Genomic DNA, 209,141 nt, shown 5'->3' with positions numbered 1-209,141 from the left:
CCCCACCCTCGTCACTATCCATCCGTAACGAAATTTTCCAATCCAAATCCACGTAAAATATATTTTAGTTTCTATATTTACCAATGTCTTTATCGACAGCATAAATTTCACCAAATTTACTTCCCATATCAATATTTTCAGATACTTGTAATCGATAATTAGATTGTTTGAACATCAGAAAGTTATCATTTACTCCATCGAGATGAACCTCAATCAATGTTTTAGACATTAGAATGAAATTTACCGCTATAATCTCAAATATAAATGTCCTTTCGGCCTTACTTTTTACATCATAATCCAATCTTGTGGGATTTTCACTTTGACAATAATTTGTGTTCCCCTCTGACCTGATTTGGGAATTACATCGAAAATTCCTGAGGCATTCTGAACATTTGAAATTGTGTGATTGTTTCCAATATTGTGTTTGATAGCTCTGTCGTTTATGACTATTGACAATTTCGGAATGACTCGAGATTCTCTGGGATCGTTAAATTGAAATATGGTTGATTGAATTCAAGAATATTATCATCAATATCCTGTATTATGACCGTAATTGAGGATATTGAGGAATCCCCTTGCTGTTGAATTTTTTAAACTTTCCGTTCCTTTCACATAAAATGTATAATATCCACCATTTTCAAGTACTTCCGAAATTTTTCGATCGATGCTTTTTATGTCTGTTGTCATCAATTGTGCCTGTCCCTTTCCACAAGTTTAGAATACCCAAACTTATTCAAGATTCAATACGATATATTTTGGATTGGTTTTATCACCATCTGATGCGTTTGCCTATATTAAGCAGTAAGACTGGCACCTTTGCCTTGAGATTTTCTACAACATCCTAACAGGCAAAGAGCATGATTTTATGATACTAAAAGACCACTACGTTATATAAAAGCGGTCTTTTTGTCTAAAATCATAGGATTAGTCCCGTGTTCCCAAAGGTTTTAAAAAACGAGTTTCTGTTATGAAATTTTAGTCTCATCATTCTTCATACTAATAATATCATAATAATCATAATGACAATCATGCTCTGGCATCTCTTCTCGATAACATGATAATGTAATCTCAGTGTTTGTTGCTTCATCATTATCAATTACGATAATTAGTATTGTTTTTAAAACAGTCTTGATTTTTAATGTTTCCAGTATCTCCACAATCGTTAGTTGCTTAAAAACCAGCGTATAATCATTATTTAACCTTTTTTAGGGATAGCTTGTCTTGAACAAACTTTATTTGATTATTCTTCGTTTCTCTATAACTCGTCTGAATAAATTAAGCATCAGTATGATTTTAAGCATTACAATGATGAATATGATGTAGACATTTGAAACTTGAGTGTCTCAAACGCATTTCGATTCACCAGCGGCTCAGTACTGTACACAGATATTGTGATATTTGGATTTATACACTTGTAATGCTTAAAATTAATGGATGAGGGTCAACATATGTGACAGATTGGACATCTCACAGATATCCTTGACATGTACATAAATGCTTTAAGGCAGAGTAGTTGACATATAACTGGATTGCCTAAGGCAAAAACAATAAAAATTCATCATATATTCATTATTTTCTCGTGATTGATTTCCAGTGATTCGTCTAGACTAAAAGTGAATGAATGAATGCATTTATCAAGCTGGAATGCATTCAAATGTAAGAAGAGAATTAAAATTAATCTGTAATCATAATAATTGTCTCCATCTCATTTTGCGTTTCCCGGTCTAGTTCTTTAACAAACTTGACAATACCATAATTTCTCTCGACCGGAAATGCGGTAAGAAAGCTTTTTTCCATTCGATCAAACCTACAATGTGAATATTGAAGAAAATTTAATTAGTTTATGTGACTCTCTCAATTTACATCAGTCCATTCATGAATGAATGAAATATGAATCCAATTGTTTGTCATTATACAGGTACACAAAGAAAATTTTACGTTCCGCAATGCATTTCATGTTGATCATGACAGTAAACGAACAACGGTTCTTTTACAACAACAATACAGATTATGGTACAACAAGTCAGACATTGCTTCTTATTAATTTTCATGTCGCTTATTATTTACCTCTTGTGGACCGGCATCAGTAAGTATTCACAGCAGTGTAAATAATAAAAAGGAATGTAGTCATACTTAATTTATGTGTCACTTTTTTTGCTTTAATTTAGGTTCTTATATGATGATCTCATGAACTTAATTTATTAAACCACACTTAGCTTTCTGTGGATCCAACTTGACCATTTTAAGGAACTAATGGTGAGGAAGCTCAATACTTCTCAAACCTTCAACATTTGACCTGGAATTTCCGGAATTACCTAAGTTGAGTATATTCTTATAAAGGGCAACGATTGTAGTTTAAAGTTCAAAACAAGTCTTCTTCTTCTGGATTTATAAATAGACAAAAAGGAATTGAATAATATTGAATGAGTTCTCGGTTGACCACTTCTTTTATTGCAAATTAACGCAAAGACACTGAAAGGAAATGGTAAAGGCAGCAAAGAAGAGAGAAGTTTTGTAAAATGAGAGTTTGCTCACCAAAAAGCACGTGTATATGTCGATCAGCTGTTCAAAAATTTAAATATCAAGCATAAAGAGAAAACTTGTTTTGATCTCACCACGTCTTTGTATTGGTTGTGTAACACGCATAAAATTGAAGAGAAGCAAAGAATAATAAAGTGAGTCTATAATCAGCACACAGACCATAAACGTATAATGTGTGGAGAACGGTTGCGTCGTGGAAATCGTATCCTAGTGAACCCACTTGTACTTACTAACTTTCTTCGCTTTCCGTACATAACAATTATGATCCAAAGCCTCCCTTAGTTTGCGTCCCTTAGTTTGCGACTGTCAATGAGCGATGCTACTTTAAAAACTTTATTAATTGGAATCGCTACAACACAGCCAGCTCAAACCAAGCCTATCTGTGGACGAAGTGTCTACTACGATTAACTGTTTGAATATTAGAAACTGGTACCGTGTCTCATGGTATGAATAATTACATATGTAGGAGGTTCATGGAGAACAACACCCAATTGATTACATTTTTTATGTCAAATGTTCAGAGGAACAAAAATGTTGTTTTTTATTCATAAATGAAAATTTATTGATGTTGCCATTGTGTAACAATGAGAATGAAAAAAAAGAAAAACTTTATCTGTGCGATACCATGGATGAGTCTCTCCATTTATGTATGAATTTTACAAAAAGTTGTAAAAATTATTTTCCATCCTAATCGCAACATAAATCTAGATTTTAGAGGTTTTTTATTATCGCATGATAAAGTTATGGGATTCTCAATGAGAAAAGATCATTCGTTGCAGGAAAATAAAATTGGAGATGCAATGTTGTGAGATGATTAATAAAAATAGTAAAACTTTATGGCATCTATTAAAATGTATGAAGGACGTTCGTTTAGGAAAATCAATTTAAACTAAAAGAAGAAGTTACAGGTTGGCATTTTGTAGTAAAATGTCGAGACTTAAATTGTTGGCAACATTGAAATCCGATCCTTGAGAGAAGTATAGTTGGCTGCCATTAGAACATCGTTATTTAATAGTAAAGATTATAGTGTCTCCTCTACCTATAAATATTCTCTCAACAGCAATTTTGTTTGTACAAAAGAACGCTAAATTCATTGCTATTGTTATTATTATCATCAGTATCACAATGGGATGAAACCCGAGAGTTATGGTGGAAAGGAAAATGTGAAAAGCCATTTGAGTGCTTCTTAAGCTTATAAGAGTCCTCAATGAAGTCATTTCGTTGTTGAGAATGTTGTGTGTTTTTATAATATTGTGTAAAGCAGGAGCAAAAGAAAAACATAAAGAAAAGAGCTTCTTCTCCTCGAGATTTAACGTAAAGATGAGAAAATATTGTAAAGGTTTACATCGAAAAATCTAATTTAATTTTATTAGACTTTTTCAAAAATGACTCGACTTTTCAATATAATCTTTGGAGCTTCTTTTGTTGAAATTTTAATAATGCTATCTTTGGTGTCTTTGATGATAAGATTTGTTTGATGTCACAGATTCCATCACTTCTAAATTTATCAAATTGTATCTATTTTGTTCGTATCTGAATACCGACCTCCAAAATTAAAATTAATGACAAGGAAATCACTTAACAATGTAAAAGATGTACATTGCTTGACGACTGAAAACCAGAGGTCGTAATCGAAACCGAATCCGTTTTTCGTGTTCATTTAGTCGAGGCGGAACCGAATTGATTTTTTCGTGTTCACTTTAGTCTAGGCGGAACCGAATTGATTTTTCGTGTTCACTTTAGTCGACTTGAAACCGAGATCGTTTTTTGACTTCACTTAGTCGACTCGAAACCGAGCCGATTCAAAGTAAGTCGAGTCGACTCGACTTCACTTCATTTCATAGAAAAAATCACTTAACATACAAAATGTAAAAGATGTAAGGTTTGACTATTGCTTGACGACTACATATTTTTAAGTTTTTTTTACATTATTTGACAAAAATGAAAAAATTTTGTATGAAATTACATACTTCACAAACGCAAACTAAATTTTTTAAAGAAGGGTATTCAACAAATAAAGGGGTATCAACTATGTGATTGCAGTTTCAAATACAATTTAAATATCAAAAGACCGTTGGCATATCATCAAGAAATTGTATGCAAATTTTAGGGTAGTAACAAACAAGTTTGACGTATGGTACAAGGTTGACAATGATGTAAATGAACCCAAAATGCAACTATTGCTTAAATCTTACAGACTGGATCTATCTCTTTCTCAAGATATATTTTGTAATCAAATTTTTTTGTACTTCCTGTTTGCCATATTTCCATAAATATACATTCAATTCCATTTACAACATACATTTTAATAGCTTTACAATGTAATGTATATTTGATTGACTGTTTGTGTATTTGCGATGTATTCTCAGTTATTCTTGAAAATTGGCAGATTCGATTTCTTACTGACATTCATGCTCTTCCTTGATGAAGCTTATTCAATCTTACACAATATGTTCTTTTAAAAGGATACATTGGGTAGAATCTTACATCCAGTTGAATTGTTGGATAAATATGATTTTATTTTATTGTAAATGCAACTTAAGTTTCCAGGCGATCAAGTTGATTAAATATAAGCTAGCGAGTAAAGTAATAAGTGAACAACTTTATATCTGTGACGAGTCATATCAATCGATCAAGTGACAATAAACTCAATTGCTTCTTCTACCTCAATTGATTTACTCGTTCATAGGTAAATGTCAGTGACAAAATAGCTCATGATTAATACATGAAATTATCACTTGTCATGTCTACAATCATAAATGCCTACTTAAGTGAATTTTTGCAATTTTTAAGTCATGATTGGAATGATAATGAACCGTTATAATTAAATTTAAATTTAGTCAGAAAGTAACGGAAAAATTTCAAATTTTCATTCAGCGAAAAAAAAAGGTTTATTCAGCACTTTCTGCCTTTAATTTTAAGCTTTAATTAAAGAAATTCGTGTAGATGACTTGAAATAGCATTAGTTTAACGCTGTGTCAATTTTACAATTCTATATGTCTCTATTCTTAAAGTACCGTAACGTCTATTTGAATTGTGAAATTATAGAGTTTGTCATTTAAACAGATTAAAAACAAGAAAAACTTTTCTTTCTTTTGAATAACATTGATTCGTGAATTAAACTTAAAAGGCTGAAATTCCGTACTCGAAATAGATAGAAACTTAATAAAAGGCTACTGAATTTTCATAAACAATTGGAATTTTGCGAAAGACAGATAGTTTTACGAGAAAAAAAGTTGTTTTAAAATAATTTCAAAAAAAGGAAAAGAAAATTAGTGAAAAATATTAAATAAAATGGATGAAGATAATAATCAGAAGCAATTAACTCAAGAAGAGGTAGGAAAAGTTTCCAGGAAAAACTGGGAGCGAGGAAAATTATCTTCTGCGTTTTAAACAAAAACTCTTTGTTTTCCAATTTTCATAAAGAGCAAAAAAAATATCATTGACCTTAAAAGAAAATTTGCGTTTTCTTATTTTACATTTCCGTCAAATCGTTTTTCTTTTTTCATTTCATTTCTATGTAGATTCGATTGCGTCGTTTGAGAAAATTAGGTGTTAATACTGCTTCCGCAAATACTGAAAAAACTGATGAGTCAGATAACCAAAAAAGAATTGATGAGACAAGCATAAATAATAATTGCAGTACAATTGTTGCTGACAATGAGATCAAGAAGGATGATAACAAAAATACAATTTTATCAGGTAAATATTCAAAAAGACAAGAAGCATGCTCAAAAAATTGAGAAAGCACAGAATATTCATTATGTTTGTTCATTGTCTGTTAGGGATAAAAGTTTATTTATAAAAGAGTATGAACCACAAATGACTTTTGTGTATTACTTTAGATACTACTTCTGTAACGAATGACCAAGAAGAAACCAGTATGAATATCAGTAATCCAAATTTAACTGAAATCATTAAAATGGATACAGATGAGAAGGAAATTAAGCAGACAGTTCCTGATGATCGTATGGATATTGATGATAATGAAGTTCAAGAAAAATCGATTGAAAAGAGTATTTCAAGAATTTTGGATTCATCATGGAGTAAAGAATTTGATGCTTCATTTCCTGTTAAAGATGTTGCACGAGCAATTATCGATAGTTCCTTAGTTCCAACAAATTATCCAGAATTAATATCTGAGATAATAAATGATGTGATTAGACAATACATTTCATCTGATTTAATTCAAGAAATTGAAGTAAATTCTTTATCGGATCAAATTTTATCAAGTAGAATGAGAAATGATGACATTGAGATGGACTTTGATGACGAAACATTTAGTGAACCTTCACGTTGGAAACAAACGAAAAAGTGCACTGCCAAAGAAGCTGCATTATACTATTTAATATCGTCCTACAATCGTTCATTAACAGAAAGGCAACATAAGGAAATTAGCACAGAATGTCGTAAACAACTCATCAATAATGCAATATTATTACTTGATCATGACTGGTCATTCGATACTCAGCCAATTGTAGATACAAGATCACGCTCACCATTATTGCAGATTTTGTACGATGAAACAATTCCATATCAAGATTTTCTTAAGCATCTCATTACTGAACTTTATAATGATCATCCAAAAAGGTTTACAAGAATCTTTAATACGATATTAGAAGACATTTATTTGGATATGCGCTGTAAACAAATCAAGTCTATTTATACGCTTCCAACTCACACCATTGACCGTCTCATTGAACTTGTCTCTATTGGGCTTACAAACAATGAAAATGTCAAGCCAATTTGTAATTTAGTAGTGAGTCATAGGACTTTCCTTCCAGCTTTAAGTACTGATATTCCTGGACGGGAGATCTCTCAAATCTCATACTTATCACCATTTTTATCTATATCCATCTTAATCTACGATCGATATTATGATGAAGACAACACTATTGACTCTGTAGTTCAAAATGATTTACAAAGCAAACTCGAGTATGTAAGGACATTACTTCATAAACTATTTTATACTTTTATACTGAACAAAGACACCCGAGAAATGGTATTAAAATATATTGGAGAATTAATCAAGCACAATGCAAAACGTGAACAATACAATGCTGATGAACGCAGTTTAGCATCTGATGGATTTATGCTCAATCTAATGTCAGTTCTCCAACAACTCTGTCACAAAGTGAAATTAGAGAGAATTGATCCACTCTTTCCATTTCATCCACAATCATTGGTGTCAATTGCTGATGATACAAAATTGAAATTTGAACAAGCTGAATATAGCAAATTTCTCGAGAAAATTCGTGCTCAAGTGCAATGGGAAGATCCGAAATTTGTTAGCCATTGTTGGTTCTTTACACTTCATGGTCATCATTTGGGTATAATTCCAACAATATCACGTTATCATAAACGACTTCGTGCAATCAAAGAGTTACAAAGAATGGTCGATGAACTAAATACAACAGAATCTCGTTGGAAAAATACGCCAGTTGCAAGACGTAACAAAAATGCACGAGACAAATGGGCAAACAGAATAAAAAAATTAACAAAAGCAAAAAATACAATGGAAATTCTTGTATTGGATCCAAATGTGAATCGTAATTGTCTACAATTCTACAGTTCTGTTTGTGACTATGTCCTACATCACATTGAAGGACGAAAGAAAATTGAAGTTCCTTTCTTTAATACAATACCGCCTAATCAACTCGTTGCATCAGATGAATTTGCGTCATTGCCAGTATGGTACATTGAAGACATTGCTGACTATTTACTCTTCTTGCTACAGTAAGTAATAATTAATTTTTAAACCAAAATTTAAATAAAATGTGATTAAATCTTTTTTTAGAAATCGTGTGGAAGTAATTATTGATTACATGGATAATTCAATCGTCACATGGATATTGACACTCGTCTGTGCACCACATTTGATAAAGAATCCTTATCTCACTGCCAAACTCGTAGAAGTCCTATTCGTGATCTCACCATCTATTCAACAAACTACAACGAAAATTTACAACATGGTTATGGCCCATGAATTAACACAGTCAAGCTTAATATCCGCCTTGATGAAGTTTTATGTCGATGTTGAGACAACTGGACAAAGCACTGAATTTTATGATAAATTTACAATTCGTTATCACATTTCTCATATTTTTAAGAGTATTTGGAACAGCCCAATTCATCGTCAAGCTATGATTGCCGAATCAAAGAATGGAAATCAGTTTGTGAAATTTATTAATATGCTTATGAATGACTCAACTTTCTTACTTGACGAAAGCCTTGAAAATCTCAAGAAAATTCACGAAGTGCAAACGCTTATGATGAATGAAAAGGAATGGTCGAAATTAGACACTGAAGAGCAAGCAACACGTCAACGTCAGTTAGTGCAAGATGAAAGACAATGCCGCTCATATTTGACTTTAGCCAGAGAGACTGTAGATATGATTCATTATCTTGCAAATGATATTAAAGAACCTTTCTTGCGTAAGGAACTTGTCGATCGTCTTAGCGGCATGTTGAATTTCAATTTGCATCAACTTTGTGGTCCAAAATGTAGAGATTTGAGAGTTCGAAATCCTGCTAGGTAAATATCCTTTAAATTAATTATTCTAACTAGATGCTGATTTTATGTTTTAACATTAAAAGATATGGTTGGGAACCGAGACGTCTTTTGGGACAAATCATTGATATTTACATTCGTCTGAGCTGTGACGAATTTGCAGCAGCTCTCGCACGTGATGAACGCTCATTTGAGAGACATTTATTTGAAGAGGCTGCTGAGAAGATTGAAAAGAATAACATAAGAGCAGCAATTGAGGTTGAAAAGTTTAGAAGTTTAATTCAAAAGGCTGGCGAAATTTACACGACGAATCAGAGCAATGAAGATGTTTTCGCTGATGCACCTGATGAATTTAAAGATCCACTTATGGATACATTAATTAATGATCCGGTGCAGCTTCCAAGTGGAATAATAATGGATAGGTCTGTCATAACAAGACATTTGTTGAATTCGTCCACAGATCCTTTTAATAGACAGCATTTGACAGAAGAACAGCTTGTGCCAGGTAAATTTGTGACATTATTCATCTCATAATAAATTGATTAAATAAATTTTATTTTATAGTGCCTGAACTGAAAACTAGAATCGAACAATGGAAACGAGAAAAGAGAGACAAGAAGTCCACTTAAGCGCGAATATTATATAAAGGCAAACTATTTATACATAACATAGAAATAATAATATGAAACATCAATTTTTTTATTTAATAAAACGAACATTAAATGTACAATTTAGATACTCTTGGTAGTTATTAATTACTAATATTAGTAAGTTCTTCGATTTGTAGAGATTCACTTAGAGCTTGACTTAATTGTTCTATATTGGATCCACTGGCTTCATCACACGCATTCGTATCACTCACACTAATTTCATTGGCACTTTCTGTCAATCGTACACCAGCAATTCCTTTAATTTTAAAATTCTCTTCGTTTAATTCGTCACATCTTTTGATTTTTCTTATTCTTTCTGGATGATTCACTGGATATTGTATAAGTCGTATAAAATCAATACAATACACAAATCCAGCTATAGATATTATCACATGATCTTTTTCCTCACTATAAGCTTGCTCTAACTCTTCATTTGTCCTCTCATCAAATGCCCAAAAGCTGGAACTTCCTTTACTTTGATAAAACCAATTAAATTTCTTATCTATGGACGTTTTCTCTATTCCTACATTTTGCTCAATTTCTTCAATATTAAATGGTTTTCGACACATTGCACATGACTTTACTGCATCTGGACTTTTACGGATGCCTTTAATACATAGAAAGCAGAATATGTGGCTGAAAATAGAAAGTTTAATTACAAAAACAAAGAACTTTTTCCAAATTTTACATTTTTAACATACTTGCACGGTAATTTTACTGGATATAATAATTTCTGTAGACATATTGGACACTCATTTTCGTTTTGTTCCTCCATTTAATTTGACTATAAAGGACTAATAAAATAAAAATAAAATAAAATTGTTCAAAAATTATATTTTTGAAATTTTCAATGTTTACTGGGGTTCATCGATTAATGATGACCATCAAAATTTGGGGATGTAGAAAGAAAGGAATTCTGAAAAATAGTGACATTCATTTGTTACAGACTCATTTGTTAATATCTGATCCAGATATAAATCTAAAATGTTCTAGAAAAAGTTTCATTTTTCTATTTGATGTCATTTGTGAACGACTCATCATTTGCTCAGTTGTTGCTCTTTAATTTTTAAAAGAGTATAACTGTAAATTTTGATATTTTGGTAATTTTACCTGAACTTTTGTATTATAGCATCATTCAAGTTCAATTTAAAACCCTACATTTTTATAGGAATTGTAAAGATTGAAAAAACATTTGTATGGTTTTCAAAAAATTATAGGGTTTTGAATAAATTCAAATAAGGACCGTTAAAAAGCTCCTAAAAATAAAAAATTGCCGAAAACTTTCATAGAGTAACAAGTATTATTCTGATCGTTGATCTTTGTTCCTTTACATAAACACATTCTGCGTACCGAGAGAATAATGACTCATCATAAATTGCTATCAAGCCTGCCTGTGAAACAAGTAAACAGAAAGAAGAAGAACAACCAATAACTGCGTGAGCGATCCAAAATTTCCCATGAATGAGCATAAAATTTAATGGATGAAAGACTGACTTTTGATTTTTTTCATAATCATTTTTTTATTAAAATTTTCCATTTCAACTTTAACGCAAGGCGTAAAAAGTCATTTCATAATATTTTCTCATCATCAAAAAATAAATTTGCAATTTTCTTCATGCTTTCATTGTAAAAAAATTATTTTATACTTATTACTTTGTGTATAAAAAAGGATTGTTGAATTTGTATCATTCTGTTTGTTTCTGTTAATTTCTTTACGATTTTTTTTTCATCGTCGTCATCCTTATCTTGTAAAAGTGCATTTATATGGAATGAAAAAATTTATTTTTTTGTATGTTTTTCATCATTTTTTTTTAGAAAAGAGGATTTTTTTGCACTCTACCAACTGAGATGTGCTATTAATTAAGTCCATTTTGGCTAGTTGATGTTAAAATTTGCCAAAAAATTTTAAAGCATTTTAATTATTTGTGCTTGATGTTAGCCTGCACAAGATACTTTTTACATCAAATTATTGCTTGACAAAAGCAACATTTGTTTAAAATATTTAAAATTAAAATAAAAAAAGCTCACTGATCATGAACTTTTACGTGAAATACGGAAGTTACGTTTTCAGGAGATTAAAATTATGAATATGATCGTGTGTGTATTTGTGTGTGTGTTTGTGGGGGGAACTTATGAAAAAAGGTAGATTTGAGACATGTTTCCACATTTCCCAGCTTAAAAATTACTAAGACCATAAACCACTTTTCTTATGTTCTGTTCTCAATTATTATTATTATTATCATAATTACTATAATTATTTTAAAAATATAAATTTTTATCATCTTTTTTGATAGTTACAATGGTTGTGTATATTTGCAATTGAACTTTTAGTATTTTTTTTTTAGTTTCATTAGAATCGAAGATTTTAATTCTATTTTCGCACCTTACGATTTACATATTTTTTCATTTAAAAAAAAAAGATCAACAACAATATTCGGAATTATCGAAATTAAAAGAATAAGAATTGTTATTTTTACTCATCGAATCTCGATGATACGTTTTTTCTAAAAATACTATCGAAACTATTAATGATTCATTATTTTGTGTACTTTTTTTCTTGTAAATCATAATCGTCATTATAAAAATATACTCAGAAGTAGTTCTAAGTTGTTTTGTTTTTGTCTCTCATATTTTAACGTTTAAATTTGATTATGTGGATGGAAAAATTAAGAAAAGTAAAATGAAAAAGTTTTTTTAGAAAAAGAAAAGTTTTTCAAAGTTAGAAGAAATAATAAGTAAAAAAAATTAATAGAAATTGCTTCTATATCCAATATATAAATTACAATTTTTCTGGGTGAGGGGAAAGAAAGATCCAGATCGGTTAAGATAGTTATTATAATCATAATAATAATATGTATAAAAATGAAATGAAGTTGGGGGGGCTTTCTGCGAATCATTTTGTAAATTTCGCATACTAATTTACCATTAAAAAAATTATACATAATAAAGAAGTGCGCGTATTCTTAAAATGCTGGATATTGCTCGTTGTTTCCGTACGAACGTGGTCGATTTTGATTACTGAACGGTTGCTCACTATAATAATTCGTATAGGCGCCATTGTAAGCAGCCGCTCCATTATATTCGGAGCCAGGTTTTGATAGATTACCACCGCCGTTTGGTGGTGGTGCTGAATGCATATTCGGTCCTGATTGTGGTCGGTACATATGTTCGCCTGAAGTAGATCCAGTATTCGGTGCAATGTTTGTTATATTTGGATTCCATGAACTCCAATTATTACCATTTGCACCATAGCTGCTCGTCGAGTTATATCCAATAGCTCCATTATATTCGTATGCTCCATATGCTCCTTGTGCTGCTCCTTGCTGTGCTTGATGCGGAGGAACTGCATAATTGTTATTACCCCATTGCTGAGGCGTTGGCCAGCCAAACGATGGATTTGATGGAGTCGAAGATCCGTAATTGTAATTAAATCCAGTATTTCCCATATTACCCATATTTGGGACGCTAATCGGACCCATAGGCATTGGTCCTCCATTACCAATAATTTGACCTCCCCAATGTGACGCTCCAATTGATTGATTTGGATCCATTTGCATCATATGATTCGTCGATCCATCTCTCGGTTCCGCCTTCTTTATTTCAACCTGCTTACCATTAAGATTAATAAAGTGATCAGCACAAGCCCTATCTACAGATGCATCCGAGTCAAACTGTCATTATATCGGAAGTTAAGTAAAAGAAAAATAACAAAAAATTAATCGTAAGAAACAAGTTGTGACGTAAGACGTAAAAATAACGAGTAGTGAGTGAATAAAATGTAAAGAAATAATAAGAGAGAGGAGAATAATGTAGTGAATCACTTACAGATAAAAATCCAAAACCGCGGCTCTTCTTCTTCTCTTGATCATACATTATGACCACTTCCATAACTTGTCCATAACGTACGAAAAACGCCCGTAAATCGCTTTCGGTAACATTTGCTGGTAAACCGCCAAGAAACACTTTTGGATATCCAGCATTTGCTCTCTTCGGTTTATGCATCGAACGCGGATTACACGGTCTAGATAATGAAAAACACAATAATTGATGCTACATGAATTAAATCTTTTATAATACTCACTTTGGATCAATAGTTCTTCCATCCAAATTATGAGGGCAGTTCTCAAGAGCACGTTTGACATTTTCAGGATCAGCAAAAGTCACAAATCTAAACATAAACAGTACATGAATTTGAAAATGAGCAAAAGATGAAAATGTAAATATTATCTTACCCGAATCCCCTTGATCTGCCCGTTTCATTATTTTTCATCACTACACAGTCAATAACTTCTCCATAGCGGCTGAAATAACGTTGTAGGCTATCCGCTTGAGTATCCCAGCTCAGACCTAAAAAAAGGATACATAATTTGAAAATTTTGTTTATCAAATTGTTGATATCGTCAATGTGCTGTTCAAAACAAACAAAAATTCTTTTTCTTTTGTTTGGAATATCCGAGTTTTATGGGTTAAATTTTTCTTTCTTTTTTTATGTTATTCAGCAAACGCCACACACAATAAAGTGAAGCGCTCGGAAAAAAAATCAAAAAATTCAATAAAATCATTGCACTTACCGCCTACAAACAATTTCCCTTCTTCGTTATCTTTTTGAGAAATCATTTTATCAATATAATCTTAATTAAGATCACTTAAATTTAGCTTAAACTATTAATTTTTAATAATGTTTAAAAATAATATGTTTTTTTCTCATCCGAGAAAACTAACTTAGTAACTTTCCCTTATTCAGCAAAGTTTCTCACCGAATATAAAGCACGAAACTTTTAAATTCAAATTTTTTTCGACCGTTAAATAAAATTCAAAACAAAACAAATTTAGTTAAAGTTTAAGCATTTATTACTCCATTAGCGATTATTCATTCATAAATATAATTAATTATTTTTCTTTAAATTTTTATCTAATCCAATCATTAAGAAATTTAGAAAACTTTCTCTCATTTTCGGTCCAAATGCAACTGCATGCTCAATATAAAAAAAATTCCATTCTAATTAAAGCGAAACACTGAATATTCTCGAATCTTCAATATTTGATAGGATTCCTTCATTACTTCTATTATAATGTTGGTTTGATGATTAAATATGTGATGATTTTACTGGATTTACCATAAAACGCTCGACTTTCCTCCTAAAATGACAAAATTATTTGCTCAATTAATTTAACTGTATTAAAGTAGTTTAAACTTTAGTTACCTGGAGGATTACGAACTCTAATGGAACTCTTTGCCGGTTCACTATTAATTTCTGTAAGATAAATAAATAAATTTTAGAATTCACAGGCATGACAACAATTTATGTAAGCTCCATACCTTTGGAAATAGAAAATGATGATGATTGCAAGTCCCTTTGACCTTCAGGTCTTGGAGCACGGGCAGTATGGGTAACCTGAGTTGATGTACTGATAACTGATTCAGCTTTTTCTGGAATATAATCCATGTCCTCAAAGTCTACTTGAGATTGGTCAAGTTGAACACATTCATCAAAATGTTCGGCGAAATCATCACCGTTTTTGGTTCCAAATAATTTTGGGCAATGAGTTGGAAGCTCTATAAAACTTCCATATCCTTCAGCAACACGAGCATTATTGTCTTCAAAGCAAACTTTTCCCTTAACTATGACAAATTCTGGTGCTCCTGTCACTTTTGTACCCTCAAAGATATTATAATCATTACCCTGGACATGATCTTTAGCTGATATCGTTTGATTCACTTGATGATTCCAAATTAAAATGTCAGCATCAGAACCGACAGCAATTGTTCCTTTTTTCGGATACAAATTAAAAACTTTGGCTGCATTTGTGGAAGTTATTGCAACAAATTTCTGCAAATCAATTAAATTGGCAGCGACACATTTTTCCCATACAATCTTCATACGATCTTCACATCCGTTGACACCATGTGGAACTTTTGTAAAGTCATTTTTGTTCTCCTCTTTTTGAGCTGTATTAAACGTGCAATTTCCAGATGACACGACTTGTAAGTCATCCCTAAAATTAAACATGATTAAGCAATTTATAAAATGTATTATGTCTAAATTGAACTTACAATGCCAAATGTTTCAATAAGAGTTTGGCATTTTCAGCATCTTTCAATCTCAATGGGGGTGATGTCAATGTAAACACTGACGGTGATACAGGTGCTTTACATCCAATCGATGCTGCAAGAATTTCAGCATAAACTCGTGCACCGCGGCGTTTGGCAAGTGAAATTTGATCAGCTGCTTGCTTGGAAGATACTTTGGTAATATAAATCGGTGCATCAACCTGATTTGCAATGACACATGCTCGATTTACAGCTTCCGATTCAACCTCAGAATTTCGAGATAAATCGTGAGCATCTGACCCAGTATGACCTTTTCCAACGAGTTTTTCAACATTTTTCTCAATTATTGCACCATTTTCAGCATGAACTTGACATAATGCTCCAAGCTCTTTGCAACGTTCGAAAATTTCATACAAATCCGAATCATTTAAATTAGTGCTCGTCATGTCGATACAGAATGTGTTTATTCCAAACTCATCACACAGCGTCTTCATTTCATTGCTAACGGATTTATTCCAGCTATACGAAAAAAATGAAGAAAACAAAAAGATAATTTGAAAATTTTCTTGAGGTTGTAAGGTGCTAAGATCTTATGGAATTATTCATTAACCTTGTAATTGCACATCGAAGTGCATAATCAGCAACGACTTTCCCATCCGCTTTGGTACGCCATGCATTGCATGCATCTATCAAAGATTCTCCCTCTTTTGCAACAATCAAATCAATGCAGCAAGTTGTTCCGCCAGCAACGCAAGCTTTAGTTCCCTTGTAGAATGTATCAACTGACGTATATCCATTGGATTCACCTTCAAATTGAGTATTGGCATCAATACCACCTGGCATTACATATTTTCCAGCAACATCAATAACACGAACTCCGCCAGGTACTGCAATTTCACCAGGACTTCCAATAAACTTAATGGTTCCATCTTCGACGTAGATGTCAACATTTGTTAGAATTGAATCGTGATTTACGACTCTAGCTCGCTTTATGTAAAGTCTATTTTGTGAGCTCTGTATTTATATGAATGGATGAAAAGAACATAATGGATAGAATTATAAAGTTTGTGCATGCTAATGAATTCAATTGCCATAAATATTCATACACGGGAAGCGATTGTTGAAAAAAGAGGCATAAAAAGTTTGTAAGAAGAGTAGACTTTTTACTACTTTTTTGCTTTTGGATTTTTTTTTTGGAAGTGCTTGAAAAATCGATAGACGTGTAAAAATAGAACAAAACTTCCTTTTTTTTTATCATGAATGTCGGCAATTGTGGCTTAATAAATTGCAATTTGTCATGAAAATTTTTCATATTTTTTACTACAGTAAGTTACGCATGATTATGAAGTTTGTGATAGTATGTCGTGCTATATGATATCTTTTTTTATTGCACGCACAACGCAATGCATCAATTGTGATAACACCCTTTTTCCGAATAGGCTAGCAAATTGTTGTTGTTGTTGGAGGAAAAAATTTATCGATCAACCCGGAAAAAAGTCTTACTTCCTGTACTCAAAAAAATTTTAATAATTGATATAGAAATGTGACTTACTTGTACATGAATTGGTATCTTCTTGACTGGCTTCGGTACGTCTGCCATGTTTTTCAAGCTTCAATCTGCTTTCCTCAATTGCTTAAACTTATCGCAATAGTTCTTTTCAAGATCAGCAAAATTATCCAATTAGACTGCTTAATGCTCTGTCGCGACAGTTATAAAAGCGAAATAAAATTCCAGTTAATTTTATTGCAGCCTAGCTTTTTTATTTAAAATCCACTTCCCCAAAGAAAAAAATTAAAAATTGAGAATGTGAAAAAGATTTGCGACCAAAAGGACTCGTGTTTGAACTAAAAATGAATCAGAATATTCTCAATTCTCTCTCAGCGTCTGTACATTCAACATATACATGAATTTATGCGTTCCTCACTTGACTCACTCCGGCACGATTCTGCGCAAATAAATGCAGTAGGAAAAATTGAATAAAAACAAAAACAAATTCCCCCTTTTTAGAACCGAATTGAAGTGAAGCACATGTTCGTTGCTGAAATGTATAGATCATACAACTTTTTTGTGCTGCTGTGATGATATGAATTATTCTTAAAAAGTGCAAGTTTCTTTCCCAAAAATTATAAATTGATAACCCTCTTTTCCCTTTTATGCTATATTCTATTATGATTATTACTGCTGCTGCACATCTACTGATATCGTTTTTAATCCATGCAAAGGTCGTTGTCTTGCTCTCCCGTAAAATGAAAATTCTCAAATGGGTTTCGACGAAAGATTTTGGAAATTAATTGGATGTGATTATTTTACATTTCAAGTAAGAGAAAATTGATTGGATTAAGTGTTTAGATTAATTTAAGGTCCGTTGCTGTATTGGTACTTAAAAGTTAAAAAAGCATTTCCATAATTGTTTCAAAAGTTTTTAAATGGATTTCCTATTTAAGGTAATTAGTTATATTGTACAAAACTTCGTACGATTGCGAACAAATGTCCTTTGATAGAGAACATCTTTGGTATAACGTTCATTTGAGATTTGAATAATATTAATTGATTTAGTTGAATGTCCCTTTTTTTGCAAAAGTTCAGTCTATTGTTAAACTCCAAAGAATAAACATCTCATTTATTTATAAATCTGTGAGGATTTTAGTTTAAATTAAACTACACCCAAACACAATAACAGTAATTTATATATCTTGGTTTTGCGATGCACTTATTCCTCAAATGTCAATAAGTTTATCTTTTGAATAATTAAATCGCATTTAAACTTTTAATAAGAAAATCACAACCTACTATGATTAAAACCAAATTTTTCAAAATTATCAGACATTAAGAATGTTGATCTCTAACGAATAAAAGGATATTGTCAATGCCCAAAATGATGAAAGCGGATGAAAACGATAATGCATCTTATGCTATTGCACGTTCATGTGAATAATATCTCACACATAATTTTTTTTCTGTCTTGTTTCATTCTTAATCTATTTATAGTAGAACGAAGAATTTTAACGCTTTATTGAGCGACGTATGTATTAAAACGTACAGAATATATAACTTTATGGCATGCCAATTAACTCTTTTTGATTGTAATTGAATTTTTCTTTTAATATCGTTCATTTTTAAAAAACTATGTATAATGTAATAAAGAAATTTTGCGGTATCGCACAGACTATAAATTCTATTTTTTCTTTAGAATGGATTTCTCTCTTTCTTATACACCTGTTGGGCGAATGAATCGAACCGTTGCGAACTATATGAATTAATATAAAACAATTTACGGTTTATAATCACTGACTATGATAGAAATTTTCATTCTAGAAACAAATTTGCGTCACTGTCTATTTGTATATCCACCCAAAACTAGCATAATTGAAACTGTTAACAACATAAATATTTGTTCAATTTTTTTTACAATCACTAAACAACAAACAAAATGTTGTTAAATTTTGTGGGTCATTGAGACATTATTATGTACATATTATGTGGCAGCCACAACATCATGCTATTTAAATTTACCGAAAGGTGTAAATAGATATTCACTACCAACTTTATTTTTTATATTTGTGCACCTCACGTACTTTCCACGAACAAATAGCAAAAAACAAAAATAAAAAAATGTAAGAAAATTTTCAAAATATGATCCAATGGCTTGGAGTGACGCTCACAAACTAATTCAACAAAAAAAGTTTGTATATATACATGCCGCAAAAAAGAACTAGCGGAAAGAGATTAATGAGCAATGAGTGAAGTAAAACATAGAAATGAGTAGCGAACGCAGCATAAAATGAGCATGCTGTGTGGAGGCCTATTGTTGAAAGAGTTATGTGTAAATTTAATTTACGGCAATCGTAAAATATTTGCAGATTTTTGATTGGTTTTTAACGGGTTTTTTAAATTTTTAAAGCATTCATAGAATTTTATTGGATATAATTCCGATTACATTTTTGCTCACCAGCTCAGCTTCCAAATTCATGTTCGAGATAAGACTAATTTTGCATATAAATCATAACTGCTTAAAATTCATTGATAGAAAGCAATCATTTGTAAATTGATATTTTAAGCAGTGATTCTCAAACTACGTACCGAAACATGTTGCTGTAAATTATCATGTTGTTTGGGTTTTTGATGCTTTAAAGATGTTTTTGATGAAGAAAGTACTGTATATGTATAAAATCTGGAGTATCGAGGTATACATAGGTAAATCTGACTGACTAGCTAAACAACAGACCGAATATCTATATAATTCTTTTGTGAGTACATTGGTTCGATTCCCATCAGGTACCGATCAATCAACCATTAAATAGATTGTTTTTGATACAATAAGGATTCGTACAATGCTCACAACATTAGATAATTGACTTGTCAAAATTTACACGACAATGGTTATATGGAACGTTCCAAATTTGTCAACTGTCGTCTCTAAGTCAATCTTCATGGGTCTAGTCTTTAACTGGTTACAAGTCCACTCATCAACGTTAAGTTCATCCAAATGTTCTTAGGTCTGAAATCAGAAAATCATATTGTAAAGAATCAAATTGATGGTCAACCACTACTTACCTACTTCCTCAGCTGATATCAAGGGCAAAACAAACTTTTTTCGATTTAGGCACACTTCTAAATTGAGAAAAAATTGGTTATTGTGTCGCAAGCCAAAAGAGTTTTAGAAACACTGATTTACATAACAAATGTCTATTTTCGGTTCATTTGACAATGTCCAAACATGCGTAGGTTATTAGAAAATTGGATAACATATCCAAAGTGAATGACCAACAAACATTTTCGTATGAAAATAAATGCAACAGAAAAGAGAAAGAGCAGGAGAGCCCACCATATGCTGAAAAAAGAAGTAAACAGTTTCTATGGAAAGAAGTAATGAATAAAACATGTCACATAATTATTTTTTTCATATTTTTAGTATATTTTTCAATGAATTTGTTTCAATTAATTACATTTTTCAATTTATTTAGATTTTTATCGACACTTTAAAAGTTATTTTACATTTTTAATCTTCTCAATTCAATCCATTTTTTTAAATTAATTCATCATGTGTTCGATTTCTATTACTGTAACATTTTTTTTCCATCCTTATCATCTCTCTGTATTTAAAAGTTTGATTGTAAAACAATTAATGATGGTAGATAGTAGGATCTTTTATAAATGTATGCATTTATGTGGTATCATACACGATTTCATTTTCTGTTTAAGAACCTAATTTAACTAAATTTTTTCTTCATCTTTATTTAATTATTTTATACTAAAATGACGTCATAGTTTATTTCCTGCGCTAGAAAAGAAAAATGTTTCATTGAATTCTAAGGAAAGCGATATCAGTTTCTTCGATAAAAAAAATCATTCTTAAAAACAAAAAAAAAAATTACATAAATTAATTAACAAAAATTTTCTTCATTTATATCGAATGTTAAGTTAGAGTCATTTCCATTTTCATTTATATATTATTACATTTGTAGATAAATTTATTAATTAAAAATGTTGTTAAATTAGCAGCATTCTGTCCAGTAATGGAGATATATATTTATAATAACTATTTACAAATCCAGGACATGTCGGAAATCTTCTTCTTTTTTTCTTGAAAATAATCTTTTTTTCCACTATTTTTTTATAATTCACTTTTTATTAAAAATATGCATATTTTACGGATGCGTTTAATAGTTAATCTACGCTAATTCTGATAATAACAACAAACATTCTAAGGTATACATATTTTTCATTTCAGTATTTTCTAGCAGTTTCTTAATCATTAATATTCATCGCGCCATTAGCAATAAGAAAATTTCCACAAAAATTTTCCACAAAGTCTTTATTTTTTTTTATATCAATACTTCCAATTATCGTAGATCAATCAATAGATAGATGTTCATGTGTCCCCCAAATTAATTATTCTTGGATTGCCTACGAGTCATGAAAATATGATAACTTAATATTTTTTTTTTGTTCATTTCTTTTCTTCGTTATCAAAATACGTAAAGTTACAAGTTGTTAGTCAAGTCAATTTACTATCAATGTATGTATATATATAATTTTTTTTTATTTATATTATGTTTCATTATTACCGAATCAGTCACTTGCGAGCAATTTTTTTTTTTTTGTTTAAGTAAACGTCATCATCAATCATAAATATATGAAATAAAAACTTTTCTTCCTCAATGTGTTATCGGACCAATCGGAGAAAAATTGAAAATTTTTTATTTAGAGAATCCCTTTTTCCATCTTGATCTATACTATGTTCTGTTTTTTTTTTTTTATAATTTATATATTTATACACAGTTTTTTTTTTTTTCATTTAAATTTCTAATTTATTCTTACTTCTTTTCCTATTAAAAAACATCACACACATCACCGAATTGTTTCTTTTTATGAATGAATTTTGAATCCAATAATTGCCCACCATTACAATCATTTGCTATTCTCTATTCAATTCATATCCCCTAACAGACAATCAGCATGCTCATTGTCTACTCGGGATCCTTATAGCTTTGAATTTTCTCGAAAATATTCATTGTATGATTAGAGATTCTTTTAATTTTTTTTTTAACTTTAATTTTATACATTTAATTTAGGTCGCATGAAGATGTCCCATTTCATTCATATATAAAAATTTTTAATTATCGTTTCACCTCGAGCAGAATTGTTTTAAGTATAACTGCATCAGTAAGGAGACTTTTAATGAGTCCTTTAATTTCTTACGCCCTTACAGCGCTCATTAAGTCATAGATCTTCAATATATATATAATTGTTCATTTCTTCTATCCTTCAACTCTTTCACTCACGTTCATTAATTTTTTTTTTTCATTTTTTTAAATATAAATATACAAAATTTAAAGTCTACTTAACTATCGTAAATCTTATATTTATTTTTTTTTTTACTTCCTCAACATTATTTCTTTTTTTATGCTCAGATCTTTTCTACAAAAGCGTTAATTATGATTTTTTTTTTCTCTTTAATTACCTTTTATTTTGTCTCTTAAATATGAAAAGGTGTGTGTCTGTGTACTTATAAGGATATATATTTTCACTTAGTATGTATCATAAATTGGACATCAATTATCAATTAGTGAAGATAAAGCCTATTCAAATCCTTTAAACTTAAAACCCTCAATCATTTACTATTTTCATTACTTTTTTCTTCGTCGTCGTCCAGTCTTTGCCAAATTTTGTTGCGGATGTTTAAGGCTTGCAGGTATTGGTAAGCACTAAGATGAAGCTGTAACCGTTTGTGGAATTGTTGGTGTTGATGACTGAGCTGATGTTGCAATATTCGATGCATTTGCCGTTATTTGCTTATTAATTGTATTAAGTTTTGACTTCATGCCATCATCATTACTGTTCAGCAATTTCGGTGGATTTGATGGGAAGGTTTGTGGAGATTTCATGAAAGGTTGGAAATTTTGTGATTGTACATTTGGATGAGTTGAATTATGTGTTGCAACTGGAATCTTTTGAATCTGCTCAAAGTTTGTACTTTGTGATGTATTTTGAGGATTTTTCAGACTCTCAGGCAGTACTTTTTGAGGTGTTTCTTCACTTGGATGATCTCCATGTTGCGTTGTCGTCAATGGACCGCTACCGCGTGACGTTTGAAAAAGTACACGTGAAATTATAAGTGCTACTTGTTGATCCAAAATGTGACTCATCACAAGGCCTAATAATCTTTGTTCTTGTTGCATAAATAATGGTCTATTATCAGGATGTTTGGCAAGGTGAAGCAAAGTTCCAGCTGCTCTCCTTAACATGTCTAAACTTGTTCCCATTGAATCGGGATTTTCTCGAAGGAAATTGATTCCATGTTGATTTGCTACTCCAAGGGCAGTTTGTTCGGCTTGTTCAATAAATGCAACTAAATATGAAACACATGGACTTTGTTTTGCAATTATTCGTGACATAATACTATCAGCACCAGCCAAATAGTGTAATAGATTTACAGAGAACTCACGAAGCACTTGATCTTCATTTTTACAAAGGTGCTTTGTAAGTACAGCACAGAGTTTTTCTAGTCTTATAAATGGAGGTGTTGCAATGACTAAATCAACATTTGAGTCTGTTACACAAAGTTTACATAATGACTCTAAAGCTAATCTTTGCGGGCTGAGTGTTGAATTACTGGCAAGAGTTGGGAATGGATCTTGTCCATGTGCTGATGGACATACAGCCCAGTGTAATAATCCATCTAAAATTGGTCTTGATATTGGCTCATCATAAAGTGACAAATCTAAATGTCCTGATATATTTGTGAGTGAGACAAGCATATTTTCACGAATTTGCACAAGGAAATCCCACCACCATTCTTGTTCACCTTGAAGACTACTACATGAATCAGAAAAGTCTGCATCCTCTTCTCTGTCATAATTTCTCTGCTTCTTTGTTCTAATCGGATGTTCATGATTGATTAATAAGAGTTTACCCAAAATTGACAAGAATGTTGTTGATCTTGAAAATTCCATTTCGTTGCCAGGAACAAAAGTAAGATTTCTTAAAATCGTTGAAAGTGAAATGCATCGTCGTGCAAGAGAATCTTGACTATCAGTTATTAAATATAAGCTTGCCTCATCACGCGTATAACATTCATCTTCATAATCACTCATTCGTCTCCGTTTCAGACATTTAGCCTGATCACGAACAGTACTCGTTATATCAAAGTCAGTCTTGGTATCTTTTTCTTGTTCTGAATTTTCAGTTTTAACATTCTCTTTGCTGTTATTGTTCTCAACACTATTTTCAGTGTTGACTGGTCCATTTGGAACTTTCTCCAATTCCATATCAACTTGACGGCAATCGGCATCTGAATTTGTCTCTTTCTTAAATACAGTATTATTGGCAGTGGATTGCTTCGATGGTGCTTTATACAGTTTTCTCGTCAATTCTTCAACTTCTCGCTCTTCTTGCGATGACAGTCTCATACGTTTCGGTTTCGTTTCTGTGACTTTTCTCAATTTTTCTATTGTTTCAGCACTTTTTGAACTTTTAATGAGGCGTGCAAACGGAATGTGTGCAAATTCGGCTTTAAAGCAATCCATAATGTAGTCAACTTCTATTGGATCTCTTTCAGAAGTAAATGGATCATCACCGACAGTAGATTTGAGAAGGGAGTCACGATTTGATAATTTATCCCACGTTCGTTGACTGTCCGTTATGAAAATATCATTGCAAGAATCTTGAAGTTTAACCGAAACACCTTTTCTTGATTGTAAAGTATAATTATAGGATTTTAATACCACAATGTGTTCATTTGGATTTGGTATATCGGTAACTGAACCCAAATCAACTGAAGAGTCTTGTTCTTCACGATTCGCTGGCATTTGAATTAGTTTCTTAATACACCTAGTATCACCAGTATCACTATTACTAACTAAATTGCTACTTAATTTATTATCACCACCATTTTTGTTACACTCATCATTATCATCATCAACATCATTATTACTTTCACTTAAATCCTTTATAGCTGGAACATTTGTTTTCGATGCTATTGATACTTTTGTTTCAAACATATCTGATAAACTCTTTTGAAAATGCTCCAATAAGAGATTTAGTAATCCTGGTAAATGAGTCAATCCGAAATAGACGACTGTTGAATCGTCAAATAGTAAGACATTTAGTACATCTAAAGCCCATGTGCTTTCAGCTAAGAGACCAGATCTTAGGGACATAAATATCCTCCATGGATCAACTGGACTCACATCATGCCTTGTCATTCGTTTTCTACGATACAGAAGTGGCTGTGTTGCTTCAACTGTGTCTGGTGGAAAGACAATATCGCGTTTAATTTGTGGACCTTGTTGTATTTGTGGTGGTCCTTGTGGTCCTCCTTGCATTGGATGTCCTTGATGTGAATGATGCGATTGCTGCATATGGGGAGGTCCATATTGATTTGGCATTTTATTTATTGGTTGAGGTCCAGACTGTGGTGGTGCCATTGGAAATGGTTTTCCACCACGTTGTGGTGGTCTCATTGGAGCTCCTTGCCATGGTTGATTCTGAAAATTAAGTTAGTTATATTAAATGGTAAATTTGAGGAATATTTCGAGATAATTTACCGGTCCATATTGTTGGTTTACTGGATAACGAGGTTGTTCCCATTGATTAGGTGGTTGAGGCCTGGGACCTTGATTTGACCATTGTTGAGGCCCCTGTGGTGGATATTGTCTGTACTGAGAACCACTATTATTTGGTGGCCATCCTCCTAAAATTACAATAAGTGATGTTATTTTCACAATCCAAACATAAAGCTTCTTAATAAGTTCCTTTTACTTACCATACATTTGTGGTGGTCTTTGACCGCTATAAGGTGAATACGGTTGTTGACTTGGATCTTTCGTGAAATCAGGATGCCGTCTTGGTGGAGCATTCTAATTTTATAGAGAAAAATAATGTTTATTATTAGATATTTAGCAATCAACATGAGCAATAATATAGGAAGTAAGAAGAGAAAAAAGACTCGAAGAAGCACGACCAAAACCAAAAAGTTCAATGAAATTATCCTCCTAAACACACCCTCAAACCAAAGAATTCACACAAAAGTTCCAATTCTTTAAATATGTAACATACACTCAATTGATTTTGGTGTCTCTTCGATCCAGTTAATTGACGTGCTAGTTCAGAATTTAGATCAACAATCGTTTGCTGATTTGTAAAATTTAAATACACATATCAATTTGTATGTTATGTAAAAACAATAATAAATTATGAGTAATTGATTTTTACCTGATCTGGTCGACTATAAAATTCTTGATTATTTGGTGGTCCAGCCGGATAATTTGGATTTGCTGGCGGAACGTTTGGTGATTGATTTTGATTCGATGGTGCATTACTACTTATACTGGTTGGCGGTGGCTGTGTGCCAGAACTAACAGATGGGGGAGCTGATGATGGTGCAGATATTTGTGGAGTTGAAACAGTTGGTTGTGACTGTGGAGTCGGCTGTTGTGTCTGCTGAGCTTGTTGTGGACCATATGGTAGTCTTGGACCCTGTTGCGTTTGTGGTGCTTGTCCAGGAGGCGGAGGATAATTAGTATAGCCTCGATAAGAATCATTTTGTGGTGGTGCTGTGCCTCTAAAATTACTGTAATAGAAGTAAAAATTAGAATGATAATTTGAATAAAATGAATAGTTAGACTTACGAGTCTTCAGGGCCATAAGGTGGATACATTTGACGACTGTTTGAATATTGATTTTGTGTTGGTGGAAATTGTCCAGTATGTGGTCCATATGGTTGTTCAGGACCAGCAAATGGAGGTTGATATTGACCTTGGTATGGTCCTAAAAATAGATAAAAAGATGAAATATCATTAATAAGTGCTAATAAGTGCTAAGATTATATTCATATCATTTTGCTTATTCTTGAAATATTCATAAAATTATATTCTAAAGTGATACACAGACATGGTGATTAAAAATATAAAATTGATGAGACAATGACATATATTTATAAATAAATGTGTATGTGTTCGTGTTTCATGTATTTGCATTATGTGACATTTACAAAAAAATCATAATAATTATGTCCAAAGAAGCCTTTCATGTGTGAAATAATTGATTACATGTACAGAAATAGAATTTATAAGGTGTGAGAGTAAGAAGTAAAAAAAAAAGTGAAACTAAGTAAAAGTTCTAGGGCTAGTAAAAATATACCTTGAGGTCGAGGATACTGTGCACCTGTGTGTTGTTGCTGTTGATATGGAGGACGTGATGCTACGGGATCTTCGAAAGGATTACTCACACTGATATTATCGTTAGTGGATGGTGCATTACCTAATGATTGATATACAAAATTTTGGTTTATGATACAAGAACTTTCTCATATTGTTTAATTTTTTTTTTTGGATTTTGATGATGCATGTTAGGTAAAGGATGCAGAGCATTATGGAAATTAAAAAATTGTGGGTTTGGAAAGTTTTTTTTTATGGTGAAATAAAAAAGAAGTAAATGTTATGCAACAAAAGCAAAAATAAAATCTACCCGGTTTTAGTCAATAGTATGTTGTATTTGATTTAATAAAAAGTATGTTAGCTATTACTCTTATGGTATGAAAGATGCATTTCATTAAAATAATATGTAGAAGGTATGAATAGAATATATTTACAGAACTAAGTGAAAGAATATATAATTTTTATGTAAGCATATGACATTTCATGTTAGCAAAGTAAAAATTAGCAGTAAGTAATGAGGAAATGTTATATTTACCAGGTGGAGGTTGAGAGTTTGTTCGAGATGGAGGTCTTGGTAGTATTCCTTGACCATAATCTTGTTGTACTGTAGGAGTTTGAGGATATTGTGCTGGTGGACCTTGTGGGTAGCCACCATATCCATCCATACTGCTGCCACTTGAAATTGGAGGCGCTGGAAATGAGTCTTGTGAGTTGCTCGAGCCCGGTGATGGAACTGATGCTGCTTTTTGTGTCTTTTTCTTTGATCCTACTTCTACTGATTGAATTATCGGACCCGGATCGATGCCACCTCTATCAAATTGGCATTCAAAGGGCAGAATACTTTTAATGTAATGTTTCCTTAGCGTATATGCTGCACTGCTGCTCGCACCAATTCCTAGTAGACCAGCAACATCTTTCCATGTCTTACTTTTGGTAACCTAAAATATTCATAATAGGAAGGGGACGGTATGCGTTGAGGGAAAATGTCTTTTAGTCAAATATGTTCGTTCGATAAAAATTACCTTACAAACCTCCATAAAACCGCCTCGTTCCTTAACATATAAATACAGCCGATATAAATCTAGTGGTTGTTTTGAAATTGTTGGACATGCAGTCACTGGTTTTCTAATCTCATCCATATATCCTAATAGTCTATCCAAAAAGCCTCGCCTTTCTGGATTGTCGTCCATTTCATACAGTTTTGCTAAACTATCAGATTTCTATATCGGGAAATAAAAATAATTAGATTACATTCATACAATAAACAGTTAGATCTTACAGTTACTTTAGACGTCCTAAATGAATCAGGTCCTGATACTGGTGGTGGTGCATGACTATTAAACACCGGACTAGCTGGCGTCCTAGGCCATGGTGGAGATCCCATTTCAAAGTCTTCATTATGTGGCATATTTGTGCCTGGCGAAACATTCGCTTGATTCGGAGTCATTGCATGACTATACATCATTTCATTTGTCTTACGAGATTTAGGAATTGGATCATCTCTATCTGATGCTGTGAAAATAATACATTTTACAAATATTAAATTTATTATAAGTAAAGAGATGAAAATTGTATGTTATGTAGCTCACCAATTGAAGTATTTGATAAAGTACTTTGTTGACTTGCTTCATCTAATGCTGTACCATCTGGTCCAGTCGTTATTATTGATGTTGCTGCTGGATGTGATGCTTGTGGGGGTATTCCATTGTCTTGTGGTACAGGAATACTTTCAGGATGATGAATATTCGGTGGCAAACCCAAACCTTCTGCCATATGACTTGGTGGCGTTCCAGTTGTAGCTGGTGGACCCATTGTTGAAATTCCTGTTGGCGGTCCCATATGATGTCCTGATGGTGGACCCATAGGATGAATTCCTGGTCCATTATATCCTTGTGGAGGTGGTGTTGTGCCTTGATAACCTCCTTTATGTTGCAAGTGTTGTTTAAGATAGTTTAATTGACGAGGAGAACTGCCAGGCTGTTGTTGTTGTTGTGGTTGTTGCTGCTGCTGCTGCTGTTGAATTGTTGGTGGTTGTTGACCTTGTTGAATTGGTGGCTGTTGACCTTGTTGTTGTTGTTGTTGTTGAGGAGATTGTGGTGGTGGGGGTCCAATATTCTTTCCTTGAATATGATTAGTCATTGCACCAGGATTATTACTATTTTGTGGTGGCGGTGGCCATACTTGATGATATGGTCCATGTGGTGGATACTGTGGATGACTTGCAGGATTCACATGATTTTGTATAGGCCTATACTGACTCGGACTATTTGGTGGCTGTGGATGATGTTGATTTCCATAGGGCGGATATTGTGCTCTTGGAGAGTAATTTCCTTGTGAATACTGTGATGACTGTGGGGGATATGGACCAAGTTTATACTGTCCATGTTGTTGCATATGTTGAGGTTGTCCAGGACTTTGTCCAGGATATCCACTTTGTTGCATTGGCGGCACAGAGCCAGGCATTCCTTCCATTTGTGGATTTACTGAATTAGGAATGTTCATATTTTGTTGATTCCCTGGCTGTTGATTAGGCATTGGCATTCCTTGCGAATGACTGCTCGACGGTCTTGGAGGCATTTGTGGATTTTGTTGTCCTAAATGACATAACGATTGAATTTACGAAGAATAAAATAAATGTAATTGTTGTCGATGTAGAAGAAGAAGAAGGACATGAGAACAATGAAAAAAAGAAAGAAAAATATAAAATAATGAGCATTTCTATATCAAAAAGAAAATAAAATTTATTGTGTTGTATATTTTTTTTTTCTTTTATATACTTCACATTGTACTGTATATAGCCAAGCACTTTAACGAGCATTTTTGATTAGAGGGGAGATTCCACATTATTACGTCATAGCAATTTTATTGAAAGTTGTAAACATACCATTCATTATTTTTTTTTACGTATGTTTCATATCGTCGGTCGGTCGACAAAAAAGAATCATATAAATAAATCATTTAGGTTTTTTGTTCGTTTGTTTATCAATAGACATAGCGCGAGAGAGGAATGACAAGAGGAACAGAAAAAAAAGTGAATTAAATTGCGTGAAATTGAATATTTTTGTTAGGTTGGTGGAAGCCGCATGAAAATTGTTTACAAAATATGAAGATAAATTGATGAATACATAAACCAAGTGTTTCCTACATGACATTTTTCATAGCAAAAATCACAAGTGTACATTATATACATAGAAAAAAGATTCATGCATGTACATACAGTTGAAAAGGTTTATTCAACTCTTGCTTAGATGTTTTCACAGTATGTTGCCTTTTTTCCCATATCTTCTCTTTTATATTTCAATTTTTTTAGAGTCATGTACATACGGGTGTACATGTATATAATAAATTTTGTGAGAATTTACATTCTTATACACTATATGTATATAGCAAGTGAATATAATATGTATATAGGCATAATGATGAATATAAAGCGATTTTTATTTTAAAAAAAATTTGGGTCAATGTCGAGGCAATTTTCTTTCATCGCTGTTCATCCATGTATATATTATATATTACATGATTTTTTTTTCTCATATTTTGTTGTTGCTTCTGAAAAACGATCTTTCTTTTAACAAGTCTCAATCAGCATTTTAATCACTTATTTCCCTTTTTCATTCTTTCTCTCTCACTGTTTCGTGTGTACAAATGTACGTCTACCTCATATAAGCAATAATAATAATGTATGCATACTTAATTGTACATAAGCAAAATTATTGTTTTTAAACTTCACATATATATCAAAATGAATATGCCGGTACATGTGACGTTAATTTGATTATGACTTGAAAAAAATACATACAACAAAATAAAATAAAACAAAAGATTGCGGTTGATATTGGGAGAATCTTTAACTAGACATTTGCTAGACATTTTTATGATTACGCACATTTTACACCTCATACCACACAATTCCATTTATATAAAAGACGAAAAAAAAAGGAAGAAAAAAAAAAGATGCAAGAAAAATGTATTTTTTGTGTCTATGGGTATGGTATGAGGACGGAAGAAACCCCTTTCACGTTTTTAATATTAGACAAATTGAAGACTATCCAAGAAAAAAAATACGAAGAGAATGTCTATTAAAGTACTTGAATTACATTACACAAGCATAAGAATATAAAAGGAATGGGAATGAATTTATGTTATATTTCTCATTGTACTTACCCACTGCTGGAGACATCGATCGAGAACCAGATGATGAGCTATTTGGAGATGAAATTGGCCTCATTGGTTGTTGTTGTTGTGTTGGCATCGTTGGTCCTCCAGGCTGCGACGCATTGTTTGTTGGTAGAGGCTGTGTTGGTTGACTCGACACCGCTAGATTGGAAGTGTTTTCATTGGAACTATTCTGAGCCGCGGCAGCTGCTTCTTGCTGTTGTTATTTAAATTTTTAAATAGGAATGAGAAGAAGAAGAGAGAAATTGAAAATTGAATAATCAGTATCGAAAATTTGTGTGATGATAATTGCTCAATTAATAGAATGCCATTACTCATTCATTCATTCATTTATTCATTCATTCAATTCGCTACCGTAAGATATATTCTACAAATAAAATGATTTCTTTTGTTTAAAAAATGCACATTTATTGAAGCGAATACCAGTTTTCAACAAGTGGTTGCATTTCAGATGGGTGAAGTGCATAAAAGAAGTAAATAACAACAACACGTGATTCAGAAAGAAAGGCATTAAGACATGTTTTATTGCACATATGCTTTCTCCTCAATTTTAATTGTAATATAATATATCAAAGTTATTACTCTGACAGCATTAAATAACATTCATAATATGATGTGACGTAAAGGAATATCAAAGTTTTTTGTGTAAATAAATTAAGGTATATTCTTGAGAATTAATTAAAATAAATTCATATCTCATCCTAATGTGTAAACAATAAAAAAAGACTCGAGGAGAGATAGAAGGGGAATGAAGAACAGAAAAAAACTTTATCAATAATATTTTATGATATTCTGCGCGCTTAAAATTATCGTAACATGAGTTAGGGAATAACAAAAAAAAAATGAGAGCGACGTTTGCGAGTGAGAAATAATAATAATGAACGTGTAGCAAGGAATAAAAATATCTTCAACCCAAACTAACTAGCAAAGCGGCAGAAAGAATTCAAAATCCTTAAGCATACCATATATAAACTCTCTATGTTATAAGCGAAAAGGAAAAACGACAGGGAACATTAATATTTTTTATTGTTGAATCTCTTTTGACTGCTTTTTGCTTTTAAGATATTCAAGAAGGCAGGCAGGCAGGCAGGCAGAAAAGCAAACAGGCATGAGTGAAAAATCCCCTATTTTTGCCAAAATTGTATTGTACTCAACATTATGGTACACACTCATACAATCAAGGATAAGCACATATCTTTCCTTCTTCTTGCATATTCACATGTATATATACGATTCTGAACAATCCATTGCTTTCATACTAATAATACTCTCTTTCCTGCAGCAATATCATATAGTATGAAGGAAAGGAACAAAAAAAAAAAATTTGTGTTCATCGCATATATCGTATCCAGCTGGATACAGAGCAAAAAGGAAAAAAAAGAACATAATATTATTGAAGTAGAAATAAAATGAAATGAAAATATAGAGAGACTTTCTGAAAGAGAGTCAGTCCGGTTGTCATAAAACGATGGCAATTTTTTATATTATTTTTCTTTCCTTTCCATCTCTAATATTATATTATTATTTTTTTGTTCATACAGAAGGAGAATAAAAAAATAAAATATACACAGTACGAAGAAGGAAAAAAAATGATGGAAAGAATATATATACGAATGAGCGAACAATATAATGAAATTACTTTGTTCTGAGAATTTCACTTCAATTTAGTTCCCATTTTTATAGAGATATACAAAGTGATTATATATATAAAAAAAAAATTCTTCTCTTTTTTTTCATTTCAGTATGAGTTTGGAATGGAGAGTTGCGCAGTGCGACAGGAAATGAGAGTCGTTATTAATTAATGTAATATCATACTATAGAGTCATGTATGTATATAGAGAAAAATGAGAGTCGAGATATACAAAGAAAGAAAAATTGCTGACTTCATCAAAAAATAAACTAAGCCCATCCATAATACAACTCAAATGAGAATGCTCGTTTAATTTTGTACTTTTTGTTATGCCTTTATTGTATGTGTTTGTTGTTGATAGAGAGTTAGTATGGTTGTGTTAGTTAAAATGCTGTTTTTCAGATCGAAATATTTGCTATTGTGATTATGTAAATGCTTCTCTATCAAGCCGTACTAAAAGCAAAGCTATATAGAGAATATTTTTGTTATTTTGGAAGGAACAAAAAAACAAAAAAAATTTCTTTTTCTCCTCAAATGTAGCTCTGTTGTTCTACTCTGATTTTACGTTAAAGAGGAATATACATATCGTTGTAGATACGTTTGTCTGTAGTCGAACATATTTATCATTCAAAAATGTTTTTTCGTTCCATTTGAAATACAAAAAGGGTACCAGAGACGTGATGAGGGTTCGCTATACGGATTTCAGAAGGAACGAAAGAAAACAAAAAATTTTACGTATACGAAACGAATGTACAAAATAAGCACACAAAAAGTCGAGGGAGAGTCAAAGTAACAGAAGGAACAGAGGAAAAAAAAAATATAATATGAAATAATATAAAACTCAAACTCATTGCTTTTAAAACGAACAGAGCACGTTGAGTTTATCTTACCACTACAATCAAGGCATATAATTTTATACTTTATTTTATAAGAGGAGAACAACGTTTTCTTGCCTAACCTTGTTGAGTGCTTTCGTCGTATCGTACAGAGCGACGTTTGGAACGAACAACAAGCGATACGAAGAAAAATAAAAATTTCGAACGGAAAGAGAAATAAATGAAAGAAAGAAAGAAAAAAAAAATAAATGCTGTATGCCTTCAATATAAATTTTCTAATATTATTATTGCTATTATTTTTTTCCTTTCATTTCTTAACAACCATTCCATAGCATTTTCTTCTACTTCTCTGCCTTCTCTGCTCGTTTTGCCTTTCTGTTCAAAATGTGCTATTTCCCTTCGGTTTTGCTTCGATACTATACAAAACTTTGTATGTTGGATGGAATATAAAAAAATTATACAATATAAAGCCCCTCGACGTCGTTCATGCCATTCTGTACTTCGTACATTCATCTATATATAAATATATATATATATTTTTTTATACACATAGCAAGTATACATGCAGAGGTATAGATATAGTATGATGTTATACGGTATACGGTACCATCATCAGCACAAAAAAAAAGCGATCGAAAACTCTGTATATGCCATGAAATTTGTTCGTTCGAACGTCGGGGTCGGGTTTGGGAGAAAAAATGTGAAATGAGAACGGGCAAACTAGAGATAAATTTTGCGTTGGGTGGAATAAAATGAGTAAGCTCTGAATGTGCTGTGCCATGAATGTGTTGTTGTGAAAGCACACACAAAATTGAAATAATGGTTTGAGGTTTTTCCCGTCCGACAAACGTTTCATTCATTTAGGTTGCTGATGCTCTTGTGTGCTTCTGTTCACTCTCTTTTTTCCCAATGCCTGATATTTTCAGATATAACATATCTCATATGAAATTGCAATATATTCATTTAGCAGATAAATTGTAGTCTATCCGTTCATACTCAATTTTTTATTCATACGGTATTATATAAAACCCCTTATTACGGCCCATTAAATTTTTGCTCGAATGAAAGAGTCGACTCTGTTCATTGCTGATGTGAGCCACACAGCAAACTCTAATACTCAACTGATGTTGTTATACGAAGCGAACGAATGAACGAAAAATATAAATGTAGAAATATCTAGCTATATGGAATGAACACAAAAAATATAAAATTTTCTGTGCTTCGGCTCTCACTCTGGTGTGTTTTATGGGGCACAAGCTGCTTGCTTTTCGTTTACGTACGGCATTTTTCGAAGCATTTTTACTCGATTATTTTCACTGAAGCGCTTTGAAAATGTTTCTACATGAAAAACTGAAATTTATATTTTATTTTTCATCATGAAAAATATTGCTGAATGGATTTTTATAAATACGCTTTTTGCTTTTGCGAACTCTGGCGCTGTTTTTCTTAGATTGTTTTACCCTACCCGGTTCACATCAAGAGAGGCTTTTAAAGTTTCTTATTTTTTTACTGATTCTCGTATATATATATTATTTCGAATCAGAAATTGTTTTTTATTCTGAAATTTTGTACATCTTGCGCCTTTTTTTTTTCTTCATCATCATCGCTCTCTATTCTACACAATTTTGTTTGTTTCTAATGTGACTCTGGCACAAATATATTACTTTATACTTTACTGCTTTACGAAATATATCTAAAATTAATGTTTGGCTTTTGATTTTTTCTTAGTTATACAGCTCTTGTACCAGTCAGTCGAGTAAAAAAAATAAGAAATAATAAAGACAAAGTCTTTTTTTCAGACATTTCTCACATTTTGCCCGTCTCCAACAACCGATTACTAACTCCCTAATATTAATGCCCAGTCTTCAACAACATTAATGATGATGAAGCAAGCAAACGACAAACAATATTTACAGAAAGAAAAAAAAACATTTTGTGTCAAGCCCTTGCGACTAATGCATTATGCCAAAACGCGTACAACTGGAAATCCACTTTATTTTTATTTCTTATTACATCGCTTATATTTTTTCGGCACATGGAATGCTTTTTGCTGTATATCGTGTGATAATATTATGCATAAATGAGACTCTTCTTAAAGGAATATCAGGCAACTTAATGCCTCATTTTATCGATGATTTATCATTTTAACATGCTGCTGTCGCTTAAGAATAAAAAAGGAAGGAGAGACTATCAATATAAATTTTCTTTTTCGAGCTTTTAAAGGAATAAAATAAAAAAGTATCGAGTGGCTTGAGATACTTAATTGATTCGAATTTTTCTTAATGATTCCCAATTTTGCTTATGATTGGAACACTGTGATTAGGAAGGAGTGACTAATTATGAAGAATATGAGTCTATCTAAAAGATATGTTAATCTTAATGAAGATTTTATGATTGACAAGCAGATAGCGATATGAGAAGAAGCATGTAGGTACAAATAAATTGGAGAATCTTTAATCAAATGCAAACTCACTCGTGTGATTATCATTTTTTTTACAAATTGTTATCGAAGGTCAAGAACCCGCTCTTTTATTAGTCTCCCCATCGTTATTTACTTTTTTATATGTCGAAAAAAAAATTAGGTAATATCATAAATCAAGTCGATATGAGAGAACACGAGCACACCTCTCTGAATTTTCTCGCTTGATTGTTGTTGACGTGTGCTTAGAATTATTCATAACAATAACAGAATAGTACATCAATGAATCAGTACCAGAATGGTACAAAAAAAAAGTCATAGTCATCTATTATTATTATTATTGCCATTTTTATTGCTTGACATATTCATCTTGTCTTCTTCTTCATCATTCTATGTGCTTTATATCTGCAAATTTATATTTTTTTCGTCTCAAAAAAAAAATAAACACTGGCAAAATGTGCGATGATGATGATGATGAGGTCAATGACATAGAAAAAAAGTTACACATAAATGCAATAAAAATCAGGCAATATAATCACATAAACAAGTTGCGGCTATTCTTTTTCTTTTCTTTTTTGAGCCTGTGAGAAATTAGTAATAAATATAACCTTGACATTGCTCACAAAAAAAAGAGCAGAAAACATTTTTTTACATTTTCCTTTTGTGCACTTCGGTTACATAAATTTTTACAAGATACGGCATCGACATCAAAAAAAAATTGTTTATGTACATTTTCTTTCGACTATGTCACATGCATCATATGGAACATGTTGGTTGTTATTTTTGTACCTTTTTTGTTTTTAAGATGAACATGACAAACAAAATTCCCTTGGAAGGAAAATGTTTACATTTTAAGAGATTTTCCTTCAAAAGCTAGCTGAGAATTTGTAACTCGAATTCACAAGAAAAAACTAGGTGTTGCATACTAAGCTGACTTAAATAGAATCACAATGTTTGCAATTCCTAAAGCAAAACTTTGTAACTTGTTGTTCACAAATAACGTCCATAACAATATGGAGGGGGATTTGAGGTTAGGTATGATGTGGCACATACACTAGACGTCATTTGTGAATGACTTGACAGAATACAAAGATTTTAAAATAGTCAAGATGAGATTCCTGAACCATTCACTCATAAGGCATTCTGTGTTTTTTGTACTAATTAATGATAAAGCATAAAAAATTTGCTCACCTTTTGTTGCTTCTTAGTTTTCTTCTTTGCACTGTTGTTCTTTTTCTTTTGATTTACCTATAATGATAACAAAAAAACGGAGATAAAATATGGATGTAATAAATATTAACAGGTTCTGAAACTAAAAAATTAAGTCATTAAATCTTTTCATGACGGACGACCCTATTTTATATATTTTTTTGAACAACAAATAAAAGAAGAAGCGAAAAAGTAATAAATTAAAAATATATTAAAAAAAGAAGGAGAAATGCCGAATCAATAAAACATGATTATACCGAAAACAAAATTCCCTCGCATTTTATATGTATTTGAGTTTTTAAATAAGCAGGCACTTTATCGGAACTCAATCGAGCATAAAAATACATTAGAAAATCAGCTGATCAATTATTAAGTTAGCGTTTATGTCAGTATATAAGGAAAATGTTTTCTTCTCTTTCTCTTCCCATTAAAAATACTTTTACTGTCTACAACTTATTTATTTATGTGATGAATATTTTGGTTCGAATTTTGATTTCATCGTATCCAATTAAATCAACTTTGTGTTTTTTTTTATTTGCTTTCTTCCGTTTGTAATGAAGTCGAGGAAAAGGAGATGAAATAAATTCCATGACCTTTTTTTTTTGCTGTATGTGTCTCGAAATTCTTGAATGAATTTTTTTTTTATCAAAACAATCTCGGGATGGGGAGCATAAACAAAAAAAAAGAAGCGAGAGAATATCATAAAGTTTTATGGTAAAGAAAAAGATACGGCACACGTGGTTTTGTAACTTTTTCCTTCTCATACACTTTTTACTTGCACCCCGACCACATTGTAAGTGACTGAATCGATAAGCATGAGTTTAACACACAAAAAAGCGCAATACTTTGAAATTCCTCCTTTTTCTTCTTACTATGCAATTCACTGATAAGTTTCTAACTTGATATTTTTCCATGTTTTTTTGAACATTGTGTCTTGTCGTATTTATGGAATGGCTTAAAATTTGAGGCAAAAAAAAATGTAGAAAAAAAAAATAATTAATGTGCTTACGAAATACTTTGAAATGCTAAATTTCGTCATTAAAACTTATATAGAAAATAAAGAAATAATGAAATCATGCAAAATTATACTTTTATGTCACTAAAGGTCCACAGAAAGCTGATTACGGATTTGAAACACATTTTTTTCTTTTAAACATTGTTCAATACCTTTGCATATTTAATCACATTTTCCCTCAAACGTTATAAATCTATTGATTATGTCACTATACCGTTTGATTCATGTTGCCAACACCACATTTATGAGTTCTGCATCAAAACTTTTGTCACAATTTAAAGAATTTCAAAGCTTAATTTTTTTAAAAACTCTTAATTATAATTTTTTTTTATAATATGTAACTTCTCTGAATCGAAACTACGAAGCAAAATGAATATTTTTTGTTCAGAAATTGACATATAATTTTTTTAAACCACTACAATTGTGAAAAATAACGACGAATGAATGTATAGGTGGATAATTCAATTTTCTCTTTTTTTTCATATACACGAGCCAGTATGAAATGAAATTTTTTTTTTATTTTTGTTCCTCCACTGAGAAAATAATACACAAAGGCCGGCATTTATAAACCAATACAATTGCGCTCGAAATGTACACTGTCAAATGATTGTAGACTAAAATTTATGTCACATGAATTGTCCTTTAATCAGCGTAAATTATTTTGTTTCAAATTCTTCTTATGTCGTTGAATTTTTTTTTTAGGTAATTAGAAACTCATCAAGTCATTATGCGTTTATTTCTCAATTTTTTTCTATGCAAAGTGCTTATTTGTATTTGGGTTTGGAAAGAGAGTGAGTGAGTGAGAGAGATATAGCGATGGAAAAATTTTAGCAGTGTAATAACTCATACTAAGTAGCGCTCGTAAATGACATGAGCATAAATTATTTCATTTTTTTTACAAAAAAATATAAAAAAATATATAAAATGTATTGTGTACATAAAAAAAAACTACATGGAATTGCATAAAAAACGCATACTAGTGAAGCACATGAAAATGTATATTTTTTTTCACAACAGAAACTAATTAAAAAATTGTTGTTTTTCAGTGCAAATATGTACACATATTTTTTTTTTTTTTTATTTTTTGTGTGTTTCATTAGGTGTTCTGATTGATTTTTTTGGCTTATAATATACCCAAAAAAATATGAAATTTCACCACATAAAGAGAACAAAAAAAAATGTATTAAATTTTAAGCCTTTTTAATGTGATATTAAAAATAGTCTATTTTTTGCTGCAGGGTGAAATGGGTGGGTGGATATAAAAAATTAAAATTTAAAATAAATATAATAAAAAAATATTAATTAAAAACTTTTCATTAATTGATTCGGTTGTGCATCAACATTATCAGCATCTCTAAAGAGCAACCCGCAAAAATGTGCGAGCATTAAAAAATACAAATTCTTTCCCATTCATGTAAAATCCCCAGAAGATATGAAAGAAGTGAACAAAACTTGAATACATAACCGAGACGCTATGAATAACTACAATAAACATTTATGTTATTTTAGCGCCATCCGGAAGTGAAATAAATTTATTTTTTTTGTACATAAGCGGTAGAAGTATATAAAGTGAAACGTCTGATACATATATCGGAATGTTTTTTTTTCTCGCTTTAAAGAGATCATTGTTCTATATCGTTCAAAAAAGTTGTAATGTATATTTTTTTTCTACCTGCTATACATTTAAAGAGCACATCGTAAGTCCAATGCATGTATTGAATATTGTACATAAGACTTTAATTGTCATAAACTGTTTTTTTTTTTCTCTCTCTATTAATTTTTATATATAATGTCTATTATGCATGTATATAAGACCGGCTCAATAATTTTGTTTTAGAAAAAAAATAATGAAATGAAATGAAAAAGACACCTGTTGATGAAATATTTAAGCATGAAATATTTGGTGTGTATTTTGATATATCCCAGAAATATTTCGCCATAAAACCATAAGTTACCACAACAATTCAACAGGTTTGTATCATTTTTATTTTAGAGAAAGAGAAGAAGAAAAAAAAAACTTACCCCAATCATTTCATTGTCGTTTGCAATCGGCGTTGAGGGTTGACTCGGTCGATTTGAATACTAAAATTATACAATTAGAATTTTTATAGATATACAGAATATAGGTAAATATTTCGCATAAATGTATGTCTGTTGTGCTATGCTCGATGCTCGATTATTAAACGCATTGCAAATGTGTATATGAACAATTTTTAAAACAATCTCGATACGCGTTTTGAATGTTTACTTCTTTTCATTGATTCTTTCATTCATTCATTTCATTCATTGGAGACGCAGCGGAGTTTACAATATTTTTTTTTCGGCAATTTCCCTCTCTTTCTCTTTTTTTTAAAGCATATTTTTTAAAGTATAATAAAAAAAAATGGTATGAGTCAAAAAGGATTTTTCCGTACACTTTTTTCAACCTTTTTTATTTACTTGTTAGCAATCAGCTGTTTTCTGTATATCATTGAAAGCGAAGAAGAATGAATTCCGTAAATAAACCTCATTTAAAAACATAAAAGGTATTTGAACTTTCAATTTTTTTTTTTTTTTTCATTCCAAATTATATACATATATCGTGTATTTTGTCCGTCGCATTATTCTTCATTCTTTTCTTTTTTCCCAATTCTTCTATCTATATGTGTACAACTTTATTTTTTTGCCATATATTGAAGTAATAAAGTCAAGTGCAAAGATTATTCTTTGAGACAAACAACAAAACAGGAATAATACTAATAATATATGTAGTCAAGAAGTAAAAGTTACCTGATGGGGTGATTGAGGTTGCTGTGAGGACGGACTGCACGGAGCGCCAGCAAGTTGTTGTGGTGGTTGTGATGTTTGTTGTGGTCCAGGACTTTGAGTAGGCGGCGCATGAGGGGATTGCGACGTGCCTAAATGTGGACCTGGACTAGCTGCTGGCGACGGCCACTGTAATGAGTCAAGCAAAAAAAAAAAATTCGTATGAGATTAATGAAATACATAAGAGTTTGTGCTAAATTTTACTTGTGAGTATGGTGGTCGATGGTTTTGAGGACCCATAGGTGGTTGCTGTTGATTTGCAGGTGGTGTAGGATATCGTTGTGGATATTGATACTGTTGTGGTGGACCGGGTGGTTGATTTGTTTGTTGCTGACCAGCATTTGGAGGATAAGGACCGGGACTTTGAACGCCAGATGGATAAGGAGATTGTCCTCTTGACGTATTTGCCTGTGTATATGATGTAATGAATAAGTATTATTTAAAAAATAATTCTAATGTCTTATGTCCAGACAATTTATAGTTACTATGGACTGTAATACAGTCAATCAATTCATGAATCTATTTATTTGATAGGAAAGAAGAAGGCAAAAGGAGGAATTTTATTCTCATTTCATATTCATATGCCATACTGAATCATTTATGATAAAGCAAAGAATTTTTTTCCTTTCAATTTTTCTGTCCAACAAATGTACGTAGACCGGCAAAAACATTAAAAGTTTTTTTCTTCTTTTCTCTCTTTCCTTTTTATCCAAGAAGGAAAGAAAAAAATTTTTATTCTACATCTACAGTTTGAAAACAACGAAATAGAGCACTCTGCTTTTTTGTTTTCATGGAACAATCTATAGCAATCTAATTCTGCTGCCATTCACATTTTCTGTATAACGTTTTCCATAAGCCTCATACTCTCTGTCTCCCCTTGACGCAAACAGCCACCTTTCCATTTTCCACCCTGCTTGAAACATTTTCTGTCGTTTGTTCTCATTCTACTGCCACATTCATTATACAACAACCAACCATCCAACCAACCAACCCCATCATCATGCCACCCACTCTATAATTTAAGCTTTTTGTGAATGTAGTTGTATGTACGAGGGTAAAAGTTGGAACAAAATTTTTCTTTTTTTTCCCTTCCTTGCCTTCAACAAAAAATGAAAATGCTCGACGTTCGCTCTCTCACTTGCTTGTGCATTACACAAAAATGTTTTTTTTTTTTTTCTCTCATCGCATGAAAATTTTCTTACATTTCATATATTTTTCATCCTTTTTGCATCCTTTCCTTTAAATCATTTCATTACACGCTTTTATTTAACTCACTCTGTTTGTATGTCTGCATCAAATTTAGTAATTGATTTTTCGACCACTTCTGTTGCTCCAATTGAGCTCAAATTTTTTCTACATGTGTATTCCCGATGACAATACAATATTTAGGCATTTTGAAATCACAAAAATGCTTAGTTATGCTATAATTAATTAAATAACATGTGAGATGGGAAAAAAATCCGTAGTCAATTAAGTATATTCTCGATGTACACGAATTAGACTATTAATAGAACTGAAGTCCAGTTTATATGATTTATTATGCATTCATTTATAAAACCAACTGTTAATTATGTTAAATATTCTATTTGCTTAAAATATTTTTGGAAGAGAAAAAACAAGGATAAGTATTTTTCTCATGGAAAATTTAAAATTCAAAAAACCGTTAAAGTTTGAATCTTAAACAACCGTTAAATTGAAATGAAATTTCAAATATGGTTCTGGATGTTACTGGATCTTGATATACGGTATAAATATGGTCCTAGATCTTACTGGAACTTGATATGCTGTATAAATATGGTCCTGGATCTTACTATACTGTATAAATATGGTCCTGGATGTTACTGGATCTTGATATACTGTATAAATATGGTCCTGGATCTTACTGGATCTTGATATACTTTATAAATATGGTCCTGGATGTTACTGGATCTTACTATACTGTATAAATATGGTCCTGGATGTTACTGGATCTTGATATGCTGTATAAATATGGTCCTGGATCTTACTGGATCTTGATATACTGTATAAATATGGTCCTGGATGTTACTGGATCTTACTATACTGTATAAATATGGTCCTGGATGTTACTGGATCTTGATATACTGTATAAATATGGTCCTGGATCTTACTGGAACTTGATATACTGAATAAATGTGGTCCTGGATCTTACTATACTGTATAAATATGGTCCTGGATGTTACTGGATCTTGGTATACTGTATAAATATGGTCCTGGATCTTACTGGATCTTGATATACTTTATAAATATGGTCCTGGATCTTACTGGATCTTGATATACTTTATAAATATGGTCCTGGATGTTACTGGATCTTGATATACTGTATAAATTTGGTCCTGGATGTTATGGACCGACACTACTGTGATCTATACACAGTCGGACGAACGAAGCGAAGCGAAGTGGAGTCCGACACTACTGTGACCTAATAACAGTCGGACGAACGAAGCGGAGCGAAGTGGAGTCCGACAATCTATGCACAGTCGGACGAACGAAGCGAAGCAAAGTGGAGTCCGACACTACTGTGATCTATACACAGTCGGACGAACGAAGCGAAGCGAAGTGGAGTCCGACACTACTGTGACCTAATAACAGTCGGACGAAGCGAAGTGAAGTCCGACACTACTGTGACCTAATAACAGTCGGACGAAGCGAAGTGAAGTCCGACACTACTGTGACCTAATAACAGTCGGACGAAGTGGAGTCCGACACTACTGTGACCTAATAACAGTCGGGCGAACGAAGCGAAGCGAAGTGGAGTCCGACACTACTGTGATCTATACACAGTCGGACGAACGACGCGAAGCGAAGTGGAGTCCGACACTACTGTGATCTATACACAGTCGGAAGAACGAAGCGAAGCGAAGTGGAGTCCGACACTACTGTGACCTAATAACAGTCGGACGAACGAAGCGGAGCGAAGTGGAGTCCGACACTACTGTGACCTAATAACAGTCGGACGAACAAAGCGAAGCGAAGTGGAGTCCGACACTACTGTGACCTAATAACAGTCGGACGAACGAAGCGGAGCGAAGTGGAGTCCGACACTACTGTGACCTAATAACAGTCGGACGAACGAAGCGGAGCGAAGTGGAGTCCGACACTACTGTGACCTAATAACAGTCGGACGAACGAAGCGGAGCGAAGTGGAGTCCGACACTACTGTGATCTATACACAGTCGGACGAACGAAGCGAAGCGAAGTGGAGTCCGACACTACTGTGATCTATACACAGTCGGACGAACGAAGCGAAGCGAAGTGGAGTCCGACACTACTGTGATCTATACACAGTCGGATGAACGAAGCGAAGCGAAGTGGAGTCCGACACTACTGTGACCTAATAACAGTCGGACGAACGAAGCGGAGCGAAGTGGAGTCCGACACTACTGTGACCTAATAACAGTCGGACGAACGAAGCGGAGCGAAGTGGAGTCCGACACTACTGTGATCTATGCACAGTCGGACGAACGAAGCGAAGCAAAGTGGAGTCCGACACTACTGTGATCTATACACAGTCGGACGAACGAAGCGAAGCGAAGTGGAGTCCGACACTACTGTGATCTATACACAGTCGGACGAACGAAGCGAAGCGAAGTGGAGTCCGACACTACTGTGACCTAATAACAGTCGGACGAACGAAGCGGAGCGAAGTGGAGTCCGACACTACTGTGACCTAATAACAGTCGGACGAACGAAGCGGAGCGAAGTGGAGTCCGACATTACTGTGATCTATTCATAGACACTACTGTGATCTAATAACATTCGGACAAACGAAGCGAAGAGAAGTGAACCGTTACCGAAATATTTTGAGTATTTACGTAAACGAATCGAATACACATGGGTCGAAAAATCTATTACTTAATTTGACTAAAAAGGATAAAATAAATTTATATAAAAAAAAACTTTTTTTAAAAAGTACACGCTTTTATTCAAGAGTGAACTAAAAGAAGAAAATAATTTTTTCCGGACACACAAATATAAAACAAAATTTTTAACTAAAAATAAAAGCGTGGGGCGCTCATAATAGACATAATGTTATACATTCTTAGTTACTTGTACATTCAAGCCCACTACTCAACAAGCTATAACAAGCAGTTATCCAATATGTAAACTGGCAAGAATCTATGTAAAATAAGTAAAAACTACATTAGAATATTTTAGCACTAACAAAAAAAGTTGAATTAGTGCATATAAAGAATTAGGAAATTGTAAGCAAGTATCCCGAACAGATAAGGAGCATGCTCATGAGTATGCTCATATAATTGAGCATGTTCAATTAAATTAATTGAGTATACACACAAGCACGTTCATTAAAATGAGAATATATATTGCCTGCTAGGGTAAGTGAATACTGTATACGGTAAACGCTGACATTTATACAATTTCAAGACTATGTCCAAGTAACTAAGAATGTATAACATTATGTCTATTATGAGCGCCCCACGCTTTTATTTTTAGTTAAAAATTTTGTTTTATATTTGTGTGTCCGGAAAAAATTATTTTCTTCTTTTTAGTTCACTCTTGAATAAAAGCGTGTACTTTTTAAAAAAGTTTTTTTTTATATAAATTTTTACAACATGTAGACACACATGGGTTGATGGTTGCTATCTCTACTCTTCTCCTCGACATTTTCATACATCTACAATCTATCTACAGAGCATTTTCTCGTTCGTTTATGTTGAGAAGAAAATTTATTTTTCCATACATATTTTTCTGCTTTTCTTTCTTCTTCTTTTTTTGCCCCTGCTTAAAGGAGGCAAAATGAATCGATTTTTGTCCTGAATCACCCTCTTTGTCTCATTTCTCCCGAAGTTTTATTTTCTTCTTTTCTTTATTTTCTGACGTTGAGAGAGCGAATAAGAGATAGAGAGTATGTATGCAGAGGAAAAAAAAATAAGGAGAATGATTTCAACCTCCCCCTTAATAACATTACTACCCACATCATCTCTTATACAGTACAGTATCGTACAGTATAGAAAGATATAACAGAAGCGGAATAAGTTCTATCTACATGCTATCTACTCTCTTTCATATTAATGGAAAATTCCAAAAAGGATGATAGAGGGCGTGGTTGTTGAGTTCTTCTATCTATCACACAGCACAAAATTTCTTATCATTTGAATTTTCATCTTTCAAATTCTATTTTCTTTGCCTTTACTCTTCATGTAATTATGTTTTATGCTTAGAGAGTTTAAAGTTGATACTTTTATGCATCAATCATTTAATTTTTTTTTTTTATTTTATTCTTTCACTTTCCTTTATCTTATTTGCGCACATGTTATTGCTATCGCTTATGTTGTTTTAAAAATTCATGAGAAGATAAAAGACTTTTTAATCGATTTCATTAAATTAATATTATGCTCAATGCAAAGCTAATGTTTAATTATTCTGTTTATAATGCGTTTTTGAATGAACATTTATATTAGCTTATAGCTTATTCGATTGTTTAAATATTATTTGATAAGTTCATCTGAGGACGTCATGTAATATCAGCCAAAATTGGGCGGTGAATTATGCGTATGAAGTTTTGTTTATCAATGAGCTTTTAATGAGAATTCAAATTTCGTTCAATATTATGTTTTGTAGGATTTTGGATGACTTATAAGTTTGTTTTGTAGAGAGATTGCTCTGTTGTTGGAATTGAACTTTTGTCTTCACATTTTATGGACGATTACAAATTTTAGGTTCATTAACTCAGTCAGAGACCTTAGTCTGTTAGTGAATTGACTGTTTATGGATCGTATACTTCTGATTCTACTAAGATCAAAGTTCCAGAACTAAGATTAAAATTGCAAGCTATGAGCATATTATGAAAGCTGATGTAACATCCCACATTTCGAAGATAAAAAGTCAATGGAACTGAATCTTAAAATAAAGCATATCTGGAAGGAATTTCAAAGAAATTTTATGAATTTCTCATAACGATGTCTATTTATTCAGCAACAAAACTCATGACATTTCCTATAAATTTGCCTTTGGAAAAATCAAATAAATATTTTTTCCCATACACAAGAAATACAGAGTTCATTAAACGATCATTAAGCATGTATAAATTGAATCATAAAAAACTTTTTTGCCGCGAAAAAGACGAGTAGAAGAGATGAATAATAAAAAAATATGAAACACATAGAGAAGACATTGGGTAAATAATCAAAACTATACTAACTGTCGACGACCGCTTAAAAATCAATAAATTTTGGCTGCTGTCACTTTGCTTATGACGGCTTTTTTATGTATTATAATTTTCTCATGCCTTTTATATAACACACAAGGCATGAGAGATATTTGCCGGGGGAATCCATATACATTTTTTCATTGTTGTTTATACAGTTTTGTTAAGCAAGGTCAGGTAGTTATACATTTTTTAAATTGATATATATCAGATATATGCAGAGAGTTTGTCCTTATGTACTTATTGTACATACAATTGCCATCTCAATAGCCATGACCAAATCACATCTTATGACTTTATGCATTATAATTTATGCTCTTTTTTGGGGAGATCTGTTGGACTGACTAGTAAGGAAATGAAATTATATTTCTCTTGTTTTTAATTGTCTTCTCACAGAAGCTTTGTGTTCCATTCCACTACATCATTCCACGTGACTTTAAAAGAATGAAAGAATATATTAAGTTTGTCGTTGGGGAAAAAAATAAAAATAAAAGAAAAAAGAGCAGAAGAAGAGGAAAAAGAGTAAATAAAGTCTTTAAAGGGATACGAGCACGTGAGTTATTCAAAAAAAAAAAAAAAGAAAAGAACTTGAGAATATCGTGATTTCCAATGCAATGTAGGAAAATTGTAACATGAGACTGACTCCTCTCTTCACGAGGGCAATGGATTTAAATAAAAGTTTACAAGCATGTAGTAACATGTGAATGGAGAAAATTTGTTACATGCCATTTCTTTATTATTTATTTTTCCTTTTCTCTCTCTGTCTCTCTCCTCCTATTTTTTTGATAAATCATACTCGTTCCATATGTATCGTTTATATACCGCAATAAAGTTTTCTATTTCATTCGCCTTGTACTTGAAAAATCTTTTTTTTTTTTGCCATATATACATATTGTGTGTACATAGCAAGTAGTGGCGGAAAAGTATGTATATTCGTATGTACATAATGAAAAGAAGTTTCTGACTTCTTGTGAATAAGGAGAGAGACAGAAAGAAAGGAAAAAAAAAAATGTGGAAAAACTTTTATTTTCGTTTTCACTATGAAAGATTTTTATGACTTTTACGACAGAAAGAAAAAAAAAAGTTCCTTGAATGAGTGTCTGTGTAAATCATTTAAATTTTTTGTGACACATTTTGTATATAAAGAAAATATTTGGCGGAAGAGAAAAAAAAAAGATGTATATTTTGACTAAGGTTTACATGCAGTAGCAATCTCACACGCCATGTGACAAAATCGGTCCGTACAACTAAACACTGATGCGTATATCACACAAATATGCAAACATTGTGAGGAGGAGAAAATCCTGTTTTAGAAAGTGAATGTTGTATACAGTAGTGAAACAGCGGTCGGTGAAGCTTAGAGAATGAATTGTTTAAAGTATAATGAACCCAACAACAAAAAAACATAAAACATTGCCGACAGTTTGGGGCACAAAAAAAAACTTTTTTTTTTATTCAACCTTTCTATATTCATAGCAGAAATATTTTCAATGCTTGCTGATATCAACAAAACACTTTAATCTCAGTGCTTAAATTTTCGCATACCGCAATGATTCATGTCATGTTCTTTTTTTATTTCAATGCTACTGCCTATATATATATATGTGATGTTGAGTTTTTTTTCTCTGAAATGTGATAGCATACTAAACAATCCCTGACCTTTTATCCCTTTTACCCGTTATTTATTCATCGTAAAAAAAATGTAGCATACCAAAAAAAAGAAGTGAGAGAGCGAGATTTTTATCAAAAATAATGCATTATTGATTTGTATGCATGCAGCACAAGTAGCAATACAAGCTTATAATTAGGTGAATCACAGTGCATCATTTTGGATTTTGCGTAAACGTTTTCAAATATTGCTGATGGCATTATTATTATTTTTTGTTTTCAATCGATTTTCCTTCCTTTTTTTTGGGGAGACCGCTTTAAACATTACTTTTTGTACATCAATAAAAAATGTGAGTATATAATAACAAAAAAAAAAAGTCCCGATAAAATATACAAGAAGACGAAAGCAGAAACCGCCAAAAAGACGAGAATAAGAAATCATCGCATTACTGACCTGTTTCAACAATAATTGCTTAATTCTTAATTTATATTTATACACATTTTTGTGATGAGTTTTTTTTTTCTTCATTTGTTGTTGTAGTCAGTTCTGAATTTATTTTTGGAATCATCTACTGTTTTATTATATTATGTGTCTTTTGTTCTTATGTACTCAAACTCTATCCTTCATACATATTCTCAATTATTTTAAATATATTCAATGGATTTGCAATGTGAGTCGAAGTGACTCGGTGGCGGAATGGTTTAGTACTTTGGTATGTAAATGTTGCAATACTCGACCCAGTAATCATGGGTTCAAGTCTCGGCATAAGAAACACTGTACAAAATCTTCCTTTGTAGACTACAGACAGTAATGTCACCAAAAGAGTAGTTTTGATATAACTATAAGCTTATGGGTCTACTGAGTGCAGAGGTCTGACGCACTATACTCGGTAAACAATGATCTAGCGCAGCTCTGTATCTCAATGACCAGAATAGCTAAAGTTTTTTTTAAATGCATTTGTGATGTGCAGTTCTGATAAAAAATTTATATTCATACCAAATCAACGTCAATGGCAAATAATTCTGCAGCATTTAAACAATAATTGTATATTTCATCATAGAGCTCCGCGTACAGAAGAAAAAGTATGTAATAATAAATGTCATTTTATCTATATTAATGTCTCAAACTGTTTGTATTGCTAAATATATAATGAAAAGTATGTTTGAAAACATTCAATGGCATTGAAAAATATAAGAAACTCTATTTACACATTTTATGTATTAATTGTGAATAAAAATAAAAATATGCCGTAAAGAATTTGTTGCTTGCGTCATTTTTATAATGTCAATAAAAATTTGCCGGTTTGAGAACGAAAAAAAATAATAAAATAAACAAAATAGAAGAAATATAAAAAAACATACGAAATGAAATAATTTCATTTATATACTTTAATGCCGTATATACATGTTTTTAAATGAATGACGGCGCCTAAATGTCTTTTAATTTTACACTCATCATCAGGCATAATGAATGATACATTAACGACAAATAGAAAAAAAATCATTTATAAACAAAGCTGCTCGTATATTTTTTTGTGTACCTTTGAAATTTAAACAGAATTATTTTTTATGCAAGTATCAAGTATAGCAAAGTATCTCTTAAGATTCTAGGACTGGCATTAATATGAAATGAGAATTTGATTCGGTGATAGGGAACGTATAGGATGTAAATTAAAATTTGAAACTCACCGTTGGTGGCGGTCCACGATATTGCTGGGGACTATAAGGTCTTGGTGGTGGAACCCAGCCCTGTTGTTGTTGTTGTTGCTGTTGTTGAGATTGTGTTGGCATTGGCGATGATGATCCACTTACAGGTGGTGGTCCATAAGGATCATATGGATTTGGATTTGGATATCGATGTGTTGGAGCACTTTGAGGTGATTGTGGTGAGGGCTGTGATTGTAGTAATGAATTAAGTGTTGGTGTTGGACCTTGTTGTTGATTTCCACCAGGTGCACCAGGCGGATGAGCACCTGCTGGAACATTTTGAGTGTTATTTGGTAACGGTCCTTGCGGTGGCATTCCATATCTTTGAGGCGGTCGTGGACCCATCATTCCTCTATAATGTGCATATGGATCCATTTGTTGTTGATTTGGATCATGTGGATGCATTGGACTGTGTTGCATCGGTCCATGTGGTGGACCAGCGTGAGGATGGTATCGTTGTTGATGTGGATGCATTGGTAAGTGATGACCAGGAATATGTTGTTGTGGAGCATGCATAGGATGCATTGGTTGATGACCATACATTGGATGCTGCTGTTGATGATGAGGTGGTGGCAATTCATCCTTTTCACTGCCTGGATGATGCATATGAGGATGATGTTGTGTTGGCGGAAGTCCTATACCTTCTTGATGTGATGGATGATATCCTGAAATCATCTCATTTGGAGCACCATGACTTCCACTATTGCCATTACTTGGTGGTGACTTCATGCCTTTCATATCGGCTGACGATACCGGTGGCATTGAAGGTGAATTTGCTTGTCCACCATTCTGTAATTTTGTTAATATTTCTTGTTGTTGTTGCTGTTGCTGCTGATATTCATTTCCTTTTAAATTTGGATTACCACTATCATTTTGTAAATGCTCTGATGGTTGAGATGCCATTATTTCCCAAAATACCAACTCTATTTCCTTCAAGAATTGTTATTCCTTGTTAGAGTAGGCAGATTATGAGTAAAAAGGTTTTATTTATTTTTCACTTTGATTATCATTAGTCTATATGCCCTGTTTCATTATTCTTCTCACACACATTTCTCTTCTTTATTTTTTTTTTATTATTTTTTTTTTTTGCTTCACTATTTTCCTTCCTTGAACGATTCAAACTTTTGACTCTTCAAAAAAACACCCGCCAATATTGTTGAATCACTGTGAAAGATTTTTTTTTATATTTATTTAATATTTTTTTTTGCTTGTTTATAATAAAACTATTAGGTGAGTCATTAAGATGAACATGTTGTATGAGATCAAAATAACATTTTTTACAAGAAGTTTTCTTTGAGTTGGATATAAATGTAAAAGTTTAATAATTTAAGTTACTTTATTGTGGCTCAACTGGCTTAACCCCAAAAATTTCTCTCTTTAGCGTTTCTTTTCATATTTCTTTTATTTTTCTTCATTCTGCTTCTTCTGTACTCTTCACAAAAAAACCAGCTAGAAAGATTGTTCATACGAATCTCTCTTGTATTTTTGTTCGTTTGCTTGGTTTTTTCTGCTTGCGATGGATAATATACAGAGAAGAGAAAGAAACATACGAACGGATAGGAAAGAAGAAGAACATACAAAAATTACAGATTCGCAAGCCAACTGCTAAACTCCAGAATTATGCAGCTGGTTTGTTGGAGCATTTATGATTGAAATATATCACTAGTTTAATTGATTATACCATTAACTTTAACTTAATAAAGACTTTATGATGTGAATTTATGTTGAAAGTTTGCAATTTTATGTTTGAATGAACCAACACCCGTCTTTAAGTCGCCTCTCTATGATTGTGTATGACTTTTAATGATCAAAATGTCAGGTATATGTGTAAGGGGGGATTTTGAAAATTTAGTATTTTATTCTTTATGTACTTGCAAACATAAATTTCAGTTAAATTCATTAAATTCTAAAGTTATGAGAATAATTTGAAGGAAACATATTTTTTCTCTGAGATATTTTTCAACAAAATGGAACCCAACTCATCAGTGTGTGTAGAACGACTTGTAATTGTGTACACCGATTTCTTGTAAAATACACACTGAGTTTCACAGGGACGGATGTGATAAATGCGAAAAATTCTAACTTTTAATCATAAGAAATTAATTTAAAAACTTTCAAAAAATGAATAAAATTTTAGAAAAAAAATTCAAGTCATTTTTTTAAAACCGAATACATGAAAAAAAAGTTGCCGTCGTTTGATCGGAAAGTAGAAGAAGCAAATGAAAAAGAATGGCTGGCCTTTTATACATATATGTATATGCTTGAAATATATCCAATTAACTTTCGGTCGAATTTAAGCCACTAAAATCTTATTTTCTTGCTTTTTTGATTTCATAGAACTGTTTTTAAGCACTTGCACTGTTAATTTACCATTAATTTCACTGATTTTGTTATGTAGAAAGTAGAAAATTTGTAATTATAATTTGATTTTGCTTCAATCGCGTCTCGCGAAAAAACGCATTTTTTACTTATTTTTAACTTCCAAACAATATTTGCTCACTTGAAAATGACTTTCAGCACAATTTCTTACTTATTCTAAGAATCTATATACAGTTTTTAATAAATTATTATCTACAAATGTAATAGAGCTTTTTTCAACATCTCCATTTAAAAAAAAATCTTGAGAGAGTTTTCACTATTCGTTCCGATTTCAAACTTTTGATGTTTTCAGTGACAATAAATACGTTTACAACACTAAATTCTATTAACTTTCATTCTTTGGGGATTCTTTTAACTGTTTCTTCTTTAATTTTAATTTAAATTTAGCTTTTTCACATATTAATCACATTCTTTTTCAATCGGATTTCTTGAGTCCGTACATCTATATGAAAATGACGCGAAATTATGAGATGCTAAGCAACTTACAGTCCCCTCATAAGCACAGGCACATCTCAAATACGATGCTCATGACAAATTCAAATCTTGTAGCCGTTACGTATTATGATGCTCGTCACTTTTCAATTTAGAATTGTATAAATTTTTATTTTAAATAAATTGCATGCATACCTTATTAATTTTATTAATTCCAAGTCAAGTACCTAGAGAAGTTGATCGATTGACAAATTAATGCAAATTAAAAATGAAGAACAATAAAAAAAATAGTTTCCATACTTTATTTTTCAGGTAGCAAAACTCCAAAACATGCAAAAACTTGAATACTTAGAAAAGTTTTTTTTTATCTTTAAAACTTTGTAAACATTCAAAACAAAAATAATGACTAGATGCTTGTTGTTCAATGATTAGAAATTTTACATCAATATTCTTTTTAAAAAAATACATTAAAATGTTTTAGAGATTATTCCAAAATGATATACATACATAAAAAAATTTATTCTTAAGACCCTCTTCTCAATTTGTCACAAAATTTTCATTTAGGGTTCATCAAAAAATGCCGCGATAATAAAATAGCAGCGGCGTAGATGAAATTTTATGATACTTACTTCGCTGGCCGTAGTGATAAACTGTGATTTATGACCTCTCTTAGTTGGTGTCTGAAACTGGCTCTACCTTTGGGTGCTTCTACCAATTACCAATTCCAAGTGATAAACTGTCGTTATCAACAGCTTCATTCCGGGAATTGTCAAATGAAGGATGGACTTTTTTTTTCAGATTTAAATAAAATATAAGAATTATTTGGTACGAAGCCAGACTGGACAAAAAGACGTTTTGATTAGACTAGTAAATGATTAGTTCTAAAGGTTTTTTTTTTGTCCACACATAGTTTGATTTTTTTATCAAAATTTTGTGACAGATAGGGGAAGAGGTCTTTATATTATTTTTTGAACATAAGAGAACGACCACTTAGTATTTTTTGTAAGCAGGGATATTACGTCATTGCAATATTTATATTCTTTTCTTTTATCAACGATATGTTATATGTTTTTTGGAGACTGAAATTTTAATTTACATAAAAATAAATATTTATAAAATCAATTAGGAAATGTTCAAAAATTACGTACCGCTAAAAAAAGCCAACCAAAAAACATTGCAGTGACATCATAAAACTAAGTGTTTCGGTTCCTTCTCCCTCCCTCCTAAACGTTATGTATTTTTCAAATATTTTGCAGAGATCGAAGCCGCTGATAATTTAGTCGGCAGCGGCTAAAATGTTCACTTATTTTAGTGAGAAATTTAGCTAAAATAAGCGAAAATTTAGCCGCCGACTTCGATCTCTTCATTTTCGATCGTTTTTTAAAGAGATTGAGGATTTTAACATTTTGAACTTTAAAGAAAAGAATAGTTTTTGAATGAAAATTCTGTTACAAAATTCTAGAGAAAGATATTGTTTAAACTTAATAAGTAAATCAAAGAATCAATTTTTTATAAAATGAAAACTATCGCTTCTCGGCTGACTAAAAAACACAAAATTTACAAAAATATTTCACAAAAGTTCACCCAACTCTCATGACATTTGAATCAAATTCAATCTCACTCCTAAATAATAAAAGAAGAAAAAAACTTAAAATAAATTCATGCAATAAATTTAAAATTGATATTAATTGGTCGCACATGAGTGAAATTATTATGTATACCCAAGAACGTTAGAACATTCCACCACAAGAATTCAAATTTAGGATGTGTGAAAAAATTACACAAACAAATCCATCATTGAAAAGTATATTCATTAAGAGTAAAAAATTGTAAAATTCTCTCTTTAACATTTAGTTCTTCTCCAGCGATCGTACTTAAAGGCCACAGTTCGGTCGGTGTTCGCGAAAAAAACAAAAAACTTAATTTAATAGACATTGGAAATATTAAATGTCATTATAATCTCAATATGTAATTGAATCAAGTGTACAAAATTTATACATCTATTTTTTGTTAGATTCATTAATTTTACTTTGTTACGTTTTTTATTACTAGATATGTATTATTGTTTAGTGTGAGAATATTCTCATAATACATGAAACATAGTTACTTAAGTGAAATGCTGAACATATATTGATTTCAATATTAATTAAAATCAATTGATTGCAAAATAAGAGCCTCTGTATTCATTTATAAGGCAAAAAAGTAAATTGAGTGTTGACATAACAAATTATATTCAATACGACAGTAGCAAGTAAGTAAAATAGAACGATGGAGCAACAGAATGATCAAAAGAATGCTGAAAATCCCAGAGAGAAAGCAAATTTTCTGTCAATAATAACATTTTTTTGGACAATAGATCTATTTAGAAAAGGATATAAAAAAGATCTAGAAGTAGAAGACTTATATAAGCCACTAAAATGTGACGAATCTGAAAAACTTGGAGATCGGCTTGAGAAGTAAGTAAAACTATATGAGTAACTTTATACGATCTTGTTTTGAGATGTCTAGTCACGCGAATGTTTGTCTTTGTAATGCGATAAGTTTTTTGCCATTCACGAAAAATGATAAGGCACAAAGGAACATAATTGTACAATGCAATTAAAGTATTGACAAAGAACAAAAAATCATTTTAAGATATTTGCGAGATAGAAAAAAATACAAGAAACTAATTTAATATTAAATGAAGACGATGATGCAGCATAAAAAAATCACAAGGTCGTATAATTGATAATGAAACCAGCAACACGTGAACCGGCTTTTTTTATTCATCATACATACGAATATAAATCCTACACAATAAAGTTTCATCTTTTTTGATGCATTTTTAAATGGCATGTACGGATATTAGGACTTCATCTTACCCCTCCCTCCCATCTTTCTGCATGGAATTTTGGATGAAGTTGGTCCACTTTACTTACTGCTTATAATAGAACAGTTGTTGACAATCTATTTTTGTGTCACGGCACACCTCAACCCTAATCAACTTTTCGCGCCACACTTTATCTGATAATAATTTGAGTACGGCATACCAATGTCGTAAATTTATTCAATAATATATTAATTGAGCATTAACCTCAAAGACTCGCCCCAAAATTCCCAAAAATATAATTTATCACTTGACATTTAACTATTATTTTGAACTTTTATTAATCAAATCTGGAAATTTATATCACGAATAATAGATGCTTCGTGGAACCACAATAGTGTGCCTTGATACACTTGATTCCCTCCTCCAATGTAATACCCAAACAGCTCTAAATAATAACAAAAACATTTCTTTACAGGAACTGGAATAGGCAAATTAACAAGAGTAATAAACGTCCATCGCTCATAAAAGCAATCACAAAGACATTTTGGCGTGAATATTTAGTTCTTGGAGTATACGAATTCATAAATGACATAGTTGTTCGGCTATCATTACCGTTATTTTTGGGAAGACTGCTAGATTATTTCAGTCCAAGTTCAAATTTGTCAAAGGAATCTGCATTTTTTAATGCTGGAATGCTGATTGCGTTGAATGCTCTTAGTGCTGTTACCATAAATCAGTTCCTTATAACAAGCTTCTCAAATGGAATGAAAGTGAGACTGGCAACATGTTCCTTAATTTACAGAAAGTCATTAAGACTATCAAGTACAGCATTAGGGAATACGTCAGTTGGAAAAGTCGTCAATTTATTAAGTAATGATGTATCTCGTTTTGATATTGTCTCCGTATTTTTGCATTGTTTATGGCTAGCTCCATTGTTAACAATTGCTGTCGGTGTAATTTTATACTTACAAGTTGGAAGCGCCGGGCTTATAGGAATGTTAGTAATTGCTGTGGTCACACCACTCCAATCATATACTGGCAAATTATCATCAAAATTTAGACTTCAAACTGCTATTCGTAGTGACGAAAGAATCCGTCTAATGGATGAAATAATTAATGGAATTCAAGTCATCAAATTGTACGCATGGGAAAAATCATTCAAGAAGCTCATTGGATTGGCACGTATAAAAGAACTTAAAGTCATAAAGAAGTCATCATATGTTAGAGCTTTATACATGACATTCATGTTATTTACTACACGATCAGCCCTTTACTGTACAATGATGGCTATAGTAGTATTGGGTGATGAATTGACTGCTTCAAAAGTTTTTGTCATCTCATCATTGTATCAAATTATATCTAGCGTTTTATCTCAAATGTTTGTTCGCGGAATTGCTGAAATTGCTGAAGCTATTGTTGCCATGAGAAGGTTACAAAACTTTTTAGAACATGAGGAAAAAGCTGAATATAGTAATGATCGATTCATTTCCGATAAAATGTTTAATGAAAATGGAAAAGGTATGAATGGAGTTGTGGAAAATCCTCCAAACCTTATCTTATCAATGGATGATGTTTGCTGTAGATGGAAAACTATGGAAGAAAGAGTAAATGCATCTGGAGATAAAGATGATGCAGAAGATAAGAATGAATATAAATTGACATTGAATAAAATTAATTTAAAAGTTCAACGTGGGAAACTAGTTGGCATTCTAGGTCACGTTGGTGCTGGAAAGTCAAGTCTTCTTCAAACGATTTTACGCGAATTGCCGATTGAAAGTGGCAAAATGTTTATAAAGGGTAAAATATCATTTGCTCCACAAGAAGCATGGGTGTTCTCAGGTTCCATTCGTCAAAATATATTATTTGGATGTGAAATGGATAAAGATCGTTATGACAAAGTAGTTACCGCATGTGCCTTAAACAAAGATTTTGAAATGTTTCCACATGGTGATTTGACTCTTATTGGTGAACGCGGATCATCATTATCAGGCGGTCAAAAAGCACGTTTGAGTTTAGCTAGAAGTTTGTACAGAGATGCTGAATTATATCTTTTTGATGATCCATTGTCAGCTGTTGATGCACATGTTGGAAAACATTTGTTTGAAGAATGTTTATCAAGAAGTGGATTTTTGGGCAAGCAACATTCAACTCGAATTCTTGTCACACATCAAGTTCATTTCCTAAAAGATGCTGACTGGTTGGTTCTGTTAAAAGATGGAAAAATTGAAAAGCAAGGATTTGCTCATGAAATATTACAGGATGAAAAGAATATAAATGAAATTGCAGAGGAAGTAGAAACATTTAGAAGACGTTCACTTAGTAGATCATCATCAAATTCCTCTACATCTGTTAAATCAGATGATAAGAAGGAAGTTGAGGAAGAAAGTGAGGTTGAAGAAAAGGAGCAAGAAGTTCAGAAAAATGTCGAAGAGTCATCAAAAGGAAAGATTAAAGGAAATGTTGCAATGAACTATCTAAAAGCCGGCGGAAATACCTGTAAGATCTCCTTTGTCTTCTTCCTGTTTCTCCTAACTCAAGCGATCGCGTCCGCATCAGATTATTTTGTTGGATTTTGGACTCATCAAGAAGAAATGAGAAGATTTTATTCATCAAACAGCACCATTGAAGATGAAAATTCCACTTTGTCTACTGCTCTGAATGAAAATGAAGAACATGAGAGAATATTCGATAGCGATATGCTCGTATATTTTGGTGGAATTTTAATTGTTGCTTTATTTTTCATTGCCATTTTTCGATCAATATACTTTTACACAATCACGATTGCAGCATCGAAGAATCTCCATAAAATGTCATTTAATGGGGTAGTTTCTACAAAAATGAGATTCTTCGATCTCAATCCATCGGGGAGAATATTGAATAGATTCAGCAAAGATTTGGGTAAGAACATATTTTATAGCACTTTGAGTATAAAATTTCATATTACTTTATAACTTATAGGTGCAATCGATGAGTGGCTGGCAAAATGTCTTTTGGATGCTGTACAAGTAGTACTCATGGGAGTTGGTTCAATCGTCGTCACTGCCATCATTAATCCACTATTTTTAATACCAATTGCCTTCCTATTCATTGTCTTCTCTTTTATGAGGAAATACTTCCTTAAAACATCAAAAAATCTCAAACGACTTGAAGGAATTACGAAATCTCTAGCATATGTTCATTTAGCAGCAACAATCAATGGATTAAGTACAATTCGTGCTTTTGGCGCACAAGATATTCTTAAAAAGGAATTTGATCAGCATCAGGTGAGGAATTTACAATACTTTTCGTGACAATGCAAATAATGTTCTTTATTTAAATATCAGAATTCACATACTGGAGCTTGGTTTATGTACATTAATGTATCTCAAGCCTTTGGATTTACGCTTGATGTACTCTGCATGATTTTTGTATGTTGCGTAACTTTAAGTTTTGTAATATTCGATGCAAAAGATCTAAGTGGTGCCTCAGTTGGTCTGGCAATAACACAATCTATGGCTTTAACAATGATGTTGCAATGGGGTATTCGTCAAAGTGCTGAAGTAATGAATCAGATGATGGCTGTAGAACGAGTTTTAGAATATCGAGAACTCGGTACGAATATGATGAGATTCATATGTTTGATGAGACTAAAGTGATTCTTTTTTTTACAATATAGAACCAGAACAAAAGGAAGTAAAGAAAGTCGCAGATAAAAACTGGCCAGCAGAAGGAAAAATCGAATTCAAAAATGTGGTTTATAGATATGCCAAGGAAATTGAACCAGCTCTAAAAGGAATTACATTTACGGTTAATCCTGGAGATAAAGTTGGTATTGTTGGACGAACAGGGGTAAGTAGAAAATTACCTAAAATAATTAAATTATTAATGTAATGATGTTGTTCTACAGGCAGGAAAGTCATCATTGATTGGATCTTTGTTCAGAATAGCAGAAATAGAGGGTGAAATCATCATCGATGGAATCGACACAAGTGCCTTAAGTTTAGAGCAGTTGAGATCCAAAATATCGATTATTCCACAAGATCCTGTGCTTTTCTCAGGTATGTTCTCAACTTCACGACTTTAGATTAATAATTCCTTATTCCTATGTACTATTAAATTGTATGTTCTAAACATCCTCTTCATTAATTTTGCAGGCACAATGAGAAAAAATTTGGATCCATTCGATGATTATCAAGATGATGCTTTATGGAAAGCATTAGAGGATGTAAAGTTGAAAGAAATAGAAGGATTGAAGGTTCAAGGACTTCAATCATTAGTGGCTGCAGGTGGATCTAATTTTAGTGTTGGACAGCGTCAGTTAATTTGTTTGGCCAGAGCTATTTTACGTCAAAATAAAATTCTTGTTCTTGACGAAGCCACAGCAAATGTTGATCCTGAAACTGATGGATTAATTCAACAGACAATCAGAGAAAAATTCGTTGATTGTACAGTCTTGACAATTGCTCATCGTCTTCATACAGTAATGGATTCCGATAAAATTATTGTAATGAATTTCGGAAAAGTCGCAGAATATGATACGCCTGAAAACTTGCTTAAAATTTCCAACGGTATATTTAAAAGTATGATCAATGCAGCTGGTTCTACAGAATCTAAAAATTTGATAGCTTTGATGAAGAAGAATGTGTAAGATAGAATAGTTTGTCAAATTTGTATAAATTAATTAAAAAAGAATTTCTAAGAAAAATCTCACTGGATCTGACAAGATTCAAAACGATCAATATTCTAAAGGATTTTATAATCAAAAACTGATTTTGTAAAAATTAGATTTATATAATTATATTGACTTACGTTATTGTGATTTGAGTAAATGCATACTTAATTGTTATATGTTGAAACTTGAATAAAATATTTTTATTACTTATCGATTTTATCTAATCTATCATGTTTGATTTCATGTTTGTATCTTAAGCTAAGTGAGATAAATCGTCAAGTTCGTGTTCTTGTTGAGGTTGATTTGATGCATTCACAAATGAGACAGCTTTAGGAGTTGATTGAATAAAGATTTTTTGATTATTACTCTGCTGTATTTTTACGATATTTGCTGATGTTGTAGATGGTGAACTTGCTTTTGTTACATAAAACTTTTGTTGTCCCTGCTGTGTCTGCGTAATTTGACGTTGCATAGGTGTCGTTGTACTACAAAAGAATGATTTAAACGTTAATACTTGTCTCAATTAAAATTAAATTATATACATACATTCTTGGAGTTACTGATGGTACTGCAATTGATGCAGAAGATGTTGGTTGTGCTGTATTCGGAGTTTGTCTTGCCTTCATAACACTTTGATGTAAAGCAGGACCCAAAAATCCAAAGTCTCTCTTATAATCTTCTAAAACATCAGGAGCAGTTCTCATCGTTTTTAAAACAGGAGCACAAACTTTTGCTAGAAGAGCTCGAATATGTCCAGCCGCAGTCCTTTCTGTATTACTTATATCTGCAACTTGCATGTTACAAACTCTTTCGGAAATGAACTTTAGGCGAGGAATTATGAATACTTTTATTACTTCATGTCCTAATTCTGATAAACCTTCAATAGCACCATACAAAGACGAAAGTGGTACTTTATCATTTTGTAAAGCTGTGCTGTATAATCGAGTAACTCGGGTTTGGAGATTGTTAGTTGATGTATTGAAATTTTTACAAATTTGAGACATCAGTTTTGCAGCAAAATCTCTCAATGCCCAGTGATTATCAACTTCGGGTCGTTGACATAACTGTTTTGATACAATGCAGGTTGAGACTGATGGAATTAACTCGTGAAGCTGAAAGATGCATAAAATAAATTGTTAAAATTAATAAATCAATATATATATTCAAATGCCTTACATATTTTTCAAGGTAAAGAGCTGGATTATCTAGAAGTGCTCGCACCATTCTCATTAAGTAAATAAGAATGGCCAAGTTGTTTTGAACTACATTAACTTTAACACCTTCTGCAATAAATGTACACATCCTCGGCAACATTTCATGTATTCCAGGATCACAGGAAAGTGATTGAAGTGCTTCAGCTCTTCTTCCTTCATCTGCACCAACACAAGCTTCTGTGATTTCTTTATAATAAAATTGTTGTTCAACAGACAATTCATGTTGTGCAAGCTGTTTAATATGAACTGTTTCGAATGTTTTCAGTTTATGTGCCTTAATTGCAGGTTTTCCACTTGTGTCCTTAAGATCTGCTTTTTCCAATTTTTTAACTGGATTCACAGAATCTTGTATTTGAGCATCTTTTGCCAATGGAGGTGGATTTTCAGGAATAGTTGGCTGAATTCCATCAACACAAAGCCAATGAGCTCGAAGAGTAACTTCCAGTGGCGCTTTTGGAGCTGTTGTTGTCAACAAATCATTTAAGTCAATTTCTTTCTCTTCAGTAAAATATAATTCACGTCCGCCTCCACTTGCAAAACGAAATGGAATGAATTCTTTGCTGATGAATCCATATTGCGGCTCTAAATTTCTTATTTTTAATGAAGAATCAATATCTGAAGCTGATAGACGGGATCTTTTCGAATGATGCATAAACTTTTGTCCATCCTGAACTATTTGTTTGAGTTTAAAACTAATGTCATCACTTAGTTCTTTTGCAGCTAAATCTGACAGGTTTCCTGAAATATTATTTTGTTATTTATCTAGTTATTAATGAATTGAGCAATTATTTACCGATTCCTATAGATTCTGCAATGATTTTGATGCTTTCTAGAGATAAGTTTGTTCCAAAGTGTTGTGAATTCTGTATTTCCGGATTTTTGATTTTATCCTCCATTTTCACTGATACTTTTCAGTTTAGTGAAATTAATTAAAATGAAAACATCAAGCTACGTACCCCTGATAATTCAATTCGCGTAGTATCGCAATGAAAATTTCAAAAAAATTCTTTCCGTTGAATTTATTTTCTCTTTTTAATAATATTTACCATTATTAAGTCAATTAAAGCTGATCAACGATAAATTCATATAAAACTAAGAGTGCAGGTATAAATGGAATGAATATTTTTAAAATTTACGCCAAAAAACTTTTTAGAGAGATTCCAACCCTAGATTTCAAAAACAAAAAACACACAAATTTATTAGTAAGCTTTTTTGTTAATTAAATAGGTAAAATAGAAGAATAATTGAAATATAATACGAGCAAAGTATTATAAAAGCTGAACGTAAGCATATTTATATGACAAATATTGTATTTAACTTTTAAAATTTGTAAAATTTAAATTTTAGTAAATTGAAAAAAAAACTACAGCAAAATGTCAATCGGCAAACGTTTGGAAGAAATTAGAAAGTCCATAAAGTTAGAACCAATTGAATTTTCTAACAATGAGGAAAGCCATAGATTTGGAAATTATCGACAAGTTCCAGGTTTTCATCCAAATCCGTCGAATAATAATGAAGCACTTCGTGAACAGTTTTTGAATAAGACATTATCTGCATCAAATGTTATTGGTGCATTGTCAGGAAAGGTAGATACTAGGAATATTCATCATGAAACTAATCAAATTGCTGGAGTTTACAATAGAGCTGAAGATATCAATGCTAGACTTAGAGGAAATTTAAACAATTCTTCATTTTATGCACATATTCCAGAAAATTTAAACGAACCGACTATAGCTAGTAGACGTCATGAGTCACCTTTAGTTCAAAATAATAACAACGCTATGTTTAATTTCCAAGCATCGACAGATAATGTGAAGGATGTAATGCTAAAAAGTAATCCTCATCGAGATATTCCCTATAAGGTTCACAGTACTGCAAAGAATATTGGAGCTAATATTCAATTGATAAAGAAGTCTTTGGAAGAATGCGAAAAACGTAAAATTCCACCTCCCCCTGCATTTTCAGAAGTAAAATCCCGCAAAGTTGATTCCAGTGTACAACCATCGACATCAAAGGAAAGTAGTACAAATGATCGAGTTTCGTGTAAAGAAATGAAAGATAAATGCGTTGAAACTACAGTCAATACAGGATCCTTAAAGTTTGAAATTACTTCAAACGAGCTAGAAAATTTAAGCGAAGAGAAGAAAGTGATTCTTCTTGAGTTTATGAAGGTAATTGTTTGTCATAAAAGCATGATCTTCTTTTGTAGTTAATAATATTTTTGATTGTAGGCATTCAATATACGTGATAGTCGTGAAGTTAAGTCGATTCGAGAACGCTTGAAGCACCGGTTGGCAAATCAGGAAAATAAGAGGAAGCAATATCAATCAACATATGGATCTTATCCTCCGACTTATGGTCCTCCAATCTGATTTCATAACTTTTTAAAACAGCTGCCGTACATAGAAGTTAAGGATTAATTAAACGACTGAATAATATATATTTTTTTGTATATAAAACAGAATTTTACTTTTTGAGAAAATTAATAAACAATTAACAAATGCTGTGATCAAGAAATTTCTAGAGGATATGAATTTGACTAAAAACCCTGAAAAGGGTCAGAAAAGCAGTTTACCAATAATTTGTCAGAAATAACTGTAAGACTTAAGCATACTCAATTTTTATGTTTCACAATTCATCGACTTCCATGTGGACACAATGATTATAAAATCATGAATTATACTCTTGAGCATACGATATTGGACAAAAAAGGAAAAAGTTTATCTTAAATTTAGCTGATAACATAAAAAGCAGACATAAGGCTTAATCACGTGAATATCTCTAGCAAAAATTTGACAGTCATCTTGGAATGCTCTTGGTTACTCGAATAATATAACAGAAATTTTTAAATTAAGGAAAATGGATAAATTCATAAGGAACGTTAAAAAACGGATTAGTTTGATCAAAGTCACGCGCACTTTAGATTGTAACGGTAGAAAAAAATTCAAAATGTAAGACATTGTAATTTGTGTTTGTGTAAGTGTCGATAATGTCAATGTGTTAGTGTCGATGCATGTTAGTCAGCCTGCTTGCTCGCAAAGAGTTTTAAATTAATTTTTTTAAAAGAAAAAGCGTAAATTAAATAGGCAAGATATTAAAAACGTGAAATTTAATAGTTATATTATGTGATAATTGTCAAGTGCGATACTAAAACGTAATTTCGGCAGTAAAATTTGCAAAATAAAATATCTTTTGTTCTGAAGGAAGGAAAAAAAGAAAAAAATCCAAAAAAGAAAGTGCTATACAACAAAAACGCACTCAAAGAGAAATTGCTTAGTGTTTAGTGACTTAATAAATTGATTACACGAAACAGAGGATTAAAAAAATTTGGGATTAATATAATTTATGTAAAAAACATCAAATATGAAGCTTCATCACCAAATTTTTCGTTTTCTCGGAAACAGGTATGATAAATGTGCTGTACGGAATAAATAGAGTTCATTTTGTGTTGAACCAACATATTTTGCATTTACTGCGTTATTAGTGAGATGGGAAAATGAAAATTTATGAAATCTATGCTAACTACGTCATTAATATTTATATTTTTCTCCTTTTCCAAAGCTTTTCGATTTAATTAATCTAAATTTAAGTTTATGAAACGAAAAAAAAAAATTATTCATCAGATTTTTGTAGCATACGAATTGCATCATGTCTGATGCTTTACTTTATATACTTTGGCCATTATATTTTCTCTCGTTTATAACTAACGGAATATACAGTAGTGTTTTTTCTTAGCTTTTTCATTTCGTTTCATTTATGCAGTTAATTAAATTCATTTTTTTGGAGGAAAGTTTTCTTCCAATTAAATATCCAATAAGCATAAAAAAAAATTAAGTATTGAGCTAGTTGCACACGAGAAGAGAGAAAAAAGATGATGAAAAAAGTACAATAAACTGCGTTTTATGCTGTTATGTACATGTTTTATGTTGAAAATCTACGACGATGGCGAGACTGAGACACTCACACAAATACACATTAGCTAGACGTTTTATGTGACATGTTGTTCATGTGATGCGATACTGTTGTTTTAATGTTGCATCGATGACAGTATAAATGTTCTTCGGAAACAAAATAAATACTGTGTATATATACAATTTGCAGGCAATACAATAACTCATGAGAATCAAGTGCATTACGACGCAATTTTCTTATCATTATCAATGCCCTACAAAATACATTATTTCATTCTTCATTCTTAACATATTTCATTTTATTATTTATTTTTTTTCTCCCTTCTGTTTACATTCTTTTCAATTGTAATGATCTACCTCAATTAATTTTAATTGTGGCGTTTACTTCAAGATGTTTTCTATTGCATTATTAGCAATGCAGTAAATGGAAATTTTTTAGATGCATATTTTTCTTATGAGAATCACATCTTTTCCGTGTAGTCAATTTTCAGTATTATAAAGTTAAGTCTAGACTTAGACTCGACACAAGGATATTATTATTTTAGAACGACCCAGAAACCTTAATGATTGTCTAACAAAAATTACTTTTAAAGTGACGAATTCGTAATAAAGTTTTAAATTTTTAACATTTTGCAAACATGTTTTAGTGTTTAGTAAGAAACGTATAGTGAAAGGCCACAAATATGAGAATAACAAATATCTTTTACTTATATATTGTAGAAAGTAGCTCAAGGAGATGGTGATGAATGGCAATAAAGAAATTTTAGTGCTTTTCATTATTATTATTATTATTAATATTATTTATTTTTAAATTGTTATGGATAAATATGTATTACATTTGAATCATTTGCGTCATTGGAAATCCCTCAAGTGTAGAACCGACTATAATATCAAACGAATGAATCACTTACCTCACATAAAGATTATACTAGAATTTTATGAAACAAAGGATTTACTTTGTTCTAATGTACTTTAAAATAATTTTAATTTATTGGAAAATCATCGTATGATACAATTATAAGAAATAATCCGAAAAAAGCAAAGAAATGAGAACAAATAGAATTTTATATAGGTTAGTAGCATACCAGTGACTTGTCACAAAAAAGTGTTTTACATGACACAAAATAAGGTTGTGAATGTCGAATTGAAAAACAGAACCACGAAAAGAATTGTATTGCTAATCATCATCACATTGCCATGACAAAGAATCTCGTGGTCACTTAAAGATTTCATAATTTTTTTCAATTTCACTAATGAGACGTGAAAAAGCGGAATTCTTTAGTATATTTTCATATTCTATCAATTTTTCATTTTATCTTATTTTTTTTTTTACTTTTAGGAAGCACAAGCATCGTTGACAACGATTTCAATTTTATTGAAAGGTTCTTTTCATTTTCCATAAAGGCATATGAAAAAGTGAGAACATAAAGAAAAACAAGACATATTTTATTTTCTTTTATCTAACCAACATACGTTCATTTTTGATTTGATAACAAGATACGCTCTCGGCCAATGCGTGAGTAAAAGCTTCTCAAAAAAGAAAAGAGTGAAAAAAAAAATAAAATTGTGAAAATTTGGACAGTTTAATCAACAAAGTAGTGTAAAAAGGAGAAAAATAGATCAATTAATAAGTGTTATCTCTGCATTCATGCTTATAACTGACAAAAAAGTTTTAAGCTGAAAGTGCAATACATGAGTGGAAATAAAAATACACGAGCAAAGAAAGAAAAGAGAAAAGTGTAGGAAGATACCAATAAGAAAAAGAACTTGTGTTCAGATCTTTTACATTGCAGTGCAATTCCGTTCCGAAATTAGTTATTTGCTAATGTCTTGAAAATAATAATAATAATAATATAATAATACTAGTAAATATAAAAAGAATAGTGTGTATTTGTGTGCTTAAAAAATACAATAAAATCAACCCACATTTTTCCTATGTGTCACAAAATACACCTTAAATATATATATCTCTGTATGAAGTAATATTACATTGGAACCCACGTGAGATGTGATAAACAATTATCAGGCGGTAATTTAAATCGATTTCAAAAAACTATTCAATTCAAATGTAATATAATTAAATTACTTGAATGAAGATATATTTCGTATATTAGTGTGAATATTAGTGTTTCATAAAAAAAAGAAAAACAAAAACAGAAAGACTCGTATACGATAAAACATAATAATAACAAAAAAAAACCAATTTTTCAACTGCAATAAGTATTTCAAAATTCCAAAAGTGGAGAACTATCAAGATTATCAGTTGCAGCAGCAACAAAACTATCGTCTCGATAAGGATATGCTAATGGATAAGACGAAACAGAAACGTAAGTAAATCTATACAATTTTTTTTTTTTTTTCAATAAACATTTCAAGGGAATATTAAACATTAAGCCGGATTTGATGAGGAAAAAATAATATTTCATAACATTTGATATACATCCAATACATTTGCTTTACAACGTCACATTCGTTTATTCTTTAGTGTGCATATGAAAAGGTTAAATTTTCTATCACATGTAATTTCTACGAATGTATTATGGACTAGAGGAGAAAAATTCGTATTTGTATGACTTTTTTAGTCATTTTTACTCAGAACACATGATTCATTGTTTTTGTGCATATCGTTGTTTATAACTCCAATGACGTAGTTTATTTAATGATTTTTGTTGATTTCACAAAAAAATAATATAACTAATTGGCATAACTTAATACCTTCATGTTTATGGAATTTGTCTTTAAAATTATTACTGTTATAAAATGCGCATTTCCAAATACTTTTAAAGAAGGAAAAAAGTACATTTTTGCAGTTTTCGTTTTCATTATAATTATAAAAATAAATGTTGATTCAAGAAAATTCAGTACAGTTCCATTAAAGAACGTTAATAGATATTTCTCATCAACAACAAAGAAGGAACTGCTTTGATTAGACTTCCGGAATGATTTCATCGTATCTCTCCCTCTCTTATTGCATTAACGTCAGACAAAAATCGCTAGACGTAGTAGACAGATGAAAGTACTAAAGAGAAAATGAGATTGTATGTAGTACAAGCATAGTTTGTATCTATACTACAGATCTTTGTCGAAATGATGGGGAAAATTCTATTGTATTAAAATTTTTTGCTGGCTCTTTTATGTGAACTTAAAAGAAAGAGAAAGTGTTTTTGTGGTTGCTGATGATTATGATAAAATAGGAACGAAACAAACATGAATATTTAAATCTAATTTGTTCATCTTATGTGGGATTTTCATATTAATAAGTTTTATTTAATTTATTTTGTAATGAACTATGGGTATTTCCAATAAAATCTTATTTGTTTGGGAAGTCCTGATGAAAATGGGGGAAATTTAATTCTAGGAATTTACACTATTATTTTATCCAATTTTATATGTATTCACGCGGGATGATTTCTTAATGATGTTCAATGGGAAATTTTCAAGTAAGAATCAGAAATGTGTTCATGACCTTCTGCGTCAAAAGTTTTGAGTTTTAAAGATCAGACTTGACTAAACAGCAAAAAGAAACTGATTTGACAACTACTGATGATTTTTAAAGAAAACAAAAATTTGAGAAAAAAATTATTATAGTCTATAATAATAATAAAAGACAAATCGTTTTCTTTATGTCTATGGTTAAAAATAGTATGTTTTAAATTGAACCTATATAAAAATTTCTTCTCTCCTCTCCTTCTCTAAGTTTAAACTGTATATTTCGTAATCATTTCGACATTTCTACTCTTGTTCTTATTTTTCTCTTGCCCTCTTGTGAGTGCGAACGAGTTTGACACAATTATTTTTGTTACTTTTTTGTTTTTTTCATCTTATTGCCAACATTGTTGGGCTGTAAGAAATGTCAGCAATTCAACTTTCAAAATGGAAAGTATTAAAAAAATTCAAATTTGTTGATGTCATCAAATGTTTGATATTCGAAAATTTATTTTCTCTTAAGAAAATATTGTGAGTGATTGCAAATTATTGTTGGAATGGGATGAAAGAAGAAGGAGACTGAAATGGATGTAAAAAGTTTAATATACTCTATTGTCTTAGCAACGATTATCAATGAGTTTTAATATTAATAGAAGTGAGAAAGACATGATATTGTTTGAAATCATCGACGCCCAAGTAATTTTTTTGAGATTGTTCAGATCTTGTTTATGATTATTATCTCCATATGTTTCAACAACTTATAGGTTACCGATTTCTTTCATTTCTTTCGGTTATGAGAAAATTAGCTTCTTTAACCCTGAGACACACAGAGAGAAAAATTCTTCATATATGCCGAAATGTTATTGATTGATAAGGTCATGAATATGGATGACAGATGAAGGCAAATGTTATCTCGTGGTGTCGCTGTACTCTTGAAAATATCACTTTACTTAATGCATTGTTATTAGTCGTAAAAAGAATTGCAATAATAATATGTATATTATTGTTATCCTCAATTCGACGAAATGTGTTAAGCCTTTGTAACAGAAAGTTGTGTAGATGCGGAATTAATCTATATATACTATTTTATTGCGTATTGTTTGGGAATGACACAAAAGATATTGTACTTGCAAAGTTCATTTGAAAGCGTCAGAAATCGTATAAAACAAAGAGGAGTGCAAAGTTATTGAACGGAAAAAAGACGAAGATCTAATTTAAGAAAATTTTTTCGCTCATTCGCGATATAAATAAATTCTCTGCGATTTTGTGTAGTGCTCAAGTTGTTTTTGATGAGATCGGTTCGCAAAAAAGGAGCAAATTGAGTCCGCATAGCTTTGAATTTTGTGTAAAGTTGGTAGAAAATTTTCTAATATCAAATTTCATTTTGAGTTTTTCAAGTGTTAGTGATAAGAACGCAAGCACAATTTTTATTCCTATATATTTTTGTATGATTGATCATCTTCAAACCATCTGTTGTATGAGAAGATCTATAGAGAGGAGAAAAATTTGTTCTAGTGACCCAAAAATAGTTTACAATAAAGTAACGAATGATGATTATGTAAAGATTGACTGTTGCTACCGGAGAAAGGTTTGATACTTTCTTCCTACATGCATTCATTGAATATTAAAAGAAGATTAATGAATTCGTTTGAAGCTCGCATAGAATTCGAGCAACTGTTGTGAGAAAAAAAAAATTTCCTCAAAATATCAAAAGCGATTTACAATAGCTGAGTAAAATACAAGAAAATACAATAAAAAGAAGGCAAGAGAATCCTCACATTGTGATAATAATACGTAATCATTAAAATGTCGACCGTGTGTTATATGCCATCAACATATCAAACATCGTGGGATTGGCCAGATAATTCTGAAAAGAATCAGAAAGGTACAAAGTTGTGCATGCTCTTATTTGTGATTTATTCTGTTTTCTTCTTCATACATCTTCATTTGACTTATGCATATTATGTAAGATGAAGTCATGATGACTGCAATTACCGAATAATATTATTATGAAAGTTAAGAACGTGATGAAAAGATTGGATGTGTTTCAAAATGAAATTCATCTACATATATACTTGCCAAAGTCATTTCAACTAGAAGAATTCGTAAACGAGAAAAGAAAAGCAAATTTCTTAACTTTAAATAAATACTTTAGTTGAAAGAAATAAAAAAGATGAAAATTTTTCTTTTTTTTTTGTATAACTAAAGGCCATCGTCTGCTAAATTTAAAGAATCGGTTCGTACTTTGAAAGAATTTCTTTCTCAAGTGTCTTCTCTTCAATTTCGTCGAGAATGAGCTTAATCCATTTCAAATAAACCTCAATTTTCGTAAATATTGTATATTTGAAAGGATCACAGTAGAAAGTTGACTTTTTTCGAGGACTTAAGCTAACAATCCCTTGAATTTTCCATGTTTTTAAGTCTCTTGATAGAACTTGAAAAGCACCTCCTGAATCACCTTTATTTTTTTTTTGAAGAGACGATAAAGTAAAGAAAATTGATTGATTATTGATAAATGAAAATGTTATTGAGACTTACCATTGCAGACTGAAGTACCTATGATAAATAAAGAGAGATGAATAATAATTTAATTTAAAATAAAATAAGATAAATTGGATGTAAAGGATTACCATTGTCTAATCCAGCACAGAATGTTGTAAATGTAATATATTTTCGAAAATCAGTTGGCTGGCTATTTATGCAATTCTCTGTTGATATAACTTGAAGCTTTGCCATACGAGTTATGTCACTAAATGTCTCATTTTCAGTAATTCCCATACCAACAACAATTCCCATTTGATTTTCAGTCAGAATGTCGTCATTTTGCCAATCCACACAAATCGGATGAATATTTTCGTTTAATTCTACACTTTCTGTCAATTCAACAAGTGCTATATCTTGTCCATAGTTACCAATTTTATCCATATATAATGGGTGACGGAGAATGCGTAAAACGTTATAAATTCTTGCATTCGGTTCATCTGAATGAATTGTGATATTACTATATCGTTTACCAATTGCAATTTTTACATCTGATTCATTTAATCCACTAAAACAATGCGATGCTGATACGATAACAAATTCGGAAATCAACGTTGCACCGCAAGCAAATTCAAATCCGCTTTTACGCTTTATGAAAACTGTTGCATGCCACGGAAGAATAAAATCTATTTCATAGCCATTCACAATAAGTGGAACGGAATTTTTCAAATATCCACATTTTGGTGTACATTTCAAAATTTCCGATGACCATTTACCATTCTTTTGGCAAATTGCTTGTTTATTGAATTTATGTATGCTACTCACTGGCTCGTATTGGTCATTGCAAGAATATTTTGCAATTGTTCCTGGCTTTATATTGTCATTGCAAGAGATTATTCTATTATCATATATGCATGTTACATTTAAACGATTCGATATAATTGGTGAGCAATTGATAATATCACAATCAGGTCCAAAACAATTCATAGTCTTACACAATAAATCGGATTCATCATCATCATTTAAACAGTCGTTGAAATTATCACAAATTAATTTTTCATCAATACATCTTCCATGACTGCATCGAAATGTATTTTCGGGACAAATTTGTGGTATACAAAAGATCTCATCCTCACCATTTGGACAGTCTCGTTGATTATTGCAAATTAAATTGGAATCTATGCATTTGCCATTACTAGAGCAATAAAATTCCGAGTTACTGCGACAATAAAAATATTTTTTTTAAAACTCATCAACGTTTAACTTAATGATGTAACATTATTTTTATATTCTACGTACTTGCAACTTTCATTTGATCTACCGCAATTAAATTCGTCTGAATTGTCGAGGCAATCGTTGAATTTATTGCAAAATTTTTCTCGATCCACACATCCGCCATAATAACATTTGAATTGATGTGGTTGACAAATCATGGTAGCACACAGTTCTATTCGTTCATCAGATGAATCGGCACAATTGGCAATTCCATTACAAATTTCATTAGCGCCTACAATCTCACCATTAAGGCATGTAAAATTTATTGCAAGAGTCTGTTGTAATAATGGTTGTAGACACAAAATGTATAGCACAAGTATTCTAAACATCTTTAGCGACTTGAATATTAATAATTTTTTGAATGAGTTCGCTTTAAATAGGCTGAAGGAAAACAATAAAAAATGTCAAGAATGCTTTCGAAGAGAAGAAAAAATAAATTTAATGAATATTAATGTTGATGAAAGTAATTGCATACGTGAGTTTGCATAAATCAATTAGCTCAGAAGAATGACTATATTTTATATTAGAAAATATTTATAGAAATTACTCAGAATAAAGCATTTAAAAAATGTGTAATTCCTTTTATTGCTCTTTTTCATCACTTATTTTTTGAGAATCTGACTAAAGAATTATTTGAACTGGTTTATGAATCATTTGCGCTTTTATTCACTGGCTTATTTCAAGTCTGTTGTGAATAATTTGTATACAGGTTCGGTATTCAGAATTCATTGAATGTTTCTGTTTTAATCTTGCAGAATATAAATCGATCTCCTCAATAAAAATGGCATTTCCTGATGAAAGCTTTATTCCTTTTTAAACACATGATCTAATGGGAATAATTGAAATGTGATTCATTAACACTTTTTGAGAGTTGCTACCTAAAGACTGTAATGCTGACATGGTGATCGACATATTCAGTTGTGATCCATGGCCTCTCTTAGTTGACGTCTAAAACAGAATCTATCGCTGGCTACCCTTTGCCAATTGTCAATACGAAATGTTACACTGTCTCTATCATCAGCCTCATTCTAAGATCAGCCGAGAAACTAGATGTTGCAAAAGCACATTTTCCTTAATCATTATTTTCAAAAGTAATTCTATTCGTTTATAGATTTCGAACTATAAAATTTGCCGTTGTCTTCTCAACCGGTATTTTTCCGGCATAATTGTCTAGAGGAATCGGTGGCGTCAATACAATGTCATTGACGTTTATCAGTTATTTCATTAATTGGCAACTTTATCAAAAACTGTCGTAACACTAAAGTATGATTTTCCTATAACTATTTTGTCATCAAATGTTTGGTATGATTGACTGTTGTTTTCAAAATAAACAAATAATTCTTTTTCTTTGCTTCTGTTGCCAAATAAATCAGATACTATATTATTTCAAAACTTTTAAAGACGATATTTCATTATTGAGATAGAGATAAAAATTGAATAAAATGATGTGCGAAGAAATAAAAATATTGAACTGTAATTTTGTATTTAATTTTGACGTAAATTTATAAAAATAGAATCAAAGTCTATAACAGCATCAGGTGTTTTTTTTCTGCCTCGTCTTTCCTTGTTCTTGTGTTTTGTTGAGATTTGAGCAGAGAACGAAAATGTTTTTCTTTAATTTCTTTTTCTCGAGAGGGATATTCTCTTGTGATGTTTGTGGAGCAGGGATTTATTTACTCTTTTAGTTCCTTTTGGACTTGGAGTCATCTAGTCATAGATAGGATTGTAAATTAAAATAGGCGACAATCAAATAGCTCCTTGTGATCGCTTTGCCAAGGCTGTATCTTAATATTTAGGATTGACTTCTTCAATTCACAGCGAAAAGCAGGAGCTTCTAGTCTAGTTATTTGCAATTTATATGATTTGTAAACGACCCCCAATTGAATATTTATATATATGAAAGGTGAAAGAAGAAGCTGAAAATTATAAACGGTATATTTGTATATTGCTTTATAAAATACCGAAAAAAGAACTAGATGAACGAGTGAATATGAGTGAGGAAAAATTTGCTTTTTTTCTTCTCTCAATAAATTCCGCTCGTTCCAAAGCGGTTATTTAACCTTTTTTTATTGCATATTTCTCTTTTCCACCGAAAAAAAAGAAATGGAAGAGAAGAAACGCAAAAAATCTGTGTGTGCACATAACAGAACTAATGATACCCGCAAAAATTCTTAGATTTTCTTCCATTGACATTGGCATGTGGACGTTGTCGAGTCATGGAGTAAATAAATAAACAAAATGCTGAGTTGAAAGGAAAGAAAAATAATAAAGTTTTAGCATGTGTGTTACGAATATGAAAAATTAAATAATCTGAAAAGCAAATAGTATGAATCGTGGTAATGACACGATAAAGAAGTAGAAGGAAAAGGGAATAAAAGCGTCACAAGGCGTGTGGTAAACGCATGAAATGTCTCTTTTCTTTAAAGCTTCTTCTTCTTCTTCATCAATTTATTTCGTATGACGCTGATGATAATTATCCAACCTGTTCAGTTCAAAAAAACCATTCTGTAGTTCTTGTTTCCTCTCTTTCTCGTGTTATTTTCTTATGTTCACGTATACACATTGGATATATCAGTGTGAGATTGTTGTTTTTTGTGCTATGCCTCATCTCTTGTTCTTGATTTATATAACAAAAACCAAGAACTTTTTTAACATCTAATTTATTATGCGTTTATATAGTCGTTGACCACATGTCTTTTACATTTTGCTTTATTCATACACGTATGTTGGTGCCAGCACTAATACTACTTTGTGAAGTTCTTTTTTACGGCTTTTTCATGATCGAATATTCTTTTGCCTTCTATACATTGATAATAATAATAATATTTAATTTATGTATCTGTGATTAGAAATTCCAGCACATGTGATTGTTTATGAAGGAATTAAAAATACTAATATTTTGCATAAATAAATAAAAATTAGGTGTCAAATCAAGTTCCTTTCGAAAAATGTCCAGAGCAAAGAAATATTATGCGTGAATATATTTTTTGAGTCAATGGTCACATAATTATTTTTGTCATGAATAAACAGCGTGTAGATTTGCATACTTTTGGCTGATCTATGATGATTATTAGAAATTGTCAAAAAGGAACTAAATATTCAGATCTGAAAGATCATGTGCTTTGCGTTGTATACATTTTAAGGCTAATGACAGCTGTGAAATGCTTAAAATGCGATGAAAAAATAGCAAGTCTAATATTACAGCGAAATAAAGTTTGTCATCCTTCGAATTAAGTTGTTGTCATTTTGACCGATGCAAAAAATAATACACAATTTCAATACACGTGAAATTAATTGCTTATTCAAAAATGTTATGGAATTTTTTACATATTCTTCAGTGCCATTGCTGACTGTTTTGTTTGTCACTTGTCTTTAAAATGACATTTTGTAATGAAATTTATTCCCTTCTTATTCAGCCTTTTAATGTGGTTTCTGCTATGTCGATAACATTTCGCAATGTTACAAAATATTCAATATATTTGGACAGTTCGATAGATAGATTTTTCTAATATTAAAAATTACTTTTTGCTGTATTGGTTTGAAGTTATAACAATGTAAAGAAGTAAAAAAATAAAAACTTGTGGAAGGAATGAATATATAGAGGAAGAATATATAGTGCTGGAAAATGAGCAAAAGCAATACAAGAATAATAATAAAACAATGCTTAACAGAAGGGCAATGAGACGGGAAAAGCCAAAAGTTCATTGACTTTATTTCCGGTTTAATATTACTATTTTTTGAAGATATTCATTTTTTGGTTATTTTTTGTACTTATGCTTCCCTTCTTGTGGTTTTGCTTTATATTTTCACGATGTGACGTTTCATGAATAAACCTAACTATTATTGTTTCTCTCAAATTTGAAATGTACATAATGAGATTTTGACGAAGTAAATGTTACAAAAATCGTACGTTGACTCTTCTTAATCTAAAAATACGAAAAAAGAAATAAGCACTTTCGAGTGTTGAACTGTAATTAAATAGAGCAAAAACTTTAAGTAACGAAATTTATTTCTTCTCTCATTTTTAATTCGGCTTAATAATATTTTGCAAGACACTTTAAAGCATAAAAATAAAAACAAAAATTGGGTTATTGCAATAACATCTGGAAAATTTAAATCGAATAAAATAAAGAGCGAGAGAATGAACAGAATTGAGATCGAGGTTGTTAAATTGATCTGATAAAATTCAAGACGTTAATTCCTTGTGAAACAATCAACAGTATCATTGATTTATGCAATTCATTTTGATTTATATTCTCTCTGTTTTTTATTTTCATTTCAACAGTTTCTGCATCTTACGTTACCGGAGCAATTCCTGATTCAACACGACAGAGACATGCTCCATTATATGGAAGGCTTGTATCGGAAGAACACTTGCCAGCAACGCATCGAGATGTTCATCATCAGGTATATATTAAATACTTCCGTTTATCATTTCTGTATGATCATAATTAACATTTCAATATTTTGCCTTTCTACCACCAGCAGAGATCAATCAGTCCATCCTCGTCGTCAACAGACATACGAGCGATGCAAGCACGCATACCAACACATTTCAGAGATCCGTCATTGGCGCCTCTTCGGAAGTTGAGTGTTGATCTAATTAAAACCTATAAACACATCAATGAGGTAAATATAAGTATACATATGCACAATATAGTAAATGACTCTCTTATCCGATAAAATAAGCTTAAACAACGGAGAGAAAAAAAATGATATTGTATTACATTATTTCAATAAAATTGATTAAGTCCTTGTCCGAAATGGCATGACCAAAAACGTGTGCAAAAAAACTAAAAGCTTATATCTATAGTGCCTACGTGAATAAAAGCATGACCGGCCTCAACTAATGGATAACATATTCTTTTTAATTGTCTTATTTACACCTTAATTCACTAATTCCTTTGCATTGGGAGGAACTTAATTCTTTTTTTCTTGATAAAATTTTTCTACTCGATGAGGTCGTAAATGCTTTTGCACTCACACATATGCATTCTTATATGTATTATATATATAATGCACATTTTAACGAAATGTGGAAAAATACCCGGAAAATGTTTAAAATTTTCACAAAGAAAATTACAAATGTGCGAAGAAAAAAAAAAAGTAAAAATAAAATAAATATTTCATCTGAATTAATAAAGATTATGATTGAGCATTCTGATTCCGTAAAGAAAAACAAAGCGAGAAAAATAAAAGTTCAAAAGAGGTCATTGAAAAGAAAATTAAGAAGCTTAGCGGAAGTGATGAGATTTTCATTTATTGTATGAGAAGAAAGAAATGACTGAATCAATTCTGACTATGTGAATCATTAACGTGTTGTGTAGCATCTACAACAAAATTAATTTGTTACAACACAATAACACACATGTTGTGCAACATTTTGTTGTATACACGAAACATCAAGTCATATATACATGAAATGTTTGATAAGAAAAAGAATATGATTTTTGGTTTCTATGAAAAAATCCTTTTGTCTGATTATATAATTGAACTTATCGATATTAAATATTGAATAAAATTAAGAAAAACTGTTGGAACTAAAATATTTACTGTTTGAAGTTTTTAAGCACACACATTTAATTAATTTTACTTTTATTTCTCATTTTTTCAATTTTCAAATTTTTCTTCCGCGATGTGCTTCTTTACCATATAACAGTTTTAAGAGGAAACATAAATATATTTTACAGTAGCATATTTTCCAATCATTTTTGTAGACTCAATATTAGTAGAACGAAATAAGAGAAAAAAATCTTATGCTTATCATATTTCACAACCCATTTCGAATTAAGCTAGTAAACATGTAAGAGAAGAAAATGCGATGATTTTTCTTCGTGCAATTTTCTTCTGTCCCCTAGCGGTAGACTATTGAACTTGCTCTCATGTTTTTACGCACACGTTTGCACAATAACACGGCATTTTAGTTGTCTGATGTGATGTTGTTTGGGGTGGCGAAGCAGACGTGTATTTGTAGGAGAAAAAAAGAAAAAAAAATGCGACGGAATATAAAGGCACTAATACTTGAACGGAAAAACGGGAGAAAATGTTTTTCTTTTATGTATATACTATACATATATATGTATGTTATTATATGAAATAATAATAATAATGACGATGAAAATTAGTTTATGTTTCAAGTTTATTTGAATTTAATTTTAATTAACAAAAAAATAGTATGAACAAGACAATTGCCATTAGAGTTTGTTGAAGTTTTTTTTGAGTACATTTGAGTGACATCAAAGCTTAAATTCTACATTAATGTTATTATTATTTTCTATAAGAGTATGATTTAAAATATAAAAAGATCCTCTCGCTGCTTCTCTCATACTCTTAAAAATGTATGCTTTCATATCGCCCATATCGATTTTGCGATTTTCTCTATTTCACTCTCACTCCGTATTCTATGTACAGTACAGCTTTTTTTTCACAGATGAACATTTTCATGTGCTTGAAAGTGTAGTATGTATAATTGAGTTCAAAGCATGGACCACATCAGAAAAATAAAATAATAGATTTGACATGGCCTTAAATAAGAGCAATTTATATTGTCATGTGTAGCATTGCTACCTATTTGATCTCTCATTATTTAGGAAATAACGTAAACGAGAAGAAAAATAAGAGTAGAGACGACAAAAGACAAACAAAAAGGCATGAAATCCTTTAAAATAAATACTACTTAAAAGCTTCTTCAGAAATTTAAAAGCTCTTTAAAAAGTTCTTCCACGAATTTTGTTTCTTCTTTTTCATGCTTTGTATGGCTCTTCTTCATATATATCTTTTTATTATGATTATGATGAAGCACATGTTAGGCAAATGAGAAAATTTGGAGTGCATATAGTTTCTCAGAACTTTTTAAAGATTTTCTTATTTTCTATGCATTTGGGAATAAATTGTACGTAATGAATTAAAGTTAAAGATTTCCAAAAAATATGAAAAATATTTGGGAACATCAAGATTTGAGGAATTCATCAATGTATGTGTGAAGTTCAGATCTGAATTAAACAATATTTTTTTCTCTTTGTTGTTTCTTTCTAACGGTTCATAAAGAGACTGAATGTACAAAAAGAAATCAAATCTACAAAAAATATGAATGAGAGAATATTGAAGCATATTTTTTTAATTAAATTTCATTCAAACGAAAGAAAACTTATAAAGTTATTTATTTCTCTATTCATTTCAAAAGGTTTATTATGCCAAAAAGAAACGACGCGCTCAGCAATCACAAGGAGATGACTCGTCACATAAAAAGGAGCGAAAACTTTATAATGATGGATATGACGATGAAAATCATGATTATATTATAAAAGCTGGTGAAAAATTTCTCGATCGCTATGAAATTGATTCACTCATAGGTATGTGGAAATGCTTATTTATTTATATTAATGATATAATTAATATGTTTATTATCTTTCATGCACGTCTTCTAGGTAAAGGCTCATTTGGACAAGTTGTGAAGGCGTTCGATCATGAAGAGCAATGTCATGTAGCTATTAAGATTATTAAGAATAAGAAGCCATTTTTAAATCAGGCACAAATTGAAGTGAAATTATTGGAAATGATGAATAGAGCTGACGCAGAAAATAAATACTATATCGGTAAGACATATGAAGTTGATATTCTATAAATGGATTAATTAAACAACATTGTATTTTTTTGTCCTTGCAGTGAAACTTAAACGACATTTTATGTGGCGCAATCACTTATGCTTGGTGTTTGAGCTTCTATCATATAATCTTTATGACCTTCTTCGTAATACAAACTTTCGAGGTGTATCATTGAATTTGACGCGAAAGTTTGCTCAGCAACTGTGCACAGCACTTTTATTTTTAAGTACACCAGAGCTAAGCATCATTCACTGTGATTTGAAGGTTCGTATTTATGACTAATTAATAAAAGTTCTCTTTATTAATCTTGACTCTTTTATTTTCGTTTTGAATTACAGCCGGAAAATATTTTATTATGCAATCCTAAACGTTCGGCAATAAAAATTGTAGATTTTGGAAGTTCGTGTCAACTTGGGCAAAGAGTAAGTTTACAATTATGATTTAAATGAGCTATAAATTCTAATCACAATTTCATTTGTTTCATTTTAGATATACCAATATATTCAATCGCGTTTCTATCGATCACCTGAAGTACTTTTAGGGATACCATATGATTTGGCAATAGATATGTGGTCACTTGGATGTATACTTGTAGAAATGCATACGGGAGAGCCACTGTTTTCAGGTTCAAATGAGATCGATCAAATGAATAAGATTGTAGAAGTCTTAGGGATGCCTCCAAAACACATTCTCGATCAAGCGCACAAGACAAGGAAATTCTTTGACAAGTTATCAGATGGAAGTTATGTACTTAAGAAAGTTAGCAATCAAACAAGGAAGTATAAGCAGCCTGGTTCAAGGAAGCTTCATGATATTTTGGGCGTTGAAATGGGAGGTCCGGGAGGACGAAGGCATGGCGAAATTGGTCATACAGTTGCTGATTATTTGAAATTTAAAGACTTGATTCTTCGGATGTTGGATTTCGATCCAAAGACCCGTATTACACCTTATTATGCCTTGCAACATAATTTCTTCAAACGAACATCTGATGAAGGAACAAATACAAATGCTGGAAATGTTGCTCTTAGTTCTGTGAGCACAAGTCCTACAGATCAACAAATTCATGGTAAGTTTTACCGTTTTTCTTATTTTCCTACATCTACTTCCCATGACACCTTTATATTCAGAGAAATGAAATAATCATAAAATGAAACAAAACAAAACGAATCGAGTAGTCGCAACATTGACAAAAGAAAGAAAATCTCAAAAATCCAATCTTGTGTATTTTCTTTCGCTTTAATAAGCTTTTACTGTTTTTCACTACAATTGGGATCATTCATTTTTCTGTACAATTGTTTTTCTGTCTCTGTGCAGAATTTCTCAATTATTTGATAGAAAACAATGAAAAAAATATTTTATTCACATCATTATTGGCATATAAAATTGGTTTTATTTACTTTAGTTGATAACGAAAGCTTTTTACTAACATTTACTCACACAATACTTTTTAAACGCATTTTCTTAAAGCAAATGCGCTTATATATTCACTTTGCACGGCAGATTTGCTGGCTATTCAACAATTTTATATTCAATAACAATCAAAATGAAATAACTGATTGATTACGACAAACCAGTGTTTCTCAAATTCACGGCCAGCTTGAAAACCAGCTTTTCAATATTGATCCAAATCTAAATTTAGCTAGCGCAAAAAATATTTTATTACCATTTTACCATTTTGATTTTTCCAGTCTCGACGGATTTTAACGATACTGTAAATTTTCAAAATTTTCTAACTAGACACAAGTAAGCCTAAATTATATTTTCAATGTTTCGTGTCAGAGAAACGGTTTTCTTCCGTCACATTAATGTGTCGTGTTGTCGTGTAGCGTCACACAATTTGAGAAACACTGCAAGAAACATTGAAACATTAACATGTTTTTGTTCATAACAATAATAAAAAAAATCGAAAGAATGTCCACAAGTTCTGCAAATTTTCCACTTACAAATCAACAAAAACAAAATTTTTAAAAAAACTTCAAAATGTAATATTAATTTCATTTAACAAAAACATCTTCTTTCTTTCTTTTTGTTCTATATTTTTAATGGATTTCTTTTAGATGATCGCCGATGACTCGAAGTGCCTCGTGATATAAATCAACATCCAAACAATAATAGCAATACCAAATTCACCAATCAATATCTATGCTAAAAAATGAATTGCAAAAAAAATAACCATAGAATGTGAAAAGCATGCAAAAATATCTATGATTCTGAAAAAATAATAGTCAATCCATTCAAAAGAAAAAGAAAAAAAAAATCGAGAACCAGTTTCTGAGAAAAGAAATGGAGAAAAATTCTTTCATCGCCAATTTTCTTTATATATTTTGATATTGCCATACTTCAAACCAATTTTTTAAGAAAAAAAAACTTCCTTTTTTGATATATCAATGAATGAAATTATACTCTGAGGACTAGGAACCAACATGATTTAAATAATTACTCATTAAAAGATATAAGATTTTTAAAACAAACATAATACATAACCATAATTAAAGCCACCAACAAACTCAGATCAAAGAACGAAATAAAAAGCATTGACATTGCATAAAAACTTTAGGTAAAGGAATAAATTGTGTTATTTTATATACTTACATATAATACCGTCCCCAAAACCAATTTGTGTATCTTTTTTAAGTTGCATAATCTAGTTTTTTTAAAAAATCATTTCCATGTTATTGTTCATGCTCGAAACATTCAACAAGATTCTTGATGTATTATGATTTTGTTTATTTTTTAGTTAATTCCCTTTGCTTTTATGGTGGCGCATCACTCTTCCTTTTGTTTTCATTTTTTTACTGCTTATTGTTTCATTATTGCACACAATATGATTTTCATTGCTTTAAATGTGTGAAATAAATGTCATCACCTTTATTTTTCGCTAGGCACCAAAAAGAACCTCATTTCAATGTTACATTTTTTACTGTGCTAAAGAAATAGAAATAATAATAGCAATGCGTTTGATTAATGTATTCAGTAGTCATCGAATAAGTCGTTAAAATTCATTTTTGTTCTACTTCACTTACCCTGAAAATTTTTTCCTCTTGAGATTCGGGGTCGTTCATTTATTACGTTACGTGGATATAAAACTTTTTATACACATGCCAAAAACTATTTCAAACACTTTTATCTTTGCTTGAAATTAAAAATCTTCGTTCTCAAAAAGTGAACTTAATAAGTGAACGATCCCATCGCAAAAAGCGGCCAATATTTTTTATTGCATGTTCCTTCGTTCTGAATTTTAATAAATATTCCAAAAATATAATATTGCATGATATTACTGCTTTTATTAATATCAAAATATTAGAGCGTATGCACAACATTAAATATTAACGCCAAAATTATTGCTTCCGTTCACTGCGCTGTGTTTTTATTTCGGATTGAAGAGATTGAAGTCATTTGGACACGGTTAATTGATGCTTGTCGAATAGTTTATTATTTGTTTTTTGTGAGTATGACAAGAAAAACGTAAAAGTTGTCACTTCCTTGGCAATATTGTGTGCAGATGTTCGGGATGTCTAAAATTAATCAAATCACTTAGGAACCGCAACATAAAGATTCACATGCAATGAAGAAACCTCAATCTCTGACGTCAGAAGTTAAATTTACACGATAACAAAATGTGCATATTTTTATGATTTCTCGTATATATGTTTATTTCTATTTTTATGTCATATGACTAATTCGAGAAATTATGATTATTTTTAGGAGGCTTATCAATGATACTACCACCAACACGTTCTCAGGGAAATATATTGATCAATAACAGCAGCAGCAGCAACAGCAGTAATAATATTTATCCAATGGATTGTGAACCATCCGTAATCAGTATATCATCATCAAATCAGCCATCTGTTCAAATAGCCCCATCGTCATTGAATATCAATCAACAGCAACAGAGATATTTACAACATATGCATAATCGAAATAGTCGTTACATAGCACCAACGTTAAGTAGTAGTGGTTATGTCGGACAAAAATATGCTCCTGCTTCATTACCAATTGATTTAATATCGGTCGCAACGGCGGCAAATAATGGAAACGGAAGTAGTAGTATTGTGGTATTACCCTCGACAACACAAGATCATCATCTCAATTCATCGGCATCACTCATCATTAATCATCCTGCAACCAATGTTTATGCACCATTTAATGATGGCTCTTCCATACACCAAAATTTACCAAAAGTTGGCAGTGGAAATTCGCGAAATCTTAATAGCAATACAAATAACAATAATTCGACTTCGAACGATGAGTCAATGGTTGGCGTTTGTGTTCAGCAAAGTCCAGTAGTTATACATTAATTTTTTTTTTGTGTTTTGTTTAAAGGAGAAAGTGAATGAATGCATGGGATACGAGGGATGTAAGACTCTCTCACGAATTGATTTATTTAATATGTAAATAATTATAAATCACATTTCAACTCCTTTTTTTCCTTCCTTCAGTTACAATTGATGGTCAAAAGCTTAACTTTATAAATATATTTTGAGAAAACTAAATTAAAAAAAAACTATAAATAGCTAAAAAAAATTAAGCATAATCCTCTAAATTATTATTGAACAATTGTTTTGTTCTTAATTTCAATGTTTTGTGTAAAATAAATTCTTTACTTTTAATTTCTTCCTATCTCAATTAATTCAATTAAACATGAAGACGAAAGAAAATTATCTAATCAATAGTGAATTAGTGAAAAAAATGAGAATGTCGAAGGCACTAGCCTTAACATTATTATTTATGATACATACTGTTTTTTTTTAAATGGAAAGAACTTAATGAAAGACAAGAGAACTTTAAGTGAGTGCTTAGTAATCAATTAATTTAATTTATGAAAAAAATAATTTTTGTTCCAAATGATTATCAAAGACTCGAGTGGATTGATAATTAGTTTTGAATTGCTGCAAGGTATGTCTAGATTTGAAATGTTGAGGCATCAGTCAAAACAACTCAAATTCTCAGAATCATTTGCATAGCTTCAAAACTTAATTTAAATCAAATTCAGTCATTTGATGGGGCATTTGGAATAGATAAAAGAAGTAAAAACTTGGACATGAAATCGAGGTTAAAATTATTTAGATAAATTGATGAAAAACATGATTCAGTTGTTTCTTTTAGACATTAATGTAATTAACGACTATGAAATTATGGAAAATGGTGATAAAAATATATTTTTTCCTTTTCATTCTAACTATAATTAATTATTATTTCTTAAGTTCAGCATATTGAGGAGCTAATAGAAACAATATTATGTTTTCTCTGTAAAAAAAAAGAAGCATAAACTGAATAGGAAAATTTTTTAAGTTTAACTAATGTAAATTTAAGCTTAAATTCTCATAGATAGGATTTTCAATTCCGGGATTCAGTACATTGTAATGTCGGAATTGAAAACCCTACTGATACATTTTTGGGAATAATTTTTCATTTTTGATGAAGAAAGTAAAAGAGAATCTGCCAAAATATGAAAAATTGAGAGAATGGATAATAAATAGCTCAATTATGGCTGACACAAACGGAACTAATTTTGATTAAATGTGTCAGCTCAATATAATCTCATCGTCGTGATATCAAATAAAGTTTGGATTGATCTTGGGGTTGGTGGAAATTTTTAGTAGGAATGATTTTCGTCTGACTTGATTGAACATTTTTCCTTTGCTGCACAATTCAAAAAAGAAAACAAAGAAAATTATATTTATTGACATATAGGCAGGTTGTAAGGAAAAGGATTTTGTTTATTGTTTCGATCATGATGCGCTAAAAAAAGAAAGCAAACACATTAAACTGTACACTGTTAATACATATTACATACTGATTAATAAGACTTCAACTTTTTTCCATTCTTGCATAATTATAATTTAAAATGAGAATACAATCTTGCCTTTTTGACTATTTAATCATTTTTATATAGGTAGCTTTTTCAACAAGAAAAATAACTTCCATGCCTTACACGTGTGGAAGTTAAAGAAGATAAAGTCTGAAATAATATGAAAAAAAAACACATTTTATGATGATAATGCATTGTGAATTTACACAGAAGAATATGTCGCAAGGTGTAATAAGAGTCCTATTTCACAATCCATACATTTGTAATACATTGGAGCATTAATTTTTAAACTTCTTTTATTTCTAAATAATGATGCAAAATAATTCATAATTCACCGATTTATATTGAATGCAAATAAATTGTAATGATGTAGAGTACTCATTTTTAAAGAGACTATGAAAAAATACTGGATAGATTGTTGATCATGAATCGTAAAAATGGCTTATTAAATTTGGGATTGTGTGTTTTTTGCTGAATCTTGTAGCTGTCACTCTTCTATTAAATTAACCAGAGTTACAAGTGGACTCGGATTTTGTATGGAAAAGAAGACTCGACTCCACATAATATTCGAGTCGACTTCGAGCTCTGAAATTAACGAATCGAATTTTCCTACAATTCTGATTTTATCATCTTCCTGACTCCTTTAATCCAACATTTTTGGTCAATTGGGTTTCAATAAACTTATAGAATCCAAAATCCCTGTTCAAATTCATATTGAGTTACACATTTGTTTAGAAAACATTCAATCCTAAAGATAATAAGCCAATCCACAGCATAACTTTAAGGGAAGAAGAGAAAATTGATATTTAAAAGCAAATTCCTCAATTGAAAAAAAAAGAATAAAAAAAATTATATAAGAAAATTAAAACTGCCACATGAGAGAAAAAGATGATTTTACATGCAGAATTTTTGTGAAAACAAGGAGCAAAACAGTATATACATTCAGATGACTAATAAAAAAAAAACCCGAATCTTTTGTCCTAGGCGAAACTAAAACAAAAACTAAAAAAGTAACTAAATTGATGACTTTGATAGAAATGAAGAAACAATGATGTGTTCATTTTTTTAATTATTTTAATTTTCTTCTTAGAATGCAAATACACAATGAGAACATAATTCTTTTTTGGCTCTTATAGATCACATCTCAATGATTTGAAGGGAAAAAGAATTAATTTTCATAAAACTAGAGAAATTTTTTTACATAAACAAAAAAAAAAAAAAAAAGAAAAAAACAAGAAAAAAAGATGATAACTTTATCGATAATCGAATTTTTGCGCTCTTCGCTTCAAAGTGAGAAATAAATTTGTGGTTCACTTTAGCGGATTACTGAATAATTCATTTTTGTACGAACTTTAGACATAAAAAAACTAGATGAATATTAACAATATATTGTGAGAAATGTGAAGAATCATATGATATAATTAATATCCGAGCAACAAAAACAACTTTTGGCATATATTAAAAAAAAAAAACTATTCAAAAAGCTTCTTAAATATTTTTGGTGAATTTAAAAAAAACTTTTGGCGATTCAAAAATTATGAACATCTAAAAAAGGCATATTTTGGCAAACGGCTACAAAAAAATAAATCTGATACAATGTGTGAATTGACTGTGACAAATTTGAGTCAGCTTGATCTGATTCATTTGATATTTGAAATTTTATAGCAAATAATCTAAAAATAACTTTTATAACCGTCATTTAAAATTCAAAAAATTTGAAAAATCTTGTTCACTGAACAATATTTTTTTTATAGCAAAGCTTTGAGCAATGCTATAAAAGTTCAAATTTCAAACGATTAAAAGCTCACTCAATTAAATCAGTTACTTTGCACAGCGTGAAGAACAAAAAAATTGAGTATAACTCAGCAAAAAAGTAATTAATCTTAAACAAATGGGATACATAAATAGGGTAATGTTAAATTGAATGAGAGTTACCCTAATAAAAATAAATGAGAAAAAGCACTATTTTCGGACCGATACAAAAACTAAAAAAAAAGAAATGGATAAAGTTTCCACTTTTGGATTAAAAAAATTAAAAAAAAAGAATAAAAAAAAAAAAATAAAAAAAGTTAGTTTTAAGACGAGTAAGCGATAAGTCATGTTTTTCATGTTACAGACACAGAAACATGTTTTTCCAAAACAATTTTACTGCTAATTAATTAATGGCAAAACTGATTGGAAAAAAAGGAAAAGTAAAAAATAAAGAATAAACTAAGTTAAAGTTAATACAATAGCGAAAATTCTTAAAAGAGTAAATCATAAGTTAATTTATAACAATACAATATTAAATTAAATACATTTTAAGTAATAAGAAAATAATAAAAACGCATTTGTTTAAAAAATATGGCTGTATCATTTATTTTAAAGCTGATCATCCTGTCAATCACTCACGATGTTTAACATTCAATTCTCAAACAATACTTAGCAACGTGTTGATGTCTAACAGTTTGGAAGCATCCTGTTATCCAAGAAATGAGAACCAATTAAGTTATCAAGGATTGTTTAAAGGATTTACGGAATAGAGACAAGGACAACTTCTGTACTACCTCCAACCTACCTTCCTCCACGGTGTGGAAAATTCTGAAAATCCTGCCCTAAGTCACTGTAGGCTTCAGGCTAGATTCGATGAAATCCAGCTTCAAACAAATCGGCTTCAGGAATTTCTTTATTATCTACATCGTGTTCTTTCCGAAGATATGATGGAAAATTCCTATCATTTATAAGAACAAATCTACAAACTACATCATCATCATTAGATAGATGCAATGATGCTAATCGAGTTTTAAGGACAACGACCTTTCTAGAATTCACATTTGACTTCTTCTCTCGCGATTCTTTGTCATTTCATACAATGACAGATTGTTAGAGGAATAAGAATAGATCAATTTACAGTGGTGTTGACTAAGTGCTTATTCTGATACACTTAGATGTTTCATTCGATTTTTTTCAAAGAGATGATTGACTTTAAATGGAATTATATAAATACACAGTACAATGTCTATAAATGTGATGATGCAAAATTGATTGATTTAATCAGAGCAGTACATCATTATTTTTCAGGATGTTTATGGATCTCATTTATATAAATCTGTTTACGCTCACAGTGTGTCTAGTCATGATGATTTACAAATAAATTGTTACTGAAATTCAAGTGTTTTAACGTTTTAATCACGTGGGATTTTAACATATTAATCTATTAATTACCTTTCAGCTGATGATTATTCGGACATTTTTTCCCCTCATTCTCAGTATGAATATTTCATTTGATGATCATCTTTGTGGAAAACATGAAAATAAAATTCATGAAATTCTTCGCGCATTACGTCTACCTAGGTCAATTTGTTTATGGCGTGTTGTGATGAAATATTTTTTCCGATTATTCTTAATAAAATTTCCTTGCAACGTTGTCCATAAAAGCTGATTTAAGTATTTTCAGAGGTTCTGTGAGCACAGGAATCTTCAGGAATGTCAGCTTCAATAAATCATTTAAAGCTCTACCCAGGGCTCTACCATAATCTACCGTTATTAGGGAATGAAAGGAAATGACCTCAGCTTGGAGTCGAGTCGACTGTTCCATTATTTTGCTGGATAGATCGTAGACTTCGAAAACTTAATAGTGTTGTAGCTAGGGAGAGAAAAAAGCTTCTTATACCGCCTTTGGTTGGAATCCACAAGAGAAAAGGCGTCCTAGTACTACAAAAACAGCATGACGTAAACGATAATGGAGGAGTGTCAGATAGATGTAAAATGCCGGTTAGATATGATTCGGTCAGCAATAAAGTCAGATGAAACGCCTTTTGTAACAACTTAGGCGCCAAGTCGGAGCATGGTTTTAGTAAGCAAGTAAGTAAACCTTCCCTTCTTCCTAAGTGGCACAAAATTTCCGAATGTTCCTTAATAGAATATTATAAGGAATATAGAGTTTGCTATGAGTAAAATTGGCACTGCTTTCATTGAATTATTGTATCATTTTAAAGCCTCAATAAAATGCCTAGACACTTGATGAAACCAACGTTGTCGAAATAAAGCTGTTTGCGTGTTTCTTCAACAATTATTCTCCTTTCATGCCTCAAAACCTGCAAGATTTACCGCTAATATCTACCCTTAATGTATTCATTAAAACAAATAATTTTTTGCACGAGATTTATCATAGAAAGAAGAACAGATCAGCATAGAAACAGAACGTACATAAATTACAATTGTTTTTATAGAATTTATTAAGCATAAAAAATAATTTCATTTTACCTTTACTTTTTTGCTAATGAGAGATTACTAATTAAGCAGCGTTTTTGTGCTTAAGTATGAAAAATTATTTCACCATTAATTCACATTATTTTTTGATGCAATAAATTAGATGAACGAAGAAGGTGTTTGCGGAATCTGAAAAGCAAATGAATCGAGAGACAAGAATAAGAAAAAAGCACATGAACAATTTACTTTCGGTACTTTACCCATAGAAGATTTTCTTTTTTTATTATTCATCAATCATAATTGCAGTCTTACTTATCTTAAACAAAATTTTTCAATTCACATTTGTTTTTGCTTAAATGTAAAACTTTTCATCTTTCATAAAACAGATCAGTAATGTAGTAACAATCATTAACTTTACTTTTTTTATCCTTAACAATTAATTCATGTCAGCCGAAAATAGACTATACTGTATACTGAAAATTAATAAAAATTCGTGCATTTGAAATGATCGTACGCAAATTTATGCTCATTAACTAATTTTTTTTGTCAATCACTAATTTTTTTTCCTATTCTAAGTATCTAACTGTTAATGTATTTGATTTTGAATGTTTCTTTTTTATCATAGTTTTTGATGAATTAATGAACTTATACAAAAATATTTTCTCCCATCATTTATTTTAATCATTCAATAAATTCAAGAGAAATTAAGCATTTTATAGGAAATATTTGTTGATCCATAAATTCATCATTCTTTGATTGACGAAAAGTACCAAAAAAAAGTTGAAAGTTTTAATAATTATGTAATCTATACTTTAATTAATTAAGTATTTCAAAAAAAATTAATAATCATTATCAGTAAAAAAATATGCAGGCAGTTTTGAAAATTAATTTGAATTGCTGATGTTGAAAATTTCCATGAAAATCATTGAAAATTCTGATTTAATTGAAAAGCTTTTTTAACGGTTTAATATTGTTTGAAATTTCTGATTTTAAATCCATACAAATGTGTTTAGTAATTTGTAAGGTTTTAAAGACAAATTTTATACATCTCAAAGCAAAGCAAATGTTTTACATTTGTATGGTTTTGACAATTAAAACATTTGTATGGTTTTCAATGCTTTTAAGTTCTTCTGAAAGCATTAATCCGTTAAAAAGCGTCCACGTGATTTTGTTTGAGAACATTTACAATGTCATTTATTGTGGAATTAATTAGATTAATATGTATGTACGATAGCCGGTAAGTAAGCATAATATTCTATTATCATCTCATTAATTTTCAAAACAGCCTTGCATCTCTAACTTATCATGTTCAAATAAGTATTTATCAAAAAAAGTTTAATAACTACAAATTAAATCTTGAAGAAAAAAGTACTACGTTAAGTAATATGTTCTGCGGAGAGATATAAGTATATGATGACATAATAGGAATTAATCCTTATACGATTGCAATAATCATTTAATTACTTTTTTTGTTTTGTGTGTTTTTTTTTTTTTATCTTGTTTCCTAAAGAATTACATGTTACAGCAATTGGAACTACCATCTTAAGTGAAAACTTATTATATGTTCATTTTATGCTGTTTTTTTTTTTGTGTTTAAGATCCATAAATGGTTTTAAGCATTTATACGTGTGTATTTATACTAGAAACTTTTTCTATTAAGAGTTACAATAGCATATACAGAGTTGGTAAATTTGTCGCTATGACATACTCAAGAATAATAATTGAAACGAAATAAAAATTGTTCAATATTCGTAAAGTAATAGAAAAGAAAACGATACACAATAAAATTATTTATAAAATGGAACTAAAATAGTTTTACAATCTTAAAATAACAGAACATGAACATATCAGAAACGGATGTTATAAAGTGTCACAATCTTAATATTTTTGTGTGCTAAAGTTAAATTACATCTTTTGTTTCATCTTAATCACTAAATTGACATAATCGCTGTTCTCAATTTATAATGATTACAATATCAAATACATTAAGATATACATAAACATAGCACTGAGGAAGGCAGCAACGGGTACTGTTACTACCCATGCATACACAATCGATCTAAAGAGATGCCAATCAACAGCATTCTCCTTCTTCCCTGTTACTGGATGAGCTTGTGCATTTGAATATCCAACGAATACGACAGAGCCGACTTTACAGTGCGTTGTTGAGATTGGCAAACCGATTTTGCTAGCTAATAATACCGTCATTGCTGCACCGATTTCAATCGTAAAGCCACTGTTGATAATAAATCATGTATTATTGATTAGTAATCTCATAAATTATTGATGATTGATTTCAAGCCTTGTTTTTTGCGTCATTGAGGGATTTACGGTAAGTACGACTCAAAACTAGTTCGTACAGATAAGTTATCGAGAGATTTTGTGGATTTTCGCAATAACTTCATTGACTATATTTATTTTTGTGATAAAATTGCGCTAAATAATTTTTGGATGTCGCGTTCTACTTCTGATTTTTATTGGATTATATCAAAAGGTCATAAAAGTTAATGAAGTAGGAACGAGATTCACAAAAAAGTTTGATTCTTATATAAACTGTAAATTTTTGTCTCATGACTCAAAATTTGCTTGGAAATTCCATTAAATAATATGATACTCACGTTGTGGGCGTAATTTTTGTCAAATCCGTTCCGACAGTTTCAATTACTCGACGTCCCCAAAGCCATAAACCAACAGATATTCCAACACCACCAAATAATAAAATACTCATTGGAGTTGGGCTCTTTTGATCGACACTTCCTTCACTGTAAATCATCCATAGAGCTATTAAAGGTCCGATTGCATTACTGTGTGGGTGGAAAGGATATACATTAATTAATGTGTACACAGAATTCTGTCCAACATGACTAGCCAAAATGTCTGTTGTATTTCCTAAAATGCACAGAATTAAGTCACTTACCTAACATCATTACCACCATGAGCAAATGATCCGAATGTCGCAGTCAATATTTGAAGGAATGAGAAGAGTTTGCTTACATTTTCATCCTCATTGATTTGAGCTTTTGTCGAATTATTTGGGTGACTGATTAGTGGTACTTTACTTGAATTGGCAGATATATTGGCACTGACACATGTATTATTCATACCGTCAAGACTTAATGCACTTTCAACATTATCTAAGCACTTTGGTTTCACCGTCGTTGTTGAAATCTTGTTGTTTATTGTCGATGTTATAAGATCATTAGTGCCAGAGTTTAAAATTATATTTGGGGGTAGTGTTAAGTCATTTGCTGAATCATTTCTACCATCAATACTCTCGTCGTTGTTTTCCGATTCTGGAGGTGATGAGTTATTTATCATTATTGGTGGAGGTGATAAATGATTGCTTCTGTAAAATTAAATATTAATTATATGATTCATAGCTCAATGTGCTCAATCAACTTACTTCTTTTCGGAATCTGGAGATTTGACGTAAAGATTTTGTAGATTCCTTCCATTAACTGTATGTTGATATTCATCAATGTAACTTAAGCTCGTAATTGTTAAGTCAGTGTTATCGAGACTTGTTGTAAGCATCACATTATTAGGTTTGACACCACCAATTAAATTTTCAGCCTTCTTAATCAATTTTGGATCAAATTTGTGAGATTTTCCATCAAATGCAGGTACTGTAACAGATCCGTTCCATTGAGCGACACGATAATAATCAAATGGTTTGGTATTTCCATTTGGAGTTGTTATAGGTTGACCATTGAGGGATTGTAATTCAGTCGATTCAGTTATTGCTGGTAATGTATTTGCATCATAAACGAGCGATAATGGACGTTTTGTTCTTTTTGGACTGCTATTGGCTGATGAGTCTGCTATTTTATAAAAGAAACATTGATTTAATGTTGAGTATGTGAATAAAGGATGTGTTATGCTTACCATCAGAATCGCCAAATGTAAATTTAACGGGTTGATTTGCTTCCTCAAGAATTTTCTTCTTTTGTGACGGGACAACAAACAATTGTACTAATACAGCGACAATAAGTGAACCTACCAAGCTAATAGTAATTGCCAACCATGTAGGAATTCCATCCAAATATAGCACTATAAGAAATAAAAATTAGCATTAATTTGAGTCACAAGATTAAATTATTTTTGGTTTCCATTTACAAAAACAAATAAAGTAAGTAACTGAATGGAATGTTTAAAATCTCAACTTACATTCTGGGCCGTCGTGAATTATGCTGAATAAGTTAACAAACAAAGTCACGCCATAGAAAATCGGCAGAGACCATAAGCCAGACTTTAGTGGATTTCTTGCTTTTAATACAAAACGATTAATCAGCATATAAAGTCCAACGCTCATACATCCACTCATAACCGGTGATATAAACCATGATGCAACAATTGTTCCTGTAAGTTTATAATTACATTATAACTCTATTGCATTCATAAAATTTAAATATGCTTACCCAATTTTTTGAGATTTAAGCCTTCAGTTCCGCGAGCGACTAAACTAAAACCAATAGATGAACCGACAATACTGTGCGTACCCGAAATGGGAAGTTTAAGGAAAGTAGCAACAAGTAACCAAACAGCACTACTGCCTAAAGCTGCTAACAATCCAAGCATCAATTCCTTTTCTTTAAAGTCTGGTTCATCGTCTGGTCCACTCTTATAAACACTCACATCTAATATGCCTATAATGGTCGCGAGAATAAAATAAATTAGATTACCAAATATTAAAAACTAATCTCAGTTAATATCCTCAGCAGTAATTTTTTCCCATCCATCTCATCCCTGAGGTTCCTGTAAGATTGATTCACTGGATGTTGAAGAATTATTGCTGCTGGATATTTATTACTGGATCTTAAATATTAATAAAAATATGAAGGAGGAAATGGAACTGATAATTACCACGGCGTACGGTATCCGAGACTTTATATCCTATAATTGTGCATAAAAATAAAAGATTATTATTATCATCTCAAATTAATTTCTACGTAATAATTATTTAAATTTTGTTTTTCAAAAAAATTAACTCACCGATAAGAATGGCGCCTGCTACTTCACAAAAAGTAGCTAGCCAGCATGCTTGCCTTATTGTTAAAACACCTGATCCGACACTTGTTCCAAATGAGTTAGCAACGTCATTTGCTCCGATGCCAAAAGCCAAAATGAAGGCAATAATAAATCCTATGATTACTAGCCACAAAACTGCTTCTGAGTATGGCTCCATTTTCTTTTCTAGTTCCTTTCCGGTAGTTTAATTGATTTATGTGTCTTTCCTCTTATTGATAAAGACTTTTTATTTGTTTTATTCTCAAGGACGTTTGTGTTGTTGTTTATGTACTTTTTGTTCTTACTGGATGTTTTGATTAGGATTATTTCTTATTCTTTGAAATACTTTATATATCTTTTGCAGTCAGAAGTGATTCCCTTCTTGTATAATTTATAATTTTTTAAACTTTCGCGACAATTTTTTATAAAAAAAATTTCTTTCAACTTTATTTTGTTCCTTACTACTGTTATTTCTCTTGCTTATTAATTTATGTATGTTATCAAGACTCAGTCAAGGAAATAAATAATATACGAATGATGTTTACTCTCTAAATGTAAAGCAGCTCCTCAAGTTATTTTTTAATTTCTATGAGAAATGTTTACAATTCGACACGAACAAAAAAAAATTTGCAAAAACTGTAATGTAGCGGAAGTACTTGAAATGTTCTCTTATTTCACTGTCTTGTCTTCTTCTATGCCTTTTTATGAATATGATAAATTTTATGCAATAATCAATTGATGTACTTTTCAAAAAGAAAACCTTAATATTGAGTTAAGTAACTTAAATAAAATGTAAATAATGAAAAAAATTGTATCTTAATTAATTTTTAAGTGTTTACGGTAAGATAATAAAATTAAATTTAAGTCTTATAATCAACGTTTTAACTTAACTATATCGGGAATACAAATTCTTCTCCGATAAACAGACATTGTATGATATATTGTTTGAGAACAAGAGAATCTAGAGGAAAATTTGAGATTAATTAAAGTAACTTTCTTGTTATTTTTTCTTTGTTAAGCACAAAAAAAACCTTTCCTTTATAAAAAAAGAAGGTTCAGCTAAATTTAGAGAGGAGCGTGAGCTTTCAAACTCAAAAAAATTTAATGTCTATTGAGGAACTTGCAAATGTCCTCGAATCAATAAAATTTGAACTTTTTATATGATGAGGTAGGAACCAAATATACAGGACGACTGCTTAGTTAAGAGTTGTTGACACTTTTCCGTTATGTTTCTAAACGAAAAATGATGAAATTGATAGATAGTAGATAGATAAATTTGGTGACTTCTCTAACTTTGCAGGCGGTGCGTAAAGATGTGTGTATGTGAATTAAGTAGGCTTTTTTAAACGATTCTACAAATTATAGTGGTTTTGTTAAGGATGATGATTTCTTCAATAATATATATTTTTCAATAATATTCTTGATTGAAATATGCGAATGCTGTATGTGTTTTATACTTTGCTTTTTCGTTATTTTTTAAAATGTGAGTGACAATGAGAATTAAATTCCAAATAGATTATAAACTTTTTGTATTTTGAACGCTCAACAACGTGAAATTAATTCGTCAAAGCTGCAGTATTGTCCGTACCTTTGGTACGAGATAATTCATTAGGTTGTCACTTGAAAATAAATTTTTCATTTCTGTAAATAGAGGAAAGAAGAGAAAAATATGTAAATTAACAATGTCATTGCTCTACGCTGTGTAGTAATTATCTAGATTTTAAAATTTTTTAATTAAGACCCCGGCCATGTGATTGTCGAATCCTTACGAAATTATTCTAGCATCTTCGAATTTTCGAAATTAATTTTTACAATTTTAAATTTGCTTAATTCCAATTCAATTGCTTCACCAAATCCGACACTTCACATAAACTAGCCAAAATGTATTATTCTCAAGAACCTAATCCCAATATAAAAGTTCTAGATGATTTATTAAAAGAATTATGCGAAAGTTTGCAAATTCATGAATTTCGTAAACATTAAGAAGTAAACAAAAAAGTTTTAAATATCTATGCCATTTTCAAAGACTTTCTAAATCCTTTGTACACAATATTTCACTTAACACTGCCTAGAATCATCACATTTATTTGATTAAATTACCCTGAATTTACGTTATAAGCCACTACCCGTTACTAAGCCACTGGCCTAGTAAGGAAATTTGACTGTGGAAAAATTTTGTATCCGTTAATAAGCCACTACCAAAAAGTCATTAATTAAACTAGATAAAATAAATTTTCCGATTTTAAATGACATATTCGGATATAAACAATCAGTAAGGACTAGAAAAAGTTAATAATTTTTAAGATTTCGATGAAAATTTTCGTTTTTGCTTCATTTGTTTACATTTTTTACTAAGCCATTACTCGTTATTAAGCCTTTTTTCACGATTTTGAAAACTTTTTTCTTCCCATAAGCCACTGGCTTATAACGTAAATTCAGGGTAATTAAAATGATGATCGGTATGAAAATCCAACGAATTTTTATAATTTGAAAAATAATATCGAAAAATTCGAAATTGCGGTTCAAAAAATCCAAAGATCGAAGTTCAGAAAATTTAAAAATTGAACTTAACGAATAATCAAATTAGAACATGTATTATTTAACAAGTAGTTTATTACCGCTAATAATAGTAATGCACATAGATCTGAATAGTAATCAAAATAAATCACAATAAAAATAATCGCTTTACACTTGTTAACTAAATTATTATTCTTTACTAGAGGAAGTTATTGCGAGTAATGAGCGAAACAAAAATTTACACTCAATTTAAAAAGTATTTTTGTGGTCGTCATTCTTTTTACACAATTCAGGTGATATGATGACAATTCTCGTGATCTAAAAATTCTCCACTACAACATATCAATTTATGACTCACATTTTTCTATACACACGAGAGACACAAAATGTATCTGATTTTTGTTCTTGATAGACACTACTGCTTAATATATTATTTTTATCACCAATTTTTTTTTAAAACACGTATGACAATCACAATTAAAAAAGCACACAGTTTTGTATTTAGCGCTATCTTTTCTGCTATTCCAGCAAAGAATATTTATGTGATGTCTTGTCAAGAGCTCCGACACGTTTAAGTCTTGTGAACGAAAGAGAAATATTCACGAGAATGTAACACGTAAAAAAATGGCAGAAAAAGAAAAGAAAATATTTTGGCAAAATGTCTCACAATTTACTTTTATTTTCGCGGAAAAACCGAGTTCATTTTCTGGGGGTCCACAGTTTGAAAAATGTGGGTTTTGTTTGAAAAAGTCAATTTTTCATTATATTTTTGCAACAGAAACTTTGCTTAAAAATAAAGAAATCTGAATTTTTTAGAAACATCCTTGATTTTTCAAAGCGAGGACCCCCGAAAGAAAATGACCAAAGTGAAATATGATTTCATCATTTTAGTAGAAAATATAAAGCAAAAAAATTTATTCGAGTGAAAAATGGCATTGAGATGAGCATTCACATCCAATCAAACGTGTTCGAAATGAGATAGAACACGAGTCGTTTGATCGCGTGCGAAAAATTTTTTGTTTTTCCCGAAATTAATTTTCTTTTTTTTTTTTTGTTTCCCCATCATTAATGTGAAACAGAGGAAGTAGCACATCAGATTAGTCCTAATTAATTTTCAGATAATTTTCAATCCTACATTCTAAATTGGAAGTGCTATACATCCCACATTTAAATATACTACATTTATCTAATGTAACTTGTCACCTTTCAATAAATTTTTTTGAATCACAGTCGGCCTTTTTTTTGGAAATTATTTTCAAGTGTTACACTTCAAATATAATCGGTAATAATTAAAGATTGATAGTTGATAAGACACTAACTACCCATTTCAATTGAAGTGCCTCTTTTATAATTCAACCGAATTGTTTTCAAGCATTAACGAAGTTTGTTATCAATACTTCATTACATTTTTTTAATTGTGTGCAAATTTTACAACAACAGCAATTTGCATGCATTGCACAAAAGTACTTGATTTTCTTTTGTAAATAAATATGAAAAATAAGTGATCAATAAAGACGTCAACATCTGTTTGAAGTAAGCAATTATGACAATTTTAAAATTTTCCATCCAACCTGTCATGTAATAAGTTCTCTGAGAGAGACATTTAGGTCTATTATCAATCACTAACAGACAATAAGCATAGTCAACTAAATGAGCGTGCTCATGAGTAAACTCAATTAATATTATTGAGCATGCTCAATTTTGTGATCATGCTCCTTGTCTGTGCATTACGTGATCGATAGGGTACTCCTACATCTAAACGATAAGACGCCCTGATGACATCATCAAGGTTGATTTTGCTTCATTTTTATGCGGTTCGCCGTATTGAGCCACTCGGGTTTGTAGTGACACTAGAACCAATATTTAATGATCAAATTAGCTCAAATTGACATTAAGAACCCACAAGTCAAACTGTTAATGAACGATTTAACAACTTTAAGTGCTAGAAGCCTTATAAGTATCCAGAAAATCTGTAAAGGTTGTGAATCATTTCCAGATGAATTCATGTTATATCCAAGCTTGAAACTTTTCCATACAAAATATGAATCAAGTTTGAGCTTTGCAATATAGTCTGATAAGTAGAAAATTCCCAACTGGATCATCAAAATTTCCCAGAAAATTAATTAATTATTATTTTGCAGCAATGCCAATTTGTCAATCAGGTAATAAACTAGTTATTTCATGGTTTAATCATACAGACATATTAAATATGCACATATATTTGCAGAAATGAATTATAAACTTTTACAGTACATGTACGTCAATACGTCAGTAATAAGCCATTTCTCTTTCTGTATGAAAAGTGAGGAATTAATAAAAAATCTTGTTGATGAAGAAGAAAAAGTTAAAGAGAAATGACTTTGAAATTTACTTGGAATGGCACAAAAGTGTATACACACAAATAAATAAAGTTTTTATGGGAATCCAACATAGCTTTACATTTATACAGAGACCATCATGCCGGCACGTGATTACTGTTTTTCTTCAACCATGCTTCGTGTTCACATTTTTTGTCTTGCATGCATTTCAATCGATTTTTATTGCATAAATAACAGCAGATTTTTTAGCGGTTCTAGCTTCTTTTGTTATTTATTTTATGTCTATTCTTCTTATTAATACCATTATGCAGAATAAAATGGCTGATACATGCAAATGTAGACATGTCGATCATCAAATTTAGTTAGGTTTTTTAGCTTCCAAAAATATTTTCTTTGTAGGTATATTAATAGATTATACAGCAAGTACACTATAATATGCGTAGCATGATTTACGGATATTATTCCTTCTTGTCATGAATACGAAGAATCCTAGCATAAATTATGATTGACATTGCTATAACCCTGAATTTAATGATCACATAAATAGGTTTCGTGTGACTTTCGCGAATTTACGTCTGAAATGCAAGAAGTTCATTAATGATTTCCTTGATAGGATCTGCTATATTCTTCTTAATCTTAATCTCTATAAACGCTCGTTAAAAATCTCAATCTACTGGAAATAAAAACAAAAAGTTGTGTTTATTTAATTTTTGCCTCATTCCATCACATATTCATCTTAATTGATGCTTAAAAGATCACCAAATACAATAAGAGAAATGTTGAATGTTTATGGTATGTAGCCTCAAAATTTTGCAGGAGAATGTACTCGTTTCTTGAGTGGGCATCACAACCTTTCCGTTTTCTGGCTAAAAATAACCATCGAGCTATAAGGCATTTTGAAAGTCGCTCAAGCAATTCAATGAGTAGAGAAAAATAAGACAGAAAGAAATGAAAGAAAACTTGCTTTGAAATTCTTTTTCTTTTTGCTATAGACATGTTATATGGTATTATTTACCGGCTAAAGCAGGCTTGATTAATTGCTTAGGTCTACTTTTCTGTAATTATGCCGTCAAATTAATCGATCATTACAAGTAATCGATTATTTTTAGACTCTCCTATATGTTAAAAGGCTTTGAATTGTAGATAAAAATGATTTTTTTGAGTAAACACATTTTTGTGCTGATTTTAGTCCAATTAAGCTTAATTGTTAAAATTGGAAACATTTCTATAAAAATCCCAATATTTACCAATGTGATAATATTTTAAATTGTTAACCTTTTAAAAATGGAAACAGCGAAAACGTGCTAGAATCAAGTTGAAAATCGCCATGTTGACGTCATTCGCAATGATTTCCTATTTGGCACCGTTCATTTATAACGTCGTAAATTCGTACGTCATTTGCGTACGACTCCTTACAAGTTCAATATTCTGTGAATGCTAATTTAAATTCATGGAATGTTTTATTCATTCATATACAATTTATTTTGCGTCCACGCGAGACAATTATAGTCATACATGATCTGCTGACTGTCATTTCTGTTGATTATTCATCTTGATTACCCCGGCAAACTTTTTAATTGATTTATCTTGTTTGTTTTAATAAATGTAGAAAAATTGACCCAATAAAGAATTAAAAATGAATTTTGTTGATTGGTTACTAAGCGCCGGCAGTCGCACAGCATTATTGAATGTGTTAAAAATTCAATGAACTAAAAATGGAATTCACGTTTTTTCGGAAAAAGAAGTGTGGACACAATCGTACGATAAGTGAGAATGTATTTTAGTTTATGAACATTTTTTTTGTTCCTGATTAGAAAACATTCAATTAATTTTTAATGAATATCACTTTGAGTGGAATCGCGATAATTTTCGTTTTTTTTTGCTGTTTTGAGAATTTTATTGCAAAATAAAATTCAATGTCAAAATCATCATAAATAAGAAAGTTTAAATACATCGTTGTCATCGAGTTTGACTCAAATATTAAAATGATTGTAAACAAAATTAACTTTTTTGTAGTCGAATGAATTTGTCACGTAATTTCCTAGGGTATTGAATCATATGCTAACAATATAGTATTAACTAGGGTTCATTTAAAACAGCTAGGCTGCAACCTTGAACGAACAATAAGATACGGTCGCAGTCATGCGCATATTGTATGCAGAAAATGCAAGCTTGTGTGTCGTGGTCGAGGTTTTCATGGCAGTCAAGTGGCAACTACGTGTCATCCAAGTAGGAATTTTTATATATGATAATCTAAGATTCGAACATAATTCCAGGCTTACAGACCGAAATTGCAAGGCCTGAAATCTAAAATGCAAGAAATGCAGTTCTGGGAATCTTGAACAAGTCCTAGGACAATCGTATGCTTGTCCATTACCACAATTTTTAAAATGTTTGTATGAAAAAGCCTATTTAAAGATAGAATATGAAATTATTCCCTTATAACTCGCAACTAAGCTTGATGCGACTCTACACTAGTTTTGATAAGCAATTACATGATGTAATAAAGTAAGTAAAAACTTTAATATTTTCACCATTATATTTTATCGCTAGTCGAGTGTAAAATTTTCTGAAAAAATTTCAAGCGGTAATTAGTTTGCATTGCGGCCTTATATATTAATTAAATCTCTTGAATTACATGACATCACCGATTCTATGGCGATTTTATGTGACATCATGTACTAAACTTAAATCAAACAATGCTATTGAAACTGCATTCTCATTATTCAATTAGTGACACAATTTTATTTAATTTCATTTCTTGATGAATCAGCTAAAGAGTCTTGCTATGCAGCTTAGAACATGATTTTATGGATAAAAATTTATACACGCTTGATCATTGGATGTCGTAAAAAATAATTGAGTTATTAACCACTGATTGAAACTTTATAAAAAGTTGGTCAGATAGAGGTTGGTTTGTGCTGATAATGTGAGACAAACAGAAATTGAGTACATAGATGTTTTTGCATTATTTTTTTTTCTAGGCAATTTGAGTCGCCATTACAATTTCGCAATGCGGTGTATAAATAGTTGAGGGATTTCCGCATTTTATTTTTGCTCTAGTGGATTTGCACTTCTTTTATATTCTTCAAGAAAATATATAGATCAACTAAATGGTATTGGATGTACGTGATCTATTTATTTACTTTAAAAAAGGTTGTTGATAAGTGAAAATTCGAGCATGTGTACTGTATTTATTAAATGTCGCAATCAACAAAACATTTGAATAAACAAACCATACATTATCACTTCCAACACAATTTGTCATTAAAATCTTCCTTTGGTACTTATTTTTTTCTGATACTGTATACAGTATATTTGAATCAGATTACGTTCTTCATACGAATATCACGAGTGATGAGTTTCACGTGATTACATCTTTTTCAATGATCTCATACATGAGATATTTATGTATGAATTTTCGGAAAACGAGGAAGATCATTGTCGTAATCTACTCGTGTTTTCTTTGCGAAGAACGTGCGTTAACGAACTCTCTTAACTGTTTACTTCTTCGTTGTGCAGTAGTGAAGCGAGATGAAAAGAATCATTTGTTTATATAGAAATTGTCACTGTTGCATTGTATGAAATGTTATTTGCAGAGTCTTTGAAGAAAATAAGACATTTTGGGGTTATCGATTCTTTACGAAACTATAAGTATGAACAGGTGATGAACTAGTCATACGACATCTGGAATTTTCGACAGTTTAAATGGGAATTTCAAGGATTTTATTTGTATATCCACTTATCAGTAATGAATCTTTTAGAAAATACAAATTTAAATTTTGAAACTGCTCTACATCATGAAAGACATGAAAGAGTCGTAAGTATTCATGTTCCTAGCAATTATTGTACAACAGTACGATAAGGTTGTCTGAACTTTTGAGTAATAAAACTTCCAGGATATAACTTTTAATATGAAATTATTCATGAATTACTAAGGAGAAATGTGTAATGATCATGCAGTTAGCACGAAACTGTTATCTCCTATAGGAAGTAGTATCATCATACTTGAAGATGATAAAAAGCTATAAAAAGACACTTGCGGATGATTCAATTTCATAATACAATTATGAAAAAGTTACGAAAAACCTCTAATACAATAGATAACGTATAATCACGTGTACAACATCTCATGCTTCCCATTCTGGGGATTTTTGACGTCAGGCGGCGAGTTTGAGTTCAAAAAAGTCAAAAATAAAATGAAAATGTTACTAGCAGAATAAATTCATTCGCGTGTCTCTCAGAGAAAAAAGCGGAAAAATATATAAAATGACGCTATGATTCTGAGTAATAAAAGCATTAATGCAGAGCTTAAACAAGTTGTATTGTAATAAATTAATAGGAATTGTGATTTCGATCTGTTGTTAATTGAAAATCAATCAATCTAAAAATTAGCGGAAATTTCCATGCCTATTGACTACATGACTACGATCACACAGCGAACAGCAGCATGCCTGAGTCGAACGTTGTTGATAACAACTCCAGAAATTTTCAGTATTATATATTTTATTTTTATGGTATTGATAACGGCACGAGCACATTAAATAAGTGGTGCATAGACTTCCGATTATGACCTTAAAGATTACTTAATTTTTTACACTTTAGTCTACAAAGTAAGTAAGTCATAAACTATTTGCTTTGCAAACTTTGAAAAAATTCGTGCGGACAAGCAAAACAATAATTGTTTTGAATAATTAGTATTAATTTTCATTAGTTTTAATAATTGCACAATATCAGCGATAAACTTGTGTCTATGACACAGGCAATAAATATTATACTTAATTCATGAATTAGAGCGATGCCACGTTTCTTCAATTATAATTTGAGATAGGACATATTTTTAGTTATTTATTTCAATCACTAAGGATGTGCTTATATATTTAAATTTTTAAAAAGGATCCAAATGGAATGAACATTTTTTGATGACATGCTATCCATTACAGAATGTTTCTAAATTAGATTCATATTATTTTTGAAAAATTGTTAACTAGGGCATGATAAACATTTTATTAGTTAACAATTTTGTAGTTTAGTTGTTTACTAGTGAAGTGCCTGATCAGAGTGAAATCTGGGGCATCAATGCATGTGTAGGCGAATTAGCTTTTTCAATAGTAAGGCAACTATGGACGAGTAGTTAGGCAACAGAGATATCTGTACAACTCTTTTGTGAGTTCGTGGGTTCTATTCCCGTCAGTGACCTATCTCTCAATTCTAATGACATTACAACTAAGTTGACTTGTAATTTTTAGAATTCTGTATTCCATAGAATTTAATTTGAATTCAACAATGTTTAAACATTTAATTTGAAACACAAATTATTATCGAACATTATGAAATTTAAAGCTCAAAATAAGGTTAAGAACATGGTCTGACTTGAGCACTAAACATTTTAATGGTAAAAAGCCAACCGCGAAAATTTTAATATTTGAAAACCAAGGATTATTAATAGTTTAAAGTGCACAAACCTTGACTGAAAATTAATTGCTCTGTCTAACAAAAAAATAAATTAATTTAAACAGATGACGGGTATTTCTCAATTAGCAGTTCCCAAGTTTTCCATCATTTAAAAATGCACAATTGAATAGAAACTACTGCAAACAGTAGTAAAGTCAAAAAAATTGACCTAACGTTTTGGCACCAGAAGTGTAGACGTTGCTTTGAAAAACAAAGGGAAATACATCAAGCACATACATACTTCAGACAAATTGTTATTAGGAAAGTGCGCAAAAGGAGAAGTGCAGATGAAAAAAAAATAAAATAAATGAAAGAATTATAGCCTTGCTATTCACTCTCACTATGTTATGTCTTAATTAATTTTAGTGAGTGAATATATTGATGCTTCAATTAGAATTTATGACTCTCCTCCCTGCATGTGCAATATTTCCGCTTTGAATCATTTTCAAGTTCAATAAATTCCACCCTGCCTTTATTTGCCCCATTCTCGATGATTTCATTTTATAATTTTTTTAAAAGAACGTTAGGTCAAGGTCAATATGTCCTTTCAAACCTTTTTCTTTCTCTTTCTTTTTTATTCCCTTTAATGCGTACTTTATTATTTTTACCACATAGCGTTTGCATTGAAATGAATATTAAGGCGGTCTATAATTCTTTCTACACAAAAAAAGGGATTGGCATTCTCTATTTTCATTATGTCTCTCATCCGAATACACTCAAGTATCGGCGATGATTTAAAAAAAATAAATCTACAAACATGTGATGTAACACGAGAATCCTAGAATGGATAAATATTGTTTTAACAGTTGCAGGAAGGAAAAGAGAAGTTAACAAATTAAAAGAACCGACAAGTAAACAAGAATGAATTCTCATTATAGAAAAAATTTACTGAAATTAGGAATAAGAGGTCTTGTGAATGAACAAAATATCATATTGCATATGATATACGATTTGATAGGTATAAGAGCTCTAGGAAATTTAAAATTTTGAAAATCTGTTATTCATATTTCGTACTTCTTATGTCTAGTTCTGTTTTCATATGTTTCAGCAGCGACCGCATACATATGAGAACATTAATACATTTTAATTCGTTTTAGGCGCATTTTGTGGTAGCAATTAATCTAGAGAGACACATTTTTAGTAATTTATGTGATTAAGTTTTCGATTTAAGGTTCTGGTCGTTAATTTGTGTGACTGAATTGAATAGCCATAGAATTGATTTTTAGCAGCAATTAAGAGACAATGTGTTGATTAGCTATAGCGTGTCTCATAAAAAATGCGCAAAAAAAGAGATAGAAAATGTATACGGCAATAGCTGGCTGCGTTATAAAATATGCGGTCGCAGAATCGTCGAAAGACATTCACATGGTTTGTACTTAATTATTTTTAGATTATGTAAAGAAGAAGATTAAAATTAGAAAAAGGGCAGACAACAATGCAATTTTTCTTATTTATTTCACATCTTTTCTTTTCAGCTCAAAATTCTGTGTATATCAAAATGATTTTTTTTTATTTCTCAGTTTTTCCACTGTTGAATTTTCTGGATATATATTTTCTTCTTCTCTATCGATTTTTCTCTCTATCTTTCCATCTCTTTCTCCATTTATATATTATTGTGGCGACGTAAAAATTACATTTCATAATTGTAAGAGAAATGGCAATATCACCTCACATAATAAATGTCATTAAAATATTGCAAAATAACATCGTGAATGCAAAATAAAACTTTTTCACTAGAAAATATTTTCATTTTCTTCTTTACTTTTTCTCCATAATTTACACATTTTTTCTTCCATCCATATAGTCAGAAAAGTTTCCCACATTTTCGTAAATTTTTTGATATAAAAATTTGGTTATATGATTTTTAAAATGATATTGAAATGAATGCTATTCTAATGAATATAAATACATACTTAAAAGAGCACAGTTTTGGAATTTTAGCGGTTTTTAATAACTTTATACTTCACAAACGTGATACAGTTGAGCTTTTTATAATCAACCAACAACTTCGGTGTTTTCTTTCAAACTGACTACATATATTGCTCATGCAATTTTGCGAGTTGTCATACAGGAAACTTCTTACTAATACAAACAAAGAAAATTTTCTATTCAGCTCAGCGTTGTGTCTTCTTATTATAGGGAAGCATAAACTTTTCGGTCGAATTTCATAATAAATAAATATTTTGGGATTTTTGAAGATTAACCAGATTGTTTTAATCCTTATTAACTTCATAAATATTGGTGATTTTCATAGAATCCTATGAGAATATTCACGATAATTCATGTGCCGGTCAACACATTCATTACGGCATGTTACTTAAAGCTCATTATGTAGGGGGAACTCCCGACGACGTCAGCACAATTTAAAAAACTTTTTGTCCGTTAAAAAAATTTGTTCTGTTTTGTTTATTTTGTGTAAATAAAATTTCTTTTTACAATTTTGCAGTTGTATTCATGACATCAATTGCACGTTCCAAGACTTCAGTTCCGCAACCCCATGAAAGTGTCACTCCTGATCCACCATGGCTTTAAATATTTAAAAATTTTAAATTATTGAATTTTATTGATTTTAGGCTTAAAATAATTTTGTCATGTCATAACTTTGATATGTAGACATCACTTGACACTTTATGTAAATTTGAGGATTTGACTTTGAGAACTTACCCAACATTATGAATGATTGGAGTCTTGCCGCTTCCTCTGTATTCAGTCTCAAGTCTAACACTGTTCCTTCCTGGACGGAGACCAACGCCGTTAATTACCATTTCCGCATTTACAAGACTCTTAACCATTCGTTGACACCCTAAATAAGATATAATTAATTTTCATATCAGGTACAACAACTTGAAGACTCCAATAATATTTTTATAAAAATAATTAATTTTTCAAGTGGCAACTCTACCTGCATTGATAAAATCATGATCAGGTAATGAAACATTTAAATTGTAATCATCAACTTGATGAGTTCCGCCTAAAACAACACTATCGTCATTTGGAATAATATAATTTCCATCATCACTGTTATCAATAATAACACCGTTCATCCATGGCGCCTTAACTCTTGTCACTTGTCCTCTAATTGGATGAAGTTGATCATCACCCAAAAACTTGCCTCCTAAGCCAGTGCAATTGATAATTAAATCAGCTTCGGTTACATCCTCAAGATTAACAATTTTTCTTTGCTCAAATTTGCCACCGGCTTTAAGGAATCGCTTTGTTAGGTAAGGCAACATTTTCTTTGGTTGGCAACAGAAGGATACAAATTGATATCCAGAAAGATAATTTCTGCCATGTTCATTGCTATATTTTTCTACCTCATCAGCAGTTAATTCACGAAAACCGAATGGAATATCTTTCCAGCTAGGACAACTTCTTGGATCTTCTACAGATAATCCAATAACAGGACTCATTGTAACTCCTGATTCTCCTGCTAATCCATTGATCCACAATTCATGAAAGAATTTATGAGTTCCTTTGGACCATTGACTAAAAATAAAATATAAACGAAGATTATTCATATTCATCTATTTGTTTTGAAAAGTAATTCACATTATCTTATCAGGGTCTGTATTGCCCATTAGATATGGAGACCATAATCCAGCAACAAGATCACTTAATGTGAATGGTGTCAATTTATCTGCCATTACAGTGACCTGAACATTTTTGTTTTGAAAATGTTCGGCTAATTGAACTGCAGCACTCATTCCGTTTATACCGGCACCAATCACATAAATTTTCTTCATCTTTAGTGTCTCTTTTCTGCTGCACTCTGATTTGCTCAATTATTTGTGAACAACTAAAGTATTTTTGAATACAAACGACACATTATATACATCAAAAGAAAGAAGAGACTCTGTAGAGATTAATAATGCGTCATTAATACAATTGTGTGACTTGTGATAACATAAACAGAAGGTAATAATGTACTATGATAAGTTATAAGATTAGTTTAGACAATATAAAAAGCATACAATTTAATTGAATCAATAGTTTGTGATAATTTTTATTGAATAAGAAGATTTATAAGGATTAAAATACTTTTAAAGTAAAATAAATGAACTTTAATTCTTCTATTTCGTCCATAATGCCCATCCAGTTTTGCATGAATTCTGTAGCACCTGAAGTTCATCTGAACTCAATTTTAGAATTGTATTAAGAACTGGAATTAATCGTTGCTTTTCATCGCCATTATTTAAAGTCACAAACTTAATAATAATATTTTTAAGATACTCTGAATTCTGGATGTGTTGCTCACGCTCAATTGAACGTTGATGACGTCGAACTTCTTCCTTCAACATTTCATTTAACTGTTGCATTCTTGCTAAATCTTTTTCTGAATCGGCTAATAATGTCGTGAGATGAACAACTCGACTTTCTTCGTTTTGCAACTTGATTCGTGTCTGTTCAAGGAGTTCTGAAGGCGATGAATAGTTTGAAATTGTCTCCTCATTGAGCTCATTTGAGTTGTCATCAAACGAGGAATTTAAAAGCTCATCAAGTGGAATCATGTCACGACCTCGTGAAATTTTCCTTTTAGTATGGAAATGACTATAAGTCATTGACTGGGATGATTGATCTTCTGATCCTTCAACTTCTCTGTCCATTAAGTCAAGCATATTTGATAATTTCTGATCATCAGTTCTAGGTATCAATACTGCTTCTGAACTAGAAGTCATAGATGCATTCTGTGCTGAATTTCTTTCTAAAGTACTTATTTTATCTTGAAGTTCAAGAATGGAATTTTGCTTGGATTCTTCCAAGTCTTGTATTCGCTTTTTATAAAATGTATTTAAAGTATCGATTTGCAATTGATATGCTTTAATAGATTCATCATGCTCTTGATTTCTCTTGCGTGATTCTTCCAATACTTCTTCACTCTGTTTTTCTAATGTTGATAACAAATCTTTGCATCGAGCTTGTAATCTTGTTTTATCTTCGACCAAGCTGTTGTAATTTTTCTTTAATGCTTCCAATTCGTTACTAAGTTTATGATTTGATACTGTAAAACTTTCTAAAGATGTTTTTAACACTTGAACTTCATCTTGCAATTCCTGTTCTTTACCAAAATCTTTTGTCTGATTTTGTCGAAGAACACTTTGTGCTCGTACTTTATAACTCACAAATTCACTTCTAATATCTTCAATTTCTTTCTCGTGTGATGATGCTAATTTCTTGTATTTCTCAACATCACTATCTAAAAAGCTTACATTTTTCAACAACTCATTCCGTTCAGATTCAAGAGATTGGTATCTTTTTTCCATCTCCCCAATAGTCTTTGCCATTTCCAATTTCACTTCGTTATTTTCTAATTTCAAGCTCTCATAATTTTTGGTTAATAAATCATATTGCAAATTTGATTCCGTTCTCTCGTGTTCAGTTTTACGTAAAAGATTAAGTTGAATGTCAAGATTCCTCTTAATCTCTGCTGAATGTGCTCTTTCTGACTCTAAATTTTCTTCTAAAGATGCGATTTGTGACTTGAATGAATTTACCGTCTCATTTTGAAGAGAAATTGTATCTTCTAGCTCTGCTACTTGCTTCTTTTTAGCTTCCAGCTTCTTATTCGTTTCCTCAAGAGTTTTCTCATATGCTTCAATTTCTAAATCTAAAACACTTGGTTTCTTCATGGACTGTTTCAACTTTTTCTGTACTTCCTTTTCTTCATCAAGAAGCTTATCTTTAGCCTTGATCGTCTCATTTAAATTTTCAATTTGTTGCTTCATTTGATCAATTTCATTTTCATTTGAATTTTGGCCTTTAGCTTCTTCAAGAGCTTCCTCAAGTCGCTTTATCTCTTCATTCTTATTTTTGATTTCTAAGTTTAATTCTTTTAATTGAATCACAAGTCTTGTTGATGCATTTGAAATATCCTTTTGCCAGTTTGCTACATATTCACCATACTCTTTAGTTAAACTAAGAAGAACACTCTTTTCAGCTTTGATAAGCTTTGTTTGCTCATAAACTTCAAATAATTTTTCTCTGTATGCTTTCAACTTTTTTAATACTTTTTCATATCGGACTTTAATCTCATCCGATGGTGTATTATTTGATTCAATTGATGTCTTCAACTCAGAATTCTCTTGTATTAGATTCTTTATTTTTATTGAATTATTGTCAATCAGTTCTTTAAGTGGTGAAATTTCATTGCATTTTTCTTCATATTGCGTTTTCAATGATAAAATTTCCTCATTAAGTTTATTGATTTTTTCATTTTCCACTTCACCATCGCAATTTGACGCTTTTGATTCAATTGATTGCATATCTTCTATCAACGATTCATTCTCATCAGTTAACCTTTGTAATTGTCTTTTTAGCGATTCATTTTCAATTGTGACCTCATCGTTTTTGGTTTGTAGTTGTCGAATCGACACGTCTTTTTTCGCAATTTGTTGATTCGCTTCCTCTATTTGATTTGCACTTACGAGTTTATGTTGTGTGAGATTTTCAACAACTTCTTGCATTACTCCATTCTGATCTTTGAGTTTATCTAATTCCTCTTTTATTTGTTTGTTTTCTTCAAATAATTCTAGAAATATAAACAGTGAAAATATTGATTTTGTGTGACAATTTTAGACATGCTACGCATTAATTATGTAAATTTCTAGCTCACCATCTTTTGAATTTTTAGCCTTTCGTGCAATCAATAACAATTTGTTACATTTAGTTATTAATTCCTCTCTGGATAGCTCATCAAATGATGAACTTTTTTTCTCCTATAAAAATATTAAAAAATTCATTAAAACTATTAGACAATGTGAAGTTTTCTAATTTACCTGATTGACGGAGGGATGGCTGGTTGTGCTTTCATCCATTGCTTTTAATTTCCTTTACTTCATTCCTATTTAAATTAATAAAACTTTTCTCACTTTGTTGTGTTGTCAATTTCTTTTCATAATGCAAAAAAAGTTTTAAAAACAAACACGACATCTGTGAGAAACAAAGTAAACAATTTTGAAAATTTTAAAACCGTTAGGAATATTTTCATTAGGCCAACGCAATTTTATTCTCAGAATACTCTGTTATCATTTTATTGAAATTATTTTTGGAAAAAGATAAAACAATTCTGAATTTTGTCTCATTTCCTGAAAAGAGTTCCAAATCTCCAAAAGCAACTCATTCTACGATCTTCATCATTCATAGTTTTAACAGATGGAAGATTTAGCAAATTATCGTCTTCATTGTGTGGATAAATCTTATCACGTTTGAGTATCTGATTTTCAAGTTCCAGATCATAGTTGATTCCTCTAAGTTCCTTTAACTCTTGCTTGATCAGTTCATTTTCTCTCAATGCTTCTGTAAAAGTAGATTTTGAAATCAAGTTAATTGAGACCTGCAATATTTGCATCAATCGGAAATTCCCAAGTTTGTTATTTTAAACTGATTAAAAATAATCTTTTACCGTCTTTTGATTTCTTTGCCTGTTTTGCAATTCCTAAATATTTATTACATAGCTGTACAAGTTCTTCTTTGGATAGTTCTTCTAATTTATATGCTGGTTGTTGTTCCTAAAATATTTAAATTATTAAAATAATCATTTTTTTATGATTTCCCAAGTATTACCTTAATTTCAGGTTCAGTGTTAATGTGCACTAAGATGTCTTTCGACATTTTCAAGATTTATATTCTTTTAAATCTTAATTAATGTTGCACTGATTTTTTAAAATTAATATTCGGATCCCGAGGACTCAAGAAACAGAATAAATGATTAAACTTAATACTATAGGATGTTATTTATTTGTTACTCAGTTGAACGTTTCAGTGAGAGAATAATACAAAAGATTGACAGATTCTCTCAATTTAGAATTAGCGATTACACCATACACAACATGATTAAGTACTCTATACATTTCTCATTTCACTTTGAATCCAAGGAACAAATGCAGCAATATCAGTAAATATGGCATAAGAATTAACATCACAAGAAAGTCCATCACGAAGTGATGCAGATACGATTCCTCTAATGAACCATTTCTTTCCAACTTTTAGTACTAATCCACCTCCGCCTGAAAAAAGTAAAGTTTATACAATTTTGTAAGTCTTATTAAAATTATTTCTTACTGTCGCCTTGACAAGGTCCTTCTCCATTTCTTCCACCTGCACAGAATGTGCGATCTGATGTTATATGCACAAATGCTTCATGTGCTCTAAGACAAGTTCCATCAGAAACGATCGGCACATTAACTTTCTTTGGAAAATCTGTGTTCAACTTCCCGTCGTCATTTTTTCCCCAACCTGTATTGTTAAAAAATCAAAATTGAAATGTACATAATGACTAATATGAATTAATTAGAATATTTACCAGCGACAATTCCAACTTGCCCAACGACTTTTGTAATTTCAGGTGGACCGCTCCATAAACTAAAATGATGGTTTTGATTCATTAAGATGTTAAACAATTTTTCGAGATTAAATAATTAAGGTGCTGATCATAATTAACATCCATTGAAAAATAGAATTTTTCACATTAAATGGGGTTGTTATAGGATATCATTTATGAATGATCTATTACTATGATGACATGACATTCACTTGAAGTTTACGAAAAGTACTTCCAACATTGTGCAAACTTTCTGAGATTTTTCAGACTGTTGAAAATTATAGAATTTAAAATCACTTATTCTTATTTACTTACCATATAGGACGAATGAATTTTGAGTATTTTACTGGCTTGTCCATTTGTATTAATGCAAGATCTGAGTCATATTTTTGATCACTTGGTGTCCAGTCTGGATGTACCTTAAATTTGAATTTAAAGTTTAGCGGAAGTCAATGATGTACATGAAATATTTTATATACCTTAAAAGCAAGTGCTCCTCGTTTTTCATATCCTTCTTCGTTCCATTGAATTAAATTGTGTTTTCCAATAAACAAAAGTGCATCCTGTGGATTTAATTGTGCGGTTTCGGATCCTTTGTCCTGTATGCAATGAGCTTTTAGGATTAAAATGCGGAAAATGAAGATTAAAATCAGAGAAATGAAATTTTTAATTTACCGGCTGTTAGGACAAAGCGTGCATTAAGTAAGCTTCCACCACATATGAATTGTAGATTTCCTTCGGAACTCTTGTAGAAAGCAATCAACCTTTACATGAATAAATAATTGAAACATTAACAAATTTGGTCATAAAATGCTTCTTTCTATGACGAAAAAAATTACCAAGGCCATTCACCATGATTTTGAACTGGTGCACCACCAACAACAAGACTTTGTGAAAGGACAACGGGAACTCCACAGACATTTTTATCATCTTGGAATTGATTAATATTTGAATCAGACGATGGCCTTTGTATTAACGGATTTTGTGGATTTTGAGCATGTATTGGAGGATTTTGTGGTGGTCTAGACTGAGGTTGTGGTTGTGGTTGTATATTATGCTGTCCGGAAAGTGTGAATCTATCAGCATTCTCTTCATCCGAGGCTGGGAGAATGTATTTCAAACGGAATATCTGTGCTTGAACATCTACAAATATACATTTTATTATCTTTCTTTATGTTTTTTTTTTCATTCATTTGCATGATGAGTAATTTGTTTACCAATATTTGCTCTGCAGATCTCTCGCTTATTCTTGTAAATGGCTAATAGTCTCGGAACAGGATTCTAAACAGGTTGATAAAATTTTTTGTTTTTAATATTAAACTAGTGACGCATGTAAAATGATAATACCTGTGATCGAAAATGGACTTCAAATAACAACGGCAGATTATTTTCCAGATCGTCAGCTACTGTTTCAGGATCATTGACTAACTCAATTTTCCCATGATGATTGTGATGCCGATGATTCTGATGTTGAAATTGTTGATTCTGGATAGTGATAATATAATTTTCGAGTTCATGATTACTTTTCCTGTCAAAAATCTATGTCTTTTCATTTCTCACCTGAGGAAGAACGAAATCTGCTTCTATGACCAAATCTCTTGAGAGATCAGCATTTCCGATTTTTATTAGACCCTTCCACTCCCTACCATCAGTGACGTATTGAAACTTCTTTCCACAAGGGCTTTGCAAACGTTGTCTTTGACCTTGTTGTTGCTGCTGTCCACCTAAGTAGCCTAAACCAGTATTGACAAAACCATTGAATACATTTGTAGCCTGTCCAAATAAATTTGGATTTTGTTGTTGCTGTTGCTGATTGTTACCAGCTTGATTAAATAAGCTCTGATCAAGAGTTCCAATGTTGCATAAAGCAACACTGAAAAGACAAATAGCCGCCGAAGACATCGAGTTCTTATGCTAATTTAAGTGTTGATTCTTCGACAATCCAAAAATGACTGAAGATATTTTTAAAGATTTGTTTGTTTGTGTATTTCCATTGTAAAACAACCGGTTCAAAGAGATGATTTTTGTGTATTCTCATATGTTGAGATTATAATTCAAATCTTCTATCCAAAGAATGTGTAAGAAAATCTACATTTGTCGTTATAATTTTGCGTAAGTGTGTGATAATAATAAATAGAATAAAACTCTCTATTTTATGCTGTTGAAAATAAAAATAATAATAGGTCAGGTTTATTGGTTTCATGTTTTTTATAATTTTCTCTCTTGCTTAACTAAAACTTTTTTAAATCTTATTCTCACCAAAAGAGAGACTGCATATTAGCACGTGGTGATATTCTTAATCTGTTCTCCGAATTTCTTTTTGTTTCATGGGAAAAACCCAAAAAAGATAAGAATATAATTTATAAAGAGGATGTTCTTAAGTTTATAGGCTATTGTTTATGATTTAAGGAGGAAGTATAATTTTAAAGAAAATCAGGTATAATAATAATTTTGTATGTGACAATTTTCTGGAAAAACCAGGATTGTAATTTTTCTTGTTCTTATAATCAGTAAGCTTTTTATCCGTTCATGCTAATGTGATTTTTAATCCAGTCTGTGTACTGAGCAACATCGGTAAAAATGGCATATTTGGTGTTGTCGCAACTATATGAATCTCCACGGATACCGGCAGAAACGATTCCGCGAAAATAATATTTACCGTCATCATTTTTCATTGCAAACGCACCTCCAGAATCACCTGTAAACCATTGTGCATAAATAAATAAATTGATATAATTAATAATCTATAAAAAATGAATTTACCATTGCAAGGTGATCTTCCAGATCCATCACCAACACAAAATGTAGTAGTTGATGTAATTTTTGCAAAAACTCCACTTGATCTCAAGCATTCTTCATCATCCACAACAGGAAGTGATACAAACATCGGAGCATCGGAAATAACTTTTTTCTCCGTTATACCCCATCCTTTATAAAATTATTTAATTAAGCCATTTAATCAATGAAAAAATGATCAAATCTACCTGCAATAAGGCCTGTTTTATGAACTATATCTTTATGATTATTTTTTTGTGGCGGTAAGCAAAGCGGTATGATATTATTCGTAAATTTGATTGTTCTATAGATAACAGCGATAGCTATATCGCCTGTGTATGATTCTTCAAGTGAATTCCATGAAGGATGAATTTTAAACTCTTTTACACCTGCAGTAACGTAATCTTTCTCATTTAAATCATTTATTTTATATTTTCCAAGATAAAATGTTGAATCTTCAGGATTTTTTTCCTCAATGTCTAGCTTATCTTTGACACAGTGAGCTGCAAAAATATTTTTGGAACTAGATCATATTAGTAATTTAAGAATTATTCCATTAACCTGCTGTTACAATGATTTTAGTTGATACTAATGTACCTCCACAAATAAATCCATTTTCTCTGTAGTAGAAGGCAGTGAGCCATGGAAAATCATTTCTCCTAGCTAAATATCATTTCTTTGTGAATTATTAAGTCGCAATTTTTTATAACAGTGTTGATAACTAGGTGACCGTATGTAGGTATCCAGAGATAATCTACTTTGCTGGATCACAGTCACGCTAAAGATATCAACCCTGCTTATTCATTCAATTAATAATCATAATAAAATACTTTCCTGTTATTCCACCAATAACAAACGAAACAGCACTTGATGAATCTCTTCTGACTCCACAAACATATGATTGACCGTTGTTTATATTTCCTAATTTATTGTTTATTTGGAATTGCGTTGTTTGCTTCGAGGGTGCATGCGATAACGTTGTTAAGATAATCGGTTTTGCTTGCTTGATCGGTGGTTTGGTTCTAAATGTGGGCTGTTTATAAATAATTTTCGTTGTCTCTTGATTTGGATAATAAAAAGGTGGATTGTAATTTGATTGGAAATTCGTTGAAGTAATTTGAGGTAAACCAGAAATTGTATATGTAAATGATAAGGTGATTGTTGAGACAGTCCTTCCAGTTGCTAAAAATATCAAGGATGCAATTAAATTATTATAAAGGCAAGTCTCTTTCTTGGATGATAAGTTCAAGTTTTGCGTAAACAATTCAATTCCGAATAACACAAATAAAGAAGGCTCTGCCATAGGCTCGGCTGTTAATAAAGGAGATTTAGCGGAGCCCTAAAACTCCGTGACGGAACCTTTTCCTTTTGAGAACTTAAAATTAATTTTTATTATTATAACAATGGTTTGCATGAATCTTTACGAAATTAAAATACATTCTTTTGACTCCGTGTCATATTTTTCTCATCAAACAAAATTAACACAATTATCATGTTTGTTCTTCTCAATTAAGTTTTGACACAAATTTGAACAGAATCTTCAATTTTAGTATGATAACTTTTATATACGCACTGCTTTAAAAATGAATACTAAATTCATAATAAGTTTAGTATATTTACCAGGAGGGCTTGAACATATTCGGTTCCCATTCAAAAATACTCCAGAAACAACAGGAAGAGGATTTGCAATTTCAGGAATGAATTTCAAAATAATTTTCCGACCATTTAAAATATCATTGTATGCGTCTTGATTAAGCATGTCGACACTCCCGCCATTGCCCTATAATTAGACAAAAATCACTTGACGTTTTAACTTTGATTTTGTTATCATTTACATTTGGTAATCTTGCAGCTACGGATAGTTCAATTTTAAATAAATTTTCTTGCTGTATAGGCACATTGAAGAATTCAGCTAGTCCATAAATTCCATTATTATCGGAATAAAAGTTTGCAATATCAGAGCAACTACGTTGGCACTTTGCGGTGTCAAATATTATCAAATTTACAAAAATAATTCCGAAAAGAATCATTTTAGAACACAAAAATTGTTTTGTGAGGTCTTAATCATTTGATTGGCGACTTAATACTGAAGTTTACTGTACAAAACTTTAGAGGTGCTAAAAAGCTTTGTCAATATCAATAACTCTTGATATAAAGAACTAAATCTTTATAGCAAAAACTATACCGGCACCTGGACATAAGTAGAAAGCCACCAAGTTCCACTACTGCCTTATAAAATATTTAGTACATATTTAAGAATTACTTTGTCAGAATAAAGCTTGGTCACATGGTAACTTGATAATTATTAAAATTTAAACTTTGCTCAAGTTATTTTTTCTCATCAATAAAACTTCTTTACTTATATGTGAAATCTCTTAACGAATTAAAAAAAATTCTCGTCATCACTAGATTCGTTATGTTCAGGATGTAATTTTATATCCTAACTTCGATCCAATCGAAAAAACTATTTTTAACCTATATTTGTATGATTCATGCATGATTTATTGTTTAGAAGCAAATTAAATAAGTGATAAAAGTTGATTGTTAAATTTAATGCCAACCTTTATTAAAGATAGTTTTCTCAAAATACTATGTCCAATTTTGCGTAAATGTATGGTACTTATAAAAAGGATAATACTCTGTTGTAGTTAAATTATATTAATAATATGCCAGGTCTTATAGTTTTCTTATTTTTTTAATTTTCTCTCTTATATAAAATTTTTTTCTAAATTTATTCTTCAAAATAGAGACTACTGGGCTTTAAGTAGGAAGTGATTCTTTAAAGAAAATTGAGGGTAATAATTTGAATTGAATATGTCATTTTTCCTTGTTGTTATAATCGATATGCTATTTATCCGTACATAGTAATGTAACTTTTAATCCAATCTGTGTACTGAGCAACATCGGTAAAAAGGACATATTTGTTGTTATCACAGGAAGACGTATTTAAACGGAAACCAGAAGAAACAATTCCTCGAAAATAAAACCTCTCATCTGCATCATTTTTCATTGCAAATGCACCTCCAGCATCACCTGTTAAATATTGTGCATAAATTGACATAATAAATAAAAACGGAATTTACCATTGCAAGGTGATTTTCCAGATCCATCACCAGCACAAAATGTTGTATTTGATTTAATTTTTGCAAACACTTCATCTGATGTCAAACATTCTTCATCATCCACAACAGGCAGTGATACAAAAATCGGAACATCGGAAATAGTTTCATTTACCGTTATACCCCAGCCTTTAATAAATCACTTAATTGAGCTGTTTGATCAAAGAGTCAATGATAAATTCTACCTGCAACTAGACCTGTTTTATCAACAATATCTTCATGATTATTTTTTTGAGGCGATAAGCAGAGCGGTATGATATTATTCGTAAATTTGATAGTTCTATAGATTACAGCGATTGCTATATCGCCTATGTATGGTTCTTCAAGTGAATTCCAGGAAGGATGAATTATAAACTCTTTTACTCCTGCAGTGACGTAATCTTGCTCATTTAAATCATTTAATTTATATTTTCCAAGATAAAATGTTGAATCTTCAGGACTTTTTTCCTCAAATTCTTCCTTATTTTTGACACAATGAGCTGCAAAAACATTAATTGGAACTAGATCATTTTGGCAATTATAATAATAATCAACCAACCTGCTGTTACAATAATTTTAGTTGATACTAATGTACCGCCACATATAAATTCATTTTCTCTGTAGTTTAATACAGTGAGCCATGGAAAATCATTTCTCCTAGCTAAATATTATTTAAAGTGAGTCATTAAGATGCAATTATTTTTTAACAGTGTTGATAACTAGGTGACCGTAAATAGGTATCCAGAGATAATCTACTTTGCTGGATCACAGTCACGCTATAGATATCAACCCTGCTTATTCATTCAATTAATAACCATAATGAAATACTTTCCTGTTTTACCATCACTAACAAGTGAAAAATTATTTTGGTGAATTCCTCGGACTCCACAAACATATGATTGATTGTTGCTTATAAATGAGGATTCATCAATTTGAGGCAAACCAGATATAGTGTAACTAAATGATAAGGTGATTGTTGAGACAGTCCTTCCACGTGCTAAAAATATTAAGGATGCAATTACATTAATCTATAATTGGACACAAATTTGAACAGAATCTTCAATTTTAGTGTGATAACTTTTATGCTTTAAAAATGAATAGTAAATTCATAATAAGTTTAGTTTATTTACCAGGAGGACTTGAACATATTCGATTTCCATTCAAAAATACTCCAGAAACAATAGGAACAGGGCTTTCAATTTCAGGAATAAATTTCAAAATAATTTTCCGACCGTTTAACAAATCATTGTATGCGTCTTTATTAAGCATGTCGATACTCCCGCCATTGCCCTATAATTAGACAAAAATCACTTGACGTTTCAATTTTAATTGTGTAAGCAATTACACTTGGTAATCTTGCAGTTACGGATAATTCAATCTTAAAAGAATTTTCATGCTGTAAAGGCACATTGGAGAATTCGATTTGTCCATAAATTCCATTATTATCGGAATAGTAGTTAGCAATATCAGAGCAGTTTTGTTGGCACTTTGCGGCGTCGAATATTAGCAAATTTAAAAAAATTATTCCAAAACGAATCATTTTAGAACGCGAAAATTATTTTGTGAGGTCTTAATCTTTTGATTTGCAACTTAATACTGAGGTTTTTTGTACAAAACTTTAGTTTATAAATAGTTCTGTCAACATGAATAAATATTGATATATAGAACTAAATCTGCATAGTAAAATTCTTACGAACATCTGAACAAGTGATATTGTTATTGTTTAATTTTGTTTAAGTATCTAATTTAATTATAGTGTTTTTTTCGTTTGTATAATGTTTGCGTGTGATATTGATAAACATATAGGGTTTGCTGAAAAACTGCAGTTCATTGTATCAATGCAGGTTTGCGCATCTAATTTTGGAAAACTCTATTAATGTAATAAACAAAACTCTGTGCTTTGTGCTTTATGCTGTTAAAAATAATAATAATAATTCAGGTTTATTGATACTCTAAATTTCTTCTCGTTTTGAAAAACCCACAGAGGTGAGAATATAATTAATATAGATAATAATTTAGCTTGCGACAGTTTACTGGAAAAACCATTGTTGTCATTTTCCTTGTTCTTATAATCAATAAGCTATTTATCCATACATGGTAATGTAACTTTTAATCCAGTCGGTATACTGAGCAACATCTGTAAAAATGGCATATTTGGTGTTGTCGCAACTATATGTACTTCCACGAATACCAGAAGAAATGATTCCTCGAAAATAATATTTATTTTCTGCATCATTTTTTACTGCAAATGCACCTCCAGAATCACCTGTAAAACATTGTGCACAAATAAATAAGTTGATATAATTAATAATCTACAAAACTGAATTTACCATTGCAAGGTGATCTTCCAGATCCATCACCAACACAAAATGTAGTAGTTGATGTAATTTTTGTAAATACTTCATCTGATCTCAAACATTTTCCATCATCAACAACAGGAAGTGATACAAACTTTGGAACCTCGGAAATCGTTCCATTCTCGATTAAACCCCAGCCTTTAATAGATTACTAAACTGAACTATTTAATCAATGAAATAATGATCAAATCTACCTGCAACTAGACCTGATTTATCAACTATATCTTCATGACTGCTTCTTTGTGACGATATGCAAAGAGGTATGATATTATTTGTAAATTTTATAGTTTTAAAGATTACAACGATAGCTAGGTCGCCTATGTATCTTTCTTCAAATGAATCCCAAGAAGGATGAATTATAAACTGTTTTACTCCAGCAGTGACGTAATCTTTCTCATTTAAATCATTCAATTTATATTTTCCAAGATAAAATATTGAATCTTCAGGACTTTTTACATCAATGTTTTGCTTATCTTTGACACAATGAGCTGCAAAAACATTAATTGGAACTAGATCATTTTGATGAATTATAATAATAATCAACCAACCTGCTGTTACAATAATTTTAGTTGATACTAATGTACCGCCACATATAAATCCATTTTCTTTGTAGTAGAATGCAGTGAGCCATGGAAAATCATTTCTCCTAGCTAAATATTATTTTAAGTGAGTTATTAAGTCGTCAATTATCTTTAACAAAGCTGATGACTAAAATACTTTCCTTCTTTACCACCAATAACAAACGAAACAGCACTTGATGAATCTCTTCTGACTCCACAAAGATTTGATTGACCGTTATTTGCATTTTCTAATTTATTTTCTATGTAACTTGGCATTGTTTGCCGAGGTGGCGTAGGAGATAAAATTGTCGCGATCAGCGGCTGTGTTGGTTTGGTCGGAGGCGGTTTATAAATAATTTTCGATGTTGTTTCTTGATTTTCATAGTAAAAAGATGGATTGAAATTTGGTCGAGAATTTGTTTGAGCAATTTGAGGAATTCTACTGAGTGTGTAAGTATACGATAACTTGATTGTTGCGACATACGATCCACGAGCTAAAAATAGATAAAAGTTCAAGTTATGAGTCATAAAGGATTGACTCAGTCGTAAACGAGTGTCTGAGAAGAGTGGAATGTTAAATATCTAAACATTTGCAGGTCAACCTTCTGGCTCACCAAAAATATAAAATTATTTCTTTCGACTCTGTCTGATATTTTGTTCATCAAATACTGTTAATTTAAGTTTGCTTTAAAATTATCACGTTTGTTCTTTTGAATTAATTTTTGACACACATTTTAACAAATCTTCAATATTAGTGTAATTCAAGCATTTTTTAGTGTAGCTTATTAAGTATTCTTAGAATGGATTCAGATGTAGAACATAATAATATATAATTTTAATAACTTGTTAAATTATAATTTAACTACTTTATGGTCATAGTATAAGTTAAGTATATTTACCAGGAGGGCTTGAACATATTCGGTTTCCATTCAAAAATACCCCAGAAACAACGGGAAGAGGGTTTGTTATTACAGGAACAAATTTCAAAATAATTTTCTGACCATTTAGCAAATCATTGTATAAGTCTTGATTAGAGATGTTAATACTCCCGCCATTGCTCTATAATTAGACAAAAATCACTTGACGTTTTAACTTTAATTTTGTTAGAATTTACACTTGGTAATCTTGCAGCTACGGACAATTCAATCTCAAAAGAATTTATTTGCTGCAAAGGCACATTGGGTATCTCGGCTTGTCCATAATAAGATCCATAATAATCAGGATAGTAACTTGCAATGTCAGAACAACTATTTTGACACTTTGCGATGTTGAAATTTAACAAAATTACTAAAATAATTTTTAAAACTATCATTACAGAACTCGAAAAACGCTTCTTAAGGTCTTAATCATTTGATATGCAAACTGATACTGAAGTTGTTACATACAATGTTTTAGAGGTGCTTAAACGTATTGCTTAGTTTTACAAGTGTTTTGTTAAATGTTTAATTTAAGAGTTATCGTCTAAGCAAATTTTAGAATATGTAAATTAGTTGCTTCAATGCCACACTTTCGTGGTTTGTCGTGTATCCTAGAATTGAATTTTGTTGTACGCATTGTGATAGATGTAAAAGAATGAAAGTTCATGTCAACATTAATAAATACAGTTTATTACAAAATATTAAAAATAGTTTTTACATTACTAGAATTTTATTCCAAGAATGGACATTTAACCATAGACTTCAATTTGATTCAATATCCAGTCCTTAAAAATGGCGACATCCGTAAAAACTGCGTAGTTCTTTGTGTCACACATATACATTTCTTTATCAAACAATGCAGCAGAAACAATTCCTCGTAGATACCATTTATTATTTGATTTCATAACGAAACCGCCTCCAGAATCACCGTTGCATGGACCTCTGTAAATGTAGCATAGATTTAGCATTTGATTATCAAATTACAATTAATTAATTTACCTTCCATCTCGATTTCCAGCACAGAATGTCCTTCGTGATGTAATTTTAATGAAAACTGAATTGGATTCTAGACAGCTTCTTTCATCCACTACTGGAAGTTCAGTCCAATAAGGTTTATCGCTAGCAGTTATTGTAAATTCAGTCTTTCCATATCCTGCTACTATACCTTGTTGATTAATCATATCTGAGTAGCTGTTTGTTGATGACCATATACAAATTGGTTGAATAAAATTTGTAAATTGGATTGTTCTCAATAAAACAACAGCTGCTATATCACTGTCAAATGATTCCGATAGTGAGTTCCAGTCAGGATGAATAATGAATTTAGTGACTCCAGAAACTAAGAAATCTCTTTCGTTTGATTGAGAATGTAAGAAATATTTTCCGAGGTAGATGAGAGCTTGTTCGGGCTGCTTTACAACCTGATCTTGCTTATCATGAATACAATGAGCGGCAGTCAGGACAATTTTAGATGAAACCAAAGAACCACCGCAAATAAATCCAGTATTTCCAATATCATTATGATAGTAAGCAGCTAACCAGGGAAATTGACCCTTCATTGCAACTTTACCACTAAGAATTAATCCAGTCGAATTCTGTACTTTAACCTGTGGAACTCCACAAAGAGAATCAAATTCACCAAGTCTTTCATCGCTGGTACTAGTTTGTGGTTTTTTACTTGTGTTGAATTCAGGAAATATGTAAGGTGCTTCCGTTGTTGTTGTTGGTCTTGTGACAGGTGGACGAGTAAGACGGGATATAGGTATAGATGCTTGCGTAGTTGAAGGTTCTGTTGGAATAATTGGTGGCTGAGTCGGTTGTGTTGTGAATAAATTTTGGTTATTTTGGAAATTTTGTTGCGCTAAGCCTGTATAAAGTGTGTGGTCGAGGGCAATGGTCGTTACTATTTCTCCAACAGCTGTAAATTACAGAAGATATTAAATAAAATCAAAAATTTAGTAATTTGAAAGTTTACCTTTTGGTCCTCTACATAGCAATTGATTGTTGTAGTAAACCTCAGTTAATTTAGGTATTGGATTCTGTACAGGGAATCTTACTCTATATAAAATTGGCAATCCATTTGCGACATCATTTACAGTACTCTGTCTGTCTTTTGCTAGACTTATGTCACCAACGTAGCGCTGTGAAAGAAATAATAAAATTTAAATTATTTATAAATTACTTATTAAGTCTTATCACTTATTATTTTCAATTTCTTACACTATTATAACTCATTCCAATACTAAGAAACACTTTCATATGAAAAGTTCGTCCTAGTGGCAAAGGAGGCACAGCTAAAAGACCAAACCATTCTTTACCATTGAAAGTGTAACGGAAATAATTTGGACAAGGTGAAACGTATGCTCGAGGAACATTTATTAATTGCGGTGACGACAGTTGTGGATTATTATTGCTTAAACTTGGGAGTTGTTGATTATTATTACTTAAACTCATTGATTCTGGCACATCTTGAGAGGCTAATTTACATAATGTTACGCTAAACAGGCAAAATATCGCGGCCATTTTTAAAAATAACTATTATTTTTTTGAGAGTATAATTGTCAACCGGAAAATGGTGTATCCTTAATCACGTCATATTATAGACTGAAAAATATTTTTCAGTTACAATTTCTACCTGAACTGATATAAATATAAACAATAATAACAAAACAGATGATTGAGAATGAAATATTAATAGGTAAACATTTTATGAGAACTAATTGAGATTTTACTCTCGGTGCCTCAAGTGATTCATAATATTAATCTTGACTGCATCTCTCTGACACTCTCATTAATTTTATAATTTGGAATCGATGTCTCTCTTATCAATATGAAAGCAATTACATATTTAAATATTATTTTAAATGTAATTTGCCTTGGGGATTTCCACATATAGACGGATTTTTGTATCATAAAACAAGTTAGTTTATATGATGATTCAATCGGTCATCAGTACTTGAATTCTCTTTCTTATTACTTGTCTATTCTTTCAAGTTATTTTGAGATTTTTTTATATTTAGGTACCGAATATAGTTTTTTTGCGTTTTTAAATAAATAAAAATCATTTCCATTAATGACCTTAAGAATTTTTGGAGTGAGAATAAAGTTCAAAAGATCCAAGAGAGTCTTCACTTACAAAAAAACGATTTGAACGACACTAATAAATCATGAGTAAAAAATAAATTACTTGTCATCTTTGAAATTCCTAGAACGTTTGATTATGTATTGAAGTATATCTTATACATCTACAACCATAAGAATATTGCAATTATTAGGTCAATCACTTACCGTTTGCAAGACTGTAGCAACTGTTAGAGTAACACGAATTAATGCTTTTTGTGTATTTGGACTAGGAATAGACAATTGACCCCAAATGCCATTAAAATCTCTTTTTAATGTCCAGTAATTATCACAAGTTCCCATTGATAAAGACATTGGTGGTTGACTTGCAATGTTGTCAACATTTTGATTGGAATTTGGATTCAAAAACACGTTGTTTTGATAGCTTCTTGTTGTTGATTGTTGTTGTCTGTTTACAGTTTGACGATTTGGATTTCCGACTGGTTTTATAGCACCACTATGTGGATCATATTCATAAACTTCAAAATCACTAGCAGAATATCTTTTTGTTGTTGTTCGTATCCTATTATTCATATTTACAGGCTTTAAAGCTCCTGTTATCGGATCTTGTTCATACACTTCAAACTCATAATTTCCATATTGAGCAAATGCGAAATAAAAAGTCGTGTAAATAATCGCAATTTTAAATGAAAACTTCATTGTGTGATAATAAAAAATTCTTATTAATTGCACCTCCCTACGACAGTATTGAGTCCCCAACGACAACTAAACGGCCAACTGAAAAATTCTCTATTGAGCGTGAGAGATTCACATTTTTATAAATAAAATAATAATGCTTTTAAAAAGTTGTATATTCTTTTCGCTTCCAGTTTTTACATTTAAACATATATTTCTCGTACTCACAAGTTTTTATTTTTTTTTTAATCTCCACACTCTTTAAACAACGAGATTTATAAACGTAAACAGAAGAAAGAGAAATAAAAATATGAATGAAATATTTTTAAGAGACAATCTCACTGAATATTTTAAACATTTCATACGGTTGTAGTAGAATTGTGTCAATACTGATTGTAAAAGAGAATTAATGACTGACTATTATTTTTTTTGTTCATTAATTATTCCTTAAATTCGATTGATTAACTTTTAATCTTTAAATTCTTTATTTTGATCTTTTGTTTGAATGTCGATAGCCTTTTGTGAATTTTAAATAACAACACAATTCGCATAAACATAAGCATTTTTTGCCGTGGAAATTGGTCGAAAACAGCCGACATGAGCGTGCTCACAAAATTGAGTATGCTTAACTATGTTGATTGACTTTACTGATGAGTACGCTCATTTATTTGAGTATAGTCAAATAAGCCTCAACTAAAGAAATAAGTTCTAAGGACGAAAAATGCTGTAAGAGGTTACATCCAGAATCTTTTTATGCTTGACAAAAGAAAATTCTCGAGGATATTTTTGGCCTGAATATTTCATAACCCAATCATTTATTTAGATACACACTCATTCCGTTCGAATGTTCGAGACTAAGACAACATACTAGAGAATTCTTCGAAGTCTCATTCCCGAAAAACTTGTGAAAAAGCATACCTCTCTGAACGTAATAAGTAAATGGCTTATTGCTTAAACAAAAGTAAAATTTTGAATGTAGCTAGGGGTATGAATGATTCAAAAAGTCACTTTTATTGCGAACTAAAGAAATTGAATGAAACATTTGATTTAAAATTGGATTAAAAGTTGCAATGTAACTTTATTACATTATTCAATGTGTTAGTAGTTTTAATGGTGTTATCAAAAATAATCAAATGTTACGTATAAGACATGTATATGAAAACTTGAACGATTGACAAAATTCATATGGAAATATAAGTAAATTTGAATTAAAATATAAAAATCTCATTCAAAAGAGGAATAAAAGTGTTTAGCATGTTAATAATGAAAAGTTCCTAATTAAATCAACTCACCAATAATGATTAAAACTAGACAAGCTTAAATTCTAATACTTAAACGGATGCTTCCTGAATCAAGTCCTTCTTGATTCATTTACAATAAAATGCACAAGAGTTAATCTCCATTGTGGTAGATCTTACAAATATTGTATGATCCAATCCCTATATGCAGCAATATCAGTGAATACTGCAAAGTTCTTTGTGTCGCATGTGAATAAATCTTTATCTTGCAATGAAGATGAAACAATTCCACGAAGATACCATTTATTGTTATATCTCACAACGAATCCACCTCCAGAATCACCTACAATGTATAATTTTAGATAAATAGTTTGTATGATATGGAATTTTTACTTGAACTTACCATTGCATGGACCTCTGTAATACCTCAACGAAAAAAATATTTGTAGAAATAATGAAAAATTTCAAATCATTTTATACCCTTACCTTCCATCACGACTTCCTACACAGAATGTTCTGCTTGACGTAATTTTTCTGAAATCACTGTTTGACCTGAGACAAGTTGCTTCATCAACAACGGGAAGTGCTGTCCAAAATGGTCTATCACTTGGCGTATCAATGCGACTTGTTTTTCCATATCCAGCAACTATTCCATAATAGCCAATCAAATCTTTGTAATCATTTGTAGCTGTCCATATACAAATAGGCTTAACAAAGTTTGTAAATTGAATTGTTCTTGATAGAATGACAATTGCAATATCAGCATCAAAAGAATCTGAGTATGCATTCCATTCTGGATGTAATATGAATCGTTTAGCCGGTGAAACGATAAAGTCCTTTTCATTTTCAAGCGAGCTAATAAAGAACTTTCCTATATAGAACAGTGCTTCTTCGACAGATTTTGGTGCATCATTCTTATAATGAATACAATGAGCAGCTGTGATAATTGCTTTGGATGAAACCAAAGAACCTCCACATATAAATCCACTTTCTCGTACACCATTATGATAATATGCGGCAAGCCACGGAAATTGCCCTTTCTTTGCTGGTTTCCCATTGATGACTAAGCCAGTCGATTCCGGAAGTTTTTGGAATGGCAGACCACATTGTGAATTATATTCTGCAAATTTCTCATATTTATTTTTTTCAAATGGATTTATCCTGTTTGTCGTTTGATATTGTTGAGGATTTCTTTGTATGTTTTGAGCTTGCTGAGTATTCCTGTTGTTTTGACTGTTTTGTGTATTTTGATACTTTTGATTATTCTGTTTGTTGCGATTATGATTCGATTGTTGTAATGGCGTAACGCTCATATTATGTTCCAAATTTATAGTAATGTCATTGCGATATTTGTCTAGAAGAAATGTTCATGAATATTTTTTATGCTTTTGTATCTGAATAATTCAGCTTACCATTTGGATTGGAACAAAATATTCTGTTATTGTAGTAAACTGTAATTAGTTTTGGGACTGGGTTTTGGATTGGAAATCTGATACGATATTGCACTGCGTAACCATTTAATAAATCCTTGTATGCACTTTCCTTGTCTTTTACCAAGCTTATATCTCCAACGTATGCCTGTCATGAAGAAATATGTTATTTTATAAGCTTCTCAGGCACATTTATCAAATTTAAAAATTTCCATATTTAAATATAATTTTCTTCTTTAGATTCATATGACCTTCAACATTCGACCGTTATAAGTGAATGACCTATGCATATGAAGTTTCCGTGCAAATAATAATTGCGTTACAATAATCAATAAATCAAGAAATGGATATCGGTGCCAATAAGTCTTGACCAAAATAAACCAAAAACGCTCGCAATTCATGATTTAATTTCCAAAAACCCTTTGAGTATCTCTAAGTTAATTATCAGTTATAGCTAGTCAAATTGTAAGTTTTTGCAAAATTTTGTATTTCCTTTTTGAAAATTAGAGAAGTCAAACAGATCATCTTGAGATTTTAATTTGCACTCTTACCGTTTTTAGACTCACGGTAGTAATTTTACTCGTTTCGGTATTGCTTCAAATAAAAATAAAATTTGCAAAGTATGGATATCCTTATCTGGAAACTAATATCAACATCAAACTGATCTTGAATAAAATAAAATGCAAAAACTTTTGTGAACATTGTTATACTTTTAACCACTAACATACTTAATAATCGAGTAAAGAAGAATCGATCGAGTATCCCAGCGCTGAACAGATTGAGATGTTGTTTTAAGGCTAATAAAAATCTTAAAACTTGAGCAATATTAAAAACTTGATTTTCATTCAAATATTTTTCGTGTCCATCAAGTAGAACGGTGACCTAACGAGTTTAGTGAAACACTATATATGGGTTTTTTGTGCTAATTTGTGAAAACAAGAAAACAACTTTTAAAAATTTTGTGAAGGTTCCTGCACCGAGATATGAGCATTTAAAGATGCAATTTTTGACGTTCTGGATGTCAAAATGTAACTCCAACATAACAGCACCAAAAAATTTGAAACTTTGCTGGTTTTTTGTGCAACCCATACCCAGTAAAATAAGCCAAAAAAATTTTTCAAAAAAGTTCCGCTACAGAGTTATATCCATTTTTCGATTTAACTGCCGAAAAAGTAGTCAAAAAATCGAAAAAATTTCACACTTTTGAATGTGAAATCTACAAACCTTCACCAAAATTCTTTAAATTTTGCCTGTTTTTTGTGCAAGAGTTACCTAACAAAATAAGCATAAAATAATTTTTGGATATAGCGTATATGGTAAGATATAGCAGTTTTCCCATGCAACCTAAAGTCAAAAAAATTAAACTTTTTGATGATTTTGCATGCAAATTACGCCAAACTTTACCAAAATTATTGAAAATTCGCCTGATTATTGTGCATATGTTACTTAGTTATAAAAAAATTTAACTATAGCTAATATATGGAAATATAGCAATTTGTAGCAATTTTTTGTTAATTTTTTTGCCACTTTACACCAAAAATCTGCTGTAACTTTTCAACAATGGCACTTCCAAAATATATTTTTATTTTCAATAAAAACACAAATTATGAGTAGTAAACTGGCCAAGTTTCAAAAATTTTTATCAAGATTTGCAGTCTTGAGAGTTCAAAATCTGAAAAAATTAAGAATTTTACTAGTTTTTTTACTTTTTATATATAAAAATAGACTTTTTCACTATTTTGCAAGGGAAAATTGCTATTATATTTCCATATGTTAGCTATAGTGTAAGTTTTTATAACTGAGTAACACATGCACAATAATCAGGCGAATTTTCAATAATTTTGGTAAAGTCTTGCGTAATTTCCATGCAAAATTGTAAAAAACTTTGAATTTTTTGAGTTTAGGTTGCACGGGAAAACTGCTAAATCTTACCATATACGCTATATCCAAAAATTATTTTATGCTTATTTTGTTAGGTAACTCTTGCACAAAAAACAGGAAAAGTTTAAAGAATTTTGGTGAAGGTTTGTAGATTTCACATTAAAAAGTGTGAAATTTTTTTGATTTTTTCACTACTTTTTCGGCACTTAAACCGAAAAATGGATATAACTCTGTAGTGGAACTTTTTTGAAAAATTTTTTTTGGCTTATTTTACTGGGTATGGGTTGCACAAAAAACCAGCAAAGTTTCAAATTTTTTGGTGCTGTTATGTTGGAGTTACATTTTGACATCCAGAACGTCAAAAATTGCATCTTTAAATGCTCATATCTCGGTGCAGGAACCTTCACAAAATTTTTAAAAGTTGTTTTCTTGTTTTCACAAATTAGCACAAAAAACCCATATATAGTGTTTCACTAAACTCGTTAGGTCACCGTTCTACTTGATGGACACATGTTTTTCAGGGGTAAAAGGTTGTTCTTATGCATTTTAAAACCATTTAGGAACACACTCCAAATAATTTGCATAAACATATATTTTTTTATTTGCACAAGCCGGTTTTTAGAGCATTGTTGGATCTTGTTTCAAAAATATAGCATAATAAATCACTTTGTCTGTCGATCTTATCTGCATGGGGTGCGAATGTGATTTAGATCCTGTAGGATTTTGTTTTCTGGCCAAGGAAGTGATTTGTATCGTATTATTGAATATTTTCGCTTTTTATTAATCAGTTACTAATCGCTGGGCCAAAAATGCGCTCATATGACGAGTCTTAGGAACGCATTTTTTTAATTTTTTGACGTATGCAATAACTGATAATGAAGTTATTTTTAATAGAGTTTTAAGGCAAGATGACTAGTACAAGAAAATTCATTAAGGAATATGAAACGCCTGAAAACTTTTCACATTCATTCGTATACTTACACTTGGAAGCTTTGCACCCATAGACAATTGTATCTGAATATGATGTTCGGTGTATCCAATAGTATGTGGAATAGTTAAAAAGCCTTCAAGTTGATTATTTCGATCCCTTCCATATGTCCAATAACTATTGCAATAATTTTGTGCAACAATTATTGTTGGAAGTAGAAGTGTAAGTATTAAAATCGTTTTCATTATTTATTTTGTATTGCAAAGAAGGACAGAATTTTCACCTCCATATAGTTTGAAAGATTATCTTCAACTAACAACGGAAATTGATTCTGCAGATTTTTGAATGAATAAATCCAGGCTTGGAATCAACATCAAAAAATATTGAATTTTTAGCTATTTTAGTTTATTGTCATTTTAGTTTCAATGCCTTATATATCTTTTTGGAAATAAAACTTGAAGTTTTGGAATTCTCGCATATGAAACTGGTTCGAACTTTTTTTAATATTTTTTTGCAAAAATAGTCAGAAATTTGAATACTAGAAGATTCAATAGACTCGTGAAAGGTCATGTATAAAAAACTGTAGCTCTAGATAACTTGTTATAAACCGCAAATTATTGCGTAGTGATGGAATTCCTTATTTATAGAAAATCTCTAGCTACGACTCCTTCTATTCCTCTAATGTTTTCATGCTGTTTTATTTATATTTATGCAAATTTAATGTACTTGCTGTATGAAAACTACTCAGGAATGCAATCAGCATTTAAAATAAATATAATACATCTTTAAATGCAAAATATTTCAATTCTGAGAATTCTGCTTGAAATTATCACTAATGCTTTTAACGGAGACTAAAAGAAGAAAAGAAATATTTTTCTGATATCATTGTTCTTCTGATGGGCGTATACAGATTTTCTTTCAGGATGCAAGACATGGACAGAATGATTTAGAGGGATTTTATTGAAAATCGGTAATAGAGGAAAAAATATGGCACATTAAAGTGGCTTGGTGGAGGAATGGTTTGGTACTTGGAATCGTGACTCACAACCACCTCCCTTTGTAAACTACAAGAAGCTATCATCACCGAAGGTCAAGGTTTGGGTGCAGTGGTTTGACGTACCATCACTCATTAAAGAATTATTAGTAACGAAACACCTTAGTATAGCTCTTCTGTATCTGAATAGTAGATCTGGAAAAAGATCGATCAATAAAATTCTTGATAGCCACTGAAATAAAAGGTACGAACAATAATCTTAAGATTGTCATGAAAATAGTTATTTATTGTGAAACTTTATACACTCTTTACCAATTGATGGATTTATAATGTTTAATATTAAATCATATTTTGTACAATCCATGAATGAAAAGCAACTACATCTGTACATACTGAATAGTTGTTTGTATCGCAGGTTCGTAATTCTTGATCATAAAATGATGCTGAAATTATTCCTCGAAGATACCATTTCCCATTTGATTTTATGACAAATCCACCTCCGGAATCACCTAATTAGTGAAAAGCATTTAATTCTTAATACATTAACAATACCTAATTTTATGCCTAATCTTACCATTGCATGGACCCCTTCTATCACTACCACCAATACAAAATGTCCTTCTGGATGTGATTTTTGTAAAGCCGTCGTGAGACCTAAGACATGTTCCTTCATCGATAGCTGTAACAGGAACCCAATAAGGAATATCACTTGAAGTATTTGAAAATTCAGTTTTTCCAAAGCCCGCAATGACGCCACTTTGACCGATAATATCATTATAATTATCTGTAGCTGTCCATAAGCAAATCGGTTGAATAGAACTTGTAATTGGAGTCGTTCTCGATAAAATAACCATTGCAATGTCTCCATCAAATGATAAAGAATCCTTACTCGCGTTCCAGTTTGGATGAACTATAAATTTAGATGCTGCAGCTATAACAAAGTCCTTTTCCTCTCCATAATATTTTATCATATTTTTTCCAATGTAGAATAAGGCCTCATCGGAATTTCTTGGCAAATTTCCCTTTTCATGTACGCAATGTGCTGCTGTGAGAACTGATTTTGCAGAAATCAAAGTTCCACCACAAATGAATGCATTTATCTCACCTCCATTATGAAAGTATGAAACCATCCAAGGAAATTGACCTTTTTTTACAGCCTTTCCATTGATTATTAAACCGGAATGTTCTTCTAGCTTTACTTGAGGTACACCACATTGCCTATTTGAATCTAAAGTTTTGGGTAAAGTATTGGTATAAACTGATGGATCAACTGAAGAAATACGCAATTGCTCAGGTGGTAGAGGTGGTTGCGTTGCCTGTGTATATTTTGGTGTGCTTTGGTATATCGGGATGTATTGTGTTGTCTTATAGTTTTCTGTTGTGGCCATAGTTGGTGATAATGGTTTTGTATGAATTGTATGATCCAAAGTTATTGTCGTTATAATTGCAGCAACTTCTGAAATTTTCATTTGAATGTCTTATTATGTTTAATTTATTTATCCGGTTTTCTATAATAGTCTCAGATGCAAATTTAGCTGTCGTATACGATACATTCGGAAGGCACACGACGTAGAAAAAGCGAAAAATTAAGTCTTTATTCACGTCGTGTGCCTTCCAGCACAGTGAAAACGTAAAGGAAAAGAGTGCAGATATCAAATATTTAGTTCTTATTAGGTACTTAATTTTAACATTCACCTTTTTTTCCTATGCATAAAATTTTATTGTTGTAGTAAACTGCTTCTAATTTTGGTAATGGTGCTTGCACTGGAAACCTTACTCGATATTGTAAAGGAAATTGATTAACTATATCTTGGTATGCTCCAATTTTGTCTTTAATAAGGCTTACATCTCCAACGTATGACTGTAAACCAGAAAAACTGCTATAAAAATTATTTTAAGAATGCACAATATATTTTATATTTTCTGTGCGATATCTTTAAGCATCGGTCATTTAAACTATGCACTTAAGATTCAGAATACCCAATTTTGAATACAAAACACAAGTTAGAAGTGTGCCTTCTATCGATAAATTAAAAAAATGCTAATTTAAATATTTACTCGATAAAGACTCATAATCTCATTTGATTCTTTGATTCGGAAAATTCTGAACCTTCCCCAAGAGCGTTACAAAATAAATGAATGACCCCATAAAAATAAAAAAGAATCGGTCAGAGGTTAATAGCCAGACATGTATGGAACGCAAACAAGGAAAGGTATTATTCTAAATACCTCCTTCTGAATACGTTCCTAAAATTGGTATTTCCATGTTTAATCCCTTGTTCTCTTTCAAAAACCTTACTAAAATAATTTTTTATTCTTGTAGTAGTATGAAATATTGTTTAATTATAAACATCGTACAATCGTACATCATCAATAGTAATTAAAATGTGGAATTTCACCTCCATGATTATTAGTCAAATTGACGACACAATGACTATTAAATATGTTTGAGAAACCAAAGAATGATAAAATAAAATCGAAAGTGATTCAAAATCTTTTTGACTTGATTGTTGTATGCAAATTCAATCGTGAATGAATTTTAAGCACTTACAGATACACTACAATAATAATAAGAATCTAAGCACTGTAATAATAATAATGCATAAACATAAATGTTTATATACTTCCTTTAAAAATTATTATAACATCGAATATATTTGATGGAATTTAATGATGAAATTCCAATCTATACCTACATTAGGAAGTGTTGCTCCGACAGATAATATGATTTTAAGATGATGTTCGGTACTTCTTTGATTATGTGTGAATGAAAGAAGTCCTTGAATTTGATTTTGACTTCTCACATATTGCCAGTAATTAGAACATGGATTCTGTGCAAAAACCAATGTGAAAAAACAAATTTTAATTAATATTTCCTTCTTCATCTTGTTTATTGTTTATATCTTCACATCCATTCACACAGAGAAGCAATTTGGAACTGACAACAAAAAAAAGAATATTCAAATATATTTCGAAAAAGAAACCAGCTTTAGCACTAGTTGACAATTGAGCAATGCTTCATTTGGCACATATGTTTTCATTCAAAAACAGTCAGTTTCTATGCCTAGAATAAAAAAGCTTACCGGGACTAGTTTTCATATTATTTTTGGATACTCAAATATTTTTTGTTCTCTCAATAAAATTTTTATTATCTCTTCTACAATTTTTATTTCATTTCTAGCATTTGATTGAATAATTTACATTAGAATTATTATGATAATTAATATTATTGATATCTAACAAATGACTTAATAAAATCAACTTAAATTAGTTCAATAAAATTACTTAAAACTGGTTTGATACATACTTATGCTATAAATATTCAAATGACACTGCATCCCGTTTTTAATTTATATATTCTGAGCGCATTTTTGGAAAAGAAAACGCTTATAATTTTATTTTAATCGGTTGACTGAGTGGCTGGTTAAGGTGCGATATCTCAGCAACTATACATTTTCTACAATAATTAAATTTTTTTAAACGGTTAAAATTTGAATTTAAAAAATTAAAACCGTTAAGTTATATCTTAATTAAGTACTGATTATTTGGCAAAAATGCGCTTAAGTCCTTTACAATTCGAGGATTTATCAAAAAAAAAGTCTGGGAAATCCAGAAATAAATTAATCGATTCCTGTCATACATTACTTTCAAGGCTCAGATACTCATTTGAAAATTGTATATTTGATATAAAAATGATAATTGTTACAGTTAATTCTAGGTGCTAATACTTTGAACATCTCACTCTTTAAAAACTAATAACCAGTGTTTGAAGTCGACTCGGATTTTGTATGGAGTCAAGTCGACTTGAATCGATTTATAAATACAAAATTCGAGCCGACTTCGACCTCTGCTACTAACTGATATACATACAATTCCCTAAGCAGTATACTAAATACAATCACTAAGTAAACTTATACAACTTAACTAAATCTACTTTCAATAACTATATATATGCCTGAATCCAATCTTTGTAAGCAGCAACATCTGTAAACACTGCAAAATTATTGGTATCGCATGAATATAGCTCCTTATCAAACAGAGAAGATGATACTATTCCACGAAGATACCATCTGCCATTTTGTCTGACAATAAATCCGCCACCAGAATCACCTGAAAAATTTCATATTGTGAATAAATAAAATTAATAAGAAATAGATCATTCATGAAGTTTAGTGAGGAAATGACTTCCTTATTATGCATAAACAATAAAACATTTACAAATCTTCAACTTACCATTGCAAGGTCCTCTTCCATCTCGACTACCTACACAAAATGTTCGTTTAGACGTAATTTTAGTAAAATCATTGTGTGATCTAAGACATGTTCCTTCATCAACAACAGGAAGTGCTGTCCAGTATGGTTTATCACTAGTCGAAGCAGAATTTTCAGTTTTTCCATAGCCAGCAATTACACCAAATTTATTTACAATGTCATTATAATTATCTGTATATGTCCACAAGCAGATTGGTCTGATAAAATTTGTAAATTGAATTGTTCTCGATAATAGCGCAATTGCGATGTCTGCATCATATGTACTACTATAAGCATTCCAATCTGGATGAATCACAAATGATGTAACTGGTGCTAATATAAAGTCTTTTTCATTTGCAAAAGTATTGATTAAATGCTTGCCAATATAGAATATGGCTTCTTCAGCTTTCTTTGGAGTGTCATGCTTATTGTGGATGCAATGAGCAGCTGTGAGAACTGCTTTGGATGAAACCAATGAACCTCCACAAATGAATCCATTTTCTCTCACACCGTTGTGATAATAAGCTGCTAACCAAGGAAATTGTCCTTTAAGTGCTGGTTTTCCATTAATGACTAAACCAGTCGACTCTGGTAAATTCTGAAGAGGTATGCCGCATTGATTATTCGAGTCAATGTACTCATTCTGCTTGACGTATGTTTGCTTGTTATATTGTTGCTGAGGAGGTATTACACGAGCTGGTGCTTGGACAGGAGGACGAGTTGGTGTCGCTCGATATGCTATTGTTGTCCTTACTGTATTTTGAACGTGGTAATTTTGATTATAATTTTGCGCAATTGGTGGTGAGTAATCTTGGAATCTGCTTTCTATTTGTATAGGTTGATTAGGCTGCGTATGCTGAACTGCATGTGGTGCAACGTTATTCGATAGATTGTGCTCCAAATTTATTGCTGTTCCATAAGCTGAATTTAAAAAATGTTTTTAAAATATTTCCATTCATGATTCATGAGATAAATCAGTGGTGGACAACCTATTTTATGCCACTACAAAAAATTGACGAATATTAATTTTTTTAATTTAAATTATTCATTAAAATTTTTTTGACTAGAAAAATTGATATAATTTTTGAAAATTTCTTTCAGACATATTAAAAAACGGAAAAACGGCTAGTAAAACAACATTTCCGTTTACGGTAGTAGTAGTGGCGTTTCCAAAATATTTTGGCGGCACACAGGTTGCCCAACACTGAGATAAATTATAGTACCTTTCTGTCCTACACATATTTGTTGATTATTGTAGACGACAGACACTACTTTGGGCAATGGACTTGTTATAGGAAATCTTACACGATATTGTATAGAGTATCCACGACTTATATCATTCAATGCACTCTGCCTATCTTTTATTAAATTTATATCTCCAACATATGACTAAAAGTAAACAGAGATTTAATTATTTTAGTACAAATTTCATATTAAATGACATTTCAGTACCAAACTTTTATTCCAGAAATTTCAGACTTTACGAGACTTTAAAACTTAAAGACATTCTTAAAAGTAATTGTGACTATTGTTTATAGCAAAGAAGAGGGAAATCCCCGAATTTTTCAAAAACCTGCTTAGAGCCATGTTATTGTTATTATATGTGTTTCTTAAGATTACTAGCACGATGTAGAAGCTTAAATGACAAGTCTACATGTATATTAGAATATACGTAAACACAGAACAGTGATGAGCAACCTTTTATTTTCTGTGGTACACTTTGTTGATAAGCTTCGACCGAAACCACACATGGCATACGGTTCATGACATTTCCAAAAAAATTTCCCGGCATAAAAGTGTGCCGCGACACACAGGTTGCTCACCACTGACATAGAATGTACGCATATTCAAATATGATTTATTGGCTATGACTTACTCCTGGAAGTCGTGCGCTAACAGAAAGTGTAAGTTTAAGTTTATGTTCACTGTATCCATTGTTAGGTGTAATAGTAAGTAGTCCCTCAATTTGACCTGGCGATCTAACATACTGCCAGTAATTTGAGCATGGAGCTTGTGTCACTATTAACGTCGGAAACAAAAGAGCTAAAAATATTTTTATCTCCATATTATTTTGCGTATACGAGATTTAAAAATCTTCTTCCATTCGCTTCAAGAGATGTTTTGAAACTGCTGGAATAAGAGAAAAAATCTTTATTGTCTTCGAAGAAAACCTGGTTTAGCTTGTCCATAATATATTTTTTTTTGTGATTCTCATTTACTTTATTGTTATAAAGGAAGCTCAAAAGTCTAATAAATATCTTTTCTCTTAATAAGATTCAGAAAGTTGTAATTTTTTGAGCAAAACGTGTATCTAATGTCTCATGGAAGCAATCAATATGATAATTTTTACAATGAAAAGTCAATCAATGATCAAGATTCTTATAAGGTGTGCGTTCATCTTTACAAGTTTTTCGGCATCACCGAGATTTTTAAGTGATCAAAACAGATGCTGTATGTTGTAACTTACCAATAGACAAAACGTCTCTATTTTAAATATGTGATCTGCTACGCGTGTGAATATGTGGATTACTATTTGTGTCGAATGCTTTATATATATTTTAATTGGCCATTAAATAGTGATTAGAAGAGACTCTATTAAAATAGTAGAGCTGACCAGGAGGACATTAATCGTGAGATACTCATGCGAAAGTACGGCTGGATAGGTCACTCACTTAGGAAGCATGACACAGCAATTTAGCGAATTTCGGTTGTAAGAGAATGTCTCTTATATGCGAAAATAGAAACTTTAAACAAGTCTTGTGATAAGGCAGATTTTGTTTTTATTGATGGAATTTCCTAATCATCACGATGCGATAAACCGCATTTTTGGTGATTAAACTAAATTGAAATCAGTCGTCATGATGTTGTCAGAACAACCTCACATCGTAACGCTAATACGACAACTCAGCGATGCACAATCCAGCACGTTGAGCTGCTTGGGATAAATTATATGTGAATTTTTGTCTGTTCGGAATAAAAGTCCCGATATACACAAATTATTCATAGTATCGAAGAGACTGTAACTGTTTTATGAATGTCTTGTTACCAATATCTGACTGCTTTGAAAAACTTGTGCCAATCGGGAATGTCCAATTTGCAAGATAAATTCTTGCATTTGCAATAAATTAGTAAAATTTAAAGCTTATTAAGGAACTTTTAATTTAAACTCTCTCAACATTTCGAGTATATTCAGGAGTATATTAGATTTAACAAGTACCTACTTAGCATTCTAACAAAGGATATTAAGGATTTTCTGTAGAATTAATTAGTAATTAATTTACAAAGCATTTTAATGTATGTTGGGGATAATTATATCTTTTTTTGCTAGGAAAGTCTTTAGTTATTTGACAGCAAAAATGCTGAAAGCTGATTAATTAATTGAAAATTGAATTTAATTATATTCATTTTAAATTGATTTATTATTATAATATTCGTGAATATACATCAATATGGATTACATTTTAAGCTTTATTGAAAATGTAATTAATCCGTTAAAATAATTAAATTAATTCATTGCATATTGACGTCGTCATATTCGCTGAATTATAGAGATTATGAAAAAATTTGATGACGTGATGTTGAATCATTTGTTCAGCTGATAGTGTCAACGACATTGATTCTATATACAGCTATGGATGTTTATGAATTGTGCGAAGTTCAATTTTGTTTTGCTTATTTACAAAGTTATAATCACTTGATAATGAAAGTGATTAAAAAATAATAAATTAATTTATTTGCATTTGAAATCTCAGTTTAGCTCAATTCCTTCAGTCATGCGGTAGTGAAATAATTGCATTGTATATTTTTTTCTATAAATTCAATTCCGTTTTTTTATATTTTTTAGATCCCTTTTCGTGAATGTTGTTCTACTTTCAATTTTCCTTATTTCCTTTTTTGTCATCATCGATTGTTCAACGTGTAAGCAACAAAAGCATCAAAACAACGCAAATGATGTGAATCGAACGAAAAGCTTCAAAAATCTGAGTGGCAATGCTCTCGAGGAAGCTGTTATTGATGAAATAGCACAGCAAAGTAAAATCAATTCTCGAATACATTTGCGACATTTGGGGATTTCGAGTATAACAAAAAACATGCTGAGGAATATCTCAAGCATTCATAGTATTGATTTTCAAAGTAATGAAATCACGGAAATTGAGAATGGGAGCTTCACGATGAACGGAAAATTGGAAAAGATTGATTTGATGGAGAATCATTTGACAAAGATAACGAAACATATTTTCAGTGGTAATTTTCATGAATTACAGGAGATTAACTTGTCCTTCAATGCTATCAGTACCATTGAGTCCGGATCATTTGATAGACTTGTCAATTTAGCATCGATAGATATCTCGAATAATTGTATTACGCATTTACATTCGAATTTATTTAAAAAGTGTACTGACTTGAGACAAATCATTTTAAGCCATAACAGGATTATAAAAATTGGTTCAAATCTCTTTCAAATAAAGACAGCATTAAATTTATTAGATTTGTCATTCAACGATCTCAAGGCAATACCTAAATTTGAAATTAAAAGTATCAAACATTTAGATATGTCACATAATAATATCACAGAATTAGATTTGAATCATGAATCGTCTCACGAGAGAAAAAAGTTGGCAAATGTAGAAGAGATTTCTGTTGCATATAATGCTATAACTAAATGTGTGAAAATGAGTGAAATGAGAAATGATATAATACGCTTAGATCTGAGTCATAATCAAATTAATGACATGAATGATTTTCCTATTTTGCTGAATATGGAAGTTTTGCAACTTTCGCATAATAATATATCAAGTTTAAGTGTATACAAATTTAGGGAACGTTTTCCATCATTAAAAGCATTAAATATAAGTGAGAATAAAATTGATTGTGAAGAATATCACGTCCTACACAATAGCTATTCTCGATTGGCCATTTTTATTGATACACATTTTGCTTATCAATGCATAAACATCTCTTCATCGTCATCTGACAGTATCAATAATGAAATGGAAGTAATGAATAAACTTCAATCGAAAAATGATGAAATTCTCAGACAATTAAAACTCAATCGAACTTTTCTCATTGTTTTAACATCAATATTTGCTGTTCTCATCATAATTCCAATAACTTTTTTGCTATACCATTTTCGTAGATATGATACAGTTAAATATATAAAAGGAGAGAATTTGATTGAACAAATTGAGTTGTGATTGAAAATTTTATTATTATTATTTCTATGTCAAATGTTCATGCTTCGGTTGTAAAACAGAAATTACAAATAAAATTTAAGCTCTTTCTAAAAAAAAATCGTCAATGGACTGCTTTTCTTTTCAGCTCGTCTGTGCCTTTATCCACAGAACAAATTCAATAATACTCAAATTGCTTTTGCCATAGCATATAAATCGCCAAAAAAAAATCCATTTTTATTCGATGTAATGAAATTAAAATTAAACGAGAAAATTAAATACAAAAATATGACGATACAGTAATAAAGCATACGTATACTCTTATCTCATTGATTATACACAGTGCAATTCCACGCTCAAATATTTAATCAAAAATATGATTTTGCTGTTCTTTCTCTTTTTTATATTATACATGTTCATCAGTTTGCTGTATTATAGCTTTTACGAGTTCAATTTTGACTAAAGGAAGTCTTGTTTTATTTTATATTGAGCTGAGATTTTAATGAACGAGAAAATTTTAAACTGGATATTGTAGCAAAAAAACAATATATTGGATAAATGTTTCAAGGGATTTACATAAAATTTTATGTTCGTGAAAATTGTATTTTAACAAAAATTAAAGGATTGAACCATAATAAATATTAATTGGATTTAGAATGGTGATAAATAAGTGGTTTTTGAAGTTTTATGTAGACTCTAGAGTTTGAAACGCGGATTAGAAATGAAACAGAATTTTGCAATTTTAGGATATCAAATTACTTTACTCGAGCGACACAAATAAAAAAGAATCTTCTACTGAGCTTTTAAATTTATTTTATTAATACCAAATCGAAACTCCCTCTATTTGGCTTCCAAGTGGATTGACCAATAGTTTTTAATAAAAGAGCTGGCACAAATTTTCCTCAAGTCAAGCTTATGTAGGTCAACACAAATTACATCCAAATTACATCTGGTTTTATTAGTACTGGTTACAATGTTGTTCACATTGTGGCAGAGCCAACAGATTACTTTAAATTAAATTAACCACACTTTTAAGTTTGTGAGTCAAAGTGACTCGGTTACGGAATGGTTTAGTTATTTCGGTACATAATTTATGCAACATAGATCCAGCGATCATGTCGGTATGGGGAATTTTTCACATGCAACGACCAATCCAGCGTCAGCAATTCATCAAGTTTATAAAGTGTGATTGGATTTCAGGTGGACAAATTTAAATTATCACGATCATTTAGAGTCCTATGTATGCAGTTCTATTCAGAGTTGACAGAATTTTGGAGTCCGGACTCCAAAAGTCCATAAAGTCATGGACTCCATGAAGCAGAACTCCACCTTTTTTCGTGGAAGCGCCTTCAGAGTTTATTCCCTATTCGAACAAAATTCTTCATTATGCTGCAATTTTTCGAGACAAAAATCCCAAAACCACCACAAAACTTTTCGTTAGTTTTGTGAATGAAACAATAACCTGACTCAAAATTTTCTAAATCCTCCACTTTAAAATCTGGGGAACTCCTCCCCTTTGAACGCCCAAAGTCCCTGTTCTTAAGACTAAATCAATCGCTAGTAAAATATTGTATTTGTCTTTCATCTTATCATTCAGACTGAGAATATACTTTTTATAAGCTCTGAACTCATTTATGAAACTTTGAACTGTTCTACTGATATCAACTATTTTTAAAAAATCTACTGTATTATTTTCCTTTTAAAAATATTACATTGTCAAAAGTTTGCACTCACTTAAATAAACACTTTTAATCCATTTTGCATTCACAATTCATCCATTCATTTCCTTTTTTAAAAAAATATCCGAAAGCCTGCAATAATATTTATTCCATTCATGAGATGATTTTTTTTTTTTTGTGTGAGAATAAAATTGAAATTAATTTACTGACAAGTAAGCAAGATGAAGAGAAATGCAATAAAACAATTTTTCTTATTCAATGCTATTCTATAAAATGCAAGTTGATGTTTGGAAAATTTCCAGTTTTTTATTCCCTTTCAAGATTGTCAGTCGCATCTGAGATGAGATTCCTTATAAAGTTTATTCAGTTACTGAAAATTTTAACTATTTGTTGTAATTATGTGGTAGTAGTGCTGGTTGCATGCAATGAAGATGATAGTTGGCAACAAAGGGAGATGAAAAATTGTGTAGAAATGAGAATTCGAGATAATGAAAATAGTTTGAATGAGTGGGAAAATTTACATTCTTTTGATATTTCGTTACAACTGAACATGACACGATGGAATTTACAATCAATCAACCAGACATTGCTTAAATCCTTCAATAAAGCCAGAACAGCAAGGATTTTTGATCTGTCAATCAACAAAATTTCCGTTATTGAAAATGGAACATTTGAGCATTTCAACAACGTTCGCATTTTAATAATGCGAGTGAATAACCTTCGGGAGATTACATCACAATCATTCAAAGGTTTAATGATGCTTGAGGAGCTTTATTTAAGTGAGAATGCCATTTTTGATATTGAACGTGACTCATTCCAGAGCATGGAAAATTTACACACGATTGATTTGACTGAAAATTGTATTTTCCGGATCAAACCTTATATCTTTCTAAGAAATTACAGACTCATCGACATCTATCTTAATTATAATTATTTGAATGAATTACCAATTTTGATGCCATCATCACAATTTATAAGAAACTTGAATGTTACAGGAAATAGATTAACTAATATGACATCCCTGCTGTACTATAAAAATATCCAATCATTAGATTTATCTGAAAATACCTTAATATTCATGAATATAGCAGGTCAAATGAATGATTCAGTGGAAAAGGAAAGTGATGGTTCGTTTATCTCCTCAAGCGAAAGCGAATATGATAATAATGATGAAGGAAATATGCAACAACATCGGCGACAAAGAGCACCGTTCTCATTTCAACATCCTGAAAATCCAATGAATAGACGAGTGAATTCAAATATTGATGATCGTCTTTCTAACCCTTTACCGGATTCAGTTGGAATGAGATATAAACGTGCTGCTGCACGAACGAGCATTGATATTGAGTACAATAGTAATATACAATATCTGATGGACATTTTCCGACCGGGCAGGATATCCGAAGAAGCTATACAATCTTTAATCAAAATTTCATTGAACGAAAATGTGTCGGAAAACCTCAAAGTTATGATAGATGTTGCAATTGACTATTATAAAAATCAGAATCCGTATCGATTTCGTCATGAAATATCGAAAATTAATGACAATGAAGAAGGTAATGAAAAATTTTCTGTGGTTTCGTTTGTCTCCTTTTTAAAAAAATCAATCAGAAGCCAGACGAGAAGAACGTCACGTAATGTGGATGAACGTTTACATTTGCAATTGTCATATCAACAATTGGAACAATTATATAAATACAGTAGAATAAATCAAATGGAATATTTTACATGTCGAAATTGTTCATTGCATTCAATTGATTTTCTGGTGCAATTTACTAAATTGAAATATGTTGATGTCAGTAACAACATGATAAAATCTGTCGATTGTAAGCAGCTTGTCTCACTTAAGCAATTGGAATATTTACTTGCATCTGACAATAATATTGTGTCTTTAAATTTTACATCCATGTTAAAAACCTGGCCAAAGCTTCATGTTCTGAATCTAAATAATAATCCTGAATTGAGTTGTGACCTAGTTAGAAAAATGCAAAATTCTGCATACTATCTGTACAAAGTGTTTAAATTACAAGTCAATAAATGTAAATAAGCTAATATGTCTTCACAATCCTTTTCCCATGCCGAGATAGAGAGAGGGAAATTCCAAACCAAAGTCAATATTTTATATCGTATCTAGTGGAGCATCATAATGTGAATAAATAAATATGTATCATTATTTTTCAGTTAAATAGTACATACTGTTAAGGTAACAAATGGTGAAATATTGTTATAAAATCGCATCATTGACCTTTACCACATAATGAGGATAAAATTAATGTTGGTATGTTTATTCATTAAACGATCATAAATTTCCTCAACTCACTGCCTAGAAAGATTTTAATGCTTTTATCTTCTACAAAATCTTTTTTGAAATGTTGATTTTAGTAATGAGCTTTTGCATTCATATTGTCTTTTAAAAGTCAACTACTGCTATGTCACTACTATATTGTGTATAAGGGAACCAGAGTTGGAATGCAGGTTGCCAGCTTTCGCCGATGAATCATTCTGTAGGTTGCCAACTTCGGCCTGATGGCCTCTTCCGAAGAACAACATTTCACCGACTGGTCCTTTCCACAGGTTGTCATCTTCCGCCGGTTGGCACATGCCGCAGGTTGTTATCTGTCGTCAGTGGACACAAAAACCTGGCTATTGCCAACTCTAGCGTTGCGTAATTGACGATCGTACTCTAAGATTTTTAAATAATATAAATTATGCTGACTCTTAGCATTCGACTTTAAGGGGGCTAAAAATGCGCAATCAGCTATGTGATACTGAAATACTTCCAATTTTTGAAAAGAAAATAATTCAGTTTGTTGTATGAGCTAGTTAAGTGCATCATAGAGCTAATTATAAAGCAATTTATGAGTTTCCTCACACTTTGTGTACACAAATATGATTTAAGAAGATGAAAATATGGAACGTGTATGGCGCTTGAGGTCATGTGAAGATTTTCAAATTTAATTATAAAATGTATGAGTATCTATAGGATTTTAAAATTGCAAAATACGATAGAAAGAGTCAAGCTTAAGTGTAGATACCTCAAAAATGTTCCTGTATATATGCACACATATATTAATTTATTCGAAACAAATATTAAATGAATCCCCTATATGAATATATATTCCAGAATTATGTTGGTCACATAAAGCTACATATCTACAAGATAATTTCAATTTTAATATGTATGAAATGCATATATGTGATGCTTCAACTACAAATACTTGTTCCTACCTATAGATACGAAAAATATGACAGTCAAAGGCATATGAATTGAAAGCAATATAAAGTCATCAATAATGGAATTCTGGTTCGACCGTAATTGAACTGAGTGTTCATAATCTTCTTCTCACTTTTCTAACTGAAAATATGTTTTGTACCATAATGGCAATTTGAAGCTTTTTCTACAAAAAAATTATATATATAACTATTTTCAATTATGCTGATAACATTTTGTGCTTCACACAACAAACAATTTTGTAGCATTTTAGGATTCTCATTCACATTTATCCTTTTTGGCAACAAAATGTGCAAAAAACACGGAAACTGTTTTATTGGAATTTATAGAATTTTCTCTTTGAAAATCATTTTCACACACTTTTGTACCCCAAATAAAAAGGGAAAGACGATAACACATACTAAATGTCTTTTCTTCTATTTCAGACGTGTAGTTGGAGAAAAAAGCTTACTGTTTAATCTTGACACAGAAAATGCTTTCCACAACTACTGCAAGACATTTGTGGTTATTCTTTGTCATGCTTTTGAATGCAATCTGCTTCAAGAAATATTATTTCAAAAATTCAATTGAAGATTTGTTTCTCAACAAGAGATTGGTGCTGTTGATAAAAAGAACGTTTCAAACAAAATTGTCAAAGAGAAAAGTTTTGAAAATTATTTTCCATTGAAATCTTGTTTACTCTTGTTTTCATAATAATCTATATAATAATAAGCTATTTAAGGGTCACATGGCACAGATCTATTTTTATTCTCACTTTTTTTGCTCCTTAAGTAAGTGAACAGAAAGTTATGCAAATTTTTATCGAGTTTTTTTTTCTTTAGAAATATGGAGTTTGTTTTTATGTGACTTTCTTTGACTATTTAACCATAAATGAAGCGATAAGAATTTAAATAAGAAAAGAAGAAATGAAGCTTTAAAAGTGCTGTCGTTTCCAACTCTTATAAGTTCATTATTGGAGAATAATAAAGAAAAATGAAACTATTTTTAACGATAATGTTTTGAATGGTATTATGTAAGTCTGAAATATTTTATGCTGCACCAGAAAGTATCTTTGTTCAAAATTTTAATGAGTGAGACTAAAAATCGATTACATTAGTGTAGGGCATTTTGGCTATAGAAATTGTTTTAAGGTACACCATTTATTATTAAAAATATTCTATGGCATACCAATGAAATAAATATGCTGAAAATTATGTTGAAATAGAATTAAATCATAGCGTTAGTGGAGTATTCAGGGGTCGAATGGGATGGGTTTAAAGGGACTCCTGTTAGGAAAATATTCTTCAATTTAGTAGGATTTTCAATATAAAAGTCCAAAAAACAGTCCGCCCCCCTAAATTTTGGAGTTCCATACAAAGAAATTTCAAATTATCATCCTCATATCTGTTTACAATCTTGCCTACCGTTTATCCTGTTGACGCTTTAATTCAAGCTTGTCACTAGAAATTGTTAAATTTTATAAAAAAACTCCCTAGTTTTGTGATTTCAAATTGTTTCCTCGTCACACCTGAGACCATGTTCACTATTCAATTTGAGAAAACAGGATGTTACGGTACACATATTGAGGAACACCACTATAGCTACTTTAAATTAAATTTTTAAATTTTAAAAGCTTTAGTCAGAATGCTACATATACATACACATATTTTAAAAATCAAATAAAAAAGGATTAAAATTTAAAATAATAAATTCCTATGTCCTCAATCAAATTTCATAAAATGGAATTGCATTTGTGGAATGCACGAATAGATGTTTAGAAAAATAAAAATAGCAAAATATTTAAATTTTTATTGCAGTAATATGATAAAATGAATTTTCAAAATTCAAACATTTTCCATAAAACAAGGTGAAAATAGAATCACAGAAGTTGTTCGCATTGCCAATTGAGGTTAGTAATTATATTTTAATTTCGATTTTCAATCGACTGACAATTTCCCATCGCTTCCGTATTTTTCCCAAAAAATAAGCATTCAAATTAATTATTTCAATTTGATTTAATTTTATACAAACAGAAAATCAGAGAAAATAAAGGGAAAAAGTTGATAAAAAATTTAATACTTGAAGTGTTCATGCCTACAAGCAATTAAAAAATTCGTTTGATGTGGAAGGAAAGATAAACGTGTATGGGTCACACAAATGAGAGGTGAAATTAATATAATACAAATTAATTTCTCAAATAGACTTTTACCACCACAAAAGCAGGGCGGTTTCCACGAACGCCTACCATTTAATTTAATTGGACTATAAATGAAGTGTAAAGCGCTTTTCGTGAGCCTCATAAATCGAGCAAATTTCTGATTCATTTTAGTATACTTCCTTTCATTCTTTCCTCATTGTTCTCTTCTCATTGTTTTTAAATACCAATGTTTCATTGTTAATTATGTGTGAAGCGAAGATAGATTATGATACAAAAAAATTCCATCGGAAAATGGAATATTTCAATAGATTACAGGTGGTTTTAAGCAGGAAGGATTGGAAATTGAAACCATTTGTGCCTTATCAATTATTTTAACAAATATTTAACGGCATTTAACTCTTAATTATGTTTATTACCTGCTAGTTATCAGTACTATCAGTGGCCTAAATGCTAGCATGCTTGTCTCACGTTTCACAGGGCTTGATTTTCAATCTTCAGTTCATGCTTGATTTTTGAAGTTTTTTTTTTCTCCATTTTGCGGTTCTGGTTGTAAAGTTTGGTTCGCGTGCTGGTTGTTTTTTGAAGACTTTACTACAACAATGATGAATGCAAGTAATATCTAAGTATAAGTAGTTCTTATAATGTACTTGTGTTCAGCATTTTGCAGTGTTTGATATTGACTCTGATTTCTCTTAATCGAAATGCTCCCAACTCATAAGACGGAGCTCTTCAGATCTTATGATGTAATCGATGAATTTCGATAGCAATTGGTCTTTATGTTCAACGAAGTAAGCAGTTGTTGGTCCTTTTTGATTTAAACAGAAATCAGACAAATAGAATAGAATAGTTTTGCATCTCCAGTTGTATAATCGTTTGACTAACGTCTTGGATAAATAATATTTTAAATCACGTTTAAGAAAGATAAGGCATGGATTCTCTTCCAATTCCTGAAAATGACTAAAAGTTTTCAATTCTTCTTTTTACTTTAAAGTAAAGCAAAGGAAAAGTTTTCAATGTTTGTTCTTTAAACTACGTGATAAATAATGTGACTTCCATACAAAGAATAGATTATGGAACGAACATAGTAATTATAATTTTAACAGAATTATGTGACTATATATATATACATATAATGTGTATGAATAGGATCGGATGAAGATCTAAATGAGGTCAAACAAATTGTTTTGGAATCTTTAATTTGTTTGTTTTTAATTGAAATTGAGAGAATTAGATTTATCATCATAAGAAAAGCAATGAATACCTGCACATATTCCCAATGTATGATGCAATGATAAATGAGATTTTCAAAATTGTCAAAGAGACAATCATAATTAATTATTAAATGCAAATATTTTTAATTTAAATTGTGTCAATTAACAGTCTAAATTTTATTCCCAACTATAGCATAAAAGCTAATGTTTAAACAATAATATTGACTGAACTATTCTCTCTCTCTATTATTCCATAGTCATCGTTCTGCACTATTTATAAAGTTTTTCCTTTTATCGATTTTCACCCGACGTCCCGCTCCTCCTCCTTTTGAGTTATTGTTTCACTAATTCAATTAAGCTTGTCTATCGCTTTTGAATGTTTGCCTTTGTAAAAAAAAATGCTCGTTGTTAATGCACGATATTGCTATTACAGTGACTTATAGCTTGCTTTTACGTGTTTTTGTGATTCTATTTTTATTTCATACCGAAACGTAGTTGTGTAAACATAAATTATAAATTTCGTGGTGACAATCATCCAAGTGCAATGAATTTTATTCAACAATTTTGTGAGTACAGACCATTCCATTCTAATTGGTAATCAACAGTGTTGATATCATGGATATAAATGTATTTGTAGAATGATTAATAAGTCATATCCTATGCATCAACACTGTTATTCAGTAAATAATTCTCATTCAATAATATATAAATTGAGTGCTGAATAGCAGACATAGATGTTGACGCTCTCATTAATTATTTATAATCATTGTAATTTCAGTGATATTGGCTACGCTGTTGACAGGACTTATCGCCATAGCTTACAAGTTGATATTTGATTATGAATATATACCAAATCTTGTGTCGATTGATACTATAAAGGATAGATACTATGACTTTATAATTATAGGATCGGGAACGTCAGGAAGTGTTTTAGCTTATGAATTATCAAAGCACTCAAATTATACGGTATTATTAATTGAAGCGGGTGGAATTTTTAATGGATTATCGATTATACCTATATTGAGTACAATGATGCAAGGTACTGAAATGGATTGGCAATTAAAATCGACACCGCAATTGTATTCATCGCGTGGCTTAAAAAATGAACAACAATGTTTGTCTCGAGGAAAAGGAGTGGGTGGATCAAATCAATTAAATTACTTGTTGCATTTCAGTGGCATTCCTAAAGATTTTGATGAATGGCGTAAAGCAGGTGCTGTCAATTGGAGTTATGATAATTTAAAATGCTACTTAGATCGCCATGAAATGAAGGATAATGGTGAATGTGAAAATGACACCGATTCACCAAAGCTATCCATTATACCAATGGAGAATGAAACGCCATTGACTCGTGCTTTTATAAGAGCGACAAAAGAATTGAAGGGAAATTTCAACCCAAATGTTTCATTGAATCTGTCGAAGTTTACAACACGGAAGGGCGTTCGACATACAGTTTTTCATGAATATCTACGGCGTGCATATAAGCATAAAAATCTCTCAATAGTCGTACATGCGAGAGTAGAGAAAATTGAATTTAATGAAAACAAAGAAGCAATATCCGTTAAAATTGCAACACAGTCTCAAGTGACACGAATTAATGTGCGAAAGGAAGTGATTTTGGCTGCGGGAACATATCATTCACCACACATTCTAAAGCGGTCGGGAATTGGCGACAAACATGAATTGAAAAAGTTTGGAATCGATTTAATTCATCATTCACAGTCAGTAGGCGAAAATTTATTCGATCATATGAATTTTCCATTGTTTGTGTCCATCAATGAGTCCGCTACTGTCACAAAGGATAAAATTCTAAGTGCCCGTGAGATTTATCGATATCTGGTTGATGGTGCAGGCGTTTTGTCGACAACAGCTGTTATTGGTTCCGGTAGATTGAACGATTACGGTCTGATACTCTTTGGAGCGGGAAGTGCTGACGAGGAGACATTGAAGCATGTTGCAAATTTTAAGACAGATGTATTTCGTGCTTTCTTTCCACTTTATGCTAACTCAAGTCAAGAAGGTTTTGTTGCTCTCAGCACATGCTACTTGCCAAAGAGTCGAGGAAGGATTATTTTAAATCCAAAAACTTTCGGAAATGATTTTTTGATTGATCCACAATATTTGAAAGATGATTATGATATTGAATGTATGATAAATGCTATCAGACTAAGCATAAGATTGATTAAGTCAGATTCCTTTCAAGCAATCGGAGCAACAATCCATTTTCCAAAATTACGGCAATGTCAAAACTTCGGGCCATTTGATGACCCAAATTATGAGCCAAATGATCGATATCTTGAGTGTTTATTAAGACATGCTGCCTTGACAGCTCATCACCCAGGTGGAACATGTGCTATCGGTAGTGTTGTTGATAATGATTTGAATGTAATTGGTGTCAAGAAATTGAAAGTTATTGACGGAAGTGTTTTTCCTTTGCCACTTTCTGGCTATCCAAACTCAGCGATTGTTGCTGTTGCAGAAAGAGCTTCAAAATTAATTATAAATGAAGGACTGAAAACTGATTAACCAGTCTTTAAAGTTTTGTGTCTAACAGTATTTAAATAAAATAATTTTTTCATACTATTCATAAATGTTAGGTTAACTTCACCTCCCCACAGTACCTTACCAAACCTCTTAATGTAAATTACATTATGTAATAAGTGACCGGCCTAAAAGCAGATATGGACTAAATACTGAGTGAAAAAGATTTATTGATTAAATAGTTTGTTCCATTTAAAACAGTTAATAGTTCTATTTTTTGACGTCATATGTTGGTCGTTAACTTAGTTGTCGTAATTTTTATTTTGGTATTTTTATGTCTGTAATGGAAAGCACCAACAATTAGTATGTTATATTGTACTTATTTATTATGGCTTCCACAAACAAAATAACAGTAAAAAATACTGTTGATAATAAGAATCCGTCTAGGTTTCCTAGACTTTGAACAAACAAGCATGCTTATGTTGTATGATTTTATAGCAATCATTATTTTTTAGAAAGCTTATTTATTTACTTCGTTAGCTTGCACTTTCATACATAAATGGGATGATTGCTATGGGTATGTAATGACTAAAGCTGATTATCCTTCAAGACCAATTGGAAGTTCAAAATCTTTTCTGTCACTTCAATCCAGGTGTTTTTGACATTTCCGGTAAGTGCTGTGCACTCAATTGAACGTCTTGACATATGTCCAGGTCGTCTGAAGTCCTAAAAGTACAGAAACAATTGGATATCGACTCAATGGTAATTACTGGAAGTATAAACAGTAATAAAAAGGAGACTATGAAAAAGTGAAGACATTTTAGAAATCAATGGAAATGAAGAATCAGTTTACAGTCTTACTTTGTAACTTGAACCTATAATTTTGCTAAAATTAGGTCAATAACGAATTAATGTGTGTTGTCAGCCTAATAGTAGTCTTTAAGAGAATATATTTGGGACCAAAAGGAAAAATTTGCTAAATTGACATGCTGACCATTTTATTCCTATTTAAATTTTAATTAAGTATGGTCGCTACCCATTTCAGATCATCAAATGTCACCCAAATTTTAAGGAAACTGTATTCTATTTTAAGGCATATTTTATAAATCCAATAACATTTTGTACGCATTGATGAAAGCAAAAATGCAGATCCGATAAAAAAATTGGAGCTAAATTTATTATGATGTTTTCTTGTTGCTACATTTTCAATTATGTGGCTAGGAAAAGGGGCGAATAATTGAGGATGCGATATAAAAAGATAATTAAACAATAAAAATTTTTGAACAAGTTGAAATAAGGAAAGAGATTTAAAGCTCCGGGTCAGAAGAGAATTTGTTTATTTTTATTGTATCTAATATAATTTCAGCAGTTCAACAGACAACCTCAATTAAGATAAAATTATCAACAAAATTAGATTAATTATTGAGAATGTTCTCAAGAGATTTGTAGGAAATTGTGTTAAACTTTTGACATTATGATTCTATTTACCGAAAATATAAAGGGCATGTGGCATTGCTATAATTTCCTTGTGATTCGTTTTGCCTAACTTTTCTCTCCCCACAAAATGTTCAGCAATTTATGACATCTTCTTTCACAACAACAATTATCAAGGAAGTTTTGAGTGTGGGATACTCAAATGAATTGAATATTTCGATAATAAATTTTTTAGATAAAAATTGAAAGTTGGTTCCATAAAATATCACAATTGCATTCAGAAAAGTTTTTTTTTTTTGCACTTAACACTTTTCAAACATGAAAGTTATTGAACGGTAGGAGAGGAACGGAAGTTGAAAACATACACAGAAAACTGCACAAAAAAATTGTTTTTCATGTCTGCAGAAAGAATTTGCAAATTTATTGGTTTTTTCATGCTTCCCTTTCAAAAAATTGTCTTCTGTCCTCCCATTTTCATTTGCATTTGCTATTCATGTGATAGAATTTTTTTTAGGAAGATGGACGAAAATTGAATCTGAAAAATTCCTACTTTATTCTTGCTTCCTGATATCGAAAAATAAAGTTTTATAGAGACTTAGAGACGAGACGATAAGGGTCTGTAAAGCATAATAAGGTAAAAGATCAACTTTGATAAAAAAACAAATTATAATTTCTTAAAAAGACCTTGCCTGAAGGTTATTGGCTAAACTTAGTTCTAATCTACAAAGCAATATGCTGTATCAAAAGCGTATCCAGGAAGGCAAGAGTAGTTGTGAGGTTCCCCTATCCTTATTTCAGGAAAAGTTCTTCAATTTGTTAAGAATTTTGATGAAAAACCGAACAATCCTTCCTCTACGCGCCCTTGTGTTAGTAAAGCTAGTTTAGTGCTCTATTTACAGCTTGTCTCTAGGTCATAAACTCAATTAGTAACAACTGATAATTCATAATAGAATTCATAAGCTAAATTTAAATGAGTTAAAAATGCTGAATAAAAGAAAAAGTGCTGATACTCAGAATCTATTAATAAGATTTGTTGCTGTATACAATAGAAAATCCGGAGAAGGAGAAGAAACAAGGATGGAGAGTGACTTAGTGAATGAAAGAAATTGGAATGATAATTTGATTTATATAGAATGCATTCCATTAAACTTTTCCAAACAAAATCGATTTTGTCTCTCCCTATTCAGTAAAGAGATTATGTCCTTAAGTTTCTTTTGTCACAAGGATATAAGCGATAGCATTAATATTGATCAGATTTAAACGTGTCTTTTTTTCATGATAAAATCTCTGGTGGGACTTTATGAATCAATTATAAATGAATGTTTTATTCTTCGTTTATTATTTATATCACTTTCTACCAAAACAAGCTACAGCAATATGTTTTTATGAGGAATTCCTAAAAGAAATAATACCAACATCATACAATAAGATACTTGTAAGTCTTAACTTCCCACAAACTCTACTCTTTTCCCAATCAGATCTTCTCATACATATATGTCACATTGAAAAACAAACAAAATATCAGAACAACAAAACAAAAAAGGAAGTAACAAAAAACAACAACAACAACATAAATAGATGAAAAAGTTTCGCATGTCATGTATGTTGATTGTCTCGGAAGCGACATGAGAATAATTGAAGAGGGCAACATTATAAATATATAAATGAAAAATCGAACATGTTTCATGTCTATCACATGAATCTTTTAACTGATAAAATCAAACAACATGCCATGCATGTGAATAATTAAATTGTAATAAAAAATATTTACATTGATTTTGATCCATAGATAAGGTTAAAGTTAAAATGTCGGGTTATTGAATTAATTTACATATATACAGGTTGATGCAATTAAATGAAATTTGATATTATTAATTAGTTTAATATTTTTCATTAATATAATCCAATATGACTTTATTGAGAAATTTCAAACCTTTATCCTGAATCACTTTTGATTACTTTTCTGTCTGTAACGTTTAATAGGAAAATGTGGTGATAAAAGCGCTTTAGTGGATTTTAAAAGCTCTATGGCGCAGATTTCTTTATTTGTGTCACTCATGTACGGCGGTTAAACGGATAATTAAGTTACAGCTAAATGGCAGTCCGAGCAACATAATTCGACGAACCACATTTTTACGTCCCACCGTTACGATGCCGTCAGAATAACATCACGATTTGGCGTTAAGACGGCATCACAGTGGTGTCCTAGTGAACATATTGTGCTGTTCGGGAAGTCGTTTGGCAAAAGTACACATAATTTAACAAGTTAACACATGGCTGCCATATGGACAACATTTCAAAATTAATTAGGTATGAAAGTACTAATCCACAATATTAATGAGATACCTTCGCTCACTAGTGAAGCTTCATCAATATTAAAGAGGAGACATTCTGCTCATGCTTCAACCTCTCTAAATCAGCAATAATATTTACTGCACCACATTTAAAAATTAAACGAAATTCACGGTGAATAAAAATAACAATCACATTCTCCTAATCCAGTCATGCCAAATCAACAACAAACATTTTGAGTCCTCAAACTATTATTGAATTGCATTGGTTTTGAAAAACAATTCAAATTGTTTCAATTAAATTTTCTAGTTGAGTAAAATGAACAAATTTACGATTAAATGCCAAAAAAGCAATGCAGAAATGGAAAATTCGTGTTTTCACTCTTGGTTGATGGAGCAGTTAAAAATTGGAAAATGTCAATTGCAGTAAATTCACGGTGTACTAAAAATTTCATGTGCATTCTTCTATGAAATGATTTGAAAATTTATTTTTTTTTTTCAGACTTATTCCTTTCTTTCATGAAGTCAGCGGTTTTCACCAACTGAAAATCAAATAAATTTTGCCATATTAAATCGATGTATAAAAATTGGCTGACAAAAATCTATTTCAATTAGCTTCAGGGAATTTATTTCTTCACTGTAGATTCTTCATTGAATTTAAATGGCAATGAGAAAAATATTTTATATATTTTTTTTTGCTTCTGTGCTTGTAAACGAGGGTAATTCTGTCAATTCAATTTTCATTTTGTCATGAAGTATATTTTTTTTTCGTGTAGAGTTTCGAAAATCGACTTATAGCATTTCAGACTTAAAGATGAGAATGAAATTGATTTTGTCATGGTGATTGAAACGCAATATGAAAATTAGCTTGTTATGAATTTTCATCTCGTTCATCAAAAAGTGTAATTTAATATTTTTTTTTACCTTAGATCTGTTTTTAATTTTCATTAAGGTTGATTTCAATTTCATCAATAAAATTAAATAATCCCATGTTTTAACCCGTTTTATCAATTTTTTTAAAATGTTAGGAAATCATCCTTTAGAGTGAAGAGAATGACACGATAGTATCATTATGAATGAAACACATAAATGCGATTCAGTTTGCCTATATTAGAAAAACTGTGATCCATAGCCTCTTTCAGTCGGCGTCTAAAACTGGCTCTATCGCTGGCTCTATCGCTGGCTGCCCTTTACCAATTGCCAATACATAGTGCTCTAACAGACGTTGTGATAAGTTGGAAAATAGTTGGACTGTGGACACAAGTCCTTTTATTAAAAGCTGTCAATCGAGACAATATTGCTCATTGAATCAAGAATTGGCAAGCGATAGCCAGCGTTGCCAGAGCTAATTTTAGTTGACATATCAGAATCCACCTGAACGGCTAGCGAAGGATGTAAGTAAGTGCTTTAGATGAGTATCGTTATTGTAACCTGCCCAATATACCACAGATATTACAGAATTCATCAATTTTTAAACACGAGTAGCAATAATACAATACATGACGATCACAGACTGCACAGACTGCTCAGAATCTGTGTGAAAAATATGTAATGGCCTTTTAAATTTAATTTAAATTAATCAAAGGATTTGATTAAATTTTCAATATTGAACTATATTCATTCAGGCAATATTAATTGTCTTGTAACAACTCGGCAACAAGGTTAAACTATACAATCCTTTTAAATCCATAATAATGATGATGGAAATAGCATTGTTTGCACGTAAACTAATGAGGTTGTCACACATACTTTCACACCTCATAAAAACTTTTCATTTACAAATGCAATTGAATTCCATTATGCATAAACACATATGTGGAATTCTAACATTTACCATTATCTTATCAGCAGATCATCTAAAAGAGAAGGAAGGCTACAAAATAGAGTAACACATCGATTTTTATAATTAAAACGTCAACATAATGTTTTGGAATTAAAAATAGAAATGGATAAATGGCTCACTTTATGCCTTTAATTTCCGTGTTATAATGACTATGGCAAAATAAATCAGCATGTAAAATAGAATTTTTCTGCAGGCCAAAGCTGGATGAATTTTTAATGAAAGTCGGTAGCACTGGAAAGGTCTACATGAATAAAGTGCTTAAATAAAGTTAAAACAATTTTTATTTGAATCATAGAGTAAATTGAACCCAAAGCATAAAAGCTTTTAATCTCGAAATGCCATATATATGCAATAGTATTTGTTTGTATACCTTTACAACAGCAGCCATAGAGTCGCGTTTTTTTAAAATCCAATTCGTGCTTTTGAGCAATTAAATCACTAACAACCGCTACTGCTTTCACTCAATTCCTATGTTTATACTTTTTTTCTCTGTTTACTCACAGTTTCAAAATTGAAATTGTCATGTCATGCTACATATGTATTATTTAACTTCATATACATATTTTTCATTACAAATATAAAGGAAGTTCTAAATTTGTTGTCGCTTAATTTCTTATGCTGTGATTATTACAATTTATTAAGTGAGCATATGGTTAATAAAAGATTAGTGTCAATGAGCATGTCGAATGATTTTTTTTCAAATTTCTAATTATAGTCATATTATACATCAAAATGTTTGTTTTTAGAACTGTACAAGATAGACTATTTAAATATTCTCCTAAATATCCAGTGGAGAAATAAGCCAATTACATCACATTTCTGACACTGAATTTTCGAACGACTAAGCCCATATGTAAATTTAACTTCATATACATATTTTTCATTACAGAAATAAAGGAAGTTCTAAATTTGTTGTCGCTTAATTTCTTATGCTGTGATTATTACAATTTATTAAGTGAGCATATGGTTAATAAAAGATTAGTGTCAATGAGCATGTCGAATGATTTTTTCTTCTAGTCGATCGGTTCAGATGAAGAAGGGATTGCATATTTGATAGTCATTTGATGCATGTCCCAGGTGGAAGGCCCTTAGATTCCAACATTGAGCGACACAACTGTTCATATTTTAAGTTTGATGCATGAGCTTTTCGATAAAATTCCATTCAATATGTTAGGAACTCTATTAAAAAAGCTTTACAAAATGCAATACTTTGATGCGGGTTGAATATGTTACCACAAATAACAAAGCTTTTAAATTTTTTGTCTACTATCCTTGCGCTTCAAGCTAAAAAATAGACACATTCTCAAAATTTTCATGATTGATATCAACAATCTTGTTACTAATTGAGATAATTCTTCAACAGCATTGGTTCCCTCAACAAAATGTGCAAGAAGGGGAGCGAGGGAGACAAATGAATATGTATATATGTATCACAGTGATAAGCATCAGCAGATGAATATTAAAGAAGCTTTTTCCAAATTGATACATTTTATTCAACATCACGTTTCACCAATTTATGCAAGCATTAATTACAACATTACTACTGAAAATGGAAAAGAAAATTGTGATCCAAATGATAAGTTTTTCTTCATCACTCGCTTTCGTGCAGTAAATTTGTTTTTCTTTTTCCTTACTTTCTTTTTTTTTTTTCATCATGAAACTTTATTATTATTATAAAATTTTAGTGCTTCTTAGGGATTTATGTAAAAATATTCATTCGAAATGTTTGATCCATGATAATAAAGTTCATGATATCTAGCACATTAATAACTTATTCACAGGGAATAATTTAAGTGGTGCTTAAGTGCATCTGTGGAAAATAATATTTATTTAAGTGGCTATCTGGCAATCTCTGTCGGAACATAATAAATTAATAATTTTTATGATAGATGGCCCTGATGAAGATGATGATATTTATATCCAGGCTATGTATACAAATGAATTTAAAATTTCGTGCTTCACACGGAAGCAATAGGGATATATTGGGAATATATGTGTACTCTCATTATTTTTGGGGTTTAATTGAACAGAATAATTATGGGACATCATACAAGTGGAATATCCAGAATTGAAGTTTTTATGGCTTTTATATTTGATATAGATCATTGATACAGCGGGATACAATCTAATAGGTTCAATTCTTTATCAGGTCTAATTTTTGCAGTTTTTTTTTTCATTTCACCGTTCTAGTAATGAAGCTCAGTTCGTGTGTTGATTGCAATTCATTACAGGGTACATCAGGTCATATGTGTCAGCAAGTCACATGTGCTGAGCTTACAAATGGTTGGAATCCTACTATAAACTGTGGATCTAAAGGATTTTGGTGCCATACACTTTGATTCGCAGTGCCTTAAGCTGGGTGTTTCCAAGATTATCCATATAACAATTGATTGTTGTAACTGAGCTAAATAATAGATTTCGCTGCAAATTAGCATGTTCATAATAGCTGATTAATGTAAAACTCGTTTCCGAACTTCAAACAATTTTCAACATCCAAAGCACATTAATTCCATATCTGCATTGATTTTTTGCAAACAAAATTTACATTAATTTCTTCAAGAATTTTTGCATGAACAAATTGAAATCTATAGCTTTGCTTAAAGTTTTTCTCCTTTGATCACATAAAACTCATATAAATTAAAAAGACAGTGAAAATTCTATATAATTTTATATTTTTACCATCAGATATTAATTCTGTTCATGCAATGCATTGTAGAGTGAATTTATTCAAAAGGGTATAAATGATGCGTTATGAATAACATAAAAGAAAGCATTCATTATACCTACCTGCATATTTATATATGCAAATATCAATGGAGAAAACTCAATTTTTTATGTGCATTCGTGAATTCGTAGTTTAAAAAAATTTACATATCATGGAGTAATTTTTTCCTACCTATTCATTTACCATAAAATTCAATCGTCATTCAGAAGAAATATGGAACATAAATTTTTAAAATTTAACTCATAAGTAGGGATGTCGATTACAAATCCCAAGTACTTGAGATTTGGGGTATTTTGTAAAGATTTGGGATACCCCAAGTACTTGGGTTTTACAAGGGTTCGCTCAGATGCGCAGGCCTGCAGTTTTTATTATTCTTGAGGCGCATCCAAATGCATTCATCTGAATTTCTTGCATGAAAATTTATTTTAAGGTCTAAAAAAATAATTAAAATCATACAAAATTTTTTCATCGAAGCAACATGACCGTTTTCTTCGGGCTCCATCAACTGTCGTTCAACATTGCCATCATTCCAGTTTGACTTCCTGAAGATCTTCCCGAGATTTATTTAAGTAATTTGAATTAAATACATTTAATTCAATTAATTCTTGGAGGTTGATAAAAATTGCATGGGTCTATTGGGAAGTGATTCAAAACAAATATGAAGAAAAATGACAAAAAATGGAGCAGTATATGTATCAACAATCTTCCTATACAAGTCCTTTAAGTCAAATGATATGCAGACCAAATCTTGATGCAAATTTCAAACAAATTTAAAAGGCACAAAAAAATAATCAAGCAATCATTGGAAATTATTTTTCCTCATTCAAGATTATTCAAAAAATTTTCATCAAAGCAACAAGATCGTTTTCATCGTGTTCCTTCAAAATTGTCTTTAATCATATTTGAATTCTTAAATGATGCAAGCTAAGGGCGGTCATTTGCTGTATTTTTGCCATGATACTGCTGTAATTTTCTCTCATGCAGCAGAAATTTTTGATAAATTATTTGAGTTAAAAAGATTTATAATAGTAAATAACAATAAGAAGTTTGAACTTCATCTGGATGCCTAAGCCTAAAACCCTTGATTTTTAGGTATTTGGGATTTGTACAAATCCTGAAAATCCAAATAATCGACATTCCTACTCATAAGGCTGCATAGATAAAAAAAAGTCATTAAAAACATGAAAGGAAATTCAGTCAAGAATTTCACTTCTAATTTTTATGCAATAAAAAATGCTAATTAATAATTTATAATTAATTTTTACCTACATACCCGTATAAATGTGTGCACTTTTGAGTGAGATAACGAATGTTTAATTTTATAATCTACTCTAAAATTTATCTAGCTGATGAAAATGCAATTTTAGGAATAGGGAAAAAATTGCACATATACATCCAGTCAGCATTTGACTACAGTAGAGGCTCGCTATACGTCTGGTTATTCAATTTGAAAATAAAATATAATTTCCTTTAAAATCTATGAACAATTTCAAACTATCCATAAATTAACATACAAATAAGGGCTTCACTGTTGTGTATGGAGACAGAAATGAGACACAGAAAAACCATTAATGCCGCAAAAGCCCAAAATTATGCGCATTGATTTGTAAATCAACTACGAGCTATAGAATCTGATGCCAATATCATTAAAATTCTAGCAGTAAAGGATATATATATTTAGATTTTATGGTTTTAACAAATTTCTGTCCTCATTGCTCTCTTTCTCACTCTCTCACTTTCCATAATGTGTGCAAATAACACGATTATGGTGTCATTTTCTATCCTCAATATATTGTTTGTGTCTCTTTGCTGTTTGTTTTTATACAATTTTTGAGTGGTACTGTTTGTCATCAAAATGTTGTTCCTATATTTTTTATCTTAATTTTATGCTTTATTATTTTGATGAGGAAAACATCTTTGAGGTAAAATTAATGGGACCTGAGATTCTCAAGCTTTTGTCCGTGGCACACTAGCATGTTGTCGACAATAGTATGTCATCCAAATATCTAGATGCGTCCACAACATGGCGACTAAGTGCACGAGATATGTGACTTACTGGGCCGCGTTCGAAAAAGGTTTAAAAACACTGGACTAGATTCATGATTGATGTCTATTGAATAGGAAACTTTTGATTTAGAGGTCTTCGCTTTGTCACATGCCATCACTTATGTCCAATGCCTGATTTTAATAAATTACTATAATTTTTAAAACTATTTAAAACCATAATGTTACTGTCCCGTGTAGCACAATACATTTTTGACTTAATAATGGGTCCAATTCCGTCGTTTCAGTGTAGGCGTTGAAACTTCATATCTTACGGTTATTATGGCGATGCAGCGAAAATAGTGTGCTTTTCGGGTATTTTATTCAAAGCTTCCATGCTTTCTTATCTCATATTTTGGATGTCACATTTTAACGATTCTCTAGAAAAGTCAGATTGATTTTTATTTCTGAAATCTCAATATAAAGACGCTTGACATTCAATAAAATGATAAGTCTTGACAACTTTCTAGTATCCTTCGCATTTCAAATACCAATTTTGTAATCTTTTGACATTAAAAAGCATAAAGCTCACACTGCAGTCTTTTCGTATGCTTGTAAAATTTAATTTAATTTTATTATACATTTCAACATCATCATCAAAAAAAAGAATCGAGCAAAATTTTTACAGCATCAAAGCAGAAAATATTTTCTTATCATTTTAGTATTTTTATCATGGTCCATGAAAAAGCTGCTCCATATATGTCATCATCAACATCATCATCATCATAAATTATGTATGATTATCTTAAGGTTATTCACATCGATTTAAATATTTTAGACTTGAGTACGTGCTGTCCAAAAATTATTAAAATTAAGGAAAAACAAACTGTGCAGGATCGACATCATAAAAGCATTTTGTTAACTTAAAGATTCGGTCAAGTTTATCAGGTATGCCTTGCTGTGCTGTTTTGCATTCATTCCATACAGCCAATGAGTGTTCCTTCATTTTGTCTGGAAGTAAATTTTGAATTTGACTCATCATTTTCTGTTCGTTGACTTCATTTCTTTTTGACAATATTCCAGACATTTGTGCTACACAGAAGACGTAAGATTTTAGATCCTTGTTGCTTTCATCAAATTTACCCTTCTTTAAACCTGAAAAGATGTTTAATTTAATAAAATCAGATTTCTGCTTTTGGAAGTAAGACAACATATTGCGATGAACCAACCGTCAATTAATTCATCCGAAAGATTGTTCTTTGTACTACAAGTAGCACGAATCGTTTTCAATGTTTGCTCGAATTGAGCCATCGTCATCTGTTCGTATTATAAGATAATTTAATTTAAACATTTTCACGCTGTGATTCTTAATTAAAATGTATATAACTTACAGCTGCAAGAGCTTTTGATGTGAAAAGCTCACAAACGATAAAAATGTTGCAGATGATAAATGCAAGCTTTGTAATATGTTGCATAATAACATAGAAGAACTTTACTTTTATATTTTATTTCACATCTTTTTTACGACTTACTCTGAATGACAAAAAGCACTAATTCCATTGTGAATAACAATTGAGAATTTATACTGGAGAAATTTTCGAGATAGGAAATTGCAATTATTTAATTACATTTTGCACAAATTGATGATTACAGTTTATTCATTGCGTAAATTTAATTAAACTTCTTGGTTGTGTAACAAATTATATTTGCAATGTCATGAAAATGATGAGCACAAGGTGCTGAAACATTATTTCATGACAATTTCATTTTGCTACATTACAAAAAGTTTAATTAATTATTGAATATCATCACCATTATTATTTTTCGGTTGTTTTATAAAGCTTTTATTGACCTTTAGGTATTTCTCCAGTATTGCTAAATGCCTTCCGGGCTTTTTGTTTTCTGGTTTTGACTGAAATTGCGTGGTTTTGAAGTTGAATTGAAACGTGATGATAAATTGGTCTCGTTCATCAGCAAATTTGAGTTCTGTACACATCAACAGAATTTTCAAACTTCTGTAGAGTAAAGGAACGTTCGGAAATTACATATGTAAGGCTTAGAGGGAAAGAGGGCTTTACAATTTTGCTACGATGCTCAAAAGTTTGCTACAAAATTTTAATTTGAGTAACGGGGTCCGAAAACGTTATTTTTAGCATTACGTAATTTCCGAACGTTCCCTAAATTGTCAGTTATCGAATTGTAAGGACTGCAAATGAAATTAACAGCTATCATTTTGGACTTCGAAACCGAACTTTGAATTTTTCTGCAAAAAAACTGTTAAAGTACTATAACATCGGTGATCCACCTGGATACAAAGAGTGCCTTGCAAAATACCGTAATCTCAGAGGATTGCAATTTCTTCTGAAAAAGTTCTCAGATTAAAATAGTAAAAGTTCAAAGATGTAGCTTTAATTTCAAATCTAGTAATACCTATTGGAGCTTTTGAAGCAAAAATTTTATTTATGTTCAATAAATGCCAGCTTAAGCCCCTATGGTATGTTGTGAAAAATTTCTTATCTCTGAGGTGTGCCAAGACACAAAAAGACTACCTACCAATAATTAAATAATAAGCTATGAAAAAAAGCTGTGATTTGTCTCTGGTAACCATCCCTTGCAATGTTACTGTCCTTTATTCACAACCATCCATAATATGCGAATAAGTCATTAAAAATTTTGCAAATATAAATTACAATTGCTAACATTTTGTGAGGAGCCTAGCCCAGTTTTTTGAAAAAAAAAAAAAATGTACGAATGTAGTCACTTACATTAATTGAATAAGAAGCAGCAATAAATAATATCGAAAAAGGGAACTTACAAACATCCAATAAATCATTCAAGTTTAATACCGTGAATCACCAAAATTGTCAAATTCTTCTTAATTCATTTTTGTTGCGCAAGTGAACAAAATTTCATGGGTGTTTTATAAAAAAATGAATTATATTTTCAATAGAATATTGCTCAATTGAAGCTTATTGTACTTTTATAACAACCAAAAACTTTTGAATATGTGGCTTAATAAAATAAACCGGCTAGCAAATTCTTCATTAATCTTCATAATTCGCTTTTAAAGACACACATATTGTGTTATTCTTCTTCTTCTTCTAATAAGATTGTTTGATATTTTTGGGTGACATTTCATTAATTCAAGAGCTACTCATTAAATTGTGTGAACACCATTGGATTGATTGACCTTAAGCGCAACACCTTTTAAATGTTTAAAAGTTTCTCTCTTCTTTTTTTTACTCTCGCGATCTCTTAGATTTCATTTTTTTTTCTTGCTTCATCAAGCGACATCATCATCATCATCACCAACATTCAATTGCGTAATAAACAGCTTTATGATTGTTGCCGTGTATAAAACATTTTGGTTTTCGTCGCATTGATTTAGATTGAAGACGTCTCTTAACTGATAAACATCAAATTTTTTCTTTCTGTTGTGACTGTACACTAAAAAAATATTAAAAATGAAAGTTATCGTAAGTAATTTCGAATTTTTTAAAGTGCAAAAAATATTTATTGAACTTAGTGAAAGAAATTTGATTTTAATGAATAATTTTTTTTCGACATCCTGCAGTGTTTCTTAGCATTCGCTGTTCTCATCGCCTCAGTTTACGCTGAAACACCAATTGAAGATGTTGAAGCTCATGTAGAAGAAAATGAATACAAAGCAAATGATGATGCTGGATACAAATTCAACTACAGAACATCAAACAAGATCCAAGCCACAGAAGAAGGTGATGGAACCAACATTGTTGAGGGATCATACTCATATGTTGACCCAGAGGGCAAGACACACACAGTCACATACATCGCTGGTGCCGGAATTGGATTCAAGCCTTTAGGAGATGATATCCATCCAGATGTCTCAGCTGCCATCGATCTTAACCTCAAGAATCCACCACAAGAAGAAAAGAAAGAATAAATACAACTAGGAATGATTTATGAAGACTGTTGATTGTACTTAACGTGCAAAATACAAATTAATGTGAAATTATTAAAATTTAAAAAAATACTCCAAAAATTAAGAGTCGTGTTATGCATTAATTAGTGAAAAAAATAATAAATTTTTGTTTACGAAACCGAATTCCCAAAATGTAATTAAATTATTTATCGACAGTGTGCATTAAATCCATAATTTATTAAATGATCGTCTTAAAGCGATATTTTGTAACAATAATATTATGTCACAAACAAATTTGTGTGAATCTTCATCATTCAACTCGCTCATGCATTATTTCGAACTCAGTTGTCTAATGTGAGATTCGAGAGAAATGACATCTTTATTTAAGACAACTCAATATCATACAAGTATATGATATGAGTAAATATGAATTCATTGAGTACCAATTTGAATATCATTATTTCATAAGTTTTATCTCGGAATTGCTTGTTTGGTTTACCAATTTTATTAGAAATTGCTTTAGGTAAACTTCCCATTTGAATAACAAAATTCTAGCCCAATTAGTCATTTCCAGTTTGATAAATTACTCCTGAAAATTGACATCATAATGTAATGTTGTGATAGGCTTTAATCTAATTAAATATGTAATACACAAAATTTATAAGCTGCTCATAAAATGCAAGTTCCAGTTTCTCTGATTGACCAATTAAATCGTCAATAAATTTGCACACAAGACAATTAATTTGAATACTAACGGTAATTTGAGCTTGAACCTGACTTAATTATACCAGCTTCTTATTTTTCAGTGTCAATGTTTGTGCGACAAATGTCATCCAAATTTAGCAAGAAATCTGCATTCAAATTGATTTGACTCGAATATGTTAATTTTTTATGTTTGCTCCTTTTTTGCAGGGTTGTCAATGCGGGTTGCTGCGGTACATCATATAAAATATTAGGTTACATTTGATGGTCGCACAAAGCGCTATAGTGTTGCTATGGAACTAGTTTGGTGAAGATCACTAGACATTCTTAATTTGTCAACGTCTGGTAAAATGTTAGACATCCCTGATTTGGTCATTTGAATAATATTGCCGGTATAAAAATATTCATTTAGATATAAAAGACTTGATTCACAAATCTAGCCATATACAAAACGATAAGATAGCGGTCAGGTAAAATTTTGCGACATCCATAAATTGACAAAATTATGCAAATCTGTTTTAATTTTAAATTCAAGATTAGCGATTGGTCACGAATTTTTGGTAGATAAAAAAGTTGGAACAACACGTGAGATTTTATTGTCAAGGTCAGAAGAATGAACCATAAGATGGAAGGAAGTTTATTGGTTACTAGGGAACTAATTTTATCCATACTTTTTTTACCATTCTCATCCTGTTAGCATCATAAATCAAATGTTCTCCATGTCTTATTTTTTCCTTGTCTACTGAATTATTGTGGATTGAAATTAAAGACTAGAAATTATGAATGATGTTACATAAAGCATATGGTTCATGTTTGATGACTTTGCGAAGAAAAAGTATTGCTAAATATTAAAAGTTGTTCATGTTGACCTTAGCATGCATCAAAATTTTGAGAAAATAAAATTATACAGGCATGAAATTAAAGTATTTTTTATGGGATTTTGATAATTTTTTGCTATATGCTGATCATGTAAAATATAATTTAATAATAATAAAATGTATAAACATATGCCGAAATTATAATTATATATAGTTCCTTTCGAACAGCAAAACGAGTTCTCTAGGGCATTGGTACATCGCGGTATTAATATTAAGACATAAAGTTGCACTAATGATACCTTGGCGGTTTATTTCGACCCATTTTTATGGCGAGAAATAAGGTTCGTCGCATTTTGCGCACATAAAAACAAGATCCAGTAGGATCCAGGGTCTTTTAGTCGATAACGTATGAGCTTCACTTCTAGACCATTATGTTGCTTACCTTCCAGTTATAATGAGATCCACAAGTTGATTTCGACCATTAAAATGAAATGATCGATTGTAAACCTTAACTCATCCTTAGTTTCACTTCTATTGTGTAGGATCAACTTCCATACATAAAAGCAAGAGTCAGTAGGGTCCAGTTCAGACCATTAAAATGTCCAGTAAGATTTGTTCACTTTATTTTTTTGTTTGTTTAACATCTTGTGCCTCAATGGAAGCATCTTATGGCTCCATTATCTTAGTATTGAGTTTGAAGAGAGATATCGTGCTGATCCTTTAACAGTATTTTTCACTGTTGGATTGGTATTTTCAGGCACAGACTATCCTGTAAGCCTGATGCACATAGCTCGAACGCCAGCGGTGTGTATTACTATATCAGAGGATCCCACGAGAAGGTATGCACTTGATATTTGGTAAGTTTCGGATACCCAAATACTCCACGTATGAACTCCATTTATTGTAAATTAAAATAATTTCCAAGCTTTCTCTTCATTGCAATTTGCCGCTGATTTCTTTCTAATTTTAAAAAAAAATTATGGTCAATTTGTTTTGTCTCATTACCCAAAATGTTCATTAAATTCCATTAGAAGTGATGGAAATAACCCTCAAAACTGCAGAAATTCTTTCTCATTTTTGCTGTAATTTATTTCACCAAAGACATTTTGATCTTTATAATGATGTTGAAATTTTCTTTTTAGCACATTTGCTGAATATTTTAAAATTATTTTGACTTGGCTACTGTGTCCTCATGTTTGTCTATGCAAAGTTATTCAACAATGCATTTCAAAAGTTTGAAAGCTTTGGGAAACTTAATTTCAATAGCTCATATTTTATGCTGCATTAAAGTGTTGAAAATGCGCTGAAATCAGACTCATGTGGCCACTTTCATACCAATTTTCATCTTATTTCGTTATTGCTTTTTCAAATGTGAATTTCTGCAAGCTATTTATTCTACATTTAGAATTTAATGTTCCTAACTTACTGAACAATTTCAGCATTTTGTGCCAGAAAAATTGGAGAATTCCATTCAATTTAAAAGAGAAAAAAATCAAAAAAATCCACAGCAACTTAATCGAGCATGAAAGAAGCAAAGAAATTTTTTTTTCAAGTACGAATACATCTCGAAAGATCAACGTAGTTTGGTTGTATAATCCTTATGTATGTTTGAATAGTTTCAAGTAATCTCAAGACTATCTCGATAATATTCAACAAGAAGATGCGAAATCGAGCGAGTGGAAGAGAGTCAAAAAAGAAAAAAATAAATTTCTATCAATCTCTCCGCTGAGCGTTTTTATTCCCAAATGTAAATATGAATTGCATTAAGACAGCGCATTTTGCCTGCCATTCAAGCAACGATTATATTTAAACGAAAATTGATTCTGAAAAAGAAAAAAATCTATTAAGTGAAGTGTGTAATGAAAAAATTTCATCAGAAAGGAGAATAAGATTGTAATAAAATATAAAATTTCATTCCCTTATACAGTCAGAGTTAACATTACCGAGTAATGGCTCTTGAAAATGTAATTTATTGAAAACTCGACTAATGCTTTTCATCTATTGAGACGATGAATATAAGAAACGGAGTAAAGGAAAGAAATATATCAGAAATGTGTACCATTTGTGGAGCATCATGTTTTGCAACTTTTTTTTTTCTTCTTCAACTAAATTTTTTAGTTCTCTCAGTCTTTTTTCCCGTCGATGAAAAATGTACTTTTATTGTATTGTTGGAATGTTTTTGTCAGAATCAATTTACAAAAAACACGACTCAATACATTTTCAATTACATTTTTACTAAATAAAAAATTGCTATTATGGATATTTACAGATGGAATTCTGTTAAACTGATGAAAATGTAATGAAAAACTTTTGAAAACTAAAGCATTCAATAAATGTCCAAAGCAGCATAGAGAGAAAAAATTTGATTGATGTTTTCAGCTAAAAAAAAATCATTTTTTTAATTTCCTACGCCTGAGCTTTATGCAACGCGCGTATATTTTTACCTCGTTGCTAACTCAGTGATGCTTTTATGAGATTTGGATTATTTTTTCAGGTACATTGAGTGGTCAAATTATTATGTACTTTTTGTGGTGCTGAATTATTTAATTTATATTATTAAGGGATTTATTACAGAGTTTGAAGAGTTATGGAACGAATGTAAGAACTGAATAAATGAGTTTTGGCATACCTTTTAAAAGTATTGAAGTTTTCTTGAATCCAGAGTTGGATACTTGGACGTTCACTTACTACCAGAGCTGGAAATCGACTCGAATTTCTAAATGGGATCGAATCGACCTGAGCCGACTTTTTTTTATACAAAACTCAAGATAAATTCTAAGAATTCTGGACGAAATTAGTCTCTTCAGTGCCACTTTAGCATTTATGCTCGAACAGCACAAGTTGTTTGTTAGGGAACCGGTTCATCAACACCGCATCATTAGACCAGTTTTTTTTTTGAAGAAGCTCGGGTTGTCCACTAGCTTCAACCAGTAGGAATAATATACTAGGGCTTCAAGTTATAAGAAGTGTCAGTTTACGATGAGAATGTCAAAGATTTCTAACTCTGTTAGAACTAAACCTTATGGTCATAATGATTCTTTCGGTCAGCAAAAGACTATTCATTTTGCCAGACCTCTCAATTTTTTAGTGTCCATAATATTTTACACCATATGTTTTACCTATAAAATTTCATCTACTACAAAATGCCCAATAATAGTCTTACAAAAGGCAAATGAAAATCAAAATTGAAAAATCATCTCAAAAGGCATTAAGTTCCTTTGAAAGAAAAAAAATTACAAAAGTCCTCGTGTTATTGATCGAGGGACTTAAGCGCATTTTGTCCCAGCGATCAGTAATTGATTAATAAGTCACTTCCAGACCTCAAAAACAAGATCCAGTAGGATTCTAGTCACTTCTTAGCCCACGAAATGAGATCCAGTATGATCCAGGTCACTTCCAGAACTAAAAGACACGATCCAGTAAGATCCAGGTCACTTTTAGACCTAAAAACCAAGATCCAGTAAGATCCAGGTCACTTCCAAACCTAAAAACCAAGATTCAGTAAGATCCAAGTCGCTTTCAGATCTTAAAAACAAGATCCATATAAAACTTCCACAAATTTAAGAACTTCATCATTTAACGGATTTTTATAATTCAAATCTCATAACGGTCAAAAAAATTCAAACATTGTTCTGTAAACACTGTAAAAACATCGACAAACATTGAAAAACACTGTAAAACAATGAAAAAACGTGTTATTGTTTTTGTTGTTGTTGTATATGAAAATGAAAAACTGTTAATTATAGTATTTATACGTTGATTTGAAACTTCTAAATGACCGATAACCCAATAACTTGATAGAACGAAGCTATTAAAACAAACCAGAGCTCTCTACGATGTCTAGTTTTCGAGATCTCGCGTTCCAGCCGAACAGCCGAACAGCCGAACGAACGAACAAAGTGCATTATTAAGCTCCCTTTGTAAACAAGTTTACAAAAATGCGCTAAAAAGTCCCAAAATTCTTTTTATGACTATCCATGTGATGAGAGAAAAAATATGCTTTTACGTTTCATTTTCAATATGCTGTACGTATTTTCATTCACCAAAAAAGCATAGCATAAAATTTATGATTCTCTTTATAGTGCATGGCAGCATTTTTTGATAGAGAGTACAAAAAAAATTCTTTTATCGATAGAACTGGGTTTTTTTCTTCTGCGGTTCTACGATAATCCACCAAGCGATGGCATCATAAGAGCAAAATGAAATGAGCTTTATATGGTGTGAGTAGAAAAACATAAGGCACATTCCAATAACGTTTTTTCCTTTCATTTCTGTCAAAAAAGGGAAATTTAATTTTTTAATATTGAATCCTCGGTTGTTTTATTACGACCATAAACTGCTTCATATTTGTACCAGAAAGAATGAACGAAAGAAAAAAAAATATCTATAGAGAAATATGAAAATATTGCATCATCGCACATATATACACACTGACTACTAAACCATATGAAACCTTACTGGATACAAAAGTCAGTCACATGAGGGAGGTTACAGATTTTTTTTTGTGTGCTTTTATGGTCATGTCATGATGTTTCGATATTTGCTCAATTTTCTTGCTGCTTCTTATTATATTTCTTTATCTCGTGTATGTATTATTCTTTATGCTTTCCCACTGAGCTTTTCATTTCGCATTAGGAGATGATGTATAAAAAGTCGTGTTTTTCATCTTTAAATGCGAATTGAAGAATGAAAGAGAGAGAGAAGAATTGTATAAGCAAACAGTATGATACATGAATGTCGTAATTGACTTCCACGCGCATGAAATTGAAAGTGATTGCTTTATGGTTTGTTAAGAACTGCTATGATAGGATATGTCAACAGGACACAAGAACACTATGGCTCTTTGAAATCATTTTTTTATCTATATTAAGATGCATCAAGTGATAACGTGGACGACCAAATCATAGTTGACAGCTACTGATACAGACAGTATTTCTTTTGATGTTGCCATATGGCAGTTGGTAGCCAGAGGCAACTTTTGAATGAGGTCATGGATCAAAATTCATCTGTTTGGGCATAGACAAGTTGCATCAAAAGGAATACGGGGAAATAAAATGACACCAATTTTTTTGAAATCAAAATCTTTGGAATTAGTTCTTCGGATACTTAGTATTGGAATCAAAATATTCCTCAGATCAACATACCTCCAAGAATGAAAGCAATTTAAACTTTAAAATTGAATTTTGACAATGCTTTGTTTCTATGTCGCACTTGAAGTAATCTACAAAAAAATAAGCAATAATATTTTCAAATGAACTTCTAATCCTCAAAGAACATGGAAGCTTTTTGAAGCATCAAGAGAAAAAAAAATCGATGAGAAGTTACGAAAATTCAATTACATTGACAATAAATCAAATAGAGATTTCCAAGTGAATTTTTATATAAAAAAACAAGGCATTTTTATCTTTATGGACTGTAAATATTGATACATTATTGATTGTGTCTTAAAATTAATTTCAGAAATTACACAACAACGGCAATGCAGTAGTGAGTTATTTATATATTTTTAAGTGCTTATACGGTATATTTATTCAGTAGGGACAAAGCTACTTTTGGTTTTTAGCTGCCATCTGATAAAAATAAAGAATTGTTGTGGTCATGGATGAATTTATTCGAAGTGGCTCGGAAATGGAATGATTTAGTACTTCGGGACTTAATTATTACACTACTGACTCTACAATCATATATTCAAGCTTCAACAGAAGAGAATCTGATCCAATTTTGAATTATAGTTCTACTGAGGGCAGAGGTATGAAAAATTCTCAATTGTTAAAGAATTATAAGACGTGGAATGACATAGAGCTGCTCTGGGCTTTAAGTCATTTTCAGCATCAAGAATTGAATTTTCATTTTAAGGAACTCCTGTCTAATCTCGTCTTTTAAATAGGGACACCTGAAGAATCCACAAAAATGTCAGTCTCTGACCCTGATTGCGGTCACAGAAAAACTTTAGCACTTTTTGGAATGAATATTAAAATCTTTAAAAATTTTGGCAATATGCTTTAAATTAAAGGCAGCAGTAGACACTTCATTCAATGAACTAAAAACACAAAATATTCATTTTTCTTTGTCTTAATTTTTCTGCAGCATCAGAGAAATAAATTTTTAAAAAGAAATAAGGAGAGATTTATTCATTAAAAGCCTCAAATATGTTTCCTCTTATATTCATCATGTTGCCAACAAAGACGTTTCCTTGTGTATACATACATACATGCAATATATGTGTAATGCATATCAGCATACAGATTTATTTTCTTCCGAGAATTTCGTCTTTGAACATTTATAGTATATGTATAGTTGAACGTTAATAGAGCCATTTGAGCTTCTGTCACATTAAAAGAACCGAACAGAAAATGAATGTCATAACATTTATCTTAAATGCTCTTTTACTCTTTATTTTTTTCATTTCTTTTCTTCTACTTTATTGTATATCCACCTCATCTCTTTTTCCTTCTCATACTTATTGCTCGTGGTCTCTGTTTCTTTTTTGTTTTTTTATTGGTAGTGCTTTATTCTTTCCATATAAATATAAATTTTCTCTTACTCTATGTTAAGTTAGAGACAAGAAGTGCAAGTCAAAGCTACACATATCGAAATGAAAACTTTTTTTTTTGGATGAAGTTCATAGTTCAGGTTTTCTGAACTTTAAAACATTTATCCAATGAATGGATACGTAAGTTGAATTTATATCAAAAAGAGATGTAGGAAACGTATACAGCAAGAAATAAATAGGATAAAAGAAGAAAATTATTAGAATTTATATCACATTGAGAAATTTTTTAAATGCATTTTATACTGCATGCTCCAATGGAGAGACAACAATATTAACAATATTACAAGTAAAATGACAATAAGACAGTCAAGAATGGAGGAGATGGGCAAAGTTGGAAAGGATTATTGTTAGTGTTGAAGTATTTAAAGCGCAATGATTTTTGTAGGATTTTAGTTAATAACTAGACCTATGGTCGACATATGAGATTTTCTTCGGAACATGCCATAACTAAACATTATTTCAAGTCGTCCACTAGGAAGTAAGAGTTTATATTCAAAAAATTCAAAGATTAGACCAAATCGTATCCCATCCTAATGCCGCGTTTACCTAGTAACACTATATGTAGGTGCCTTTGAAATGGAAGTTATCTTCATTTGAGTGGCCAAACATTCCCAAACAGCATAAGCTCGCTAAGGCATTGTCATTTCGTCATATTAACGATAAGACGTGAAGTTACGAAAGAAATTACAGCCATTAATAGCTTTTCATCCATTTTACGAATTGTGTCTCTCCATATCGAGCTACTGAACTTTGGTAAAATTAAGATCAATAATGATAAATCAGTATAGATTTTTCAGTGCTCAAATGAAATTCAACAATCTAAATTATGTGGTACAACTGATATTATTAACTAATTTTAGTTACAACTGATATTATTAATCTATTAAAATCTATTCTACCCTGTAGTCCTTGAAAATACATTCCCAAAATGAATAAAATTGAAATTTATTCACAAATTCTGTAAATATGTTTGAATAGTGAAAATGTTCATAATTACATCAAAAGCAAACTTTATATGTTATGTTAATTAGATTTGTATTAACTGCATACTCTTTGAAATGTGTAGCAAATTTAACATGAATCCTTGCATATATTTAAAACAAAAAGCAACATTTTAATTAACATGTGTGTATAGCTTTCATCCAGCTTTCATGAAAGCATGCATTAAACTTTTTAAATAGATATATTTCAAACTTTTTAAACGTTTTAGTCAGTCGGACATACAAATAGGAAAAATTGAAATTAAATAAACCCAATTATTATTTCTCCATTTCACTCGTCGTTGTATCCAAACAGGGAAAAAAATATGAAAATTCACAAACATAACATGAGAATATGCTGTGTTAATCGTGTTGAACATTTTGATAACATAATACGACATTTTGTATGTGTGGCTTAGAGTATATATGCGTTATAATGCAATTCAGATAAAATCTCATATTTAAAAAAGATTTTTTTTTTTTCAGCATGAAAAGTAAACACAGAGAAAAAAAAAGATTTTTTTGTTGGCTTTAGCATAAAATGTACAAACGTATGTACATATAGTGTTTATAGAGAGGAGAAAAAAAGTACATCACACATTTACGCAGACAATTCTATCGTTTGAATGAATCCTAAAAAGTACACACAATGTTGAAACGAAAGGCAATAAATTTCAATCCTCATGCTGTTTTTATGTTGTTTTAAGTTTGTATCAAAATGCAATTAAAACAATAAAAAATTTAATTGCATTTTATGTGTTGTTGTTATTAGCAACTTTGCTTTCACTCTTTACTTTTTTTTTCCGATTGTGTCATTTACTCAAAGAACTTTTTATGTTTCCACAGCTTCTAACATTTTTATAGGAATTTTAAACATAAAGACAGATTTTAATATGGATGAGTGATGTCATATTCCAAAGGGTCTTTATAAGTGACACAAAAAATCTTTTTGTATTCAATTTATGGGAATCGGAGAATATAAAGTTACTGTATATCATAAATATGTATCTAGATCTGGTACCAAGTCAGAGTCACGTCGGCCTGGTGGCGGACTTTGGATCTGACTACCGAAGCTGTCGATAGAGACAATATTGCACTTTATATTAAAATAATATTTAGCCATCAATAAAGCCATATTTAAGCGCGATCTGAAGAATTCCATGAATCACAATTGATACGTATAACCAGTAAAGTAATTAAGTAAGTATGCTACTTGTGCTATTTTTGCATATTTCATAGTAGCACTTGTTTACATTGCTTCTTCACTTAAAATTAAACACAATTCCCAGACATTGACGAAAAATGGTCAAATATTGAAATCTTTAAGTTCTCGGTCAACATATTCCAAAAATGCCACACACAAGAACATATTATTAGTCTCAGTGCTTTAAATTTTTTCATGATCAAACCTCTGCAAAATCATTATCGTCTAGTTGAGCCAGTAAGCAGTAATGAGATTTTTTATGCTTTGTTAACATAAATCATCAACAGAATTTCGAGAATTTTTGGATTAAAGTCTTTTCGTATCATAAATTTTAATTTAACTTAATTCCGGTAGCTTTTTTTCATCTTCTCTGATTTTAAAAACATTGTATCATGCATGGAACGCCCAAAATCGTATCTTAATTACGTTTTTAAATTGTTACAAAAAACAAAATGTTGCTTTAAACTCTCATTCCTTCCTTCTTCATGCTTTTTACTTACGACTCCCACTGACGTCCTAATCTGAAATCTTCGTAATGATGTTGAATGGATTTACCTCCCTAGTTGAAGATCTAAATTTATAGATACACAAGAGAATCAATAAATGAGATGAGAAAAAAAGGAATCTCTCATAGAATTATGATGAATCGGACTTTTTGCCTTTTCAATTTCTCGTTTCCTTCTACACACTTCCTCATCTTAAGATTTATTGTCTATTGATTATCGTCTTCTTTTATTTTATTTTGTGTTTATATTGAATTTGGCAATTTTATGTGCTTTTTGTTCTAAGATTGTATACAAAACCACAGCAATTTCTCATATTCTTTTGTATATTTTAATTGAAAATCCTGCAATTAAATTAAATTCTGGAGTAAGAGTAATGTGGCTACCCAAGCAACACAGACGATGAAATCTCCGAATAAGCTCATCACTAACCATAAGCCACCTTTATTAAGCTGCCATTTCGATTCCACACGACGAAGCCTTTAAAAAGCTCTGGCGTAGCATTAAAAACTCAATTCAGGAGCCTTCTTAATTAGTGTTGCTCGGGTTTTGATAACAAAAATTGATGAGTATTTATAGATGTGGAAAATGAGGGAGAATGAAAGATAAAAAGGAAGGAAAAAAACAATAAAAAGACACCACATAAAAATAATTGTAACACCAAATTTTCTAGATCTTCTTATTATTTTTCCGCTTGTCAGACACTTTGAAATGAAAACATTTTAGGTTCTTGAAAAGGCAAAGAACAACAACAGCTGTGTTTGTGCTGTGCTATGTTGTGGAATTTATTTCGGACAAAACAATTTTTTTGATGTGAATATAAATCAGTTTAATATGTGGTGGACTACATGAAAGTGCTCTCAATTTAAAAGTTTTGTGTGAGAAGCCACAAGTAAGAAAAGAAATGACTAATTTCACTCACAGACCACTAAGCAATTGCTTTCTGTGGTTTTCCTTCTAGCAATGAAACTTTGTTCTTATTTTTTTATTTAGTACGCGAGAAATCGAGAACATGAGGTAGAAAATTGCAAATTCCAATTTTTATTTCCCTCTCCGTTCCTAATTTGTTGTGGTTCAATGTAACTGAAATTCATTACTTTTCTATAGAAAAAAAAAAAAAAAACCCAAATCAAAAACTTTTTTATTAATGCCTAATATTTTATTCAACAGCATTGAAAATTTTTCAGAATGAAGTTTGATTCTGCGAGGAATAAAAATAAATCAAAATTCAGTCAGCACCAGAGTTTCCTTTGTGAATACTCAATTAGTTAGAGGAGGTCAATGTTGTCATTTTTTATGATAAACATTAATTCATGATAGACACATTAAATAACTTCTTAAACTCACAATGGATATCCTTGAATGTACAGCATCAAGTCCTTAAGATAGAAGAATTTATTGATATTCAGTGTACATAGATGAAATCAGAGTTGACTGTCTGGTGCCAGGATCAGAAGATTTTAAAAAATTCTAGTCGTCCTTAGATATTTTTGCTGCTTTTAAGGTTAGCATCTCTGGATGATACGACAGCCTTTATATGAAGTTGAAGAAGTAGAAAAAGTCGGTGAACGATGATAATAGAAGTAAGATATTAGAGATATTAAGATGCAGTAACCTTGTTCTTATAAAATTTATTTCTATTAAACCACTAGATATATCCATCAAGAATGCATATATGGATGTGCGGTCAGTTTCATGCTGCGAATTCGTTTCATCTTTTCATCATTCAGACATTAATTTATATCAAGCTGTTCCTTATAATACAACGTAATTTGAACTTTAATAAACATCATATCCATTCATTCAGTTCAGAATATTTTAACCTGCTCAATCGTAATCATCCTCACGATTTTTTTCGCTGTGCCTATCTGTTATTCTTAAGATCTCAATAAAAAAGCAATTTTTGCGATGAAATAAAAAAAATCAAAATATTCTTCTCGGTCTGTGCACTCCTGCTGCTTCGAAACTCAACACGATTCTGTTCTGTTGCTGTGCTGTCATTTTTACTTTACTGATTCTATTTCATGTCTTAGAGAAATTCATACAAATTACTTCACTGCTGCTGCACATCTAAAACGACTTTAGGTCGTTTGTCATGCATGAGTGAGAGTATATGAAAAACTGGAATTTCAACCTGTAGTGTGAATTATGCGCACATTATGAAAATGTGGTGAAATTCCAATGACTGGAATATGCAACTGGAGATTAACATGTGTTTCTCATGCTGCCAATGTTGTAATTACCTGACGGTGTGAGATATAAATTTTTTGCATTCTTTTCTCTCTCAATTTTCACGTGACAAGATTTTCTCATTACAACTTTAATTTTGTTTTTGAATTTTAAAGGCATGATTTTTGAATAAAGAATTTTTTCAAGTGCCATACAAATGGAATAATAATGGATAAAAGGTATTCAAAAAGATCTCAAATAATATCAACAACATATTGTGTACACAATCATTTTTAAGCACTTTCACACTTATTTTTTGTTCAATAACAATTGATTTAAGAAAATGAAGACAATCGATTAGATCAATTCCTCAAGAGACTCTCCAAAGTTCAATGAACGATCCCAAATGTCGCATAATCGACAGATAAAAAGGTCTTGTAAAATATGAACCTTGTAAAACTGTTCATGTCAGTTCATATCTAAAACTTTTCGACTTTTAATTGATCTTTTCACTGTAAAATGATCGACCCAAGCCGTCTTAGGCATTTTGTTGCTATTGAGCATTAACGCAACATTTTAACAATGTTAATGGACGTAATAAATCATCAATTTTGAGTTGATACTCGAGCGAGAGCATAAAATTGTAAGAAGAGATTTAAAGCGAAGTGATTTGAAGAGAAAATACCAAGAAAACAATTGAATAACGATCGATCGATGGATTTTAGCTCTATGACTAGTGCTTTATAGCCAAAATATTTTTCTGTTGCCTTTTCTTTCTTTCTTCTTTTCTTTGTTTTGCTTTTATCGAAAAATAATTTTTTTACGTATAATTAAATTAAGAGAAATTCGACTCAGTGCTCATTAATAGGAGACGCGCGAAGTTAAAAGGGAAAGAAATTTTCCGCACATTTATTAAAATGTTCATTTAGTTTTATTTGACACAATTTACATTGGTACACAAAAGAAAAAATATTTGAAGCAATCACAAGTCCATTGGCTTAATTTAAAAATTGCTCGCACATTCGCCAGAATTCACGGTTCATTTCGATAAAATATAAATCACGATTCTTTTTTTTCTGATGTATGCTGTGTGTTCAAGTGCTCTGGACATAAAAGTCATTGTGAGTGAGCGACTCAGACAAAAAGTTCATATGTTGATGAGGAACATTTTAAAGTGAGAGAGGGCGAATGTACAATTGTCCATATATCTTAGCATATACAGAACAATTTAAATGACTTTGCATGAAATTAACAACAATTTATGTTCAACTTCGTTCTTGGTGTTCTTGGTGTCCTCTTCACTTTTTCTTTTCTTTTCATTTTCGTTCTCTCTTTTCATTCCTTTTTCTAATATTTTTTGGTTAGCAAACTATTAAGCGATGATGATGATGATTTATTCGTATATTGTTGATATTTCTACGCTTTAATTGTCCATTCACGTTCAAAAATAATCGATTATTTATACGAATAAAAACGAAGAATCCAATTTGGAATTTTTAATGAAAGTTTTTTTATTCCATTCGTCTTTTGCTGAATTTTAATTCATATGCATTTATGCTAATTTTACAAACAATTCATGAGTGAGGCAGAACAGGAATTAAAATTTTATCATATTTACAATTGAGATCGTCCCACTTCCATTTCCATTTTGACAAATAGAATTAATAGAAATAGATTCTAGCAAGAACTGAATACAATTGATGAATGAATGGACAGGATTGAACCACAAAAACGTCTCACGTTTCAGTCTTTAAAACGAGAAAAAGGCGAGCATGTACTTATTATTATATTGTATGTTGAAATTAAGATGTAAAGTGTGGTAACGCTCGATTTTTAAATTGAATATTTTTCATGTTCTTTCGTTCAATGTTTGATGTTGTTTATTGGAATTCCTTCTTCCTCCGTCATTCTTCTTCTTCTTCATTCCCTTCGTTCCTTCGTTTTTGTTTTGAGATGTGAGTTAAGGAAATTTTGGATCACACAATTATTTCATTTCAATGAATGAGAATCATTTCATATAAATTTCTTTAATCATTCCTCTTTCTCCTTACTTTTTGATCTCATTTATTGAAGTTAAATGCGTGAATATTAAGTGATGATGGATCATTAGAGAATTCTCTGCATTCAATTCATTTCTTTTTCCTCTTCTCATTTGTGGCCTTTTACTTTTCTTTCTTTAAAATTATTGTACTCAATGTGTTCAATGAGTAATCATAATTTTCGATTATTTGCTCAATATTTTGAATCTCCTCCTCCCTAATACAAATAAGAGCAATACGAGGAATAATTGCTACCTTCATAACAGTGATGAGAATAGTTTTAAATTAAAACGATTTCCGCAATTCCGTACATCATGTTGTTTAGTAAATTAAATAATGTTTCAAAACACTTCATCATCTTCTATAATGATTACTTTGAATATAGTTTTACTAACATTTTAATTAATGTGATTATAAAAATTTCTTAGCAATTTCGCACTATCATGCAGAGCTGCTTATGTGAATTATTTACATAAAACATACCAAATTCATTGATCATTCATAATTCTATTGTTATAAATTATGAAATTTTTTTCATGATTTTTCGTCATTCTTTCAATATTTAAAAGGATTATAATGTCAATGAGAATGCATGCATAACAAACAATGATGATAATGCGATTGTTGAGGCAACAAAAAAGAAATTCTCTTTTAAGAGCTTTTTAATGAATTAATGAGTTTAAAGTGACACAAAAAATTCTTTGCTGTCGTTTCATATACTGCAATGTGAAGTGCCGAACGAGTATGAAAAAAATTCAATGCCATTAAAACTCTCTTTTCATTCTTTTTTTTAAGCATTTTAAATGAAGCAGCGAAATCTCATATTAATTATATTCATCCCTTCTTTTTGCGTTGATCGAAAAACTTTTTTTTAGAAAGTCATTAAGGATCGCATTAACCATTTGGTTCTGTTTTATTGTAAGCGAAAACTTTTTAATTTGATAATTCTTGCTACCACAGTTTTTGCTCCTTTAACTCTCGTTTAATGTTTCTCCTTGACTGCATACGGATTGAGAATGATTTGTAATTTAATCCAGCTGATTTTTATAAAGGTTAAAGCTTAATTGAAAGGAGTAGTAACGGATTATTAGCGTTGACTTACTAAGGGAAGCTTTTTCAATGTTGCAAGTGAATCTATTAAAGTCCGCAGATCTGTTTTGATATTGTAGGATTTCTGTTCTGCGTAAGTCTAGAGCACAAGAAAAACAACTTTTCTCTGAGTTTAGTTTTCACTGATTACTTCTATTTAATATTGTATTTCTAATTTTCTATGGATCAAAAGTATCCATCCCAGATCACCAATCTTCAAGAACATAACTCCATAAGGACCTGATCTCCGAGCAGCACAATGCGGTAGAAAACATAAAGTTCAGTTGATAACATTTCAATATTGGCCAGATCAGATGATGAAGATGTCATTAATGAACGACCCTTAACACAATCAAAGAGTCAAAAGCTTTTTTTAATCATCATCAAAGTAAGGTTGACTGCAGAAATTAGTAATATAGATTCAATTTTTAATTCCTTTCATTATTCTCTGTATATTCTTAAAACTACTGCTAACTTAAATACAGAAGCCATTTCTCTGAAAAGGAAAAAAAGGAAGATAATAGCATAATAATAAGAATCATTTTAGCATGGTGTAATATACGAAAGGAGGAGGAAAAAAAAATATTTTCAATGTTAAGTTCTCCCTAGAAACTGCATCTTTAAAGATGTCAGTATAAAAATGAAAATCTCTTTCATAAGAATGGAAATCCGAGAAAATTTTTGCTTTGGGAATACATCAAAAATCATAAAAATCCCATCTCACTAGTTTAACTGAAAAAGATTTCTTTCCTTTATTTTTTTTCTTCATTTTTCGCTTCACTTATGTAATATATTAGCTCATATATGCGAGAAAAATACTGGATGAAGAAAGAAGGAGCGGAAATCGAGGAAATGAATTTTTTCTTATGAGAATCAAAAGATAAATCTTTCTCCATTTTCTACTTGACAAAAAATCGCTTAGCTGATGCCAATGAAAAGGAAATTTGTCATCGAAAGCTAAATTATGGAATGCAATGTCATTTGACGTATGATGATTTCAATACACATCTCCTGTTACACCACATACAAGGTATGGATATACAACATAAATATTTCAAAGTTTATAAGTTATATTTTATGTGCATTTAGATGATCATTCATCACTCAGTCATTTCAATAAAGTACACACTGTCTCTTATGCAGTCGGTTTCCATTTCTTTTCTTTTATTGCAATTGCACTGTGGATGCATATTGTACATAATTTATATTTTATTACAATGCATAATTCATTCTCATCCCCCATACACTTACTTCATCGTCCTTCACCATCCCATGTGAGTTTTATATTGTTCTATTTAGCTTATGTATGTACATACTACATGTAAGCCATAAGCACTCACTAAGCATAATGGAAAGTAAGAAAGAATATTTTTTTTCACTTTTCTATTTTATTTTATAGCTAAAATAGTTTCGAAAGCATAAAATTTATGTTTACTGTTTATTAAAAATAGAATATACCGCACACTATTCACACAAAAAAGGAATAGGACTGAGAGAAATACGAAAGAGTGAATGCCACTTGTGTGCTTTATGTGTGCAATATTATGGAGGACTCTTGTGTGCGAAAGAGCTCCGATAAAGAATAAGTAAATAAACGAAAAAAAGTATGCAAGCAAAAAAAGCAGCAGTAGAAAAAAGTGCTTTTCACATCACTCGTACTCATTAATTCAATGGCATGCTCATCATACATAGGAAGTGAGTTATTTCTTTTGTTTTCAATTTCTTTTGATCCGACAACACACAATAAGCTATTTAAAATGCACTTTAGAATGCTTTTTAATTCCATTTTTACTAACCACTCCAGAAAATTATTAATGGATATTTTGAGTGCAATTTGTGGAGGAAAATTTGTCATTTTGGTTGCTGATTTTTCTGGTTATAATGAATTTTATAGAATTTTTCATAATTTTCATGGTTATTGTATATCGTGATTGAAAAAGTTGAAATAATGATCAGTTATTAACTAAATCTATCGCCGAATAAAAGCATATTTTGAGGAAATTACTATTAGTCGACCATAACATTCCCTGAAATATGCCATTAGTCAACCGTAGGCCAAGTTATTAACTAGATTATATATCAAGTTGTCCGATACCTTAACTCTCCGATTTCACTTGAAGGTGCATTACTTCAACGTAGCCGAATATTAGTATCGATAAATTAAGGCCATTCACTTATTAGATTACGTATAAAAAAACTTCTTTACAGACCCTCCATCTTTTGCATTATAGTTGTAGATAGTAGCAAATCATAAAGGATGCATCCCATCAATATGCGCTTCACAAATTCTCTTTTGAAGACTTCCTTACTACATTTATGTAAAAATAAAGATGAAAGGAATCAAAAGAGTTATAAAAGGAAGAGGAAATGCGGAAAATAAATTGTTTGCATAACCACAATAAACTTAATCATGTCGATTTTCATTTTATTGCATTATTCATCTAGCCATCATTCTACTTTTTTTACATCATAATGTAATAATGTAATTATGATGAAAAGCATTTCTCTCGTTCTTGCAATTTTGATAATGAAATAATCCAACATTATTAGATTTATAAATGGTTACATTTATCCGTACATAAAAAGCGCACATAAATACATAAGTATGTACATAGTGAAAAGTCATCCCTAAGGCTCATTAAAGTTATTGTTGCGGTTTTCACTCACAATCATAGAAATAAATGCGATGATTCTGTTTATGGTGAAATGTTCACATTAGTTTCATGTATTGCGGCATCATAAAGGCAACATTTTGCCATCAAACCAATTTAACGGAAGACATTTCTCACATTGACAACCGCACAACACAATTCACATAGAACGAATAATATGAACAGTTTATGTAGGTGTGGGGGATGAAGGAAGAATGAATAGATAGACATATTAGTTCTATATATGCACACAATACATACGTTGATTCACCCAACCACATAATGTATTTATTAATAAAATCAAGTGAAACATATTTTGTAATAAATTGATTTACATTTATTGCTTGTCTCCGCAATTCCACCCTTCATGTTAAGAACATTAACTTTATCCATTGGAATTATTATGATAAAGTAATGAAAAAAGAAGAATTTACTGTAAGCACTTTTATTGGTGATTTAAGCGCATTTACGTCATAAAAATACTGCGTCTTCGGTTTGCTGGAATCAGTCATAAATTTTAGTAAATGACATTGAGTAATTTTAAACGAAGAATGAGAGCTGCTTGGGAGTCTTTTATATATTACGTTATGTAGTTGTCAAGATGAGAGTCGAATGCTGCTCAAAATCTATTATTGAACAAGGACAAGAGGAATCGAGTAGTTTTGTGCTAGAATGAGAGCTATAATAACCAGCAGCGTATTCAGGAAGTGGCATCCTTTAATTATCAACGTACCCAAATAAAGGATCATCGTACTAACAGACAAACCGATTTCCAAAGCAGTCATAAAATCAGTTCAGAAAATAACAACTTAATGTACGTATTTAAGGAAAGTAATCGCATTAGAAATAAATCGAAAACCATACATGCAATAAATTATGTAAACATTTTACGATTTAGTAATGATAAGATCACCCAAATTTCATTTCATTTATTTAATGGCTCTGAATTTTTTTCATGCAGAATAATCTTTTGAGTCAACATTGAAGGGTGGATATAAACTTGGAAATAAACGGGGTATTTTGTACAAAGTAATTAGTTTCTTAATTTATTGACTTAACATTTTTTGTGAGATTTTTTTTAGAATAACGATACAGATACAAATACCAAGGGTATTATCCATTCCAAAAAGACAGAAAAAAAATCTTCTATTTTCGTTGCTAAACGAGGAGGAAATCATGGCAAATCTCCACGAAAACGAAGGTAGCAAAAATCTCTTCTGTTCGTTGTTTAAAAATCATCACGTTCCGCATTTTCACAGAGGAATGAAGGATGTGATGAGAATTTTAAAGGTTAAAATTTCGCACATCACGTTAATCCTTTTGAAATTCTTACTTCCTATCTTCTTCTCCATTCATTACCATAAAAAAGTTTCTCGTTTTTTTCTGCTGAATATATTTTTTTTTTTACTTCTTTTAAAAATTCTATCCACAAAATTAATTTCGTTGAAGGTATTGACACTTTGTAATTAATAGGGAGATTTTCTCATTCTAGATTATATTGTGAATAATAAAATTGGATGCTTTGGAAATTTGTAATCTTTCGACATGGAATTATTCTAATTGAAAATTTCTGGATCATTTGAAAATTGTTGAATTCTTTAACAGCTTGTGAAAAATTCATTTGAATGTTCAATTAAGTAATTACTTCGGTGCTTTAGAAAATTGAGAAAAAGCTTGTATAATGCTGTAAAATTTTCAGAATTTTTAATTTTTTTGGATTATTGAATTAATAAATTCAATGAAATATTCATAATTGACGTCCATCAAAAAATTGAGTATTAGACACTTCTAGAGGTTTGGTGCTTAAGCACTAACAACTTTAAAGCTTTAGCCCTAGAAACTTTAAAGTTCTCGAAATTGTTATGATTTTGATGAATTTAAAGGTTGATGGATTTGGCAGTTTGATAACAAAAATGAAAAGCCTTATTCTGAGCTGTTATTATTTATTACCCGGAATATCCTACCCAACACCACATGGACACGCAGGGCTATATGAACATTTCCCACATTTTCTACTCCTCCTTCAGTCCAAAAGTACCAAGTTTGAGGTGTAGTGGAAAAACCTAGAATAGCCATGTCGTAGGTGGAATATCCCACTCGAGAATATTGAGATACTGTCCTCAGGTGTTTGTAGGACGAGAAGTGTATTTAAGGGGAGTTTGGGGATCAACCTACCTTTTCTGAAAAAAAGTCTTCATTTCGCTATCGGTTTTCTAGACAAAAATTAAAAATATTCCTCAATTTTTGCGATTGTTGAGAATATCCCCACTCTCTCAACACATTTCTGGCTAAACGCCTGTGTACGATGACTCTGGAGCACAAAACTCAACTTAATGTCTCTGCCTGGTTACTGAATATTTTAAGCCATAATATAAATTTCCCTTTAGGTATTTATGCAAAAAAAAATTCCAAATTATTTTCATAATGAATGAAAATCAGCTAGGTAATAAGTTTTCAATTTATATTTTAATATTCGAAAGATTGAAGAGAGAGAGAGAAATAATTTGTATTCAATGATGAGGAATTGAGGAAGAGATTTTGAAATAAAAAAGTCCATTAGTGAAAAGTTTATGATGACTATGCTGTTTCTATTGACTCAATAGAGACTATCAATTAGCATTTATAGAAAGTATTGAGGCGATGAAATTTTCAATTAATCATGATTAGCAGAAATTTGTCAATAATGCCAAAAATCCAATTAGTATTGTGGAAAGTTACCGATATTTATCAATTGATTCTTTTTACTTTTTTATCTTGACTTTTTTTCTATGTTGTAATAAAGTTGTAGTCTTTTTTTGCCTATTTTTTCCCCTTTTCTATGTCAAACAAAAGGAAAGTCATTTGTCACTTTGAGAAATTATTGCGCGTGTTAAGACCATCGATAGAGACAATGCAATGCTCAAAGAAAGAAAGAAGAAAAGGCGAAAAGAACATCTTGAAAGGAATTAATCTGCTCTCTTAATCTGAAACCTTTTTTTTGTGTGCTCGTCTTCTCGTGTTGAACTTTATTTCCCCTTTTTCTTTAGAATCATACTGAATAAAAACAAGTGTTGAGCATGTGAATTGATAAATGTCTCATATGTAAAGCACACACATGCCTATGGCAATAAAGAAATTAATTTGAATTTGGAAAACAATAAAACATTATTGAAATGTAAATCCTCTTTACATCCTTGAATGAAATTGGTATGTCGTCTGTATGCCAAATGTCTTAAGATATCGTACACAAAGAGTAATAATGATAATAAGGAAACAGAAGAGCATGATTGAGGACAAGTTTTGCAATCATTCAATATTATTAATTAGAAGTTTTTAGGTAAACTTTTAAACTATCTTGAGCCTCTTTCTGCATGAGTTATCACTTCCTCCTTATGCTTTTTTTTTTAAAAGTCTACAGGCTCAGTAAAATATTTTAGATTTCCTCAAGCCATAAATCACTTAACGAAATGCTGTAAATTTCAACTGTACAGTAAGTTTTCTAGTAGAAAATGGTAGGAAAAATGGAAAAGAAAACTTCTTTAATCGAGTTTTTCTTAGTTAATTTATAGCAAATAAAACTTTCGAATAAATAGATTTCATCTGAGCTATATCTTATACATACAACAATTTCATCTATCTAGATTGGAATGAGAGGAGAAGAAATAGTTAAGGAAGCAAGTTAAGAACTCACTGAAGCTTGTAAAAGTTTTTTACGTAAGACAATTTCTTTTTGTCGTGATAAATGTTGATATTTTTGATAGCTAATTAGTCTATCAATGGATCTGAAACGTGTCTCATCTGATTAACTTTGTTGTTTAGAGTATATCGTTAAAGTTTTCCTTAAAAGTTTTTACTTTGACGAAGTTTTGATCCACAAAAGATGGAGAAACTTAAAAGAGGAATAAGTTTTTATCAAGTATTGGAAACAAATTGGGTAATTGTGGTAAGATGTGACTTATATGTGACATAGTAAGAATTTTTTGGTTCCAGATTTCAGACACAACTAACTTTGGCACATTCTCCTGACACTTAGCTTTTAATTTGTTTATATTTTCATTTGTTGAAAAATTGAAAACATCTTGTCTTTGCTTTTTTGCACAGCTGCATGACCCAGGGTATACCAATGCAGAGTATCTAGCCACAACTTGTGTGTCGCAAATATTCATACTATTTTTAGATTAATATGACAAGGGATAGCAAAAAATCACCAGAATCCGACTATACTTTGTCTAAGATCGAACCAAGTCGTTAGGGTTGGTTTTTTGATGGTCTAACATCATCGCCCTAACAGGCAATGAGCATGATCAGATGCGATATTTGTGATGATGAAACTGAGTTTTGATCACGATAAATTTTCATCATCACTCCATACATTATTTGATGACGGTACGGTACCGACGCGATCGCGCTTTTGTGATTATGATCACTGATCATGATCATTATTGCGTCTGATTACGATCATAACTTGTATGCAAGTGCAAACTTGCATGCAATTTTTTCACTTTCGTGGTCACTGATCGTAATCAGACGCAATCATGATCATGATCAGTGATCACAATCACTGAGCGTGATCAGTGATCATGATCACTTCTGGTTAGTGATCATGAAAAAACAAAAAAATTAATTAAGTTAACCAATTTTTTTTGGTGTTAGCTGAATTTTTTTAAGTATTTTTTTGTATGTGTGTTAGTAGAAATTATTAATTTTTTTTTCTGAAAATTTTAAAACTTAGAATTTTTTTTCGGTCACCCATCTTATTGCTGCGTTGCTTAACTTTCGAGATCTCACGTTTTTCCTTGAAGCCACCATCTGTAAATATATAATAATAAAAATATGGCAAAAGACATATTTAAATTATTATATTTTTTGATGATGCAAATTTCAAGAAGTAATGATACTTTATCACTTCGGATACCATTCGGGTTTTAATAGTTAACTTAATTAACTTTTTTACTTTTTGTACTCACTGATCATGATCAGTGAACATAATCATGTGATTATGAAAAAAAAATGTTCGACCAATATGCACATGTGCATGTGCATACATATGCTTACAAATTAAAATTGGTGATTCGTTATAAATCATTATTCAATCTGATAAACAAAAATTGAAGATGAAAATTAAATTTTCCCGAGTTTTTCATTATAATTTGAGAAAAATCTATTCAAAACCTTACATTTTATAAGGTTTTCAATTTAACTTTTAAAAATTAAGGCGAAAAATCACTTTTTGAAGGGTTTTTATCCAAACAGAGTAAAATCGATATCAAAAATAAAATTTCAATCGTTTTTCATCCTAATGAAAATCTTGCGAAAATCTTTGCAAAAAATCACATTTTTTCAAGTTATTTTTTTATGATAGTTCCTTGAAAATGATTTAAATCTTTCTGGATCTTGAATGACCTTACTGGATCATGTTCTTTGATTGAGAAAGTAACTTTTACCTTACTGGATCTTGATTTTAGTTCGTGGAAGTGACTTTGACCTTACTGGATCTTGTACTGTCTGGAACTTTTTTTAGTCTCTTAAAAGAACTAAAAACAAGATCCAGTCACGTCAAAGTCATTTCTACAAACAAAACTCCAGATCCAGTGAGATCAAAGTCATTTCCACGAACTAAAATCAAAATCACTTTAACGATTAATTAACAAGATCCAGTAAGGTCAAAATCACTTCCACGAACTAAAACCAAGATCCAGTAAGGTCAAAGTCACTTCCACGAACTAAAATCAAGATCCAGTAAGGTAAAAGTTACTTTCCCGATTAAATAACAAGATCCAGTAAAGTCAAACTCACTTCCACGAACTAAAACCAAGATTCAGTAAGGTCAAAGTCACTTCCACGAACTAAAACCAAGATCCAGTAAGGTCAAAGTTACTTTCCCGATTAAATAACAAGATCCAGTAAGGTCAAAGTCACTTCCACGAACTATAACTAAGATCCAGTAAGGTCAAAGTCACTACCACGAACTAAAATCAAGATCCAGTAAGGTAAAAGTTACTTTCCCGATTAAATAACAAGATCCAGTAAGGTCAAAGTCACTTCCACGAACTAAAACCAAGATCCAGTAAGGTCAAAGTCACTTCCACGAACTAAAATCAAGATCCAGTAAGGTAAAAGTTACTTTCCCGATTAAATAACAAGATCCAGTGAGGTCCAAGTCACTTCCACGAACTAAAACCAAGATCCAGTAAGGTCAAAGTCAATACCACGAACTAAAATCAAGATCCAGTAAGGTAAAAGTTACTTTCCCGATCAAATAACAAGATCCAGTAATGTCAAAGTCACTTCCACGAACTAAAACCAAGATCCAGTAAGATCAAAGTCATTTCCACGAACTAAAATCAAGATCCAGTAAGGTAAAAGTTACTTTCCCGATTAAATAACAAGATCCAGTAAGGTCAAAGTCACTTCCACGAACTAAAATCATCGTATACGTTTCACGCCAAGTAATCTTCCCCCTGATTGAAGTGATCATGCTCAGAACACATTTGATTATGTTCATTGATTACAATCAGTGAACATGGTCATATGACTTTGAAAAATTTCGAAAAATTTTGGAAGTGATTTTGCTCTGATTACGCTCACTAATTACAATCAGTGAACATGATCAAATATCACGATCATTGATTACAATCAGTGATTATGATAATTTGAAAATAAAAATTTCCAGTAGTGATTATGATAAGGTCACATCTGATTGCGCTCATTGACCACGATCAGTGAACATGCTCAGATATTTTTGGAGTGATCGTACTCAGATGACTTCTGATTACGCTCAGTGACTATGTTCAGTGATTATGATACGGTGATGATGAAATTTTTTCAGAGCGATCACGATCAGATACGATAATGATTGTGATCACAAGCTGTGATCATGAAAAAACACTTTGTGATTGTAATGTGATTGCAATCACAAACTAGTGATCATGATCATTGTCTGTTAGGGATCGTCACTGATGCTTTTTCGCTGTCTCGAAAACATTTTGTCCCGAGTGACCAAAATGAAGAAGACTTCGTGGTGGAGCTTTTCTTGCACCGTGTTGAAGCCATCTTCATTTGTGCCACATAAAAATTTCATTTGTGCCACATAAAAGATTCTTCAAAATTAGCCACAAGTGTACAGAACTTGTTTCATATTCATCCCATTATAAACCAGTCAAAATGAAGTAATAAAGTTCTTACAACCATCCAAATGAAGCTATAACGAAAGAGGAAATAATAACAATAGGATGATATGGAAAATGCAAATTCACATAAAATGATAAATGAATGAGATTTTAAGTCGAGTTTGTGAAAGCAAGAGGAGCAAAAATTTTCTATTATGATTTTTTCTTATTTGATAAATGTGCAAAGTTGTTTTAGCAATATTATTCATTTTTTTTTGAATCCTCCCGCTTACTCTCTTATTCGCTTTTGCAACAATATAAATTTCATATATATTTTTTTCTCTCATTTTCATCATTCATTTTTATGATTTCTTCATATTCATGCATGTTGTACACATGAACATCTATATTGAATGAATTTTTGTTGATGATAATGCAATATTCAGTTTCTCCTTTAACATATCTATAAATGTATTATATCGATGATAAATTGATGCATGATGTTTTATTACTTGTTATCATACTGCTTATAAATGTTGTAAATGCCATTCATATCTATCTTTCTATCTATTGAGTACGTTCATCTCACCCTTCTTTCAAATGAATCTCCATGAAATTGCATGTATGAATTTATGATATACACACAATTTACATCGGAATGATGTCAACATTATTTCTGCTGTTGTTGATGCTTAATAGTGATGGTGTAAAAAGTTTTACGTGTATGGAGGTAAAAGTGCATTGCTAAATTAAGTTGTCAAACTAATGAAATGTTTACCTTGGCATGATTGTGTGAAATTTGCATTTGTGTACATATCAACGTGCATAAGAAAACATTTTTATTGCTTATCGGAAATTTAAATGCATAAATTTTATATTCACATTATAGACTCATGACTTATGTTGTATAAGCATACCACCAACCGATTCACAATGTATAAGGATTATTTCATAGAAAACAAACATTTATGCTACAATTTCTCACTATCTTGTCATACACTATAAAAACATTTCTCATTATAACATACGATTAATGCTGAGAGAAATCACGAAATGATTTTTTGATTTCTTCATTTGCCACCTTTTCACTTTGATTTATCTTTCAAGAACGGATTTTATGGTTTCCGATGAAAATGCTCGAGCACGTTTAAGGTTCAGCATTTTAAAGGAAAGAAATTCTCGCTTGTGCTTATTTAATGCTCAATCTAGGAATTTCAATATCACAAAGTATGATGAAATTTATTCGTGATTATAAAAATTTTAATTTTAGATTAGAGGTAGTTTATGAATCAATTTCAACTTTTAGGGATGAAAGGATTCAATAGCAATATGGAATATTAAAGGTAAGACTACAAACGCCTTAAGTCTTAGGCTACTTCAATTACGATTTTCATTAATTGCGGATCATTTGTTCACCTTGACATGTCTTTTGTGTATCAGTGTTGAGAATCAATGTTTAATCCAGGGATGGGCAACAAGTGTGCCGCGGCAATCTTGTGACTGTATGCCATGTGAGTTCTCAATCGAGACTTACCACCTAGGTGTTCCGTGAAATTACATGTTGTTTTCCACTGGTATAATCTGATCATTCCTCATAGCAAATCAATGTGCCATGTCTTTTAGGTTGCCAACCACTGTTTTATATTGGGAGTAGGTTGAATTTTATAAGACTCACTTTTGACAAATTATTTAAGAGTAGCATTTGAAAACGACATACAACAAAAACTAAGGAAGACTTAAGTGAACTTTAATTCATTCAAATTGGTTGATCAAACTTGTTGATAAAGCAGATGAGGATACTCAGAACTTTTCAGTAAAATGTCATTAGTTATTTTAAAATGAAATAAATTAAAGAGCTTTTAATAAAAAAGTTGAAGTTGAGTTTTCAAAAATTTTCTTGACAAAATCAAAGCATGAAAAGCTTTTAAAATTTTCATATTTATTATCAAATTATTTTTTGAAAAGCAGTCACGATACTTTACATAAAATTTAAAATGCAGAGCAAAAAAGTGCTGCCAAATTCATTACAAAGTCGTACGAGCATGCTTTCATTTTTCAAGAGCAAGAATAGAATAATCTTAAAATTTTGTAGGAAAAAAGGAAGTAATTTTCTTATAAAAATCCTTAGTATCACGTTCACACGAAATGTTTCCGACTGAGAAAAAGGCAGAAGGTCGAATTTCTTCATCCATGCTTTCGTCTTGTTTCATGCCGAAAATCTTATTGCTCTTAAATTAATTGGAATTTGAATGCTCTTTCATCAAAAATTGAAAGCTGATGGTAGCGACGTGATACTGACTCCCCCTAAGTAGATTTCTAGAATTTAAGTGAATTTTCAATTTTCATCTTTCTATCTCATCTACTTCTTCAATTCTTTGAGCTGTTTTTCACATAAAAGTCTGAAGAATAAAAAAAAAAAAAACAATTTTCCTAAAACAATAAAGGAATAAAGACTCGGAAAAGTTTCAAGTTATTTTTTACATTGCACTTTGATAAGTAAATTTCATGCATCAATTGTAATTTCATCTGCCAGACTATTGTACCAGCTGAATGATATAGACCAGTTTTCTCCCTCCCGAGCCACACAAATGAAGAAGGTTCCGCCACGGTTCCGCTTTTAACGCTCCACTAAACCTCTTTTATCAACACCAAATGAAAGTTGACTTCGTTTAGTGACCATATGGCTATCAAAAATGTGTGTCACTCGGGCTTTCCTTCAAAACTTTTTGTTTGCTATTCAAATTGAAGTTACTACAATACAGAACATTCAGCAAGTTTTTAAAATAATTTTTTTTTCTTGTTGTTTTCAGCATTGAAGTAAAAACTTTTATGAGAGAATAAAGAAAAGTTTCGATAAAACTCCGGGAATCATTTTCAAGGAAAGAGTTAAAGAGAAGAGTTTTGAATACGTGCACAATATACATCAACAGAAGTGCAATGATAAAAATATATAATCTATTTATATACATACGAAAGGATGAAAAATAAAACAGAAGAAAAAAAAATTTCACAAAACTATTTTGCACATTCACAAATAATTTATAAATTCATAATATGCATAGAAGAAATGGAAATAAAAATTTTTTTTATTTGTTATAGTTCAACTCCTTTTTCATGTATTTTTCTTTTTGTGCTGAACAACTTTTTATTCATATAAGAGAGATGAAATAAGCTCCTCGAATTATTTTTACTCCTTCCACCACTTTATTCAATAGTTTTTCACCTGTTTGTAAATGATAAATTCTACTGTTGTTGTTATGTCTACAGCTATTGAAATCAGACTTGTTTTTAATTGAAGATATTTGAAGCTTTAGATTTCTTGATCTTGAAAATAATTAATCTGTTTAATTTCATTGTAATTCATCAGTTTATAAAAGTAGGTATCCATCTGAACAGTTTTCCTATTTCCCAGAAGGATTTGTGAGAAGGGTGTTCCCTCTCTCCTCTGGATACTAAAGATTATCGAGGCCGTTTTCAAAGAATTTACTTGTAGTCTCGGTCAAAGACTAGAAAAGTTGCCGAACTCTATACTTTGGAAACTCCTACTCGATACACCTCTGGTTCGTGGTAAGGGAAAATATTCATTGATTTCCAAGTACAACTGGATGTAGATAAGCCCGTTTTCAATTAACCTGTTTTCCACAAAAGCTTACAATTCATAAGGATACCTGGATACTTGAACACTTGTCCAGAATTTACCGTTACTTAACAACTAAGTTCCATTTCATGAACTTTTTTCCATTGAACTACTCAGCATAGAAGCATAAATTCTCAAAACATTTCAAAGTTCTCTCCACAGACGACATCAATCCACATTCATCTCAAAAAATACTAATTTTGTAATGAGTCATCTCCATCCATGCAAATTTTTTTGAAGTTATACATAAGTATTTCTAATTAAGAGTTTTATTGATGCATAAAAGGCGCTAAAGTTTCAGTAGACTATAATAAAAAGTTTTATTTCTCTTCTTTTTAAGAGCATAATGCATGTTGTTGTTTATTAAATATGAAGAGCAACCGCATATTAAATAAATAGCTTCTTATGAGCTTCTACAAATTTGCTTTAAGAAAAAAAAAGATTATTCGTATCGTGCACTTGTACGATAAAACAAAGCAAACATTGTTGGATATTTTGCAGAATTGTATTGTGTGTTTAAGAAAAATTATCAAAAAATAAAAGAGAACTAAACGAATAGTTGAAAAAAGGATGTTTGTAATTACTTATAAAATGATAATTGAATGAAATTTGGAGAAAGTTGAAGTGTATTCTGAGTTTATGGTACACAGCGTTTTTGAAGCAGTTCTTAGTATTACGTGATATTAGTAGTGGGCGACCTAATAACTCTTGGAAGGAAGCTGTCGAAAGAGATATTACACTTGAATTTGGAAATTGACAAAAGGAAGCCAGCGATAAAGCCAGCTTCAGGCGGCATCTATGGAAGCTCATGAATCACAATTGATCTGTACGACCAGCGAACTAAGTTTAGATCGGATGATTTGACTCTTATCCAAGATCTGTAATTTGACAATCTTTGTTACTGCCAAATATCATAAATTCTTACTCAATTTTAGCTTTCCAGTCGATTGTTGTCAGAATTGTGGAAAATTAAAGTAAATATTAAACTTTCATGCCTTAAACTGTTTTTCTGTGGAAAGGATTGAATTCTAAGATTTCTTCTACATCAAATGACCTTTAAGAAATATATGAAATATATGAACTATTGTTCAATAAGAGTTTTTGGCATTTTGTAGACTTAAGAAAACCTACACTTTGAACTTTATTTACTTTAAAATAAGTTGAATAGTCAAACCTACACAGAAATTTTCAATTACCAGAAACATGATTTAAACTAAATGATTTGGAGAAAAGTATTTTTTGAGTAGTAACAATATGGATAACCTTAAATTTAGGTTGGCAATTAAAGCTCAATGTCTTTAAAGAAATTATGAAAATTGATAAATTAATTTCAGAAAGTATTGAATGACATCATAATGTTCATCGAGACTTCGTCAACAATCCCGAGCAACATAAATGAAGGCTTCGCCACGGGAGTTAAAAGGCTCCGCAGAAACCCTCATATTCATGCAAGTAGCCAAGTGGAAGGACAATTTAATATTATTTGTATTGCTCGGATTAAATGACATTGTATACAATCCTGATCTTGTTCTTTCTTATTTTCTTAATTTCCAGTGAACTTTACTGCTTTGTGCTATAAACAACCATTAGAATAAGATTGGATTGGTTTAATCTGCTAAATTAGAAAGCAAATTTTACAAAAAATGGCAATGAAAATGTAAGAAAACCATAAAATTTTATATGCAGCATAATCTAATTCAATAAATGGTTCCAAAATTTTTTTTATAGTAATTGGTATCAGATCATCACAAAATGATGCTTTTAAATTGACTTACTGATATCAAAATGGTAATAAAAATAAATCTAGATTGAACATGCAAAAGCAATCGGATAGTGAGTTTAACGTCAAGTTCATAAATTTTAATGGCGTTGAAATGCATAAAGGCATAAAGAGCTGATTCAATTCTATTTTTTCGGGTTTTTTATTTCTATCCATCTCATTCTCTAAAGCCACCCATCAAACTTTGTTGAGTGAGTTTTTCTCCCGCTTTTGCTCAGTTTTTATTATCCTAACACTGATGTACGATTACGTTGGAGTCTTATGAGATGAATGAGTATGCATGGAAACAAAGGAGAAATGGAAATAAAAAGTTTTAATGATTTTTCTTGTTTCTAATTACAAGCATAATAATGCGTCACATACAATATGAAATAAAAATAATATACTATTAATAGTATTTTATTTTCAACTTTTTAGTCAAATGAATATTTAATTTAAATTTTGGTATAAGTTTGAAGAACAAGCTAGACCGATGAGGCAAGCTTCTCTTGCATAAATTTGAAGAACTAAGCTAGACCGATAGGCAAGCTTCGCTTGGCATAAGTTTGAAGAACTAAGCTAGACCGACTAATATCAGCTTGCTTGGCATAAGTGGTGAAGAACTAAGCTAGGCCGATTTAGGCCAAATAGGTATTTGGAGACATTAGACCGATAGAAGCATCGCTTGGCATAAGTTTGAAGAACAAGCTAGACCGATAGGCCAAGCTTGCTTGGCATAAGTTTGAAGACTAAGCTAGACCGATAAAGCTTCGCTTGGCAAAATTTGAAGAACTAAAATTAATAGGCCAAGCTTTTTTATGAATCATAAGTTTGAAGAACTAAGCTAGACCGAAAGGCCAAGCTTACGCTTGGCATAATTTGAAGAACTAATGCTAGACCATAGGCCAAGCATCGCTGTCATTAGTTTGAAGAACTATATACCGTATAGGCCAAGCTTACTTGGCATAAGTTTGAAGAACTAAGTAGACCGATAGGCCAATTCGCTTGGCATAAGTTGTGAAGAACTAACTAGACCGATACATAGCTTCGCTTGGCATATTGAGGAAATGAGCTGGACCGATAGGCCAAGCTTCGCTTGGCAATAAGTTTAGGATGTGGCTATACCGAAAGGCCATATTCGCTTGTACATAAGTTTGAAGAACTAAGCTAGACCGATAGGCCAAGCTTCGCTTGGCATAAGTTTGAAGAACTAAGCTGACCGATAGGCCATGCTTCGCTTGGCATAAGTTTGAACTAAGCTAGTAGGCCAAGCTTTTTTGGCATAAGTTTGGAGAACTAAGCTTAGACCGATTTTAAGCTTCCTTGGCATAAGTTTGAAGAACTAAGCTTTCCGATATCCAAGCTTCGCTTCACCATATTTGAAGAACAAGCTAGAAATAGGCCAAGCTTCGGTTGGCATAAGTTTGAAGAACTTAGCTAGACCGATAGGCCTCAATTTTCGCTTGGCAGTTTGAATGAACTAAGCTAGACCGATTTTAGGCCAAGCATCGCTTGGCAAATTTCAAAACTAAGCTAGACCGATGGCCAATGCTTCGCTTGGCATCAAGTTTGAAGAACTAAGCTAGACCGATAGGCCAAGTTTCGCTTGATAAAATTTGATTCTACAGCTAGACGATAGGCCAAGATCGCTGCTTTTTATTTGAAGATAAGCTAACCGATAGGCCAAGCATCGCTTGGCCAAAGTTTCCCGAACAAGCTAAACCGTTATGCCAGACAGAATCCTATACAGAATGTCAAAACATTGATTTTATGAATGAGTAAACACAAATTATCAAAAAACATTCCCAAACGCCAAAAAAAAAATATTGCTTATGCCTAGGCTTGAACTCATGACCTCATGTTCATTGTGAACTGCACTCTAACCATTACGCAGCACGACATGTTAAAATTGATTGACAAATGGCAATCTCATAATATGAATAACAAAATCGATTTATTTGATTTTATTATGTAAGAATTATTATTAGTATTTAAACATTTATAATTAGCTTTAAATTAGCATGGAATAACTTTGATGAATTAGGAATGTTTTTTCTACAATTTTTAAAAATTGTAAAATTTTGTGTGAAAATGCGTGATGAAAAATATTAAATTCCAAGAATTTTGGAAAATAGCTCTAGAATGTGCAAATGGATAATTTCATGAAACATTATAAACTATCAAAAAAGTGGCTTAAAAAAGTACGGAAAAAAAAGTTGGAAAATTTGAGACTTGAATCTGACCGGCTTGGAATTTTTTCAAATCAATAATCGTATTAAGGATTACGTAATAAATTACGACGTAATACGTAAGCGTATTTTAAAATTAATTGTTATAGCATAACTAAGCTATATTGTGACGCATGCTTGAATATTGATTGTCATCGAGAATACATGCATGAAAAGTTTCAGCTCGATTGGATGCTAGTAGAAGTTTCGAAAAATCGATCGCAAGATTTGCTCAAGACAGACAGAAAGACATGAAAGCATGTTAAGAAAAACGAGGTAAAAAGCGAGGTAATAAATCTAGATTGAACATGCAAAAGCAATCGGATAGTGAGTTTAACGTCAAGTTCATAAATTTTAATGGCGTTGAAATGCATAAAGGCATAAAGAGCTGATTCAATTCTATTTTTTCGGGTTTTTTATTTCTATCCATCTCATTCTCTAAAGCCACCCATCAAACTTTGTTGAGTGAGTTTTTCTCCCGCATTTGCTCAGTTTTTATTATCCTCACACTGATGTACGATTACGTTGGAGTCTTATGAGATGAATGAGTATGCATGAAAACAAAGGAGAAATGGAAATAAAAAGTTTTAATGATTTTTCTTGTTTCTAATTACAAGCATAATAATGCGTCACATACAATATGAAATAAAAATAATATACTACATTAATAGATAATGACGAAGAGAATAAGATGAAGAAGAATAATGGAAATCTATATAGGAATTTATGTGTACGATTAAACAGTTAATATGAACAGTTTCTCTAGCGAAGCATATAAAAATAAAACCCTATACTGACGGCATTGTGTCGTGACACAAAATTAGAATGAAATGGCTATAACGACTAATATCAGATTGTTATTATGGTGAGTAATATAATTTCTCATTTAATGACCAAATAGGTATTTAGACATTATGATAGAACATCGATATTATGAATAAAAATATTAACAAGCATGAAAAACATGTAAATTGTATTTAAGTTTTATGACGCATTTATGTGGGTAAACTGTTTATTGCTTTTGAGGACAAAATTTAAAGTTTTCAAATTAAAGAGACCAAATTAAGCTTTTTTATGAATCACGTAACTTAAAAGCAATACTTAAGGCATTCTACATTCAAAAGGCAAAATTTACAACTTCCTAATTTCAGTCGTAATGCAGCCACAAATCCTGTCGTTATCCTAAAGTCATATGTGTATATGTGACATTATTACTACTCCAAAAATTAGGACAACTAATGTAATCCATTGGCAATTCATTATAATTGTGTGTAACTATAAACATATCTTTAATGGAATTGATAATAATTTTATAGACGTTTTAGGCAAAGTGCCGACAATAAAACATTTAGATGTGGGGGATGAAAGGAGATATTAACAATGTACATAGAATGAGAAAAGCATAAACCATGAAATGATATGCAATTTTACCGTAAAATGAACGACATGCTTCATATGCATAAAAAAAGTTTTACTAAAGTAGCAGCTTTTTTCCAAAAGTACAAAACAAAATTTACATCTCACTTTTAAGTTCCATATGGTGAGGGAAAAAAAGTTTTCCTTTATCTATGCTATTCACCATATTAATATTCAACAAGCCACAAATGAGTTTATCCTTTGGTATCAACCAAAAGTTTATTTATTTACTTTTTGATTTAATAAAAAAAAATCCTCAATTTTTTTGCAGCTTTTGTATGAAAAGTTAAAATTTTATTTTAATGCTCACCACAGAAAATAATCAAAAAAGCAAACTCAATGAAATGTTTGTGGTGGGAATCAAAAGAAAAAGTTTCACATTCAAGTTGTTTTTTGATTTACAAATTTGATTCTCTTACATGTATTTACGATAAAAAAGAATAATGATCTGCTTTTTATTTACATAAAGTTAAATTTTTACACATTTACTATCATTAAAGAGTCCCGAACAACACAAGTCGGTCAATTGATTCAAAATCTGGCACCAGGCTAGCAAGGCCGGTCGGGTTTATACTGAGAAGCTCCTAACTGATAATAAACATTCCTCACCTAAATGAATATGCTTATGAGTATACTCAAACACCATAATGGCTGATTCGGAACGTTATCATGCAGTCGAATGTCAAAAGTTGATTATGTTCTCAACAACATGAAGAAAACGACTAGCCAAAATTTTAAATGTGAAGAAGAAAGTTTCAGTTTAAAATCTTTCTATAATTAGGTTTCATTTCATGGAAGATCTCTTTTGAATGGTGATATAATGCTATTTTGATAACCTACTAATTGGTGGACCCAGATTTGATTCTCGTGAAAAACTGGTTAATTTAACATGCTTTAATATAGTTCTAGAATTGCAACTTAATTTGCTTGAATTTTGGACGTAAAAATTATGGCTTAAAAAATATAAAATTGCACTGAATAAGATTAAATATCCAACTTTTATTCAATATCAACGATACTACATTATAGGATTTTATATAATTTTGAGTCCATTAATTTATAGAAATTTTGTTCTGCCTTCATTGAATGAGTGATCATTTGATGCCGCATTTGAGGTATGATAATAGAAAATCGGATTTAAAGTGAACGCTTTAATGCTACTTAAAACTTTGAAAAACTCAAGTGCTTTTTGCTCCCAACTAAAAATGTATTTAAGCATGCTTATATTACACATAAGGGAATAAGCTGTAATAATTTTCACAGTAAATCAATTTTGAGAAGATGATGATAGAATATGATGGGGATCGGAACACATGGGAAGAATAAAAAGCGGTACATATTTAAACTTGTGTAGACTTTTGATGAAGCATGTTGAAAGAATTTAGTAACTTACTTTATAGACATTTTGATTTATTGCCTGACAAATTTTTTTAATATTTACTTCAAGCTTTATGATCTGTTTTTATTGACTTTATGGGGAATTTACATGAAAAAATAAAATGTTTCTCATCATAAACATTAAGCATATTTAATATATTGCTTAGGGTCCTTAAATTGCTTTTTATTAACCTAAAATGTATTCAAAGTATTCACATTAGTATCATTAGATTTCTAAAAAGTCGTAAAATTAAATTGAAAACATGACTATCGTAGGCAGTCCTAAACTTCCATGCTTATAATGTAGAATGTTACAGTATAGCAACTGCTGAATTTGCATTTTCTAGTTTTAGTCAGCTAAGATTCAATTTCATCACTAATGCTATTATTGTGATGCAATAACATCAAAATTCCAAATCTTGTCGATATTTGTCGCATATCGATTGCATGGAAGTCAAGAAACAAGACATTACTACTAAAGAGATTTGTAAGATATAATCATAACATGTGTTTACAAATTTGATTGCTTAAATGTCATTAATTATTCGGTCGCAAATTTTGTGAGAAAATGTAGACATTAAAATGCGGTTTAAATGCCATTCAGCAAATTTAATATTAATGCTGAAGAGTTTAAAGATTAATCAATTTGAGCGGATTATTCTTGTCTCAACCATCAAAATTTGTATTAATCTGCTTACCTTTCATTTATTCTTACCATGAAATTCACTTTTTTTCATGAACCCGTATTATGTTACATGTGCTGAGTTGTTATGGATTTTAAAGTAGTCATTTACGTGTTGATGTGTAATAAAATTCATAAATCATTTAAAAAGAAGGGATATTGAGTTTGAAAATGCTTTGCTATTAAATCAGTTTCAATAATATATCCATCCATGTAATTATTTTAGTTCAAATATTATTCCATTTGAAAATCAAACATCAAATAGATTTGAAATCATTCAATTTATCATGAAGTGTAAATTCCAGCCACTATTGGTTCACAACATTTTTCAAATTTTACGTCAGAAGCAATTAAAAAAATCATCAAACCAAAATAGATTTTTAATTGTTGTGCCTTTAAATTTACTAATTCCTTTTTTATTTCTTTTAAAAAAAACTAATTTGGAAGAAAATATAGTATGAAGCTTCAAAGCCTTTGTTTCTCATGTCACACTGTCTTATAACAGATCAAAAAATTATACTGGTTCAGTGCAACAATCTGCGATTAGCCGACTACATGTCTAGTTATAAACTTGACATTTGCTTTACTTCCCATGAAACGTCGAATATATAACTAGACATATGGTCGACTAATCGCAGCTTGTTCGACTCGAGCTGGGGAAAATAAAGTATTGAATGCAATCAATTGTGAAATTGTACATAGCAGCTCCATATGCACATTCGCGAATAGCACAAGTCGCGCACACTGATTTAGTGCCGGATTCGAATTGATTCTGGGACCATTCCAGAGTTTGTGCTACTTGGGACAAATTTTTACAATGGTTTACACTCTCCCGGGCGATACAAATGAAGAAGACTTAACATAACCAATAAGAGTTTTGGCTTACAGTTGCTGCTAATAAAATAATTTTGTCGCTGGGGTTGATGAGGCTGTTTCATATCAATCCATTAGGACAGGTGTGGATATAAAATCGATAAAAATTAAAAATTGAAAACTAATTCATCATCATGCTGTAAAAAGTCCATTATGGAAATTAAGAAGTGAAGAGTAAAAGAAGAAGGAGGATAAAAATTGCTGCCGCATTTAAAAAACCATACAAAATTTTAATTACAACAAGAAATTCAGTCCTCTTAATTCCCTTTGACAGATTCTCTTGAAAACCGTAAAATTAAAATGAATAACCACTGAATGTCAAGTTTCTTTATTTTTCTGGTCGAAAGATTTCTTCAATATGCTGTAGCTGATGGAAATAAAATACCAGCACAAATTACTGATTGCAGTGTATAGGAGGAAACAAACTAATATTTCAAAAATCGGAACATATTTATGTTATTTATTGCATAGCTTTAAATTGTCTTGTCTTTAAAGAAAAAGTAGTTTGTAACGTGACCACAGACTCTGTTTGATAATTGCAACCGAAATTTAGGTCATGTTTAAATATTGTAATCGCATAATAATAATTCCAATAAGTAATATCTCATTAAATTGAGAAAAAGAACTTGTAAAAGAGATTTGGAAAAATTACTGGGTTTAGCTGATGAAAATTGTTATTACTATTAATTTTTGTGTTGTTGCTATTGCTATTGCTTCTCGTTTGCTTGATTGCTTGAATACAAATTGATCAAATATTGAGCAAATAATCGAAAATTATGATTACTCATTGAACACATTGAGTACAATAATTTTAAAGAAAGAAAAGTAAAAGGCCAAAAATGAGAAGAGGAAAAAGAAATGAATTGAATGCAGAGAATTCTCTAATGATCCATCATCACTTAATATTCACGCATTTAACTTCAATAAATGAGATCAAAAAGTAAGGAGAAAGAGGAATGATTAAAGAAATTTATATGAAATGATTCTCATTCATTGAAATGAAATAATTGTGTGATCCAAAATTTCCTTAACTCACATCTCAAAACAAAAACGAAGGAACGAAGGGAATGAAGAAGAAGAAGAATGACGGAGGAAGAAGGAATTCCAATAAACAACATCAAACATTGAACGAAAGAACATGAAAAATATTCAATTTAAAAATCGAGCGTTACCACACTTTACATCTTAATTTCAACATACAATATAATAATAAGTACATGCTCGCCTTTTTCTCGTTTTAAAGACTGAAACGTGAGACGTTTTTGTGGTTCAATCCTGTCCATTCATTCATCAATTGTATTCAATTCTTGCTAGAATCTATTTCTATTAATTCTATTTGTCAAAATGGAAATGGAAGTGGGACGATCTCAATTGTAAATATGATAAAATTTTAATTCCTGTTCTGCCTCACTCATGAATTGTTTGTAAAGTGAGCATAAATGCATGTGAATTAAAATTCAAAATTCAGCAAAAGACGAATGGAATAAAAAAAGTTTCATTAAAAATTCCAAATTGGATTCTTCGTTTTTATTCGTATAAATAATCGATTATTTTTGAACGTGAATGGACAATTAAAGCGTAGAAATATCAACAATATACGAATAAATCATCATCATCATCGCTTAATAGTTTGCTAACCAAAAAATATTAGAAAAAGGAATGAAAAGAAAGAAAGAACGAAAATGAAAAGAAAAGAAAAAGTGAAGAGGACACCAAGAACACCAAGAACGAAGTTGAACATAAATTGTTGTTAATTTCATGCAAAGTCATTTAAATTGTTCTGTATATGCTAAGATATATGGACAATTGTACATTCGCCCTCTCTCATTTTAAAATGTTGCTCATCAACATATGAACTTTTTGTCTGAGTCGCTCACTCACAATGACTTTTATGTCCAGAGCACTTGAACACACAGCATACATCAGAAAAAAAAGAATCGTGATTTATATTTTATCGAAATGAACCGTGAATTCTGGCGAATGTGCGAACAATTTTTAAATGAAGCCAATGGACTTGTGATTGCCTCAAATATTTTTTCTTTTGTGTACCAATGTAAATTGTGTCAAATAAAACTAAATGAACATTTTAATAAATGTGCGGAAAATTTCTTTCCCTTTCAACTTCGCGCGTCTACTATTAATGAGCACTGAGTCGAATTTCTCTTAATTTAATTATACGTAAAAAAATTATTTTTCGATAAAAGCAAAACAAAGAAAAGAAGAAAGAAAGAAAAGGCAACAGAAAAATATTTTGGCTATAAAGCACTAGTCATAGAGCTAAAATCCATCGAT

General features: G+C 30.9%; 26 protein-coding genes and 1 long non-coding RNA gene across 39 annotated transcripts; 8 read left to right on the top strand and 19 right to left on the bottom strand.

The window, feature by feature from the left end:
• Positions 1-5,613: 5,613 nt before the first annotated feature.
• Positions 5,614-9,786, top strand: Ube4B (Ubiquitination factor E4B). The gene is made up of 6 exons (XM_070635858.1): positions 5,614-5,877; positions 6,066-6,243; positions 6,387-8,277; positions 8,339-9,076; positions 9,139-9,557; positions 9,617-9,786. Exons 1-6 carry the CDS (start codon positions 5,836-5,838, stop codon positions 9,679-9,681), a joined length of 3,333 nt encoding a protein of 1,110 aa, XP_070491959.1. The 5' UTR covers positions 5,614-5,835; the 3' UTR covers positions 9,682-9,786.
• LOC139087141 (E3 ubiquitin-protein ligase RNF146-B-like) lies at positions 9,728-10,564 on the bottom strand. Its single transcript, XM_070635859.1, has 2 exons — positions 10,404-10,564; positions 9,728-10,338 (listed from the first exon to the last, which is right to left on the bottom strand). The coding sequence occupies exons 1-2, from the start codon at positions 10,475-10,477 to the stop codon at positions 9,804-9,806; spliced, it is 609 nt and encodes a 202-aa protein (XP_070491960.1). The 5' UTR covers positions 10,478-10,564; the 3' UTR covers positions 9,728-9,803.
• A 632-nt stretch (positions 10,565-11,196) lies between these two features.
• LOC139087250 (heterogeneous nuclear ribonucleoprotein 27C-like) lies at positions 11,197-14,414 on the bottom strand. The gene is made up of 5 exons (XM_070636007.1): positions 14,274-14,414; positions 13,935-14,049; positions 13,784-13,870; positions 13,528-13,723; positions 11,197-13,373 (listed from the first exon to the last, which is right to left on the bottom strand). Exons 1-5 carry the CDS (start codon positions 14,317-14,319, stop codon positions 12,666-12,668), a joined length of 1,152 nt encoding a protein of 383 aa, XP_070492108.1. The 5' UTR covers positions 14,320-14,414; the 3' UTR covers positions 11,197-12,665.
• A 116-nt stretch (positions 14,415-14,530) lies between these two features.
• LOC139087273 (dihydropyrimidinase-like) lies at positions 14,531-19,412 on the bottom strand. Of its 2 annotated transcripts, none has more exons than XM_070636044.1 (7): positions 19,300-19,412; positions 17,307-17,452; positions 16,365-16,768; positions 15,758-16,273; positions 15,023-15,699; positions 14,907-14,957; positions 14,531-14,841 (listed from the first exon to the last, which is right to left on the bottom strand). In XM_070636044.1, exons 2-7 carry the CDS (start codon positions 17,352-17,354, stop codon positions 14,816-14,818), a joined length of 1,722 nt encoding a protein of 573 aa, XP_070492145.1. In that variant the 5' UTR covers positions 17,355-17,452; positions 19,300-19,412; the 3' UTR covers positions 14,531-14,815. The 2 variants fall into 2 exon arrangements, with proteins under 2 accessions (XP_070492145.1, XP_070492144.1); XM_070636043.1 differs by having other exon boundaries at positions 19,269-19,402.
• A 1,234-nt stretch (positions 19,413-20,646) lies between these two features.
• Positions 20,647-53,832, bottom strand: osa (trithorax group protein osa). 5 transcript variants are annotated; one of them, XM_070636102.1, is made up of 17 exons: positions 53,378-53,832; positions 50,990-52,171; positions 41,710-41,913; positions 41,470-41,634; positions 40,723-40,782; positions 37,668-37,724; positions 31,580-31,787; positions 29,005-30,009; positions 28,695-28,927; positions 28,438-28,635; positions 27,951-28,353; positions 27,399-27,518; positions 26,888-27,026; positions 26,472-26,829; positions 26,023-26,116; positions 25,805-25,950; positions 20,647-25,744 (listed from the first exon to the last, which is right to left on the bottom strand). In XM_070636102.1, exons 2-17 carry the CDS (start codon positions 51,908-51,910, stop codon positions 22,964-22,966), a joined length of 7,092 nt encoding a protein of 2,363 aa, XP_070492203.1. In that variant the 5' UTR covers positions 51,911-52,171; positions 53,378-53,832; the 3' UTR covers positions 20,647-22,963. The 5 variants fall into 5 exon arrangements, with proteins under 5 accessions (XP_070492203.1, XP_070492205.1, XP_070492207.1 ...); XM_070636104.1 differs by having other exon boundaries at positions 28,447-28,635; XM_070636106.1 differs by lacking the exon at positions 27,399-27,518.
• A 1,857-nt stretch (positions 53,833-55,689) lies between these two features.
• Positions 55,690-61,502, top strand: LOC139087116 (probable multidrug resistance-associated protein lethal(2)03659). Its single transcript, XM_070635824.1, has 7 exons — positions 55,690-56,274; positions 57,103-59,525; positions 59,586-59,890; positions 59,951-60,218; positions 60,283-60,455; positions 60,514-60,664; positions 60,761-61,502. Exons 1-7 carry the CDS (start codon positions 56,087-56,089, stop codon positions 61,252-61,254), a joined length of 4,002 nt encoding a protein of 1,333 aa, XP_070491925.1. The 5' UTR covers positions 55,690-56,086; the 3' UTR covers positions 61,255-61,502.
• Positions 61,447-63,449, bottom strand: LOC139087117 (transcription initiation factor TFIID subunit 6-like). Its single transcript, XM_070635825.1, has 4 exons — positions 63,286-63,449; positions 62,455-63,230; positions 61,825-62,390; positions 61,447-61,763 (listed from the first exon to the last, which is right to left on the bottom strand). Exons 1-4 carry the CDS (start codon positions 63,386-63,388, stop codon positions 61,532-61,534), a joined length of 1,677 nt encoding a protein of 558 aa, XP_070491926.1. The 5' UTR covers positions 63,389-63,449; the 3' UTR covers positions 61,447-61,531.
• Positions 63,450-63,667: 218 nt separating this feature from the next.
• On the top strand, positions 63,668-64,933 carry LOC139087268 (uncharacterized). Its single transcript, XM_070636028.1, has 3 exons — positions 63,668-63,775; positions 63,840-64,663; positions 64,724-64,933. Exons 2-3 carry the CDS (start codon positions 63,866-63,868, stop codon positions 64,862-64,864), a joined length of 939 nt encoding a protein of 312 aa, XP_070492129.1. The 5' UTR covers positions 63,668-63,775; positions 63,840-63,865; the 3' UTR covers positions 64,865-64,933.
• Positions 64,934-67,944: 3,011 nt separating this feature from the next.
• On the top strand, positions 67,945-87,671 carry mnb (minibrain). Of its 5 annotated transcripts, none has more exons than XM_070635799.1 (9): positions 67,945-68,730; positions 77,871-77,992; positions 78,074-78,214; positions 80,769-80,937; positions 81,013-81,180; positions 81,251-81,453; positions 81,528-81,611; positions 81,679-82,255; positions 84,895-87,671. In XM_070635799.1, the coding sequence occupies exons 1-9, from the start codon at positions 68,703-68,705 to the stop codon at positions 85,488-85,490; spliced, it is 2,088 nt and encodes a 695-aa protein (XP_070491900.1). In that variant the 5' UTR covers positions 67,945-68,702; the 3' UTR covers positions 85,491-87,671. The 5 variants fall into 5 exon arrangements, with proteins under 5 accessions (XP_070491900.1, XP_070491899.1, XP_070491898.1 ...); XM_070635798.1 differs by having other exon boundaries at positions 78,071-78,214; XM_070635797.1 differs by lacking the exon at positions 67,945-68,730 and adding an exon at positions 71,115-71,714.
• LOC139087101 (chymotrypsin-like elastase family member 2A) lies at positions 71,683-73,389 on the bottom strand. The gene is made up of 3 exons (XM_070635801.1): positions 72,460-73,389; positions 72,368-72,385; positions 71,683-72,287 (listed from the first exon to the last, which is right to left on the bottom strand). Exons 1-3 carry the CDS (start codon positions 73,295-73,297, stop codon positions 72,055-72,057), a joined length of 1,089 nt encoding a protein of 362 aa, XP_070491902.1. The 5' UTR covers positions 73,298-73,389; the 3' UTR covers positions 71,683-72,054.
• A 4,668-nt stretch (positions 87,672-92,339) lies between the features above and the next one.
• NaPi-III (Na[+]-dependent inorganic phosphate cotransporter type III) lies at positions 92,340-108,655 on the bottom strand. 3 transcript variants are annotated; one of them, XM_070635943.1, is made up of 10 exons: positions 108,405-108,655; positions 96,188-97,843; positions 96,059-96,088; positions 95,614-95,841; positions 95,363-95,554; positions 95,081-95,245; positions 94,599-95,013; positions 94,113-94,541; positions 93,814-93,999; positions 92,340-93,431 (listed from the first exon to the last, which is right to left on the bottom strand). In XM_070635943.1, exons 2-10 carry the CDS (start codon positions 96,378-96,380, stop codon positions 93,164-93,166), a joined length of 2,106 nt encoding a protein of 701 aa, XP_070492044.1. In that variant the 5' UTR covers positions 96,381-97,843; positions 108,405-108,655; the 3' UTR covers positions 92,340-93,163. The 3 variants fall into 3 exon arrangements, with proteins under 3 accessions (XP_070492044.1, XP_070492041.1, XP_070492043.1); XM_070635940.1 differs by having other exon boundaries at positions 94,599-95,016; positions 108,405-108,653; XM_070635942.1 differs by lacking the exon at positions 108,405-108,655 and adding an exon at positions 99,078-99,205 and having other exon boundaries at positions 94,599-95,016.
• A 208-nt stretch (positions 108,656-108,863) lies between these two features.
• Daao2 (D-amino acid oxidase 2) lies at positions 108,864-110,310 on the bottom strand. Its single transcript, XM_070635888.1, has 4 exons — positions 110,041-110,310; positions 109,394-109,977; positions 109,156-109,294; positions 108,864-109,017 (listed from the first exon to the last, which is right to left on the bottom strand). Exons 1-4 carry the CDS (start codon positions 110,232-110,234, stop codon positions 108,924-108,926), a joined length of 1,011 nt encoding a protein of 336 aa, XP_070491989.1. The 5' UTR covers positions 110,235-110,310; the 3' UTR covers positions 108,864-108,923.
• Positions 110,311-110,464: 154 nt separating this feature from the next.
• On the bottom strand, positions 110,465-114,179 carry LOC139087356 (GRIP and coiled-coil domain-containing protein 2-like). The gene is made up of 5 exons (XM_070636144.1): positions 114,052-114,179; positions 113,891-113,996; positions 113,576-113,784; positions 113,102-113,204; positions 110,465-113,017 (listed from the first exon to the last, which is right to left on the bottom strand). The coding sequence occupies exons 1-5, from the start codon at positions 114,097-114,099 to the stop codon at positions 110,562-110,564; spliced, it is 2,922 nt and encodes a 973-aa protein (XP_070492245.1). The 5' UTR covers positions 114,100-114,179; the 3' UTR covers positions 110,465-110,561.
• Positions 114,180-114,196: 17 nt separating this feature from the next.
• On the bottom strand, positions 114,197-116,765 carry LOC139087327 (serine protease gd-like). Its single transcript, XM_070636114.1, has 10 exons — positions 116,369-116,765; positions 116,156-116,293; positions 116,026-116,089; positions 115,648-115,951; positions 115,484-115,572; positions 115,288-115,421; positions 115,124-115,227; positions 114,791-114,849; positions 114,550-114,723; positions 114,197-114,494 (listed from the first exon to the last, which is right to left on the bottom strand). The coding sequence occupies exons 1-10, from the start codon at positions 116,708-116,710 to the stop codon at positions 114,331-114,333; spliced, it is 1,572 nt and encodes a 523-aa protein (XP_070492215.1). The 5' UTR covers positions 116,711-116,765; the 3' UTR covers positions 114,197-114,330.
• Positions 116,766-116,965: 200 nt separating this feature from the next.
• Positions 116,966-118,227, bottom strand: LOC139087355 (serine protease gd-like). Its single transcript, XM_070636143.1, has 4 exons — positions 118,181-118,227; positions 117,793-118,106; positions 117,572-117,736; positions 116,966-117,506 (listed from the first exon to the last, which is right to left on the bottom strand). Exons 1-4 carry the CDS (start codon positions 118,225-118,227, stop codon positions 117,328-117,330), a joined length of 705 nt encoding a protein of 234 aa, XP_070492244.1. The 3' UTR covers positions 116,966-117,327.
• Positions 117,950-119,680, bottom strand: LOC139087328 (uncharacterized). The gene is made up of 4 exons (XM_070636117.1): positions 119,419-119,680; positions 119,204-119,363; positions 118,145-118,765; positions 117,950-118,086 (listed from the first exon to the last, which is right to left on the bottom strand). Exons 1-3 carry the CDS (start codon positions 119,611-119,613, stop codon positions 118,389-118,391), a joined length of 732 nt encoding a protein of 243 aa, XP_070492218.1. The 5' UTR covers positions 119,614-119,680; the 3' UTR covers positions 117,950-118,086; positions 118,145-118,388.
• Positions 119,681-120,294: 614 nt separating this feature from the next.
• On the bottom strand, positions 120,295-121,218 carry LOC139087186 (serine protease gd-like; the record flags this gene model as incomplete). The annotated part of the gene is made up of 3 exons (XM_070635929.1): positions 120,295-120,616; positions 120,667-120,831; positions 120,888-121,218. Coding segments are annotated over 3 exons (678 nt in total), but the record flags the coding sequence as incomplete, so codon positions are not given.
• A 10-nt stretch (positions 121,219-121,228) lies between these two features.
• LOC139087187 (uncharacterized) lies at positions 121,229-122,197 on the bottom strand. The gene is made up of 3 exons (XR_011544109.1): positions 122,027-122,197; positions 121,812-121,971; positions 121,229-121,678 (listed from the first exon to the last, which is right to left on the bottom strand). It is a non-coding gene; the product is annotated as an uncharacterized lncRNA (long non-coding RNA).
• A 383-nt stretch (positions 122,198-122,580) lies between these two features.
• Positions 122,581-123,874, bottom strand: LOC139087354 (serine protease gd-like). The gene is made up of 5 exons (XM_070636142.1): positions 123,769-123,874; positions 123,587-123,688; positions 123,233-123,526; positions 123,012-123,176; positions 122,581-122,947 (listed from the first exon to the last, which is right to left on the bottom strand). The coding sequence occupies exons 1-5, from the start codon at positions 123,872-123,874 to the stop codon at positions 122,766-122,768; spliced, it is 849 nt and encodes a 282-aa protein (XP_070492243.1). The 3' UTR covers positions 122,581-122,765.
• A 1,303-nt stretch (positions 123,875-125,177) lies between these two features.
• LOC139087326 (serine protease gd-like) lies at positions 125,178-128,522 on the bottom strand. Its single transcript, XM_070636113.1, has 4 exons — positions 127,804-128,522; positions 126,491-126,656; positions 125,515-126,433; positions 125,178-125,457 (listed from the first exon to the last, which is right to left on the bottom strand). The coding sequence occupies exons 1-4, from the start codon at positions 128,293-128,295 to the stop codon at positions 125,265-125,267; spliced, it is 1,770 nt and encodes a 589-aa protein (XP_070492214.1). The 5' UTR covers positions 128,296-128,522; the 3' UTR covers positions 125,178-125,264.
• An 802-nt stretch (positions 128,523-129,324) lies between these two features.
• LOC139087125 (serine protease gd-like) lies at positions 129,325-134,050 on the bottom strand. 2 transcript variants are annotated; one of them, XM_070635839.1, is made up of 5 exons: positions 133,802-134,050; positions 130,922-131,087; positions 129,996-130,863; positions 129,913-129,935; positions 129,325-129,852 (listed from the first exon to the last, which is right to left on the bottom strand). In XM_070635839.1, the coding sequence occupies exons 1-5, from the start codon at positions 133,991-133,993 to the stop codon at positions 129,686-129,688; spliced, it is 1,416 nt and encodes a 471-aa protein (XP_070491940.1). In that variant the 5' UTR covers positions 133,994-134,050; the 3' UTR covers positions 129,325-129,685. The 2 variants fall into 2 exon arrangements, with proteins under 2 accessions (XP_070491940.1, XP_070491941.1); XM_070635840.1 differs by having other exon boundaries at positions 129,913-129,926.
• A 971-nt stretch (positions 134,051-135,021) lies between these two features.
• LOC139087352 (ovochymase-2-like) lies at positions 135,022-141,127 on the bottom strand. Its single transcript, XM_070636141.1, has 9 exons — positions 140,870-141,127; positions 140,217-140,382; positions 138,976-139,914; positions 138,687-138,852; positions 138,567-138,630; positions 137,439-137,627; positions 136,438-136,603; positions 135,317-136,198; positions 135,022-135,251 (listed from the first exon to the last, which is right to left on the bottom strand). Exons 1-9 carry the CDS (start codon positions 141,056-141,058, stop codon positions 135,082-135,084), a joined length of 2,931 nt encoding a protein of 976 aa, XP_070492242.1. The 5' UTR covers positions 141,059-141,127; the 3' UTR covers positions 135,022-135,081.
• A 1,599-nt stretch (positions 141,128-142,726) lies between these two features.
• Positions 142,727-144,223, top strand: LOC139087207 (chaoptin-like). The gene is made up of 2 exons (XM_070635958.1): positions 142,727-142,771; positions 142,838-144,223. Exons 1-2 carry the CDS (start codon positions 142,767-142,769, stop codon positions 144,186-144,188), a joined length of 1,356 nt encoding a protein of 451 aa, XP_070492059.1. The 5' UTR covers positions 142,727-142,766; the 3' UTR covers positions 144,189-144,223.
• A 2,323-nt stretch (positions 144,224-146,546) lies between these two features.
• LOC139087351 (vasorin-like) lies at positions 146,547-152,621 on the top strand. Its single transcript, XM_070636140.1, has 2 exons — positions 146,547-147,399; positions 152,617-152,621. Exons 1-2 carry the CDS (start codon positions 146,547-146,549, stop codon positions 152,619-152,621), a joined length of 858 nt encoding a protein of 285 aa, XP_070492241.1.
• Positions 152,622-152,928: 307 nt separating this feature from the next.
• ninaG (neither inactivation nor afterpotential protein G) lies at positions 152,929-154,949 on the top strand. The gene is made up of 2 exons (XM_070636139.1): positions 152,929-152,989; positions 153,202-154,949. The coding sequence occupies exons 1-2, from the start codon at positions 152,968-152,970 to the stop codon at positions 154,947-154,949; spliced, it is 1,770 nt and encodes a 589-aa protein (XP_070492240.1). The 5' UTR covers positions 152,929-152,967.
• Positions 154,950-166,051: 11,102 nt separating this feature from the next.
• On the bottom strand, positions 166,052-166,705 carry lush. The gene is made up of 3 exons (XM_070636057.1): positions 166,572-166,705; positions 166,410-166,497; positions 166,052-166,335 (listed from the first exon to the last, which is right to left on the bottom strand). Exons 1-3 carry the CDS (start codon positions 166,653-166,655, stop codon positions 166,052-166,054), a joined length of 456 nt encoding a protein of 151 aa, XP_070492158.1. The 5' UTR covers positions 166,656-166,705.
• Positions 166,706-168,537: 1,832 nt separating this feature from the next.
• LOC139087220 (flexible cuticle protein 12-like) lies at positions 168,538-169,264 on the top strand. Its single transcript, XM_070635971.1, has 2 exons — positions 168,538-168,656; positions 168,755-169,264. The coding sequence occupies exons 1-2, from the start codon at positions 168,645-168,647 to the stop codon at positions 169,100-169,102; spliced, it is 360 nt and encodes a 119-aa protein (XP_070492072.1). The 5' UTR covers positions 168,538-168,644; the 3' UTR covers positions 169,103-169,264.
• Positions 169,265-209,141: the final 39,877 nt, after the last annotated feature.

Source organism: Chironomus tepperi, unplaced genomic scaffold, assembly GCF_022539635.2.
Source record: "Chironomus tepperi strain 1889 unplaced genomic scaffold, CSIRO-AGI_Ctep_v1 contig_100, whole genome shotgun sequence".
In the NCBI taxonomy this organism is placed as follows: domain Eukaryota; kingdom Metazoa; phylum Arthropoda; class Insecta; order Diptera; family Chironomidae; genus Chironomus; species Chironomus tepperi.
The sequence above is the reverse complement of the archived record's forward strand: the minus strand, read 5'-3'. Positions and strand labels throughout refer to the sequence as shown.

What these genes read in the sequence shown, in the direction of transcription:
- NaPi-III (XM_070635940.1), bottom strand. Translation starts at nt 96,380, where the DNA reads ATGGAGCCATACTCAGAAGCAGTTTTGTGGCTAGTAATCATAGGATTT. An exon ending in AATTCACGACGGCCCAGAAT is followed by an intron (nt 95,246 to 95,362) that starts GTAAGTTGAGAT and finishes TATTTCTTATAG; the next exon opens with TGCTATATTTGGATGGAATT. An exon ending in ACAAAAATTACGCCCACAAC is followed by an intron (nt 93,432 to 93,813) that starts GTGAGTATCATA and finishes TATTATCAACAG; the next exon opens with TGGCTTTACGATTGAAATCG.
- osa (XM_070636102.1), bottom strand. Translation starts at nt 51,910, where the DNA reads ATGGCATCTCAACCATCAGAGCATTTACAAAATGATAGTGGTAATCCA. An exon ending in ATCGTGGACCGCCACCAACG is followed by an intron (nt 41,914 to 50,989) that starts GTGAGTTTCAAA and finishes TCATATACACAG; the next exon opens with GCAAATACGTCAAGAGGACA. An exon ending in TTAGGACGTCTAAAGTAACT is followed by an intron (nt 28,636 to 28,694) that starts GTAAGATCTAAC and finishes TTCCCGATATAG; the next exon opens with AAATCTGATAGTTTAGCAAA.
- LOC139087117 (XM_070635825.1), bottom strand. Translation starts at nt 63,388, where the DNA reads ATGGAGGATAAAATCAAAAATCCGGAAATACAGAATTCACAACACTTT. An exon ending in TGCAGAATCTATAGGAATCG is followed by an intron (nt 63,231 to 63,285) that starts GTAAATAATTGC and finishes ATAATATTTCAG; the next exon opens with GAAACCTGTCAGATTTAGCT. An exon ending in CCATCAGTAACTCCAAGAAT is followed by an intron (nt 61,764 to 61,824) that starts GTATGTATATAA and finishes ATTCTTTTGTAG; the next exon opens with TACAACGACACCTATGCAAC.
- LOC139087101 (XM_070635801.1), bottom strand. Translation starts at nt 73,297, where the DNA reads ATGAATTGTTTTGGACCTGATTGTGATATTATCAATTGCTCACCAATT.
- LOC139087351 (XM_070636140.1), top strand. Translation starts at nt 146,547, where the DNA reads ATGCGAGTGAATAACCTTCGGGAGATTACATCACAATCATTCAAAGGT.
- LOC139087116 (XM_070635824.1), top strand. Translation starts at nt 56,087, where the DNA reads ATGGAGCAACAGAATGATCAAAAGAATGCTGAAAATCCCAGAGAGAAA. An exon ending in GTATTGTTGGACGAACAGGG is followed by an intron (nt 60,456 to 60,513) that starts GTAAGTAGAAAA and finishes GTTGTTCTACAG; the next exon opens with GCAGGAAAGTCATCATTGAT. An exon ending in AGATCCTGTGCTTTTCTCAG is followed by an intron (nt 60,665 to 60,760) that starts GTATGTTCTCAA and finishes TTAATTTTGCAG; the next exon opens with GCACAATGAGAAAAAATTTG.
- LOC139087356 (XM_070636144.1), bottom strand. Translation starts at nt 114,099, where the DNA reads ATGTCGAAAGACATCTTAGTGCACATTAACACTGAACCTGAAATTAAG. An exon ending in GGCAAAGAAATCAAAAGACG is followed by an intron (nt 113,785 to 113,890) that starts GTAAAAGATTAT and finishes CTACTTTTACAG; the next exon opens with AAGCATTGAGAGAAAATGAA. An exon ending in GGAGATTTGGAACTCTTTTC is followed by an intron (nt 113,205 to 113,575) that starts AGGAAATGAGAC and finishes ATATTTTTATAG; the next exon opens with GAGAAAAAAAGTTCATCATT.
- LOC139087141 (XM_070635859.1), bottom strand. Translation starts at nt 10,477, where the DNA reads ATGGAGGAACAAAACGAAAATGAGTGTCCAATATGTCTACAGAAATTA. An exon ending in CCAGTAAAATTACCGTGCAA is followed by an intron (nt 10,339 to 10,403) that starts GTATGTTAAAAA and finishes TTCTATTTTCAG; the next exon opens with CCACATATTCTGCTTTCTAT.
- LOC139087326 (XM_070636113.1), bottom strand. Translation starts at nt 128,295, where the DNA reads ATGAAGTTTTCATTTAAAATTGCGATTATTTACACGACTTTTTATTTC. An exon ending in TTGCTACAGTCTTGCAAACG is followed by an intron (nt 126,657 to 127,803) that starts GTAAGTGATTGA and finishes TTTCTTTCACAG; the next exon opens with CGCTACGTTGGTGACATAAG. An exon ending in GCTATGTAGAGGACCAAAAG is followed by an intron (nt 126,434 to 126,490) that starts GTAAACTTTCAA and finishes TGTAATTTACAG; the next exon opens with CTGTTGGAGAAATAGTAACG.
- LOC139087250 (XM_070636007.1), bottom strand. Translation starts at nt 14,319, where the DNA reads ATGATTTCTCAAAAAGATAACGAAGAAGGGAAATTGTTTGTAGGCG. An exon ending in AGGGAAATTGTTTGTAGGCG is followed by an intron (nt 14,050 to 14,273) that starts GTAAGTGCAATG and finishes TCCTTTTTTTAG; the next exon opens with GTCTGAGCTGGGATACTCAA. An exon ending in GGCAGATCAAGGGGATTCGG is followed by an intron (nt 13,871 to 13,934) that starts GTAAGATAATAT and finishes GTTTATGTTTAG; the next exon opens with ATTTGTGACTTTTGCTGATC.
- mnb (XM_070635796.1), top strand. Translation starts at nt 71,636, where the DNA reads ATGTCGACCGTGTGTTATATGCCATCAACATATCAAACATCGTGGGAT. An exon ending in TGAAATTGATTCACTCATAG is followed by an intron (nt 80,938 to 81,012) that starts GTATGTGGAAAT and finishes CACGTCTTCTAG; the next exon opens with GTAAAGGCTCATTTGGACAA. An exon ending in AGAAAATAAATACTATATCG is followed by an intron (nt 81,181 to 81,250) that starts GTAAGACATATG and finishes TTGTCCTTGCAG; the next exon opens with TGAAACTTAAACGACATTTT.
- LOC139087273 (XM_070636044.1), bottom strand. Translation starts at nt 17,354, where the DNA reads ATGGCAGACGTACCGAAGCCAGTCAAGAAGATACCAATTCATGTACAA. An exon ending in CTTCGATGTGCAATTACAAG is followed by an intron (nt 16,274 to 16,364) that starts GTTAATGAATAA and finishes TTTTTCGTATAG; the next exon opens with CTGGAATAAATCCGTTAGCA. An exon ending in TAGAGTTCGTAATCCTCCAG is followed by an intron (nt 14,842 to 14,906) that starts GTAACTAAAGTT and finishes TTGTCATTTTAG; the next exon opens with GAGGAAAGTCGAGCGTTTTA.
- LOC139087268 (XM_070636028.1), top strand. Translation starts at nt 63,866, where the DNA reads ATGTCAATCGGCAAACGTTTGGAAGAAATTAGAAAGTCCATAAAGTTA. An exon ending in TTCTTCTTGAGTTTATGAAG is followed by an intron (nt 64,664 to 64,723) that starts GTAATTGTTTGT and finishes TTTTGATTGTAG; the next exon opens with GCATTCAATATACGTGATAG.
- ninaG (XM_070636139.1), top strand. Translation starts at nt 152,968, where the DNA reads ATGAATTTTATTCAACAATTTT. An exon ending in GAATTTTATTCAACAATTTT is followed by an intron (nt 152,990 to 153,201) that starts GTGAGTACAGAC and finishes TTGTAATTTCAG; the next exon opens with TGATATTGGCTACGCTGTTG.
- Ube4B (XM_070635858.1), top strand. Translation starts at nt 5,836, where the DNA reads ATGGATGAAGATAATAATCAGAAGCAATTAACTCAAGAAGAG. An exon ending in AGCAATTAACTCAAGAAGAG is followed by an intron (nt 5,878 to 6,065) that starts GTAGGAAAAGTT and finishes ATTTCTATGTAG; the next exon opens with ATTCGATTGCGTCGTTTGAG. An exon ending in AGAGTTCGAAATCCTGCTAG is followed by an intron (nt 9,077 to 9,138) that starts GTAAATATCCTT and finishes TAACATTAAAAG; the next exon opens with ATATGGTTGGGAACCGAGAC.
- LOC139087355 (XM_070636143.1), bottom strand. Translation starts at nt 118,227, where the DNA reads ATGGCTCACTGCCTTCTACTACAGAGAAAATGGATTTATTTGTGGAG. An exon ending in AAATGGATTTATTTGTGGAG is followed by an intron (nt 118,107 to 118,180) that starts GTACATTAGTAT and finishes AATATGATCTAG; the next exon opens with TTCCAAAAATATTTTTGCAG. An exon ending in TGGAAGATCACCTTGCAATG is followed by an intron (nt 117,507 to 117,571) that starts GTAAATTCATTT and finishes AATGGTTTACAG; the next exon opens with GTGATTCTGGAGGTGCGTTT.
- LOC139087328 (XM_070636117.1), bottom strand. Translation starts at nt 119,613, where the DNA reads ATGATTCTTTTCGGAATTATTTTTGTAAATTTGATAATATTTGACACC. An exon ending in TAGCTGCAAGATTACCAAAT is followed by an intron (nt 119,364 to 119,418) that starts GTAAATGATAAC and finishes GTCTAATTATAG; the next exon opens with GGCAATGGCGGGAGTGTCGA. An exon ending in AATATGTTCAAGCCCTCCTG is followed by an intron (nt 118,766 to 119,203) that starts GTAAATATACTA and finishes TGATATTTTTAG; the next exon opens with CAACTGGAAGGACTGTCTCA.
- LOC139087354 (XM_070636142.1), bottom strand. Translation starts at nt 123,874, where the DNA reads ATGCCAAGTTACATAGAAAATAAATTAGAAAATGCAAATAACGGTCAA. An exon ending in TAAAATTATTGTAACAGCAG is followed by an intron (nt 123,527 to 123,586) that starts GTTGGTTGATTA and finishes ATGTTTTTGCAG; the next exon opens with CTCATTGTGTCAAAGATAAG. An exon ending in TGGAAGATCACCTTGCAATG is followed by an intron (nt 122,948 to 123,011) that starts GTAAATTCAGTT and finishes AATGTTTTACAG; the next exon opens with GTGATTCTGGAGGTGCATTT.
- LOC139087327 (XM_070636114.1), bottom strand. Translation starts at nt 116,710, where the DNA reads ATGTCTTCGGCGGCTATTTGTCTTTTCAGTGTTGCTTTATGCAACATT. An exon ending in CAGATTTCGTTCTTCCTCAG is followed by an intron (nt 116,294 to 116,368) that starts GTGAGAAATGAA and finishes ATCACTATCCAG; the next exon opens with AATCAACAATTTCAACATCA. An exon ending in AAATTCATTCGTCCTATATG is followed by an intron (nt 114,850 to 115,123) that starts GTAAGTAAATAA and finishes CCATCATTTTAG; the next exon opens with TTTATGGAGCGGTCCACCTG.
- LOC139087352 (XM_070636141.1), bottom strand. Translation starts at nt 141,058, where the DNA reads ATGGAGATAAAAATATTTTTAGCTCTTTTGTTTCCGACGTTAATAGTG. An exon ending in TTAGCGCACGACTTCCAGGA is followed by an intron (nt 140,383 to 140,869) that starts GTAAGTCATAGC and finishes GTTTACTTTTAG; the next exon opens with TCATATGTTGGAGATATAAA. An exon ending in TGGAAGAGGACCTTGCAATG is followed by an intron (nt 138,853 to 138,975) that starts GTAAGTTGAAGA and finishes GAAATTTTTCAG; the next exon opens with GTGATTCTGGTGGCGGATTT.
- LOC139087125 (XM_070635839.1), bottom strand. Translation starts at nt 133,993, where the DNA reads ATGAAAACGATTTTAATACTTACACTTCTACTTCCAACAATAATTGTT. An exon ending in ATTTTGTTCCAATCCAAATG is followed by an intron (nt 130,864 to 130,921) that starts GTAAGCTGAATT and finishes CATTTCTTCTAG; the next exon opens with ACAAATATCGCAATGACATT. An exon ending in GTAGGAAGTCGTGATGGAAG is followed by an intron (nt 129,936 to 129,995) that starts GTAAGGGTATAA and finishes TTTTTCGTTGAG; the next exon opens with GTATTACAGAGGTCCATGCA.
- Daao2 (XM_070635888.1), bottom strand. Translation starts at nt 110,234, where the DNA reads ATGAAGAAAATTTATGTGATTGGTGCCGGTATAAACGGAATGAGTGCT. An exon ending in ACAGACCCTGATAAGATAAT is followed by an intron (nt 109,978 to 110,040) that starts GTGAATTACTTT and finishes TTTTATTTTTAG; the next exon opens with TCAATGGTCCAAAGGAACTC. An exon ending in TCATGATTTTATCAATGCAG is followed by an intron (nt 109,295 to 109,393) that starts GTAGAGTTGCCA and finishes TATCTTATTTAG; the next exon opens with GGTGTCAACGAATGGTTAAG.
- lush (XM_070636057.1), bottom strand. Translation starts at nt 166,655, where the DNA reads ATGCAACATATTACAAAGCTTGCATTTATCATCTGCAACATTTTTATC. An exon ending in CATCAAAAGCTCTTGCAGCT is followed by an intron (nt 166,498 to 166,571) that starts GTAAGTTATATA and finishes TAATACGAACAG; the next exon opens with ATGACGATGGCTCAATTCGA. An exon ending in TTCGGATGAATTAATTGACG is followed by an intron (nt 166,336 to 166,409) that starts GTTGGTTCATCG and finishes ACATCTTTTCAG; the next exon opens with GTTTAAAGAAGGGTAAATTT.